The 287273-nt window shown below is 46.1% G+C and overlaps 4 protein-coding genes and 1 non-coding gene across 5 annotated transcripts; 4 read left to right on the top strand and 1 right to left on the bottom strand.

Moving 5' to 3' along the window:
• Positions 1-98792: 98792 nt before the first annotated feature.
• On the top strand, positions 98793-108945 carry Cdkn2aipnl (CDKN2A interacting protein N-terminal like). The gene is made up of 3 exons (XM_045151423.1): positions 98793-99036; positions 101928-102027; positions 107480-108945. The coding sequence occupies exons 1-3, from the start codon at positions 98798-98800 to the stop codon at positions 107489-107491; spliced, it is 351 nt and encodes a 116-aa protein (XP_045007358.1). The 5' UTR covers positions 98793-98797; the 3' UTR covers positions 107492-108945.
• Positions 108946-120393: 11448 nt separating this feature from the next.
• Positions 120394-139395, bottom strand: Ube2b (ubiquitin conjugating enzyme E2 B). The gene is made up of 6 exons (XM_045152633.1): positions 139240-139395; positions 137309-137389; positions 133495-133520; positions 129072-129161; positions 124322-124410; positions 120394-121669 (listed from the first exon to the last, which is right to left on the bottom strand). The coding sequence occupies exons 1-6, from the start codon at positions 139281-139283 to the stop codon at positions 121541-121543; spliced, it is 459 nt and encodes a 152-aa protein (XP_045008568.1). The 5' UTR covers positions 139284-139395; the 3' UTR covers positions 120394-121540.
• LOC123461986 lies at positions 123043-123167 on the top strand. Its single transcript, XR_006638026.1, has one exon. It is a non-coding gene; the product is annotated as a U6atac minor spliceosomal RNA (small nuclear RNA).
• Positions 139396-143554: 4159 nt separating the features above from the next.
• On the top strand, positions 143555-224380 carry Cdkl3 (cyclin dependent kinase like 3). Its single transcript, XM_045153673.1, has 13 exons — positions 143555-143692; positions 144022-144207; positions 150504-150698; positions 156953-157131; positions 164258-164370; positions 165824-165963; positions 167532-167620; positions 172211-172364; positions 172471-172799; positions 179135-179228; positions 182112-182274; positions 183897-183994; positions 224278-224380. The coding sequence occupies exons 2-13, from the start codon at positions 144043-144045 to the stop codon at positions 224353-224355; spliced, it is 1797 nt and encodes a 598-aa protein (XP_045009608.1). The 5' UTR covers positions 143555-143692; positions 144022-144042; the 3' UTR covers positions 224356-224380.
• A 14944-nt stretch (positions 224381-239324) lies between these two features.
• On the top strand, positions 239325-267130 carry Ppp2ca (protein phosphatase 2 catalytic subunit alpha). Its single transcript, XM_045152919.1, has 7 exons — positions 239325-239427; positions 253513-253722; positions 261857-262030; positions 262766-262855; positions 263316-263477; positions 264641-264759; positions 266386-267130. Exons 1-7 carry the CDS (start codon positions 239326-239328, stop codon positions 266456-266458), a joined length of 930 nt encoding a protein of 309 aa, XP_045008854.1. The 5' UTR covers position 239325; the 3' UTR covers positions 266459-267130.
• Positions 267131-287273: the final 20143 nt, after the last annotated feature.

Raw genomic sequence — 287273 nt, 5'->3', positions numbered from 1 at the left:
TCCTCCTCCTCCTCTTCCATCCTCCTCCTCCTCGCCACCTCCTCCTCCTCTTCCACCTCCTCCTCCTCTTCCACCTCCTCCTCTTCTTCCACCTCCTCCTCCTCTTCCACCTCCTCCTCCTCTTCCACCCTCCTCCTCCTCTTCAACCTCCTCCTCCTCTTCCATCCTCCTCCTCCTCTTCCACCCTCCTCCTCCTCTTCCACCTCCTCCTCCTCTTCCATCCTCCTCCTCCTCTTCCATCCTCCTCCTCCTCTTCCACCCTCCTCCTCCTCTTCCACCTCCTCCTCCTCTTCCATCCTCCTCCTCCTCTTCCATCCTCCTCCTCCTCTTCCATCCTCCTCCTCCTCGCCACCTCCTCCTCCTCTTCCACCTCCTCCTCCTCTTCCACCTCCTCCTCTTCTTCCACCTCCTCCTCCTCTTCCACCTCCTCCTCCTCTTCCACCTCCTCCTCCTCTTCCTTCCTCCTCCTCCTCTTCCACCTCCTCCTCCTCTTCCACATCCTCCTCCTCTTCCACCTCCTCCTCCTCTTCCACCTCCTCCTCCTCTTCCACCTCCTCCTCCTCTTCCACCCTCCTCCTCGTCTTCCATCTCCTCCTCCTCCTCTTCCACCTCCTCCTCCTCCTCTTCCATCCTCCTCCTCCTCTTCCACCTCCTCCTCCTCTTCCACCTCCTCCTCCTCTTCCACCTCCTCCTCCTCTTCCACCTCCTCCTCCTCTCCATCCTCCTCCTCCTCTTCCATCCTCCTCCTCCTCTTCCATCCTCCTCCTCCTCTTCCACCCTCCTCCTCCTCTTCCATCCTCCTCCTCCTCTCCATCCTCCTCCTCCTCTTCCATCCTCCTCCTCCTCTTCCGTCCTCCTCCTCCTCTTCCACCTCCTCCTCCTCTTCCACCTCCTCCTCCTCTTCCATCCTCCTCCTCCTCTTCCATCCTCCTCCTCCTCTTCCTTCCTCCTCCTCCTCTTCCACCTCCTCCTCCTCTTCCTTCCTCCTCCTCCTCTTCCACCCTCCTCCTCTTCTTCCACCTCCTCCTCCTCTTCCATCCTCCTCCTCCTCTTCCATCCTCCTCCTCCTCTTCCTTCCTCCTCCTCCTCTTCCACCTCCTCCTCCTCTTCCACCCTCCTCCTCCTCTTCCACCCTCCTCCTCTTCTTCCACCTCCTCCTCCTCTTCCATCCTCCTCCTCCTCGCCACCTCCTCCTCCTCTTCCACCTCCTCCTCCTCTTCCACCTCCTTCTCTTCTTCCACCTCCTCCTCCTCTTCCACCTCCTCCTCCTCTTCCATCCTCCTCCTCCTCTTCCATCCTCCTCCTCCTCTTCCATCCTCCTCCTCCTCTTCCACCTCCTCCTCCTCTTCCACCTCCTCCTCCTCTTCCACCCTCCTCCTCCTCTTCCACCCTCCTCCTCCTCTTCCACCTCCTCCTCCTCTTCCATCCTCTTCCTCCTCTTCCACCCTCCTCCTCCTCTTCCACCTCCTCCTCCTCTTCCATCCTCCTCCTCCTCTTCCATCCTCCTCCTCCTCTTCCACCCTCCTCCTCCTCTTCCATCCTCCTCCTCCTCTCCATCCTCCTCCTCCTCTTCCATCCTCCTCCTCCTCTTCCATCCTCCTCCTCCTCTTCCACCTCCTCCTCCTCTTCCACCTCCTCCTCCTCTTCCACCTCCTCCTCCTCTTCCTTCCTCCTCCTCTTCCACCCTCCTCCTCCTCTTCCACCCTCCTCCTCCTCTTCCACCTCCTCCTCCTCTTCCATCCTCCTCCTCCTCTTCCACCCTCCTCCTCCTCTTCCACCCTCCTCCTCCTCTTCCACCTCCTCCTCCTCTTCCATCCTCTTCCTCCTCTTCCACCCTCCTCCTCCTCTTCCACCTCCTCCTCCTCTTCCATCCTCCTCCTCCTCTTCCATCCTCCTCCTCCTCTTCCACCCTCCTCCTCCTCTTCCATCCTCCTCCTCCTCTCCATCCTCCTCCTCCTCTTCCATCCTCCTCCTCCTCTTCCATCCTCCTCCTCCTCTTCCACCTCCTCCTCCTCTTCCACCTCCTCCTCCTCTTCCATCCTCCTCCTCCTCTTCCATCCTCCTCCTCCTCTTCCACCTCCTCCTCCTCTTCCACCTCCTCCTCCTCTTCCACCTTCTCCTCCTCTTCCATCCTCCTCCTCCTTTTCCATCCTCCTCCTCCTCTTCCTTCCTCCTCCTCCTCTTCCACCTCCTCCTCCTCTTCCTTCCTCCTCCTCCTCTTCCACCCTCCTCCTCTTCTTCCACCCTCCTCCTCCTCTTCTACTCTCCTCCTCCTCCTCTTTCACCTCCTCCTCCTCTTCCACCCTCCTCCTCCTCTTCCACCCTCCTCCTCCTCTTCCATCCTCCTCCTCCTCTTCCACCCTCCTCCTCCTTTCCACCCTCCTCCTCCTCTTACACCCTCCTCCTTTTCTATCCTCTCTTCCTTTTTTGACTTCTCTTCCCTCTTTTTTTTTCCCCCCTGAGGTAGTGTCTCACTGTAACTCAGGCTGACCTGGAATTCACTATGGAGTCTCAGGGTGGTCCTGAACTCATGGCGATCCTCCTACCTCTGCCTCCCGAGTGCTGGGATTAAAGGTGTGCACCACCAGGCTGGGCTTCCCTCTTTTGGTGCCAGGTTCTCACTATGTAATCCAAACTGGCCTGGAATTTTCTATCTAGTCCAGGTTAACTTGAATCCATGATCCACCTGCCTCAGCCTTCTGAGCACTTTTCCAGAGGGTTAAGGAAGTACTCTATTTTGGAAGGCATATTGGAAGACAGCCTCAGTGGAGCCTCAAAAGTGACCCACCTGATCCGAGCCAGCCTTCTGTATGCCCTCTTGGGAACTGTCACCTCTCAGGAATCCCCCTCCCCTAGCTTGACTGAGTTCCCATAGCTCTGCTTGCTGACCTCAGGTCTGAGGACTTTGGAGAGCCCAACAGTCAGCTCCTTGGCTACCCCTGGAATTTCTTTCTTTCTTTTCTTTTTTAAAATAATTTTTATTTTTTTATTTATTTGAGAGAGAGGGAAAGAGAGAGAGGAGAGAGAGAATTGGCATGCTAGGGCTTCCAACCATTGCAAACGAACTCCAGACACATGTGCCCCTTTGTGCATCTGGCTTACATGGGTCCTGTACAATTGAACCAGGATCCTTTGGCTTTGCAGGCAAGTGCTTTAACTGCCATGCCATATCTCCAGCCCTACCCCTGGAATTTCTTAATGGGGCACGTTGGGTCACAGGAGTTATTTTGTTTCAATAAACTTTTTTTTTTAGACAGGGTCTCATGTTGCCCAGGCTAGCTACTAGCTCATTATGTACTTGAAGCTGGCCTTGAACTTTTTTTTAATAATTTTTTTAAATAATTTTTTAAATATTTTATTTATTTATTTATTTATTTGAGAGTGACAGACACAGAGAGAAAGACAGATAGAGGGAGAGAGAGAGTGAATGGGCTTGTCAGGGCTTCCAGCCTCTGCAAAAGAACTCCAGACGCGTGCGCCCCCTTGTGCATCTGGCTAACGTGGGACCTGGGGAATCCAGCCTTGAACCGGAGTTCTTAAGCTTCACAGGCAAGCGCTTAACTGCTAAGCCATCTCTCCAGCCCTGGCCTTGAACTTTTGATCCTCCTGCCTCTACCTCCTGAGTGCTAGGGTTATAGGTGTATACCACCACACCTGGCTTACATAAACCTCTTTCTTTTAGAGAAGGGTTTCAAAGCAGGGTCTCACTCTAGCCCAGGCTGAACTGGAACTCACTTTGTAGCCACAGACTGATGTCAAACTCATGACAATTCTCCTACCTCAGTCTCCCGAAAATAAACTATTTAAAACATATTTATTTATTTATTTTCAAGTAGAAAGAGAGGAGAGAGAGTGTGTGTGTATGTGGGTCTGCCAGGGCCTCTTGCTACTAAAAATGAATTCCATACATATGTCTTTTTGTACATCTGGGTTTATGTGAGTACTGAAGAATTGAACCCTGGGCTGGTAGGCATTGCAAGCAAGTACTCTTAACCATTGAATCATCTCCCCAGTCCTGAATAAACCTTTACAAAATATTAATTAATTAATTAATTTATCTGCAAGACAAAGAGAAAGTGAAAATGCATGGGTGTACCAGGGGATCTTGCCACTGCAGCCAAATTCTAGATGCATGCATCACATTAAGCATCTGGTTTTATGTAGGTACTGAGTAATCAAACCCAGGCCAGTAGGCTTTGCAAGCAAGTGTCTTTAGTCACTGAGTAATCTCCCCAGCCCCCAAACTTTTTCTTTTGTTTTTCTCCTAACAAACGTTTTCTTGAAGCATATTCTGCATACAGGAAACTGTACAAATCTTTAGCTACTGTGATCAAGCTGTGAGACCAGCCTCCTCAGCCCCCAGGTTCCCTGTGCTCATGCCTAGGCACTGACCCAAAGGCAGCCACTATTATGGCCTCTATCACCATCCATTAGTTTTGCCTATTTTTGTACTTTGTCAATGGAATCTTATCGTATGGGCTATTTTTACGGCTGGCTTCTCTTCACTCATGTTACTGTGGATAAAATACTTTGCCCAGTCTCATTGCTGAATCCATTTTATGGCTATACCACAATTTATTTCTTCACTCCATCGTTGATGGGAATCTGGGCTGCTTCCAGTTGCAGCTATTACAAGTTGCATGGTTGCATGTGCCTTTGGGATACGACTGTGTGCTTCTCTGTTGGTGCAGGGACGAAGCGGTACTGTTCGGCCCTAGGGACTGCCTATGTTTAACTTTAGACATGGATGTTGAAGTTTGCAAATGGTTCTGGACAAGTCTTAAACTCCAAGTGGTGTCCAGAATTGCTGACTGGTGGGGATGGGCAAATTCTCAACCTGTGTCTTAGGCTGTAAATGGCTTTTCCTGGAGATACTCCACTCAAAAAGGCGCCAGTGGCAGACCAAAGAAAGAAGTCTACCCAGGTCCAACTGGCTAAGTCAATGAATTTATTTACTTATTTAACACATGTGTGTGTTATATGTGGTATGATGGGTGTGGAAGGTGTGTATACATGTGTATGTAGGAAAATGCATTGCCCCAGACATGTGCAACAGAAGCCAAGATAGAACACCTGCTGTCCTGTACTGTTCGTCTCTGCATTTCCGGCTCCCCACAAGCCTGGGGTTACAGTTCTGTGGGACCATCTGCAGCTGTTGATGTGGATGTTGAACTCAGGGCAAATCAGCATCTCTCAGGACCTCATATTTGTGCAGCAAGTGCCTAGTAATGTAGCCATCTCCCCGGAATGGGTGACAAAAGAGCTACTTCACTGAAGTCACGGGAACCTCACCTCCTATACACAACACATCCCAGATCACGTAAATCTCACCTGGTATACACTCCATACTCCAGATCATGAGAACCTCACCTTCTATACACTCCACACCTTAGATCATGAGAACCTCACCTTCTATACACACCACACTCCAGATCACAGGAACCTCACCTTCTATACACTCCACACCCCAGATCACGAGAACCTCACCTTCTATACATTCCACACCTCAGATCACGGGAACCTCACCTTCTATACACTCCACACCCCAGATCACGGGAACCTCACCTTCTATACACTCCACACCCTTGATCACTTGAACTTCACCTTGTACATATTCTAGCATTTCCAGATCACATGAAGCTTTGTGATAATGTGCAGTGGTAGTAAAAAGTCTTAGGTAAGCATCTTGTTATCCTCCCCAAACTTTCCCATTGACATTATGGTAGACTTAGCTCTATCTATATTGTTTTACTCTTTTGTTTCCATGACCACAGGGCCATCTCTCTGTTCAGGGTATCTATCTGTGGACCATGATGGTGATGGGGCCATGCCTGTGGAAAAGCTTACTACCACAGATTGTCAGTGTGGTTTCAGGTTATCCAAGGCGCCATGTGTCTCCATAGATCTCTTTGCCTTTGCTAAGGCCATTGTACCTGAGGAACCAATGTAGTTCAGGTGTGTGTGTGTGTGTGGGGTCTTGGTAGTGTGTTCCTAAAGCCTGGTGGGAAAGGTCCTCTTCTCATCCCTTCTGAACTGCTTCTGTTACCAGAGTTTTGATAATAAGAATTTAGGCTCACCCGGTGTTGCGCACACCTTTAATGCCAGCACTCGGGAGGCAGATGTAGGAGGAGAGTCTAGGTTCTAGCAGCCCATCAAGCTGGGCTGGCTTCTGGTCCCCAGTTTGACAATTAAATCAACAAGTAATAGTGAAAAAGGAGAGCAATACTTTTTCAATATTATGCTGGGAAGGACATAAAGGGGTCCAGTGACCCCAAGTTCCTAACTGGGGTTCTATCAAGTTGAGACTCAAATAGAGGTTGAGAAGTGTGCCTCACCAAGCACTCATGGTCATGGCTTGGTCCCAGCCATCATCCTCTTGGCTGTGGTCTTCCTGAGACGTGGTCCAATAACTTGCTAACTTGTTATCTGCCAAGGTGCAGCCTTGCGCCTCAGGTAGTTGTCTTCATCTGCGGCAGAGGGGAATGTCCGTCCTGTCACGTTTTGCTCTTTCTGGGGTTCAAGATGATTAGAACAGCAAGGTTGAAGATAACAGCATCTCGGTGCCATTAACCACCGTGCTGACACACAAAGGGAAGCAGGGGTACCAACCAGCCCCTTCGCCTGCTTCTCGTCCCCTTGTAGGCCCAAGGAAGGGGTCTGCGCTTCTGAGCTTAAGCAGCTTCTTTGTCTGTTTCAAGTCTAATTCAGATGAGATCGGGTTCAGGGTGGTATAGCCTTAGAACCCTGATTTCTTCAACATTCCCAACACTGCAGGCAGGGTTCCTTCCTTCCTTCCCTCTTACTTTCCCTCCCTTCCTCCCTCCCTTCCTTCCTTCCTTCCTTCCTTCCTTCCTTCCTTCCTTCCTTCCTTCCTTCCTTCCTTCCTTCCTTCCTCTCTCTCTCTCTCTCTCTCTCTCTCTCTCTCTCTCTTTCTTTCATGTATGTGTATATTGCTGGGATCCCATAACCTTTTGCAAGTTAGGCAATCCCTCTAGCACCAAGTTACACCTTGAGTCTTTTCTTTGTAAAATTTTTATCAACAACTTCCATACATATAGGCAATATACCGTGATCATAATCCCCTCCCACTCTTCATTCCCCCCTTATATTGAATCCCTTTCCATTTAATCCCTTCATCTTCCCAACTAGTTTGTCTTCTATTTTGATGTCATGTCATCTCTGTTTTTTCCTCCTATTATTCGGGTCTTCTGAGATCATGAACGCCACAGCCACTTTGTGCCTGAAAGACAGCACTGTCAGCACTCCTCCCTTCCTTTGGCTCTTACGTTCGTTCCACCTCCTCTTCCACAATGCTCCCTGAGCCTTGGAGGCTGTGATGGAGATGTCTCAGTGCTGAGCACTCCACTGTCACTTCTCAGCACCTTGGTGAGCTTTGAGTCATCCCAGTGGTCACTTCCAGTTGAAAAGAGAAGGTTCTCTAACAAAAAGTGAGAGTAAAATTAATATATATGCATAGGCATAGACATAAATATTTATAGGGTAGTTTGGTGGGCATAATATATCTATCTACTCATTTAGTCAGACAATGGTAGTAGTTTCCCGAATAGGGTTATGATCTCCCCAGCCATAAGCTTTTTTTTTTTTTCTTTTGTTTTCTTGAGGTAAAGTCTCTCTCTAGTTCAGGCTGACCTGGAATTCACTATGTAGTCTCAAGATGGGCTTGATCTTATGGCGATCCATCTACCTTTGCCTCCAGAGTGCTGGGATTAAAGGTGTGCACCAACACATTTGGCTTTCAGTTATAAGCTTTTGATCAGGTTTTTAGTACCTGGCATGAATTCCCTCCCATGGAGCAGACTTCAAATCCAACCATAGAGCAATTGGGTTTCCCCATAACTGACATGCCACCATTGCACCAGTTGGTTCATTTGGCCTGGCTGGCCAGCTATAAAGCTTGCAGGGTCCACTTCTGGTTAAGACTGCCATTGATGGCCTTTCTCTGCCAACAGACCAATAGCTCTTTCCAGCATCATGACAACTAGTCAACAGGACGGAGGCTTCCAACTCAGCTCCAGCTTGATTTCTCAGTGACCTGTAGCCCAACCTTTTTAAAAAAGATATTTATTTATTTATTTATTTGAGAGAGAGAGAGAAACAGGCAGAGAGGGGGGGGGATGGGCGCACCAGGGCCTCCAGTGCCTGGGGAATCAAACCTGGGTCCTTTAGCTTTGCAGGCAAGTGCCTTAACTTCTAAGCCATGCCTCCAGCCCTGATCTTTGTTTTAAGATATATAGCCCAGTACAGGCTCCAGCTCCTGATTTTCCTGCTTTAGTCTCCCAAATGTACCACAATTCCAGGTGCCATGAAGAATTGTCATAGATCTAGGGTTTTTGTTTTGTTTGAGAAGGGAACTCATGTATCGCTGAACTTACTATGTGACTAAGGTTGACCTTGAACTTCTGATCCTCCTACCTCCATCTCCTAACTACTGGGATCATGACTGTGTGCCACCATGCTAATTTATTTAGGTGCCAAGAAATAAACTCAGGAATTTGTACATGCTACACAAGCACTCTACCAACAACTTAGCCACACTTTCCAGCTCCTAGGTTCTTCTTCTTCTTCTTCTTTTTTTTTTTTTTTTTTGGTTTTTCAAGGTCTGGCTCTAGACCTGGAATTCACTATGTACTATCAGGGTGGCCTTGAACTCACGGTGATCCTCCTACCTCTGACTCCCAAGTGCTGGGATTAAAAGTGTGCATCACCATGCCCGGCATTTTTTTTAACTACATGGAAAACACAAATGTGCTTAGCTGGATATTGTTCTTTTTTTTTTTTTTTTTTTTTTTTAGACAGGGTCTCGAACTTGAAGTGATTCTCCTGCCGCTGCCTCTCAACTCTCAAGTGCTGGGATTACAGGCATGCGCCCAGTTTTTCTCCTACTTATTTCTTCAGCCATATGATCAGGTGGCATCCAGACGCTATGTCTCCGCATTGACTGTGGGTTTTGGCCTCTACTTTCTGGCAGCTGACTTGCTAACATGGTCAAAAAGGAGATCCCGCCTCAAAGGAAGCAGAACTGAAGAAGTTCTGATCCCGATGAGGTTTTAGCTTCCTTGGGTTGACTTTTTTAAAAAAAAAATTTCTTTTGTTTATTTTATTTATTTATTTAAGAGCGACAGACAGAAAGAGAAAGAGGCAGATAGAGAGTGAGAGAGAATGGGCGTGCCAGGGCCTCCAGCCACTGCAAACGAACTCCAGATGTGTGCGTTCCCTTGTGCATCTGGCTTACGTGGGTCCTGGGGAACCGAGCCTCAAACCGGGGTCCTTAGGCTTCACAGGCAAGCGCTTAACTGCTAAGCCATCTCTCCAGCCCTAGGGTTGACTTTTGACACTTCACATAGGGAATGCTCCCTGTGTCCCTCTGGCAGAAAGCTGACCTCAAGGGTGTCAACAAGTATTCCTGGCTGTCAGGCAGTCAACCTTTTGTGTTCTCCTCAGTACAGTGGGGTGGCCATGGTGGACTTGCCTTTTCATGGGCTCCGAAGACATTCTGAGCTAGATAGAAGTCTTCTGTGGATTCCTTGTGGGCATTCCCATGAGTTAGAGCTGGGCTGGCTCCTTGGCAGTGGGTGGGAGACAATCAATCGAACTTTTAGCTGAAAGTGATATCGAATTCACTAGCTTAAGAAGAGATAAGTTGGGCATGGTGGTGCATGCCTTTAATCTCAACACTCAGGAGGCAGAGGTAGGAGGATCAATGTGAGTTCCAGGCAAGCCTGGGACTACAGAGCAAGTTCCTGGTCAACCTGGGCTAGAGTGAGAAAAAAGAGATGATGTACTTACTGGTTCACGTGATGGAAAACTTCACAGATTTTGGGTACAGCTTGATCCAGGAGCTCAGAAATGTCATCAGGATCACACCTTCATTTCTGCTTTCATGGAGGTTAGCTCTCTTTTGTAGACTCTGGTGGCAAGCTGGCTGCCAGCAACTCCAGGCTGACACCCTCATATCTACAAGTCCAGGTGAGTGGAGAAAATCCTTTCCTGCCCCTTCAAATATTGGAAACCGGGGTTTGGCAGATGTTCCGTGCTCATCTCTAACCCATTGTGGTCAGCGCTGCACTGTAGCCAATGAGCTCAGCGCTGGGCCTGGCAGGTGGGGTGCTCTCTAGCTCAGCGCTGTCTGGCAGGTGGGGCGCTCGCTCTCTAGCTCTGCGCTGTGTACAGAGACACCTTTTTCTTCGCAGCTCTGCACGTGGACAGGGCGCTCAGAAGCTCTTCACTGCTAGAAGGCACTCTTGTTGCTTTGCATGATGTGTCAGCGGCCCTGTGGCTCTGATGTTTGGCTAAGTGTGGCTCAGATGTGACTCTCGTGCAAGGGAGTTAAAGCTACCTGAGGGACATAAACTGAAAATGACAAGATTAGTTCCCCAGGTGAAAATTGCGGCGCTGAGGTGGGGTGCTATTACTGTAAGAGGTGGAAAGGATATTAAACAGGTCAACTGTCATGGTTATCCACAGGAGCGGTCAGGTATGGGCTCTATTCCTCTGGGTCTGTCTAAAGCATTCACTCACTACTGCACAGCCTCCATACACTGAGCTTGAGATGTTGCCCAACTCCAAAGAAATAAGGGGTTGCCTCAGCAGCCCCCATCACAGCTTACCTCCTGGGACCTGCCTTCTCATTGTTACTCATCATGTAGCCTGGGTACCATGAGTCCCCAAAGGTCACCAGCCCTGTCTGGAATAAACCCCTGAATATACTGTGCTGTCTCTGAGAGCAGGACTACAACTTCCTCTCCCTATAGCTGCAGAAATATTTATAGATTGAGTAGCGATCATCACTGGCAGGTGTGTGGAGCTCGATATACCTTTCCGACCACTTTAATATTGACGTTGTTTTCCCTTCTGGCTGCTCGGAATTAGAGCTTTCTTCCTGTGAGAGGAAGTCTCCCATGCGGAGGCAGCGCCCACTCCCCACCACAGAGTCCGGAGTCTGAGAGCCTTGTGGCCTCCCTGCCTGGCACCGTGCAAGGGCACCCAACCTAGACTCCAGTCAGACCTGTGTTCTCCAGTGTCACCCAAGACCTACTCGTCCAAAAACAGTCAGGAGCAGAGAGAGTTCTCCATGGTGGGCACTGTGGGTGTGGAAGGCAGGCATGCTCAGGGCAGTGGAGACTGTGGCACAGAGGATGTGGGCAGAGTGCCTGCAGGCCGTCCTGAAGAGTCTTGGAGCGCAGTGGGGGCGGGGACAGGGGTAGTAGCCACAAGGCTGTGGCAAGTCCGCTTCTGCAATGTGACCTGGAGTTATGCTCCCAGCGTCATGGCCTCTGCATGATTGGCTTATTATTTTCCTGCTTAACTTAATACATTCAATACACTTAATGAATAGTCATCTTTGATACTGGGGAACTCAATAATACAGTACTTGCTTACCAGTCTGGGGGCCCTGGGTTGGGTTACTTGCACCTGGGGACACTGACCATTATAATCTTCAAGATAGGACATCCTCCTCTCTCTCTCTTTTTTTTTTTTTTTTTTTTGCTGTTATTTTTTTGAGGTAGGGTCTCACTCTTGCCCAGGCTGATCTGGAACTCTCTGTAGCTCCAGGTTGGCCTCGAACTCACAGTGATCCTCCTTCCTTGGCTTCCTGAGTGCTGGGATTAAAGGCGTGCGCCACCACGCCCGGCTGCAATACAATATTTTCTGAGTTGTGGCCAGAGACCTGGGCAAAGTGGAGTAGATGTCCACCTGGGCAGGTGGGAGGCTAGACAGGAAGAGTGCGCTCATGAGCAGGCTGATTTGCCAGGTAGGACGCCCCTTCCCTGGAGGTGTGCAAGCAGATCTGGGAGACTCAATACAGGGTGACTCTAGTTCTCTTCCTCTTACGGATTATATACTGTCCTTTACCTGATCCTGGCTACTCTGGGTGACACCAACAAGCTGGTTAACATGAAAGCACACACTACCAGGCATGGTGGGACACACCACTGCCACTAAGTGTCCCAGGGCCAAGGCATGGCGTGTGTGGGCCTCCATCACTTCAGTGAAAAGCCCCTACTCCCAACGCACACAAGCACAGACATTTGCGACTGATTATGGTATTGCTGATCAGTCAACTTTCACTGCAAATTGCATGTTGAAACTGATAGTGTGCAAGTCACGAATAAACTGGTTGCCTGGAACAGTGACACAGGCACCCAGGACTAGATGAATGATTCAATTTAGCCTCAGCCAGACACGCGCAAGAGGAGGGAAAAATGGATTAACATGTCCCCAAGAATGCTTGTGTGCCCGGCTTGCCCTCGCCTGTGTTCCTGGCTTCCAAGAGAAGCTGGGCCCGCTGTCGGAACCTCCCACTTTGGGAGACCGCAGAGCACTGAGTATTCCAGGCTTTAATTCTTGGTGTGTAAAATTGCTGTTTTGAATGGTACTGGGAGGGGAAGTCAGCCCTAGGTTGCCATCCATGCTGAGAAGCCCACAGAGGAGCTGTCTTGGGGACATACACCTCCTCCTCACGGGGACAATATTATGGGCCTCTCATCCTGGCTCCTGGGCCAGAGGGGATATGAGCCATCTTGAAAGCCAGATGTGGGGCTGGGACACAGCTTGCTTGGTAGAGTGTGTTTATGTAGCAGGCAGAAGGCTTTGAAGCAAATCCCAGCATAAATCGGGCATGGTAGTGCCCACCTGTCATCTTTGCTCTTGAGATGTGGAGGCAGGAGGATGAGAAGTTCAAGGTCATCTTCAGTTACATCAGGAGTTGGAGGTCAGCCTGGGATACATGAGAACCTTGTCTATCACACACACACACACACACACACACACACACACACACACACACACACACACTGAAAGCCCTTAGTCAGACATGGCTCCACCAGGAGACAGGGGCCCTAACAGAGCTCCCTCCCCACCTGGCCCTTCATCGAGCCCCCAGAGGGGTGCCAAGTCCAGAGAAGAGCGTCCCGGTATGGCATGCAAGTCACAAGATGGACAGAATTTAGCCATGACCTCCTAGAATGTGTCACTGTGACCCAGAGCAGTGGGAACACCCAGACGTCAGGGCCAGGCTCCCGTGTACCTGTGAGGTAGAGGACGCAGTCCCAGTGGTTCCCTGGGCCTGGCCTGGAGCACTGCTCACAGACCACCAGCTCACCCAGCCCAGGGAGGAGAGAGCAGCGCAGAGGTCTTCTTTCTCACCCTCTGGACGAGAATGTCTGCAGAAAACTGGGCCAGCTATGGACTGGGAGGATTGGCAAGCCAAGCCTGATTGTTAGGGTGGCTGTGAGTCAGCTTCAGGAGACAATGGGAATGGAATGCAGAGAAAGGTTCAGGCTGGGATTTGGAAGTTGTCAGCAACTGCCTGGCTTTGACTAGGACCTGGAGGAGCTGATCAGGGAGGGAGAGTTAATAGAGGCTCCAAGAAGGACAAGGCCTGTGCCCTGATGAGTGTCAGCAAAGGAGACCAGAAGGGGCAACTCAGAGGTGGAGGGGACTCAGCACGGGTGGCTGCCAGCACTGAGGAGGGAAGATAGACTTTCTTTCTCCTGTTGCTTTTTTTTTTTTTTTTTTATTTTTTTTTTATTGTGTTTTTGAGGTAAGGGTCTCACTCTAGACCAGGCTGGCCTGGAAGTCACTATATACTTTCAGGATGGCCTCAAACTCAAGGTGATCCTCCCACCTCTGCCTCCCAAGGGGTGTGATTAACGATGTGCACCACTACGCCCTACTTTGTTTTATTTATATTTATTTATTTATTTGAGAGAGAGAGAAAGAGGCAGAGAGAAGGAGAGAGAGAATGGGTGCACCAGGGCCTCCAGCCACTGCAAATGAACTCCAGATGCATGTACTCTCTTGTGCATCTGGCTTATGTGGGTCCTGGGGAATTGAACCAGGATTCTTTGGCTTTACAAGCAAATGCCTTAACCACTAAACCATCTCTCTAGCCTGCTTTGTTTTATTTTTTCTAATTTCATTTTTATTTATTTATTTGAGAGTGGGTAAGAGGCAGAGAGAGAGAGAGAAAGAGAGAATGGGCACACCAGGTCTTCCAGCTACTGCAAATGAACTCCAGATGCATGTGCCACCTTGTGCATCTGGTTTATGTGGGTACTGGGGAATTGAACTGAGGTCCTTTGGCTTTGCAGGCAAGCGCTTTAAACACTAAGCCATCTCTACAGCCCCCTGCTTTGTTTTATTTTTGAGACAAGGTCTAACTCTGTACCCAGGCTGGCCTGGAACTGACTATGTAGACCAGGTCGGCCTTGAACCCAGGACCTCCTTCATCAGTCTCTTGTGTGCTGGGATTACAGGTGTGCACTACCATGCCCAGATGAGAGGTGAACTCATTTTATTTAATTTTTATTATTATTTTATATGTTTGTATTTTTGTTTTCAAGGTAGGGTCTCATTGTAGCTAAGGTTGACCTGGAACTCACTTTGTAGTCCCAGGCTGGCCTTGAACTCACAGCAATCCTCTTACCTCTGCTTCCTGAGTGTTGGGATGAAGGGTATGTCCCATCATGCCTGGTTGAATTCTTTTTTTTTTTTTTTTAATTTTTTTGAGCTGAAGAGATGGCTCAAGAGAGGTGCTTTCCTGCAAAGTCTAAGGACCAGAGTTTGATTTCCCACTTCTCACATAAAGCCAGATGTACAAAGTGGCGCATGTGTCTAAAGTTCATTTGCAGTGGTAAAGGCCCTGGCGTGCCCATTCTTTCTTTCTTTATCTACCTCTTTCTCTTACCCTCTGAAGTAAATAAATAAAATATTTTAATTTATTTACTTGCGAGCAGAAGCAGAGTGAGAATGGGCATGCTAGGGTGTTTTGGCACTGACAATGAACTCCAGATGCATGTGCCATGTGTGCTCCTGGCTTTATGTGGGTACTGGAAATTGAACCTAGCCTGGCAAGCTTTGCAAGCAAGTGCCTTTAACTGCTGAGTCATCTCCTAGCCCAAGAGGTGAACTATTTTTTTTTAAGTTAATTTATTTGTTTGAGAGCAACAGACAGAGCGAGAAAGAGGGGGGAGAGAGAGAAAGAGAGAGAGAATGGGCACGCCAGGGCTTCCAGCCACTGAAAATGAACTCCAGATGTGTGCGCCCCCTTGTGCATCTGGCTAACGTGGGTCCTGGGGAATCAGGCCACGAACCGAGGTCCTTAGGCTTCACAGGCAAGCGCTTAACCGCTAAGCCATCTCTCCAGCCCAGGTGAACTCTTTTTTAAAACAATATTTATTTATTTATTTATTTGAGGGTGGGTGGAGAGAATGGGTATACCAGGGTCTCCTGCAAATGAACTTTTTGTGTCAGGCTTTACATAGGTCCTGGAGAATCAAACTCAGGCAGGCAGGCTTTGCAAGCAAGCGCCTTTAACCACTGAGTCACTTCTATAGCTCAAGAGGTGTAGAGACACAAGGAAGCTGAGGTCCAGGCAGATCCCAGGACGTAAGGATGTGAAGAAAGAGTCATTGCCTGCAATTTGGGTTAACCGTGGGAGCTAAGCCTGATGGGGGTGTGGGATTCAGGAAGCAGGGAGAGGGCTGGAAGGTGGCCTTCTCAAAGGGTCAGTCCCTTGCAGGAATTACGCCGCTCAGAAAGACAGCAGGAAGACACTCAGGAGGTTTTTCCTTTCAGAGACAAAAGCCACAGCCTTTTTGGGTCCTGGAGGATGTTATCTTGGAAGCAGAGAAGTTTGGGTGGGGTGGGTGAGAAGGGAGGGAGCACGGCGCTGGAGTCCCGGGTGGGCAGGTGGCAGGTGATGCCAGCGCCGGGCGGGCCTGTCATCCCAGCACTGGGGATGCGGGCGGCCTGGAGCGCAAGGTCCTTTATGGCTGCAGAGCGATGTCCGGGCAGCCTGGGATGCATGAGATGCTGTCTTGTAACACATGCGCGTGTACACGTGCACACACACACACACAGTGGAAAAGAAGGAAAAGGGAAAGAGAAAGGAGGCTGCCCTGCCACGGGAGCAAGGGCGGCGCGGCTCAGTGGGAGGAAGAGCGACGGGCACAGATGCAGGTGGGTGGGGAGCGGCGGAGCCAGCGCAACTTCGGTGCCGAGGGTTCTATTTTCTTAGCAAAATCGGAAGAGGTTGTCAGCTGAGAGTGGGGTGGAGGAGGAGGTGTGAAGCAGTCGTCTAGGAGAGAGGGTGTGAAGAGCCTGCCTGGGGATGTAGTAGGGGCGGCTGGGCACCATGCATCGCTCACTCAGGGAGGACCAGGGACCTTAAAGTGAGACTGGGGGGTGCATGGGTGAGATCCTGGCTTTGACCCCCAGCAAGCCAAAAGAAGTCATAGAATGAATGAAGGAAGGAGCCCAGTCAGTCCTGGGCTGCCCTCTGGTCCTGGCCTGCCTGTGGGTATTGTGGGGGGGGGAGGGGTTGGGGCTTCCCTAAGCAGGTGAGGGGTACTGTCACAAGACCAAGAGGTACCCTTGGGTCACAGACTCCCTGCTGGGTCAGGAATGAAGTGGGGTGTTAGGCAGGTGAGGGTGACAGATTTTTGGTCAGACCAGTGGGTTCCAAAAAGAATTGTTGGGTTGTGCTGGGCATAGTGGTGCACACCTTTAATCCCAGCACTTGGGAGGCAGAGGTGGGAGGATCACTGTGAGTTCGAGGCCACCCCGAGACTCCATAGTAAGTTCCAGGTCAGCCTGGGCTAGAGTGAGACCCTTCTTAAAAAAAAAAAAAAAAGATGGTTGGGGTGGGGTGGGGGTCCAGGGTGTGTAGGTGAGGGGGGTGAGCTGCAGAGAAGGGCAGTGTTTATGGGAGAATAACATTCATGACGCTGACGTGAGAAAGAATCAAATTGATTCCTTGAAAGACTGACTACGGGAAGGGAGGCTGAGCTATTGTGGAAGCCCAGACATTGAGGAACCAGTCAAGGGTAGAGAGGTGAATGTTGGAGTAAAAAACTACAACAGGGCTGGAGAGTTAGCTTAGTGGTTATGGTGCATGCCTGCGAAGCCTAAGGACCCAGGTTCGATTCTCCAGGTCTCATGTAAGCCAGATGCATATGGTGGCGCAGGCATCTGGGGTTCATTTGCAGTGCTTAGAAGTCCTGGAGCGCCCATCCTCACTCTCTCTCCATCCCTCTCTTGGTCTCTAATAAATTAAAACAAAAACAAAAACAGAAACTACAACAGGCCAGGAGTGGTGGCACATGTCATTAATCCCAGCACTTGGGAGGCAGAGGTAGGAGGATCGCCATGAGTTTGAGGCCAGCCTGAAACTACAGAGTGAATTCCAGGTTTGCCTGGACTAGAGTGAGACCCTACCTTGAAAAAACAAACAAACAAACAAAACAACAACAACAAAACCAGCAACTTCACAAACTACAAGAATGCTATTATAGGGCTAAAGAGATGGCTTCGTGAACCTAGGTTCAACTCCCCAGGACCCATGTGAGCCAGATGCACAAGGGGGTGCACACATCTGGAGTTTGTTTGCAGTGGCTGGAGGCCCTGGTGCACCCATTCTCTCTCTCTCCTTGCCTATTTCTGTATCTCTCTCTCAAATAAATAAATAAAAATAAAATATTTTTAAAAGAATGCTACTATAGGCTCAGTGGTTGAAAGCACTTGCTTGCAAAGCTTGATTGCTCTGGTTGGATTCCCCACTACTCACATAAAGACCGTGCAAAAGTGGCGTCTGTGATTGGAGTTGTTTGCAGTGGCAAGAGGCTCTGGTGCAGCCGTGCTCCACTCACTCGTTCTCTTTCTGCTTGCAGATAAATAAACAAAACATTTATCTATTGTAAGTAACATGTGCAAGGGATAAGGGGAGTGAGCCCCAGCCACAATGCCTGTAAAAAGGGAGACAAGGGTGACCTTGTCTGACAAGGTGACATTCAGCCACTGGTCTTTCATTCTTGGCTGGAGAACCCAGGCCCTTGGGCATGCTAGACAACCATTCTACCACTGAGCTAGTCCTCAGGAGGCTGAGACAGGAAGATTTCAGCCCATCTTGGGTTATATAACTTAATCACAAAAACAAAACTAAATACCCCACAGCATAATGTCACCTCCCCATTTCTAGACTCAAGGGCTGCAAGGACCACCACTCCTGACACATGACGCCTCAGAGACTTCAGTCTCTTATTAAAGCATGTGAGGGGATATTCAGAAATTAAGTTTAACACTTTTCTTTTTTAAAAAATACATTTAATTAATTTATTTATTTGAGAGAGAGAAAGAGGCAGAGAGAGGGAGAGAATGGGCGCACCTGGGCCTCTAGACACTACAAACGAACTCCAGACACATGCACCCCCTTCTGCATCTGGCTTACGTAGGTCCTGGAGAATCAAACCGGGATCACACCATTTGCAGGCAAACACCTTAACTGCTAAGCCATCTCTCCAGCCCCAGAAATTAGGTTTAGAATGTGGGGTTTTCATCTGAGGCTATGCCATGAGCTTTTGAAAGGAATTCCAGATGCATGTGCTGTATTGTGCATCTGGCTTTACATGGTACTGGGGAATCGAACATGGGTCGTTAAGCTTTGCAGGTAAGCATGTTAACCACAAAGCCATCTCTCCAGTCCCTTAGATTATTTTTGTTGTTGCTGTTATTTTTATTTTTTATTGACAATTTCCATGATTATAAACTCATGGTAATTCCCTCCCTTCCCCCACTTTCTCCTTTGCAACTCCACTCTCCATCATATCCTCTCCCCCTCTCAATCAGTCTCTTTTATTTTGATGTCATGATCTTTTCCTCTTATTATGATGGTCTTGTGTAGGGAGTGTCAGGCACTGTGAGGTCATGGGTATCCAGGCCATTTTGCGTCTGGAGGAGCACATTGTAAGGAGTCCTACCCTTCCTTTGGCTCTTACATTCTTTCTGCCACCTCTTCTGCAATGGACCCTGAGCCTTGGAAGGTGTGATAGAGATATTACAGTCCTGAGCACTCCTCTGTCACTTCCTCTCAGCACCATGGTGCCTTCTGAGTCATCCCAAGGTCACTGCCATCTGAAAAGAGAAGCTTCTCTAATCAAAAGTGAGAGTAGCATTAATATATGGGTATGAACACTTAAGAGAAGTGCTTACCGGGCAGTTTGGTGAGCATGGTATGTGCATTTAGCCAGAAAGCAGCAGATACAACCCTAGGGCTCATGACTACCCCTGTTGTAGGTTTTCAGTATCAGGGATGGATTCCCTCCCATGGAGCAGGCCTCCAGTCAAATTAGAGGGTTGTTGGTTTCCCCCATAACAGACATGCCACTATTGTACATATTGGCTCATTTGGCCTGGCTGGCCAATTATAAGGCTTGCAGTGTCCACTGTTGAGTATCTTCACTGGCGATTTCTCTCTCTTCCATTGAACTGTATGCAGCATGGCTTTTTCCAACTTTCTGCCAGCTGGTCTACATGGAGGAGGTTGTCAGCTCAGCTCCAGCAGGATTTCTCAGTGGCCCTGCAGCCCAAGTATGTGGAGTCTTCAGCAATAGGGTCTTACCATCTATTCCTGGTGGGAAACCAAGATCCTTGGCAATGGCCTGTATTGTTTGGGGGGGCATCAGGGACCTCCCTGGCCAACAACTCAGTGGAAGGTATCCAATCCCTGGCATGAAAATTTTCTAGTAACAAACTATGGCTCCTGAATGTTCCATTGTCCAAAAAAGTAGGTTTCCATATAACTTATTTATATCCTCTTAGATTTTGATTAGCTCTCTCTCCACCTTTCCTTTACTCAATCTCTTCCCCTGACCTCACTTAGGCCTTTTCACCCCCATTACTCTGTTCTTCTACTTACATATACACAATACCATCCTATTAAGTCCCCCTTCCCTCCCTTTCTATTCCCTTTATCTCCTTTCTAGCTTACTGGCCTCTGCTACTGAGTTTTCTTCCTACTCACACAGAAGGTAGGGTCTTGCTCCAGCCCAAGCTGATCTGGAATTCACTATGTAGTCACAGGCTGGCCTCGAATTCACAGCAATCCTTCTACCTCAGATTCCCAAGTACTGGGATTAAAGGCATGCTCCACCATGCCCAGTTCCAGCCTTAGATTCTTTCTTTAAAAAAATCAAAAATTGGGCTGGAGAGATGGTTAGTGGTTAAGGCATTTGCCTGCAGAGCCAAAGGATCTCGGTTCAATTCCCCAAGATCCACATAAGCCAGATGCACACGTGATGCATGTGTCTGGAGTTCGTTTGCAATGACTAGAGGCCCTGGCAGGCCCATTCTCTCTCTCTGTCTGTCTGCCTTTCTCTCTCTCAAATAAAAAATAAATAAATAAAATATTAAAAATATTTAAAAAAATAAAAAATTGTCGGGCGTGGTGGTGCACGCCTTTAATCCCCACATTTGGCAGGCAGAAGTAGGAGGATGGCTGTGAGTTTGAGTCCAGCCTGGAACTACAGTGTGAGTTGCAGGTTAGCCTGGGTTATAGTAAGACCCTACCTTGAAAATACAAACAACAACAATAACAACAAAACCTTTTAAAAATGTAATTAATTTTGGGCTGGAGAGATGGCTTAGCAGTTAAGCGCTTGCCTGAGAAGCCTAAGGACCCCGGTTCGAGGCTCGGTTCCCCAGGTCCCACGTTAGCCAGATGCACAAGGGGGTGCACGCGTCTGGAGTTCATTTGCAGAGGCTGGAAGCCCTGGCGCGCCCATTCTCTCTCTCTCCCTCTGTCTGTCTTTCTCTCTGTGTCTGTCGCTCTCAAATAAATAAATAAATAATTTTTAAAAATGTAATTAATTTTGTTGTTGTTTTTGTTTTTCAAGGCAGGGTCTTGTTCTAGCCTGGCTGACCTAGAATTCACTATGTAGTCTCAGGGTGGCCTTGAACTCACATCACTCCTCCTACCTCTGCCTGCTGAGTGCTGGGATTAAAGGCGTGAATCACTACACCCAGATTTCTAATTTATTTATGAAAGAGAGAGAGAAAATGGGCATGCCAGGGCCTCTAGCTTCTGCAAACAAACTCCAGATGCATGCACCACCTTGTGCACCTGGCTTACGTGGGTCCTGGGGAATTGAGCCATGAACTGGGGTCCTTAGGCTTCAGAGGCAAGCACTTAATCGCTAGCTTCAGCCTTAGGTTCTTAATTGGTGTTTGAACCTTATTAAGATTTCTAAACCTAGGGCTGGAGAGAGCTCAGGTATGCAGACCCGAGGAAGATTTACAGCCCCATCTAACAAGGTTCCATGTGGTCCACACCCTTGTAACCCCAGTGCTGGGAGGTGGAGCAGAGCGTCCTGGGGCTCACTGCCCAGCCACTCTGGCCTCACCTGGGAGCTTCACAGCACTGGGAGACCCTGTCTCAACGTAAGGTGGATGACGTTCCTGAGGAATGTTACCTGAGACACGCCTCCAGTCTTCACATGCACTTGCACGCACATGTACCCCCCACACGTGTACCCTCACACACATGAACTTGTGCACATGCATACACGGGAAAATTTAAAAAGAGACCTGGGCTGGAGATGCGGCTAAGTGATTAAGTGTGCTTCTTGCACAAGCATGAGGGACTGAGGGGGCCTGAACTACCCAAGTTTGCATCCCCAGATCTCTTGGAAACAGTTGGGCATGGCCATGAACACCTGTAACCCTAGTCCCACAAGGAGGGAGCAGAGACCAGGGAATCACCCTGGCTCATAAAAAGAAAAAAAAAAAAAAAAGATTTACAGGACTAGTCCATTCTTCTGTTTCTTCATGAGTCATTTGATAAAGCTTCACTTCTAAAAATTTTCCATTTCATCAACATTATTGTGCATACATATCCTTCTTGTATCTTTTTAAAAAGATTTTAAAAATTTTTATTTTTATTTTAGAGAGAGAGAAAGACAAAAAGAGAATTAGCACACCAGGGCCTCAGCCACCTAGTGGGCATGTGCAACCTTGTGCCTGCCTGACGTTTGTGCGTCTGGCTAATGTGGAATCTGGAGAATAGAACATGGGTCACTAGGCTTCGCAGGCATGCACCTTAACCACTAAGCCATCTCTCCAGCCCTCCGTGTGTGTGTGTGTGTGTGTATGTGTGTGTGTGTGTGTGTGTGTGTGTGTGTATTTATTTATTTATATATTTTATTTATTTGAGAGAGAGTGAAAGAGGCAGATGAGAGAGAAAGAATGGGCACACCAGGGCCTCCAGCCACTGCAAATTAACTCCAGACACATGTGCCACCTTGTTCATCTGGCTTACTGGAGAATTGAACCTGGGTCTTTAGGCTTTGCAGGCAAGCACCTTAACTGCTAAGCCATCTCTCCAGCCCCTCTCCTCATATCTTTTCTTTTACTTTTTTTGTTGTTGTTTATTTTTATTTATTTATTTGAGAGTGACAGACAGAGAAAGGGGGGGGGAGAGAGAGAGAGAGAGAGGCAGATAGAGAGAGAGAGAGAGAATGGGTGCGCCAGGGCTTCCAGCCTCTGCAAACGAACTCCAGACGCGTGCGCCCCCTTGTGCATCTGGCTAACGTGGGACCTGGGGAACCAAGCCTCGAACCGGGGTCCTTAGGCTTCACAGGCAAGCGCTTAACCGCTAAGCCATCTCTCCAGCCCCTCTCCTCATATGTTTTCATTTTCACTAGTTATATACAGCATCAGAACACATTTTTAGCATGCCCAAGGTCTTGAGTTCAATTCTCAGCATTAGAAAACAACCTTTATGTTTGCAGTGGCTGGAGGCCCTGGTGTGCCCATTCTCTCTCCCTCTCTCTCTCTCTCTCTCTCTCTCTCTGTTAAATAAATAAATAAACACTATGTAAACCCTGCAATTATTAAAAAAAAGAAAAGAAAACAACCTTTATAAAAAATATTTTAGGGCTAGGGAGATGGCTTAGCGGTTAAGCGCTCGCCTGTGAAGCCTAAGGACCCCGGTTCGAGGCTCGGTTCCCGAGGTCCCACGTTAGCCAGATGCACGAGGGGGCGCACGCATCTGGAGTTTGTTTGCAGAGGCTGGAAGCCCTGGCGCGCCCATTCTCTCTCTCTCTCTCTCTCTCTCTCCCTCTATCTGTCTTTCTCTCTGTCTCTGTCGCTCTCAAATAAATAAATAAAATATTTGAAAAAAAATAGTTTATTTTTACTTATTTATTTGACAGAGAAAGAGGTAGAGAGAAAGAGAGAGAGACTGGGCGTGTGCCAGGGCCTCTATTCACTGCTAATGAACTTCAGACACATGAACCCTCTTGTGCATCTGGCTTATGTGGGCCCTGGGGAATTGACCTGGGTCCTTTGGCTTTTCAGGTAAGTGCCTTAACCACTAAGCCATTTCTCCAGTCATGTATTTTTTCACTTTTAATTTTTATTTATTAATTTTTTTACTTCAGAGAGATGGAGAGAATTGGCATGCCAGGGCCTCAGCCATTGAAATTGAACTCCAGACACTTTTGCCACCTAGTGGGCATGTGTAACCTCACTCTTGCCTTACCTTTGTGTGTCTGGCTTATGTGGGATCTGGAGAGTTGAACATGGGTCCTTAGGCAAGCGCCGAAACCACTAAGCCATCTCTCCATCCTCCTGTAATTTACTTATTTTTTAAAATGTATTTATTTGTTTGACGTTATTTATTTATTATTATTTTGGTTTTTTCGAGGTAGGGTCTCTTTCTAGCTCAGGCTGACCTGGAATTCACTATGTATTCTCAGGGTGGTCTCAAACTCATGGCAATCTTCCTACCTCTGCCTCCCGAGTGCTGCTGGGATTAAAGGCATGTGCCACCACGCCCAGCTTCCCAGCCCCTGTGTTTTAAACAGAGACCTATTATAAAGCTCTGGCTGGTCTGGTGCTCTCTATATAGCCCAGAGTGTCCTTAAACTTGTAGCAATCCTGTCTCTGCCTTTCAGAGGCTAAGGGTATTGGTGTGCACCACCATATCCATATCAATGCACTACTGCAGAGATTTTTATCTGTAATAACTTCACTGCTACTTAGCTTCTTGTAAGTCACTAGGGGTCTCTGTATATTTTGGATATCAGCCATATACTAATTACATGTTTTGTAAACATTTCCTCTTACTCTGGATCAATCTTGTTTGTTTGTTTGTTGAGACAGGGTCTCATGTAGTTCAAGTTGGCCTCAAGCTCATTATGTGCCCTGAACTCCTATTTCCACTGGGACTGCAGATGTCCACCACCTCACCCGGATTTATGTCAACCTTCCAATGACATTCTGATGAGCAAAACATTTAAAATTTTTTTCTTTCAGTGCTAGAGATCAAATTCAGGGCCTTGTGCATACCAGGCAAGTGCTGTAACACTGAGCTACATCTGCAGGCTTTAATTTTAGTATAGCTTAATTTGTCTTTTTAAAAATTTTTTCAGCATTAAGGTTCAAAATCAAGGCATCTTATATGCTAGGCAAGCCCTGTTACACTTGTGCATTAATATATATTTATTTTTCTATATGTGTTTAGTTTAATATAATACACACACACAATATTTATTTGTTTATTTGAGAGAGAGAAAGAGGGGGAGCGAGAGAGAAAGAGAGAGAGAGAGAGAGTGGGCATGCCAGGGTTCAGCCACTGAAAACGAGCTCCAGACGCATGCGCCTCCTTGTGCATCTGGCTAACATGGGTCCTGGAGAATTAAACCAGGATCCTTTGGCTTTGCAGGCAAAGGCCTTAACTGCTAAGCCATCTCTCCAGACACATATATATGCTATTTTTTTTAAATTATTTTTTTATTGACAACTTCTATACTTACAGATAGGAAACCATAGTATTTCCAGCCCCTCCCCCACTTCCCCTTCATAACTCTGCTCTCCGTCATATCCCCTCCCTCTCTCCATTAGTCTCTCTTTTAATTTGATGTCATCATCTTTTTCTTCTATTATGAGGGTCTTGTGTGGGTATTACTAGGCACTTCGAGGTCTTGGACATCGAGGCCAATTTCTGTGCGGACAGTTGCATGTAAGGAGTGGTACCCTTCCTTTGGCTCTTACATTCTTTCCGCCACCTCTTCCGCAATGGCCCCTGAGCCTTGGAGGGTGTGATAGAGATGTTTCAGTGCTGAGCACTCTTCTGTCCCTTCTTCTCAGCACTGTGTTGCCTTTTGGGTCATCCCAATGGTCATCACTATCTGAAAAGAGAAGCTTCTCTAACCAGAAGTGAGAGTAGCATAATATATGAGTATGAACATTAGGTGTAGAGCATCCAGGGCAATTTGGTGAGAGTAATTATGCATTTTTCCAGACAAGAGCAGGCTTTATACCCCTAAGGCTCATGACTCCCCTACCATAGGCGTTTGATTAGGTTTTCAGTATTAGGCCCGTGTCCCTCCCATCGAGCGGGCCTTTGGTCCAGTTAGAGAGCAATTGGTAGTATACCTGCTTTTTAATGATGCTAAGAATTCAGCCCTTGCTTGTTGTGCGCTAGGCAAGCGCTCTACCATTGAACACACATATAGCCCTGCTATAATATTTTCTAAAAACTTAATTTTTTTGCCTTTTCCAGCCAAAAAAAAAATTGATATAATAATTCATAGTGTTGCTGAAGCTGTAGGAAAAGTTGGCAGTGAGCTTGAAGAGTTTCACCAACACTGACAGCGCCCCTTTGACCCAATCACTCAATTCTAGGAATCTATCTTAAGGAAATGATTCCTAGGAAACAGTGAGTCACTTCTAAGAAACAATTAAAAAGGTATTCATTAAAATAAAATATATAGCAATAAAAAATTCAGATGAGTTAGCTACACAGTATAAGACATCTCTCCAATGAAATATGTTATACTGTTGAAAAATCATTATGTGATCCTGAAATTTCCACATTATCTATTATTGTATCTCACCACAAGCAAATATGTGCATACTATAATTTAAAAACAAATATTTACAAATCATGCTTTTAAATAGCTTTAAATCACACACCAGTGCTCACAAATGTAATTTGTATTGAAATGAAATTCACATGACATAAAATTAACTTGGCTTCTGGTATTTTGCTGAGGATTTTCCTATCGATTTTGCTACGAGATGTTGATCTGTAGTTTCTGTCCCCATGATTGCCATGCTTGGAAACCAGAGCAACCCTGACCCTCGAGGTAAGCTTTGAAGGGAATAGTTCCTGTTCTCTCGGCGCCTGGAGAAGTTGAGGCAGGATTACCACTACCAGGCCAGCCTGAGCTACATGGTTAGATCTTGTCAAAAACTAAAAACCAGGCTGGGGAGATGGCTTACTGGTTAAACGCTTGCCTGTGAAGCCTAAGGACCCCAGTTTGAGGCTCGATTCCCCAGGACCCACGTTAGTCAGATGCACAAGGGGCTGCATGCATCTGGAGTTCGTTTGCAGTGGCTGGAGGCCCTGGCATGCCCATTCTCTCTCTGCCTCTTTTTCTCTCTGTCTGTCACTTTCAAATAAATAAATAAAAATAAACTAAAAATTAAAAAAAAAACGAAAAACCAAAACACAAACACACCCTGAACCCAAAGAAAAAACAAAAACAAAACCCAGTAACAAAACTGGGCATGGTGGTACATGTCTGTAATTTAGGATCAGAAGTTCAAGGTCATTGTATCAAAATCCAAAAGGTAGTTATGTTTAACATGTTCACAATGTTGCGTACTCATTCACCATGCCATCTAGTTCCAAAATATTATCATTGCTGAGAAAGGAACCATGAGTTTGAGGCCACCCTGAGACTACCTAGTGAATTCCAGGTCAGCCTGGCCTAGAGTGAGACCCTACCTTGAAAAACAAACGAACAAACAAACTAAATGATTTAGAGACTGGGGAGATGGCTCAGTGGTTACAGGCACTTGTTTGCAAAGCCTGATGGCCCAGGTTCAATTCCCCAGTATTCATGCAAAGACAGATGCACAGAGTGGCACATGTGTCTGGAGTTTGTTTACAAGCAACAGGACGCCCTGGCATGCTTATTCTCTCTCTCTCATAAATAAATATTTAAAAAGAGATTTAGGGGGGCTGGAGAGATGGCTCAGTGGTTAAGCACTTGCCTGTGAAGCCTAAGGACCCCAGGTCAAGGCTCGATTGCCCAGCACCCACATGAGCCAGATGCACAAGGATCCTTTACAGTGGCTGGAGGCCCTGATTCGCCCATACTCTCTCTCTGCCTCTTTCTTTGTCTGTCTGTCACTCTCAAATAAGTAAACAAAAATACTGCCCCCCACCAAAAAAAAAGACAGAGAGGGGTTTAGGGGCTAGAGAGATGGCTTAGACGTTAAAGCAATTGCCAGCAAAGCCAAAGGACCCAGGTTCCATTCCCCAGTACCTACGTAAAGTCAGATGCAGAAGGTGGCACATGCATCTGGAGTTTGTTTGCAGTTGCCAAAGGCCATGACACACCCATTCTCTCTATCTGCCTCTTTCTCTTTCTCTCAAATAAATAAATAAATAAACTATTTTATAAAGCCAGGAGAGGTGCTGCATGCCTTTAATCCCAGCACTCAGTAGGTAGAGGTCGAGGATCACTGTGAGTTCCAGGCCACCTTGAGAATCCAGAGTGAATTCCAGGTCAACCTGGGCTAGAGTGAGACCCTACCTGGAAAAACATCAACAAAAGAATTTTTTTAAGAAATAAGGTCAGGCATGGTGGTGCATGCCTTTAATCCCAGCACTTGGGAGGCAGAGGTAGGAGGATTGCTGTGAGTTTAAGATGACCCTGAGACTATATAGTGATTTCCAGGTCAGCCTGGACTAGAGCAAGACCCTACCTCAAAAAGCCAAAAAAAAAAAAAAAAAAAAAAAGAAAGAAAGAAAAAGAGAAAAAAAAAAAAAAGATTTAATGTTGAGCTCACAATGCTTCTTAAATTGATTTACAAGTTCAATATAATCCTCAACCAGTTCCAATTTGACTTATTCACAGAAATTAATAACTGACCTAAAGTTCACATGGAAATGCAAAAGAGCTAGAATTAGCAAAATAATGTGGAAAAACCTCCAAGGACTCATAGCTATTACTTTCAAAACCTACTGCAAAGCGACAGTAATCAAGTCAGTGTGTTACTGGCATAAGAGTTTGACATATAGATCAATAAAATGAAAAATGAGACACCAGAAATAAACTCCCATGGTTTTTTTTTTTGACTAGGGAATCAAGGCAATTTAAGTGGGATGGAGGTGGTCTTTTCAAGAATAGTGGTCACATGCAGAAGAATGAAAATAGCCTCTCTCTAGCATCATATGCAGAAGTTAACTCTATATGAATCAAAGGCTATAATGTAAGAGCTGAAGATCTTAGAAGAATGGACATAAATCTGTTGATTGGATTAAATAATGATTTCATAGCTTTGAAACCAAAAGTACAAGTGACCAAAGAGGAAAAAATAGATAAACTGAACAAAATTAATTTTTTTGTTTATTATTTATTTATTTGAGAGTGACAGGAAGAGAGAGAGAGAATGAGCGCACCAGGGCCTCCAGCCGCTGCAAACAAACTCCAGACACGTGCGCCCCCTTATGCGGGTCCTGGGGAATGGAGCCTTGAACCGGAGTCCTTAGGCTTCACAGGTAAGCACTTAACCGCTAAGCCATCTCTCCAGCCCAAATTTTTTGTGTAGCAGAGGATCACCTAAGTTAATAGACATCAGGTGTGGGCTCATGACCGTCGTCCCTCCCAGCACCTGGAAGGCGCACATGGAAGGATCAGGAGTTCAAGGTCAGCCTTGGCTACATACATGTCTTCTTAGGGACATAGCAAGTTGAAGACCAGCCAGAGGTGTGAGAGACTGTCTCAAAAACCAAAAACAGAGCCAGGTATGGTGGCGCACGCTTTTAATCCCAGCATTTAGGAGGCGAGGCCAGCCTGGGACTATAGAGTAAGATCCAGCTCAGCCTGGGCTACAGTAAGACCCTACCTTGAAGAACAACAACAGGGCTAGAGAGATGGCTCAGCGATTAAGGCACTTGCCTGCAAAGCCAAAGGACTCAGGTTCAAATCCCCAGGACCCACGTAAGCCAGTTGCACAAGATGGCGCATGTGTCTGGAGTTTGTTTGCAGTGGCCCTGGTGTACCCATTCCCACCCCCCCCCCCGTGTGTGTGTGCGTGCCTCTCTCTCTCAAACAAATAAATAAAAATAAAATATTAGAAAAAAGAAAAACAATAACAACAACAAGAAGGAAAGCCCAAGTGTGCATGTGACAAGACTTGGATGTAAACCAGGAATGTGGCTCATAATCCCAGCATTTAGAGGCTGAGGCAAGAGACTAACCTCAAGTTCAAGGCTAGGCAACATGAGCTCCAGTTCAGCCTAGTCTAAAGGGTGACAGTTGTCTCAAAAAAAAAAAAAAAAAAAAAGAGGGAAAGCAAAAGACCTTATCTAAAATATATAAAGAACTCTTATAACTAAATAACAAAAATACAACCCAGTACTTTTCTTTTTTTTTTTTTTTGAGGCAGGGTCTCACTCTAGCCCAGGCTGACCTGAAATTTACTATGTAGTCTCAGGGTAGCCTTGAACTCAATCTATCCTCTTACTTCAGCCTCCTGAGTCCTGGGATTAAAGGCATACACCGAAAATATTTTTATTTAATTACAAGCAGAAAGAGAGAGAATGAATACAGGCATGCCAGGACCTTTGGTCACTGCAAGCAAACTTCAGATGCATGTGCCACTTTGTGCACCTGGCCTTTGTGTGGGTACTTGGAATCAACCCTGAACTGTCAGGTGCTGCAAGCAAGAGCCTTTAGCCACTGAGCCATCTCCCTATAACCCAGTTTAAAAATGAGCAAATGATCTTCATTTCTCTAAAAACGTAAAAATGTGTAATGATGGACTGGTGAGATGACTTAGCGGCTAAGGGGTTTGCCTGCAAAGCCAAAGGATCCTGGTTCGACTCGCCAGAGCCCCTGTAAGCCAGATGCAAATAATGTATCTGGAGTTTGTATGCAGTGGCTGGAGGCCCTGGTGTGCCTATTCTCTCTCTCTGTCTCTCTTTATCTCTGCCTCTTTCTCTCCCTCAAAATATGTTAAAAATATTTATTTTTAAAAATATTTTATTTATATTTATTTATTTATTTGACAGAGAAAAAAAGGGGGAGAGAGAGGGCGCGATAGAGAATCGGCACACCAGGGTTTTCGGCCACTGAAAACAAACTCCAGACATGTGTGCCGCCTTGTGCATCCAGCTAACGTGGGTCCTGGGGAATCGAACCTGGGTCCTTTGGCTTTGTAGGCAAATGCCTTAACCGCTAAGCCATCCCTCCAGCCCTTATTAATTTTTTTAAATGTTAAAAATATTTAAATATCATGTATGCATTGAATTTAAAAAGTGTGCAATGAGGTCTTGAGATGTGACTTAGTGATAGAATGCTCACTGAGCATGGGGGAAGTCCTGAGTTCAATACCCAGCACTGAAAAAAGCCCCTCAAAAGTCACTGTTTTAAAATTTATTTATTTATTTATTGACAACTTCTTTAATTGTAAACAATATCCCATGGTAATACCCTCCCACTTTCCCCTTTGAAACTCCACTCTCCATGATATCCCCTCCCCCTCTCAATCAGTCTTTCTCACATTTTTTTAAAATGGCTAGGAAGCACATGAAATATTATTAGTTATCAGGAAAACACAAATAAGCATAAGGAGATATTACTTCATACTCTGCTACATTATATTCAAAATGATATAACAAGCGGTGGCAAGGATGTGGAGAGATTAGAACCTTCACACTTTGCTGGTTGAAATGCAAAATGGTGCAGCCAGTTCGAAAACAATTAACAGAGGTTAGCCTAACACTGACATACCATGTGACCCAGGAATTCTATCCCCAGGCATATGTTCAACAGAAATGAAAACATGTTCACCCAACAACTTGACCATGAGTGTTGATAGCAGCACTATTGATAATAGCCAAAAGCAGAGATAATCTAAATGTCCATGAACTGGTGAAAGGGAAATAAAATGTGGCGTGTGTACAGCTACATGGGAGAGTATTAAACCTAAGAAGGAATGAATGCCTTTTTTTTACTTTTTTTGTCTTTGCGAGGTGGGGTCTCGCTCTAGCCCAGGCTGACCTGGAATTCACTCTGTATTCTCAGGGTGACCTCTAATGCACAGTGATCCTCCTACCTCTGCCTCCCAAGTGCTGGGAATCAAACCTGGTTCTTTTGGCTTTGCAGGCAAATGCCATAACTGCTAAGCCATCCCTCTAGCTCCTCTTTCTTTCTTTTGAGACAGCATACTATATAGTTCAATTCCCTAGGACCCATGTAAGCCAGATGCACAAGATGAACAATGGAGTTCATTTGTAGTGGCTAGAGACCCTAGCACACCCAATCTCTCTCTCTCTCTCTCTCTCTCTGACTCTCTCAAATAAATTAATAAAAACAATTTATTTTTTTAAAAAGAAATTTGGGCTGGAGGGATTGCTCAGTGGTTAAGGCACTTGCCTGCAAAGCCAAAGGACCGAGGTTCAATTCTCCAGGACCCATGTAAGCCAGATGCACAAGGTGGTACATGTGTCTGGAGTTCATTTACAGTGGCTAGAGGTCCTGGAGCACCCATTCCCTTTCTCTCTCTCTCTCTCTCAATCTCTCTCTGTCAAATAAATAAATAAAAATAAAAATATTTTAGAAAGAAAGAAAAACATAAAAAACAAATTCATTCTGGGGCTGGAGAGAAATCACCAGTGAAGATACTCAACAGTGGACACAGAAAGCCTTATATTTGGCCAGCCAGGCCTAATGAGCCAACGGGTGCAATAGTGGCATGTCCATTATAAGGGAAACCAACCGCTTACTAATTGGACTGGAGGTCTGCTCCTAGGAGGGAATACATACCTGGTACTGAAAACCTATGATGGAGGAGGTCATGAGCACTAGGGGTGTAACACCTGCTGATATCTGGCTAAATACATACATTATGCTCACCAAGCTGTCCAGTAAGCACTTCTCTTAATGTACATACCCATATATTAATGCTACCCTCACTTTTGGTTAGAGAAGCTTCTCTTTTCTGATGGCAGTGACCTTGGGCTGACTCAGAAGGCACCATGGTGCTGAGAGGAAGTGACAGAGGAGTGCTCAGGACTGTAATATCTCTATCACACCTTCCAAGGCTCAGCATCTATTGAGGAAGAGGTGGCCGAAAGAATGTAAGAGCCAAAGGAAGGGTAGGACTCCCTACAATGTGCTCTCCCAGACACAAAATGGCCTGGATATCCATGACCTCGCAGTGCCTGACACTACCTACACAAGACCCTCATAATGGGAGCAAAAGATGATGACATCAAAATTAAAGAGACTGATTGAGAGGGGGAGGGGAAATGATGGAAAGTGGAGTTGTGAAGGGGATGTGGGGGATGGGAGGGAATTATGGTTTATTGTCTATAATTATGAAAGTTGTTAATTAAAAACAAAAAACATTGTTCCAGGCAAGGAGGCAAAACACCCCTGTAATCCCAGCGCTCAGGAGGCAGAGGCAGGAGAATGGTTACAGTTTGAAGGCCAGCCTGGCTCACATAGTGAGTTCCAGGCCAGAGAAACAATAAACCAGGTTTCTTCTAATCTTAGTCAAAGGCATGTGGGGCTGCTGGGAAGGAGCGGGCTGAGGGGCACATTCAAGCGAGCGAGAACGGAAGACGCCTGGAGAAGCCTCTGCTGGCCCGGTGAGGCTTGATGAGGTCACGAGGGGAGGGGGCGGGCGCAGGGGCTCCCGCATGCCCTGGTCAGGTGCAGTGATGAGCCCCAGCTGACTTTGCCAGCCTTTTCTCCTGACACTGGCCAGACCAGCTGGGCCAGTCATCTCCTACCATTAAAATGTAGCCACCTGGAAAACTTACCACGCCCTGCCCCACCTCAGGGCCCATCCGTGGGGATCTGAGCTCCCACTGACCACTCTGTTCTTGTCTGCCTCTCCCTGCAGACAGGTGCTTTAGGGGTTGCACAGGTAACTTGCTGGTATAGGAATGGTGCACACGCACACGCCGTTTTCCCAGCCAGTGAGGACAAAGGTACTCAAGAGAGTTGCAGCCTATAGACCCCAGTTACTTTTCTTTACATTTAAAAAAATTTATTAATAATTTATTTGCAAGCATGCACACACACACACACACACACACACACACGCACGCACACGCACACAGAGAGAGAGAGAAAGAGAAAGAAAGAACCTGGTGTGGTGGTGCACTCCTTTAATCCCAGTACTGGGAGGCAGAAGTAGGAGGATTTCTATGAGTTCAAGGCTACCCTGAGACTACATAGTGAATTCCAGGTCAGCCTGAGCTAGAGTGACACCCTGCCTTAAAAAACAAACAAACAAAAAAGAGAGAAAGAGAGAGAGGGAGGTGTTGAGAAAGAGAGAAAGGGCACACCAGGGCCTTTAGCCACTACAAACAAACTCCAGATGCATGGGCCACTTTGTGCATCTAGCTTTATATGGGCACTGGGCAATTGAACCTGGGTCCTTAAGCTTTGGAGGCAAGCACCTTAGCTGCCAAGCCATCTCTCCAACTCCATTAGTTATTTTTCTTTTATTGCTGTGCCAAGATAACTTGACAAAGCAACTTAAGGAAGGTAGGGTTATTGTGGTTCACGGTTCAAGAGGATATAATCCATACTGGGGTGTGGGGATGGAGCAAGGTGTCTGGTCAAATCGCTTTAGCGGCCAGGAGAGAGAGAGAGAGAGAGAGAGAGAAAGAGAGAAAGAAAGGCTGGTGTGCCCCTTGGTTTTTCCATCTTCCCTGTTTACTCAACCTGTGGGATGGTGCCACCCACATTCAGGGCAGTTGAACCTTGATGGAAACTGCCTCAAATACATATCTAGGGATATATCTCTTGGGGAGTCCAATCCTGTCAGGCTGTCAATGACAATTAACCATCACCCCTGCCCCATTCTTGCTCCCCAACTGCTCAGACAGCGATTCTGTGATCCTTTTAGTGCCCCAGAGATTTCATCTCCACGGGATGTTGCGGATGAGTTCCAGAGCAAGTCAGAAAGTGCCTGTCTTTGTCCTCGTGCCTCTGAGGCTCTTTGGTCACCCCCTGCCTCCCGGTGAAGCTTCAGGTCCTACCGGTGACAGGCAGATTCCTCAGGGTGCTCTCTGAGCAAAGCAGCTTGCACTCGGTTAGATGAGGAACCTTGTGGATCTAGCTTTGGATACGTCCTCATTGCCAGCCTCAAGCTGTGAGTCCTACCAGAAAGCCCTGGTGAGTATGTACTCTGCAAAGGCCATCAAATCCCCAGTTATGACCAGGAAACTGACACGCCCTGATTTGGGGATGAGACTGGCTGAGGTCTAGAACCCAGAACCTTGCCAAGTCTACCACACTCATTCTTTGGGATTATGATTATGATTATTATTTTGATACAGAGTATCATGTAACGCTGGTTGATATGGGATTTGCTAATGGTGTGCCACTACAGCCAGATACCAGGCTCATTCTTTTCGTATGTGTGGGATATGTATGCATGCTTGTGTGTTTAGATTTGTGTAGGTTCACATGTGTATATATGGAAGCCAGAGTTTGATGCTAGGTGTCTTCCTGGGTTGTTCTCCACCTTATTTTATTATTTAGTTTTGATTTATTTTTATTTATTTGAGAGCAAAATACAGAGAAAGAGGGAGAGAGAGAGAAAATGGGCGCATCAGGGCCTCCAGCCACTGCAAACGAACTCCAGATGCATATGCCACCTTGTGCATCTGGCTTATGTGGGTCCTGGGGAATTGAGCCTCAAACTGGGGTCCTTAGGCTTCATAGGCAAGTGCTTAATTGCTAAGCCATTTCTCCAGCCCTTTTTTTGGTTTTCCGAGGTAGGCTCTCACTCTAGCTCAGGCTGACCTGGAATTCACTATGGAGTCTCAGGGTGGCCTTGAACTCACGGTGATCCTCCTACCTCTGCCTCCCGGGGGCTGGGATTAAAGGCTTGCGCCACCATGCCTGGCTCACCTTATTTATTTAGACAGTGTCTTACTTGAACTCTGATCCCACCAATTTGGCTAATTTAACTAACCAGCATCCCTTCAGGATCATCTGCCTGCACCTGCCACCCCGAGATTACAGGTGAGCCACCACACTCACCTGGCCCTGACGTGGGTTCTGGTAACCCAGACTAGTTCTCACGAGCAGCGAGTGTGCTGAGTCATCTGCCCAGCACCTTCAACTACGCTTTAGCATTCCCCCACAGCACAGTGGCCTTCGAAAGAGGTGCCACTGAGTCTGGCTTTCGAGGAAAACCATCTTCCTTGGTGCCCACTCCTTCCGTCGGGGCCACAGCCAGCAAGTAAGAAATAATTCAGAAACCCTTGGCCCTCCAAGTTTTCAGAAGTCAAGTTCCAAGAGGCTGGGGTGGAGGCGGGAGGAGGCTTTCTGTGCTACATCCTTCCTGGAGAACAAAGATGTTAATTGGCATTGATTGAAAGGCTCTAAGAAAGCCCTCAGCCAATGGTATTAGATCAGTTGAACAGTGCTTCCCATGTTACTGGATCTACTGGTATTCAAGAGCATTGCTGGAAAATGCTTTCTGGCCCCACAATCAAGTCCAGCGTCTGACAATTAAGACTTTGGTTATAAGCAGGGCCTGGTGGCACATGCCTTTAATCTCAACATTCAGGTGGCTAGGTAGGAGGATGGGTTCTAGGCCAGCCTTGGGGCTACAGAGGAAGCTCCAGGTGAGCCGGGGCCAGGGTGAAACGCTGTCTCAAAAGTTAATAGTAATTATTATCATTATTAATGATTATGCCCTTGGCTCCTACCTACACTCTTTTTTTGTTTTTTTTTTTGGAGGTAGGGTTCTAGCCCAGGCTGACCTGGAATTCACTATGTAGTCTCAGGGTGGCCTCAAACTCACGGCGATCATCCTTCCTCTGCCTCCCAAGCGCTGGGGTTAAAGGCGTGCGCCACCACGCCCGGCCTCTACCTACATACACTCTTTTCTCCTGTCGGCAAGGGCTTCTCTCCAAATCCCATCAGGTGCATCTCAGAGCGACCTCCACCGTCGGGCTTTCCCTAGGACATTCTTTCTCCCCAAGGCGACCTCTTGCTTGAAACTCCCAGAAAGCCTCCCTTTCCCAGCCCCTGCCCAGTGCTTTCTCGAACTTCGCAGTCGCCCCTGTGAGGCCGTGGGTACCAGAGTCCACACGTGGCAAGAATCGAAGTGGGCAGGACCCCCAACACCCACTGAGGCGCTCTCCGAGCCCGAGACCCTTGGCCTGCCTCCCGCCCTCCCGCGGGCAGAACCGGGCTCCGGCTGGAGGTGGAGAGGTGGGTGGGGCGAGGGGACCCGCGCCAGCCTCCCCCCCACACACCCCGGGACCCCGCCCGCCCGGCACCGGGGGGAGCGAGCGGCCGACCAGGGCTCTTGGGGGGACGCCCCCTCCCACTTCCGCGCCCCACCAGACCCGGTCCTGAACGCTTTCCCAGGAGGGAAGCTGACCATTTCCTAAAACTTAAGACACATCCTGGCTGGAGCTGGCTGCGGGCTGGGCACCCCGCGGGCAGCCGGGCAGGGCGGGGTGTCGTGGAGAGCCGGGGATGGGCCTCACACCCAAGCTAGGCCAGGACACCCCGTCCTTGGCCGAGGCCCAAACTGGCTCTGTTTACAGAATCCGCCGCCTCGGTTCCCCTCCCCCACCCGCCACTTCCCCTAGAGTCCCGGGGACCGGGAGGGGCCGGCGGGGCCGCAGAGCCGGGGGCGCCCGCCCCGGTCCCCCAGGCTCGTGGCGTCTGCTCTGCCGCGTGGGATGGCACCCCGGCCCCGGCAGGTGCACTTCCAGGGGGATCTGCGAAAGCCGCGCTGGCCCCCGGGGGAGCTGTGAAAGATCAGCTCCCGGGATGGAAGCCGGGCCCCCGTCCCGCGGGACCCCCAGCCCACGGGCGACGCGGGGCGCTTCCCAACGGCTGCGGGAGGCCCCCGGCCCGAGCTGGGCGCGGGCTGGCGGCCAGGATGGGGGCTTGGGGACTAGGCACGTCTCGAGATAAGGCCTGCGGGTGGCCCGGCCGCAGTGACTCAGCTCCCACCGGTCCCCGGGGAGCCCGCCGGGGGGAGGGGGGCCGAGAACGCACCCCTGCTCCGGGAAGGCCGGCCCACCTCCTCCAGCTTCCCAGAGGCGCCCCGTTTACCCCGGGCTTCCCCACCTACAACGAGCAGTAAATCACAAAGGCTGGCGCTGCCCGGGCCTCACCGGCTGTTACGGCTACTGGCCACGGGCTTCTGAAGAAGGAAGAGGAGGAAACGGAGCCCGGAGAGGTCAAGTGACTCGTCCAAGGGGACGTAACTGCTGGTGACCAGGGGCTCCAGCTTCCAGGGGCTGCAGCTGCCGAGCAGCCAGACTCCTCCTGAGCCTTCAAAATCCCATGTCTGGGCTGGAGGGATGGCTTAGCGGTTAAGGCGGTTGCCTGCAAAGCCAAAGGACACGGGTTCCATTCCCCAGCACCCGCGTCAGCCAGATGCACAAGGGGGCGCACGCGTCTGGAGGTCGTCTGCAGTGGCTGGAGGCCCTGGCGCGCCCATTCTCTATCTCTCTTCCTCTCTCAAATAAAAATAAAAATAAATAAAAAGGAAAAGAAAAGGGCTTGAACCCCAGAAAAAAAATACTGTGCTAGGTGCCATTGGACGGGTGGCCATTGTCATCCGCCTATGAGGGACCTGGGCATCCGCTGACCTGGGGGCCAGCTCAGCACAAATCCATATACAACTTCCAAGCAAGCATTGCTTAAGCATTTGCCCAATTCCCAGCCTGATGGCAAAATTCCCTACCCCTGACCTGTTCTGATTATATTTTATATGTGTATAAGGCGTGTGCAGATGTGCGCCCTGTGCACCTGCCCGCCGAGGCTGCAGGAGACCTTTAGGCGTCCCCTGCTGTTCTCCACTTCATTCTCTTGAGACAGAGGCTCGCACTGGACCGGGAACTGCGGACTTTTCTCTTTCCGGTGGTGGACAGTGCGCTCGGTGATTCTCCTGTCTCCACCCCCCAGTGGGCACTGGTGTTGCAGACATGCGGTGGCCATGCATGGGTGATGGGGACTCACCCACGGAGCCATCCCTCCAGCCTCTAAGTTCCCTCGCAACCTCACAGGGAAGAAGACTCCTGGGTGCAAGGCTGGCTCTCCTGGGACCATTACTACCCCGGTACTTTTCCCTGTCCTCTGGAGAAACTATCCTCCAGCAAACCTCGGCTTTGCTTGCGGGTTTGTCTCTGAAGCTGGAGCCTTGACCAGTGGGTGCGGGCAGGCTCATGCCACTCGCCGCCTACTGACCATGTTCACGCACTAAATCCCAAAGGAGGGACGACAAGGCGTTGTGAGGGGTCCACTTTGTCTGGCGTGGACGGAACCTGTGGAAGAAGTGACAGGAAGATGGAGATGACCTTTGAACTCCCCGGGGAACCAGGCCATGTCCAAGTGAAGGCTGGTTCTGTCAGCTGCACAGATGGAAACTTTCCCAGACTCTCCCACTTCCTTCCCCCTGACCTCTCTCTGCTGAGCTCTGTGATCTTCCTCCTGGAGACTCAGGGCAGTGGGAAGACCTTGGTCCCTGACTCAGTGTGCCCCTTGGTCTCAGCGCCCGGCGGTCTCAGCGCCCAGGCCCACTGGCCAACGGGGAGGCTCTGACTCATGGGAAAATTGGAGGCAGGGAAGAGGAAATCTTGAGGTTAGACCCTGTTTTGTGGTTAACTGACCCAGTCCCCAGTCTAGGCTCTAGTGACTTCCCAGAAATGTGTGACCTTGAGCAAAGTCACTTCACCTCCCTGGGCCTTTGTAAAATGAGAGCACTCAAATGCCAAAGGCTGTTATTGCAGCCGGAGCCACCACTATAATGAAGCACAGAGAGAGGTGGCACCCAGTGGGTGGTCCAGCTCTCCGGGAAGAGATCATCCTCCGCCTGGAAGAGTGGGGAGAGACGGACCTGCGCGGGGGCGGGGTTTCATGGTCTGGAAGGGCTCAGGGCATCTGTGGCCTAAGCAGAGTGGCACTGTGAACAAGGCACGTCCCGGTGCTGCCCATCCACTGGCATGTCTAGTTCTGTCTGTAAGTCAGACACTGCTCTCCCCCTTGTTTCATAGGTGACAAAACTGAAGTTTAGTGACTTGGATCCTGGAGCATTGCTCTGCCCTGACCCAGGTTCAGAACCTTTGTCCTATATCCCATACCTGCACAGTTGTCTTGAAGGCCAGTGCCCAGTGGTCAGGCCGTTTATACCCCAAGATCCCAGCCTGGCCCATTGCTCTCTTCTCCCTCTTCCAGCTGCTTTGGCCAGCCAGAGTAGCTTTGGCCAACCCAAGGCAGGCTGGCATCATGGCCCTGTTAGAACTTGTGCAGATAAACCAGAGATACCAAGTACTGGGATCAAGGCCCAGAATGATAAAACACCTAATAAAGGCATGTGAGGAAGGGGCCTTGCAGTCCCCTGAGGACTGGCAGTCCCCATCCCCAAGCTCAGAAGGGATCTCAGGAACCTGTGACCTGGTTTGGTTCCACTGGGCTGCAGAAGGTTTAGAGGTTTAGGGAGGCTGGGAAGCTGAGGCGAGGCTGCCCTACACAGTCAGGGATTTTGGAAACTCCAAGATCTTCTCCAAGGCTCCTGCTGCCATTGCAGACATAATGTCCCCCTGCCCCCCGCCATTGTGGAGCCCTTCAGTGCAGTGGTACTGATGTACTGGAGGGAGTTACGAGCCTTGTCACCTGTCACCTCTGCTCTGAGTCCAGTTATCTTTCCTTTTTCTTTTTTTTTTTTTTTGAGATAGGGTCTCATGTAACCCAGACTGGTCTCAAACTCCATATGTAGCTTAGGATGACCTTGAACTTTTCTAAAAATATTTTATTTATTTATTTGTAAGCAGAAAGAGAGAGAGGGAGAAGGCAAAAGTGTTGGGAGGGAAGGAGGGAGAGAGACAGAGAGTTTCACTATAGTCTAGGCTGATCTGGAATTCACTGTGTAGTTTCAGGGTGGTCTTAAAGGCCTTGAACTCATTGCAATAATCCTACCACTGCCTCCTGAGTGCTGAGATTAAAGCCATGCACCACGACACCTAGCTCTCTGTCCATTTTTATTTATTTATTTCTGGTTTTTCAAGGTAGAGTCTCACTCTCTAGTCCAGGCTGACCTGGAATTCACTATGCAGTCTTAGGGTGGTCTTGAACTCACAGCGATCCTCCTGTCTGCCTCCTGAGTGCTGGGATTAAAGGTGTGTGCCACCATGTCTGGTTTTATTTATTTTTTTGGTTTTCTCTGTGCCTGCTTTTTTATTATGATTATTTTTAAATTTTTATTTATTTTAGAAAGACAGAGACCAAGGAGAGACAGAAAGAATTGGCACACCAGGATCTCAGCCACTACAATCAAACTCCAGATGCTTGCACCACCTAGTGGGCATGTGCAACCTTGTGCTTGCCTCACCTTTGTTTGCCAGTCTTATGTGGGATCAACACAGAGAGTTGAACATGGGTCCTTAAGCTTCACAGGCAAGCGCCTTAACTGCTATGTCATCTCTCCAGTCCTCTGTGCCTGTTTTGTTGTGTTTGAGGTAGGGTCTCACTCTAGCTCAGGCTGACCTGGAATTCACTCTCTACTCTCAGGGTGGCCTCAAACTCATGGTGATCCTCCTACCTCTGCCTCCTGAGTGCTGGGATTAAAGGTGTATGCCACCACGCCTGGCTGTACCTGTTTTTTTTTTTTAATTTATTTATTTGAGAGTGACAGAGAGAGAGAGAAAGAGGCAGATATATACAGAGAGAAGGGGCGTGCCAGGGCCTCGGGCCACTGCAAATGAACTCCAGATGCGTGCACCCCCTTATGCATCTGGCTAACGTGGGTCCTGGGGAATCGAGCCTCAAACCGGTGTCCTTAGGCTTCACAGGCAAGTGCTTAACCGCTAAGCCATCTCTCCAGCCTTGTGCCTGTTTTTATATGATGCTGGGAATTGAATTCAGGGCCTTGTGCATGTTAGGCAAGCACTATATCTACTGAGAAATCCCTCCAGCCCCTTCCTGTTTTGGTATGCTTGTGTAGCGTGTGTGGTGCGTATGTGTGTGTGGTGTATGCATGTGTGTGTGCAATGCACATGCTTCATGCACATTCGTGTGGAAGCCAGAGGACCATGCCTATTGCTTGCCCATCTTATTTCCTTGGAGGGCAACTCTCACTGAACCTGGAGGGGACCAGGGAACCCCACATCTTTCTGTCTCCACTCACCTAAGCACTGGGCCTGCGGGGTCACATATAGTTCTTATGTGGGTGCTAAGGATTGAATTCAGGTCCTCATGCTTGCATAGCAACTGCTGATGCCAACTGAGCCATTTCCCCGGCTCCCTCCTGGTGTTTTTTGTTTTTGCTTTCTAAGCCAGGGTCTTCCGTGTAAACCCAGGCCTCCAAGCTCCATGCTTCAGATATGCGCCCCCACACCTGGCAACTTTGCGTCTTTCATTGGAAACAAATCACTCCCGACTTCAACACATCATAATTCCCCTCAAAGAGCAATCTTGAGAATGTCAAGGGGAAATTATTGAATTATGCTGGTTGGCAGAGAAAACTAATTTATAGCAAAGCATTTCTCCTGAAGTTTTAATAGATTTTTTTCCCCTCCAATAGATTTTAATGTGCAATTGTTTGCCAGTCTTGGAAATTTCGTTTGAAGCAGTAACATCACTTTTCAGTTCTTGATTTATTGTCAGCTCCTGGCTTCTGGACCTGATAGACAACCCAATATCCTATGTCCTCTTAAACGTGAGAGGACGTTGTTCTGGTCAGCCTGCCTGACCAGACATGCGCTGGCTCCAAGGCCCAGTGACCTAGCTGACCTCTCCTTGCCTGGGTCCAGGGGACAGTTCTTTCCCTGAGAATTTTGCTGCAGCTAAGCCTCAAGGCCATGTCTTTGGGGATGCTACTGGAGAATTTACAAGCAGACCCATGGCTTCCTCTCCTCCCTGCCCCTCGCCCAGCCTAGCAACAAGTCCAGCTCACAGGAGGAGTAGCAGGTAGCAGGTGTCTCCTGAATTAGAGGACGGCTTGGCCAAGGGTCAGTGCTCCTGCTTGGGCCACTGGCGGCTCAGCCTCCTGTTAGCAAGAGACATTTGTGCTAACATCTTTGGGCTCTGGTCCAGTGTTCAGGAGGCATCTGGGCACAGCACAGGTGACAACAGGGCAAGGGTGCTGCCTGGAGGCCTCCAGGTATGGGGCAAAGGTCCCCCGGGAGAGGCCTGGAGGACCCATGACACCCTTCCTCAAAGATAAGCAGCCCCCTGGGTCCTCAGCCGCCTTCTGAGCATCAGACCAGAGCCACCACGCCTGCAAAGGAGAGGGAGCTTTTGGATGAATGACACATAGAGAACGGAGATAGTTGGGACAGGAAAGATGGCTCAGCTGGTAAGGCACTTGCCATGGAAGCATGAGGACCTGAGTTCAAATCCCCAGCACCCATGCAAATGCCGGGTGCAGTGGTATGTGCCTATAATCCCAGCACTTGAGAGATGGGGATGTGGGGGTCCCCAGGGTAAGCTGGCTAGCTAGACTAGCTGAATTAACAAGCTCTGAATTAAAATGAGAGAACCCGTCTCAGTCAATAAGGTGGACTGTCAAAGAGCTCTGATGTTAACTTCTGGCCTCCACACATAGACATGCAAATGTTTATATGCACAGTCATGCAGATAGCGTACACATATATGCGAAAAAAGCAAAGAAAGAAAGGAGACATTTGAGATACTTATTTATTTATTTGCAAGGATCGAGAGAGAGAGAGAGAGAGAGAGAGAGAGAGAGAGAGAGAGAGAGAAAGAGAAGGAGAATGGACGTGCCAGGGCCTCCAGCTGCTGCGATGGACTCCAGATGCATGTGTCACTTTGTGCATCTGGCTTTACGTGCGTACTGGGGAATGGAACTCTGGTCATTAGGCTTTGCAGACAAGTGCCTTAACTGCTGAGCCATGTCTCCCGCCCACAGCAGACTTCGTTCATGTCTTTGGGATAGTGGTGTGCCTTAGAGGTACTAAGTGAGATTCTGAGAGAAAAAGAACAAAACTCTGGCAAGAGGCTGAGACCAGGCGCCCCCATCCCTGGGGTTCTCACAGCACAGCATGGGGGGGGGGCTCTCCTAGGGCCTGACAAGCCTGCAGGGTCCAGCAAAAACCCAGCTCTCTGGGAAGGAAGAGCTCCAAAGGCTCTCTTCAAAGGAGGCTGCCCTTCATCTAGCAGCCAGAGGCCCATGGGGCTTCTTCCTGAAGGTCTCTTTTCTGGGGACATCTCCTCCTTCCTGGGGATTGAATCCCAGGTTTATGCATGCTGGACAGCACTTTACCATGGAGCTACATTTCCAGCCAGATCTTGTTGGCTTTTGTTTTTGAGGTAAGGTTAGGGTTAGATCTCACTATAGCCCAGGCTGACCTGGAATTCACTATGTAGTCTCAGGCTGGCCTTGAACTCGCAGAGACCCTCTGACTCCTGAGGGCTGAGATTAAAGATATGCATTACCATGCCTGTTTTTTTTGGGGGGGGAGGAGCGGAAGTTGAGGTAGGGTCTTGTTCTAGTCCAGGCTGACCTGGAATTCACTATGTAGTTTCAAGGTGGCCTTGAATTTATGGTGATCCTCCTACCTCTGCCTCCCGAGTGCTGGGATTAAAGGCATGTGCCATCATACCAGGTTCCAGCTTGTTTTTTAATTAATTAATTAATTTGAGAGAGCAAGAGAGAGAGAGAATGGGTATGCCAGGGCCTCCAGCCACTGCAAAGAAATCCAGACATATGTGGCACCTTGTGCATCTGGCTTACATGGTTACTGGGGAATGGAACCTGGATCCTTAGGCTTTGCAGGCAAGCACCATAACCACTAAGCCATCCCTCCAGCCCTGTTTTTTTTTTTCTTTTAATTGAGACAGCATCTCATGTAGCTCAGACTGGCCCCAAACTCATTATGTATCTTAGGATAACCTTGAATTTCCAATTTTTCTAACTTTACCTCTCAAATGCTGGGATCACAGACACATATCACCACATCTGACTTCTCTGGAATTTTCTGGCTTACATGGGTCCTGGGCAGTTGAACCTGGATCTTTTGGCTTTGTAGGCAAGTCCCTTAACCTCTAAGCCATCTCTCCAGCCCCCTCCCTGACCTTTTGATCTCAGTTCTTAGGGAACTTGGGTTTCTTGTCATAGGGCAATACCGGGGACAAAGAAGCGAATGTCAAGGCTGGAATTGGCTCGGTTGACAGAGTTCGTACCTAGCACGCATGAAGCCCTAAGTTTGATCTCTGGTACCACACTAACTTGGCACAGTGGTGCATGTCTGTAGTCCCAGAATTTGGTAGGTAAAAGCATGAGAATCAGAACTTCAAGATCATCCTCAGCTACACAGGGAGTTTGAGACCCTTAAGAAAATGGCCAGACCTCTCGGAAGTCCCGAGTGACATTGGCCAGAGTCCCAGTCTACACATGGAGATGGAGGAACAGCAGGTTCCCAGGACATGACCCACAGACGGGAGGATCACGTGCGGCCCTCTGCAACAGAGTAGGAGCAGACCTGTCCCTTCCCGCTCTGCCCAGAGGGTGGAGGGAGTCAATGTGACCTCGCTGGTTCACCTGTAGCCTCACCTCCAGAGTCTAGTGTCCCTGGCAGTGGCTGAGGTGAAGATGAACGGATTGTATGGTTTGTGAACTGCCTTGGAGCCATCTTGAACGCCAATGACAGAGCCACAGGTGGTTGCTGGGGACAATATTGTAGCCAAATCTTTCGAGATAGTCTCATGTGGTTGTCACCAGTTCTCTCTTCTCTCTTGGCCTTGCTCATTAGCAGGTCTTGTTCCTGTACATTGCCTGAGTAGCTACCATTTCTGCATATGGGTAAGTCCAGCCCCTGTCTGAAGTGGACACTGGGCACTTTATAAAGTCCATTACACCCCATCCAGAAGCCCAGCCAAGAGGAAGAAGTTTGAGAGAGGCCACAGAGCTGCGGGGTGGCGGACCATGTGTGCTCAAAGGGCAGAGCCGGGCCGGGGCTGAGGGGCCTGGAGACCTTGTTCTGGGAAGGCTGTGTCCTCACCACTCAGGGCACAAGCACAGGGCAGGTCCTGCAGGGAGACAGCTCTCTGTCACGTGGTGGCTCCTCAGAGACACTCATGACACATTCTTTTTTTTTTAAATGTTTTATTTATTTATTTATTCGAGAGCGACAGACAGAGAGAAAGACAGATATAGGGAGAGAGAGAGAATGGGCGCGCCAGGGCTTCCAGCCACTGCAAACAAACTCCAGACGCCCCCTTGTGCATCTGGCTAATGTGGGACCTGGGGAACCAAGCCTCGAACCGGGGTCCTTAGGCTTCACAGGCAAGCGCTTAACCGCTAAGCCATCTCTCCAGCCCCATCATGACACATTCTTATCAAGAAGGAATGCTGTCAGCCAGGCATGGTGGCGCACACCTTTAATCCCAGCACTCGGGACGCAGAGGTAGGAGGATCGCCATGAGTTCGAGGCCACCCTGAGACTACATAGTGAAGTCCAGGTCAGCCTGAGCTAGAGTGAAACCCTACCTCAAAAAAACAAAACAAAAAAAAAACAAAACAAAACAAAAAAAGGAACACTGTGACCTCTCTAGAGAATCAGCCCTGCCCTCCAGATCCAGGAGTCACAAAAATGCCACCTTTGCAGGGCACCTTCCCTCCCAGCCTCCCCCCATGCCAGCAGCTGGAACCCGGGCCACCTGCTTCCCTTTGCCACACCCTCCCTTTCCGCCGCCCTGGCAGGCAGCAGCTGAACCACGGGTGGCCGTGAGCCAGGAAAGCTGAGCGTGCTTTTGAAGTAAGTGGAGAAGGGAACCTGAGCAGACCGGTCATCAGATCCTGGGTCCTGCACCCAGGGTAGCTCACGAGAAGTCCAGACAGGGATATCTTCCTCAGGGGCACGGGGGTTCAGACTTCTGGGATGTGGTTCAGCTCGCTGCCCACTGACACTTAACGGAAGGACAAGATAAGGATCAGGGATCAGGAAGCTGCTGATGGGGACCCCCCAAAGTAAATGGCAAGTCAGTTGTGGGTAGGACTGAAGGCTTTGAGAGTCTCAAACTTGTCAGCTAGAGGGACAGCCCCTCTTGTGGGGAGGCTTCACCCATGGGTCGACCTCCAGTCTCCGTCTGTAGTTCGGAAAGATAAACCCTCGGGTACTCTGGATCTGGAAGACCTACAATGCCACCCCCCCCACACACACACACACAGCCACCCTGTCTGCCCATGGGGCTCGGGTCCCTGCTGAGACTTCTGAAACACTGCCTCAGGGGAGGTAATTTCTTCAGGGTTGTGGCTGGCATGGGGATCAGAGGTTTTGCTCTCTACCTCCCACCTCTGAAAGAATCCAGGGAAGGACCTATCCTGGAGGCCCTAGGGGAGGCTTCTGATGTGGGAGCAGGCTCCAGAGGCAGGATGGAGGGCATGTGTGGACCTGAAGTGCTTGGGGCAAAGAGCTCCTGTGCTGGCTGCTGTAGCCCACGCACCCTGGCACAGGCTGCCTGGGTCTGAGTCTTCTGGGCACCAGAGGTTGGCTCATTCATAGCGGTCATGCAAGAAGCATGCTTACCATCCAGGACCCTGGTCCCTGCCCATCCCTCATCCCATGGCCTGTGGGCACTGGGTGGAGGTCAGCAAGGGCAGTGTGCAGGAGCCTGAGCTCCACTCTCAGCTGGGAGGACCCAAAGAGTTCTCTGACCATCTGACCACCGCATGCAGCTAGGGAAGGCAAGAGATGTCATAACCTGGTGACAGGATGTCCCTTCACCCTGCTCTCACTGGGGACCTCGCTGGAGCTGCTATCAGCCTCCATCATCCAGTCAAGCTCCCTGCATAGCCAGGACCTCATTCTGCAGCCATCCCAGCCGAAGCCACTGGCCTCTTCCTCAACAGGCCTTTTGAATCTGTCTGAACCTTTATCTCTACTGCCACCCCAGGCTGAGCCACCTCCCCCTGCCCCCGGCACCTCCCGGATTCTGAAGAAGCCTCTTTGGGCTGGAGAGATGGCTTAGCGGTTAAGCGCTTGCCTGTGAAGCCTAAGGACCCCGGTTCGAGGCTCGGTTCCCCAGGTCCCACGTTAGCCAGATGCACAAGGGGGCGCACGCGTCTGGAGTTCGTTTGCAGGGGCTGGAAGCCCTGGCGCGCCCATTCTCTCTCTCTCCCTCTATCTTTCTTTCTCTCTGTGTCTGTCGCTCTCAAATAAATAAATTAATTAATTAAAAAAATATTTATTTGACAGAGAAAGAGGGAGAGGGAGAGAGAGAGAAAGAGAGAGAGAGAGAGAGGGAATGGGCACGCCAGGTCTTCCAGCCACTGCAAACAAACTCCAGATGTATGCACCACCTTGTGCACCTGGCTTACCTGGGTCCTGGGGAATCGAACTTGGGTTCTTTGGCTTTGCAGGCTAGCACCTTAGCCGCTAAGCCTTATCTCCAGCCCTGAAGCAGCCTCTTTGCCTGCATGCTCTGCCACCCCCACTGTTTCTTCTTCATTTGACAGCCAGGGAGGAGCTTTTCAAAGTGGAAGTGTGACGATGGGCTCTGCCCTGGAGGACGCCTCATGGGCCGCTGTGGTCTTCTCTGGAATAAGGGCCTGTTCCTGCTGCAGCCTGACCACCGCACTCAGCCACAAAGGCTTCACTCTCTGTGCCTGGGGCGTCCTCACTGGGACTCCCCTGTCTCCCTGCCCCTTGGCTGTCACTCATCTCCTCAGATGGGGAAGATGGGAGGTGGCTTAGTGGTTAAGGTGCTTGCCTGAGGAACCTAGGGCGGTTCCGTGGTACAGCGCTCGCTTACCACTGTGATTCTGGGCCCTGAGTCCGTCACCAGCACTATAAGACCAACTAACAAACAGAAATGTAGTGGCTGATGCCCGTCCTCCCTGTCACCACGGCTGTCACTACTGCCACCACCATCCTTGCTCCTTTTATGGGCTTGTCCTCCTCTGGGCATTTTCTGGGATGCAGATCATTTTGCCTTTGTGCTGCTCTGTGAAGTGTGTTTTCTTTAAATTCTCCCATGGGGAGGGTAGGCAGGACTTCAAGTGGACAAAACGCTTTGTGGCGAGAAGAGGTGGAGTTGTGGCTCGGGGGATGAGGGCAGGTGAGACCAGGGAAGTCGTCCAGGCCGATGGCAATGATCAGCTAATCGCTACAGCAGTGGTGGAAACACGCCAGGCACTCGCATTGTGCCCTTCGTGGCGCTGGAGAGCTTTCTGCGCTTCACCTCTCAGATGCCCACAGCGACCATTAGCAGTGACATCAATAGGTCTGTCTTACAAAGAAAAGACGGAGCACCTGCGGTGTGTCTTCCAGGCCTCAAGGAGCTGGTGTAGACTCACCTCTAAAGGGGCTTTGGTCCTTGAGAAAAGAATCCAGGACGGAGGAGGAGGATCCCTGGACAGGAGGGAGCAGACCCTCCGAACATGCTGATGAGGGTCAGGGAGGCTGGAGGGCTCATCCTGGGGGAGATAGGGCGGGCCAGAGCTGGCCTTTGAAGAGTGAGGAAGGGTTAGAAGCAGAGAAATAAGAGGTGGTTGTGGTGGGGTGGGTGGACTTCATATGAGACCTTGTCTCAGCACAAAAAATAAAACAGAGGGCTGGAGAGATGGCTTAGCAGTTAAGGTGCTTGCCTGCCAAACCAAAGGACCTTGGTTCAATTCCCCAGGACCCACGTAAGCCAGATAGATGCACAAGGGGGTGCATGTATCTGGAGTTTGTTTGCAGTGGCTACAATACCTGGTGCCCCCATTCTCTCTCTCTCTCCCTCTCTCACATAAATAAATAAATAAAAATAAAAATAAACAGAACCACTAGACAAAACAACCGGATAAACAAAGGTTCATCCACATTGTGTATGTGCCAGAACTCAATTCCTTTTTAAGAGTGAATAATAGGAGCTGGAAAGATGGCTCAACAGCTAAAGCATGTGTTCACAAAGCCTAGTGGCCTGGGTTTGATTCCCCAGCACCTACATAAAGCCAGGTACACAAAATGGTGCTCGCATTTAGAGTCAATTTGCAGCGGCTAGAGACCCTGGTGAGTTCATACTCACTCTCTCTCTTTCTCACTGTCTTTCTATCTCTCTCAAATAATGATAAATATATTAGAAAATGACTAACGTTCTATTCTACGCTTATCCCACGTGCTGTTTATTCACTCCTTTTATGGACAGTTTGGTTGCTTCCTTTGATGTGCACCCAAGAGTGGAATGACTAAAATAAACGACAATCCCACGATTAATTTTTAAAATTTAAATTATATATTTATTTATTTGCAAGAAGAGAGAGAGAGAGAGAGAGACAGAGAGACAGAGATCGGGGTGGGGGGCGGGGAGAATAGGTGTGCCTGAACCTCTGGCCACTGTAAATAAGCTCCAGATGCATTTGCCCCTTTATGCATCTGTTTTGGTGTGGGTACTGGGAAATCAAACCCAGGCCAACAAGTTTTATAAGCAAGTGCCTCTAACCACTGAGCCATCTCTCCAGCCCCTAACATATTTATTATTATTACTTGTGCATGTGTAGATGAGCCTCGTGTATGGAGGTCAGAGGACAGCAGTGGGGTGTTGGTCCTCTCCTGCCACTTTGTTTGAGATAGTGTCTCTCATGTTGTTTTGCTGCTGGGAAAGAGGAGAGAGAGGGAGAGAGAGAGAGAGAGAGAGAGAGAGAATGAGCCAGGGCCTTTTGCCACAGATTAGCTGGCCTGAAAGCTATGAGATTCTCCTGATTCCTCCTCCCATTGCCACAAATGCTTGGAATTACAGTCATGTGTGTGCCACTTTGTGCCAGGCTTTCCATGGGTGCTGGGAATCAGTCCTCCAGTTGTTAAGCTTGCATACCAAGGGCCTTTAACCACTGAGCTTCCTCCCGGCCCCTGTGCTCAGCTTTCAGGAGATGACCACCCTGCTTTCTACAGCACTTGCACTGTGTTTTTTACTTGCACTGTGTTTTTTACTTGCACTATTTTGATTCCCACTAGCAGTGCACAAACATTTCAATTCCTCCATACCTTTAAAAAATCACTTATTTGCAAACAGAGGGAGAAAGAGAGGGAAGGAAGAGAAAGAAAAAGAGAGTGAGAGACAGAGAATGGGTGCACCAATGTTTCTGGCCACTGCAAACGAACTGGAGACACATGTGCTGCTTTGCACACCTGGCTTTATGAGGGTTCGGGGCAACTGCACCCCGGGCCAACAGGCTTTGCAAGCAAGTGCCTTTAAATGCTGAGTCATCTCCCCAAGCCCTCTCCAAAACTTTTCGAAGATCAGCCTCCTCCTCCACGTTCTCCTTCCTCTTCTTCCCTTCCCTGTATCTATTCTAATATAAAGCAGTATCTCATTGTACTTTTTTGTTTTGAAATAGTGTCTCATGCAGCCTAGGCTGGCCTCAGACTTGCCATGTAGCTGAGTCTGGCTTTGAACTCCTGATCCTTCTGCCTCTGACTCCCAATGCTAGTATGCCAGGCCTGAGCCACCATGCTCAGATTGTTTTGATTTTTCTATTTTTAAAAATATTTTATTTATTTATTAGAGAGAGAATGAATGAGAATGGGTGCACCAGAGCCTTCAGCTGCTGCAAAGGAACTGTAGACGCATGCACCACATTGTGCATCTGGCTTATGAGGTTTCTGGGGAGTCGAACCTAGATCCTTAGGTTTCACAGGCAAGCACCTTAACTGCTAAGCCAACTCTCCAGCTCTCAGATTGTTTTAATTTTCTTTTCTATATATTTTTAATTCTTATTATTTGAGAGACAGAGAAAGAGGGAGAGAGAGAGAGAGAGAGAGAGGAAGGGAGGGAGAGAATGGGCACATCAGGGCCTTCAGCCTTTATCTGTCTATCTATCTGTATCTCTCAAATAAGTAAATATCAATCAACAAATAAAAATATTTTAAAAAATATTTTATCTTATTTATTTGACAGAGAGAAAGAGGGAGAGCCATTGCAAACGAACTCCAGACACATGTGTCACCTTGTATATTTGGCTAACGTGGGTCCTTTGGCTTTGCAGGCAAATGCCTTAACCACTAAGCAATCCCTCCAGCCCAATGAAATATTTAAAAAAAAAATTTTTTTTAATTTTAATTTTTATTTATTTGAGAGCGACAGACACAGAGAGAAAGACGGATAGAGGGAGAGAGAGAGAATGGGCGCGCCAGGGCTTCCAGCCTCTGCAAACGAACTCCAGACGCGTGTGCCCCCTTGTGCATCTGGCTAACGTGGGACCTGGGGAACCGAGCCTCGAACCGGGGTCCTTAGGCTTCACAGGCAAGTGCTTAACTGCTAAGCCATCTCTCCAGCCCCAAAGTGGTTTTTTTTAACGCATAATTTTTTCTTTTCTTTCTCTCTTTCTTTCTTTCTTTTTTTTTTTTTCAAGGTAGGATTTCACTGCAACCCAGGCTGACCTGGAATTCACTATGTAATCTCAGGGTGGCCTTGAACTCTCAGAGATATCCACCTACCTCTGCCTCCCAAGTGTTGGGATTAAAGGTGTACCACCATGCCCAGCTAATGTATAATTTTTTTGTTGACAACTTCTATACCCGCAGACAATAAACAGTGATAATTCCCTTCCCTCCCCCACTTTCCCCTTCACAACTCCATTGTATCCCCTCCCTCTCTCTGTTAGTCTCTCTTTTATTTTGATGTCATCGTTTTTTTTTTCTCCTATAATGAGGGTCTTGTGAAGGTATTGCTAGGCACTGTGAGGTCATGGATATTGAGGCCCAATTTCTCTCTGGACAGTTGCGTTGTAGGGAGTGGTATCCTTTCTTTGACTCTTACATTCTTTCTGCCACCTCTTCCATAATGGACCCTGAGCCATGGAGGGTGTGAAAGAGATGTTTCAGTGCTGGACACTCCTCCGTCCCTTCTTCTCAGCACTATGCTGTCTTTTGGGTCATCCCAGTGGTCACCACAATCTGAAAAGAGAAGCTTCTCTAACCAAAAGTGAGAATAGCATTAATATATGAATATGAATATTAAGTGTAGTGCTTTCAGGGCAGTTTGGTGAGCATAACATATGCATTTAGCCAGACAAGAGCAGGCATTATACCTCTAAGGCTCATGACCTTCCCTGCCATAGGCTTTTGATTAGGTTTTCAGTACCAGGCATGTATTCCCTCGCATAGAGCGGGCCTCCAGTCCAATTAGAGAGGAGTTGGTTTCCCCCAGAACAGACATGCCACTATTGCACCTGTTCAATCATTTGACCTGTTTGGCCAAACTTGAGGCTTCCAGTGTCCACTGTTTTCACCTCTGATTACTTCTGTCTCCCATAGGGCTGCATGCAGTGCAGCTTTTCCTGGCTTTCAATTGGCTGGTCTACAGGGAAAAGGTTTCCTGCTCTGTCCCAGCTTGATTTCTCAGTGACTTTGCAGCCTAGGCTGGTGAAAACTTTAGCAATAGGGTCTTGCCATCTGTTGCTCATGGGAAACCAAGGGCCTTGGCAATAGCCTGTAATGTTTTGGGGGCAACAGGGACCTCCCTGGCCAACAACTCACTGGAAGATATCCCATCCCTGCACTGAAAATTTTATAGTAACAATCTATGGCATCTGGATGTGCCATTATCAAAAAAAAGTAGGCTTTCATATGTCTAATTCAGAATATCTTGAATTTCAACTGACCTCCCCCTTCTTTTCCTCAATCTCTTCCCCTGGCCTCATCTCATTCCCCTCCCTGAAATCTGTTCTTCTACTTACATATATACAGTACCATCCCCTAAAGTCCTCCCCTCCCCTCCCTCCCTTATAACCTTTTTCTAGCTTATGGGCCTCTGCTACTGATTTGGGGTTCCAGCTCACACACGCATCTAAACATTTGTAGCTAGGATCTACATATGAAAGAGAACATGTAACATTTGGCTTCTGGGCCTGGATTACCTCACCTAATATAATCCTTTCTAGATGCATCCATTTCTCTGCAAATTTAATAATGTCATTTTTCTTCACCGCTGAATAGAACTCCATTGTGTAAATGTATCACATATTTATTATCCATTCATCTGTGAATGGACATCTAGACTGGCTCCATTTCTTAGCTATTGTAAATAGAGCACCAATAAACATGGTTGTGCAAGTATCTCTAAGGTAGTGAGAAGAGTCATTAGGATATATGCCTAGGAGTGCTATAGCTGGGTCATGGGAAATATAGTTTTAGCTGTCTCAAGAACCTCCACACTGATTTATGCAATGGCTGTACCAGATTACAGTCCCACCAACAGTGTAGAAGGGGTCCCCTTTTACCACATCCTCGCCAACATTTGTTGTCATTTGTTTTCTTGATGGTAGCCATTCTGACAAGAGTAAGATGGAATCTCAAAGTAGTTTTAACTTGCATTTCCCTGATGGCTAAGGATGTAGAACACTTGTTTAGATGTTTCTATGCCATCTGTATTTCTTCTTTTGAGAACTCTCTATTTAGCTCCATAGCCCATTATTTGTTTTTTCAAGGTAGGGTTTCACTGTAGTCCAGAGTGACCTGGAATCACTATGCAGTTTCAGTGTGGTCTTGAACTCATGGTGATTCTCCTACCTATGCTTCCCAAGTGCTGGGATTAAAGGCGTGCACCACCACGCCAGCCATAGCCCATGTTTTAACTGGGTTGTTTTATTTCTTATTGTTTTGTTTTTTGAGTTCTTTGTATATTCTGGATATTAATCCTCTGTCAGATGTGGAGCTGACAAGGATTTTCTCCCATTCTGTAGGTTGTCTCTTTGCTCTATTCACAGTGTCCTTTGCTGTACAGAAGCTTTACAATTTCATGAGGTCCCAGTAGTTGATAAGTGGTTTTATTTTCTAAGCAATTGGGGTTATATTCAGAAAGTCATTGCCTATACCCATATGCTGAGAGGTTTTCCCTACTTTTTCCTCTATCAGAGTTTCAGGTCTGATATTAAGGTCCCTGATCCATTTGGACTTGATTCTTGTGCATGGAGAAAAATAAGGATCTATTGTCATCCTTGTACATATAGATATACAGTTTTCCCAGCACCACTTGTTGAGACTGTCTTTCCTTCAATGAATGTTTTTCTGATATATTCTTGTATTCTGTTTGCCAATATTTTGTTGAGAATTTTTGCATCTATGTTGATGAGGGAGATTGGTCTGTAATTTTTTTTTGTAATTTTTGTTCTGTCTTTGTCTGGTTTTGGTATCAGGATGATGCTGGCTTCATAGAAGGAGTTTGGTAGAGTTCCTTCCTTTTCTAGTTTATGAAAAAACTTAAGAAGCATTGGCGTTAGTTCTTGCATGAAGGTCTGGTAAAATTCAGCAGTGAATCTATCTGGTCCTGGACTTCTTCTAGTTGGGAGACTTTTTGTAACTGCTTGGATCTCCATTCTTATTACAGGTCTATTTAAATAGTTTATCTCATTTTGATTTAATTTTGGTAGATTGTATAAATCAAGGAAATCATCCATTTCTTTCAAATTTTCAAACTTAGAAGCATATATATTATTAAACTATATCCTTATGATTTTCTTACTTTCTTTGGTATCTGTTGTAATTGTGCCTTTCTTAAAATCTCTAATTATTATATATAATCTACATTATATATAATATATAATAAAATTATATATAATCTTATTGATTTTTGTTTCTTCTCTCTTCTGGTCAGATTTGCTAAGGGTTTATCGATCTTGTTTATCCTTTCTACCTTTCAAAGAACCAACTCTTTTTCTTTTTTTTTGTTGTTCTTTTGAGATAGGGTCTCATTTTTGCCCAGGCTGACCTAGAATTCACTCTGTAGTCTCAGGGTGGCCTTGAACTCATGGCAATCATCCTACCTCTGCCTCCTGAGTGCTGGGATTAAAGGCGTGCGCCACCATGCCTGGCTAGAACCAACACTTTGTTTCATTGATTTTTTGGAGTATTGTTTTTTTTTTTTTTGGCTGCTATTTCATTAATTTCTGCCCTAATCTTTATTATTTCTTCCCATCTACTGATTCTGGGTTTGCCTTGTTCTTCTTTTTCCAAGGTCTTGAGGTGAAGCATTAAATTATTTACTGTGAACTCTCCAATTTCTTAATAGGCACTTAAAACTATAAATTTCCCTCTTAGGGCTGCCTTTATTGTGTTCCAAAGGTTTTGGTATATTGTATCATTATCATCATTTGATTCTATGAAGTTATTGATTTCCTTTTTGATTTCTTCAATGACTCATTTATCATTCAATAGTGAACTGTTTAGTCTCCATAAACTTCTGTATGCTCTGTAGCTTTTCTTGATGCTGATTTGTAGTTCAATCCCATTGTGGTCAGATAGAGTACAGGGCATTATTTCAATTTTCTTGTATTTGTTAAGATTTTCTTTGTGTTCTAACAGATGGTCTATTTTGGAAAATGTTCCATGTGCTGCTGAGAAAATTGTATATTCTGCAGCATTTGGATGGAATGTTCTGTAGATACCTGTTAGGTCCCTTTGTTCCATGACATCATTTAATCCAGATGTCTCTCTGTTTATTTATTTATTTATTTTTGATGGGATGACCTGTCAATTGATGAGTGTGGGGTATTGAAGTCATCCACTGCAATTGTGCTTGGTGTTATCTGTGATCTTAAGTCTAATAGTGTTTGTTTGATGAAATTGGGAGCCCCCATGTTAGGTGCATATATGTTTAGGATTGTAATGTCCTCCTGTTGGAGTATTCCTTTGATTAATATAAAGAGACAATCTTTATTTTTCCTCAATAATGTTGGTTTGAAATCTATCCTGTCACATACTAGGTAACAACCTCTGTTTGTTTCCTAGATCCATTTGCTTGAAAAACCATTTTCCATCCTTTCACCCTAAGACAGTGTCTATCTTTTATTGAGAGATGAGTTTCCTGGAGGCAACAAACAGCAGGATCCTGCCTTTTAATCCCGTCTGCAAGCCTGTGTCTTTTGGTTGGGGCATTAAGGCCATTGATATTAAAAGTTATTATTGAGGAGGCTGGAGAGATGGCTTAATGGTTAAGGCAAATGCCTGTGAAGCCTAAGGACCCAGGTTAGATTCTCCAGGTCCCACGTAAGCCAGATGCACAAGGTGGCACATGCATCTGGAGTTCATTTTCAGTGGCTGGAGACCCTGGTGCACCCATTCTCATGCTCTCTCTCTTTATCTCTATCTCTCCCTTTCTCTGTCTCAAATAATAAAATAAAATAGATAAATAAAATGTTTTTTTAAAAAGAGTTATTATTGAAAGGTATGTGTTTATTTGTGCCTTTTTTTTTCGAGGTAGGGTCTTGCTCTACTCCAGGCTGACCTGGAATACACTATGTAGCCCCAAGGTGGTCTCGAACTCACAGCGATCCTCTTACCTCTCTGCCTCCCTAGGGCTGGGATTAAAGGCGATGCCACCACACAGGCTGTTCCCGCCGTTCTTCCTGTTTTGTAGTGCTTCCTGCTTTCCTTCTACTCTTTTGTTTTAACTGTTATTTGAGCATGGTTTATTTTTTCCTGTTTCCTCATGTGTGTGCTTTTCTTTCTCATCAGCATGAAGGATTCCTTCAAGTATTTTCTGTAGAGCTGGCTTAGTTGTCATAAATTTCTTTAGCCTGCTTTTGTTGTGAAATGTCCTTATTTCTCCGTCTATTTGAATGGATAGCTTTGCAGGATAAAATAGCCTTGGTTAATAGTTGTTATCTTTCAAAACTTGGAATACATCACTCCAAGCCCTTATGGCTTTTAAAGTTTGTGTTGAGTAATTTGCTATGACCCTGATGGGCTTGCCTTTGTAGGTAAATTGATTTTTCTTTCTAACTGCTTTCAATATATTTTCTTCTGTTTGTATGTTTGGTAGTTTAATTATAATATGGCGAGGAGAGGTTCTTTCCAGATTTTGTCTGGTTGGTGTTCTAAAGGATTCCTGTATCTGCATTGGCATCTCTTTCCCAATTTGGGGAAGTTTTCTTCTATGATTTTGTTGAAAATGCCTACTATGCCTTTGAAGTGAAATTCTTCTCCTTCTACTATACCCTGAGTTCTTATGTTTGATCTTTTCATAGTGTCCTGAATATCTTGAAATTCCCATTCATATTTTCCTATTAGCTTATCTTTTTCTTTGTCCAGCTGTATTAGATCTGTCACCTGGTCCTCTACTTTAGATATTCTGTCCTCCCCTTCATCCATTCTACTGGTGAGACTTTCCATGATTTGTTTTATTTGACTTACTGTGGTTTTTCGGTGCTCAAATTTCTGCCTGGTTTTTCTTCAGTATTTCTATTTCCTAACTCATGCCTTATAATGACCTACTTATTTCGTGGAGCTGGTTTCCTGTGTTCTCATAGAATTCCTTCAGGAGTTTGTTCTTCTTTGATTCTTTTGTTTTCTTCTTTAATTCCTTTGTTTTCTTCTTTGATTCCTTTAATTTCTTCTTTCATTTTTTTTTTTTTTTTTTTTAGTATAGATAAAATCATTCTTTGGAAATCTTTTTCAGGCATTCCTTCTAAAACAGTCTCATTGGGGGTCATTTTGATGGATTTATAATTTTTGGTGAAATTGTATTGTCTTGATCCTTTGTGTTTCTTGTATTATAATGTAGCGATTTTTGCATCCTGAGATAATTTGATACTTGGGCTTTCTAATTATCTGTGGTGCTCTTAGACATGGAAATCCACTTTATGTACCTTCAGAGTAGGAGTTTAAGGTGCCAGGTGTGGCTCTTGTCCTCCAATCCAACCACAGAAGTAATTCTAGGGGTCGAGTTTGCCTGCTATTCAAGTATTCTAGTGGGCTGGGTGGAGCAATTTACTGGCAAATTCTAAAATTCAACTGAACAGTATACACATTCAATAAAAACCAGAGTATGCAAGCGTTGGGATTGAAACAAACAGATAACCTTATAAAGCCAAAATCCCTAAGGGTGTGTGTTGCTCTTCACACTGAATCCTGTCAGCTGGGAGGTTGAGATTTCTGTTCTGAAATGGGTTCCAGGTCAGCCTGGATCTGAATGAGACCCACCCCAAATAATGACAGAAGAAAAAAAACAGAGGCCCTATGAATCTGAAAGCATCAAAGGCAACAATAGTCAACCTCCAAATGCAGCTTAATTGAGAATGGAAAAGCCAATCAAGAATACATAATCCATAACCTGCCCTGACAGAGAAAGAGAGATTAGCCCTTCCAGTGCAGGCCTGTGTATCTGCTTTTTGTCGGTTGGCCTCATTACCTTTTGGGGTGGCTTCCAATCTCACTAATGCTGAGTGCCCACCTTGATCCCTCCACGTTGTGCTGTGAATCTGGGGTTCTGGTCAGCTGTGCTGGATGTCCTGCCCACCAGGGGCTGAATGCCTTCTCTGGAGGTTCATGGTCCTTACCTTTGGGGGACAGGAGAGTGCAGGAAGCCTGGAGTTGTGCGGGAACTGCTCAGCTGGTCCCACCCGTACCCCCTTCAGCTGGTCTCTGCTGTCTCCCCTTCAAGTTTCTTGTCTTTGCAAAGAGGCCGATGAGGTTGGAAAATCCCCTTGTTTGGTCTCTGTTCCTGCAGCTTGGTACCAGGCTGGGCCGGCGTGCGGATCCACGTGGATCTGGGCCTCAAGAGCCTTGGTGGGATTCTGGCTGGTTTCCACCTCTCTGGTAGATCTTGGTCTCTCCTGCTTCTCCACTGTGGCCGATAAAAACCTATACACAGCCGGCATGGTGGTGCATGCCTTTAATCCCAGCACTTGGGAGGCAGGGGTAGGAGGATTGCCATGAGTTCAAGGACATCCTGAGACTACATAATGAATTCTAGGTCAGCTTGGGCTAGAGCAAGACCCTATCTTGAAAAACCAAAAAAAGAAGAAAAAAAAAAACAACAACAAAGAACAAACAAACAAAAAACCTACATACCTTCACTTTTTGGAAGGAAAGTGTATTTTGCTGTGACTTTGCTTAAATTCCTCCCTAATCTGGTTTAGTGTGACTCCTGTGCAGCCATCTTACCCAGAAATCTCCCAAAGTTTGTTTTGATTAATGTGTTTTTGCAATAAATTTCAAAACCAGGAGGTAGAAAATATCTACTTTGTTCATTTTTAAGATTGCTGTGGGGCTGGAGAGATGGTTTAGCAGTTAGGGTTCTTGCTTGCAAAGCTTAACAACCCAGGTTTGATTCCTAGTACCCATGTAAACCCAGATGTACAAAATGGCACATGCATCTGAGTTCGTTTGCAGTGGTTGGAAGGCCCTGGCGTGCCCAATTTCTCTCTCTCTGTCTCTCTGCTTGCAAAATAAATAAATAAAGCCAGGCATGGTGGTGAATCCCAGCACTCAAGAGGCAGAGCTAGGAGGATCGCCATGTGTTCGAGGCCATCTTGAGAATTTAGAGTGAATTCCAGATCACCCTAGACTATAGTGAAACCCTATCTCTAAAAACCAAAAATAAATAAATAAATAAAATTTTTGAAAAAAGGTCTCTTTGGCTATTTGGGGTCCCCTATCTAAACTTTAGAATGGGTTTTTGCAGTTTTGAAAAAACTACCTTTGGGAACTCTTTTTTTTGGGGGGGGCTCTTTTTTCTTCCTTCCTTCTTTGTCTTTTTTCTTTAGGGGACAAAGTCTCATGTAGCTGGCCTCTAATGCTTAATGTAGCCACGAATCACCTTGAACTGATCCTGCCCCTACTTCCCAAGTGCTGGGATTAAAGACATGTACCACTGTGCCTGGTTTGCTTTTGGGATTTTGATAATCACTTGATGGTAATGGCATTGAGCCATGCACTTTTAAGGAGGGCCTGAGCCAGCCAAAATCTCCCAGACCAGCACCACCCGAGGTGGACTGAGTGTTCAAACACACGAGCCAGAGGTGGGAGGGCATTAATACCCAAACCACAACAGGAGCATTGGCACTGGCACATTGATGACGAGGTTCACCTTCAGCAGTGAATGCAAAGGTGGCCCCAGGGGGCCTGGTGTACCCCACACTCTTGGGAAATGACTCACCAGGCCCCGAGCCAGACTGTTGGCTCTGCCTCAGAAAACCAGCTTCATAGCCATGCACTTAAACACCCCAGGCTCTTACCAGGCTACCACGGAACCCCCAGGGCTTAGGACTTCCCAAGGTAAACCAGAGAATTCAGGATATCAGAATTGGGTACAAAATGTAGAGATGGTGACCAATTTTGTTGAAGCCCCTTTGGCCCCTCTGGCTGGCACAAGTCTCTCTAGCTTGTGTTAAGGCTAGAGGGGGTCAGCTGTGTGCCAGGGGCACCCACCCAGGGTCACGGCGGTGTCCCAAACATGACACACCCAGATGAGGATTTGAAACAGGTGCTCTCTGATGGCAGCCAGCTGGATGGCCCAATCCAGGCCGTCACATGTCACTGGGCTTGAATCTTTCAGCTGTAAGTGGGTAAGAGCCTCAGCTCCTCACACTGTCTCATCAACAATTTCTGGCCTAAGGCACCTGTGAGTCTGGGATCTACCTCGTTAACATCAAGCCAGGCCCCCTTCCTGTCCTCCAGTCCTTTTGTTGCCGGGTTGAGAGCCTGGGCTCTGGATGACCTTAGAAATCCTCAAGCCAGTGGCTCTGAAAGAACTCCCCAGCCTCCAAGCCTGGGACTTTCCAGTTGTTGTCTATCGTTAGAAAAGGATTGAAAACTGAAGACATGAAGAAGGGTAAATTGGAAGGATTATTTTAAGATAGATAGAATAGAAACAAGAAAGAGAAGAAAGCATAAAAGCTCCCAAGCTAAGAGGGGCTCCCCCTTCCAGCAGGCAGGAGTCCCCAAAGGGAAAACTCAGGGAAATTCATCTGGTAACTTGAATCAGGTCTACTTAAAAAAAAAAAAAAAAACAAAAAACAAAAAACAACTTTTTTTTTGGTTTTGTTTTTTGAGGTAGGGTCTCACTCTAGCCCAGGCTGACCTGGAATTCACTATGTAGTCTCAGGCTGGCCTTGAACTCATGGCGGTCCTCCTACCTCTGCCTCCCAAGTGCTGGGATTAAAGGCATGTGCCATCACACCCAGCTAAAAAAAACTTTTTATTGAAAGCTTCCATGTAGAATATCATGATCATAGCCCCTCCTACCCCCTTTTGAGTTTCCCTCCATGAAAGCCCTTCTTTTTTCCAACAACTCTCTTGTATTTCAATGTCATCATTTACTTTCCTGCTATTATGCAGGTCTAGGTAGCATCAGCCACTGTGAGGCCATAAATACCATGGCCACTTAGTGCCTGGAAGACAGTGTTGTAAACTCTCCTCCCCTTCCTTTGGTTCTTACATTCTTTTTGCCACCATCATGGTCCCTAAGCCTTGGAGGGTGTGATAGAGATGTCTCATTTAGTGCTGAGCACTCCATTGTCACTTCTCAGCACTTTGGTGAGTTTTGAATCCCCCCAGGAGTCACCATCATCTGAAAAGACAAGAGTCTCTAACCGAAAGTGGGAGTCATATTAATATATGAGCATAAATATAAGTATTTAGAAGGTAGTTTGGTGGCATAATATATCCATTTAGCTAGAAAACAGTAGCAGTTTCCCTCCTAGGGTTTATGACCTCCCCATTAATAGGCTTTTCATTAGGTTTTCAGGACCAGGCAGGAATTAGGTCATTTGTAGCACCTTTCAAGTTCAATCTGAGAACACGTGGTTTCCCCATAACAGGCATGCCACCATTGCACCAGTTGGTATATTTGTTTTGTCTGGCCAGCCATAAAGCTTGCAGGGTCCACTGCTGGTTAAGACTGTTGGTAATGTGTCTTCCCCAGCAGGCTGCACAGGTCTTTCCTGCGTCCTGACAGCTAGTCAACACGGAGGAGGGTCTTAGTGATCTGCCGCCTCAGCATGTGGAGTCTTCAGCAGTAGGGCCTGCATCACTCCATGTGGCACTGGTACATGCACTGCTTTGTGCCTCTGCCTTTGCATGGGTGCCGGGGGATCAAACTCAGCAGGTATTGCAGTCCAGTTCGCATTGCTGGTAGAAATCACCCAACCAAGAGCAGCTTCTGGGAAAAAGAGATTTATTTTGGCTTACAGGCTCGAGGGGAAGCTCCACGATGGCAGGGGGAAATGATGGCATGAGCAGAGGGTGGACATCACCCCCTGGCCAACATAAGGTGGACACAGCAACAGGAGGGTGTGCCAAACACTGGCACGAGGAAACTGGCTATAAAGCTCATAAGCCCGCCCCCAACAATATACTCCCTCCAGGAGGCATTAATTCCCAAATCTCCTTCAGCTGGGAACCTAGCATTCGGAACACCTAAGTTTATGGGGGACACCTGAATCAAACCACCACAGCAGGCTTTGCAAACAAGCACCTTTAAATGCTGAGCCATCTCTCCAGCCCCATGCCTGGCATTTTTACCGGGGTCCTGGGGATCACACTTGGCTCTTCACACTTGCAAGACATTGCCCACCTTTTACTTCTTCTTGTTGTTTGTTGTTTTGTTTTTCAAGGTAGGGTCTTACTCTATGCTAGGCTGACATAAAATTCACTATGTAGTCTCAGGGTGGCCTCAAACTCACAGTGATCCTCCTACCTCTGCCTCTCAAGTGCTAGGATTAAAGGTGTGCACCATTGCCCATCTTTTAAAAAAATAATTACAAGGAAACCTGCTACTTTTTATTTTATTTATTTATTAGAGACAAAGAGAGGGAGAGAGAGAAGAGAAAGAGAGAATGAGTGCACCACCAAAGCCTCCAGCCACTACAAACTCCAGATTTATGTGCCACCATATGCATCTGGCTTATGTGGGACCTGAAGAATTGAACCTGGGTCCTTAGGCTTCATAGCCTTAACTGCTAAGCCATCTCTCCAGCCCTAAACATATATGCATATTTACTTATTTGCAAGAGGGGATGGACATACCAGGGTCTCTTGCCACTGCAAACAAACTCAATTGTATGCACCATTTTGTGCATCTGGCTTTGTGTAGTGACTGGGGAATTGAAGCTGGGCCAGCAGGCTTTGGCAGCAAGAGCCTTTAACCACTGAGCCACTTCTCTGGCCTCTTGTGCCCATGTTATTTTTATATTTTCCTTGCCTGTCATACCTTCCTTGTCATCTTCTGCCCTCTGAACCCATGGCCTAAGGGATGGAGCTTTTTATGAGATTTGCATTTTTAATTACAGGAGTGATACATGCTTGTAAAAACCTTCCCACATTACAGAAGCATGCTGGGTAGAGAGAGTGTGTCCTCGTGACCCTGTTCTCCCGAGAACTCACTCCAGTCAGCGGTCAGGCATGTGCATGAGAGCCCAGCATGGGAGGGGCTCCTGGGGACCTTCCGAACTCCTTGATGTGGGTGGGCATGAACAGAATTGGGGGAGGCTCTCAGAGAGGGTTGACCTGGATTGACTTTGAAAGAAAATCCCCAAGGTCAGTCTATGGGACCCCTTGATTCCTTTTACAAGTTAGTTCAAAGAACTGAGCCCCAGGGAGTCATTCCTAGTTCATGTGGGAATATGCATGCTAACCATCCAAGAGCCAGAAACACAAGTTCAAAAGGCAGCAGGTCTCTGGAGAACCCCTTGGCCCAACAGAACCAGCCATGACAAGCCCAGGACTCGCTGAGCCAAGCCTGGCAGCATTTGCATGTGGCCACTCAGGGAGATGGAGAGGACAGCCAGGCCTTCCCCACCCTCCAAATGGACCCTTGCCTATGCCCTGTGTGTTCAACCTGGTCTGCCTGGAGACCTTCTACCGCCAAGCCCCAGAGCCCGGGAACCTCACAGAGCGGTGGCTTTTCTTACAGTGCAGTCCAAGGCAAGGGCAGCCTGGGTATAAATGGATCTGCCTTTCTTAGAATAGGGCATGTCAAAGAATTTAGCTGGGCGTGGTGGCTCACGCCTTTAATCCCAGCACTAGGTGGCAGAGGTAGGAGGATCTCCAGGAGTTCGAGGCCACCCTGAGATTACTTGGTGAATTCCAGGTCAGCCTGGACCAGAGTGAGACCCTACCTCGAAAAACAAACAAACAAACAAAAAAAGAATCAGAGCAGTGCTGGCATTTCCTGAAACTCTGAGCATGGTTCTAGGGAGCTGGAAGGGCCACATCTCTTTTCCACACTCCAGTTTAACAAACTATTTAAATGGTTAAATGGGGAGAAGGAACTGGAGTACACTATGTTGGGACACTATCTCAACTTAATAGTCCATAGACTCTCTCCAAGGTGTATTAACATCTCAACTGACTCCTTTTTTCTTTTTCTTTTTTTGGTTTTTTGAGGTAGGGTCTCACTCTAGCCCAGGCTGATCTGGAATTCACTATGGAGTCACAGGGTGGTCTCAAACTCACGGCGATCCTCCTACCTCTGCCTCCCAAGTGCTGGGATTAAAGGCATGCACCACCATGCCCGGCTCTCTTTTTCTTTTTTAAGAGAGAGAATTGGCATGCCAGAGCCTCAGCTACTGAAGTCAAACTCCAGATGCTTGCACCACCTAGTGGGCATGTGCGACCTTGTGCTTGCCTCACCTTTGCATCTGGCTTACATGGGATCTGGAGAGTCTTTGTCTTTGCAGGGAAGCCCCTTAACCGCTCAGCCATCTCTCCTGCCCTCAACTGACTCTTGAAAGAAGCAGAATGTGGCCAAGTAGAGGGGAGAGCAACGTTCCTTGTACGCCTGTGAAGGGGTTCCAGATTAGATTAATTGAGGAGGGGAAATCCTCCTGACTGTGCTCCATGCCGTGGTCTGCACTCCCAGACTGATACAAGGAGAACGTGAGCTGAGGACCAGCGCTCACCACTCTGCCTCCTGACCACATGTGCAACGAGTGTGACCTGCTGCTTTGTGGCCTGCTTCCATGCCTTCCCCTCCTGACAGGCAGTGCCGCCTTGAACTGCAAGCCAAAAGAGGCCCTTTCCCCACAAGGTCTCAAGGGACTAATCATAGAGATACCAAAGCCCCAAAGACTGCACGAAGTCCCGCAGATGTATTTCCTCTCCCTGACCCTGTTGGGTTGCTCACTGTCAGGAGATCCAGGCAGGACTCAACCTGAGGGAGCCAGAGACTTCAGGACACACTGAACCACAGCTGGAGTTCCCCTTGCGTTAGCCTCTCTGCTTCCTCGGCCCGCTGCTGGCTGAAGCCTCTTCCGCCTTTCTGCAGGCGTCACCTCCTCTGGGATGCCTTCTCTCCCTAGTGCCAGCGTTCCTGAACCTTCTGCTTAACCCTCCGCTGTGTGTTGCAGCCTCTGCTGTCGCTTTGTCTGGGGTGGTGGCACAGGAGTCTTCTTGGGATCTGTGTCTCCGGGTGTTGCTGTTGTCTTGCCCGCTGGGCAGGTGCTCAATAAACATGGGTGCAGCTGAGCCGCGGGCTGCCGAGTGGGTTGCAGGCCCTTTCGTTAGCCGGTCTCCACCACCCTCGGCTCCCCAGGGGCCTTCCCCTCTGCCCAAGGGAGGAAGGAGCCTGGTCTCAGCCAGGCCTGCAGGAGCCCTCCAACCAGGAGTCTGCAGAGTTCTCCAAGGCCTTGCTGGTGGACATGGGACAGTGGCCAAAATGGAGAGGGAAGGCTGGGAGCATGTGTGTGGCCATCAGTGCTCTGGAAACTGGCCCACAGGGCAACAGTGCAGTGAGGAGTGTGGGTATCGCCCAAGCAAGTAGGGACGCATGACCCTGTCTGGAGATGGCCAGCTGGGGGTGCAGGAGCCAGGACCTCATTCAGCCTGGCCCTGACCCCCAAGCACGGCTAGGCAGGATGCCCCTGTCAGCCTACCTGCAGCGGCTATGGCCCCGCTCATCCCCATCTGCACACTGGGCACACAAGGAGGCGGAAACAGTCCTGAAGGGCCTTGGTGGGACCTGCGGGGCCCAGGCTTCCGCTGTCCCCTGAGTGCCCAGGCTCCGGTTTCAGACTTCACATTCCTCTAGGGTGCCAAGCCACAGTCTTGCCCACTCCTGCCAGGCCAGCTTTCCTTCCCCATGGACTTCTCTGGCCTTCGAATGTTCTAGTGACATATGGCCCATCCTCTGCCCTGCCAGGCCTTGGTGACCCCACCCTTCCCCAGTCTGAGTCAGCCCTCAGCTGGCCACTGCAGCCCTGGCTCTGGTCTCGAAGAGGTCTCTGGGCGAAGCAGCCAGTGAGCTCTAAGCACGCCTGCGCTCGGTCTGTCTGGTTCATTGATCAGGAATCATACGATGTGTTGGGCACACAGCTGGTGAGGTTGCCCATCTGTGCTTCTGCATTCGGGTCTGTCACTCACCCTCGGGTTTATTTAAACCTGCCATTCCCTGAACACAACGAGGCGGCCCACACCAGGCCTCCCGGATCTGTTTTTTAGATGTAACTTTATTTCTATTTAATTGTTCTGTGTTGTATGTGTCCATGTATGTAGGTATGGGTGCACATGTGTGCACATGTGTGCCCCACCTTATTTGAGATGGGGTCTCCTGCCACTGCAACCGAGTCTGGCGCCTGGACAGCTTCACGCCAGTGCAGGAGAATTGAACCCCAGCCAGCAGGTTTTGCTAAAGTTAAAGAATTGCTGAAGCACTGCCCCAGCCCCAATAATTTGGACTTTATGCTCTTCAATATTTTTCTCTTTTTGCATACATGCATGCATGGGTGTTCATGGGTGCAACATGGTCTCTTGCTTTTACAAATGAATGCAAGATGCTTGCACCACTTTTGTGTCTAGCTTTGCTTGGGTGCTGGGGGAATCAAACCTGGGTTGGCAGGCTTTGCAAGCAAGAGCCTTGAACTGCTGAGCCATCCCCTGCCCTTGTTTATTCTTTTCTTTTCTTTTTTATCTTTCTTTCTTTCTTTTTTTTTGAGGCAAGCCCAACAGACTGGCTTTTTATTTTTATTTTTAATGAGAGAGAACATGAGTGAGCAAGTGAAAGAATTGGCATGCCAGGGCCTCCAGTCACTGTAATCAAATTCCAGATGCATGCACCACCGTGTGCACATGTGCAACCCTTCACACTTGCATCGCCTTGTGCGTCTGGCTTATGTGGGATCTGGAGAGGCAAACATGGGTCCTTAGGCTTTGCAAGCAAGAGCCTTAACCACTAAGCCATCTCTCCAGCCCCCTTGTTTTGTTTCCAGGGCCACCCTTCACTGGACTTGCAGGGCTCTGTTTTTACAATAGCTCATTCATCTCTTGAGTGCCTCCAAGAACTATTTTCACACTGAGGTTCCCCAGGGAAGCACTAATCTGTACATTGCCCTTTGCCCACACGAGAGAGGTCATAAGTCCTTGGCCACTGCAGAAGCTCAAGGTCATGGTGTTGCCTTGTGCTCCCCCCACCCCAACCCGTTTAAAGCACAAAGAAACATTGCCAAAGTAGGAGACACTGACAGTTGCCCCAGTATACAAAGTAGCCAAATACATAGTCACTCAGAAGAAATGCTGAATTTGCCAGTCTCCTTGGCAGCTATGTGACTCACTTCTGACCAGGAAGATAGAAGTAGAATGTTGAAAGCGTTCGCACAGGGAAAAGTGTCTGTGATGCGACAGCTGGAGGTGCAGCCGCCATCTTGGAACATGAGGATGTAGCTTCACTTTGGGGGTGGCCAATGTGGTTGCCAGCTTCAAAGATGGCGCTTGGCTCCTGACTGTTCCTGATCAATTCTCTCCCATATTCAGTAGGGCGGCCTGTGTAACCAACACAGTGACATAGTGTAGAAACCCAGCGGTGGAAACTGTAACATCATGAAAGGCACCACTTTACACCTTCCCTTCCCTTGAGTCCTCTGCCCTAGGCTAGCAGAGGCCAGCGGTCATGTTTTAGGCTCACTCAGGCAAGTACCTGGATTAAGCACATGCATGGTGAAATGCAGCTTTCATACCCTTACCAGCAATATTGCCACCACAGCCAAGCCTTCAGATGACATAGTTCCACATCCAGCTTGCACCCCCTCCCCCCCCACACACACACCCGTGAGCTAAGTCCCTCGGGAATCCTGAGCCACAGGAAGTGTGAGGTCACCAGTGTTTGACCCTGTTTGAAGCCACTGAGGTGGTTTTGTCATTTTGCTGTGGGGAAGTGCTCTACTATTGAGTCACATCCCCAGTGCAAGTCACTGGGATGTTTGTGTTTGTTTTGTTTTTGAGATAGATTCTTTTGTAGCTGAAGATTGCCTGGAACTCACTGTAGCTCAGACTTGCCGTGACTCTCCTGACTCTCCTGCCCTTATCTCCTGAGTTCTGGGATTATAAGTATGTGCTGCTACTATTTCTTATTATTTTAATTTCATTTATTTGTTTGTATGTGCGGGTGGGTGGGTGGGTGGGTGGGTGGGTGTGCCAGGTTCTCTTGCTGCTAGAATAACTTCTGCCCAGCATTGCATGTGTGGCTGGGAAAAAGAACTCTGGGCCAGCAAGCTTTGCAATGAAGCTCTAACTGCCCAGCTACCTCTCCAGCCCCCACAACTACTCTTTTTTCCACTTTGAGGTAAGGTCTTTAGCCCAGGCTGACCTCCTGAAACTCACTCTGTAGTCCCAGGCTGGCTTTGAACTCACAGCAATCTCTGTCTTCTGAGTGCTGGGATTAGAGGCCGTGCACCACCACACCCAGCTTCCCATCACTGTTATTTTAAATTTGTATTTATTTGTTTACATGTATATGTGGATGTACCAGGGCCTCTTGCCATTGCAGATGAATGCCAGACACTTGTGCCATTTTTTGTACCTGTCTTACATGAATGGCTTGGGAATTGAACCTAGGCCAATAGGCTTTGCAAGTAAATGCCTTTAACCACAGAGCCATATCCATAGCCCTCTGTAAATAGATAATTTTATTTCTTTATTTGCAAGCAGAGAGAGAGTGAAAGAATGGGTGCAACCAGGGTCTCTGGCTGCTGTAAATGAACTCCAGATACATCACCACTTTGTGCATCTGGCTTTATGTGGGTACTATGGAACTAAACCTGGGTCCTTAGGCTTTGCAGGCAAGTGCCTTAAGTGCTAAGCTATCTCTCCAGCACACTTTCACTTATATATTTTATTTACTTATTTATTTGAGAGAGAGATGCAGATAAAGAGAGACAGAATGGGCACTAGGGCCTGTAGCCATTGCAAACGAACTCCAGATGCATGCACTACTTTGTGCATCTGGCTTACATGGGCTCTGGGGAATCAAACCTGGGTCCTTAGGCTTCACAGGCAAGTACCTTAACCACTAAGCCATCTCTCCAGTCCTCCTGTTTATATTTTTTAAAGAGAAGTAGATTTTCACAGCTTTTACTTTGAGTTTCCTATAACTTCTTTTCCTATGCCTGCTTTGGCAATGTTCGGACAGCATCTTCTGAGTCATTTGAGAGGCCAGCTTGGTGGCGCATGCCTTTAATCCTAGCACTCGGGAGGCAGAGGTAGAAGGATCACTGTGAGTTCGAGGCCACCCTGAGACTACACAGTGAATTCCAGGTCAGCCTGGGCTAGGACGAGATCCTACCTTGAAAAACAAAGTGTCATTGGAAGCTCATCACTCATCCTTTTCCAATGGCCGGCCGATGTTCCTAAGATGACGATGATGATGATGGACGATGTATATATTGCCTGTATCTGGCTATGGCGGTACACACCTGTAGTCCCAGTACTTTGGAGGCTGAGGCAGGAGGATGCTTGTTGGAAGCTAGCCTGAGGAACAAACTAGGCTGGGGTGTGGCTTAGTTGATAGAGTGCTTCCCTGCTAAGCAGGAACCCAGCCCGTTGCAACTGGACATGGTGGCACACACCTGTAGTATTGGGAAGGAGGAGGCAGGACTATCAGAAGATCAAGGTCATTCTCAGCTACTTAGCGTTAAAGGCCAGCTGGGAATATGGAAGACCCTGACTCAAAAGCAAAACAAAACAAAACCAAAAACCAAAAAGCAAACTAAGCCAAACAAACAACAAAAACCTAATTTGGTCACCCAGAACACCAGGAAAACAGTAACAAGGGGCCGGGCAGATAGCTCAGCGGACAAGAGTCCTGTTGTAGGAGCACTCGGACCTGGGTGTAATGCCCAGCATCCACGTAAAAATCCAGGTATATGTGTGTGTGTAGATCTGTGAAAGCTGATCCTCGGCCCAGGAAGCTCCGCATCAATTAATCATGACTGGCTATTTGCACAAAGCCTCTTCTTCCAGAGTTCTTTACACGGAAGGCCAGGCTGTCCTGCCCAGCCAGAACTGTGGGGTACCTCATGCTCGGCTCACTGTCCCCACACCGTGCCAGCAAGCCACCTCCAGAAAACTACTTCTCTCTCTATGTATATTTCCCCCTCCCTCTCTCCCTTCCTCCTCTTTCTGTTTCCTTTCCTTCCTCTCTCTCATTCCTCATCTCTCTCATCCCTCAGTTTTCTCTGTGCATCTGGCTTTACTTGGATACTAGGGATCTGAACCTGGGTCTTTTGGTTTTGCTGGCAAGAGCCTTAACCACTGAACCATCTCTCCACCCCCAGTCCTGCTTTCTGGATGATGTAAGGCTGACATGGAGCACAGTTGGTGAGCTAGGCCCCACCACTGGGGAGAGCTGGAGACCATGAGTCTGGCCCTTGGGGCATCATGTCTGTCAGCTGTTCTCTTAGGTGAGCAGTCAGGGTGCTGGAACACCAAGCGGGGAAGCACCTGGGGACTGGACGCTCCTTAGATACTCGCCTTGTTGCTGGGCCACCATGTTCTTGCTTTGCATCTCAAATCTGTTTTTCTTTGCATGAACACATATTTTTCCTTTCTTTCTCTTTCTCTTTTTTTTTCTGGTTTTCCAAAGTAGGGTCTCACTATAGTCCAGGCTGACCTGGAATTCACTATGTAGTCTCAGGCTGGCCTTGAACTCATGGCAATCCTCCTACCTCTGCCTCCTAAGTGCTGGGGTTAAAGGCATGCACCACCATGCCTGGCTTTTTTTTTTTTTTTGAGATAGGGTCTCACTGTAACCCAGGCTGAGCTGGAATTCACTATGTAGTCTCAGGCTGGCCTTGAACTCACAGCAATCCTCCTACCTCTGCCTCCTGAGTGCTGGATTAAAGGTGTGCACCACCACACCAGTCTTTTTTTTTTTTTTTTTTGAGGCTCTCGCTATGTAGCTCTGGTTATCTGGACTGGCTATGTAGACCAGGCTAGCCTCAGACTTGTGGCAATCCTCCTGCCTCTGTCTCCTGAGTCCCGGAATTCCAGGCATGCACCACAATGCCCAGCTTTGTGCCCTGTCATGCTCACCAGCTGGAGTCAGCCTGACTCATGGCTCCAGCAGTGCCCAGGAGACTTGCTGTGGACCTTGGCAGCGCTGTCCTGGCTCCGCCTAGGGGAAGCGTTGCTCTCTGGGGATAGGCTTTCAGGTTGGCCCCTCGCCGGACCTGGAAGGAGAGGCTGGTCAGCCAGCATGAAGAGCTTGGCTGGAACTGGGCTGAGGGAAACCCTAGGAGGCATGCAGAAAGGGAGCCAGTCTCAGGTGAAGGGAAAAAGGTTAGAGATGCTGGAGCGCGTGGCTTCCCAGGGACATCCTCTCCAGTTTATCTTACCCCTTGTCTTTAACTTCATTGTTTCTCAGCTCCCTAAAAATCGAGTGGAGCCGCACTGGAAGGAGCTCAGTGGTAAGTCTCTTACCTGGTACACACGAGGCCCTGGGTTCCACCCCCAGCACCACAAGGAAATAAAGAAGCTGAATTGTAAAGACTGGATAGTAATGTAAATATTTCCTGTTTACAGAAATGTAGTCCGAGGTGGGAAGTGGTGGCACGTGCCTGTGATCCCAGGACTGGGAGGAAGCAAGAGGGATTCAAGTCCAGCCTTGACTCTGTCTCAAAAAGAAAGAAAAAAAGGAAGGAAGCTTCAAAGGCAGAAAGGAAGGAAGGGAGGGAAGAAGAAACGCAACTGGGTCTGGCTGAATGTGACCGACTAGTGAGTGTGGCCACTGGCCAGTGTTGAGCCACTTCTGAACTCCTCGTGCCTCCCCAGGCGGCCTGTGTGCGGCCTTGAGTGCCCCTTCAAATTGGTGTCATAGTTCACTGGCTTCCTCCTGAGTGAATGACTTGAATTAAATCTCTGACACATGTTACTGTTATATCATGGAAGAGTCATGATTACACTCTTTGTTAAAATGGTCAATACAGGGGGTTGGGGATTTAGCTCAGTGGATGAGCGCTTGCCTAGCAAGCGCAAGGCCCTGGGTTCGGTCCTCAGCACCAGAAAAAAAAAAAAGACAAAATCATAAAATGGTCAATACAGGGCTGGAGAGATGGCTTAGCAGTTAAGCGCTTGCCTGTGAAGCCTAAGGACCCCGGTTCGAGGCTCGGTTCCCCAGGTCCCACGTTAGCCAGATGCACAAGGGGGCGCACGCGTCTGGAGTTCGTTAGCAGAGGCTGGAAGCCCTGGCGCGCCCATTCTCTCTCTCTCCCTCTATCTGTCTTTCTCTCTGTGTCTGTCGCTCTCAAATAAATAAATAAAAAATAAATAAATAAAATTAAAAAAAAAAAGGTCAATACATACAGACAAGACTGGTGTGAGCACATTCTCATTCTGAACCATTGCTGATCAGAGGAACCAGTGTAGAAGAGAGATGTCAGTAGGGACCTGGGAAGGACAGAGAGGGAAGAGACCTTTCATATTTTGAACTGTGTTAAAAGAATTTCGGTTTGGGCTGAAGTGATGACTTAGTAGTTAAGGCACTTGCCCACAAAGCCTAAGGACACAGGTTCGCTTCCTCAGAACCCATGTAAGCCAGATATATGCATAGTGGTACATGCATCTGGACTTTGTGGTGGCTAGAGGCCCCAGCAAGCCCGTTCTTTCTCCCTCTCTCTCCCTGCCCCCACCTCTTATAAATAAATAAATAAAAATAAAATATTTTAAATTAATGAAAAAAGAATTTCAGTGATTGGGTGCAGTGGCGCACATCTTTAATCCCAGCACTCAGAAGGTAGAGGTAACAGGATGACTGTGAGTTCAAGGCCAGCCTAGCACTGCAGAGTGAGTTCCAGGTCATCCTGGACTAGAGATAAACCCTATCTAGAGAAAAAAAAGAAAAAGAAAGAATTTTAGTGGAAATTATCCAAGCAAATGTTTGTGGATCAACTTTTTGTATTTTTAAAATATTATTATTTATTTACTTGAAAGTGAGAGAATAGGTACACCAGGGCCTCCAGCTGATGCGAGAAAACTCCAGACACCTGCGCCACCTTGTACCATTTGGCTTACATGGGTCCTGGGGAATCAAACCTGGGTCCTTTGGCTTCACAGGCAAGTACCTTAACACTAAGCCATCTTTCCAGCCCTTATAAATTTTTTTAAAACTGTATGTTTGGGCTTTTCTGATTTTCTATCTAGGTATCTATACACAACATATAAAAACTACCTATCCGTGTTGGAGAGATGGCTTGGTGGTTAAGGTGCTTGCCTGCAATGCAAATGACCCAGGTTCGATTCCCCAGTACCCATATAAGCCAAATGCACAAGGTAGCACATGTGTCTGGAGTTCATTTTCAGTGGCTGGAGGCCCTGGCTCGCTCTCTTGCCCTCCCAAATTATAAAAACTATCTAGACAGATATTGCTTTTGTTGTTGTTGTTTTGTTATACTTTATTTTTATTTGTTTATTTGACAGAGAAAGAGGGAGAGAGAATGGGCATGTCAGGGCCTCTAGCCACTGCAAATGAACTCCAGAGGTGTGCACCCCCTTGGACATCTGGCTAACATGAGTCCTGGGAAATGGAACCTGGATCCTTTGGCCTTGCAGGCAAACTCCTTAACTGCTAAGCCCTCCCTTCAGCCCTGTTTTTTGTTTGTTTGTTTTTTGTTTTTTGATTTTTGATTTTTTTTAGGTAACCCATGCTGACCTAGAATTTACTGTGTAGACTCAGGGTGACCTCGAATTCTGTGTGATCCTCTTACCTCTCCCTTTCAAATGCTGGGACTAAAGGTGTGTGCTACCATGCCTGGCTAGATGCCTTGCTTTTTAAAAAAATTATATATATATATATATACATATAATATATATATATATATATATATATATATATATATATATATATATATATATATAGTTATATTTATTTGAGAGAGAGAAAGAGGGAGATACAGACTATGCATGCCAGGGCCTCTAGCCAGCCCAGGCTGGCCTTGAACTTGTTATGTAGACAAAGCTTACTTGAATTTCTGATCCTCCTAGCTCTACCTCCCAAGTACTAGGATTGCAGGTGTGCACCACCATGCCTGGCTCTAAATCTTATAAATTTTAAAGGCTAAGGTACACAGAGTAGGTAAAAATTACATCTTTCTTGACATATTACTCCAAATGGGCCATGACAGAGGGAGTGACAGTGTGTTACATGTTTATGCCATGTGGCCTGCCCTGGGGGAGAGGCCCTCGCACTAGCCACAAGCCAAGGGTTCCAGATGCTGGCTGCAATCTTGCAGCATGAGCTACTGTCGCTGCTTGCGTGGCAAGACCTTGTGCTCCATATCTGCCCCTGGGAGCCCAGCCCAGGAGGCAGGGAATGGACGCCCCGTGGGGAAGCACGTGAGAGCCGCGCAGTTCACCTGCTCCTCTTCCCCTGGCAGCTTGGAGGTGCCCTGCCCTGGACAGCCTGCAGCGGAATGGGGAGGTCTCTGCCAACCACTTCCTGCACAAGCGAGCACTTTCGAGAGGTGCACCAAGATGGGGTTGACCGAGCCCTGTCTCCTTCCCGTCACACATGGCGTCACATGTGCTCTGGTGCCCACGCTCCTGGGTGGCTGCTGCTGGGCACGGCTCCCAACTCTGCGTCCCTCTGTCTCCACCAGCCAGCCTATAAGGGGGTGCAGCCTCTGTTCTAGGAATTCCTGCATCAGACCAGCCTGGATGTTTGTCTCTGTCGATTCCTTCTCCTCTTCTTCCTCCTCTCTTCTCCCCTCCCCTCCCCTCTGCTTTCTTCCTCTCCCCTCCCCCTCCCCTCCCCTCTTCTCTCTTCTCTTCTCTCTTCTCTTTTCTCTCTCTCTCTCTTTTTATTTTGAGGTATGGTCTCAGTGTAACTCAGGCTGACCTGGAATTCACCATGTATTCTCAGGGTAGCCTCAAACTCATGATGATCCTCCTGCCTTTGCCTCCCGAGTGCTGGGATTAAAGGCATGCTCCATCACATCCGGCTTCTTCTTCTCTTAAGATAGATTGCATTGTAGCTCAGGCTAGCCTCAAACTTATTATGTAGCCAAGAATGACCTTGAACTTTAAAAAAAGTGGTTGGGGGATTGGAGAGATGGCTTAGCCTGCAAAGCCAAAGGATCCTGGTTCGATTTTCCAGAACCCACATAAGCCTGAGCACAAGGGGGTGCACGCATGTGGAGTTTCTTTGCAGTGGCTGGAGGCCCTGGCAAGCCCATTCTCTCTCTCTCTCTCCCTTTCTCCCTCTCCCTCCTCTCTCTCTCAAATAAATACATAAAATATATTTTTTAAAAAATGGTTGGAGCCGAGCGTGGTGGCACATGCCTTTAATCCCAGCACTCGGGAGGCAGAGGTAGGAGGATCACTGTGAGTTCGAGGCCACCCTGAGACTACATAGTGAATTCCAGGTCAGCCTGAACCAGAGTGAGACCCTACCTCAAAAAATAAAAACAACAACAACCATACCATAAAAAAAGGTTGGGCTGGAGAGATGGTCTAGTAGTTAAGGCACTTGCCTGCAAAGTCAAAAGACCCAGGTTCAATTCCCCAGGACCCATGTAAACCAGATGCACAAAGTGGTGCATGTGTCTGGAGTTCATTAGCAGTGGCTGGAGGCCCTGGTGTGTTCATTATCTTTCTTTCCTTTTTTTTTTTTTTTTTTTTTTTTTTGGTTTTTCAAGGTAGGGTCTCACTCTGGTCCAGGCTGACCTGGCATTAACTATGTACTCTCAGGGTGGCCTCGAACTCTCAGCAATCCTCCTACCTCTGCCTCCTGAGTGCTGGGATTAAAGGCGTGCGCCACCGCCCAGCGCGTTATCTATCTTTCTAGATATCTGTCTGTCTATCTACCTGCCTACCTATCCTCTGTCATCTGCCTCATTCTTCCTCTCTCTCAAATAAATAAAAATTTAAAAATTTGTTTGTGTGTATGTATGATGTACATCTATGCTATTTGTATGTGTGGGATGCATGTGTGGCGGCCAGAGGTTGAATTCAGGTGTCTTCCTGCTGATTCGGCTGCGGTAGCCAGCATGCCCTGGGGAACCCTTTTCTCCCTGTCCCAAGGGCTGGGTTGGTTCCAGGCAGCTGCCACACGGGCCCAGCATTCACACAGGTTCTGGGGATGCAAACTCCCATCCTCACACCTGCGCAGCAAACGCCTTTGCTGTTGGAGCCCCCTCCCAAGCCCAGCCTTGAATTGGGGGTACCTCGTGCGCCTCTGTGGTCCCCTCCGCCATGCTAAAGCCCAAAGCAGGACTTGTGCGTGTTAGGCACGCGCTCTCCCCTCGGAGTGACATCCCGGCCTCTCTGCTGTGTGGGGAACGCGTGCTGCACCCAACCAGCGGGGGCCCCGGGGCCCAGGAACCTCCCCTGCCTTTGGCTCAAGCGCAGCCCTCCCAGGGAGCACACAGTGCTTCGTCCATGGACTGCTGGTCAAGGAAGATGGAATGGGGCATGCTCCCCTTTGCCTCACCTGCACTCTGGGCCGGCCCCTGCCACCCTGACCCCCCAACACAGAGCCTCCGTCATCTCCTGAGTCAGGGAAGCACGAACTCGTCCCCCCTTAGAGCTGCCCCTCGGGGATGCTTGACCTCAGACCCACTTTTCTCTTCCCTAAGGCGTCGTGGGCTCCCTGCTGCTTCCACGTTTGTGCTCCAAACTGCTGGCCTCGCCTTCAGCTCTCTTGCTTCTCAATGTGGTCGCAGCTCCGTCTCCCTCCACCACGGTCTAACCACCCTTTCACCCATGCTCGCCGGAGTCCCACTCATGCAGTCTGAAGGCTGCTTTCCAAGTCCTCAGAGCTGCCTGTGTCATTAATGCATGCCATCAGGACTGCATGGGGAAGACGCTGGCGCAGGCGGTGCCGGCTCCTAGCTCAGAGCCGCCCCGCGCTGGGACTGCACCTGGACGCGCCGCTTTCCAGAGCGGCTCTCGCCGCAGGAGCGGCTGCAGATCCCTGCCAGCTCCCAAGAGCTCGCGGCAGGGAGCAGAGGCACTTGTCTCAGGACACATCGCAGCATCTCGCTGCCAAAGTGACAACTGCAATTATGCTCTGGCCGACAGCTGGAGAACAAACATCCCAGGCCTCTTGCGTGCCCATGAATCAGCAGTTCATGCTGCGTGCCCAGCTGGAGGTGGGGTGGGCCACTCCTGCCAGGCGCTCAGGTGGCCTGTGGCGGGCAGCTCACTGCCTAGGCCTTTAAAGGAGCACGGGGATCCTCAGGTGAACAGTGGAGGTCACTCCAGGACTCAGGGGAGCAGATGAGTCAGGCGAGGAGCTAGGCAAGATACAGCACTGAGGGACAGGACTTGGCTCCTTGGCGAAGGCAGGAGCAGGTCAAGGGAAGGGCCCAGGCCTGGGGCCATCATGCACCACAGCCTGACACAGGGCTTGAAGGGCAGAAGGGCTGTACTGAGGCCCCTGGACTTCCATTTCTAAGCCCTTGCCAGACATTTCTGCCTCCCAGACATCGCACTTCTTACTCTTCACCACAGCCCAGAACAGTGGGTTCTTTATTATTCCCATGTTACTGGGAGGAAGCAGTCTCATAGAGCAATTTGTCTGAAGCCGTGCAGCTGGCGAGGGTAGAGGTAGAATTTGATCCCAAATGACCCAGCTACTGCTGCCTCCTCTGCCTTCCCCTCTTCCTCCTCTTCTTCGACAAGGCCTCATATAGCTTGGGATAGTCTTGAACGACTGATACTCTTGTCTCAGCCTCACAAAGTGCTGCGGTTACAGACACCACTCCCAGCCTTTTTTTTTTTTTTTTTTGGTCTTTTGAGCGAAGGCCTCATTCTATAGCCCAGGTTAGAGTCACTACGTTGCTCAGGCTATCTTCAAGCTTGTGGTGACTCTGGCTGTGGCCTGTGAGTTGCTGGGATTGTACGAGTGAGCCGCCACACCTGGTTCTGGATGAGTTCCCTGACTCCTGAATTTGTCCTCGGGTGGCATTTTAAATGCACTCTTGGTTGCAGGCAAAGAAGATTTACCCCCCTCCTCCAGCCCCTGTGCCTCCCACCCAGGGTGAGCAGAGTTAGAGACAGCAGCAAGAGCTTGCCCTGGGAACCAAGATGTTACCAAGGAAAATAAACAACAGCCATTTCAGGTGACAGGTGCTGGGCTGGGGAGCTGGAAAACATAATAGAGAGCGACCAGGATTTCCTCATCGTGTGTTTTTGCATGTTCAGCAGGAACAGGCCGCATCAGGCGCTGCTCCTTGGCCTGTGGGAGTCTGTTTCCCCGGCCCTGCCCCCAGGCTGGTCTCTGAAGCCTAGACTCCGGTTCTCGCCATCCCAGGGCTGTGAAGAGCCCCTTGCAGGGGCTGAACTTGACCCAGGTTGCAGCAGGCTTGCAACAACTTTGCCTAGCATGCCTCCAAATGGGTGTGAAAAGCCTGAGGGGCTGGGACACAGGAGCGTTTGTATTTCGGCTGGCGGCTGCCCATGAATCACCAATTTCATTTTGTGCTTTCAGCTCTGCGGAGGCATCATTTCCACCCAGCCGCACATGGAGCTGGCGGCCAGAGCCTCTTAGTGGGGCTATAAATAGCAGATCATCAACTCACCTCTTCTGAGCTCATCACAGGCTCTCGGCTCACTGTGCGTCTTCCAGCTGCCTGCATGTCACTTGTCACTCAGATTTCCCAGGTGAAGCCTGGCTGAGATTCCCATGGCATGCTGGGGTGGGGAGACAGCTTTTTGGTTCCCAGAGCTGTTCAGGGTGACAGGGAGGGCAATGGCAGACTTTTAAAGAGCCTGACATTTAAGATGTCATAATTATAATCTCAGGTCTGTGTGCTCCTCTCCAATTGAATACAGCAGCAAGGGACTGTCGTTTCTCTACAAGTGCTAGAAATCAAAGGCAAGGAGTCACCAAACACACACTCAGAGAGAGCCGCACAGGACAAGTGAAAGGGCCGGTGCCTTCCTGTGGACTTGTCCGCTAACACTGAATGAAATACTCGTGGTTCTCTGGCTTCTGCCATGACATGGCGTTTCTCAGAATTACCCCAAGCACTTGCATTCAGGAGCTCCCTGCAGGTCAGGCACCATGCCCAGCCTTAAGTGTGGCATCGCATCCAATCATCCCAGCACAGCGTCATGCCAGCAGCTTATAGACTGCTTTCTGGAGGGAGGGGCCGCTGTTCGCAGGTGACTCACTCACAGCCATGCATAGGGTTTCTTGTGTTTCTTTCTTTGCCTTTGAAGCAGTGTCTCACTCTAGCCCGGGCGGACCTGGAACTCACTCTGTAGTCCAGACTGGCCTTGAACTCATGGGACTCTTCTTACCTCAGTCCCTGAGTGCTGTGATTAAAGGCATGAGCCACCACGTCCTGTCTCAAAGACAAGATTTTATCCAGTTGCTGAGCTGCAGAGCCCAATCTCTGAGCTGTCACCCGTTCAACCTCCTGCAGAGGAGACCTGTGTGTGCCCATGTCTGTGCCCTTGGGGCATGAGTCGCCCCACCCCCACCCCCGGCGCAGTATCTGACCCACAGTCTCCTTTCACAGCTCCGTACGCTCCATGACTGATGCTCATAGATTCAGCATTTTTTAGTGTTTATTATTGTTGTTAACAAGCTGTTTCATAGGTACTCTGTATGTACATTGGCACTCTCTTTTCCTTCGTCCCTGCCCCTATTCCATTAGGGATGCTCCTCAGTAGGATTGCAGGTATCGAGTATGGCGAGAACTGGCTGGAATCCAGAAGAAAGCCAGTCCCCAGACAGCCTGTGTAGTGCTGGAAAGCGCTACATGAGCTCCTGGGGGAAAGTGGCCGACAACAGTCTGAGCAACCAGAGGTCTAAGCTACTCAGAAGCAAACACCCTGACAGGAGGTACACGCCAGTGCAATAGTGGCACACAGCCTCGGTGGGTAACCAACAGCTTTCTGATTGGCTAAGAGATCCACTCAGTATTGAATATTATTATGGCAGCTCTAATTTTTTTTTTAATTTTTATTAACATTTTCCATGATTATAAAATATATCCCATGGTAATCCTCTCCCTCCCCACCCCCACACTTTCCCATTTGAAATTCCATTCTCCATCATATTGCCTCCCCATTACAATCATTGTAATTACATATATACAATATCAACCTTTTAAGTATCCTCCTCCCTTCCTTTCTCCACCCTTTATGTCTCCTTTTCAACTTACTGGCCTCTGCTACTAAGTATTTTCATTCTCACACAGAAGCCCAGTCATCTGTAGCTAGGATCCACATATGAGAGAGAACATGTGGCACTTGGCTTTCTGGGCTTGGGTTACCTGACTTAGTATAATACTTTCCAGGTCCATCCATTTTTCTGCACATGTCATAACTTCATTTTTCTTTACCGCTGAGTAGAACTCCATTGTATAAATGTACCACATCTTCATTATCCACTCATCTGTTGAGGGACATCTAGGCTGGTTCCATTTCCCAGCTATTATAAATTGAGCAGCAATAAACATGGTTGAGCATGTACTTCTAAGGAAATGAGATGAGTCCTTTGGATATATGCCTAGGAGTGCTATAGCTGGGAGGCTCTAATTTTTTAAAGTTATTCTACTCAAAGAGAGAGCTGTGGCCTGGAGTTGTAGCTCTCTTAGTTGGTAGAGTACTTACCTGGCATGCAGGAAACCTTGGGTTAGATCCCCATCATGTTATAAATCGGGCACTGTATTTACACACCCATGCAATCCCAGCACTCAAGAGGTGCAGACAGGAGGATTGGAAGTTCAAAATCATCCTTGATACACAGTGAGCTTCAGACTGGTCTGGGCAACATGGAACAAAGAAAGATAAATGTGTGTGAGAGAGAGAGAGAGAGAGAGAGAGAGAGAGCCCATAACCCTGTAATCCCAGCGCTCCTACTGAGGCAGTAGGGTCACTCTGAGTTCAAGGCCAGCCAGGACTACATAGTAAGACTTTGTTTCTAAATAAATAAATAGACAAGTAATTAAAGAAGTAAATGAAACAGAGATTGGAGGTGTATAGCTCGTCATTGGAAGACCCATTAGAACACATAGGGCTCTGGATTCAGTTCCCAGCACTGTTACATGCTTAAGAGTATATGATTAGTGGTTTTTTCTGGTTTTGTTTTTGTTTTTGGAGGTAGGGTTTCACTCTAGTCCAAGCCGATCTGGAATTAACTATGTATTCTCAGGCTGACTTCAAACTCATGGCGATCGTCCTACCTCTGCCTCCTGAGTGCTGGGATTAAAGACGTGCACCACCACACCTGGCTAGTGGGTTTTTTAAAAAAAAATAATTTATTTGAGGCAGCTGGAAAGAATGGGCACACCAGGGCCTCCAGCCACTGAAAACAAACTCCAAACACATGCACCCCTTTATGCATTTGGCTTACGTGGGTACTGGGGAATCAAACCTGGGTCCTTAGGCTTCACGGGCAAGAGCCTTAGCCTCTAAGCCATGTCTCCAGCCTACAATTAGTTTTATAGAGCGTTCATACTTTGGCCCTGTTCTTGCCTTGGAAAGCAGTGACAAAAGGGACCTCTTGCAGGGAACAGCCCTTTCAGCCTCCTCTAGGTGGATGGGATCTTCCGCCCTGCCTGGAGCTGGCCTCCAGTCTCCCTCCCCCATGGCCCCCTTGCGGACATCAGCTCATCACTGCTGCGCTTCAAATAGGCTCTCAGTCTGAAGTCCTCCTGGTGTGGCCAAGGCGTGCCAAGACAGTAAGGGCGCTTCATGCCCTGGGGTCTCCATGCTGACATCCTCTAGGAAAATGGAAGCAGCCACTAGACCGCTGTTCTAAGACCACCAGTTTTAAGGTTTCTAGGAGAGAGAAGAATTTTCTTTCTTTTTTTTTTTTAAATTTTTTATTTATTTATTTTAGAGCGACAGACACAGAGAGAAAGACAGATAGAGGGAGGGAGAGAGAATGGGCGCGTCAGGGCTTCCAGCCTCTGCAAACGAACTCCAGACGCGTGCGCCCCCTTGTGCATCTGGCTAACGTGGGACCTGGGGAACCGAGCCTCGAACCGGGGTCCTTAGGCTTCACAGGCAAGCGCTTAACCGCTAAGCCATCTCTCCAGCCCGAATTTTCTTTTTTTTTTTTAATTTAAACTTATTTTATTTAAATATAGTGCCATTCTTTTATTACTAGTCAAATATGAGCTGCAGAATAAAACTGGCAGATGCATACCACATCTTAGATGAACACAGGGGTGATGACTGTTTGGGTCTCAGAGCCCTTTCTTCTCTCCAAACCAGCCATAACTGAAGCTTTCAAAGTCTCACTTTCCCAAAAGGCTCAACAGGCTGTGTGCGGGGTGGGGGGTGTCAAGCCAGCTTGACTCCTGGGACCACCAGCCCACACCTCTGCATGGCTCTGAAGGCCCTTCCCTCTCGGGCCAGTTTCCCTGCTCCTGAAGGAAGCATATATAAGGCCTCCCTCAGACGTCCTCTTTTCATTCTGTGGCTTCTCTCTGAACTAAGGTGTGTTTTCTGTCCCTCCCTCTGTCTCTGTCTCTGTCTCTCACCCGTCTCCTATGCTTTTTTTGAGAGAAGAATTTTCTAATTCAATTGAAAAACAGTTAAGCCTGCATTTCCAACAGACTAAAACATACATCCATCTTGATGCTGAAAATGCCATCTTATGGAGCTGGGAAGATGGCTCAGTGGTTAAAGGCCCTTGTCTGAAAACACCATCTTTAAAAAGAAATTTATTTATTTATGAGAGAGAGAATGAGAATGAGCATGCCAAGGTCTTTTGCCACTGCAAATGAACTCCAGACACATGAGCCCACCACTCTGTGCAACTGGTTTCAAGTGAGTACTGAGAAATTTAACCCCGGGCCAGCAGATATTGCAAGCAAGCACCTTCAACTACTGAGCCATCTCCTCAGCTCCTGAAAATCCCATCTTATGTGCAGGATAGATAGTAACCCAGTTACAGGCGCACAACACCAACTCTGGGCTCTGGGGTCTAAACTCAGGTCCTCTTGCTGGTGGGGCACTTTACCCGCTGACCTCTCTCTCTCTGTGTCTCCAGCTCCTATAATAATTTTAAAATTTTTATTTATTTATTTGAGAGAACGAGAGAGAGAGAGAGAGAATGGGTACCTCTTGCTGCTGCAAATAAATGCCAGACACAGGCACCACTTTGTGCATCTGGCTTTACGTGGGTAAAGAAGAAAAGATCCTTGGGCTGGGGAGGTGGCTCGGTGATCAAAGGACTTGCTTGCAAAGTCTGCAGGTCCATGTTTGAGTCCTCAACACCTGCGTAAAGCCAGATGCACAAAGTGGTGCGTGCATTAAGAGTTCATTTGCAGTGGCAAGAGACATTGATGAACCCACACCCACATGTACACACATGGGCAAATAAATAAAAAGATATTTTTAAATTTCTATTTTAGGGCTGGAGAGATTACTCAAAGGTTAAGGTGCTTACCTACAAAGCCTAACGACTTGAGTTTGATTCCCTAGTGCCCACATAAGCCCAATGTACAGGGTGGTACATGCATCTGGAGTTCGTTTACAATGGCAGGAGGTCCTAGTGTGCCCATTCTCTGTCTCTGTCTCTCTCTGCTTGAAAACAAATTAAAAAAATTTTTTTGTTGTTGTTTTGTTTTTTTGAGGTAGGGTCTCACTCTAGCTCAGGTTGACCTGTAATTCACTCTGGAGTCTCATGGTAGCCTTGAACTCATGGCGATCCTCCTACCTCTGCCTCCTGAGTGCTGGAATTAAAGGCATGTGCCACCACTCCTGGATCGAATAAAATATTTTTTAAACTTGTATTTTAATTTTTAAATATTTTATTTAGGGCTTGAGAGATGGGTTAGTGGTTAAGCGCTTGCCTGTGAAGCCTAAGGACACCGGTTCGAGGCTGGATTCACCAAGACTCACGTTAGCCAGATGCACAAGGGGGCGCACACATTTGGAGTTCATTTGCAGTGGCTGGAGGCCCTGGCAAGCCCATTCTCTCTCTCTGCCTCTTTCTCTGTCACTCTCAAATAAATAAATAAAAATAAACAAAAAAAAAATTTTCTTTAGTTTATTTATCTGATAGAAAGAAAGAGGCAGAGAGAGAGAGAAAGAGAGAGAGAATGGGTATGCCAGGGTCTCCAGCTGCTGCAAACAAACTCCAGACGCATGTGCCACCATGTGCATTTGGCTTAATTGGGATCCTTAGGCTTCACAGACAAGCACCTTAACTGCTAAGCCATTTCCCCAGCCCTAAAACCTGTATTTTAGAATGACATAGAAGTTTAGTTCTTGTTAGTTTCTACGTTCAACAGTGAAAGAAAACTCACAGCAAAACCAAAAGAAAACTGCAAGTTCCAAAGTGTTGCTAGGAGCTGTGAAAGAACAAGGAACCCAGCGAGGGACTCTAAGTGCAGAGGGACTTACAGCCTCAGAGAGTTCAAAATCTGTGTTACTTATTCCTCCCCTGAAGGAGGAAGACCTCAGATCAAAGGGTAACCAGGACAGTAAGGCTAAAATTGAGCAAAACAAGAGTTCTTGGGACAACCGAGAATCTTGAAAAGCTCTGGAAAGAAAATAAAACTTGTAAAAGTGGATATGATATAGTCTCTTCAAAATAAGGGCTATGGCAAGACCTGGGAAATTGAAATGGACAGAGTTCCCCTCAGCCAAGCAAATCTAAATCCCAAGGAAGAGGGGCCATGCTTGAGGCCTGTTATGGTTTCAATTTAAAGTGTCTCATGTTTGGAAGTTGCAAGGCTCGAAAACTTTCAGTGGGTTGGAGCCTGGTTAACTGGACAAGGTCACTAAGGGCAGGACTTGAAAGATATACCTACCTGCTTCTGGCTCTAGCTTGAGCTCTCTGCTTGGGCAAGATGTGAAAAGCTCACTCCTACACTGCTACCCCACCATAGCTGACTGTCTGTAACCCCTGGAACCAAAATAAGCCTGTCTTCCCTCAAGCTATCTCTAGTATTTAAAAAAAAAAAATTGTTTTTGACATAGGGTCTCACTATAGCCCAAGCTGATCTGGAACTCACTCTATAGTCCCAGGCTGGCCTCAAACTCACAGCAATCCTCCTAACTCTACAGAGCTTCCAAGTGCTGGGATTAAAGACACATGCCGGGCTGGAGAGATGGCTTAGCGGTTAAGCGCTTGCCTGTGAAGCCTAAGGACCCCGGTTAGAGGCTCGGTTCCCCAGGTCCCACGTTAGCCAGATGCACAAGGGGGCGCACACGTCTGGAGTTCGTTTGCAGAGGCTGGAAGCCCTGGCGCGCCCATTCTCTCTTTCTCCCTCTATCTGTCTTTCTCTCTGTGTCTGTCGCTCTCAAATAAATAAATAAACAATGAATAAAAAAAATTAAAAAAAAAAAAGACACATGCCACCAAGCCGGCTTAAAAAATATTGTGTGTCCTTCCAAGGCTCAGGGACTAATGAGGAAGAGGTGGTGGAAAGAATGTAAGAGCCAAAGGAAGGGTAGGACTCCGTACAATGTGCTCCTCCAGACACAAAATGGCCTGGATATCCATGACCTCACAGTGCCTGACACTACCTACACAAGACCATCATAATGGGAGGAAAAGATCATGACATCAAAATAAAAGAGAGACTGATTGAGAGGATGAGGATATATGATGGAAAATGGAATTTCAAAGGGGAAAGTGGGGGGGGGGAGAGGGTATTACCATGGGATACTTTTTATAATCATGGAAAATGTTAAAAATTGAGAAAAAAAAATATAAAAAAATTGTGTGTGTGTGCAACAGAGAGAGAAAGAGAGAGAGAAAGAATAGGCACACCAGGGCCTCTTACAGCTACAAATGAACTCCAAATGCATACGGCAGTTTTGTGGCTTTACACAGTCACTGAGAAATTGAACCCCGGGCTATCAGGCTTTGCAAGCAAGCGCCTTTAACAGCTGTGCCATCTCTCCAGTCCTCTGTCCAGCATTTTGATCACAGCAACAGGAAAACTAAGTGATGCAAGGTCCTTCTCTGAGAAGAGAGGGTGACCTGTGCCACGCTGAGGCAGGCCAGAGACATCCACCTCTCCCGGGCCGGGCAGGAGCCAAGTACCCTTAGAGCATGTGCCACCCTGTCATGCAATGACCGGCCTTTGCTGTCAGCCGCCCCTTCAGCGTTTGCTTTTCCTTTAAAGTCAGATGCTGGTGGCCAGGACAGTTTGACTGTCTAATTGACAGAATCTTCCCTTTTGCCTGGCTGCCTTGAGCCCAGACTTGCCAGCCAAGCAGCCCATAGTTGGCAGCCAGCTGGACAGCCCTCATGCCAGCCTGGCTGCTTTGAACGCGCCACGAATGTCTTGAGAAAGCTAGACTGCGACCACAGCTGCTTGCTGCCAAAGCACAGCGCCAGCTCCAGAAGGCGCTGTTCCAGCTACTTCTGTTTCAAACAGCTTGCGCCAGAGTTTTATTTTATTATATTTTATTTTATTTTTACCATCACCAGCCTCGGGGAACTACAGCAGTCTTCACCCAGGCTAAAGGGGGAACACTTCCCCAGGTGGCTCAGAAGGCCTGCGATGGGCGCAAAAGCCGTCTTTCTTGTGAATGAACGGCCTTGCTGTGATTGGTGCAAACGCGGGCTTTCATTTGCGTGAAGGATGCCGATTGGTGCAAAGAACCTTGCCATCCCCATCAGGTTACTCCGCCCGAGTCGCTCTCCCGCGTCGCCCTCCGTGTGGCCGCGCTAGGCCCGCAGAGGCTTCCGGAGCGAGGGTGGGTAGAGCCGGGCTGGGCCGAGCCCGCGGAGGCCACGGCGGCGCAGGGCAGCAGGGCGGGTGGCAGCCGCGGAAGTGGCACCTAAGGGCGCCTGAAGAGTCCCAGAGCCGCTGGGATGGGCGCAGAGGTGACAGGGTGAAGATGATAAGCCATGGGCCCAGCAGCATCCGGGCCTGAGAGAATAGAAGCGAAGGATCCCAAATTGTGAAGCCTGTTCTTGAGTAACCGCAGTAGCAGGTGCGGCTCACTACTGCTGCTGCTGCCCGCTGCTGCTGCTGTCCACCGCTGCTGCCCACTGCTGCTGCTGATCGCTGCTGCTGTTACTGCCTGTTGCTGTCCACTGCTGCTGCTGTCCGCTGCTGCTGCCCACTGCTGATGGCTGGCATATGTTGGGGCCGCCAGAGCGAGCCAGCACTCCGGAGGCGGACGTAAGAGGATTGCCATGAGTTCAAGGCCACCCTGAGACTACATAGTGAATCCCAGGTCAGCCTGGGCTAGAGTGAAAATACAAGCAAACAAAAAACCCGGAGCAGAGAAGCCTTCAACCTAAGTGTACAGTCTCTGGCCGTGACAGCCTGGAGCGACAGGCACTTTACTTTCAGGGCTTGGCGCTGTAAGCCTCTGGGCATGATATCCCAGTCCCCAGACTTTGGATATTCAAGGGCTCAGGATTTCCAATACTACTTCATCTCACCTACTTAGTTTATTTCCATGCAGGTAGAGCAAGCGGACCTCAGCAGCTGGCAATATCTCTACGATGGACAGTGGACCAACTCCTACAAGATACTCAACAGAAAAAAGTAGTGAAGCCATGTGTGGTGGTGGATGCCTTTAGTCCTAGCACTTCGGTAGGAAAATTACCGCGAGTTTGAGGCCAGCCTGGGTCTACGGAGTGAGTTCGAGGTCAGCCTGGGCTACAGTGAGACCCTACCTCAGCCAGAAAAACAAAGAGAAGGTAGAAAAAAATGTATGAGCCTAGGATTCCATCCAGAAACTTCTCCGCACGTGTGGCAGCTGTACACGCAGATGGGGACGTTTAGAGCTTGGGAAGCCGCAGGGCACTGACCAGCTCTGGGAACCACCGTAAAGGAACTTTCCTGATCCATTCACAGTAGATGCAAGACTACCACGGACACAGAGGTGGCAGTGACAGCCCAGAATGCACATGTTATCCTCTAGAAATTTCCTATTATGGGGCTGGAAAGATGCCCCATTGGTTAAAGTTGCTTGCTTGCAAAGCCTGCTCACCCAGGTTCGATTCCCCAGTACCCACATAAACCAGATGAACAAAGTGACACATGCCTCTGCAGTTCGTTTGCAGTAGCAAGAAGCCCTGGTGTTCTCATCGTCTCTTTCTGTTTATTTCAGTCAGGTTCGCATTACTGTCAAAAAAACACCCAACCAAGAGCAGTTTGTGGGGGAAAAGGGTTTATTTTGGTTTATAGACTCAAGGGGAAGCTCCATGTTGGCAAGGGAAAATGATGGCATGAGCAAAGCGTGGACATCATCTCCTGGCCAACATCAGGTGGACAACAGCAGCAGGAGAGTGTGCCAAACACTGGCAAGAGGAAGCTGTCTATAAAACCCATAAGCCGGCCCCCAACACTACACTGCCTCCAGGAGGCGCCAATTCCCAAATTGACAGCAGCTGAGGACCTAGCGTTCAGAACACCTAAGTTTATGGGGAACATCTGAATCCAATGACCACACTGTTTCTTTTTTTTTTTTTTTTAATTTTTTATTTATTTATTTGAGAGCGACAGACACAGAGAGAAAGACAGATAGAGGAAGAGAGAGAGAATGGGCGTGCCAGGGCTTCCAGCCACTGCAAACGAACTCCAGACGCGTGCGCCCCCTTGTGCATCTGGCTAACGTGGGACCTGGGGAACCGAGCCTCGAACCGGGGTCCTTAGGCTTCACAGGCAAGCGCTTAACTGCTAAGCCATCTCTCTAGCCCACCACACTGTTTCTTACACATAAATAAATAAATAAAAATTAAAAATTTAACCTTTATTTTTATTTATTTATTTGTGAGAAAGAGGAAGGGGGAAGAGAGAGGGAGGGAAGGAGGGAGAAGAGGTAAAGAAAGAGGAATGGGCACACCAGGTCCTCTAGCAACTGCAAATGAACTCCAGATGCATGCACCACCTTGTGTATCTGACTTACTTGGGTCCTGGGGAATTGAACTTAGGTCGTTTGGTTTTGTAGGCAAGTACCTTAATGGCTAAATCATCTCTCCAGCCTGTTAATGATTTTTTAAAAATTCTTGCCTGGCATGGTGGCGCACGCCTTTATTCCCAGCACTCGGGAGGCAGGGGTAGGAGGATCACCATGAGTGGCGAGGCCACCCTGAAACTGCATAGTGAATTCCAGGTCAGGCTGGTCTAAAGAAAGACCCTACCTTGAAAAACAAACAAACAAAACAAAAACCAATTTCTTGTCACTAATTTTAAAAAGCAGAAGATAGCTAGATGTGATGGCACCCACCTTTAATCCCAGCAGTCAGAAGGCAGAAGCAGGAGGACCACTGTGAGTTCAAGGCCACCCTGTGACTACATAGTGAATTCCAGGTCAGCCTGAGCTAAAGTGAGACTTTATGTGGAAAACACCAAAACAAACAAACAAACAAACAAAAAAAAAAAAACAACAAGTAGAAGATAGGAACAGGAATGAGGTCACTGACTACCTCAAGTAGAGTTTCCAAATAAAAACCAAACTTCCAGCATATTAACATAAACCCTGAAATTTATAATGGCATTGACTGGAGAATGAAGGCAGAGGGAGAAGAGGAAGAAAGATTACAGGATCATTTTATTGTTGGTCATCGTAGGGAATTAAGATATGCTGTGCCAACAGTGAATAGGTCAAGGGTATTTTATACAGATAAATTCTAGAAGTACCAACTTTCCCTACCAGGTGTGTGTGTGTGTGTGTGTGTGTGTGTGTGTGTGTGGCTCAGTGGTACAGTGCTTGCCTAGCATGTACAGAGCCCTGGGTTTGCTTCTCAGAATCACCAAAAACACAAAAATAAAAGAAAAAAATACCTTTCTAAATACAAAAAAAAAATTATGTACATATAGTTTATTTTTTAAATTTTTTAAAATCATTTACTTATTTATTTTATTTTGAGAGAGAGAGGAGGCAGATAGAGAGAATGGGTACACCAGGACCTTTAGCCACTGCCAATGAACTCCAGACACACATGCTACCTTGTGCATCTGGCTTATGTGGGTATTGGGCAATTGAACCTCGGTCCTGGACTGGGTGACTCACGTCTAATGATGAGAATAGATCAGCAGTAATGATGTATGACCTACGGACTGAAGATAAGTGCCTTAACCACTAAGCCATCTCTCCAGCCCCTTTTTTTTGGCGGGGGGTAGGGTCTCACTTTAGCCCAGGCTAACCTCGTGGTCTCGAACTCATAGCGATCCTCCTACTTCTGCCTCCCGAGTGCTGAGATTTAAAGGTGTGTGCTACCATGCCCAGCTGAAAACTACATTTTAAAAGAAACAGAAAATATAAAATTATGCTATGAAAACAGTATAGAAAATCATGTAACAGGGTTGGGAAGATGGCTCAGAGGGAGAAGTGCTTACCACAGCAGCACAAAGACCAAAGTTCAGATCCCCAGTACCCATGTAGAATGTTGGGTGTGTGCCTGTAACCCCAGCACTGGGAAGGCAGAGATAAGGAATCTCTCGGAGGTCACTGGCTTAGCTGGTAGGCTCTAGGTTCAGCGAGGACCCTGTCTCAAAGAATAAGGTGGAGACCCGCTGAGAGAGACGCCTGATGCTGACTTCTAGCCTCCACACGCATGTGCACACATGTGCATGTACACCTGCACCACACATGTGAGCTCAGCACAACACGCATACATATGTAATAAAAACTAAGTCAATAAACTGGGCATGGTGGCGCACGCCTTTAATCCCAGAACTCGGGAGGCAGAGGTAGGAGGACTGCTGTGAGTTCAAGGCCACCCTGAGACTACGAAGTGAATTCCAGGTCAGCCTGGGCTAGAGCAAAACCCTATCTGGAAACAAACAAACGAACAAAAATTAAGTCAATAAAATAATGTAACAGAAAAGAAACTGTAGCTTACTAGTGAAACAGTTGCATGGAAAGCCCTAGGCTCAATTCCACAAACCTAAATAAAGAAACAAAATAGGGCTGGAGAGATGGCTTGTTGGTTAAGGCACTTGCCTGCAAAACCAAAGGACCCACGTTCAATTCCTCAGGACCCACATAAGCCAGATGTACATAGTTCTGAATGTGTCTGGAATTTGTTTGCAATGGCTAGAGGCCCTGGGTGCCCATTCTCTCTCTTTCTCTCTCCTGTCTGTCTCTGCTCACAAGTAAATAAATAAAAAAAAGTTAAAAAAAAAAGTCAATAGTGGGCTGGAGAGATGGCTCAGCAGTTAAAGTACTTGCCTGTGAAGCCTAATGATCGGGGTTCAATTCCCCAGTACCTACATTAAGCCAATGCACAAAGTGGCAGATATCTCTGGAGTTCAATTGCAGTGGGTAGAGCTCCTGGCATGCCCATTTCTCTCTCTCTGTTTTTCTCTCTCTTTCTGTATTTGTCTCTCTCTGCCGGCAAATAAATAAATAGACAAACAAATTTTTAAAAAGCCAGCAGCTAGAAATGTGGCTCAGTAACAGAGCTGTTTACCTAGCACCTACATGGCCCTCAGGTCAGTGCTCAGTATGGCAAAATAAATAAATTAAGATGTGTGGGGACATACAGACATGAGAAATAAATAATAGCAAAAAAAAAAAAAATTAAAGTGAAATATTCTAAATTATTTTCTGCCATGTCTTCTAGAATTAGCTCAGGCTTTCCATGTTTCCAATCCAAAGAATTGGTGAGAAGATTCCAGAAGATAATCTTGGGAGGAAAGAGGAGGAGGAGAAAAAAGAAAAAGGAGGAACCAGGAAAGGTGCAGGGCTTTAAATTCACAGTTACAAATCTTTAATACTTTGTTCAAAAGGAAGACCATAGCTCCTCTCCTGTCGTCACGTCCTGCACTGGGTGACTCACGTCTAATGATGAGAATAGATCAGCAGTGATGACGTATGACCTACGGACTGAAGGCATGGCAGACGCCGTGGCTTTGGCCTTGCTCTTGCCAGATTGGTTCACTCTTGCTGAAGCAAAGCCCCGCCATGTGAGGAGGCCCCCGCAGGCACGCAGAGAGGGCGGTGTGTTGAGGAAGCACCTGCGGCCAGGTGAGGGGGCCGTTTTGCACAGACATATAGGCAGAAGGCAGAACAAAGGGAATTTGAACTTGGCACCTGCACACCTGTATTGAAGGACTTCGTCCTGGGTGTGGTGGCACATGCCTGTAAGCCCAGCAGTCAGGAGGCAGGGGATGGCCTGTTTGAGGCCAGAGCTACATGTTGAGACGCTGTCTCTGAAAAAACGTAGGGGGCTGGACAGATGGATTAGTGGTTAAGGTACTTGCCTGCGAAGCCTAAGAACCCATGTTCAACTCTCCAGGTCCCATGTAAGCCAGACAGACAAAGGTGAGGCAAGTGCAAGGTCACACATGTGTACAAGATGGCGCACATGTCTGGAGTTTGACTTGAAGTCCCTGGCACACCAATTCTTTATCTCTCATAAAAAAAAGAAAGAAAAGTAGGGCTGAGGATGTAGCTCAGTTGGGGGAGTGCTTGCCTAGCATGTTCAAAACTCGCCCTCAACTACTTAGGAAGTCTGAGGCGAGCCTGATACTGTAGTTACCTTTGCATTGTTGGAATAAAACACCTGACACCAAAAGCACTTGATGGGAGGAAAGCTTCATTTTGTCATTTTGACTTACAGTTTCTTTTTTTTTTTTTTCTTGGTTTTTCGAGGTTGGGCTTCACACTGGTCCACTAGCCCAGGCTGACCTGGAATTCACTATGTCGTCTCAGAGTGGCCTCGAACTCATGGTGATCCTCCTACCCCTGCCTCCTGAATGCTGGGATTAAAGACATGCGCCACCATGCCAGGCCTTTGACTTACAGTTTCATGGGGAAGCTTCATGATGGCAGGAGACCCCCCTAGCATGAACAGAGGCTGGGCCTCACCTGTGCTGGAACAGGGTGAAAGTGGCAGCAGGGGAGTAAGCCCAGCTTTGACAAGGGGGAGCTGCCTACCAGACCCCAAAGCACCCCCACCCCAACAACACACCTCCTCCACTAAGGCTTCACCTCCCAAACTGCCGGCAGCTGGGAAACATGGGTCGGGCTAGAGAGAGGGTTTAGCGGTTAAGGCACTTGCCTGGGAAGCCTAAGGCCCCAGGTTTGATTCCCCAGGTCACACGTAAATCAGATGTATGAGGTGGTGCATGCCTTAGGAGTTCGTTTGCAGTGGCTAGAGGTCCTGGCACGCCCATTCTCTCTTTCTACCTGCCAAATTTTCTCTCTCAAATAAATAAATAAATAAACAAACACATGAGTTCGTTTGCAAAGACTAAAGGCTCTAGAGTGCCTGTTTTTCTTTTTTTTTTTTTTTTCTCTCTCTCTCCCTCTCTTCCTCCCTCTTTCTCTCTCTTTCAAATAAATAAAAATAAATAAAATTATATATATATGGTTTGGTCTGGTGGTGCATGCCTTTAATCCCAGCACTCAGCAGAAGTAGGAGGATTACTGTGAATTAAGAGGCCAGTCTGGAACTACAGAGTGGGTTTCAGGTCAGCCTCAGATAGAGTGACATCCTACCTCAAAAACAAAGCAAAGCTGGGCATGGTGGCGCACGCCTTTAATCCCAGCACTCAGGAGGCAGAGGTAGGAGGATCTTGAGAGTTGGAGGCCACCCTGAGACTACATAGTGAATTCCAGGTCAGCCTGGGCTACAGCAGAAACCCCCCTCCCCCGGAAAACAAAACAAAGCAAAAAAGAGGGTGTGGGGTTTTACCTCAGTCATATAGAGTGCTTGCTTAACATATTTGAGGCTCTGGGTTCAATTAATATTGAAAAAACAATCAATGGATTAAAATAGCCCAAATTGCCAGGGGTGGTGGCGCACGCCTTTAATCTCAGCACTAGAGAGGCAAAGGTAGGAGGATTGCCATGTTTGAGGCCACCCTGAGACTTCACAGTGAATTCCAGGTCAGCCTGAGTTACAGTGAGACCCTACCTTGAAAAACCAAAATAAATAAACTAAAATAAAATAGCTTGAGTTAGCCAGGCCTCTCAGCATAGGCCTATAACTCTGGCTACTGGGTAGGATGAGGTAAGAGGATTATTAGGTTCAAGACTTGCCTGATATATACTACTGGGGAGACTCAAAACTCACCAAAGTGGAGGACAGGGGAAATGCCTTAGCAGTTATGGTATTGGCCTGCGAAGCCTAAGGACAGGTGTTCGATTCCCCAGGGCCCATGTAAGCCAGATGCACAAGGGACCACATGTGTCTGGAGTTCATATGTAGTGACTGGAGGCCCGGGCATGCCCATTCTCTCTTTATCTGTCTCTTTCTGTCTCATAAATAAATAAATAAAATATTAAAAAAAAAAAACAAAACAAAAAGCCGGGCGTGGTGGCGCGCGCCTTTAATCCCAGCACTCGGGAGGCAGAGGTAGGAGGATCACCATGAGTTCGAGGCCACCCTGAGACTACATAGTGAATTCCAGGTCAGCCTGAGCCAGAGTGAGACCCTGCCTTGAAAAACAAAACAAACAAACAAAAAAAAACTCACCAAAGTGCTGAGGATAAGTGACTGTTGAGTGCTCGGCACTAAACGAGGCATCTCTATTGTTTGCTACAGAAAGAATGCAAGAGCCACAGGATGGGAACTGCGGCGGAGTGCTGTCTTCTGGATGTGCAGTGGCCATCACCCTCATGACCGCACAGGACTGTCTGTCGTTACCTGTACGAGACTTACATAATATTGGGCCCATCAACATTTCTTCATGGATGATGAAGGAGGGCAAAAAAAAAAAAAGACATTAAAATAAAAGAAGAGACTAGCTGGAAAGAAGAGATTCAGAGGAAGGGGTCTGAGAAGAGAGGAACAAAAGAAGATAACGGGAGGAAATTATGATCAAAATACATTGAGTATAGGTATAAAAATTGTCAGTCAGTAAGAAGTTTAAAATATGAGCTGGAGAGATGGCTTAGTGGTTAAGATGCTTGCCTGAGAAGCCGAAGGACCCAGGTTCGATTACCCAGTACACACATGAGCCAGATGCACAAGGTAGCACACAAGTCTGGAGCTCATTTCAAGTGGCTAGAGGCCCCAGAGTGCCCGTTCTCTCTCTCTGTCTCCTCTCTCTCTCTCTCTTTCTTTGTCTCTCTCTCATAAATAAATAAATAAAATATAAACTTTAAAAAAAAGTTTGAAAGAGAGAGAGAAACCAACCTGGACTATCAGGCCAGCCTGGGAAGCTTAATGTTTGCTTAACAATGTGAGGCCTAGGTTTAATCAGCAGCACCCCCTAAAATAACTAAAAGTAATATAAATAAGTAACTATAAATAAAACAGCCAAAATAATTTTATAAAAGAACACAGTAGGGGAAACTCACTCAGTCTGATTCTAAGACTTGCCATTGGGGAGATGCTCAGCACTTAAAGATGATTGCTACCTGCAAAGCTTGCCAGCTCAAGTTCAATCCCCAGCACCCAAGGAAGGCTGGATGCAAAGTGGCATGCGTATGTGCATCTGAGGTCCCAACACGCGTACGACAACGGGCCCCTTGTGCACCTGGCTAACGCGGGTCCTTTGGCTTTGCAGGCAAACGCCTTAACCACTAAGCCATCCCTCCAGCCCCATTTTTATTTCTTTTTAAAAAAAAATTTTTTGTTTATCTTTATTTATTTATTTATTTGAGAGCGACAGAGAAAGAGGCAGAGGGAGAGAGCAAGAGACAGAGAGTGGGCGTTCCAGGGCCTCCAGCCACTGCAAATGAACTCCAGACATGTGCGGCCCCTTGTGCATCTGGCTAACGTGGGTCCTGGGGAATCGAGCCTGGAACCGGGGTCCTCAGGCTTCACGGGCAAGCGTTTAACTGCTAAGCCATCTCTCTAGCCCCCATTTCTATTTTTTAATTTCTCCTTATTTGTGCATTAAAAATTTTCTTGGTTAGTGTATGTGTGTGGGTGGGTGAGTGGATGTGAGCATGTGGTGCTCAGAAGACAACTTCCCGGTCAGCCCTCACCCTTCACCTCACTTGAGGCAGGGTTTTTCTCACTCTAGAGTCTCATTCTGCTATTGGCTGGGCTAGCCTTGGCTTCCAGGAATCCTGTCTCTGCCTCTCATCTTCCCTCAGCATGAGCATGTGGGATTACAGAAGCCCATTATGGCTTCTGGATTTTTTAAAAAAATTATTTATTTGAGAAAGACAGAGAGAGGAAGAGGCAGATAGAGATAAAGGGTACGCCAGGGCCTCTAGCCGCTGCAAATGAACTCCAGAAGCATGTGCCCCCCGTGCATCTGGCTTACGTGGGTCCTGGGGAATTGAACCGGAGTCCCTAGGCTTCACAGGCAAATGCCTTAACTGCTATGCCATTTCCCCAGCCCTTCTGGCTTTTTTTAAATATGGTGTTTGGGGATCAAACTCAGGTATTTCAACCTGAGTGGCAAGCTCTTTTCCACTGAGCCACCTCTCCAGCCCTGCTACTACTTGTACACTTTTAAATGGTTGATAAAAGTTAAAAAAAAAAAAAAAGATGAAGTGAAAAAACTGACTTTGTCTAAATTAGCATTTCTCTTTCCGAAAGTCTGAATCATGGCAGGGCATGGTAAGCGCACACCTGTAATTGCAGCATCCAGAAGGTAAAGAGAGGAAGATCAGGAGTTCAAAACTAGCCTTGGTTACCAGTGAGTGAGTTGGAGGCCAAGTGGACTACATCAAATTCTGTCTCAAAACAGCCACACACACACACACACACACACACAAAAATCTAAATCATTAAAAACAAGATAGAAAGCTGGGTGTGGTGGTGCACGCCTTTAATCCCAGCACTCGGGAGGAGAGGTAGGAGGATCACCATGAGTTCGAGGCCACCCTGAGACTACATAGTGAATTCCAGATCAGCCTGGGCTAGAGTGAGACCCTACCTTGAAAAAAACAAAACAAACAAACAACAGCAACAACAAAAAACAAAGTAGAAACAATAAACTGGTCAGTAACTGGATTTGCCTTAGAGTCCTGTGAAATATGAGCCCCTGAGTTTTTTCTTAACTATTTCACATGTGAATATATAATACTAGTAATTTTACATGGGGCTGGGGAGATGGCTCAGCAGTTAAAGGCCTTTGTTTACAAAGCCTGCTAATCCAGGTTCGATTCCCTGGTACACACATAAATCCAGATGCATGAAGTGGCACATGCAGCCGGTGTTTATTTGCAATGGCAAGAAGCCCTGGTGCACCCATTCTCTCTCTTATTCTCTATCTCTGTCCTTGGAAATAAGTAAATAAAAATATTACCAAAAAAAGTTTATTCTCTTTTGCATTTTTTTGTAGTGGAATGCATGTCTAAACATATCTGTACATCCTTTTACAGCTGAGCACAGCCCATTGCTGTCAGAGGTAATGCTAAGTGGGGTTGTTGTGGGTGGCTTAATGCTTTGTTCCATCCTGCAGGCAGGGTTAGCTGTGTAAGGTGGCTGCTGTTCACAGCACCCACTTCCAATTTCTGGACCAACCTCTGCAGCATACAATCAGGTAGCCAAGAATTTGGCTCAGGAGACCTTCAACAACACTGACTGTTTTTAAGAGTTGAGGATCTCTCAATGAGACCGAGGATGGCCCCAAACTCCTGGGTTCACATGATCCTTCTGCCTTAACACACAGTAGCTGGGACCACATCCAAAGTGTCCACCAGTGTGCATGACACATTGAAAGTTTTCAATGTTTGCCAGCTGAAGGTAGAATCCAAACTACCTAGAACCTTGGCCCTGACTGTCATGTAGCTTGCCTGTGAATCTTCCATTTTAATAAGCTCCTCAAAACATGTCATTTGCACTTTGGGAATCACAGTTCTAACTGTTCTACTGTTATCTGCTCAGATTCCTATTGCTGGGAGAAGCTGCCTGCCTGTTTCCCAGATTCTCTTCACACTATCCCTGTCCAAGTGGAAGTAGCATGTCTTCCTGCTACTAACATAATGGAATATCACCTAGTCTGGTGCTGGTCCTCAGACTGCTTTGTATTTCAGTACTGGATTGGATCTCTGCCTGCCAGGGTCCTAACACTGCAACAGAAGCTGCGGAAAGCAGGCAGAGGCAGGAGGAGCTCCAGTGGGAGGCCAGCCTGGGCTACATAGCCCTCTATACTCCAATGCTCTATCTGGTGGGGAATGATGAAGGAGCCTATCAGGCTAGCTATGATCTCAAGGTTCGAGCGGGCTTTACTCAAGACAGGATGCTTCCGGGGATGGGAAATTCACCACCAGTACGGACGCTCCTGCTTCTCAATGATTTTACTTGATAGAATAACAGATAGCTGAGTCTTGCCAACTAAATAAACACCCTCAGGCTCACCTCCCTTTAGACACTGCTCTTTTGCTCCTCCCAGGGTGTTTTGGAAAAAACGAGTGTCACTGCACTGGTTAACGTTCTTCGGTGTCTCCCCATTCCTCTTCAGATCTCCCTACCATTGCCTCCTGGGCTTGCTGACCTCTCTAGCCTCACACCCTGCATGCTCAGCAATGCCCCCATCCCTGTCCACTGTCTGGCAAGTGTCCTATCATGTGGGGCTATCATGTTGTCACGGCCTACCCTCCTTCACTAACTGAATTCCCGCGCATTCTTCAGCTCTGGGCCATCCCTCCGTTCACCGCAAGCCTGGAGCAGATCCCTTGCTTATTCATGCCCGTAGTAGTCTGGGCTTCATGCTACTCGTCCACGTTGAGCATTTCCATTTACTAGCGCAATTCTCTCACTACCAGCCTCCTCCACAAGAAGGTAAAGTTAGAGTGAGGCACTCCCCCCCCCCCCCAAAGTGCCTGGCAGGTAGTCATTGGCTGGGCGACTCATTGCAGGAAGTCATGGTGCAACCTGGGCGGGGACCCATCAAAGAGAGGCCGACCACAGGCGAGCCCCTAGAGCCGAAGGCATCCCTCTGCTCTGGATAGGGAGGTGCCTGGGGAACACCCAGGGCAAGAAGGGCGCATAGCTCTCGAGGCCGTCCAGCTGCCGACTGGGCGGAGGGATGGGGGGCCCGACTCTCCGCTGGTGAGCCCCGGGCTAGGGCCAGGGCGGCTGCCGGCGGCGCGCGGCTGGCTGCGGAGGTCTGAGCGCTGGCAGGCCGCCGCGCCGCGCGAGGGCGCTCCAGGCCGGTCCTCCAGAGCATGCGCGCGCCGCCGGCGCCTCTCTAGCCGCGCGGCGGGGGCGCGGTGCGTGCCGGGAAGGCGGCGGCGGCGGCGGCGGCGGGAGCCATGGTGGGAGGCGAGGCGGCCGCCGCCGTGGAGGAGCTGGTCTCGGGCGTGCGGCAGGCGGCTGACTTCGCCGAGCAGTTCCGCTCCTACGCGGAGAGCGAGAAGCAGTGGAAAGCCCGCATGGAATTCATCCTGCGCCACCTTCCCGACTACCGCGACCCGCCCGACGGCGGCGGCCGCCTGGACCAGCTGCTGTCCCTCTCCATGGTGTGGGCCAACCACCTCTTCCTGGGCTGCAGGTGCGGAGCCCGCCCCGGGCCGAACCCTGCCCCGCCTCGGCCCACCCCCGGGGAGAGGCCGCGCCGCGGGGCGCCTCCTCCGCTAGCTGGGGGGCCGAGGCGGCCTGCAGCCGCGGGGCGGCCGGGGAAGAGCGCGGCGCCCGGCGGGCTCGGCAGCGGCTGCGTCGCCGCGGCTCGTGTGGTGCCGTGTGGTGCAGAGATCGCCTTTCAGAGTGCCCTTGACGCCCGCGAGCTCTGGCCACCCACGTGGCAAAGTGCCGACCGACCGTCCATCCTCCCCCTCCCGCAGACGTAGACACGAGCCCGGGGAGGCGATACACCTAAAGGGGGCTTTGACATGATCAGTGGGCTCTATCGCGAGGCCAGGATGTGATTTAAATCTCTTGGGTTTTTCTCCCCTACTGACCGCTTCACCCGTCTGCCACCCGCTATGAAAATATCAGATTTTTTTTTTTTTTTTTTTGGTTTTTCCGACGTAGGGTTTCACTCTAGCCCAGGCTGACTTGGAATTCACTATGTAGTCTCCGGATGGCCTCGAACTCACGGCGATCTTCCTACCTCTGCCTCCGAGTGCCGGGATTAAAGGCGTGCGCCACTACACCCGGCTGAAAATAACATGTTTTGTCAAGCTGCCGAGCTCCCCTGCATCCTAGCTACTGCACCAAGAGGGCAAGATCCCACTTTTGAAGTTCCTAATAAGAGCACTTTATCTCATAGCGAAAAAGCAGTATACCTTGAGGTTCCCCTTATGCCCGTTTTCTTTTCCCCTCTTGCCCCCTTCCTTCTCTCGTTTCCCTTCAGTCTAAGCCACTTGATTTGTTTTGTGTTAGGAATGGAGTCAAAGATACCAAGCAAGTGCTCTACCCCTGAGCTACAGTCTCAGCCGCAAAGCTACTTTGTTTTGTTTCTGATGCTGGAATATTAGAACACAGTGTTGGGAAGCCAGTCCATATGTACCCATCCCCCTTTCTGCTTTCCAGGTGCCCCTAAAGAAGCCTAGTTAGCCCTATCCAAGTGTAGGCAAATGGCTGAGAATTTAGGAAATGAACAGATGTTATTTTCAAGCCCGGTGCGGTGGCACACACTGGGGAGACAGGAGGATCGCTGTGAGTTCAAGACCACCCTGAGACTACACAGTGAATTCCAGGTCAGCCTGAGCTAGTGAGACCCTATCTCGAAAAACCAAAAAGAGAAAAGGAAGAAAGAAAGATGGTATTTTCAGCAGAGCAACACTACATGTTTCAAAAGTAAAGGGCTGAGAAGTTAGCTGGGTAGAGTTCTTGCCTAGCATTCATGAAGCCCCAGGCTCAGTCCTCTGCACTCCATAGACTAGGCATGGTGGCACCCGCCTGTAAGCCCAGCACTCATGAGGTGGAGGCAGGAGGATCAGAAGTTCAAGGTCAGCCTTGGCTATGTAGCAAGTTCTAGGCCAGTTTGGGCAACATGAGACCCTTCCTTAAAAGTAAATAACCTAGTGAGGTGCGCACACCTTTAATCCCAGCATTCGGGAGGCAGAGGTAGGAAGATAGCTGTGAGTTCAAGGCCACCCTGAGACTAGAGTGAATTCCAGGTCAGCCTGGGCTAGAGCGAGACCCTACCTCAAAAAAAAAAAAAAAAAAAATCTAAAATATTTTTGCCCCTCATACCACATCCATGAATGTGTACCACCAGATGTATACTGCTGCTGTTTTTGCAATTGTTGGATCAACTGGCACTCCTCAAGCCCAAGTCCACTTGGGTGCCATAAGCAGGAAGAACTGAGCAAGTACAAGCCTCCTCTGTAGTGTCACATCAGTCCTTCGTAGAGACCCTCACAGCGCTGGGCGTCTAGTCCCGACTACTGGGAAGGCTGAGGCAGGCGTGTCGCTTCGTCTAGTTCAGGACCAGCCTGGGTAACAGTGAGACCTTCCTGATTAACAAGTAAATTATAATTCTCTCCTTCAAGAGTGGAGTTTACAGTCTAATGACTTACAATTTCTTTAGAGAAAGAGAACAAATTGGTATGCCCAGGCCTCTTACAGTTGCAAACAAGCTCTAGAAGCATGTGTCCTCCCCGCCCCCCCCTGTGTTTTTGTGTGTGTGGCTTTACATGGGTGCTGGAGAATCAAACCTACACAATTGGGTTGCAAGCAAGTGCCTTAACTGCTGAGCCCTCTTCCCAGCCCACAATTTTTAAAAAGTATTTTATTTTTATTTAGAGAGAGAATGGGTGCACCAGGGCCTCCAGCCACTGCAAACAAACTCCAGATGCATGTGTCACCATGTGCATCTGGCTTACATGGGTTCTGGGAAATCGAACCTGAGTCCTTAGGCTCTCAGGTAAGCCTCAACCGATAAGCCATCTCTCCAGCCCCACAATTTATTTCCTTTCTTTTTCTTCTTTTGAGGTAGAGTCTCACTCTAGTTCAGGCTGACCTGGAATTTATTATGTATTCTCAGGGTGGCCTCAAACTCATGGCGATACTTTGTTTATTTGAGAGAGAGACACTGAGAAAGTATGGGTGTGCCATTGCTTTCTGCCTCTGCAAACAAATTCCAGGGATGTATGTGCCACTTTGTACATCTGACTTTACGTGGGTGCTAGGGAATTGAACCTAGGCTGTTGAGCTTTATAAGCAAGCACCTTCAGCCAGAGTCACCTCGCCAGCCTATAGCTTGCAGTTTTTTGTTGTGTGTTTTTTTCAATGGAGGGTCTCACTCTAGCCCAGGCTGACCTGGAATTCACTATGGAGTCTCAGGGTGGCCTTGAACTCACGGCGATCGTCCTACCTCTGCCTCCCGAGTGCTGGGATTAAAGGCATGTGCCACCTCACCCAGCTGTAAATTCTTATCATCCCATAGTGACTAGAAATTCTTCCCAGGTGCTTACCTTGCTACTTTTTATTGCACAGCTACAATAAAGATCTTCTAGACAAGGTGATGCAAATGGCGGATGGAATTGAAGTGGAAGACCTGCCACACTTTACTACCAGAAGTGAATTAATGAAAAAGGTAAAACAGAATTTCCAAGTGCATTTGATGAAGTGGTGTAAAAATAATGGTCTTTACTTTGATACCATATATATATAGTTGTCTTTTTTTTTTTTCCCCCTTGGTTTTTCAGGGTAGGGTCTTGCTGTAGCTCAGGCTGACCTGGAATTTTCTATGCAATCTCAGGGTGGCTTTGACTTGACAGCCATCTTCCTAACCCCTGCCTCCCAAGTGCTGGGATTAAAGGTGTGCACCAGCATACCTGGCAAGTTGTCTGTTTTTTTGAGGCAAGGTCTCTGGCCCAAGTTGACCTGGAGCTCAAATCTGTAGCCCACACTGGCCTGAAACTCACAGGTGTTCCTTGTACCGAAACCTCCTGAGTTCTGAAATTAAAGGCATGTGCTACCATGCCTGGTTTATATTGGTTTTTGGATGCTGTTACTACTCCACATACCTAAGCCCTTTAATTTTTTTTAATTTGAGAGAGAGAGAATGGGCATGCCAGGGCCTTTCACACAAACTCCAGCCATGTGCACCCCCTTGTGCATGTGTCTGACATTGCGTGCTTGCGTCACTGTGCCTCTGGCTTATGTGGGACCTAAAGATTTGAACATGAGTTCTTAGGCTTCGCAGGCAAGTGTCTTAACTGCTAAGCCATCTCTCCAGCCCTCTCTGGTTTTTTGGTGCATGGTCTCCCTGTAGTCCAGGCCAGCCTGGAACCTACTTTTCAGCCCCAGCTAGCCTCTTACTTACCCTGCTCCTCCTGCCTCAGTCTTCTGAATGCTCCGTCTTTTTTTTTTTTTTTCCTTTCTTTCTCTCTCTCTCTCTCTCTCTCTTTTTGTTTTTTCGAGGTAAGGTCTCACTCTAGCTTAGGCTGACCTGGAATTCACTAGGTCGTGTCAGGGTGGCTTCAAACTCACAGCTATCCTCCTACGTCTGCCTCTCCAGTGCTGGGATTAAAGGCATGCGCCACCGCACCCTGCCCAATCTGTTTTCCTTATATTACTTCTCCATTCCAGCTTATTATGTATGTCTTCTGAAAAGGAGCTATTCTCTTTCCAGCCATGGTGATAATAGACATCAGAAACTTTGCAATGTCTGGCTGCAAATTCTGGGCAGAGACTCAGGAGATTAGCCACAGGACCATTGTGAAGAAGTGTTGCCAGTGATCTGTGTGGACTGTTAAATACCATAAGGGTTTTTGCAACTTAAAATGTAGAGTTCCTTTGTGGGGCCGCCTTTCCTGACACTGCTGCGCACAGTGTGTCCTCCGAGCAGTCTCAGGTGCGAATTCAGCATCCTGACAGTACCGCTGCTGTTTAGCAGCCGCTGACCAGAAGTAGCCTGCATAGAGGTCAGAATCTTGTAGATTTGGGAGGGGGCCGGGGGTGGATTACAACTTTAAGTCAAACTAATGTTTTTGAAGTAAACATGTTGCATTTTAGACCATGGATGATACTGAAGGTGTATTCCTTTTTGGCTGCTCATGAAAAATGAAAGTTGTTTTCCTTCTTTAAATAAGACTTTTCAAGCTGGGTGTGGTGTTGCACGCCTCTGATCCCAGCACTCCAGAGGCAGAGGTAGGAGGATCTCCTTGATTTGAAGCCTCTCTGAGACTACATTGTAAATGCCAAGTCAGCCTGGGCTAGAGTGAGACCCTACCTCAAAAAACAAACAAACCAACAAAAGACTTCGAGGGCAAGGCATGTAGCCCAGTGGCAAAGGGCTTGGCTAGCATGCGTGAGGCCCTGGGTTCAGCCCCACCCCACCAAAAGAGAAAAAAACTTAAGCCAGGTATGGTAACTCACACTTTTAATCCAGCACTTGGGAAGCTGAAGCAGGAGGATTGCCTTAAGTTTGGTGCCAGCCTTGACTACAGAGTGAGAAGACTCTGGATCCCCAAATCCCAAAGCAGAAACAAAACAACAGCAGCAGAGACTCTTCTGGGACTGGGGATGTGGCTCAGCAGTAGAGTGCTTCGGTTTGGTCTCCAACACCAGCAAAACAAAAACTTGTACATGAGGCAATCCCGAGAACAAGTCATCTAAGGGCCATGACCAGTTTGTGTTACTGAAGTCTGTTTCCTCCTTGAAAGCCACCCTGAGATTCTGTGGGAAGAGCCACAGGGTCTTCACAGCAACTTTGTCCCTTGAGTTCCTGAACGCTAGTAGATGAAGCTAGCAAGTAATGTGCTAAACTGCCAGCCAAGGCGTGTGAAAGCCTGAAGATGTCTGTTGCCATGCTGCCTAGATTTGATCTTGTGCTCTGAGTGTGGAGTGTGGTTGGGCTTTAAAGCTACCTAGTAAGTGGACGTGAGTGGCTTGGCCTTGTGGTGCCCTGAGATGATCGTGATAATGACTTAGATGTGAGTTTTTAACAATACCCTCTGGCTGTTTTGCAGCTTCTGGCAAATGCATGTCTATGGTCTGTTCAGCTCTTCTCTGCCAGTCTGAGAAGAGCAATAAGCATTTGCCTTTGACAGGTGGGATTTGTTAAATAGTGACAGTATGTTGCTTTTTCCTCTGGCTGAGCACTCTTTTAATTCCATTTGGATTGGGAAGGAGAGGTAGGAGAATTGCCTAGAGTTTGAGATACGCTGAGACTAATTCCAGGTTAGCCTGGGCTAGAGGGAAAACGTACCTTGAAAAACAAAAAAAAAAAAAAGAGGGAGATTCAAACACAGATGTATTGAGCAAACAATCTTGACTATCTAAATACCAGCCTGAGGTCTGTGCCCTCAGCCTGTATGCTGCTGCATGAGTGATGAATAACGGGGAGCGGTGGCTGCCTCAGGGAGGGGGTCACTACCATCACTGTCCCTGTAACATGTGACTCAGAGAAGGAGCCATCCACAAGCTGCCTCAAAGAAAGTTGTCCACCATGTAATTTGATCCATTTCTCCTACAAACATTTGTATCCCAAGAGAAAAGATGGCAATATTTTCATATTTCAGCCGCAGATGAACTATGAGCCTTAGAGAAACAAGTGTGTCTACATTTCTAAAGGTTCTCTTCTGTGCATTGGGCCCAGTCTGAGGCCACAATTTCATGAAAGTAGCCATAACCAGGCAGAGCTGTGCATACCTATAATCCTAGCACTTGAGGATGGGAGGCAGGGGGATCAAGAACTCAAGTTCATCGTCAGCTACACGTGAGTTGAGGTCAGTCTGGGCTATATAGGACCCTAGACGAACAAACGAGGTTTGATAATGGGAGACAGACTCAGAGAATTCCTGAGTTCTTGGACCAACTCGTCTGCCCTTCCCAGTGGCAAACAGTGAGAGACCCTAAGGAGAGGACCCACATCCAAGGTTGTCCTCTGGACCCCACATGTGCTCATACACACATCACACACATACACACCACAGAGAAGTTCAAGGCGTTTGCTGGCAAAGCCAAAGGACCCAGGTTCAGTTCCTCAGTACCCACACATAGCCAGATGCACAAAGTGACACATGTGTCTGGAGTTTGTTTGCTGTGGCCATTCTGTCTGTTTCTCCTATCTCTATCTGCTTGCAAATAAATAAAAATGTTTTTTTAAAAAAGTAAGTTGGAGGCCAGTCTGGACTACCTGAGTCTCCACTTTAAGAAAGAAAAGTAGAGGCTGGAGAGATGGCTCAGTGGTTAAGGCACTTGCCTGCAAACCCTAACTATCTGAGTTCGATTTCCCAGTACCCTTGTAAAGCCAGATGCATAAAGTGGCACATGTGTATGGAGTTCATTTGTAGTATCCAATGGCCCTGGCATGCCCATTCTTTGTCTCTCTCTGCTTGCGAATTAAATAAAATGAAAAAATTGTAAAGGAAGAAAAGTGTAGTAGTCAGCTTTAGGTTGTTGGGATGAATTTTCAAAGCAGACAGTTTATGGGAGGAACAGGATTTACTGAAGCTTACAGATCCAGGGGGAGTTTTATAATGGCAGAAGAAGCTGGCTCCCTTTCACAGGCCCATGCAGAGAGAAATACCGCCAGCAGCACCTTAAGCAGGCCCATTCCAGGAACCGCAGGCAGACCTCAAGCTCCCTGTATACCTTTAGGCTGGAATTCCAGATCCGCCCCCAAACACACCTTAGGGCTGGACCCTAGGATCTGCCCACATTGACACCACCTCCCGCCAGACGCTGGAGGCTAAGTTACAAGCTTTGATAAATACCTGAATCGGATGAGAGACATCCTTCAAACTACCACAAGTGGAAACAAGGAGAGAGAGAGGACGGAAACCGGGCTGGCTAGGAAAAAGTCTCAGTAGTTAAAGGAACTTGCTTACAAAGCCTGCCAGCCTGGGTTCAACTCCCAAGTTGTCCACAAAAGCCAGATGCAAAAAGTGGTACAAATGGGGCTGGAGAGATGGTTTAGCAGTTAAGCGCTTGCCTGTGAACCCCGGTTGGAGTCAATTCCCCAGGACCACGTCAGCCAGATGCACAAAGGGCCACACGTGTCTGAAGTGGTACAAATGTATTCATTTGCAGCTGCGAGAGACCTTGGCATGCCTATAGATACACACATGTCAATATTTTTTTTTAAAAAAAGGAAGCTATATTTTGAAGTAGCAAATATATGTATTTTAAAATCAGCCTTTCAGACTCTTAAGTCAGAGGAGGGTTGTCTTACAAAGGAGTGCCACCACCGTGCAGGAAAGTCAGTAGGCCTGGGTCTGTCCCATTGAAACTCTGAGAGCTCGCTCAGGATTGCAACTCTTGGGCCTGAAGGGGAATTCTTCAGTGGTACTGCTTTCTCCTCAGAGGAGAAAACCTCTTGGATTTTGCTTTTGCTGAGGGCTTTTGGCTTAGGTAGGAAATAGGTCATACCTTGAAATCTCTCATTACTCAAAAGACTTTTTCAGATCTGTTCACTCATTGCTAAATGTTAAGGAAATCCACTCAAGCACAAGGCGACAGCCTAAGTGGTTTCTTCACACCCTGCTTGAAAGTTGTATAAAGCCAAGTTTAAATTTACCGAAGGTGCTAGAGAGTGCCCAGAGAGACTCTCTCCTCTGTAGTTCACTACTATTTGAAGACCTGCTTTTGCAGTTTCTCATTGTGTGAACTCCAGAAATATATAACCTTCCCTCTCAGGAGTACCCTGACTTGGTGTGAAGTGCCATTGAATTACTGCCCAAATCTGACTGCGTTCACTTTAAGATGCGGTGTCTGTGCTGCTGCTTTTAGAACCACTCACTGCAGAGCCTGGCAGCTGAAGCTGCCTTTGAAGTATTTCCGTTATCAGTTTAAATTGTGAACGTTTATACATAGCAAGTGATAAGACAGGAAAATTGAGGCTCTGACTTCCAAAATGGATGGTGTGGTCAATGTTTCACTGAGTTTCTGTATGTAGTAAAATATTAATAATTTCTGAGCAGACTTAGCATGTGGGTAGCACAGAACTATTCTATCACTGCTAACTTTTGATTTATGAAGATAAAATTGATTCACTGGACTTCATAGCTACATAATTTTTAAATTTTTTTTCCTCCCAGCATCAAAGCTAAGGCAGAAGATTTAGCGCATCTCCATCACTGGCAGCAGGCTTAGACTGGAGGCTGGGGTGAGTGTGACTGCCCGCAGCAGCTCTTCAGACTGGGCCTGGGCAGCAGAGTGGCTGCTGTGGACAGAGACCCATCTAAAGGACTTCTCAGGAGGTGTCCGTCCTCCGGCAGCCGTCACTGCACAGTGTATGTGGATATGCATGTGCTTATGAACCCTGGGCTCTCAGATCGCTTCATCAGCACTGCACAAGCCAAACCTACTTTGAAATGCCTTTTATGTTGATGTGGCAATGACAGATAATGAATTTTATAGTTTGGATTTTTCAACAAAGTACTTTTAAGTGTGATTCTGGTTTTTGCCCTCTCCCCTTCTCCGTTTTCCTGCTGAGGCAAGCCAGTTTCTCTGTTTCCTTATTTCTACCTGGAGTTTATGTCAGACCTATGTCCTGCTGCCACCCATGCTTGCTATAGGAAGACAGAATCACTTCATAGGCTTGAGGTATTCAGGAGCTAGCTCACGGGAAGAGGCAGTCTTATTTTAAAATTCACTGAGGCCTGGCGATGCCGGTGAATGGTAGAGCACTTGCCAGGCATGCTTGGGGCCTCGGGTTTGAGCCTCAGTGCTTCAGGAAAGCAGTCAGACAAGTAGCTAGCTAGGTGACATTCGTCTGTTCACTCACTGATGAGCACTTGCACGTTTGTCATGCCAGCCAGCTGGGCTTTGGGTTCTGCAGGTCTCCCCCGCTGCTGAGGAACACCCATACTCTCTCTATCTGGAGCGCATCCACGCTAGGATCTTGTGGACTTGAACCGCAGTCCTGCTTTGTCCTGAGATGTTGGTGTTCATGATGTGCTCTGAACCCTCTTCCTTTTGTTCTTTTCACTCTTACCACTAGGTAAACACCTCCAGGTGTAAATAACGGAGGGCTTCAGCGTGGGATGAAGGATTTGGCAGTGGCAGGCTCTGAGGTTGGTGCTGGCCGCTACGGCCGGTAGACCCTGCCTTAGCTTTATCTGCTGAATGCACAGAACTGAGTTACCAAAAGTAGACGTGACTGGGGAACATGGTGTCTGGGAACAGAGCTGTGGGAAGGTACTCTGGCTCAGGGCTTGAGGTGAAGGCGGCATCTTTGTGCAGTGTCTAGTTCCAGTCCTCAGTGACCAGGATAGACCATAACCATAGACAAGCCTTACCTTGAAAATGTTGACAGAAATGCAGACCTCAGAGCTATAGCAAGGACCAAGGTCATGACGGCAGAGGACAAGTGACACATGCACCGAGCCTTAGCTGAACTTTCTTCCATCCTGATCATTTGTGTAAATTTCGAAGACTTTTAAAAACTGAAGTTAAAGATTGTGTTTATCCACTTTAAAATGCACTTTCCATTTCTCACAGGTTTTATTTTATGTATATAGTCCCCAATAAAATGGCCTTTCCAGTGTATAAAAAGTTTAAATGGTGATATTAGTTTTATCCAAGCTCCTTCAATTTATTTTAATATAGGAAATTAAACAACTAGAAATGAAAAAGAGCTAGCTAGTGTAGGATAGGATGTAGTGTCTGAGGGCTGAACAGTGAATAGCTCTCTTCCTCTTTCCTTCCCTCCCTCCCTTCTTCCTCTATTTAAAAAAATATTTATTATTAGAGACAGAGACAGAGAGAGGAGAATGGGCGTACTAGGACCTCTAGCCACTGCAAATTAACTCCAGATGCACTACCTTGTGCAGCTGGCTTACATGGGACCTGGAGATTCAAACCTGGGTCCTTAGACTTTGCAGGCACACACATTAACTCCTAAGCCATTTCTCCAGCACTACCACCCCCCTTTAATTTTTTTTTTTTTTAAGGCAAAGAAACCTTTTTATTTTATTTTTGAGATAGACAGGGAGGAGATAGAGGATGGGTGCACCAGGCCCTTTCAGCCACTGTGAAGGAATGGCAGACGCGTGCGCCCCTTTGTGCGCATGTGCGACATTGCATGTTTGCATTGCTTTTGCATCTGGCTATATGTGGGATACATGGGACCTGGAGATTCGAACAAGGGTTCTTAGGCTTCGCATGTAAGCACCTTAACCACTAAGCCATCTCTCCTGCACTCTTTTTTTCCCTCAAGGTAGATAGAATCTTGCTCCAGTCGAGGCTGACCTGGAATTCACTATGTAGTCTCAGGGTGGCCTGGAACTCACAGTGATCTTCCTACCTCTGGCTCCCAAGTGCTAGGATTAAAGGTGTGCGCCACCATTCCCGCCTCTTCCTGTCTTTTTTTGCTTATTTTGTTTTTGGTGCTGGCATCAAGCCCAGGCTCTCATACATGCCAGGCAAGTATTCTACCATTGAGCTAAACACCCAGCACCCTGAGTTCACTTTTCTAGTTTCTTCATCTTAAACTGCACTTTCTTCTCATCTTACTTTTGCAGCTTGGTGCAAAAAATTAACTTGTACTTTAGAATTCCATTTTTTTCCCCCTTCACCTCTTTTACAGGTCTGGATTATCAGAGGGTGGTGGGACAAGAATTCCATTTTTTAACAATGTATTTCTGCCAAGACCTGGGGTGAGAACAAGTGAGGCCCTTCATAAAGTGACCAAATGTGAAGCAGGGCCTTCCTTCAAGGCTTGCCTAGTAGAGGGCCGCCTTCTATTAAAGGCATGTCGTGAGCCTTTAAGAGTGAAGACTTGGGCTAAGGACAGTTAGGTTAGTGAGCTGCACTCAGAAAGTTGCTTTCCAAAATACTCCTTAAAAGTCTATGGCCTAAGACTACATAGTGAATTCCAGGTCAGCCTGGACCAGAGTGAGACCCTACCTCGAAAAACCAAAAAAAAAGTCTATGGCCTGGCCAGGTGTGGTGGCTCATGCCTTTAATCCCAGCTGTTGGGAGGCAGAGGTAGTAGGAGTGCCGAGAGTTCAAGGCCACCCCGAGAATACAGAGTGAATTCCAAGTCAGCCAGAGCTAAAGTGAGACCCAACCTCGAAAAACAGTGGGCGGGGGTAGTCTATGGCCTGGAGCTTGGCATGGTGGCACATGCCTTTAATCCCAGAGCACTAGGGAGGCAGAGGTAGGAGGATCACTTTGAGTTTGAGGCCACCCTGAGACTACATAGTAAATTCCAGGTCAGTTTGGGCTAGAGTGAGACCCTACCTTGGGAGGAAAAAAAAAAACAAACCATGGCCTGAGTTGGGGAGATGGTTCAGTGGTTAGCAACACTTTCCAAAACAAGCTGAAAACTGGAGTTATGATCCTCCGAACCCGTCTTAAGCCAGATGTCATGGTGACATGGTCTGTGTACCCACAGCAAGATGGGAGGTAGAGTCCCGAAGCTCAGGGACCAGCTAGTGTTCACAGTGTTCTGAGTTGAAACACTCCCCCCAGAAGGGAGGAGGGGCCCTTGGGAGACCCAGATGGACAAGTCTGGGACAGCGGAAACTTGAAAGGTCACATGACCACTCCCCAAGGCTGTAGGAGTGGTAAATGGCCATTGAGGGGCAGAAGTTCAGGAGACTCTGGAAGTCAGCAAGTCTGGGAAGCAGCTTGCAAGACCGCTTCCTGAAGTTGCATGAAGGAAAAACAGCTGGCTGGGCAGAGCTGTCTGCAAGGCTGCCGGTTGTCAGCAGTGTGCTGGAGACTGACCAGTCAAGCTGCCCGCTAGTTGAGTAGTAATCTCCCAGCTTGCTAGTTGAGCCGTGAGTTACTGAGCCGCAGCTTTGGCGAGTCTGCAGGACTATGGGGGGCTTTCGGTGAAGCAGCTGCCGTTGAGTCACCCGTTACTGCTTTAAGCAGCCCTAACCCTGCTCTGTAACTAACTCAATAAACTCACTGGTTCGCTAAATTGTATTGGTGCAGTCATATGTTCTGTTGTCCGAGTCCTTTCTGGGATGACTAGATAGTGTTTGCATGTCTCCAGCACTCAAGAGTGTCCCCCACAGTGATGAAAAAGAGGCCCTGTTTCAAACAAACAAGGTGGAGGGTGAGGACTGACACTGAGTTTGTTCTCTGACCTCCACCTGTGCGCATACACGTGCACACACACACACCACCATACCTAAGTGTGTAGCTGGAGATGAAGCTCAGTTGGTAGAGTGCTTGCCCAGATGCAGGAAGGGGTCCAACTCTGCACTACATAAAACCAGCTGTGGTAGCACACATCTGTGATCCCGGCACTCTGGAGGTAGAGTGGCATAGTGAGTTCAAAGCCAGCCTAAGATGCATCTGACCCTGTCTCAAGAAAACAAAGGGCTGGAGGGATGGCTTAGCAGTTAAGGTGCTGCCTGCAAAACCAAAGGACCCAGGTTTAGTTCCCCAGGACCCACATTAGCCACATGCACAAGAGAGTGCACGCATCTGGAGTTCGTCTGCAGTGGCTGGAGGCACTAATGCACCCATTCTTCTCCCTCCCCATCTGTCAAATAAATAAATAAAAATAAATTTAAGGCCGGGCGTGGTAGTGCACACCTTTAATCCCAGCACTCAGGAGGCAGAGGTAGGAGCATTACCATGAGTTTGAAGCCACCCTGAGACTCCATAGTGAATTCATGGTCAGCCTGAGCTAGAGTGAGACCTTACCTCGAAAAACCAAAAAAATAAATAAATAAAAGAAATTGGGGGAAAAAAAAAGTTGCTGGGCATGGTGGTGCATGCCTTTAATCCAAGCACTCTGAGGGCAGATGTAGGAGTATCACAGTGAATTCAAGGCCACCCTGAGACTACATAGTGAATCCAGGTTACCCTGGGCCACAGTAAAACCCTACCTTGAAAAACCAAGTCTGTGGACCACCTGGTCAATCCTTTTCATCAGATGTAAGGATTCCCTCTGGACTTTTCCAGAATTCATTTGGACTGGTGGCTTCACTATGTGTGGGCACTGGAAAAAAATCCCTGACTACCTCTGGTGCTTTGCAGTCTGGCAAAATGCACATTGTTCCATCAGAAATGAGATTCTAGTAGCTGGAGGGATGGCTTAGCGGTTAAGGTGTTTGCCTGCAAAGCCGACAGGTTTGATTCCCCAAGACCCACGTTAGCCAGATGCACAAGGGGGGCACATGCATCTAGAGTTTGTTTGCAGTGGCTGGAGGCCCTGGCATGCCCATTCTCTCTCCCTCTTTCTCTATCAAATAAATAAATAAATAAAAATAAAATATAAAAAAAACAAAAAAGAAATGAGATTCTAACACCCTTCATGTCAGGTAACTTGTATGCCCACTTCAGCTCTAAAGAGTTTGCTGGATACTCATATCTGAAAGGCAACTCAAGTTCCTTTGTCTGGGGCCTATGACCCAGGACATCTAGTCATGACTCTTTAATTTTTTGAAATATTTTTACTTATTTGTAAGCAAAGAAACACACATGCACAGAAAGAAAGAGACAGAGAATTGGTATGCCAGGGCTTCTAGCTACTGCAAATGAACTCCAGAGGCATGCGCTTTGTGCATTTGGCTTTACATGGGTATTGGGGGAGTCAGGTCTTTGTGTTTTGCAGATGAGCATCTTAACCACTTTTAACCATCTTTCCAGCCCTATGCCTCTTATTCTTGACTAATTCAGTGACATCTGTCTGTCCAGGACAAGAGTACGCACGGATCTTCAGAAACAAGTTTTAGAACTTACTTCAGACTTTAGTCATAAAATAAAATGCTTCATGCAATAAATAGTATAAACTGAAAGATGTCTCTGTCCTCGTGTGTGAGAGAGAGAGAGAGAGAGAGAGAGAGAGAGAGAGAGAGAGGGAGGGAGGGAGGGAGGGAGGGAGGGAGGGAGAGAACATGAGCCCAGTGCCCTTGTTTCCCAGAGCTCACTGCCTTCCTAGGGCAAGGTGGATGTGTGCTGGCCGCCCTTGTGCCTGTGTGGGCAGGTTGCCAAGGCAGCCTTGGGTTGTGTGTGCCAGCGGTAAATCTGGACAACCTCTCCTACATCCACACACTGAGCTGCAGGTGAGGAGAGGGGAGCACAGAAGCATCACTTGCACATAGACTTCTTTGGAAGTCAAATAGAAAACCAGGCTGGACTTAAGCCTGAGTCAGCGTCTTTCATGCCGACAGTCAGAGATGCCTCTTTGGCATACAACCCTGCTGCCCCCATCTTGCTTCCCCAGCCTCATTGGCTGAAAATATCCCTTTAACCTTGTTTGCTAGGGTTGGGGAAATGTGTCACAGTTAGGTGTCTTACGAGGAGCAGGCTTGGTTCTTCCCTGGTTTAATAAAGTGGCAATTAGCAGTAAGGAGGTCAACCTTAAGCTGTGTGGGACTTGTGACTAATGTGTCCATACACGTATTGTGAAAATTAGCACTAAAATATCCCCCCGTTGGGGCTGCACCCCTGTGCCTCCCTCATCGCAGGGTCTCTGAGCTTCCTCCTCTTTCCTTTATTAATCTAATAAAGTCACTTTGTACCTTAAAAAAAATCCTTCTGTGAAAGCTGACCTCTCCTTTCTTGCTGAACATTTTTGTTTATTTGAGATAGACTTTTGCCATGTAGCCCTGGCTGGTCTGGTACTATGTAACCCAGGTTAGCCTCCTAGTTGAGGCAATCCACCTGCCTCAGCCTTCTGAGTACAGGGATTACTGGTGTGATTTACCACACCAGGCTTTCTTGGATTATTTTCTCATAGTAAAGAAATGTCCAAAAAGCTGGGTGTGGTGGTGCATGCCTTTAATCCCAGCACTTGGGAGGCAGAGGTAGGAGGATCACTGTGAGTTCGAGGCCAGCCTGAGACTACAGAGTGAATTCCAGGTCAGCCTGGGCTAGAGTGAGATCCTGCCTCAAAAAACCAAAAAGAAAAGAAAAAAGAAATGTCCACAGTAGACACTCCTTTCCTACTGAAAGTTACCTCAGTGTGGGCATCTGCCAAGTGGGGGATCTCCAGCCTCTGAGGAGTCTGTGGGACCTGTGTGTGTCTGTGTGTGGTCTTGCCTGGGGGGCTGGGGTATGACTGCTTTGCTCTTGCCCTGGTTTCCATTGCGGCCAAGCTGGAACTTGGAACCAAAGCTTTTCAACTAACTTTGACTAAAACAAAAGAAAAAAAGAGGGCTGGAGAGATGGCTTGGCAGTTAAGGCACTTGCCTTCGAAGCCTAAGGACCCAGGTTTGATTCCCCAGTACCTATGTAAGACAGATGCACAAGGTGGCATATATGTCTGGAGGTCGTTTGCAGTGGCTAGAAGCTCTGGTGCACCCATTCTATGTCTATTTACCTCTTTCACTTTCTCTCTCAAATAAACAAAATATTAAAAACAACAACAGAAAAATGAGTTCCCACAACCACCACACTTAGTCACGCCCCCAGAGCTGCACGTGGACATTTCTAGTTGTGAAACAGGTATAACGAGCAATGCGATACCAATTAGATATTTGGTCCCAGTGCTGAGGAGATGACTCAGTGGTTAAAGGCACTTGCTTACAAAGCTGGACTCCAATTCCCTAGCACCAAGGTAAAGTCAGATGCAGTAGTGGCAACACACAAACACACACAAAATAATTCAAAAACAGTTATTTTAGGCCGGGCATGGTGGCAAACACCTTTAATCCCAACACTTAGGACACAGAGGTAGGAGGATCACTGTGAGTTCAAAGCCACCCTGACACAATTACATAGTGAATTCCAGGTCAGCCTGAGCTAGAGCAAGACCCTACCATGAAAAACAAAAACAAAAACAAAAAAAGTGAGAATGAGTGAGAATGGGTGTACCAGGGCTTCTTGCCATTGCAAATGAGCATCAGATGCATGGGCCTCTTTGTAAGTGTGGCTTTACATGGGTACTAGAGAATCGAACCCAGGCTGTCAGACTTTGCAAACAAGCACCTTTAATTGCTGAGCCATCTCTCCAGCTCCCAGATTATCTTTTATAACTATTTTATACTTTTTTTCATTTTCATTTATTTGAGAGTGACAGAGAAAGAGGCAGAGAGAGAGAGAGAGAGAATGGGCGTGCCAGGGCTTCCAGCCACTGCAAATGAACTCCAGACGCGTGCGCCCGCTTGTGCATCTGGCTAACGAGGGTTCTGGGGAGTCAAGCCTGGAACTGGGGTCTTTAGGCTTCACAGGCAAGCGCCTAACTGCTAAGCCATCTCTCCAGCCCCTATTTTATACTTTAACAACAACAACAAAACCCAGTACTATTTAAAGTGTTCAATGTGGACTCTGAGCTGGGCTCCCGAAGGCTCTCTGCTGTCCTCTGGGCTGGCCCAGGCTGTGCTGGCAGACAGGCGGGATGGAAAGCAGTGTGTTGCTGCTCTTGTCACGAGGCCCTTGTGATAGCAGATAGTTCCCATTAAAAAGCAAAACAGCAACAACAAAACCTGATGTGGCCAGGCATACAGTGCATGCCTATAATCCCAGAGCTCAGGAGGCTGAGGCAGGAGGACCATGAGTTTGAGGACATCCTGGACTATGGTAGCAAGTTTCAGGCCTACCTTGGGCTATAGGAGACTGTCTCAGATACACAGAACCCCAGACTGAATGTTCATGCTGCCAGACATGGCCATCAAACTTCACCACTAAGCCTCAGGGCTGCCCTTGCCCATGCTGCTGGTCTTAAGACCATCTGTACCCACCTCTGGGACTATTCACCTTATTTAAAAAAAAATATTTTATTAATTTTTTGGTTTATTTTTTATTTGAGAGTGATAGACTGAGAAAGAGACAGAGAGAGAATGGGTGCATCAGGGCCTCCAGCCACTGCAAACAAACTCCAGACGTATGTGCCACCTTCTGTATCTGGCTTACATGGGTCCTGGGGAATTGAGCCTTGAACCAGGGTCTTTAGGCTTCCCAGGCAAGCGATTAACTGCTAAGCCATCTCTCCAGCCCAAAATATTTTATTTTTAATCATTTATTTAATTTGACAGAGAGAGAATGGGTATGACAGAGCCTCCAGACACTGTAAAGAACTCCAGACGCGTGTGCCCCTTTGTGCATCTGGCCAACATGGGTCCTGGGGAATCGAACCAGAGTCCTTTGCTGAAACAACAGCTTTCTGAGTCCGCCCGCCGGCCCGTCCGCGAGGAGTCCCAGAGGCACAGCTCAATGCAGCACTGCAGGTTTACCACATCAGCACTTCTCTGCAGGCGACAGAAACCTGTAGCTGAAGCGGGTGACACGGGACGGACACTGTCTCTGGAGTCCAACCCAGTCTAGGGCAAGCAAAAGCATCTTTTTCTGTGGAAAGTCTGTCAGATTTGAACGAGGTAGTAGGTGAGTGATTCCTGTTCCTTTTTTTTTTTTCATTTATTTATTTTTCGTTTTTTTGAGGTAGGGTCTCACACTAGTCCAGGCTGACCTGGAATTCACTCTGTCGTCTCAGGGTGGCCTTGAACTCATGGCGATCCTCCTACCTCTGCCTCCTGAGTGCTAGGATTAAAGGCGTGCGCCACCATGCCGGCCCTGTTCCTTTTTGTTTGTACTGACTAGTACCGACCCTGAGTCATGAACGCTCCAATTCCGGTTTCTACGCTGGCTTATCCAGTGGCCGGCCAGAGCTGCCTGTTTGATAATCTCTTTTTCAGGAGTGCTGCTGGTCCAGTTCAGCTGTTGGACTGTGGTCATCTTGGCAAATTTGCATTTGTAAAGGGAGAAGGGTAAGAGGGCGACTCTACCCTTTGGGCTCCAGGAATTAAGCGGCCCTAACCAAGCCTAGGTCAGCCGGTGCCCCCGAATGCTAGAAAGCATCTTACCCTGCAAGTGTTGCTGGGGGTGGTGCTCAGGTCCCCACACGTGGCAAGTCAGGTAAGCCACCACAGTACCCACAGCCAGCCCTAGGTGTAGAACGCTTGTATCTGTCACTGTGTAGATCCTTTTCCTAAGCAGCCAGCCCATTTGCCTTCTCTCAGCAAAGCCTACTGTAATTACGGTCTTCCAAGTACAACGACACGTAAGCCATGGACAGAGAAAAGCTGCACATGGCCAAGCTTTGGTAAGTGGTGGTTACTCAAGTCATTCCACGGGCTCTTTTTTCTTTTGCATGTGTGTAGTATGTGGTGTATGAACAGCTTACGCAGATGTGCACATCCCATGCACATACATACAGAGGGCAGAAGACGTCACGTATGTTCACAAAACCTGGAGCTTCTGTATTTTCTGTCAGTCTGGCTGGATTTTCCCACCTCTACCCCGCATAGGACCAGGTCATAGACATGAGTGGTCACATCCAACATCGGGCCATCATTGAAATATCTCCCCAGCCCCACACCAGTCTGGGCCTTCCATGTGCATGACAGGAGGATGGGAGTCCGAGTCCTTCCAGGGTTTTAGATCCTGACCACTAGGGAGTTAATGTTCTGCTGGTGAATGGGAAGGCGGTGGCAGTGATACCCAACTGCAAGTTCCTAGCCTGTATGAAAAGAGGGATCATTAAAAACCTCTAGGTGGGGCTGGAGAGGACTCAGCAGTCAAGGTGCTTGCCTGCACAACCAAACGACCAGAGTTCAATTCCTCAGTATCCACGTAAAGCCAGAGGAACGGAATGGCACATGCATCTGGAGTTGACTGCAGTGGCTAGAAGCCCTGGCATGCCCATTCTCTCTCCTTGAAAAAAGCAAAAGAAAAGAAAAAAGAAAGGAAAGAAGAAAGGAAATCCCTCAAGGTGGAGCTGGTCATGGTGGTGCATGCCTTTAATACCAATACTTGGCAGGTAGAAGTAGGAGGATCACTGTGAGTTCAAGGCCATGAGACTACAGAGTGAGTTCCAGATCAGCCTGGGCTACAGCAAGACCCTTCTTTGAAAAACAAAGCAAATATACCTCAAGGCAGGCTACAGAGAGATGATTCAGCTGTTAAGGTACTTGCCTGCAAAGCCTAAGGACCCTGGTTCAATTCTCCAGTACCCATGTAAAGCGAGATGCACAGGGTGGCAAATGCACCTGGAGTTCGTTTGTTGCAGTGGCTAAAGGCCCTGGTGCCTCTTTCTCAAAAAATAAAAAAAATTCAAGGCATTACTTTTGAAAATCTACCAGTGGGGAGAGGGGTGCAGCTCAGTCGGAGTAGTGCTTACTCAGCAAACATGAAGCCTTGAGTTTGATCCCCAGCACTGCATAAACTGACACACCTGTCATCTCAGCACTGGGGAAGCGTATACGAAGCACTTTATCCAGTGAGCCATCTCCCTAGCCCTAGTATGTTGAGGAAGGGCCTTGAACTTGTGACCCTCCTGCCTCTACTCCTAAAATGCTGGGCTTACAAGTGTTGACACGGTGCTGGGTCAAGCCCAGGGCGTGGTGCACGCGAAACAAGCACTGTCACCGAGCTCGCCGGCCTCAAGTGGCGTCTTTACTCAGAGGCTGGTGGAAACACCAGTCCTTTATGAAGATCAAGGTTGACTCATCTCCTGCTGTCATATACTGTGCTCGTTTTGCCCTCTAGCTAGATGGGAGCCGTGCAGAGCAATGACCCTGGCACCACAGGCCTGCTTAGTTGGTCATTTCTTACACCTTCCATGGCTGGCACTGACTTACACACTCAATCCAAGTAAGATTCTGTGGGTACCTGACTTGAACACAATAAAGAGCAACTGTTATAAACATCATTTAGCTCCAAACTTGGGAAACTGAACTCTCACAGTTCACGGGGTGGGGAGGGAGTGCCCACCTAGAGTGCGTGTGTGGGGGGGACCTTGGATCCCCACAGACTAACATACTACTAGCAAATAGGGCATCTGGAGTAGCCCTCCCCCACAAGGTAGGGTCTTGCTCTTGCCCAGGCTGACTTGGAATTCACCATGTAGTTTCTTAGGGTAGCCCTCAGCTCACGGGGATCCTCCTGTCTCTGCCTCCTGAGTGCTGGGGTTGATTAAAGGCTTGTACCACTGCACCCGGCTGGAACAGCTTTCTTGACTGCTGCCTTCCACACTCATAAGCTTAGCTCTGGAGGTTATTCATGTTAACAGAACTTGGTAGGGGAGGGTGAGGTATGAGGGGAAGCAGACTGAAGGCCTTTTCAGGATGGTAAGATTATTTTATTGGGAAGTCACAGTCCTTTAAGTCAGGGGTCAGGAAAGTGTGTCTACATTCAGACTTGACTTGCTGACACTGGGGAAAAGGTGTTCAAGAAAACCTTTTTAAGCTGGATGTGGTGTCCTTTATTTCCAACACTTGGGAGGCTGAGGGAGGAGGATCATGTTAAGTTCAAGACCAGCCTGTGAGTTCCAGGTCATCCTGGGCTAGAGATACCACCTCAAAAAACCAAACCAGAGCCTGGCATAGTGGCACACATCTTTAATCCCAGCACTTGGAAGGCAGAGGTAGGAGGATCCCCGTGAGCTGAGGTAGGAGGATCACTGAGTCCGAGGCCACTCTGAGACTACATAGTGAATTCCAGGTCAGCCTGAGTTAGAGCAAGACCCTACCTTGAAAAACAAAAAACAAAAACCAAACCAGTTAGGTGTGGTGGTGCATGCCTTTAATCCCAGTGTTTGGGAGGCAGAAATAGGAGAATCACTGAGATCAGGACTAGCCTGGAACTACAGAGTGAGTTCCAGGTCAGGTGGGCTACAGTGAGACCCTACCTTGAAAACAAACCAAACCTTTTCAGGGTGAGATGTACCTCTGTAGAGTGCTTGCCTAGTATGGATAAAGCCCTAGGTTTAATCCCCAGGACCACAAAATAAATTTAAGAGAAAAAAACTCCCTTTTTGATGGACAGTCTTTGATTATTTCCACAAACCAGGAGGAATTCAACAGAATATCCAAGTGCTGGCACTGCAGGTGTGCCTGGTGTTAAGTGATAACGTTTAAGAACAAACAGCAGAACTTATGCACTCCAGTGTTTAAAATGCTGTTTATGAACAGCGGCTGTGGACACTGCCATTCTGCAACGCAGTCTTCCAACAGGGCGCTAACCGCTGTCTCTAGGACGCTGGTGTGGAGTTGACAAGAGTGAGGGTTACTGGAATAGCTGTTTCAACTACTAGAGACACTACACAAGTGGTTCAACAGAATTTACTTGTATATTTTCCATTTTCTAGACTATTTGAAGGCATAGGATAGTTTCGTATCAGCTTTCTACAATACTGTTTTAAATGTATCCAGTAAACTAAGATGCAGCACAACTTTTATACAACTCAGGAGATTAACAGAAAATCTCCACAAGAGAAAGCAACTCAGCAGGCCCTGGCGGTAAAACATTTTCCCAGAACAGACATAGGCAGCTGCATTGAAAGGTAGTTTTCAAATATTTAAGTTACACCGAGATTACTTCCAAATACCTGACTTGCTCAGACCAGTGCAACCAAGTCATTACCAGTCCTGCAGCGCAAACTTCTGGTGCAAGTTCATGGTTGTACTTCCTTCACTGATCAAAAGCCTCTTAAAGTGCTATGGAGCAGCAGAGTAAGTCACATCAGCCCTGCCCCCAGGGGAGGGAACTGGAGATTGCAAAAGGTACAGCTTAGCAACATGTAATGCATGTGAACAGTGGCCCGAGCACAGAGGTGGACAGAATCACACCAGTCATGTCTAAAATCACTCCACTGAAACTAACAGAGGAACATTCAAAATAAAGCTGGAGACCAGAACTGTATTCAGAATCAAATTTGGAGACTTTCTTGATAAAAGAGAAGTTATGTTCTTTTGAAGTGGAAGTGAAGCTATCAATTGATGGAGAGCTAGAGACTTACTAACCCTCCTGCACAGATAAGGAAATAAGTGACAAAGTCTCTTGCACTGAAGTTATGTATTTTAACAGCGTTACATGTAATATTCATATATAAAAAACTTTAAGTGCTTTTCTCCAATTTAAAAATCTAAAGAATTCAAAAATAAGGCATTCAATATTTGAAAAAAGTACAGATTTACAAAATGTGTATATTCTGTCATGAAAACTCCACACCAACATTATACACTTGGAAAAAAATACAAACAGGATATATTACAAATTTATGCAGCAATAACTTAGTTCACACCATGCAATAAAAAGTACATTAATCAAGATACACAAGCTTTTGTAGGTTCTAAACTGAAGGACTTTTTTTCTCTGCAGAATCCTTAAAACCTGTGGCACTTAAAATTTGTTAGCCTTTCTACTGGGAGGTAAATTATACACGATGGGAAGATGGACAGACCACTTGTCTATTAGGAGTCATTCCAGCTTTGTTCCACAATGGCCGAAACTCTTTTCTCATACTCTCGCTTGTTCTCCTGATAAAGCTGTGCTGCCTGGCTGTTGGCGGGACTGTTTGGATTCGGTTCATCCAACAGAGACTGCAGAAAAAAAATGCATTTTTCAGAGTTAGGTTTTATAGTAATGGGGCTCAGACAGGAGAACAAAGTTACCCAAAATAATACATTTATTTCAGAGGCTAATATGTATTTTTTTGGTGTGTGTGTGGTTTTTCAAGGTACGGTCTCACTCTACCTCAGGCTGACCTGGAATTAACTGTACTCTCAAGGTGGCCTTGAACTCACAGGGATCCTACCACCTCTGCCTTCTGAGTGCTGGGATTAAAGGCGATTAAAGGCATGCGCTACCACGCCTGGCTTTCATATGTATTTTACTTTTAGGTTTAAATACTTAAATATTTTTAGAAATGGCTTGGGGGCTGGAGCGATTGCCCAGTGGTCAAGGTGCTTGCCTGCAAAGCCTAATGACCTACTGACTGGGTTTGAATCCCCAGGACCCATATAAAGGCACATGTGCAAGGTGGCCCACGTGTCTGGAGTTCGTTTGTACTGACTATAGGCCCTGGTGTGCCCATCTTCTAACTTCGCTCTCTCCAAGTAAATAAATATTTTAAAAAGAGACTTGAAAACTGTCTCAGCAGTTAACAATATTTGCTTGTAAGCCAGCAGGCCCGGGGCTCAAGTTCCCACTCACCCAAAGCAAAGCTGCACAGGCACTTGTTTGTAGCAGCCAAAGACCCGAGTACATTACATCCACACACATATTAATGAATACATAATTTAATTGTTTTAAGTTTCCCAAGCCAGGCATGGTGGTGCATGACTGTGATCCCAGCACTCAGGAGGCAGAGGTATAAGGATTGCCATGAGTTTGAGGCCAGTCTGGGACTACAGAGTGAGTTCTAAGTCAGCCTGGGCCAGAGACCCTACATCAGAAAATCCAAAAGACAGTTCCTTGCTGCTCAAGAACATGAGTTTCCAGAATGCTTCTGAATCTTGAGACCTCTAATTTCCCATTAGCTAAGAAAGATTGTTTATTAAACAAAGATCCATCAACCAGTAAATAAGCAGCTTAATTCGGTTAAGATACAAAATCTATAATTACCTTTTTAACCATTGTTTTCCAAAATTATATTCTGCTACTAATCAAAAAAGTTTTAATTAGATTTGCACACATGTGTATGGGCACACCCGGTCTCTTGCTGCTGAAAACAAATGCTAGAAAATTTAACTGGGATGACAGGCTTTGCAAGCAAGCACCTTTAACCACTGAGCCATTTTCTCAGCCCCTAATATTATTTTTGTGCTACTTGGTTGGGCCTCATTCATGGCAGGTAATTGCTTCTACCACTAAACCACATATCTGGGCCTAACCTATATTACTGTGGTGACTTTTGTAAATGTCTGGTCAGGGTGTGGAGGGGTGGATCTTGTTTCTTAATAACAACACACCCCTGTTGTCTGAAAGGAGAAGGTTAGCACTCGCCCTTGACAAGGATGGAGGAGACCCTTGGTCCTTACGACATGCATACTATTAAGGCACTGTCACCTACTTTGTGGCATCTAACCACCTGTTTTTGGGCTGGGAGTGTTGGTGCACACCTTTAATCCCAGCACTCGGGAGGCAGAGGTAGGAGGATCACTGAGAGTTCAAGGCCATCTTGATACAACATAGTGAATTCCAGGTCAGCCTGAACTAGAGTGAGACCCTTCCTTGCAAATCCAAAAACATACATGCACTTTGCAGAGAGGAAATTAAAATGAAAACTTTTAAGATGACCAGAATTGGACAGGAGAGAGTAAGAGAAGAGGTAGGGGTGGGAAGAAAAAGTATCACGCATTCTCTTGTAGTGGATCTGAACTTTTACACATGCATACATATACATATACATGAATGACACAAAAGCAGGAAAGGTGCACATCTGGAGTGAGAAGGAAGGAGACAGAGGAGATTCGAGGGAAAGAGAAAATAGTACATGTGAGCAAGGTCCAATGAGATTTTACACACACACACACACACACACACACACACACACACACACACGGAAGTCATAAGCTCCCTTCTCCAACAATGACCAGAATTACAGATGAATAGGAAAAAATTAAAAAGATGTATCCAAATGAAAGTTACTTTCTGTTCCTTAAACTGACATTATTAAAAATATGCCTCTGCATCCTTTTTTTTTGGGGGGGGGGTGGTTATTTCCCTTCGTCCATTTTTTTCCCCCTGAGGTAGGGTCTCACACTAGCCCAGGCTGACCTGAAATTTACTCTGTAGTCTCAGGCTGCTCTCAAACTCTAAGTGATCCTCATACCTCTGTCTCCTAAGTGCTGGGATTAAAGGTGTGCACCACAATGCCTGGCTTATTTTTTGGTTGCCAGCCTTCATTTTAATAGAATTTCTTGGGTGGGACAACATACTAAATGGTTCTTTTCACTTGGCAGTTTTTAGAGCTTTCTATGGTTTTCCAAGGAATCTTTTTTTCTCCCCAAGTTCTCTACAACCTCTGGCCATGCCACATGAGCATGAATAAGTTTGACCTAAGAAACACGGGATATACACAATCTGGAAATGGACTGTGGACTGGAACTCCTGTGGTCAGCCAGCCCAAACTATGGATTCTTGTGTGAGTTTTGTACTAGGTCCCTGCATGCTGGAAAGGTTAGTTTGCTCTGAGAGGGTCTGGTTGTGGACAAGTACCAAGAACTATGAAAGAGCTGAAAAACACTCACCTGAATTGAAGTTAAGATAGAAGATACGTCATATGTTGGACTCCATCGATTCTGAAGGATATCTAAACATATGCTGCCATCAGCATACACTGCAAAGATAGCACTAAAGTTGATTGCAAGGTAACTTTGTCAACTCTTTACAGTTAAAGAGAAACCTTTACCATACACAGAATGATGTTTACCCAGTCAAGTTTTGAGCATCAGGCCATAACTAAACTCTCCTTACAGGGAAATCTCTCTATAGCTAAGGTTTCTCATTATGTATCTTTTAGGTTTTGTTCAATGCACTACATACAGAATCAAGTTTTGGGGTGTAGCTGAGTGTCTCTCTCTCTCTCTCTCTCTGTGCTTGGGCCTGTGAAGGCAGGCCAGCTTCTTCTGCCATCATGGAACTTCCCCTGGATCTGTAAGCTTCAATAAATATCCCTTCCTCCATAACTGTGCCTGGTCTGGAAGTTCATCTCAGTGAACCTGAAGCTGTCTGATACAACATCCTTATATAAAGCGTTTGGAAAGTTGCTTATTAACATAGTTCTTTTGTTCTTAAGAGATTATTATTATGAATGCATCAAAGACTTAGTAGGATATTAATGATTATACTATTTATATGAGTAACACTACAACCGTATGGTCAATACATCAAGAGGAGGATCTGATATTGTATATATGTAAGTACAATGATTGTAATGGGGAGGTAATATGATGGAGAATGGAATTTCAAAGGGGAAAGTGTGGGGGTGGGGAAGGTGGGAATTACCATGGGATTTTTTTTATAATCATGGAAAATGTTAATAAAAATTAAAAAAAAAAGAGGAGGATCTGATCTGCAGAGTGGCCTGGGGTCCTGCTCATGGGCTCTATCTTTCGTATTCACTGTGTGTGTGCACACGTGTTTGCGTGTGACGATGCTATTCCAGAACATAGCAGAACAAAGCTCTGAAGTCCCCCTCCCCCGGGTCTGGCTTAGTGGAACAGGATTTACCTGGCATAAACAAAGCCCTGGCTTAGAAACCCAACACAAATAGTATAAAACCAAGTAGTAAATTCAAGTACCATTGCCTTCAGTACAGTCATCAAACATGATACATAGATGTACTTTCTACTACAGTGTGCAATGAGTAAGCTGGGTGTGACAGCACACCTGTAATCTAGAACTGGGGAGGTGGACTCAGGCCCACCACAAGTTCAAGGGCAGCGGTCATCTTCAGCTACACAGTAAATCTGAGCCAGCCTGGGCTATGTAAGACTGTCTCAAAAAAAAGTAAAGTGTATTATTGGGAAGTTTAAAAACCTATATCCAATAATTGTTTATTCTGGTTTAAAAAGTATGTAAGATTACTTTACATGCAGTAATGAAACATTTGACAGTTGTGGTGGCTCACTCTTTTAATCCTAGTCCTTGGGAGGCAGAAGTAGGAGGATTACTGTGAGTTCAAGGCCAGCCTGGGCTAGAATGAGACCGTACTTCAAAAAAAAAAAAAAAGAAACCAAACCGGAAGTACAAACATACATGAGACAATGGGATTCACCACTGATCTTATTCTTACCCTTCCTTTCTCCAGTGAATGCTTTTCTTTTCTATTTTCGCCCAGCTTCAATCTTTTCATGTCTATATTTATTGTTACGCTTGTATTATGCTCTACAACCTACGTGTTTACAGAGTCCTGTTCATGAGTGTGACATGCACATTGTAAGTGCACACAAGTAAAGTAAGGTCATTGCACACTGGGTACACTACACTAGTCATACCAATTACCTCTATTATAAAGAGAATTATGAACATGTTAAAAATGTAGCTCTACTTTTCCCCTAGCAACAAAGGCTCAGTACTCAGCACTCAGCATGTTACGCATTCACAGGATGTAACTCGATGAACAGAAGTTCACTGCATATATTAAGACGCATCTTTGTGTGTATCTCATGTGGTCCAAGCTTTCTCCCTTTACTGCTCATTCTAGGACGAGGCAGATTTGTAGTCATCTTCTTTCATTAGGAGGGAAACAGGCAAGGATCAGCGTGGAAAGCCAACCACCCAGGAGGCCTCGCCCTCTCAGCACTATGAAGCCTGCGCCCACCCATGAAACTGCGCATCGCAGGCCTGATTGGACTGCTGCCCAGGCCAACGCAGGGTAAGGCACCAATGTTTCTTTCAGGCATGTAGCCTGGCTGGCCTTGATCTCGAGATGTAGCCGAGGGCGACGGGGAAGCTCTGATCTTGCTGCCTCTAACTCCTGGGGTTGGGGTTACAGCATTACTTCACTATGCCTGGTGCCACTGCCAGACAGCGGAAAGTTTCCCAGAGCAATGCAAAGCAGAAATGAGGGTACTTCAGGAGAAGTTAAACTGCTCTTCAAGGCTCCATTTTAGGCTCTCCTCTTCTCTTCTCACTATCCACCTTTGGGCAATCTCTACTGCTCCAGCCTCAGTTACCACCTATGTGCTCAATACTCCTAATTGTTAACCTTAGCTCCGATTCTCTCAGTTCAAAAGCAGTAGCCAACCATTTACTTTCTATCACACAGAATGAAACTCAGCACTCTCAAGGCGTAATATAACTTTTGAACTAGTAACTATTTTTGAGATGTCAAATGTAAATATAAAGCCAATGCCCATGCCAGGCGTGGTGGCACATGCCTTTAATCCCAGCACTCAGAGGCAGAGGCAGGGGGATCGCCAGGAGTTCAAGGCCACCCTGAGACTACAGAGTGAATTCCAGGTTAGCCTGAGCTAGAGTGAGACCCTACCTCGAAAAACAAAACACAAACAAAGTCAATGCCCATCAAGTGATAGATAACCTAAGGGCTGGAATGTAGCCCAGGGGCAGAGCATTTGTCTGCCTGTGCAAGGCCCTGGGTCTAATACTTAGCGTGGCAATCCATACAAAATACCAGTAACCCAGAAAGGCCAGAGGGGCAGCCCAGTGGCAGACTTCACCCTTAGCATAAACAAATCCAAGGCTATACTGGCGGAGTATCATTCATCTGAATGAGAATATTTACATGCACGTGAGATGCTGTGGGGAGAGAATCCAATTTCTTTTAATTGTATTTGTGTGAGTGTCAGTCTCTTGCTGCTACAAAGGAACACAAGACACTTGAGTCATTTTTTGCATCTGGGTTTATGTGGGTAGCTTGAGAATTGAGCTGTGGCCCAAAGACTTGCAAGCAAGTGCCATTAACTGCTGAGCCACCACCCCAGCACCAACCACAACACTCTTTTTTGTGTTTCTTCCCCTCCCCCCCCCAAGGTAGGGTCTCCCTCTAGCTCAGGCTGACCTGGATTCACTATGTAGTCTCAGGGTGGCCTTGAACTCACGGTGATTCTGCCACCTTTGCCTCCTGAGTGCTGTGATTAAAGGCGTGCGCCACCATGCCTGGCCCCAACCAACACTCTTGACACAATTTCTAAATGAGAAATTCATTGCTGTTTACATATACTTTATGTACACATGGGCCGAAGGTAATTTTACACAGTATTTTTTTTTGTATCTGTTCCCATGTGTATGGACACGCGTGTGTGCTCAAAAGCTAGAGGCCAACATCAGTGCCCTCCTTGACTGCTGTCTCACCTTTCTGAGGCGCGCTCACTCGAACTCAGGGCGTTGAACTGAGCTAGTCTAGCTGGTGGGCTTGCTCTGGGGAACCCTCCCCTTGGCCCCAGACGCTGGGATTACAGAGGGGTGCCACGGCCACCTGGCATTTACACAGGTGCTGGGAAAGCACACTGGTCCTCAGGCTTCTGGGGCACGTGCTTTACCCATGGAGCCACCTCCCAAGCGCTCACATGTCTTCTCATATTTTGGGGCTGCAGAGATGGCTTAGCGGTTAAGGTGCTTGCCACAAAGCCAAAGGACCCAGATTTGACTCCCCAAGACCCACACAAGCCAGATGCACAAGGGGGCGCATGCATCTGAAGTTCGTTGCCAGTGGCCAGAGGCCCTGGCATGCCCATTCTCTCTCAAATAAATAAAAATATTTTTTAAAATTTTCTATTTTGAATTGGTAATGCTCAACCTATATAAACTGGGAAGTGACCTTGGTTCCAGACATCCCAGTACATCTACCCCTGGGGAGAGAGCTACTGTGTATCTGTGGGACTGGAAGTGTAATGAAGAGGACTTCTGAAGGTGTTCCTCCTGAAAGCTAGTGAGCTCATAGGGAAGACACTGTTTATGATTATTTTCAGCGACAGAATTTGAGACAGGTTCTTACTATTTAGTGCAGGTGGCCCTGAATGTGAGATCCTTCTGCCTCAGCCTCCTCAGGGCTAAAGTGCTGGTACCAGAGGTACTTACCAGCCCCCTTTTATTCTCAAAGGAAGACTGTGAGCTACTGATTCTCCTTCCAACTCCCAGGTGCTGGGATTAGAGATGTATGTCACCACGCATGGCTTAAATTCAAGGATGACTTTGAATTTCTGATCCTCCTTGTCTCCACCTCTAATATAGGGATTACAGGCATGTGCCACCATGACTGGCTTTTAAACCTTTAAAAGCTAAATTTTAGATGAGCAATTTTTTTTCTACAAATACATGCATATTACTTTAATTCAGATGTTACTGAAACAAAACAACTCCATCTCAAATTTAGAATCCTGCTATGATTCCAGCCACAAAACTGTTGCTAACATGGACATGGAAGGAACATTTGAGAACAGGCCCTAACTGTGAGAAGGAAGAAGTCCTAAAAAACAAAGGTGGTAACTACCCTCCCACCCCACCATTTGAAAAATCTAATAAATTGCTACTTACCATTTGGATGAAACATTTTGGATAAAAACCTAACAGTTGGTGGTTTATTTGGATATTCTTCAGAAAATTCTATTACTAGTTTAAAAGTACCTAAATAGAAAACAAACCAAAATAATTATAGTAAAAACACTATCTTTACATTTCATCAATTAATTCTCAATCCCACAGTTGTTTCTTTGCTTGTTTGTTTTTACACCCACACAAAAACAGGCATTTAAACTCTGGTTTAGCATGTAAGGCATCTACTGTATTTCTGTGTGTGTTACACCGACAGCATGAAGCACTGCCAAGCACTTGGGAACATCTACTTGGACTGGACCAAATGGCCAAGACTGAAACACATTAAGAACATCAACTAGTAGCCAGGTGTGGGGGCGCACGCCTTTAATCCCAGCACCCGGGAGGCAGAGGTAGGAGGATCGCCTCGAGTCCGAGGCCACCCTGAGACTCCATAGTGAATTCCAGGTCAGCCTGGGCTAGAGTGAGACCTTACCTCGGAAAACAAAAACAAAAAAATGAACTTCAAGTAGTTCATTAGGCTCAGATGGGACGAAGCACTCTCTATCACTTGGCCAAAAAGAGATTAGACATAGGAGCTAATGCAGAAGGTCAGCTCTGCCCTCATACCTGCCCCTTCCCTGAATGTATCAAGAATCATTAGGCTTTAATGTAACACCAGCTGTTGCTAACAGGCTGACCTGTTACATTGTGGTCAATCTAAGTCAGTGTTTAATGGTAAAGAGAGGCACAGGCCATTTCAAAGTGTAAGCATTTGGGAGGTTAGGGGGTGGCTCAGCAGTTAGTGGCACTTGCTTACAAGCCTGCTGACCAAGTTCAATCCTGTCCAGCACCCATGTAAAGCTGGACACAAAATGGTGCCTACAGCAATGAGAGGCGGAAACAGAAGAATCTGGAAGCTTGTGGCCCTGCTAGTCTGACACACACAGTGGCAAAAAACCAAGAAGCTGGACACCTTGAGGCTGTCCGAACCTTCACAGGTGCACCATGACCTCCGTCAACAACCACTAGTAATAGTTTTGTGCTTATGTAACTATCCAGGGTCTTTGATTCAGAGGAAACTCTTCTGACCAGAGGGCCAGTCCTCCAACTACAACTCCTACAAAGTGCACTGAGACTTACTGACCTTTAAACTATCTAGATGTTCTGCGAGATGCTTTCCTATCAATGCAGTGAAACCACAACACCCTCTTGCGTCAACACTGAGCTCCTGGCTTCCGCCATCAAGACCAGAGGCTCCTATTCATCGACACAGTCCACATCTCCACTGGTCACCCATCTGGATACAAGCTCCATTCCTTACACTTTTGTTATTTGGAAATTTGGGATGAGAGGCCAGAGACACAAACAAACCAGAGCTAATTCCTATTTTATATCTGCATATGTATCAATAGAGGCAATTCTGAAACAGAGAGAATGAACTTAACTTTATATCAATGTTAACTAACCACTATGCCGAGGATCAAACCAAGAGCCTTATATATTATAAAAGACAATAGCTGTATCATGTTTCAAGTATCAAACAAATGCCTAACCATCAGTCCTGCCATGGCCAAGAAGTGGATGCAAGGAACATGAAACTGGGAGACATGTATGTAACTGTATCAATATAATATCTTACCATAGAAACAGACAGAAGTAACTTCGAGAACACAATAGTATAATATGGCAAATAACTAGAAAATGATGCAACTTGAGTATTACCTCTTTCTGACTCCAAGAAAAACATCATTCCATTAAAAAAAATGGCTTTTTATTTGCATTTGGTTGTGTGTGTAGTTGGTTGGGCATGTCAGGGTCTCTTGCCACTGCAAATGAACATCTGGAAGGCTTTATGCTGGTGGATGGGGAATTGCTGAGCCATTTCCTTAGATCCCCCACCCCGGCCCAAATGGCTTTTTAATAAAAGAGAAAGAGGGAGAGGGAGGGAGGGAAAGGGAGAGAATTAGAATAAGAAATTGTATCTCAGCCAGACATGGTGGTTAACACTTTTAATCCCAACCACAGGAAGCTAAAGCAAGAGGCTCAAGCTCAAGTCCATGCTGAGCAAGACTTTGGCCTCAAAATATAGTTGAAAAGGAATGAGGCACTCAGTGGTAGAGTGTAGCGCATGAGACCCTGATACTAATCCCTAAATCTTAAAGTTGCCAAACGCACAAAGTGGCACATATGTCTGGAGTTCGTTTGCAGTGGCAAGAGACCCTAGCATGCCCCCCCCCCCACAAATAAATAAAAATATTTAAGAGTCTCATGCTCTACTGACTGAACTAGCTGGGCAACTCAATAAAATATTTAAAAAAAGAAATAATTATAAGCCCACTATACATCAAGCTAAGTGACATTTAGGGAAATGTTAATGAAAAGTATAGCATGATTTTACAATTGTTTTGTTTTCAAGGTAGGGTTCTCACTCTAGCCCAGGCTGACCTGACACTCACTCTGTAGTCTCAGGCTGGCCGTGAACTCACAGTGATTCTCCTCTCTCTGCCTCCCGACTGCTGGAATCAAAGGTGTGCACCACCATAACCAGCCTATTTTGGTTTTATAATTCTAAGCATGGTTTAACAGAAGACAGCCAGATTCTCTCATCTCCTTTGTGCATGCAATCTGTTACAATATGGTGTTTTAAGTATGATATGTGAAGAAAATTTGGCTTCATACAAATATGTAATTGATAAAGCAAGTATTTTGATAGGCCTTTAAGAGAACTATTTTAAAGATTTGTTTTAATTTAGAATCTGAAATCTTTATCAACAACCTTTTTGTACTTAGTTACACTAAAATTTTTGGATTAATCTTAGTTTTTTGTTCTTTTGCATGGCTGGGGAATAAACCCAAATCCATGCCAAGCAGAGGCTCTACCACAGAGCTGTATTTCCAGCCCTGTCAAGCATTCTTCCCAAGTTAAAAAATATCCCATGAAAAAAATCAGCAGCTCCAGCTGCATGTCAGGTATTAAGAAGAGTTATGAAAGGTCAGAATTTAATACTAGTCATTTCAATTTTTTGCCAAGGCATTTAAGATACAAAAGCCACAATGACTATTAGTACATTATAATCTTGCTTTGTTCTAAGATGCTAACCTGTTCAGATGCAGCCTTAGCCCAATTCTGCTTTTGTGCCATCAGTGTAAATGTTAACACAGTCTAGGTATAAAGACAGTTTGGATCACATGGGCACACTGAAGACTCAGAGACCTCAAAGGATTATGGACTAAATTTAAAAAATCCTGATAGGGAAAAAAAAAACCACAACTTTTGTGTATCTCCTTCAATTCCTTACCACATCTACAAATAACTACTAGTAACAGTGTGGCACACAACCCTTTACACATACGTATGTACTTAACAACAGTCAGTTGCTGTCACTAGTCCAGACCACCTTATTCTTTAACACTACTCTTCAGTGTTATGACATAGTATCTTAAGAGTCCAAACATATCATTATTTGCTTAAGACCATGTCCCCTTATCAGGCTTCCAGGTTATTTCCTCACAAACAGTTCTGCAGTCAGAGCGCTTGTCAAATCCCATTATGGATTGACTCTGAAGTCATTTTGATTCATTACAGCAAAGCCATTTAACTTCAAAAAAAATCCATGTTATAATTAGGGAAAATCTTTAAGAACTTGCTTAAAATTAAGTTTGGTAAGTCATAAATAACATTAACTAGTCCCTCAATTTCCTAGCTCCTGGAAAATATATTCAACTTGAGATCCCTAAGACCACCCAGGACACTTATGGTGCTAAATGCTAAGAGCTGGGGGCAGTGCTGCGGTCAGGACCAGGGCTGCAATTCCGCAGTGAGGGCTTGCACAGAACACACCAGCATGGGGTACGAGGTAAAGACGCTCTCCGTATAGTGACAAAGTAGAAAAGTATGCTCACCCTCCCGGTGTTCACCTAAGGGACATCTCTACCATGCCATAAAGCTACTCAAAATCAATTATTTACAAGATCCGCTATCTAGGCTTATAGTTTTACAGGCAAACTTGAAAGTGAAGAGGGAACTGGCAATGGAGGTGACCAAACTGATACATGAAATCCCCCGTAAACTGCCAATTCTCCTTAGTGTCGATAAGCCCAGTTTTTTAACTGGGGGCTTATTAATTGTGGGACTTAATTTCAAGGAGATAACACCTTAGTGTTATCGTTTTAGAAGATGGTAAAAATCGGGCTCAAGACATGGCTCAACCAACAGTTAAAGGTGCTTCTTTGCAAAGCATGATGGCCCAGGGTTTAATTTCCCAGTACCTACATAAAATCAGATGCACAAAGGGGCACATGTGTCTGGAGTTCATTTACAGTGGCAGGAGGCCCTGGTGCGCCCATTCTCACTCATCCCCCCTCTCATTCTCTCAAATAAATGCTTTTTTTTAAAAAAAAAAATCTCTTAAGAATGACTTACCATCTTCAAAGGGCGTCCCTTCTGGTCTGAAAACAAGAAGATTTCTAATTAAAATAAGTTATTTATTATTCTTTCTTTCTTCTTTTTTGATTTTTGAGGTAGGGTTTTGCTCTAGCCCAGTCTCAGGCTGGCCATGAATTTACAGTGATCCTCCTTACCTCTGCCTCCTGAGTGCTAGAATTAAAAATGTGAAAAAGGTATGGTGGTGCATATTTTTAATCCCAGCACTCAGGAGGCAGAGACAGGGAGATGCCTGTGAGTTCAAGGCCAGCCTAAGACTACAGAGTGCACTCCAGGTCAGCCAACGGTTAGAGACCCTACCTCAAAAACAAGGGGGGCTACAGAGAGGGTCAGCCTTCGGTTACCTCCATATCACAGTGCGTAATCACTCACTAGTCTCAGGAACCACTGCACAAAATAATGCCATGAAGAAGTCCAGTTGTTTCATATATATATACATACATACATACACACACACACACACACACACACACACACACACAATCTTAATAGTATAAAAATATATATCTTGGCTTGCTTAAAACAGAACTTTTTGTATCTTGGCTTAAAATATTTCTTCCTAACAACAACAACAACAAAAAAAAAAAAAACAAAAAAAAAAACCAAGGGGGCTGGAAAGATGGCTTAGTGGTTAAGGCACTTGCATGCAAAGCCAAAGGACCCAGGTTCAATTCCCCAGAACCCACATGAGCCAGAGGCACAAGGGGGGCGGCATGCATCTGGAGTTTGTTTGCAGTGACTGGAGGCCCTGGGGTGCCCATTCTCTCTTGCTCTCACTCTGCCTCCTTCCCTCTCTCTCTCTCAAAAAACAAAAAACAACAACAACAAAAAAAGTAACTGTAAAGACATTGCAGTTTAATGCCATCTTGGCCTTAGTTTCTTTTTTCCCAACTGATGAAAGCATAAATAACATTCATTTCCAAAATTTTAAGGGTGGTTTTACAAAACAAATTTATTCTGATTTCAGCCCAAAAAGAATATAGTACACAGCTAGGCATGGTGGCACACACCTGTAACCTCAGGTATTGGAAGGCTGAAGCAGGAGGATGGCAAGTTTGAAGCTTGTCTGGGCTACAACGAGTATGAGCCCAACCTGGGGAACTTAGTGAAATCCTGGCACAAACTAGGGGAAAAAAAAAAAAAACACAACTAGACTATACCAACCAAACGGTCATCACTCTCCACCTCGTTTGGGACAGTGTCTTGTTTGCTATGGCATACATCAGGAAGGCTGGCCTGAAAGCTTCTGGGATTCTCCCTGACTCAGCCTCTCATCTTGCCCATAGACAGGCAGGAATTATAGCCACATGCAAGCGACAGCAGTCAGGCTTTATGTGGAATCTGGAGATCCCAATTCTGTTTTTCAAGACTCATGCAGCAAGAGCTTTGAACCAGTGAGCCAAGCCAACTCACCAGCAGTGTCCTGTTTTTTTTTTTTTTTTTTTAAATATATTTTTATTTGCCAGCAGAGAAAGAATGAGCATGCCAGATCGCTTGCCCCTCCCTCCAGGGGCTTTACATGGGTATTGGGGAATGAAACTCAGGCCAACAGGCTTTGCTAGCAAGAACCTTTTTTAGCTGCTGAGCCCCATTTGTTTTCTGATACAGGATCTCCCTACATAGCTCTAGTTTGCCTGGAACTTGCTATGTAGACCAGGCTGGTCTTGAACTTGCAGTAGTCCTCTCGTCTCTGCCTCCTAAATGCTAGATTTCAGACGTGCACCATCACCACACCAGCTCTTATGCTCAGGGGTTTCCCTTGCTTCCACATCCCAGTGTGACTGTTCTTATGTGGCAGCATAGGGGTGGAGAGATGGCTTAGCAGTTAAGGCCAAAGGACCTCAGTTCAATTCCCCAGGACCCATGTGAGCCAGATGCACAAGGTGATGCATGCGTCTTGAGTTTGTTTGCAGTGGCTGGAGGCCCTGGTGTGCCCATTCTCTCTCTCTTAATAAATAAAATAAAATAAAATAAAAAAACTAAGTGGCAGTATGAAGGTTTTTACCTGCAAGGGTATTCAAGATCTCAAAGAAACATGGTAAAACCTAAACATACCAGAATTACTTTACTATAAAAGGATGAGCTTCACTCACTATCCTTTGAGGGTTTCACGTAGCTATACTCAAACTTGATTACAGTCAAATGTGACATTGAATCTTGACCTGCTGATCCTCCTGCCTCTGTCTCCCAAGTGCTGGTCATAGGCAACAAGACCCAGACCTTTATGCATGCTAGGCCAGCACTTTGACAAGCCCTCCCCGCATGTAGACCCGTGAGTGACTCCATGGCAACTCAAAACTCTGTTCATGATAGTATCCATTCTCTATTTTAGTGCAAAAAATCTAGCTTTAAAGACTGAAAGAGAAGCAGATCAAGTAGGGGGAGAGGAGGTGTCATAAAAGCCTTTAAATCAAAAAGCATATCTACACTAGGTTGCAGTGGCCCATGCCTGAGGCAGGAGAATCACAAAAGTTTGATCACAGTCTCGGCAACATACAGACATCCTGACTTTTATTTTTGTGAGACAGGGCTTAGGTAATCCAGGTCTCAGCCTTCAAGTACTGGGATCACAGAGTTCGGGAATGCCTACACCTTCAAGACCCTATCTCAAAATAAACCTTAAAGAGAGCTGGGGACGCAGAACAGGGATGGAGCACTTGCTTACAAAGTGCCGCATGTGGGTTTGATCTCCTACGTCTCACACACACAAAGTAAAATTGTCAGAAACAGTTCCGTTCAGCTATTTCACACTAGACTGTGAAACATTTTCAGTTAAAACTCTTGCCACAGTGAAATTGTCACAGTATTTTTGGTTCCAGGACTTTTGCAGCTCTAATAGAATAAGCAAAACATTTTCATGGCACATTTTACATAAAACAATTACCTCTTCTCCTTATTATTCCATTTAATATCTATCTGTAGCATTGGAGCTCAAACCTGAGTCTTCTGCATGCTAGGCAAGTGTTTTACCACTTAACTATTTTTTTTTTAAGAAGTTGTCAATAAAAAAAAAAAAAAAAAACAACTTTTGGGGGGGGTTGAGACAGCGTCTTACACTAGCTCAGGCTGACCTGGAATTCACTATGCAGTCTCAGGATGACCTCAAACTCATGACAATCTTCCTACCTCTACCTCCTGAATGCTGGGATTAAAGGTGTGTGCCATCATGTCCAGCTTTTAAAAAATAATTTTATTTTTATTTATGAGACAGAGAGAGAGAGAGAGAGACAGAGAGAGAGAGAGAATGAGAATGGTGTGCCAGGACCTCCAGCCACTGCAAACAGCTCCAGATGCACCTGCCACCTTGTGTAGCTGGCTTACGTGGGTCCTGGAGAATTGAACCAGGATCCTCTGACTTTGCAAGCAAGTGCTTTAACCACTGAGCCGTATCTCTAGTCCATTCCCACTGAACTATTTTCATCCACACCAGTGGTGATCAAAACCCACACACAGCCAGATACAATGGTATACCCCTGTAAGCCCAAGAGATCAAGGCCACCCCAGGCAACACAGTAGCACCCTATCTTAGGTAAAACAAATTCATGAGACTATATGTAACAGAAAAGAAAAAGTAAATTGTATATAACTGCCCGGACTCTAATTGAAATGTGTTCTAGGGGCTAGAGAAATAGCTTAGTGATGAAAACTAGTGATCATGCATGTCGTCTTGGGTTCAATCTCAGCCTTAAAAAAAATGTGGCATTTTTTCCCAAGTGTTAAGACCCCTGATTTTATTCAGTCTCTCTCCCCCTAAAGAATTATGCACCTAATATTTGGTAAATTTTCAACTCACCCAAATATAACTGCATTCCACTGCATAATGTTGTTTTCAGATGGTGCACCACTGACCCCCACAGGTGGGTCCTCTTGCAATCTAGAAAAGCCGAATTCTCAAAGTTGAACACTAGTCAGTCAGTAAGGAGGTCAAACAGAAGCCATCTACTCTCAAACACTCGCTGAATCAATTTTTTTTGATACTGTGCTGAGCTAGAATGAGCCAGGACTTGACTTAAATGTACTAACCAGCCAAACACACTTACTAAATCTCTAAGCGATCTGTAAGACTCTCTTCAAATAGCAAGGTCTTATAAGAAGTTTCTCTAATAATAAATGTATAAACTGCCCCCTTGCACCATAAAAAGTTTAAAATCCCAACAGTAAAAAATATTTCCTCCTCTAAATATGCAAGGCCCTTGATTTCTAATCTTAGCTACTTGTACAGCCCCGTTTTTTTTTTGTTGTTTTTTAGGCAGTAGGTATCAGTGAATAAATGAAATGACTAAAAACTCAGTCAATTTAATGAGGAAACCAGTTTTACTTTCTTTAGCTCCAATACCTCAGCACCATTAGGCTGGTTTTCCAGCAGTCTCTATTTTAAAGAGTGCTCCAGGTCAAATTTACCTCTTAGGCAAGGAGGCTCAATACAAAAAGCTTCCAACAACTGTCATCATCAAATTTTTGTAACCTGTACCAAAGGCACCATGGTGTTCAATTCAGAATTAAGAGAACTGCTAAAAAGAACAAGGGGAACAATAGACTAAACCGGAAGTTTTATTTGAATTTCAGTCACAGGAGCTAATCAAATATACTGATTCCAAAACTCAAGTGAGTTTTGCACCAAACAAGGCATTTCTTTATCCGTCAGTTCACTTAAATTCTACATCACAGTCCTCTTCGCGTGGTAGAATATTTTGCAATTAGTCGGTATAAAAACCGTTCTGTTTGGTCAACCTCAAGCAAATGAGGCCACAAAACAGAAGGCTTGAGAGGAACTACTTTGTGCTTGACGCCCACCTTCTGAGTGGCTAAAAGCAGTTCCGAATGAATTAAGGGAGGAAACTGGCCAGGGCCCAAGACAATGGCTTGCAAATGGCTCACATAAGGCTCTATAATGGCGAAGTTGAGAGGTTACTTCCTGAGCGGCAAATCTAAGTTTTTATACTAGAGACATCTCGATCAGGACAGATTTACCGAGAAACAAAACCCCTCACTACCGCAAGGTTCGATTTCCCCTCCGTTTCTGGGCTTTCAGTACCCGAGAAAGGTGACCGCCGCGGGGGGAGGTGCAGGTCACCTCCTCCTCGAAGCGCCTGGCCACCTAGGCAAGCCGGTACAAAGGGCCGGCGAGCGTCGCCGGGTCCCCGGCCCGGGCAAGGCTCCCGGCGGGCCCTCCTCCAGCGGCCAGAGCCCAGCTGAGCCGGCCCTGGCACCGGGCGTGCGGCTCGAGGCCCCGCTCTCTGCGCCAGCTCTCAAGGTCCTTCCAGCGGGCGGGGACGCGCCGGGCCGGGCCGGGCCGGGCCGGGGTCGGGTTTCGGGGACGGGCTAACCACCTCCGGCTCGCGCGGCCGGCCGCGCCCTCGCTGCAGACGGGAGGGGGGCAGGGTCGGCCCAGGCCTGCGCCGAAGCGGCGATCGCGGCCCCGGCTGACCCATGCACCGGGACCCCAGCTAGGACCCACTTTCCCGGGACCCCGGCGAGGGCGCCCCGGGCTGCAGGGACGGGACGCCCGCCGGGCCCCTGGCCTGGGTGGGCGCCGTCTCCTGACACGCCGGGGAGGGCGGAGGCTGGCCGGGCCGTCCCCCCGTACGCCCGGGGAGCGGCCCGAGGCCGAGCCGGGCTTCCGCCGAGGTCCGGGGGGCGCCGCCGCCCGCGACCCCCGCCCCGCCGCCCGCCCCCGCCCCGGCTGCGGCCGCGGGCCCGGCGAGGCTGCGGGAAGGCGCTCACCGCTTGAAGTCGCGCATGAGCCTCCTCCGGGCCGGGGTCGACATGCTCCGCAGCTGCCCGCGGTCAGGCTGAGAGGAAAAGAGTCCCGCGCGCCCCCCGCCCCCGGCGCCGCGGCCGAATCACGGAGGGTCACGGCCGCCCGGCTGCGCAAACAACCGCAGTGACGTCTCCGTCCGCCGCCCGCCCGCCGCGGATCCCTCCGCCCGCCGCCCGCCCTCCGCCGGTACCACCGCGGCGCGGGGAGGGGAGCCCGCGGGCCGAGCGCGCGCGCCGGGGCGACGGCGGCGGAGGGGCCGGCTCCGGGGACGCGCCGCCGCGCGCGCTCGCCGCGCTCGGGCCCGGGCCGGGCCGGTCGGGGCTGCGGAGGACGGACACCGAGGCCGACGCGCCGCCACCGCTTCGCGCCACCCCCGGCACCAGTGCGAGGTTCGGCCGCGCGGGGAGAGACGGGCGCCCCGAGGCCGAGGTCTGCGGAGGGCGGCGGCTGACGTCAGGTCACGTGACGCCGGGCGGCGTTGTCAACAATCCGCCCCCGGGGGGAGGGGGCGAAGCGTCTAGAACCACGTGTCCCTGTGACGCCGGCGGCGCGGGGCGGCCCGGGCGTCCGAGTGCGCGTGCGGCTCGCCGGACGCCGCTGCCGGGCCCCGCCGTGGTGCGTGCGACGACTGCCCGCGGGACGGCAGCGCCGGGCTCCTAGTCGGTGCGGCCTTCCGTGCTGAGGCCCACGCGTGTAAGAAGCCCCGGGGCGTCTGTGCCTGCTGGTGGGGTGCCCACACCAGGAAGGAGGGCCGCCGGTAGACATGTCCACATCTTGCCCAGGCCCCCCGGGCGCGGCGAGGGCATGTTGTTATCTTCTGAGGTCTAAAGCCGTGTGGACGAGTCTCGGGGCCTGTGAATTAGCCTGCCGTAGGGAGCCATCGTATACGTCAAGAAACGTGGGACGGTGACTTCAGGGCCCATCAATGGGCTGCTGGTTGTCAAAGACTCCCACGAAAATGATTCACACATGTTGGAGATGCATACCTTGTCTGATATATGGCTCATTTCAGGCTGTCTACGCGACCGTGCCAGGAAGGTGCAAATGGACCGTAAGCACCCAAGTGTGCGTGTGGGAGAGCAGTGTGCTCAGTGCTGACCTTGCACATTTCCTCTAGCGTGCCTCCTCACTCGGTAGCTGCCAACTACTGCTTTCAGGACTGTTGCTCCAGGGGACTAAGCAGTTTAGTTACATTCACAGAATTCTTAGCTCTAGAAAGAAAGGGAGGGTACAATGAGGATCCGAGGCCCCATTGCCCACAGTTCAGTGAAACCAGAAAAGGTTAACATTCCGTACTGTTCAAAGTCAGGAATAAATTGGTGCAAATTTCGCTTTTTAAATTTTATTTATTTATTGGAGAGACTGAGAATATGAATGGGCACGCCAGGGCCTCTAGCCACTGCAAACGAACTCCAGACACATGTGCCACCTTGTCCAGCTGGCTTTACAGTGGTTCTGGGTAATTAAGCCTGGTCCTTAGGCTTTGTAGGCAAGCGCCTTAAAGGCTAAGCCATCCCTTCAGCTCAACATTTCCTACTTTCTTGATACCTCCCTTCTTCCCCTGAATTCTCTCCTACTTTAAAAGTAATCTTGAGCGTCGGACATGGGGTGCACACCTGTAATTCCACAATTTGAGAGGTGGAGACAAGGATCAGGTCAGGGCTACTCTTGGCTACAAAGTGAGTTGGAAACGACCCTGGACTGCATAAGACAGTCTTGGGGGAAAAAGCACCTTGAAGGTTGTCTAGGACCGATTCTTCATAACCACTACTGTGCATTTACAATGTGACTCTCGCCGGGCGTGGTGGCGCACGCCTTTAATCCCAGCACTCGGGAGGCAGAAGTAGGAGGATCGCCATGAGTTCTGAGTCTCCATAGGTCAGCCTGGGCTAGGGTGAGACCCTACCTCAAAAAACAACAACAACAACAACAAAAAAAAAAACCCTGAAACAATATGACTCTCTAAGTCATCAGTGTCAGGGACCTTGATTTTATTTTAAGCTGGGTGTCTGTGGCCCCAGTTTTGGGAGGTGAAGACAGGATCTTACACTCCAGGACAACTTGAGCTATGATGAAACAGACTCTCCTTCCGCTGCTCCCGCTGGCCTTCAACTCAAGATCCTCTCGAGGAGCTGAAAGTCACAGCAGAGTGCCTATGCTGTTTTGACCCTTTCGTCTTCCTGTCACAGCAATCCTAATCCTCCCCATAGCCAAGGAGGAAGACATAAGCACAGCATTACATGCACTGAAACACTAAACACAGTATTTCTTTTTAAATTGTTCTATTCTGTTACTTATCTAACAATTTATAACTTCTGGAAATGAATGAAATGGTATGATTTTCCAAAATGAAATGTTTTGAAAAAATTTAGTGAATATGCTTAATAAAGTCTGAGAGCAGTGTGTCAGTAAAAACTAACACACATGCAACCTGTACACAGAATCTTTTTTTATATCTGCACGTGTCTATGGGCACACCAGGGTCTTTTGCCACCGCAAACACCAGACACGTGTGCTTTTTGTGGATGGTTGGCTTTATGTAGGGCATGCTAGGGCCTCATGCTACTGTAGAGGAATTCCATGCCCCATGTATGCATCTGGCTTTGTGTGAGTAATGGGAAGCCCCTGCTGCAAGCACCTTTCGCTGTTGAGGCATCTTCCTAGCCCTCAAACACCTGTCTTTAACACTGAGCCGCCTCCCCAGTGATCTAAGCATAGTATTTATTTTCATGCAGAAAGAGGGGGAGAGAGAATGGGTACACTAAGGCCTCCAGCTGCTGCAAACGAACTCCTGATGCATGCACCACCTGTGCATCTGGCTTTTTGTGGGTACTGGGGAATCAAACCCGGGTCGTTAGGCTTAGCAGGCATGCACCTTAACTGATGAGCCATCTCTCCAGCATGCTCTTCAAGTTGCAACTGTAAGCTTGTGGTTTCTATGAATGAGTTCAGTGAGGGCAGGGACTCAAGTCTGTGTTAAGCTTTGCTCCTAGCAAATACTTTAACCCGTAACAAATATTAAGTATGTTTACAGCAGGTATTCTTACAGGTAGAAAAAGTCATGACCAGGTACCTCTCTTTCCCCTCATGTCCTCTTAATAACTAGCAGCATAGTAAACATGTGAGAATCTTCTGAAATATTAATCTAATTGCTACCCCAATCCAGCCATGGTCTCTAGTGGAGCCTGGTAAAAAGGTCTTCAGGTGACTTTACCATTCACTCCGCGGTGCCCTCACACAGCACTCCATACACGGCAAGCCGGGCCTTCAGAACTTGCTTTTCTAAAGTTTTAGTTTGTCATGCACTGAAGGGCTTTTTTTTTTTTTTTAAAGGATCACTAGAAGTTGGAAATGTTGGGAAAGCAGGATAAAGGATGTCCAAGGAAGGGATTTTAAGCCAGGGGTTCGGCGCATGCTAACATGTTGTTGCCACAGTGCTACAGCCTCTGCCCAAGAAAGGGTTTTTCTCTTTTTTTTTTTTTTTTTTTGAGAAAAGGTCTTGCTCTGGCCCAGGCTGACCTGGAATTCACTATGTAGTCTCAGGGTGGCCTCGAACTCACAGTGATCCTTCTACCTCTGTCTTCCGAGTGCTGGGATTAAAGGCGTGTGCCAGCAGGCCCGGCTATGAAATAATTTTTTAAAATATTTATTTACTTGAGAGAGAAAGAGGGAGAGAGAATGGACACACCATGGCCTCTAGCCATTGCAAACGAACTCCAGATGCATGTGTCACCTTGTGCATCTGGCTTACGTGGGCCCGACAGTTGAACGGGGATCCTTTGGCTTTGCAGGCAAGTGCCTTAACCGCTGAGCCATCTCTCCAGCCCCCCAAGAAAGGCTCTTGATTAAAGAGCCGTCGAGTCTGTTTTGGGGAGCGCAAAGGGTGAACTATGGGGTCCTAAGGACTAGCTGGGTAATCTGGAAAACTAACCAACCCGTATTTCCTGGCATCAGCTGCCTAACGACAGCCACCTTTAGGGCCCAGCACACCCGGTGGTCTCCGGCTCGCGTCTGCTCCCAAAGGGGGCCCGCGGTGACCCCGGCTTCAAAACCAACCGTAGGGCGCTAGACCGCCACAGGAGCCTCTTGCCCCCGCTCCGCACACGCCACCGCCGCGGCCGCCGCCTTCCCTTCCGGCCGGGACCGCGCCGGCTTCCGGTCTTGCGCACTGGGCCGGAACCGCCCCTCCCGGTTGCCATGGGAGCCGGGGTCGGCCGCCGCGCTGGACTGTTGCCCCACGGCGGGCCGGCGCTGCGTGGAGCCGGGCCAGCGGGACCTCGGCATGGGCTGAGGCGGTGGCGGCTGTCGGGACGAGGTTGACGCGGGGCGACGAGCGAGCCGGGTCGGGGACTCGAGACGTGGGTGTGAGGAGAGGCCGGGCCGGGCCGGAGGCGTGGCTGGACCGCGGGCCCCGGTGTGGGTGGGACGGCCGGAGCGCGGGCGCCTGCTGCGGGCCTCGGCGGGGCGGGCCGGGCCGGGCCGGGCCGGGCCGCGGCGGGGGACCCTTCTGCAGCGTGGACCCCGGTGTGCAGGAGGGCACGCCGCGAGCGTGGGGTGCTGATGGGAGACCCGACGTCCTGGGGAGGGTTGGAGCATCTCAATGGAATGCCCACAAATGGGCTCGGTGGGGAAGACCCCTGTTTTTATACGAAAGTGGGGGTTTATTGGATCTATACATTACCCAGCTTGAAAGAATAAAAGCGCAGACGTTTAACGTTTTCCATTTCCCCCCCATTTCTATGAAGAAGTAGAAGCCAGGCTTGACGATGGAGATGTATGAAACCCTTGGAAAAGTGGGAGAGGGAAGTTATGGAACAGTCATGAAATGCAAACATAAGGACACTGGGCAGATAGTGGCCATTAAGATATTCTTTGAAAAACCAGAAAGATCTGTCAACAAAATTGCAGCAAGAGAAATAAAGTTTCTGAAGGTTTGTTTCTTTTGCCTTTCTTTTTATAGTTTTACTTTTTTGAGACAGGGTCTTGCTGTGTAGCCCAGGCTAATCTGGAGTTTGATTTTGCCTAGTGATTTCTATATAGGCCTGTGGCACTGTGAATGATAAAGTTCAGTGGGGAAGATTACAGAAAAGACATGAAGATGGGGAAGCATGGAGGATGGCAGGAGTCAAAGGTCAAAAGTCCAGTGCCTGCAGCAGTCGATAGAAAATTGAAAGACTCAAAGAGGCATCGTTTAGGAATTAATTCATCTTGGAAAACGGTGAATTTTAGGTGACAGGCATATTTAGCCATAGATCACTGGGTTTTTACAGATAGGGACTAGCACCGGGAGAAATCAGGGCAGTTTAGGTGTGACAGGTCAGCTTGAAGGAAGAACTGGGAATTGTGCAAAAGAAGTGTTAACATTCCTTGGGGTTTGGCTATGAAACTAGTGACTGAAGAATCCTTCAAAACACATGCATTTTACTCAGAGATCCAGAGGCTTTAATCTGATTTATGGTTTTTTGGACACAAAGTCCTGTGTGTCCCAGGCTATCTTCAAACTTGCTGTGTAGTTGAGAGTGACCTTGAACTTCTCATCCCCCTGTTTCCACTTCCCCAGTATTGGAATTACAGATGTGTACCACCATGCTTCACTCACGTGGGGTGGGGAATCGTACACAGTGCCTCGTGTACACGAGCTCTGCCAACTGAGCTACATCTCTCCCCCCTGGCTTATGATCTTGACACTGTGGTCTGGATGTTTTATATGTGACGAAGTGAGCAAATAGGTGCTTTTTGGCTTATCTTTGAAGCAAAACATATTACATATATGTATGTATGTGTATACACACACACACACACACACACATAAATGTAGGATGTGTATATATCAGGCAGATAGAGGCAGACAGAGAATGAGCACACCAGGGCCTCTGGCCACTACAAATGAACCCCAGACACATGTGCCACCATGTGCATCTGGCTTTACATGGGTACAGGGAGATTGAACTTGAGTCCTTAGGCTTCACAGGCAAACACCTTAACTGCTAAGCCATGTCTCCAACCCAAAAGATATGTTTTTATTTGAAATAGATAAGATGAATCAATATACTTTTAAATATACTTTATAAATAGAAGAGCTGTATTGGGCACCCGTGGACATTTGGAACTGTTCTATTTCTAGATAATGTAAAGTTAAGCCAGTGATGATTTTACCATTCTGAGAGACATGCTAGTACCCTGTCCCGATGACCTAAAACAATACTATAAGGCAATTGTGCACCATAGATGAAAAAACTCTTAATTAGAAGACAAGGCAATATACTTGCTCTTTCTTTAACTCTGTTGCATTTTACATGATTATGTTTTTTTTTTTTCCTGCTTAATCATTTTGTAACACTAACCAGTAGTGTCAAGAATACAGAAATGAACTTGAAAATGTGTTTTATTCTTACAACTGTTAAGCAGATTATGATAGAATGCCTTAGCTATTCTCACTGACTACTTGTGGACTTTTTCTCCTCCTCCTTTCTGTCCCAGTCTTTCTTATTTTCTTTTTTCTTTCTCTCTTGATTTGTTTCTCCCTCACCTTTTTTTTAAGGTAGGGTCTTATTTTAGCCCAGGCTGACCTGCAATTCACTCTGTATCTCTGGATGGCCTCAAACTCACAGTGATCATCCTACCTGTCTCCTAAATGCTGGGATTAAAGGCAGGTGTCATCTCACTGGCCTCTTCCTTTTCTTTTACACAGCATTTCACTATGTGGCCCAGACTGGGTTCAGCCTTCATTCTCCTGCTTCAGCTTCTGGACTGCTGGGACATGCTACCACACTCTGACATTATGGTTGTGGACTTTGTAATTTGAAATAATCTAATTCCGTTAAGAGATTTCTTGGAGCTGGGCATGGTGGCCCATGCCTTTAATCCCAGCGCTTGGGAGACAGAGGTAGGAGGATTGCCATGAGTTCGAGGCCACAGTGAGAGAGATTTCTTGGATCACCTAATATTCTTTTTTTAAAAAATATTATTTATTAGGGAGAGAGAGAGAATGGGTGCACTAGGGCCTCTAGCCACTGCAAATAATCTCCAGACGCATGTGCCACCTTGTGCATCTGGCTTATGTGGGTCCTGTGGAATTGAACCAAGGTCCTTTGGCTTTGCAGGCAAATGCCTTAACTGCTAAGCCATCTTTCCAGCCCTCACCTAATATTCTTAATTTAAAATGATTCAATTTGAATTAAATTCTTATCTGTTCGTATTTCATTAAATTAAAGATAACACAGAATATCTGTAGAAAGGTTGTCTAGAAATGGAGGAAAATAAAATAGGCAAATTAAAAGTGATATTTCAGGCTGAAGAGATGGCTTAGCAGTTAAGGCATTTGCCTGGAAAGCCTAAGGAACCAGGTTCAATTCCCTAGTACCCACGTAAACCAGATGCACAAGGTGGTGCATGTGTCTGAAGTTCATTTGCAGTGGCTAGTGGCCATGGTGTACCCATTCTCTCTCCCTCTCTCTCTCCTGCATTCTCTTTCTCTCAAATAAAATCTTTTTATAAGATGATGTTTCTAGGGTTTTCATGTTTATGTGAGAAAATATCTGATTCATTACCTTGATAAATCTTCCCTAATGCTTATTGGGTCAAATTATCCCTTCAACACCTTTGTCTTTAAAATAAAGACTAGACGACTAGACAGGAAGCCAGTAATTTTCCTTAGGTGAGTGACTAATACTGTAATGTTCAAGAGCAGTCATTTCTTTTCATGGCTGCCAGTATTTTATTGCTGCAGCTCTTGGGCACCTTGCCAAACAAGGCAATTGGAGGAAAAATAAAAGTATCTGGCGTATTTCGATATATTCTTCTATTAGTCATGTTCTAAGGATTTTAGTCTCTATTAGTTAAAGAAAAGTAAAAAGCAACAACAAAAAAAAAACACTGATATTGTGCCATGGGAATGAAGGCAGTTAAATAAAAGTATAGTTTTAAATGAATCTGATAGTGAAAATATATCCATTAAGTTTTGGTCCAAATGGTTAAATATTTTTGGTAATTTGGAAGAAAAGCTGAATATCACAAAATTTACTGTAGTAGGTCAATGTGTTTTAAAAAAATAAAATAAAATACATAAAAAGTATACTAAACCTTAGCCTGGAGAGATGGCTTAGTGGTTAACGTGTTTGTCTGTGAAGCCAAAAGACCCAGGTTCTATTCCCCAGGACCCACGTAAGCTAGATGCACAAGGTGGCACATGTGTCTGGAGTTCGTTTACAGTGGTGGAAGGTCTTGATGTGCCTGTATTTTGTTGTTTTTTTTTTTGTTGTTGTTGTTTGTTTATCGAGGTAGGGTCTTGCTGTAGCTCAGGCTGACCCGGAATTCACTAGGTAGTCTCAAGGTGGCCTTGAACTCACAGCGATCCTCCTACCTCTGCCTCCCAAGTGCTGGCATTAAAGGCATGCGCCACCATGCCCTGCTGATATGTCCATTTTCTATCTCTACCTGCCACTTCTTTCTATCTCTCTCTCTCAAATAAAATAATTAAAAAAAACAAACAAACAAACTTCACCTATCTCCTAAGCTTGATACATAGCCATTATTAGGTTTTTTTTTTTTTTTTTTTTTTTGAGTTAGGTCTCACTGTAGCCCAGGCTCAACTGGAATTCACTATGTAGTCTCAGGGTAGCCTCGAACTCATGGTGACCCTCCTACCCCTTCCTGAGCGCTGGGATTAAAGGTGTGCACCACACCACGCCTGGTTTATTCTTTTTTTTTTTTTTTTTTGAGTTAGATCTCACTCTGGCCCAGGCTGACCTGGAACGCACTATGTAGTCTCAGGGTGGCCTTGAACTCAGGGCACTCCTCCTACCTCTGCCTCCCAAGTGCTGAGATTAAAGGTGTGCGCCACCACACCTGACTTTCATTTATTTTTGAGATAGGGATCTCATGGTGTTGCTCAGGCTGGCTTCATACTCATAATTCTCCTACCTTAATCTCTCAAGTATCTGGGACAAAAGGTATTTCATTGCTAGTAGAATAGTAAAATGAGTAAAAATCACCACAAAATATTACACATTTATGTGAAGTTTCTGTGGTTGTAAATTGGTATTTCAAGCCAAGTGTGGTGGTACATACCCTTAGTCCCAGCACTTGGGAGGTTGAGGCCTACCTGGGGCTACAGAGAGAATTCCAGGTCAGCCTGAGCTAAGTGAGACTCTGCCTTGAAAAAAAAAGAAAAATTCAAATTGGTGTTTTACATGTCTGAAGAATTTTTTTTACATAATTTATATTCTTTTGATTATGAGGTAGGTTTATAATGACCCCTAAAACTTAGGATTTACTTTCTAGAGACCAAAATTAAGAAATAATTTGTATAAACTCTGATCACATGTGTAATGGTGTTGTAATCCATGTTGTGATCTCTCTCTGTTTGCAATTAACTAATTAAAAACAAAGCAACCAGGGGCTGGAGAGATGGCTTAACGGTGAAGGCGCTTGCCTGCAAAGCCAAAGTATACAGAGCTTACTGTGTGTATAGCCCAGTGAAGCACGTGGGGGGCTGGAGAGATGGCTTAGAGGTTAAAGCATTTGCCTGTGAAGCCAAAGGACATAAGGTTCGAGTCCCCAGGACCCATGTAAGCCAGATGCACAAGGGGCACATGCATCTGGAGTTCGTTTGCAGTGGCTAGAGGCCCTGGCGTGCCCATTCTATCTCTGTCTGCCACTCTTCCCTCTTTCTCTCTCTACTTGCAAATAAGTAAAATTAAAAAATAAATAAAGCAGCAGGCTGGAGAGATGGTTCAGCGATAAGGCACTTGCCTGCAGAGTCTAACCACCCCAGTTCAATTTCTCAGTACCCATGTAAAGCCAGATGCACAGAGTGGTGCATGGATCTGGAGTTCATTTGCAGTGGCTAGAGGTCCTAGAGTGCCCATTCTCTCTCTCTCTGTCTCTGTTTGCAATTAATTAGTTAAAAATAAAGCAACCAGGGGCTGGAGAGATGGCTTAGCAGTTAAGGCACTTGCATGCAAAGCCAAAGGACCCAGGTTCTACTCCCCACGATCCACATAAGGCAGATGCACAAGAGGTGCACGCATCTGGATTTTGTTTGCAGTGGTTAGAGGCCCTGGTGTGCCCATTCTCTCTCTCTCTCTATTTATGTATCTCTCAAATAAATAAATAAAAATAAATTTTAAAAAAATGTATAAAATTTTAAAAAATAAAGCAACCAAAAACTGAGTGTGGTGGTGCACACCTGTCATCCCTGCACCCTATAAGCTTGTCAGGTCCAAGCCAGTCTGGGCTACATGCTGTGACCTTGTCTCTAAAAACCAAAACAACAACAACCCAGAAACATAAGGATTTCTGAAATTTCAGGTGTTAACCTTAAGGTCAACCAAGTTAAGAAATGTTAAGGTGTTTTTTGTTTGTTTCTTTTTTTTCAGCAGCGTACTAAATTGCATTATAATCTATCACTTCTAAAGTCTTTAAAAATATTTTTATGGCTGGGCATGGTGATGCACACCTTTAATCCCACCACTCAAGAGGCTGAGATAGGAGAATTGCTGTGTATTTAAGGTCAACCTGAGACTACATAGTGAATTCCAAGTAACCCTGGGCTAGATCAAGGCCACGCCTCAAAAAACAAAAACAACAAAAAGATTTATTTGAGAGACAGAGAGAGAGGGAGAGGCAATGAGAGCACCAGGGATTTCTGCCCATGCAAACGAACTGCAGATACCTCAATCACTTTGTGCATCTGAGTTATGTGAGTACTGGGAAATTGAACCTGGGTAGTTAGAGACTTTGCAAGTAAGCACCTTAACCGCTGAGCTGTCTCTCCAGCCCTAAAGTTATTTATTCATTTATTTATTTGTATGCAGACACAGGAGAGAGAGAGAGAGAGAATGGGTTTGCCAAGGCCTCTTACCACTGTCAACAAACTCCAGATGCATGGGCCACTTTGTGTGCTTTTTGTGGGTATTGGGGAATCAAACCTAGGTCATTAGGCTTTTCAGGCAGTGCCTTAGCTGCTGAGCCATCTCTCCAGCTCCCCTAAAGGTATTTTAATAATCAAATGCCAACTTGAGGTAAAGCAATGTATCTCACTTTTTCAATAACTACTGCTCTTGAAATAGCTTATATATTTTTTTAAAGTAAGAATGTAAACCGGGAGAAATATCTGTTGAAATTAAGGAAGTGAGAATATTTCTTTTCTTTTGAATTACATAGATGTTATTTGTATAAATAATTATATTTGAAATAATCTTATATCTGTTCCTTTTGTCAATAGCAATTTCACCATGAAAACCTGGTCAATCTGATTGAAGTTTTTAGACAGAAAAAGAAAATTCATTTGGTATTTGAATTTATTGATCACACTGTGTTAGATGAATTACAACATTACTGTCATGGACTAGAGAGTAAACGACTTAGAAAATACCTCTTCCAGATCCTTCGAGCAATTGAATATCTTCACAATAACAATGTAAGTGCTTTGGAGAAAGACAAACTAGGATGGATATGGCTTGTAAGTGTCACTAAAGCATACTTTTCTCTTTATGAAGTTTGGTTAAATTCATTTTATGTACAATATGAATAGACATCCTGAAAATTGGTTTTGGGGATTTATTTTCAACATTTTGCTCAATAGAAGATGATGCAGTTGACTTTTGATTCCTTTGGACCAAATTTTTGATACCACTTTTAGTAGTGAAACCTAAATAGTAAATATGGGTAAGAAATGTTCCCACAAAAAGGCTCATTGAAGGGTCTCCAGCTGATGATGCTGTTCAGAGAGGTAACTCGTCTAATAACATGCATCAGCACTTTGTTAAATGCTGGATAAACTTTAGATAGAAGAGGGCTGAAAACAAAGGTGAAGTAGATGAAAACTACACAGAGAGCAGGAGAATTATATCATTGGCAATATTTTTTTCTGACAGGGTCTCACTGTATAGCCCAGTGGGAGGGGAGGGGAGCAAATGAGGTTACTGGAGGGTGAATCAGGTTAGAGTTCATTGAATACACGTATAAAGATGTCATAAGAAGACCCATGATTTTACATAATAGACACTAATATAAAAGGCAATAAGGGGGCTGGAGAGATGGCTTAGTGGTTAAGGTGCTTGCCTGCAAAGCCTAAGGACCCAGATCTGACTCCCCAGAACCCACCTAAGCCAGATGCACAAGGTAATGCATGCACACGAGGTCACACATGCGCATGAGGTGGTGCATGCATCGGGAGTTCAGTTGTAATAGCTAGAGGCCCTGGCTCATCAATTCTCTCTCTCTCTCTCTCTTTTAGTCTCTCCCATAAAAATAAAATTAAAAAGGCAGTAGAGCTAGAGATAGTGGTTAAGGTTCTTGCCTTCAAAACCCAATAACCCAAGTTCGATTCTCCAGTACCCACATAAAGCCAGATGCACAAAGTGGCACATGCATCTGGAAATTGCTGGTGTGCCTTTTCTATTCTGTCTCTCTCCTCTCTATTTCTGTCTTCTTGCAAATAAATTTAAAAAATTTAAACACAATAAATAGAACTGTGTAGATGGTTTAATGGTTAAAGATTCTTGCTTGCAAAGCCTGCTGGGCAAGGTTCAGTTCCCCAATACTCATGTAAAGCTGGATGCACAAATGTTATATGTGTCTGGAGTTGTTTATAGTGGCAAGAGGCTCTGTTTCAACTCCCCCCACACACATACATTCTCTTGCTTTTTCATATAAACAAAAGTTTTTACAAAGTGAAATAAATAAATAAGAAAGCTGTTTAACAAGTACTGTGTTGAGTTTCTTTGGAGAAAGTATCTGTTAATAATCTTTCCTAATTATGGGCCATTTTTGTGTGTACCATAAGGTTTTTGTTGTTGTTGAAAATGACATTTAAAATAATATGTAGAAACTCTGATGTCCTTCTATCTCTCTTAGATTTTGTTGTTGCTCTTTATTGTTGTGGTTAATATGTTTTTGCCCTCCTCCACCATCCATGCCAAAGTGTAGATGAGCTCAGTACTGTACAGATCTTGTGAAGGTAGCATAGTGTTATTGGAGTTTATCTTGTAACATACATAAATACTTTGTTAAGTGCTGAAGAACATTTAATGGTATGGCTAAACTACATGTTGGCTATTGTATTCACCAGCTGATGATGATATTTTTTTGTCAGTTTTTGGCATTTATGAATAATATTTCAATAAACATTCAGGTAGTAATTAAATTTGTATTTATTTGTGTGCATGTAACAGGTATGTAAGTTTGTATGTATGAGAGTGGGCATGTACAAACCATGGAATGCATATGGTTAGAAAAAAGCATTTATGTCTTCTTTGCTGGCCCACGTCATTTGAGGCAAGGTTTATCTATGACTAAAGTACACCTTCAGAGAAGGTACTCTACCTCCGAAGCACACCTGCAGTGAAGGTGTTCTACCACTAAAGTACACTGAAATAAATGTAGTCTACCTCAGAAGTACATCTCCAGTGAAGGTGATCTACCTCAGAAGTATATCTCCGGTGAAGTTGATCTACCTCTGAAGTACATCTCCAATGAAGGTGATCAACCTCAGAAGTACATCTCCAGTGAAGGTGATCTACCTCTGATGTTCATCTCTGGTGGAGGTGATCTACCTCTGAAGTACATCTCCGGTGAAGGTGATCTACCTCAGAAGTACATCTCCAGTAAAGGTGATCTACCCTTGAAGTACATCTCCAGTGAAGGAGATCTACCCCTGAAGTACATCTCCAATGAAGGCAATCTACCTCAGAAGTACATCTCCAGTGTAGGTGATCTACCCTGAAGTACATCTCCCATGAAGGTGATCTACCCCTGAAGTACATCTCCAGTGAAGTTGATCTACCTCAGAAGTCCATCTCCAGTAAAGGTGATCTACCCTTGAAGTACATCTCTGGTGAAGGAGATCTACCTCTGAAGTACATCTCCAGTGAAGGCAATCTACCTCAGAAGTACATCTCCAGTGTAGGTGATCTACCCTGAAGTACGTCTCCAGTGAAGGTGATCTACCTCAGAAGTACATCTCCGGTGAAGGTGATCTACCTCTGAAGTATGCCTGCACTGAAGGTGATCTAGCAATGAAGCACACCTCTAGCCCTGTGATTATCAGTTTTGTTATAGCTATTCTAGTATTTTTGACACGGTATCTTTTGGAGGCAAATAAGTTATTCACAGATGACATGGCCATCAATGTTGAAAATCCTATGGAATGAACAACCAAGTTTGCAGAACTGTTAATTAAGTTTATTAAGGTTGTAGGATACAAGATCAATATACCAAAGTTACCATATTTCTATATGCTAGCAAGAAAGAATCTGAGCCGGGCGTGGTGGCGCACGCCTTTAATCCCAGCACTTGGGAGGCAGAGGTAGGAGGATCGCCATGAGTTCGAGGCCACCCTGAGACTCCATAGTGAATTCCAGGTCATCCTGGGCTAGAGTGAAACCTTACCTCGAAAAACCAAAAAAAAAAAAAAAAAAAAATCTGAAATTGATACTTTAAAATAGTTTATAATAGAAAATTGATAATTTTTTTTTTACTTTTGCTGTTTATTTTTATTTTTTTTTAAATTTAATTTATTAGTTTTCTTTTCAGTAAATACAGGCAGTTTGGTACCATTATTTAGGCTCATCTGTGATCTACCCCCTCCCATTAGACCCTCCTTGTTATTGAAAATGGGTCGTGCATTGTGGAGTTAGCCCCCAGTTATTAGTATGATAAATGTCTCTGAAAATCATGACCAGTTTATAATAAAATTTAAAATATGCAGTAACTTAAAGAAAATATGACAAGAGATGTACAAGATCTGTACACCAAAGAGTAGACATTGATTAGAAGCACTAAAGGCAGCGTGTAAACGTGATGATGCAGCACCAAGGAGGGTGCTGCCAAAGCTGAATGCTCCAAGCTGAGCTGGAGAGAGCACCTGGCTTTCCAGGATAGCGGTGTTCTGACAGTCATCATGTCAGCCACTGAACAGACTGAGACTGCAGGGCATCAAGCAGGTGACTTCCTCCCACCGGATGCATAGTAAGCACATTGTGTGAAGTACCGTAATATGCTTATTGTGTTGGATTTTGGGCACATTCTCTCTCTAGGTCTTGGCATGGTGATTGGCCTGTAGTAGACAAACTGAGTAAAAGTTGGAGAAGTAAAAAAGGATTAGTATAGTCTGACAGTCTTAACAGGATCAACTGGAAAGGCTTACCTTACATACTCATTTACTGTGGAGATTTATGGGGCCATATGAGTCAAAACAATAGCCTAGCCCAAGTTTATGGCAATATTTTCATTAAACAAGGAAAGAGCCCAGATTTCTATTACTGATACATTTCTAACCATGCTAGATGCTTGACAGATATTCCCCATCATTCACTTGGTAATTTTTTTTCACAGTGGGGGTGGGGAGACTATGGGCCATATGCATATTATACAAAGGCTCTATCACAGATATGTCCCTAGCCCTTTTTTCATTAAAATTTTTTTTGAAGCAGGGTCTAAGTTTCTCAGGCTGGGATTACTGAACTAAGCCACTAGGCCTGGCTTCATTTGGTAAAAATGTATCTAAATTATCCTTCATACATCTATCTATCCTTATTGGGGATTGAATCCAGGGCCCTGGTGTGCCCCTTTTTTCTATCTGCCTTTCTCTCAAATAGATAAATAAAAATAAAATATTTTTAAAAGAACTTAAATTCAATAGTAAGGAAACAAGCCTTTAAAAAATGATCAAAGGAGGGCTGGAGAAATGGGTCAGTGGTTAAGGTGCTTGCCTGCAAAGCCTGATTGGCCTGGGTTTGATTCTCCAGTACTCACATGAAGCCAGAAAATGGCGCATGTGTCTGGAGTTCATTTGCAGTGGCAGGAAATCCTGGCATGCCCATTCTCTCTCTCCAAAATAAATAAATAAAATGAGCAAGGGATGTAAACATTTTTAAAGTAGACCTATAGATGACCAACAGATATGTAAATAAATGCTCAAAGTCACCAATCATTCAAGAATATAAATTGAGGGCTGGAGAGCTGGCTCAGTGGCTAAGGTACTTGCTAGCAAAGCCTAAGGACTGAGGATCGATTCTCCAGATCCCACGTAAGCCAGATGCACATGGTGGCACATGTGTCTGGGGTTCATCTGCAGTAGCTAGAGGGCCTGGCATGCCCATATTCATTCTCTCTCACTCTCTTTCCCTCCCTTCCTCTAATAAATAAATAAAAATAAAATATTTTTAAAAAAAGAATATAAATTGAAAGCATGATGAGATATCACCTCACACGTGTTAGAATGGCTATTTAAAAAAAAAAAAAAAAAAAGGAAGGTAGGAATTGGAAAGGATGTGGAGAAAAAGGAACCTTTGCTGACCGTGGTTGGGAACGTAAATTAATCTATCATAGAAAGCAGTATGGAACTTCCTTGAGAAGTTAACAAAGGCCAGGCCTGGTGGCACCTTTAATCCCAGTACTTAAGAGGCAGAGGTAGGAGGATTGCTATGAGTTTGAGGTCACTTTGAGACTAAATAGTGAATTCCAGGTCAGCCTGGGCTAGAGTGGGACCTTACCTCAAAAAAAAAAACAAAAAAAAACAAAAAAAAAACTTGCACGTGATCCAGCAGTCTCCTCACTGGGCATGTATCCAAAGAAAGTGGACTCAATGTCTGAGATGTCTGCACACTTTGGCTCACTTCAGTGTCATCCACTATAGCCAAAATGTGTCCAACAATGGATAAATACATATAGAAAGTGTGATAAAAAGCCAGGCGTGGTGGCACACACCTTTAGTCCCAGCACTCAGGAAGCAGAGGTAGGAGGATAGCCCTGAGTTCAAGGCTTTATTTTTTTTGGAGTTTATTTTTAAATATTTTATTATTTGCAAACAGGGGAGGGAAGAGAGAGAGGGAGAGAGAATGAGCATGCCAGGGCCACCTGCCATTGTAAACAAATTTCAGACACATATGCCACTCTGTGCACCTGGCTTTACATGGTTTCTGTGCAGTTGAACCCAGGTTGTCAAGCTTTGCAAGCAAGAATGCTTAACTGCTGAATCATCTCTCCAGCCCAGCTTATTTCAGTTTAAAGTTTAAAAAATATGTATTTATTTATTTATTTGCAAGCAGAGATAGAGAGAGAAGAGAGACAGACAGACAGAGAATGAGCATGTCAGAGCCTCTAGTCACTGCAAATGAACTCCAGACACATGTGCCCCTTGTGCATCTGGCTTACATGGATCCTGGGGAATCAAACCTGGGTCTTTTGGCTTTGCAGACAAACGCCTTAACTGTTAAGCCATCCTTCCAGCCCAGTTTAAAATTTTTTATATTAAATGAATGTTAAAAAGAGAAGGGGTGATGAAATTGAGTTGGAGTAACCAGTAGCTTAGCTCCCCTGCTAGAACCTCCTTAAAATATGCCAGCAGAAGACATTACATTGCCTCCCTCCATGTCTTCAAGAAGTTTTCTGTGAGTAAAGGGACAGGGCAGTAACTGGAGTGGGACATTGGGGTAAAGGAAAGTTGAATTTTTCACCAAGTCCTTTTGATCTTCAGAGGAATATAATTTCCCTTTTCAGTCATTTTGAAGTCATGGGTGAGATAAGGCTTGAGAACACATGTCTTACCTATATGTGTGGTTAGGAAATAGCTTCTGTGTCTTAGCTAGATTGTCTCTCTGCAATTTTTGAGACATGCTATAGATAAGATCTCATTTCAATGCATCTTTCTGTTTGTTTGCTTTTTTCCAGATTATCCATCGAGACATAAAGCCTGAGAATATTTTAGTGTCCCAATCAGGAATCACTAAGCTCTGTGATTTTGGTTTTGCAAGAACACTAGCTGCTCCTGGGGACATTTATACAGACTATGTGGCGACACGCTGGTACAGAGCTCCCGAACTAGTGTTAAAAGATACTTCTTATGGAAAGTATGTATAGTTTGGGAACCTGCCTGCTCTTTCCCAGACATCTCTTTATTTTCTGCCACTGACACTTGCTTCCCTTGCTGTGGCTCTGGGCTAAGAAGAGGGCACCCATGCCACTGGTGGCTGATGCTTGGGCACAGTGACCGCAGCCTCGGAGACCCATGCACTCACCCTCAGGTGGTCTCCATGCTTGGATTAAACTGTGTCACACCTGGGCTAGAGCTGCCTAGAGCTGCCTCTCCGTTACGTTTAGCTCTGCATTCTGCAGATCTTTAAGGTGCGCCTGAACTCTGCCAGTGTTGACATAGGGTCTGCCAAGTCTTCTGGGGAAATAGCACCCTCTTCACAAAGACTGACAAGTTAAAATGTTTAAATAGTGCCCTTTAGAAGGCTCTAAAAGGAGCAGTCTCAGTCTAATAAAAACACATCAGACAGTTGCGGTGGTGCACGCCTTTAATCCTAGCACTTGGGAGGCAGGGAAGATGGTTGTGAGTCCAAGGCCAGCCTGAGACTACACAGTGAATTCCAGGTCAGCCTGAGCTAGAGCGAGACCCTGCCTCGAAAAACCAAAAAAAACAAAGAGTCTGGAAAAATAGAAGCACAAAGGTGTACAGTTTGATAGAAGTAAGGGAATAATTCTCATACTTTTTTCTGGGAACTGTTTCTGTTGTCTAACTAGTAAATTCAGAGACTATTCTATATGCTTTTTCATGACATAATTTAATATTTAATCTTCATAACAGTACTATAATGAAAGTGGTGCTGGCATTTCTGTTTGTTTTTGCAGTGCTAGGGATCACACCCAAGGCTTTGCACAAATGCTCCATTCTCCCCTGCCAGCACTTCATTTCCTTCACAGCCAATGACACCCATGTCTGGATAGAGCACATTATTCTGACTCCTCTACCCACTGAGGAACCTTGACGCTTGTCAGCTATTGTGAACAAGGTTGCTGTAAATATGTATACTGTAGCTTTGGTATGGACATATGTTTTCATTTATTTTAGGTACACCCAGGAATAAAACTGCTGGCTCATATGATAACTGGATTATTTATTTATATGTGTGTTTATATATATGGGTATGCCAGAGCTCTTTTTTAAAAAATATTTTATTCATTTATTTATTTATTTTGGTTTTTCGAGGTAGGGTCTCACTCTAGTTCAGGCTAATCTGGAATTCACTATGTAGTATCAGGGTGGTCTCAAACTCATGGTGATCCTCCAACCTCTGCCTCCCAAGTGCTGGGATTAAAGGTGTGTGCCACCACGACCAGCCTGAGAGATGGACTCTTAATGTAGTTCTTATTTGCATTTCCTGATGGCTAAACATGTTGAACATGTATTTATTTATGAGAGTGAAAGAGAGAGAGAGAATGGGCATGCTAGGGTCTCCAGCCACTGCAAGCAAACTTGAGATGCATTTGTCACCTTGTGTACCTGGCTTCACGTGGGTGCTGGAGAATTGAACCCAGACCTTTAAACTTTTCAGGCAAGTGCCTTAACCAGTGAGCTATCTCTCTGGCCCTATTTTGAACATTTTTATGTATTTATTGACCATTTATACTTCTTCATTAAAAAAAATGTAGCTGGGTGTGGTGATGCACACCTTTAATCCCAGCACTCAGGAGGCAGAGGTAGGAGGATTGCCGTGTGTTCAAGGCCACCCTGAGACTCCATAATGAATTCCAGGTCAGCCTGGGCTAGAGTGAGACCCTACCTCGAAAAGCCAAAAAAAAAAAAAAAATGTTCAGGAGCTGGAGAGATGGCTTAGCGGTTGAGGCATGTACCTGCGAAGCCTAAGGACCCAAGTTTGATTCCCTAGTACCCACGTAAGCCAGATGCACATGATGGCACATGCATCTGAAATTCATTTGCAGTGATTGGAACTCCTGGCATGCCCATTCTCTCTCTCTGATTCCCCCTGTCTCTCTTTCAAATAAATAAAAATAAAGTATTAAGACATTAAAAAGTGAGCTGGGCATGGTGGCACATGCCTTTAATCCCAGCACTGGGGAGGCAGAGGTAGGAGGATTGCTGTGAGTTCAAGGCCACCCTGAGACTCCGTAATGAATTCCAGGTCAGCCTGGGCTAGAGTGAGACCCTACCTCAAAAAACAAACAAAAAAAAAAATTAAAAAGTAGGCTGGAGCCAGGCGTGCTAGTGCATGCCTTTAATCCAGCACTCAGGTAGAAGTAGGATGATTGCTGTGAGCTCGAAACCACCCTGAGACTACATAGTGAGTTCCAGGTCAGCCAGGATCAGTGTGAAACCTTACCTCGAAAAACTAAAATAAAAAATAAAAATAAAAAAAGTCGTCTGGAGAGATGGCTTAGTGGATAAGGCGTTTGCCTGCAAAGCAGTTCGTTTGCAGTGGCTGGAGGCCCTAGAGCACCCATTCTGTCCCTCTCTGTCTTCCTCAAATAAATAAATAATATTTTTTTAATTAAAAAGTTTGGTTCATTTGCTTTCCTTTTGACATTATTTTATCTTTGGCAGTTAATATTTTGAAATTTCATTTATTCTTACTATTCCAGTGTTGGTGCTAGAGATGGAATATAGGGCCTCATGTATTTTAAAGAAGTGCTCTATTGCTCTTCTACTGAGCTCTACTCCAAGGGCTGAGTTTCCCAGCACCATTTATTTTTATTTTTCCTGGTTTTTCGGGGTTAGGATAGCCCTCTAGTTCAGGCTGACCTGAAATTCACTTTGTAGCTTCAGGGTGGCCTTAAGCTCACGGTGATCCTCCTATGTCTGTGCTGGCATTAAAGATGTGCACCACCATGCCCAGCTCCAGCACCATTTATTGAAGAGCCTGTCTTTTCTCCACCAGGTGGCTGTAGCTGCGTGCACTACTTTGTTTTGTTTGACAGGGTCTCATGCAGCCCATGCTGACTTGAAACTCACTATTTAGCCAAAGGTGACCCCGAGCTCCTGATCTTCCTACCTCAGGTGTGTCCCACCATGCTGATTTTGTGAACTTACTTCTGGGTCTTCTCCTGTATTCCACTGGTCTAGTGTTTGCTGTCATACCACTACCAAGCTTTTTATTTTTTTTACTGTGTCTTTATAGTATAGTTTGAAATTAAGTATTATGATACTGCCAGTATTGCTCTTCATGGTCTTCAGGACTGACTTATTTATGTGGGATTTAAAAACTACTTTTCTTTCTTTGTTTATGGGAGAGGAAGGGAAAGCATGGGTGTGGTAGGGCCTCCCTCCACTGCAAGCAACCTCCAGGTGCATGCTCCCCTTCGCATCGGGCTCCACATGGGTAGTGAGGCTTTACAAGGGAATTTTTTTATGTTTCCATATGAATTTTAGGATTTTTATCCTATTTCTATGAAGAACAGGAGAGTTAAGAGGAAACATTGTGGAAGAGGGGCAGAAAGAATGTAAGAGCCAGAGGATGGGAGAAGTGCTTTAGAACACTATCTTCCAGACATGAAGTGGCCGTTGCATTTGTGTCTTCATAGTGACTGTTGTTGCCTATACAAGACCTGCACAATATTGGTCCCATCAGCCTTCCATCACAGATAATGGAGAAAGGTACCCAAAAAGCCATCAAAGTAGAAGAGGAACTAGTTGGAAAAAGTGGTTTAGGGGAAGGGAGATGGGGGTGGGGAGACAAGGCAACAACAGGCAATTATGATCAAAGTACATTGTATTCATTTATAAGATTGTCAATAAGAATGGAAGAACAGGCTGGAGAGATGGCTTAGCAATTAAGGCATTTGCTTGTGAAGACTGAGGACCCAGGTTTGATTCTCCAGTACCCATGTAAGCCAGATTCACTAAGTGGTACATGTGGCTAGATGTCCTGGCACCCATCCTCTCTCTCTCTCTCTCTCTCTCTCTCTCTTTTATTTATTTATTCGACAGCGACAGACATAGGGAGAAAGACAGATAGAGGGAGAGAGAGAATGGGCGTGCCAGGGCTTCCAGCCACTGCAAACAAACTCCAAACACGTGCGCCCCCTTGTGCATCTGGCTAACGTGGGACCTGGGGAACCGAGCCTCGAACCGGGGTCCTTAGGCTTCACAGGCAAGCGCTTAACCGCTAAGCCATCTCTCCAGCCCTCTTTTTCTTTTTTTTTTTTTTTTTTTTTGAGGTAGGGTCTCATTCTGATCCATGCTGACCTGTAATTAACTATGTAGTCTCAGGGTGGCCTCGAACTCATGGCGATCCTCGTACCTCTGCCTCCTGAGTGCTGGGATTAGAAGCGTGCACCACCACACACACTTTAACTTCTTTCATCTTAACCACTAGACTTCTCCTTTTGTATTATTGTTGGTTGTATAATAATTTACTTAGCTATTCCCTTTCTAATAATCATTCTATTTCTAACCTGTGTTTATCATAAATAGTGCTTCATTGAAATTCTTTTGTAATTTGTCTTTCTGTATATAAGTTTATGACAAATTTCTCAGAATAAATTAGTACAGTCAAAAATACTTGCAATTTGGTTGGAGAGATGGCTTAACAGTTAAGGCATTTGCCTGCTAAGCCAAAGGACCCAAGTTCGATTCCTCAGGAACCATGTAAGCCAGATGTACAAGGTAGCACAAGCATATGGAGTTCGTTTGTAGTGGCTGGAGGTCCTGGTGTTCCCATTCTTTCTCTGTCTCTCTGTCTGCCTCTTTCTTTCTCAAATAAAAAAATAGAATGAAAATGAACTTTAAAAAAGCAAAAACTGTTTTGAGACAGGGTCTTACTACGTAGCCCTGGCTGTTCTAATACTAAGTAGACTGGGCTGGCCTCAAGCTTGTGGCAATTCTCCTGTCTTAGCCTCCCAAGTGCACTATTAAACTCTGCTTAAATTTTGCTATGTCATCAATTTCCTTTCCCAGGAAATAGTATATCAGGCTGGAGAGATGGTACAGCAGTTGAGGCACTTGCCTGCAAAGCCTAAAGATTCCCCATTATCCACTTAGAGCCAGATGCACAAAGTGATGTATGCATCTGGAGTTTGTTTGCAGTGGCTAAAGGCCTTGATGCACCCATTCTCTCTCCTTGCAAATAAATAAATAAAAGGTTTTTTTTTTTAATTTATTTGACAGAGAAAGAGGGAGAGAGAGAGAGAAAGAGAGGGAATGGATGAACCAGGGCCTCCAGCCACTGCAAAACTATTGCAGATGTGTGTGCCTCTTTGTGCATCTGGCTAATGTGGGTCCTGGTGAATTGAACCTGGGTCCTTTGGCTTTGCAGGCAAACGCTTTAACCGCTAAGCCATCCCACCATCCCAAAATATGTTTTTTAAAAAAGAAATACTGGGGATGGAGAGATGGCTTAGCAGTTGGGGGACTTGCTGGCTCATTTGGCCTGGCTACACTGGTGATTTCTCTGTCTCCCATTGAACTGCATACAGCATAGCTTTTTCCAGCTTTCTGTCAGCTGGTCTACATGGAGGAGGTTATCAGCTCAGCTCCAGCAGGATTTCTCAGTGACCTTGCAGCCCAAGTATGTGGAGTCTTCAGCAATAGGGTCTTACCATCTAGTCCTGGTGGGAAACCAAGGGCCGGGGCAGTGGTCTGTAATGTTTGGGGGTCATCAGGGACCTCCCTGGCCAACAACTCACTGGAAGATATCCTATCCCTGGCACTGAAAATTTTCTAGTAATAACCTATGGTTTCTGAGTGTTCCATTGTCTAAAACAGTAGGTTTCCATATGATATATTTATATCCTCTTAGATTTTGATTAGCCCTCTCTCCATCTTTCCTTTACTCAATCTCTTCCCCTGACCTCCCTTAGGCCTTTTCACCCCCATTAATCTGTACTTCTACTTACATATATACAATACCATCCTATTAAGCTCCCCTGTCCCTCCCTTTCTATTCACTTTATATCCCCTTTCTAGCTTACTGGCCTCGACTACTGAGTTTTATTCCTACTCACATAGAAGTCCAATCATTTGTTTCTAAGATCCACATATGAGAGAGAACATGTGACGTTTATCTTTCTGGGCCTGAATTACTTTACTAAGTATTATTTAAAAAAATATTTAAGATAAGCAGTTAAGGTGCATGCCTGCAAAGCCTAAGGATCCAGGTTTGATACTCCAGGTCCCACATAAGTCAGATGCACATGGTAGCGCATGCATCTGGAGTTTGCTTGCAGTGGCTAGAGGCCCTGGTGTGCCCATTCTGTCTCTCTCTCTCTCCCTCCCTCACTGTCATAAATTAATAAATAAATCTTTAAAAATATTTAAATATCCGCAGGCAAGTGCCTTAACTGCTAAGCCATCTCTCCAGCTCTAAGATTTTAATTATTATTTTGGGGTTTTATTTTCTTTTTCTGTATTTATTTGCAAGCAGGGAGAGAGAGAGAGAGAGAGAGAGAGAGAGAGAATGAGAATGAGAGTGTCAGGGCCTCCAGCCACTGCAAATGAACTGCAGATGCATGAGCCACTTGTGCATCTGGCTTTACGTGGGTACGGGGAATCAAATCAGGGTGGTTTTGTTTTTCAGGCAAGTGCCTTAACTATTCAGCCCTCTCTCCAGCCCAATTATTACTTTTTATTTTTGTTTTATTCTTTCTTTTTCTTTTTCTCAATTATTACTTTTTAAATGTGACTTTGGTATTCCTTTCTAACGAACAAGTCACTTGTGATAATACCCTTCTGTTAGTATCTGAAACACTTTAAAACTAATTACTTTTTGTTTGGATCACTGCGTGGCTTCTCATGTAACTTTAGTACAAATTACTTAATTTTTTATTTTTGTTTTTATTTATTTATTTATTGGTGTTTTGCTGTAGGGTCTCACTCTAGTCCAGGTTGACCTGGAACTCACTCTGTAGTCTCAGGCTGGCCTCAAACTCACGGCGATCCTCCTACCTCTGCCTCCTGAGTGCTAGGATTAAAGGCGTGCGCCACTACGCCTGGCCTGATTTCTTTTTCTTTCTTTTTTTTTAATTTATTAGCTGGGCGTGATGGCACATGCCTTTAATCTCAGCACTTGGGAGACGGAGGTAGGAGGATCGCTGATAGTTCAAGGCCACCCTGAGACTACCTGGGCTAGAGTAAGACCCTATCTCAAAAAACAAACAAACAAACAAACAAAATTTTTTTGGGGAATAAGTGGCATGCATACTTGTGCGTAAGAAGTGATTTGTTCTGGTTGATTTCAGGCCTGTGGATATCTGGGCTTTGGGCTGCATGATCATTGAGATGGCTACTGGAAATCCCTTTCTTCCCAGCAGTTCTGATTTGGATTTGCTCCATAAAATTGTTCTTAAAGTAGGTGGGTACTGCAGATACATCCTAGAACATGTCTAAAGAAACACTGCTCGGTCTGTTCTGCGTGGTTTTCCCCATCCAGCTTTTGTGCACAGAGGAAAGACACATGCTGCTTCGGTCGGTGGTGGCAGAGGGACACCTTGTGCCAACAAAAAAGCCTCAGCAAGTTATATTGTATTTGCCAGGGTGCAAATAGTGAAGCCATGTGTTATGTTATGGATGATAAGAAACAGCACAAGAGCATACCTCAGTTGTTCTCTTCAGCTCTTTGCTGTGGACTGGACCCAGGGCATTGTACTTTCTAGGCAAACAATCCATCCGAGTTAAATCCCCAATCCAGAAGCTCAGTTTTTCTAAAACTTGTTTTAAATTTTAGCCATTACAAATATTTCCAGTTGTTATAGTTGAGTCGGATGCTTTTTAAAAAGTATTTGGAAAAAGATCTGGGCATGGTGTTGGACGCCTTTAATCCCAGCATTCGGGAGGCAGAGGTAGGAGGGTCCCCCAGAGTTTGAGGCCACCCTGAGACTACATAGTGAATTCCAGGTCAGTTCGAGCTAGAGTGAGACCCTACCTCGACAAACCAAAAAAAAAAAAAAAAAAAAAGTACTTGGAAATAGAAAGTGGATGGCTTACTCCTGAGTCACCTTTTTTAACAACAGTACAACCACCACCACCACAAACCCACAGTAGAAAGCTGTGAGCTAAATAACTTGTTCAAATACATATGTGATGAAATGAAAAGTGTACTTGAGGAGAGTTTAATTATTCGATGATTTAACTGCCTACACATTTTGGTGGTTAACCTTGCAACATAGCATTTCAATCATTTGTTTTTTAATATTTCTGAATGAGGAATTTAGAGAGCCTTTTGTGTGCTGGAGAGACTATTCATAAGCATGTCATTACAGGAGTATGAGGAAGAAGGCATTATGAACACTTATAAAAGCAGTAAAAATGGATATACACTGACCTAAGATGCAGCTCATTAACTTTATGTGTCTCTTTAACATTCGGGCTGAGATAATGTGAGAAGAGGTCTTAGAGACAATGAGATTAACTGTGTCATTGTACAGATGAGGAGACCAAGCAGAGATTTGCCAAAGTCACAGAATTACTTATAGTAAAACTTCTAGAACTTTAATAACTTCATCATTTTAGTTGTAGACTAATTTCTGTATTCTTTTTAAATTTTATTTATTAGAGAGAGAGAGAAAGAGGTAGGGAGAGGGGAGAGAGAGAAAGAAAGAGAGGGAGGGAGGGAGATGGGTACGCTAGGGCCTTCAGCCACTGTAAAGGAACTCCAGACACATGTGGCCCCTTGTGCATCTGGCTTACTTACATGGGTCCTGGGGAATTGAATCTGGGTCCTGTAGCTTCTCAGGCAAATACCTTAACCACTAAGCAATCTCTCCAGCCATCTCTTTTCTTATTAACATATGTTGTTCTCTTTTCAGGCAACTTGACACCTCACTTGCAGAATATCTTTTCCAGGAGTCCCATTTTTGCTGGAGTGGTTCTTCCTGAAGTTCAACATCCAAAAAATGCAAGGAAAAAATATCCAAAGCTTAATGGATTGTTGGCAGATATAGTTCATGTATGTTAAGAGATTAAAATTTTCTGTTGGATATATTTGCATGAACAATACAACCTCCTTTCCTTCCTGAATTCCTAGCTTCCTTTCTTCCTTTTTTTTTTTTTTTAAATTATGGTACTGAGGAGGGAACATAGGCCTTGCACATTCTAGGCAAGCACTCTGCCACTGAATCAGTTATAATACAGTTTTTTAAAGATTTTATTTTTACTTATTTATTAGAAACAGAGAGAAGGAGAGAGAGAGAATGGGTGCACCAGGGCCTCCAGCCACTGTAAATGAACTCCAGATGCATGTGTCCCCTTGTACATCTGGCTAATGTGGAACCTGCAGAATCGAACCAGGGTCCTTAGGCTTTGCAGGCATGTGCTTTAACCACTAAGCCATCTTTCCAGCCCATAGTGCAGTTTTAAAATGTCACTATAACGAGTTCCAGAAAAATTCCTAAAGCACTATGTTAAAAGTTATAGAAGATTTAAAATTTATGGATTTAAAATAGAATGCTCCCAACACTAACCATGTCCATTATTTCTGGTTTGCCCACTTTCCATAATAATGAAGGATAAACATGTTTACCACCACCTTTGAGCATTGAGCCTAGCCTGGTTAGAGCTACTCTTTGTACTGTGGTTCCCTGAGTATCTATAAAGGAATCTGTTGACAGTTACCTTTTTCCTTTTTTGTGTTTTTCAAGGTAGAGCCTTGCTCTAGCCCAGGCTAACCTGAAATAGCCAGGCATGGTGGCTTACGTCTTTAATCCCAGCACTTGGGAGGCAAAGGTAGGAGGATCACTGTGAATTCAAGGCCAGCCTGAGACTACAAAATGAGGGCTACTGAGTTGGCTTAGTGGTTAAGACATTTGCCTGTTAAGCCCAAGGACCCAGGTTTGATTCCCCAGTACCCACATAAGCCGGATGTGCAGGGTGGCACATGCATCTGGAGTTTGTTTGCAATGGCTATAGAGGCCCTGGTGCACCCATATTTATTTCCTCTCTCTTTCTCTGCCTCTTTTTCTTTGTCACAAATAAAAAAATAAGATATTTTTTAAAAATCAAAATGAGCTAAATAATTTCTGTTAATCCTATGTAACTCTTATTTATTTATTTATTTTTGCAATTTTAGGGTTAAACCTAGGGTCTTGCATATGGTACACAAGCACTTTTCTTCTGAACTATATCCTCTATTCTGTAACTTCTGTTAATTACAGCAAAGACAGACTGTTTGGGCTAGAATAATAGGGCATTTAACCTGTAATAAAGCCTTGCCAGGGGCCAGAAGATACTATTGGAAATCCATAGATCTAATTCTCTTTCTTCACAAGCCCATTTATTTATTTTTGAGGCAAATCTCACTTTAGCCCAGGCTGACTTAGAACTCACTGTGTAGCTTCAGGCTGGCCTTGAATTCACAGAGATCCTCCTACCTCTGTCTCACAAATGCTGAGATTAAAGGTGTGCACCACCATGCCCAGCTCGAGCCCTTTCAACTCTGGGTAATTACTTTTTCATCTATCAAATGAACTTTTTACCCTGTTCAGGACTCGCTTTTTACTCACATCTTTTCTTCCCTAGGCTTGTTTACGGATCGACCCTGCGGAAAGGGCATCATCTACTGATCTTTTGCGTCATGAGTATTTTACTAGAGATGGGTTTATTGAGAAGTAAGTGTGTGTGGTCTTTCTTGTGTTTTATATTAGAAAACTTTACCAGCAGGGGACTTGCTGGAAAGAATCATGTTACAAAACAGAAATATACAATTTAACAGAAATTTAACTGAGTCTTTTGTCAGGTAGAGAGTAGGTATGTGGCTGGCTGACAGAGGTCATGGGTGACACGTGAAATACAGATTGCTGCAGCTCGCTCTCAAGACACAGCTGCACTGCTGTGTGCGCAGGGTGCTCTAGTCTCTGGTGTCCTTGTCCCTCTGTGATGGTGAAGTTACCATCACTTTGAAGCAGCACTCAATAGGCAAGCGGTACTTTTCCCACCTGTGCGGACCACTGCGCCCGAACACTCCGCATTTCCTCCTTCGGTAACAGGTCCCATATGACTTTTTCTTTGCTTATTCTGTGTTGTAGTTCCTCTTGTCTTCTTCTCCCTCTCTGGGTCCCACATTGTCAGTAGCATGCATGGTGAACAGTATATGTTGACAATTTAGACTAATCAGCCATATTTCTAAAAAAAATAATACAGTTTTGTTTTTGGGTTTGAGAGAAATAGGAAAAGTTTGTTATTAACTACAAAATCATTCCATTGTCAAGTGTGGAGTCTGAATTTATCATTGGAGAGTGAATAAACAGAAGACAGGCAGAGCCAAGTGAGGGAGACAGAATTCTTGGAAGTAGGTAGAAATTGCATCAGAAATTTTTTTAAATATTTTTTTCTTTAAAAAAACACATTTATTTATTTACTTGAGAGAGCAAGAGAAAGAGGCAGACAGAGAGAGAGAATGGGCACACTAGGGCCTCCAGCCAGCCACTGCAAACGAACTCCAGAAGCATGCGCCACCTTGTGCACCTGGCTTATGTGGGTCCTGGGGAGTCGAGCAGAGGTCCTTTGGCTTTGCAGGCAAACACCTTAACTGCTAAGCCATCTCTCCAGCCCCATTTCAGAAATTTTGCTGTAAAGTGAAAAATGAGGAGGAGCAATATTGATGAAAGTATCATTAATAAAAATATCAGTAATTAGGGTGGAGAGATGGCTCAGTGGTGAAGGCACTTGCCTGTGAAGTGTTAGGACCCAGGTTCGATTCCTCAGTACTTACATAAGCCAGATACACAAGGTGGTTCATGTGTCTGGAGTTCATTTGCAGTGGCTAGAGGCCCTGGTGCCCCCATTTTCTCTGTATCTGCTTCTTTCTCTCTCAAATAATAAATTAAAAATTTTAAATGTAAAAAAACTATCAATAACTAGAAAGTTGCATCATACCAGTTCTACATCAATTATTATTTCTCTTGGGTATTTTACATTAGGATTTGTTATTATGGGATAAAGGTGCTTGAATTCAAGTTACAGAGCCACCAGGAAAGGTTTGGATAGGGTATTTTCATCAATGTCTCTTTCTTTTTATAAACCTTTTGCAATCAAGGGGGGGGGCATTTATTGAATTTTTTTTTTTTTTTTTTTTTTTTTTTTTTGAGGTAGGGCCTGCCTCTAGCCCAAGGCTGACCTGGAATTCACTATGTAGTTTCAGAGTAACCTTGAATTCATGGCGATCTTCCTACCTCTACCTCCAAGTGCTAGGATTAAAGGTGTGTGCCACCATACCTGGTCCCTGCAAAGGAATTTTAACATAAATATGAACTTTTCTTATTTGACTAAACTGGTTCTTTATTTCTCAAACTATCTGTTACTAGGCATTGTGGGAATGAATTGTGAGAATATTTCTTATGGACCCTTACAAATAACTTTTCTGAGTTCCTGTCTTGTAACTGGCTCTGAAGTTAATCAGACTGCTTAAAATGATGTATTCAGATTTCCTCTGCCTTAGATTGCCTTTGCCCTGTACATCACAGACCAGCATTGACAAGGAATGCTGGATGTGTTGACATGACATCAGCTATGTTCTTTGCCCTTCCCTTCAGTGACCTGGCTGTATCTTTGGCCCAGAACACTGTGTGCATGTGTGAGAGATACTGTCCACTGTTGATGATATGGACATTAAAAGTAATGAATTACTCACAGAAATGTTGAAAGCACCAGGTAGGCTTAGAGTGATAGTGAACTAATGTTCACCATGACTGGACACACGCTCCATGCCTCAGAGCTCCACCATGACTGGACACACACTCCATGCCTCAGAGCTCCACCATGACTGGACACACACTCCATGCCTCAGAGCTCCACCATGACTGGACACACACTCCATACCTCAGATCTCCACAACCACTGGACACACGCTCCATACCTCAGATCTCCACAACCACTGGACACACACTCCATACCTCAGAGCTCCACCATGACTGGACACATGCTCCATGTCTCAGATCTCCACCATGACTGGACACATGCTGCATGCCTCAGATCTCCACCACCACTGGACACACGCTCCATACCTCAGAGCTCCACCATAACTGGAAACACGCTCCATACCTCAGATATCCACCACCACTGGACACACGCTCCATGCCTCAGAGCTCCAGCATGACTGGACACACACTCCATAACTCAGATCTCCACCACAACTAGACACACGCTCCATGCCTCAGAGCTCCACCATGACTGGACACACACTCCATACCTCAGAGCTCCACCATGCTTGGACACACGCTCTGTACAGCCCTGGCAAGAGTGGCCAGCACTGCAGAAAATCATGATTGGACTCGCATTTTAAACCTTCCCTAGGGCTAGAGGAATGCCTTATCAGCAAAGGCTTTGCCTGCAAAGCCCAAGGACTCAGGTTTGTTTCCCCAGGATCCACTTAAGCCAGATACACAAAGTGGCGCATGTGTCTGGATTTTATTTGCAGTGGCTGGAGGCCCTGGTGAGCCCATTCTGTCTCTGTCTCTCTCAAATAAATAAATAAATACTTAAAAAAAAAAACCAAAGAAGCTGGGTATGGTGACACATGCCTTTAATCCCAGTACTCGGGAGGCAGCGGTAGGAAGATCACCATGAGTTTGAGGTCAGCCTGAGACTACATAGTGAATTCCAGGAGAGCCTGAGCTACAGTGAGACCCTACCTCAAAAAACAAACAAACAAACAAAAACCAAAAAAAAACCCCAAAAGACAGAAAGTCTTCCCCAGCCAATAGCAGTAGATGCTCTAATGGGCAAATGTGCAATTCAGGGAAGAGGAAAGGAAACTAGGGAGATTGGTATTTGTTTTTTGTTTTATTTTGTTTTAGTAGAGACTAGAATTTATCTCTCTCTCTTTTTTAGACTAGAATTTTGAACAACCTAAACACATTTTCTATTTAAAATAACTTTGGAGGAATTGTCCTGCCTTCCACATGGTGGGAACTCTGTGTACTTTCTCTATTTTCCTCTCTAATCTAATAAAGCCTTTCTAAACCTTAAAAAATAGCTTTAGGGCTGGAGAGACTACTTAGTGGTTAAGGCACTTGCTTGCAAAGCCTAAGGACCCAGGTTTGATTCCTCAGTATCCATGTAGGCCATATGCACAAGGTGGTGCAGGCACCTGGAGTTTCTTTGTAGTGGCTAGAGGTCCTGGTGAGCCCATTCTCTGTATATATATCTGCTTCTTTCTCTCCCTCTTCCTCAAATAAATTAATTAATTAAGTATTTAAAAGGTAAATTTAAGTTGGGCGTGGTGATGCATGCCTTTAATCCCAGCACCGGGGAGTCAGAGGTAAGTGGGTCACCATGAGTTTGAGGCCACCTTGAGACTACATAGTGAATTCCAAGTCAGCCTGGGATAGAGCAAGACACTACCTCAAAAAAAAAAAACCAAACAAAAAAATATATTGGATTTGTGTGTGTGTGTGTACATGCACCTGTGGGTGCAGATACACTAGGGTCTCCTGCCACTGCAAGCAAACACCAACAGATGCGCCACTTTGCGTTCTGCTTTACACGGGTGCTGGGGAATTGAACCCAGCCTAGCAGTCTTTGCAAGCAAGCACCTTTAATCACTGACCTTTTCCCAGTCCACAGATAACTTATGTAAAGTGAGACTAGTCTATGCTGGTTTTTTGTTTTGTTTTCTGGGTTCACCAGGGTGGTCTCAAACTCATCCTCCTACTTCTGCCTCCTGAGTACTGGGATTAAAGGTGTGCACCACCATGCCCAGCTTAGTCTATTCTTTTTAAGATATTTTTATTTATTTATTTGCAAGGCAAAAGAGACAAAGAGAGAAAGAGAAGGAGAGAGAGAATGGGCATGTCAGTCTGGCTCTTCAGAAGGGGACTTAAAGGCCAACTAACCGCTTTCTGAAATGCTGCTCTACAGGACATTTTCCATTGAAAACAGCAAAATCAATCCACCACAATTCCAGAAGGTTACTTCAGCTTTACTTTGGCTTTCTTTCTTTTTAACTTAGTTACGGGGCTGGAAAGATGGCTTAGCAGTTAAGGCACTTGCTGGCAAAGCTAAAGGACCCAGATTTGATTCTCTAGTACCCACATAAGCCAGATGCACAAGGTGGCGCATATGTCTGGAGTTTGTTTGCAGCAGCTAGAGGCCATTCTCTCTCTCTTCCCAATTTCTCTGTCAAATAAATAAATAAAAATATTAAAGATAAAATATATATAAAGGAAAAAGATTATTGTTGATATTACTTGATTCATCAGATTCTTACCAGAACTGAGAACTAAATTATTACAAGAAGCAAAAGTTAATTCATTGGCAAAGTCAAAAGAGAACTCTAAAGAAAATGAACTTGTGAGAGATGAAAGAAAACCAAATTTTACCAATACGCTGCTAAGTACTTCAGTCTATGGAAAGGTAAGTACTTTGCTTTTTGTGTGATCTACATGACTATATTGTAGTTAGGGTCCTGATGACAAAAATGATGTCCTTACAACTCAGATGTCCAATGTATCTATTCCAGGAAGTGGAAAGGGGAAAAAAGCCTAAGGAGATCAAAGTCAGAGTTGTTAAATTTAAAGGAGGAAAAGGAGACACCTCAGGCCTGAGAAAGACCGAGTGTGAAGGTGGACACTGTCAGCAGGATGCAGCTGAGAACACTCACGGGACATCTCAAGACCGAAAACCAGTAGCCACGGAGCCACTAAGCCCTGCTAACACCAGCCTGAGCTCTGGCCCTGGGAAGGAAGACCCCCATGCTGGAGGTTGTATGATCATGCCACCCATCAATCTGACAAGCAGTAGTTGGATGGCTGCAAACCTCAATTCAAATCTCTCCCACCCCTCTTCACGGTGAGGAGGCCTATGACGGTACTGCAGAGACTTACTCTGTCCATGTGCAACTGAGCTTCAGCAAGAGCTATTGGATCATAATACTTAATAAGCCATTGACCGGGTAGTTCTTATGAATGCTATGGGAGAAATGTTTGCTTGGCTATATTGATGTTTAATTTCTGCTTCTTAAAAAAATTTTTTTTTTTAATTTGGCTGGGCGTGGTGGTGCAGCCTTTAATTCCAGAACGTGGGAGGCAGAGGTAGGAGGATCGCTGTGAGTTTGAGCCCACCCTGAGAGTATATAGTGAATTCCAGGTCAGCCTGGACTATAGTAAAACCCTACCTTCAAAAACCAAAATAAAATCTTTTTAATTTAATTAATTTATTTGAGAGAGGGAAAGAGGAAGATGATAAATAGATCAGATAGAGAGAGAGAGGAGAATGAGTGTGCCAGGGCCTTCAGCTGCTGTAAACAAACTCCAGACACATGCTCCACTTTGTGCATCTGGCTTACTTGGGTCCTGGGGAATGAAATCTGGGTCCTGTTGGCTTTGTAGGCAAACACTTTAACTGCTAAGCCATTTCTCCAGCCCATTTTTGTTCTTTTGTTTTGTCTTTTTCTAGGTACGGTTTCACTCTAGCCCAGGTTTACATGGAACTTACTCTGTAGTCCTAGGCTGGCCTTGAACTCCGAGTAATCCTACAACCTCTGCCTCCTGAGTGCTGGGACTTAAAGGCATACAGCACCATGCCCAGCTCCTTTTAAGTTCAGTGTTATTTAACTTTAAACTCCAGATCCTCTTATCCCAGCACCCCTGCTACCCTTCCCCTGAGGGAGTCCTCCGCGGGGCTGTTGGTGTTCACTGTGGGGTCATGAAGGTCTCCTATGTGGACTCCTGTGCCTCAAGATAGTCCTACCCACTCTATGGCTCTTACAGTCTTTCTTTCTTTTTTTTTTAAGGTAGGGTTTCACTCTAGTCCAGGCTAACCTGGAATTCACTATGTAGTCTCAGGTTGGCCTCGAACTCATGGTGATCCTCCTATCTCTGCCTCCCGAATGCTGGCATTAAAGGCATGCACAACCATGCTCAGCATAGAGAGAGAATAGGTGTGCCAAGGCCTCCAGCCACTGCAAACTCCAGGCTCATGTGCCACCTGCCACCTGGTGCATTTGGCTTATGTGAGTACTGGGGGATCGAATCTGTGTCCTTAAGCTTTTCAGGCAAGTGCCTTAACCACTAAGCCATCTGTCCATCCTCTTTTTCAGTCTTTCTGCCCTGAAATGGGAGTTTTGGGCCAGTATGCTAACATGCCAACACACCAATAAATTTAGGGTACCTTGGATTCTTGTCTTATGAATTTAAAGAATTAAAACCCATAGACCAGAGGGTAAGATTTAGAGAGACTATTTTTTATTAGATTAAGAGAAAGAAAGAAGATACGCCGGGCATGGTGGTGCACACCTTTAATCCCAGCACTCGGGAGGCAGAGGTAGGAGGATTGCTGTGAGTTCAAGGCCACCCTGAGACTACAGAGTGAATTCCAGGTCAGCTTGGGCTAGAGTGAGACCCTACCTCGAAAAAAAAAAGAGAGAGAAGGAATGAAGAAATGAGATGGAGGAGAGCTCCTGCCATGTGGAGGACAGGAGGGTGGAGAGCCCATGTGGAAGCAGGGATGAGGGTCCCCTCATCTAAACGCAGCGGGGCTGCGATGAGAAAGGCTCACCAGAGCCTGGAAGTTCAGGAGCCAAGAGAGAGCTGCCCCTAGCAAGGTCTGTTTATAACCTTATTGCGATGGGCTTCGCCTTCAGGCTCAGGTGAGCCAGAGTGAGGCTGATGATTGTTCTGGACAGGGGCTGGCTCAAGAAGAGGCCAGCCATGACACCAAGTTTTAGGGCTGAGCCTAACCAACCACAATGTCGGGATCAGATTTAAATCTCAGGTTGTTGTAGGGAGCTTCTGTAGGCAAGAGATAAGGAGAAACCAGATTCTTCTCTGGCAAAGTGCAGGATGCAAGGATAGGCCCAAAGACATTCCTGTTTTTACTTTTGGGGGCCCAGTCACCCTTAGTGCCTCAATTCCCTCTGAAGGAGTAACCCTAAACTGCCATTAGGGAATCAGGATGGAGACCAATCTGGCTTCTTCAAGCTGACTGGGGTCATTTGGTGTGACAGTTGGGAAACTTCTCCAGTGGGACTATCTAAGGGACTCCAAAAGGACAGGAAGACAGTTCTGGTAGAAAATTCTGGGGAGAAATAATAAAAGCAAGGAGTTAGGGGAAGTGGGCACACAGCAAACAGGATACTGGTAGGGCTTCCATTCTTGTAGACCTGGAGGCCGTGGTGGGCCTGTTAGTCTGATTTAGTGTTGAGTTTGCTTTGACGGGTTGCGATTGGCCACTGTCTGTCATCCTCTCCCTGGTGCTTCAGTGAGAGCTGATTTTGTGTTTCTGCTCCCACTACAGTGTCTCCTGGGCCCCAGGTGGGGTGGTAGATCTGGGGCACGTCATGGTGGGCAGCTGGCTGCCTTGTCTTCTTGTGTTGGTGGGTCTTGGATGTCAATATTCTCCATCATTTTTAATTTTTTGAGAAGAAGGGTGTGTTTCCAGGGTTCTTTCCTCTGGCTTTGCTGGCTGTTACAGTGGCATGGCTCTCATTCCGCCATCTTGACCAGGAGCTCTGGATCTTATTTATTTAATTAATATTTTATTTATTTATTTGAAAGAGAAAGGGGAGGGCAAGAGAGAAAGAGGCAGTTAGAGAGAGAGAGAGAGAGAGAGAGAGAGAGAATGGGCATGCCCGGGCCTCTAGCCACTGCAAATGAACTCCAGACACGTGTTCCACCTTGTGTACCTGGCTTATGTAGGTACTGAGGAATCAAACATCTTCACCACTAAGCCATCTCTCTAGCCTCAGATTTTATTTTATTATTATTATTATTATTTTGGTTTCTTGAGGTAGGGTTTTACTCTAGCTCAGGCTGACCTGGAATTCATTATATAGTCTCCAGGTGGCCTCAAACTCATGGTTCATCCTACCTCTGCCTCCCAAGTGATGGGATTAAGGGTGGGCACCACCCGGCCTTGGATTTTATTTTTTTAAGAGACTTTATTAGAGTAAGAGAAGGAAAGAGAAGAGAGTATGAAGGGCTCCTGCCCATGAGAAGGCAGGAGCTGGTAAAGTCCCTTTTGTTGTAGTTAAAAAACATATTTGGGTTTTGGAGAGATGGCTTAGCAGTTAAGGCACTTCCCTGCAAAGCCTAAGTACCTACGTTTGGTTCCCCAGGTCCCACATAAACCAGATGCACATGGTGGTACATGCATCTGGAGTTCGTTTATAGTGGCTAGAGTCCCTGGTACACTGATTCTCACACTCTCTCTCTCCTGGCACACCCATTCTCTCTCTCTCTCTTTCACTCTCTCTGTCTCTAATAAATAAATAAAAATAAAATCTTAAAAAAACACATATTTGGGCTGGAGAGATTGCTTAGTAGTTAAGGCACTTGCCTGCAAAGCCTAAGGACCCATGTTCGACTCTACAGATCTCACATTAGCCAGATGAGTAAAGATTAGGCAAGTGCAAGGTCTCACATGCCCACTAGGGGGCTCAAGTGTCTGGAATTCAGTTGAGGTGGCGGAGGCCTTGGTATGCCAATTCTTCTTACTCTCTCTCTAATAGAAAAAAAATTATTTGCATCTGTATGTATGTGTGCATGCATGTGTGTACATGTGTGTGCGTGTCAGTGTCACTTGCTGCTGCAAACGAGTACCCATCCAGCTTTACATGGATGGCTGGGGAATTGAACCTCAGGCCAGCAAACCTTTCAAGCAAGCCCCTTTAATTGCTGAACTATTTCCCCAGCCTCAAGTATTGTATCTTTTGAAATAGAGTCTCATAGCCCATACTGGCCTGGAACTTACTTTGTAATCCAGGCTGGCCTCCAGCAGATGATCTTCTGGCCTCAGCCTCCTGAGTATTGGGATTATAGATATGTGCCATGACCAGTTTAGATGTCTGACTTTTCACTAACATATTTTGGGGAAACTTCACTTTTTTTTTAAAAAATTATTTATTTATTTATTTGAGAGTGACAGACACAGAGAGAAAGACAGATAGAGGGAGAGAGAGAGAATGGGCACGCCAGGGCTTCCAGCCTCTGCAAACAAACTCCAGACGCATGCGCCCCCTTGTGCATCTGGCTAATGTGGGACCTGGGGAAACAAGCCTCGAACCGGGGTCCTTAGGCTTCACAGGCAAGCGCTTAACCGCTAAGCCATCTCTCCAGCCTGAAACTTCACTTTTTTTCCCTCAATTTTATTAAACATTCTCCATGATTATAAAAAAATATCCCATGGTAATACCCTCCCTCCTCCCCTTTTCCCCTTTGAAATTCCATTCTCCAGAAACTTCACTTTTTAAAAATACCCTTTGCCAGGCATGGGGGTGCACTTGGGATGCAGAGGTAGGATTACTGTGAGTTGGAGGCCACCCTGAGAGTACATAGTGAACTCCAGGTCAGCCTGAGCTACAGCAAGACCCTACCTCGGAAAACAAAAAACAAACAAACCGGGTACGGTGGCCCACATCTTTAATCCCAGCGCTTGGGAGGCTGAGGTAGGAGGATCACCCTCAGTTCAAGGTCAGCCTGGGACTACAGAGTGAGTTCCAGGTCAGCCTGGTGTAGAATGAGAGCCTATCTTAAAAAAAAAAAAAAAAGAACAGCTGAGTATGTTGGCACATGCCTTTACTCGGGAAGCAGAGGTAGGAGGATGGCTGTGAACTTGAGATTACTGAGATGTGAGAGTCTATCTAGCAAGAGTTAAGATCATGTGTAATTTTAGAGGGGCTACTAAGATGCGAGGGTGTGTCTAACAAGAGTTAGGACCACATGTAACTTTAGGGGGTTGCCGAGACGCGAGGGTCGTCTAACAAGGGTTAGGACCACATGTAACTTTAGGGGGTTGCCGAGACGCGAGGGTCGTCTAACAAGGGTTAGGACCACATGTAACTTTAGGGGGTTGCCGAGACGCGAGGGTCGTCTAACAAGGGTTAGGACCACATGTAACTTTAGGGGGTTGCCGAGACGCGAGGGTCGTCTAACAAGGTTAGGACCACATGTAACTTTAGGGGGTTGCCGAGACGCGAGGGTCGTCTAACAAGGGTTAGGACCACATGTAACTTTAGGGGGTTGCCGAGACGCGAGGGTCGTCTAACAAGGGTTAGGACCACATGTAACTTTAGGGGGTTGCCGAGACGCGAGGGTCGTCTAACAAGGGTTAGGACCACATGTAACTTTAGGGGGTTGCCGAGACGCGAGGGTCGTCTAACAAGGGTTAGGACCACATGTAACTTTAGGGGGTTGCCGAGACGCGAGGGTCGTCTAACAAGGGTTAGGACCACATGTAACTTTAGGGGGTTGCCGAGACGCGAGGGTCGTCTAACAAGGGTTAGGACCACATGTAACTTTAGGGGGTTGCCGAGACGCGAGGGTCGTCTAACAAGGGTTAGGACCACATGTAACTTTAGGGGGTTGCCGAGACGCGAGGGTCGTCTAACAAGGGTTAGGACCACATGTAACTTTAGGGGGTTGCCGAGACGCGAGGGTCGTCTAACAAGGGTTAGGACCACATGTAACTTTAGGGGGTTGCTGAGATGTGGGGATCTGTCTAGCAAGGCCTTAGGACCACGTGTAACTTTAGGGGGGGTTCTGTGATTCTAGGTAATAAAGAGACATTGTTCATTAGCCCATCTGGATTCTAGCAATCTGGTTTGGGCTACAGATGGTGAAGATTCATGGTCTGCAGAGGTAGGCAGGTGGATATGTCTGTATCAGTCCAAAGGTACAGTAGGCCACAGGCTGAAATAAGCCAGCGTTCTAGAGGTGACCCCAAACAAACCATGCTGTCAGCCACCATGGTTATCAGCCAGTTTTGGACAGCATGTGCTTAAGTTGAAAGATCCAGTGGCTAAGTGAATGAGGTTCAGAACAGATGTAAGATAGCAATTAGGCCAGCAAGAGTAGCTTCATGACATATCACGGCTGGCTAGATGGTAGCATTTGTTCTTTTGTCCTCTGCAGGCTTCTTTCCTTAGAGTGCTTGGAACCTGTTGGCACTCATTCCAGGCAATAGACATCTATAGTCTGTTTCTCTCTCTCTCTTTTTCTTCCCCTTCCCTGCTCACTCTGACACAGTCTTGTTCTGTAGCCTAAATTAGCCTCAAACTCAAAATCCTCCTGACTCAGGGTTATAGGTATGCACCAGCAGGCTCAGCTGTTATAACTTGTTTGTTTTTAAAACCAAAACAAAGGCACTTCTGGGCAGTTCTAATAGCCTCATTTATTTTTAATTAATAGATTAACTGAAAGAGCAAAAAAGAGACGAACTTCTTCTCAATCTACTGGACAAGTTGTGTCTAATAACAGGCAAGAGGATGCAGGTCCCATTCAAGTAAGAAGCTAGGTGTTAAAATATAACCTCTTAACATCATCCCCCCTTTCCTTTTTTCTCTTAGGCTCCCACATTAAATATATATTAAAAAAAAATTTTTTTTTAAAGTAGGGTCTTGCTCTAGCTCAGGCTGACCTGGAATTCACTATGTAGTCTCAGGGTGGCCTCAAACTCATGGCAATCCTCCTACCTCTGCTTCTTCTCCCTTCCTTTCTCTTCCCTTCTCCTTTCCCTTCTCCCTTCCCTGTTCTCTTCTCCTTTCCCTTCTCTTCCTGTTCCTTCCCTTCCCTTCTCCTTTCCCTTCTCCCTTTCCTTTCTCCCTTTCCTTCTTTCCCTTCCCTTCCCTTTCTTTCTCTTCTTCCTTCCCTTCTCTCTTCCCTTCCCTTCTCCCTTCCCTTCCCTTCTCCCTTTTGTTCCTTTGTCTCTCTTCTCCTCCTTTCCCTCACCCCTCCTTCCCTCTAGTCTGGGAACCAAACCCAAGACTTCCACTGGCCTGCAATCCCAGACCCTTTCTCTTCCTAAAATGGTTTCCTTGGTGCTTTCACGGCTATAGTTCCTGTTCTCTATCTTCATGTGTGCGCTCAATGTATGGTCCAGATAAAATGAATCAAGATGTGCGCCTTTAAAAGTCACAAATACTTTGGTTATTTGCTTCCAAAATGTTTTTAATATCTTACTGTATGGATTAACAAGTGGCAATAGATAAACCATCCTTGCACTAAATTTTTACATAGAAAAGTAGATTACTAAATTTGAAGCACAGAGTTGTTTGTAATGATCCAGAACTGAAAACAACATAAACATGTCTAATCACAGTCCAACCCTGTACTGTAATATTCCCTTTGATACCGTGGAAGAGTGCTCCTCACCCTGGGAATGCTTTTAAGATAATTAAAATGGTGTTGCACTCAGGTTTACATTGCTGAGAAGCTCCATGATGGCAGGGAAAATGATGGCATGAACAGAGAGTGGACATCACCTGGCCAGCATAAGGTGGACAACAGCAACAGGAGAGTGTGACAAACACTAACAAGGGGCACTGGTTATAATACCCATAAGCCCACCCCCCAAAATACACTGCCTTCAATAGGTGCTAATTCCCAAATCTCCATCAGCTGGGAACCTAGCATTCAAACACCTGAGTTTATGGGGGACACCTGAATCAAACCACCATGGTTACACAAAAATCTCTCCAGATGTCAAATGTAGAAGCAGTGTTTTTCCTTTGGGGTTCCCCAAAACCTATAAAGCATATAATTTTTGTTTTTGTTTTTGTTTTGAAGTAGGGTCTTGCCCTACCCCAGGCTGACCTAAAATTCATTATGTAGTTTCAGGGTGGCCTCAAAGTCATGGAGATCCTCCTACCTCTGTCTCCTAAGTGCTGGTATTAAAGGTATGTGCCATCATGCCTGGCCTAGTATATAATTTTATAAGTAGAAAAATAAGTTACTGACAAAATTAACTAAAGTAGGGCTGGAGAGATTGCTCAGTGGTTAAGGCACTGGCTTATAAACCCTACTGACCCAGCTTTGATTCCCCAGTACCCATGTAATGCCAAATACACAAAGTGGCACATGTGTCTGGACTTCATTTTCAGTGGCTGGAGGCCTTGGTATGCCCATTCTTTCTCTTTCTATCTCTCTCATTCTGCGTTTGCAAATAAATAAAATATTTTTAAAAAATTAACTGGGGCTGGAGAGATGGCTTTCATAAAGCCAGATACACAAATGTGGCACATGCGTCTGGAGTTTGTTTGCAATGGCTAGAGGCCCTGGCATGCCCACTTTCTCTCTCTCTCTCTCTCTCTTTCTCTTCATCTCCTTGAAAATAAATTTTAAAAAATTTAAAAATGAACTGAGGGTTGGAGAGAGAGCTTAGCGGTAAAGGCTCTTACCTGCAAAGCCAAAAGACTCAGGCTCAGTTCCCCAGGACCCACGTAAACTAGAGTCACAAGATGGCACAGGGATCTGGAAGTTGTTTGCAGCCATTAGAGGCCTTGGCATGCCATGCTCATTCTCTCTCTCTATCTCTCTCTGGTTCTTTCTCACTCTCAAAAAAACACAAAAAAACAAAACAAAACAAAAAAACCTGAGGCAATTTGTCTAATGTAAGAGTGTAATAAATGATATTAAAAGTGAAAATACAGCCAGGTGTGGCGGCACATACCTTTAATCCGAGCACTCAAGAGGCAGAGGTAGGAGGATTGCTATGAGTTTGAGGCCACCCTGAAACTCCATAGTGAATTCCAGGTCAGCCTGGGCTAGAATGAGACCCTACCTTGAAAGAAAAAAAAAAAAAAAAGAATATTAAATGTACTAAAATTATTTCATGAAACTTTTATTGGTGTTTGACTTGTTTATATGTTTAATGGTATTTTATTATTATTATTTTTAAAAATTTTGTTTATTTGTATTTACTTATTTGAGAATGAGTGGGGAGGGGGGAGAGAATGGGTACACCAGGGCCTTTAGCCACTGCAAACAAATTCCAGATGCATGAGCCACCTTGTACATCTGGCTTACATGGGGGATTGAGCCTTGAACCTGGGTCCTTAGGCTTCATAGGCAAGCACTTAACTGCTGAGCCATCTCTCCAGCCCAAGTATTTTATTATTTTTGTTTGTGTTTTTGGTTTCTGTTTCTTTGAGGTAGGGTCTCACTATGTAGCCCATGCTGGTCTCAAACTTGTAATCCTCTTGCCTCAGCCTCCCACGTGCTGGGATTACAGGCATACACCACTATGCTTGACTCCTTTGTACCTCTTAATTATTAAGATAATTGTTACATCAATTTTCTACCATCCATATGCCTCGTGGTTCTAGGCTAGTCATTCTACAAGTAATCTCATTTCTTCCTCCTAACCCTGTAACTCATGTTTGTTTAGAGCCAAATGGAGAAGGGTGCATTTAATGAACGAGCAGGTCCAAATGACCGAATGGCAAGTGGCAGCAAAAGGAAGCTGAATTTCCCCAGGCCTGAAAGGAAAGATTTCCATTTCCCTGAACTACCTTTCTCAGTGCAGACAAAGGAGTGGAAAGGAATGGAAGGTACACATCTGCCGCATAGCCTAATGAGTCTTTTTATGAATGACAGAATTTCAGGACTGTTTTGTAGCAAAGAATACTTTAGAGTATGATTTAGGTAGAAAGTAGTAAATTGATTTTTAAAAGTAATTAGGGCTGGGGAAATGGCTTATTAGCAGTTATTGCTGACGAAGTTGGCCAGTCCAGGTTCAGTTCCCTGGCAGCCACAGAAAGCCAGATGCACAAAGTGGTGCGTGGGTCTGGCATTCCTTTGCAGTGGCAAGAGGCCCTGGTTTTCCCATTCTCTCTCTCTCTCAAGTAAATAAAAGATTTAGTAAAATGTAAATTCCACTGATGAGAGTTTCTCTATTTGCAGTTAACTCAGGGTTAGACTTAATGAAGATAATTTTAAAGAAATGTCAAGGCAACCCTAAAGGGTAAAGTTTCATTTCATCTTGAAACGTTGGAACAGACTTGAAGCACAGTGGATTTGATTCAGTATATAAGCTAGAGTAGACCACCTTCCTGTGTAATCTGCTCAGGAGTGTTACGTATGTTTTGGGTATCTAAGGATTTGATAGATTAAGATTTGTAAATTAAAAATTTATCTGAGGGCTGGAGAGATGGCTCAGTGGTTAAAGGCACTTGCTTGTAAAGCCTAACAGGCTAGGTTCAGTTCTCCAGCACCTACATAAATGAGATGCACAAAGTGGCACATGCACTTGGACTTTATTTGTGATGGCAAGAGGCCCTGGCATGACCATTCCTGCCCCCCTCCTTGCAAATAAATCTTTTTTAATTTAAAAAATAATTTGTCTGTGCCACACCTTTATCCCAGCACTCAGGAGGCAGAGGTAAGAGGCTCTCTATGAGTTTGAGGCTAGCCTGGGACTACAGAGTGAGCTCTAGGTTAGCCTGGGATAAAGTGAGACCCTACCTTGTAACAAACAAAAGGAAAAAGTCATCTTAATCTTGGTCTGGGGAAATGGCTCAGTCAATAAAGTGCTTGTTCCAAGCATGAGGATATGTTTGATCCTCAATGTCTATGTGAAATGTCAGGTTTACAGGCTTAAACCTGGTCAGCCAGTCTAGTTTAATTAGTGAATTCCAGGCCAGTGAGGGGACCTTTCTCAAAAAATACTGCATAGTGTCCCTGAGAAATGATATCCAAGGTTGTTCTCTGGCCTCCACACCCATGAGAAACATACACACACGTGTGGCCATGTATGTATGTGTCACACACATACATACAGAGGGAAAAAATGATCTTAATCTTAAATTTAAGGTATATCTTCAAATTCATTGTTTGTGAGTAAATGTTATCTTTCTTTGAAGAATAGTGACACCTATTGAAAATGTGGTATAATAGCATGAATATAGTATTTGTACAACTCAAGAGGTTTTGTGTGATCTATTTAAGTTATACTCACAATAAAAATAAATAAGTGTCTTCTTTGAATAGTTTATAGACTGTAAAATAATGTAACAAAAATGGAACATATTTTACAATTCATGATTTATTCAGTTCCTTTGTAAAGCTAAGAAAATGAATTTAGTGAATGTCAGAATTTCCATTTAAAAGTACTGAAAAGGAAAGTAAAACTTCAAGTGGACTAACAAATTTTCATTGTATATTTTTGCAAAAGTTAAACAGATAAAAATGCTAAAGAGGGAATCAAAGAAAACCGAGTCATCTAAAATACCAACTTTACTTAATGTAGACCAAAATCAAGAAAAGCAAGAGGTAAGACTTCCTTGCTTATATATTTTACTAAATAATGCTTAGTCTGACTTGGTCTATAAATTTAGTTGTCACTGGTGGAATTTTCTGTTTTCATGGTACAGTTTCGCTCTAGCTAAGCTGGCCTGGAATTCACTATGGAGTCTCAGGGTGGCCTTGAACTTATGGTGCTCCTCCTACCTCTGCCTCCCGGGTGCTAGCTTTCAAGGCATGTGCTACCATGCCTGGCTTGGAAAACTAAACATTCAAAATTTTATAATCTTTGAACTCTAGAAATATTTCTTCACTTTTATAATATAACCAACTACTAAATGTTTCTAAATGTTGGTTTGGGGGTAGTAAATATAGGCCTTCATTTAAATTTTGGCTGGTTAGTATCCCCATGAGAAATGGTGGCTGAGTTTTCTTTACTACAAAACACAGGACAGGTGCCCTCTGCCAGTGGAGATGTGTGTTGGGAAGGCAGATTCATTTGTGTTTGGTATCCTCCCTTTCATTTCCTTCCTTCTTTCCTCTCTTGTCTGCCTATGCTCTCCATCTGTTTCAAAATATTTGCAGGAGTGTCCCCAATTCCTACCCACTAGAGATTTTCATTTGGAAATTTCAATGTCTTCAGCATCCAGGTGAATTCCTGTACAGGTGTTCTCAAGAAGACAAGGCTTAGTCCGCACTGAACTAAGTGATGGAGGTGATGGTCTAGTCTGTCTTTGTGAGGTCATGCCTGGGTGTGATTAATCCATTTTGTTAACTCCATTAAAGTGAAACTGACTTTGTTTTTATTCATACTTTATTAAAGACATTTGAATTAATTAAAAATAGGGCCTGGTGTGATGGCACAGGTCTTTAATCTCAGCACCTGGGAGGCTGAGTGAGGTTGAAGTAGGACCATTGCTGTGAATTCCAGGCCAGACTGAGAGCCCATAGTGAATTCTAGGTCACCTAGGTTAGAGTGAGACCTTACCTAGAAATACCAATAATAATAAGACAAAGAAGAAGAAGAGGAGAGGAAGGAGGAGGACAGAGTTGGGGATATAACTCATTTGGTGCAACATGTTTGCCTAGATATTACAAAGCCCTGGGTTCAATCCCCAGTACATCAAGCCAGGCATGATGATACAAGTTTATGATTTCAGCACTGGGGAGGTAGGGGCAGATGGACCAGAAGTTCAAGGCCGTCTATCTGAAAGCTACATAGTGAGTTTGAGGCCAGCTGGGCTACATGAGACCTTGGCTCAGAAAAAGGAAGGGAGGGAGGAAGAGAGAAATGGAAGGATGGGTAGAAGGAAGGGAGCATCTGAAGCAATATAAGACATTTTACCTGTGGCATTTAGAGCTAGTTAGTTTTGTACTAGACTGAGACCTTCTTAAGAACACCACAATCTACATGGCAGAGGAGTGTTACAGAACAGGAAAGCCCTGTAGAAATGTCAGGTTTCAGTTCGTCATAAATAAAAGTAAGAAGGCTGTGACTTTCTTACATCCAAACGTGATACAGGACACCATTTGCACATATTTTAAATAGTTAGGTATGTCAGGGCTTCTGAGTTTGCAAGGGTGCCTACTCTGCTATTCATGATGCCCTGGGCACTAAAACCACACAAAAATGCAGGAAAAAGGGAATCACTAAGGCAGTTTTCCAATTTTTAGGATAAGTAACTAAATAGAACATTCATATGATATAGAACTCCCAAAAAGATAGCCTGAAAAATGAATGACTTTGGAGGAAGTTGGACTGATTGGAGACAGTGGGACATGATCAGCGTTGGTCATGGTATATTTGCACTGCCCATGCAAAAGCATCTCTGGCAGTTGATCAAAGCCACAGATGAGACTAGTCCCAATACTTTTAATAGTCAATTTCAGGATACAGATGTTTTCCTAAGTTGTGAGTTTACTTTGGTTTACTTTGGAGATGAGAACGTGCCATGCTTCTTAGGTCATTTACTCTGGGCCACGTGCATAGCCCAGGATGCTTGTCTCTAGCAGTGTGAAACCCTGGGTTTGGTCCTAGCACCCCAGAAACAAACAGAAAATATAAGATAGGGAATCACAACTTCTTTGTTCTGTTCTTGGCTCTACCGTCAACTTGTTTTTTGAATTACTTCATCAGACCCAAGCATTCCCTAGATGACGTTAAACTCTTTCAGTAATCTTAAACATGTGTTAAAATAATGCAGGTACACACCAAAGGAAGTGGTATGTGACCAAGTAGAAAACCTGCAGTACTGTGAGTGAGTCACTTAGGCCAGAGAGAAAAGATCCACACCAAGGCCATCTTTACTTGTGTTTGACAATGGTTGTGAGGGTACTGTGCTGAGCAGCACCCCAGGACCTTTTGAAACACTTGCAGTTCCCAGATCCAGGTGTTTTCTCTCTGCCTGTAGGTCCTTAGTCTCAGTTAAACTGTGGCTGGTATTTGATTTTTAGCATACAGGAATGCACAAACAGGAAGGAAGGAGAACCTGCTAGGTGTAGAGTAGAAAATGCAGCTACTGAAAATTCAGAGGCCCAGAATCACTGTATGGTTACAGAAATCCTTTTCACTGATGTTACATACACAAAAGTGCTGACTGGAGAATTTTGCAGATGTATCAAAAACACATAAAACTATGCATATATTCTCCTGTTTTAAATTTATCATATCCATATGTTCTTAATTTGAGCCTTAGTTTATACAACGTGTTTTACTATTATGTTCTGAACTGCAACTTACATGAAGTTGTACAATTTATTTGATCACTTACTCCAGGCATGTCTGCTCATTCTTGGGTTTTGTTCAGAGCTTTATAATTACAGAAATAAAAGTTATAAGTATTTTTTTTTTTTTTACATAAGAGATCCCAATGTCTAGGGGTAATGAACATTTCAGAGCAAATGGCCACATTGATAAGTGTGGAATATGTCCCACATTGAGCTCTGGTGCTGCACTGAAATGTGCCGTGTCAGTGTTTAAGAGTAGAAACTGAGCCGACCATGGTGGTGCACGCCTTTAACGCCACCACTCGGGGGCAGAGGTAGGAGGATTGCTGAGAGTTTGAGGCCACCCTGAGACTCCATAGTGAATTCCAGGTCAGCCTGGGCTAGAGCAAGACCCTACCTAAAAAAAAAAAGAGAGAGGGAGAGAGAAATGGAGCAAGTCTCTTGGCGTGACTGGCATGTTTACCACCCACCAGGTCACAGTGTAAGGTTAGTACAGCAGACACTGACATTTTATCTCTGGTTCTTACTTACCAGCTTGGTTTTTACTTTTAGGGTGGAGATGGCGATTGTGAGGGGAAGAATTTGAAGAGGAACAGATTTTTTTTTCCTCATAGTGTCTTTTAGGTAATCTTTAAAATACAAGCTGACAAGTCTTCCCTTCAAAAAATTTTTTTGCATTATTATTTATTTATTTGAAAGGGAGGCAAAGAGAGTAAAAGAGGGAGGGAAAAGGAGAGAATGGGCATGCCAGGGCCTCTAGCCACTGCAAACGAACTCCAGATGCATGTGCTACCTTGTGCATCTGGCTAATGTGGGTCCTTGAGAATCGAACCTGAGTCCTTTGGCTTTGCAGGCAACCACCTTAACCACTAAGCCATTCGTCCAGCCCTTCCCTTTTGATATACAATAACAGGCTGTGGTTTAGGTAGCCTTCCATTCAGTCTGCGTTAGCATCACCAACACTTTTGGTGTTATAGCAAAGTATTGACTCTTCTCTTTTTCCTAAGAACTGTGTTGTAACACTGTGATTTGGAATTATAAAGTCATCTGCTCTGTCTGCTTTACTTACCATGATCACTGAGTGGGTGACACAGTGTCACATAACACACACTGCTTGTACTAGTCTCAGCCCCTGAGAATCAGAGTCACAAACCAATTATCTTTTAGAAAACTTGGTCTTCCTCAAGTGACCTCTTACTGAAACCTGCCATCCATTGCCTTAAAGTTCTTTACCTTGCATGGTGGGAAATATGTCCTGTTGCTCACCAGTCAAGGCGTCAGTGGTATTGTGTTCACTTTATCCTTTTAAACGATCGCCTGTATCCTTCTAGTCTCCTACTTCTGCTGGGTAGTGCCTTTGTTGTGTGTTTTTCCTATTTACCAAAAAATTATGTACAACCTAGAAAAGATACACTATCTGTCTTAGTCTGCTTTCTGTTGATAACTGAGCAGTGCAGACTGGAACGTTTATTAAAAACAACAACAGAGGCTTGCTTGGCTCACTGTTGTGGAAGCTGGAAGGGCGAGAGCTCCAGCTCGGCACCCGCTGAGGGCCTCCTAGCTGTGCCAGGCTGGAGGTGCCACACGCATCTTGACCTTTGCCTATAAAGCCACTACTGCCATCATGGAGGCGCCACCCATATGACCTCATACAATCCTAATTTCCTCCCAAAGCCTCCAACTCTTAGTACTGCTAACATATTAATGTGGAATTAAGCTTTTAATCTTAAGCTTTTAAGATGGGGCCATGTTATATACTGCTGGTTGTCTTGATACTCATTTTGTAGCCAAGGTTGACCTTTAACTTGTGGCAATCCTCCTGCCTCAGCCTCCCAAGTGCTTAGACTACTAATATCTCCAGCTCCATATATGAACTAATGCAAAGTATTTTTATTTATTTGAGACAGAGAGAAAGAGGCAGAGAGAGTGAGAGAAAATATGGGCATGACAGGGCCTCTTGCCACTGCAAATGAGCTCCATGAACCACTTTGTGTGTCTGGCTTAACATGGGCACTGGGGAATTGAACCCAGGCCATCAAGCTTTGCAAGTAAGTGCCTTTAACCACTGAGCAATCACCCCAGCCACATATATAAACTTTTTTTTTTTTGAGGTAGGGTCTCACTCTGGCCCAGGCTGACCTGGAATTCACTATGTAGTCTCAGGGTGGCCTTGAACTCATGGCTATCCTCCTACTGGCAATCACTCTATAGTCCTAGGCTAGCCTCAAATTCATAGCAATCCTTCTACCTCTGCCCTCTGAGTGCTGGAATTAGAGGTGTGTGCCATCATGTCTGGCAAAATTCTGAATTTTCCACTCCCCCAAAATTAATAAACTTACTTTACATGATGTCTTACCAGTGTATACCTAGATAACTGTGACAAAGAGAAGCTGGACATGTAGTTTAGTGGAAAAGCACTCACCCAGCAAGCACATGGCCCTGGGCTTGGTGCTCAGCACTGAAAAAAAAACGCATAAACCTGAAAAAGAAAGAAAAACACAAGTTTTTTTTTCTACACAATAGTGCTCTCTTTTATCTCAGAAAAGTTTTGATTAGAATTAATATCTGAAAGTATTATATGTAATATACCTTTTAAGTGGATCCCCTGGTGACCTAGCAGCAGATTATTAACGAATTTCCAGGGAAATAGAGCTGTTCCCTGTGGTAGGCGTAGCAAGGGTACATGTATCTATTGCTTGTTGTAGTTACATATTTGTTCCTCAAAGTCGAAGATTGTAATTTTTGTCAATTTCTACAAAAATGTCTTCTCGGATTTGTAATTTTAGGTGATGTGGGAACTGTGTTTCAAGATGATTGAAGATAATGGGAAAGCATTCTTTTTATTTGTTTATTATTTATAAGAGAGAGAGCGCACAGGGCCTTCACGTGCTGCAAGTGAAGTCCTGCCGCGTGCTCCTGTGTGTGCTTGTGCCACATCACACTCCCGCGTCGCTGTGCATGTGCGTCCTGGAGACTCAAACATGAGTTCTTAGGCTTTGCAGGCAAGCATGGTAACAGCTAAACCATCTGTCCAACGCAAAAATATTCTTTTTTAAACAAAAATATTTAGGGCTGCAGAGGTGGCCTAACAGTTAAGGAAGGTGCTTGCCTACAAAGCCAAAGGACCCTGGTTCCATTCCCCAGGACCCACATAAGCCAGACCACAAGGTGGCACATGTATCTGGAGTTTGTTTGCAATGTCTGGAGGCCCTGGCATGCCCATTCTCTCTTTCTTGCTTTCTCTCTCTCTCTCTGCCTTGTTCTAGCTCTCAAATAAATAAATAAAGTAAAATATTTTTAAAATTATTTATTTATTTGCAAGGAGAGAGAGAATGAATGCGCCAGGGCCTCTTGTCACTGCGAATGAACTCCAGATGCCTGTGCCAGTTTGTGCATCTGGCTTTATGTGAGTAGTGAGGCTGTCAGATCTCACAAACAAGTTCCTTGACCACTGAGATATCTTCCCAGCCTCAAGAAAGCATTCTTAAGATATAAAGATAAAATGAGTTTTAAAAAACTGATTTGATAGCCAGGCCTACACATGATCTCAACATTCAGGAGGCAGAGGTTGCCTGCTGTTTGTCCACCTAATGTTGGCCAGGAGGTGATGTCTACCCTATGCTCATGCCATGTTTCTCCTGCATTGTGGAGCATCCCCTTGAATCTGTAAGCCAAAATGAACACTTTCCTCCCATAAGCTGCTTTGGGTCAGGTACTTTGTGCTAGCAAAGTGATGGCTACTGTCACACCTGGAAACCTAGAAAGGCCCCTCAAGGACTGTCATTGTCATCTGGAGGAACAGTAGATAATCATCATGATGAGTTTGTTATTTTGTCTGGCTAGCTTCTCAATAATTTATTGACTTGTAAACAATGGGAAAGCAAGAGATACAATGTCTGTAATTCAAGTAATCTGCAAGCATTTGGGTCCAGGTCGAGGTGTCTTCTTCGGCTGTCTACATTTACTTGGGGATCTGATCCACACATATGGCCTTGAATGCCATTAATATGTTCATGATCTCAAATCTTGATTTGAGCCCTAAAGTCCAGACTCATATTTCTCAATGCCCATCTAACAGCTTCATTAAAAATAAGAGTCATCTCAAACTTAACACTCCATCATCAAGGTCTGTGGTCACTTCCCTTCCTACTTGCTCCCCTCAGAACTTCCCACATCTTTATTGGCAGTATCTCCCTCCTTCCATTTGCCCAGGAGAAAAATCATGGATTCATCCTTCACTCCTCTCCATCCCTACCTTTATCCTTTCCACTCTGTCTTTGAAGTATTTCCAGAATCTAATCTTCTATCAGCCCTCTATTTTTTTATAACATATCTTGCCTGGATTTTGTAGAAATATCCTAATAGCAGGTCTCTTTGCTTTTATTCTTATTTATTTTATTTTGTGTGTGAGAAAGAATGGATGTACCAGGGCTTCTTGTACCTGCAAACAAACTCCAAACATATGCACTACTTTGTGTATCAGGCTTTATGTGGGTACTGGAGAATCAAACCCAGACCAGCAGACTTTATAAGCAAGCACTTGTAATCGCTGAGCCATCTCCCCAGAAATTGTGTGTGTGCCAGGCATGGTGATGCATGCCTTAAATCCCAACACTTGGCAGGTGTATGTAGGAGAATCACTGTGAGTTTGAGGTCAACCTGAGACTACATAGTAAGTTGTAGAGTGAGACCCTACCTTGAAAAAAAAAATGATCTTAACTGGATATGGTCGTGCACACCTTTCATCCCAGCACTGGGGCGACAAAGGGAGATGATGACTGGAGTTTGAGGCCAGCCTGGGCCTGAGCAAGACCCTGCCTCAAAACAACAACAACGGACTGGAGAGACGTCTTAATGGTTAAGGTGTTTGCCTGCAAAACTAAAGGACCCAGGTTTGATTCCCCAGGACCCACGTTAACCAGATGCAGAAGGTGGCACATGCATCTGGAGTTCATTTGCACTGGCTAGAGGCCCAGGCATACCCATTCTCTCTCTCTCTCAAATTAATCAACAAATAATATTTTAAAAAATAAAAACAGCCGGGCGTGGTGGCGCACGCCTTTAATCCCAGCACTCGGGAGGCAGAGGTAGGAGGATCGCCAAGAGTTTGAGGCCACCCTGAGACTCCATAGTGAATTCCAGGTAAGCCTGGGCTAGAGTGAGACCCTACCTCGAAAAACCAAATAAATAAATAAATAAAAACAACAAAAACAGCTGGGCATGGTGGTGCATGCCTTTAATCCCAGCACTCAGTAGGCAGAGGTAGGAGGATTGCTGCAAGTTCAAGGCCACCCTGAGAATACATAATGAACTCCAGGTCAGCCTGGGCTACAGTGAGGCCCTATCTTAAAAAAAAAAAACAAAAAAACCCAACAAAATCCAAACAAACTATGTGTTTGTTGCATGTGCATGGCCCACAGCATGTACTTGGGTATCAGAGGAAAGCCAAGTTTTCATCTGAGGCAGGGTCACTTGTGCACCGCTGTGTATGAGGCTAGCTGGCTCTCACACCTTCACAGGGGCTCCTGTCTCTGCCTTCCATCATGTGTAGGCACATTGGGGATCCGGTGCTCACGCTGCTATGTCAGGCTTACATGGGTTCTGCAAGGCTGAACTCAGGTTGACATGCTTACACGGCAAGTGTTTTTGCAACTGAGCCATCTGCCAAGACCTCCTTGTTCCCAATGCATGCCTGGGTGTTTGTAATAAAGCTTAACTCGGAGTTTTGCTCTGCTCAAACTCCTAATGACGCCTCACTTCACTTAGAGTAAAAGCCACAGATCCCAGATGCCTGTAGCCTGTGGGCCGCTGGTAAGCCTTCGCTCCTTCTGTCCCCACGTACTGCTTCTCTCATTCTGCTCTGGCCCACTGTCTTCTGACAATTCTTAGACATAGAAGGCAGTGAGCTGCCTTGGCCTTTGTTCTTGACATCGCCCCTGCAGAGAAGCCTCTCTTCCCCTTTCACCTCTTCCCAGTTGCCCAAGAAAGCCTCTTTACCAGCCTTTTAAAAAGTATTTATTTGGCTGGACTTGGTGGTACCCGCCTTTAATCCCAGCAGAGGGGGCAGAGGTAGGAGGATCACCATGAGATTGAGGCCACCCTAAGACTCCATAGTGAATTCCAGGTCAGCCTGGGCTAGAGTAAGACCCTACCTCAAAAAACCAAAAATAAATAAATAAATAAAGTGTTTATTTGAAGTAACTCAAAAATCACCATAGTGCTGAGAAGAAGTGACAGTGGAGTCTGAGATGTCTCTGTCACACACACCTTCCATGGCTCAGAGTCCATTGCAGAAGAGGTGACAGAAAGAATGGAAGAGCCAAAGGAAGGGTAGGACTCCTTACAGTGCACTCTTCCAGACACAGAATAGCCTTGATATTCATGACCTCACAGTGCCTGACATGACCTACACAGACCTTCATAAAGGAGGAAAACATGATGACACCAAAAATTAAAGAGAGACTAACTGTAAAGAGGGATTCAGTGGAAGGTGGATTTTAGAGGGGGAGAGTAGAGGCAATTATTCTGGTTTATTGTCTATACTTATGGAAGCTGTCAATAAAAATTTAACAAATCTACTTATTTGACAGAGAGTGGGATGGGGAGTGTATGGGCATGCCAGGGCCTCCAGATGCCTGCCCTTGTGCATCTATACACACACATACCTCTCTGTGTGGGCACTGGGAACTGAACCATCAGGCTTTGCAAGCTGAGCCATCTCTGCAGCCACTTATTGTTGTTGTTGTTGTTTGTTTTTCAAGATAGGGTCTCACTCTAGACCAGGCTGACCTGGAATTCACTATGTAGTCTCAGGGTGGCCTCGAACTCACGGCGATCCTCCTACTTCTGCCTCCCCAGTGCTGGGATTCTGTATATAGGTTGTAGGTTCTCAGTAGCTGTTGCATGGTCTGTATGCCCCTCTTGCCCAAGACAGTGAAGTTTCTAAAGTTCTCTTTGAGGTCGTATAGTCTCAGTCTCCGCCAGAGGGAGCTCAAGGTCCAGTACTTTCATAAACCTGGTTCCACCCTCTACCCTGGTCTAAGACAGGACAGGTCCTGTTACCTCTGCTGGACTACAGTGGGTTATGACGATGGGACAATGAAGGATCAGTGTGTTTGGCTCTAAATCCCCTAAGTGAGAAATGTAAGAAAAAGGCAAGCTGCAACCACCACCACCTCCCACCCCCCCAAAAAAGAAAGAAAAAAAACAAGCCGGGCGTGGTGGTGCATGCCTTTAATCCCAGCTCTCAAGAGGCAGAGGTAGAAGGATCACTGTGAGGTTGAGGCCACCCTGAAACTACAGAGTGAATTCTAGCTCAGCCTGGGCTAGAGTGAGACCCTACCTTGAAAAACCAAAACGAAAGAAGTAAAAAGGCAAGCTGGGAAACGGGTCTCCTCAAATGCATCACTCCTAATCAGGACAGGTTAGCTTAGGTCCTGGGCTCACTGAGGCACATTTCAGGCTCAGGCTTCATGTGCTCTTGGGCGTCTCTGTCGAGTAATTCCTTTGTGGTTACTGGTTATTACATTGAACAGTACTGTTATGATAAAACATAGCTGATGCCTCGTGAAAAACAAGAGTTAAGCCAGACATGGTGTTGCACGGCCCTGTACTTCCAGACGTTGGGGCTGAGGCAGGAGGATTGTGAGTTGGAGGTCAGCCTGGGCTGTATAAAACAAGCAAAAACCAAACCCAAATAAACAAATACCCTCTAACTGCCACATGTATTCTTTGTTTTGTTGTTTTGGTTTTTTTTTGAGGTAAGGTCTCACTCTATTCCTGGCTGACCTGGAATTCACTACCATATTTATTCATCTATTTAATTTAATATAATTAAAGGTCTCTTTATCATGCATAGTAAATAATGGTTATAGTTATCATGTGTGCCAACTTCATTCAAACATACTTCACTTGCTATATGAAGAGAACTATGTAATTTGAGTTGAGAAGAAAATCTCTGGAAGGCCAGTAGCATTTTTAGAGCTTGCCCCACCTCACAGAGAAGGACCAGGCTCCAGCTCTTCATCCAGAGAACAATCATATCAAGCCCGGCCATTCTCCATGCTCGTTTCGTGGGGTTGTGCTGGGTTGTTTTGCAGAATCTTTGTGTATTTGTAGCGTGTGAGGTGATAGTACCAATACAGATTTGGCTTGCAGGGTGTTACTGGTTAATTTAGGCAGACGTAGGCTCTGTGGAGGTTGGAACTTTAAATGAGGGCCCTTTTTGAGAATTTTGGATTTCAAGTGCAAAAGTCCTAGAGCTGCTTCCGTGGCCCTGGAAGAGCACGTGAGGGGAGGGGCGCCGCAGTGACTGCATGGCTGCACCCCGACCACCAGCTTGTGCACAGAAGTAGGGCAGTGCGGTGAAGCTGGGTTGAGGGACACGCCGTCTAGTTCTGCATTGGATAGGCAGGCGGCCGTGTGACGAGGTGGAAGCTCTGGCCACAGTCCTCTGATGGCCTGGAGTTAAAAACGGAAAGGGCACCGTTGGTGGCTCAGGGGTTGTTGCTGTATGGCACACGTTTCTTTCAAATAAGACTTAGAGGATACGCTAGAGGACACAGAGCACCCTACCGCATTCAACACATTAACGAATAAGATGAAAATCTGACCCGTTCAGTAGCTGATTCTGGCTTCTGTTCTCACCAGAATAACAGAAACTTTTATCTCCTAAATTGTCAAGTTCTGTGGTTTTCTTTAAGTCCTTTTTTTCTGGAGTGTGTGTGTGTGTGTGTGTGTGTGTGTGTGTGTGTGTGTGTCACATTAAATACCATGAATCGTCTTCTCTTTCTGGTCTTTTCTGTCATGTGTCATTATTTTCTTCTCACCTCCCAATGCTTTTCTGCTCCTGATTATGTCTCCCCGCCTGTGTCCCTGCTGTCCACCTCGGAAGTTCAGGTCGAAGTCTTTGCTCTTCTCTCTTTCTTTAGAAGTATAGCCTGATCACTGCCTCCCAGAGTCTGTAGTTGTGACACTGTTTGCTAAATATATTCATTTTATTATTTTGCATTCTCCTAAAACTTATGCAATCTAAACAGGAGTACTTTTGGCCCATACCATTTTTAAAATTTTTTATTTTGTTTATTTTTATTTATTTGAGAGAGAGAGAGAGAATGGGCACTCCAGGGTTCCCAGATACTGCAAATGAACTCCAGATGCGTGCGCCCCTTTGTGCATCTGGCTAACATGGGTCCTGGGGAATTGAGCTTTGAACTGGGGTCCTTAGGCTTCACAGGCAAGCGCTTAACCGGCTAAGCCATCTCTCCAGCCCCATTTTTTTTTAATTTTAAAAAGTAATTCCATTTGAGTGTGGTGGCACATGCCTTTAATCCTAGCACTTGGGAGGCAGAGAGAGGAGGATTGCTGTGAGTTCAAGGCTACCCTGAGACTACATAGTGAATTCCAGGTCAGACTGGGCTAGAGTGAGACCCTACCTCAAAAAAATAAAACAACAACAACAAAAAAGTGATTCCATGGTTTTCCCTGGCCTGAAACTTGACATCAACTTGATTTTTTTTTTTTTTCAGCCTACATTTATCTAAGAGCCATTTAGGTAGCAGGCCTACTTGATTTATTCGTTCTGTTACACTGTGTCCTCCCAAGGAGTATTAATATTTTCCATGTTTAAGCTTATGTAACCCTCCTTACATGGCCTGGGCTCCTGCCACGCAAGACGATCTCCTTTTCCTCTAGATCTTGTTCTTACTGTTCTTTGTGCTATTTCCCGTCCTACTTTGTGTCATGAGTTACGTGTCTTTTTCGGTGTGTGTGTATGATGTGTGCGTAGGCGTATATGATATGTATGTAAGTGCATGTTATGTGTATAGGTATATATGATGTATATAGGTGTGTGTGATGTGTAAGTGTAGTGCATATGAGGTGTACACATGCTACAGTGCGTGTGCAGAGGTCAGAGGACAAACTGGAGTCGTCGGTCCTCCCCTTCCACTTGTTTGAGGCAGGTTCTCTTGTCTGTAGTGAACGCCAGACTAGCTGACTACACCCATGGTGGCTGGCTAGAGAGCTAGGAAAGCTGGTAGCTGCCCAGTCTAAGACACTGGAAGCCTCAGGACAAGACAATGCAGCCTCAGTCTTGGGCAAGAGACCCGAAAGCCCCTGCAGAGAGCCACCAATGCCAACCTGCTCTAAAAGACTGAAGAATCTGATACCCACAGGGTTTGACAGTCACTGCAGAAAACACCCACGCAAGCCTGGTGTGGTGCATACATGTCTTTAGTCCCAGCACGAGGGAGGCAAGAGGTAGGAGGATTGCCATGTTTTTGAGGCCAGCCTGGGGCTACAGTGTGATTTCCAGGCCAGTCTGGGGTAGAGTGAGACTCTGCTTGTAAGAAACAAAACTTAAAAAGAAAATCCACTCAGGTAAGGGCAAGCCTGCAATTGACACCTTCTCACTTCTTCCATTTTTGCTTCCTCTGCCGCAGCATACTGGATATTACTTGCACCAGGGTGGGTCTCCACTCACTGACCCCCACACCAGTCTTCTCTGGAAAGAAACACCCTGCCCACACACAATATGCTTTTTAAAAAAAAAAAAAAAATATATATATATATATATATACACACACATATATATATATATATATAATTTTTATTTATGTATTTGACAGAAAGAGGGAGAGGAAGAAAATGGGCATGCCAGGACCTCCAGCCACTGCAAATGAACTCCAGACGCGTGTACCCCCTTGTGCACTGGCTAATGTGGGTCCTGGGGAATTGAACCTGGGTCCTTTGGCTTTGCAGGAAAATGCCTTAACTGCTAAGCAATCCCTCCAGCCCACAAATATGCTTTATTTGTTCTATTTGGTATCATTATATATAGTCAAATTGATAACCAAAATTAGTTATTAAAGTGTTCTCAAAAGAAGGGGACAAAATTATCAAGAAACCAAAAAAAATGGGAGGCAGAAGTAGGAGGATCGCCATGAGTTCAAGGCCATCCTGAGACTACAGAGTTAATTCCAGGTCAGCCTGGACCAGAGTGAGACCCTACCTCAAAAAACAAAAAAAAAAAAAAAGAAAAAAAATGAAAGTAAAATAAGAATAAACCCCCACACCCCCACACAAAATAGCATGGCAGAAAAAAATTTAATATGTCAGTAATTTAAAAAATAATCTAGGGCTGGAGGGATGGCTTAGCAGTTAAAGCATTTGTCTGCAAAGCCAAAGGACCCAGGTTCAATTCCCCAGGACCCACGTTAGCCAGATGCACAAGGGGGTACATGCTTCTGGAGTTCGTTTGCAGTGGCTAGAGGCCCTGTGGCACCAATTCTTTCTCCCTCTCCCTCTTTCTCTGTTAAATAAATAAATAAATGAATTTTAAAAAATTATCTAGGGCTGGAGGGATGGCTTAGTGGTTAAGGCACTTGCTTGCAAAGCCAAGGACCCTGGTTCACTTCCCCAGGACCCACGTTAGCCAGATGCACAAGGGGGTGCACACATTTGGAGTTTGTTTGCAGTGGCTGGAGGCCCTGGTGCGCCCATTCTCTCTCTGTCGCTCTCTGTCACTCCATCTTTCTCTGTTAAATAAACAAATAAAACTTAAAAATTTAAGAAAAATGATCTAAATGCTAGTTAAAATATAAAATGGATAGCTACTACTGCCAACATTTATAAAATGTTAGAACACAAAAAGAGTGAAAGTCTATGTTGGAAAAGCTATACCAGACAAATGTTGAAGAAAATAGTTTTTCTAACTGTTATATAAAAAATTGTGCCGGGCGTGGTGGCGCACGCCTTTAATCCCAGCACTCGGGAGGCAGAGGTAGGAGGATCACCATGAGTTCGAGGCCACCCTGAGATGACAGAGTTAATTCCAGGTCAGCCTGGACCAGAGTGAGACCCTACCTCGTAAAACCAAAAAAAAAAAAAAAAAAAAAACAAAAGAAATTGTGCAGGGCATGGTGGTGCATGCCTTTAATCCCAGCACTTGGGAGGCAGAGGTAGGAGGATCACAGTGAGTTTGAGGCCACCCTGAGGCTTCATAGTAAATTCCAGGTCAGCCTGGGCTAGGGACCATACCAAAAAGGGGGGGGGGAGCTGGAGAGATGGCTTAGCAGTTAAGCACTTGTCTGTGAAGCCTAAGAACCTCAGTTCAAGGCTCGATTCCCCAGGACCCACATTAGCCAGATGCACAAGGGGGCACATGCATCTGGAGTTTGTTTGCAGTGGCTGGAGGCCCTGGCGTGCCCATTCTCTCCCTCTCCCCCCCCCCCGTCACTCTCAAATAAATAAACAAAAAAAAAATCAAAAAAGTATTTATGATGCTTGGGCTGGGAGATGGCTTGTGATTAAAAACACTTCCTTTCACAAGCCTGATGAAAAAAAAATGTAAAGTGGAGCTAGAGAGATGGCTCAGTAGTTAAGGCATTTGCCTGTGAAGTCTAAGGACCCAGGTTTGATTCCCCAGTACCCAAGTAAGCCAGATGCACAGGTGGTGCATGCATATGGAGTTTGAAGTGGCTGGAGGCTCTGGCATCTCTCTCTCTCAAATAAGCAAGATAAATTGTAAACTAAGTATACACAAGAGAAACCTTATATAGTGACTTATTTACTTCACCAGGCAGATTTGAAAGGTAGGACAGATGTGCACCAGCAGGCTGGGGTGCAGCTCAGCACACACCCAGAAAGCACACACTGATACTGTGCAAGGCCCTGGCTCCACACCCAGCGCACAAAAGAGTTGTCCTATCTAGTCACGTATTTTCAAAATGTGTAAAAGTTAGTGAGCCTAAGGAGAAAAAGAGTCCATTACCATACTGTGAGATTCTTAAATCCCCACTTTCAGTAACTGTCAAGACAAACACCAACATAAGGGAGAGGGGGAATAGGTATAGATTTGAGTAACAGTGTCTAAGTCTGGTGTAATTGGCATGTAGGAAAATATTTTATCCAAAAATGAAAATAGCACACACATATGAAATTTAAAAATATTTTCTGATTGGGCTAGAGAGATGGCTTAGCAGTCATGGTGCTTGCCAGGTTCTATTCTCCAATACTCATGTGAGCCAGATACGCAAGGTGGCGCGTGTGTCTGGAGTTCATTTGCAGTGGCTGGAGGCCCTGGTGTGCCCATTCTCTCTCTCTCAAATAGAAAAGAAAAAAAAAGAAAAAAGAAAAAAAATTATGAATATGTCAGGGGACAAATAACAACAAGCAATAAACACATAAAAAAGAACGTGAATGAAAACAGAATGTCTAAACTTAGTGGAGCAGGAGGGTTGTGGTTGGTTCTGGACAGGTTACTACAGTTTACAGCAAAATCAAACATACACTCAGAACAAGACACAAAATACAAGAAGCTGTGTTTGAAAGAGGAGGCCAGGGAGATAATGTCCAAAATTATTCCCAAGCTGATGGAAGACAAGCACTCGTATATCAGAGAAATTCTATGAATCCCACGCAGGAAAAACACCCAGAAAAATCCAGCCAGGAATGTCATACAGCTGCTGCAAACAGGGCTGGGCAATGGCTCAGCAGTTAAGGTGCTTGCCTGCAAAGTCGACTAGCCTGGGATCAGTTCCCTGGCACTCACATAAAACCAGCTGCAAAAAGTGCCACAGGGCAGGAGAGATGGATCAGTGGTTAAGGTGCTTGCCTGCGAAGCCTAAGGACCCAAGTTCCATTTCCCAGTGCCCATGTAAAGCCAGATGCACAGTGGCGCATGAGTATTTGCAGTGGTTAGAGTCCCTGGCACGCCCATTCTCTCCTTCTCTCTCACTCTCACTCTTTCTCTCTCCTCTCTATCTCACTCTGCTTGCAAATAAATAATTTTTTTAAATATGACACAAACATCTGTATTCATTTGCAGTGGCAAGAGTCCCTGGAACACCCATGCATACATGTGCGTACACATGCAAGCAAATAAAGATATTTAAAAGTGAAAAAGCAATGGGGAAAAACAGACACATTTTGTACAAAGTTGCTTATGTTAACAAAAATGAAGTCCAAAAGAAAGTGGTCTGGCATCTTTAAGGTACTGGAAGAAAATAGCTGCCAATTTAAAGTTCTATACCCAATAAAATTTTGCCTCAACATTGAGGGAAACATAAAGGATTTTACCTGAACAGACAAAAGCAGAGATCCAGCCGCCAGCACACTTAACCCTGACACAGAAGTCTGTAGGCAAAGGAAGCATATTCCAAATGGAAATAGGAACCTGGGGAGAGAATGAAGAGCAAGGGGGGATGCGGGGTGAGTGTAAGCAAAGACCAGTCGTGTTTATCAGGGTTACCGTACATGGAGGGACTTGGAATGCAGCCTGGTGGCACAGTACCACCACCACGCACAGCTCTGGATTCACTCTCCAACACCACCAGAAATAGAACAATAAGATACTGATAAAAATGTACTTGTGGGCTGGAGAGATGGCTTAGTGGTTGAGGCGCTTGCCTGCAAAGCCTAAGGACTCGAGTTCAATTCTCCAGGTCCCACATAAACCAGATGCACAAGATGGCACATGCATCTGGAGTTCGTTTGCAGTGGCTAGAGTCCCTGATGTGCCCATTCTCTCTCTCTATCCCTCTCTCCGTCTCTAAAAATAAATAAAAATAAAATCTTTTTAAAAATGTACTTATGAGCCAGACATGGTGGTACACGCATTTAATCCCAGCACTCAGGAGGCAGAAGTAGGAAGATCACCATAAGTTCAAGGCCAGCCTGAGACTACTAAGTGAATTCCAAGTCAGCCTGCACTAGAGGGTGCCCTACCTTGAAAACCCCTCCCCCCCCCAAAAAAAAAACAAGTGCTTATGATCTTATGATGTTTGGGCTGGGAGATGGCTTGTGATTAAAAGCACTTCCTTTCACAAGCCTGATGACAAGAGTTTGATTTCCCCAAATCCCAGTAAAGCTGGACTCTTTTTGCAAGCAGCGCAGGTGGCTGTAATCCCAACATGCCAGTGGCATTTGGGAGGCAGAGACAAGCCCAAAGCTCATAGGCCAGCTAGTATGGCATTTACAGTGGCAAAACAGTAAGAGAGACTGTCTGAAACAAGGGGCGAGTTGAAGACCAACAGTCCTAGGTTGTCCTGTGACCTCCACAAATGCACTATGGCACATCCATATGGTTACACATGCACATGCAGCACACACACACACGAATTACGATGCTTGCTAGGCATGGTGGCACATGCCTTTAACTCCCAGCCCTCTGGAGGCAGAGGTAAGAGTATCACTGAGTTTGAGACCAATCTTAGACTAGAGAGTGAGTTCCAGGTCAGCTTGGGCTACAGCAAGAACCTACCTCAAAACAAAACAAACAACAACAACAAAAGCAATGAATTACAATGCTTAAGCACAGAACAAGTAGAAGGAGGAGATGAGAGGGATCCCATGAAAATTTAAAATCAGCCAGGCATGGTGGCGCATGCCTTTAATCTCAGCACTCGGGGGGCAGAGGTAGGAGGATCACTATGAGTTTGAGGCCACCCTGAGACTGTATTGTGAATTCCAGGTAAACCTGGGCTAGAGTGACACCCTCCTTCAAAAAACCAAAAAGAAAAAAATAAACTATAAAAGGAGGAGAAGTGAATACAACAAAAGTGTTTTAAGGTTTTAGCATTTTCAGGGAATCGATGTATTCTCAGACAAGTCAAAGGTGACAGGTGTAATTACATTTGCAGCTATATTAAAACAAACTGACTAGGGGCTGGAGAGATGGCTCAATGGCTAAGGCACTTGCCTGCAAAGCTTAAAGACTGGAGTTTGATTCCCCAGAACCCACATAAAACTAGATGTATAAGGTGGCACATGTGTTAACAAGGCAAGCCTTAATTGTGTCTGGAAAATAGACCAATATTCAAAGGTAATAAATAAGTAAACCTTTTTAAAATTTATTTGTAAGCAGAGAGATAAATAGAGAAGAAAAACGGAGAAGATAGGCATGCCAGGGCTTCTAGCCACTGCAAACGAACTCCAGGTGCATGCACTACTTTATGTGTCTGGCTTTATGTAGGAATTGAACCTAGGTTGTTAGGCTTTGCTGGCCAGTGCTTTAACCATTGAGCTATCTCTCCAGCCCTAAATAAACTTTTTTTGTTTGTGTTTTTGAGGCATGGTCTCACTGTGGCCTATGTTGGCCTCAGATTCATGGCAGTCCTCCTCCAGCCTCACAAAGTGCCCGGCTCTCATCCCTGTGTCTTCTCTGATCAGTATCCAAGCTCAAGGAGCAAGCTGTACTTGGGACCAGCCTGGGCTACATAAGACCCTATGTAAAAAAAGGATTCTCGGGCTGCAGGGATAGCTTAGCGGTTAGGGCATTTGCCTGCAAAACCAAAGGATCTAGGTTTGATTCCCCAGGAATGTTAGCCAGATGAACAAGGGGGCACACACATTTGGAGTTTGTTTGCAGTGGCTGGAGGCCCTGGAGCTCTCATTCTCTCACTCACCTTCTCTCTGTCAAATAAATAAATATAAAATATTTTTTAAAAAGAATTCTCTGGAAATTTTATGTAACTTTGGATTAATTCCTCAGTTCCATGACAAACCCCACCAACGAAACCTGGTGTTTTCTTTGTTGGAGTCCCCTTCCTTCCCCTCCTCGGTCACCCTCCTCCTTTCTCCTCTTCTGTATTTTCTCCATCTCCAACTCTCCATTTTCTTCTTTCCATTAGTTTTTCTGGGTTGTTCTTATGATGAACAAGTTGTCTTCTGAACTGTACTGTGTCTGCTGTTTTTCCCACCTTTTGGTTATTAAATACATCTATAGTGTAATTTTTCTTTGTTTTTGTTTTCCGAGGTAGGGTCTCACTATAGCTCAGGCTGACCTGGAATTCACTCTGTAGTCTCAGGCTGGCCTCGAGCTCACGGCGATCCTCCTACCTCTGCCTCATGAGTGCTGGGATTAAAGGCGTGCGCCACCTCGCCCAGCTCTATAGTGTCATTTTAAGTCCGCTGTACAGTTTTTCAAAGGCTCATGCTAAATGCTACACAACCTTCTGTCAAATGAAACAACAAAATCCATAACGTATGACACTTGGGTAGCAATAGCTCCGTAGTGAGCACAGCCCTGCTTGTTTACACATGACTCTTGGAGCATCTAGGGGAAGAAAAGGGTCCCCCGGCTGAAAGATCCGCCGAGGTTTGGGAGGCAGGCGCAAAGGTGTGATAGTGCAAATCTCAGCTGAAGGATGGCCATGGGCTCAGGACGCAGCTCTGTGGCACAGACTAGCACCCTAGGCTTTGTGGGCCCAGGTCCCTGTGACACCTCCTTTCCCTGAATGCCACAGATCAGCTTGGGCTAGAGCAAGACCCTACCTTGGAAAACCAAAAATAAATAAAATAAAAAAGTTCATGGGACTGGAGAGATGGCTTAGTGGTTAAGACACTTGCCTGTGACGGCTAAGAATCCAGGTTCAGTTCCCCAGAACTCACATAAGACAGCACATGGTGGTGCCTGTGTCTGGAGTTCGGTTGCAGTAGGTAGAGACCCTGGTGCGCCCATTCTCTCTCTCAAATAAATAAATAAAAATAAAATATTTTAAAAAATAAAAATAGGGCTGGAGAGATGGTGTGGTGGTTTGATTCAGGTGTCTCCCATAACCTTAGGTGTTCTGGATGCTAGGTTCTCCAGCTAATGGCAATTGGAAATTAAAGCCTCCTGGAGGTGGTGGGCTTATGGGTGTCACAGCTAGTTTCCCTATGCTAGTGCTTGGCACACTTTCCTGTTCCTATTGTCCATCTGATGTTGGCCGGGGATGATGGCTGCCCTCTGCTCATGCCATCATTTCCCCCTGCTATCGTGGAGCTTCCCCTCGAGTCTGTAAGCCAAAATAAATCCTTTTTTCCCAAAAACTGCTCTTGGTCAGGTGATTTCTACCAACAATGCGAACCTGACTGCAACAGATGGCTTAGTGGTTAAGGTGTTTGCTTGCAAAGTCAAAGGACCCCAGTTCTATTCTCCAGGACTCATGTAAGCCAGATGCACAAAGGAACGCATGCATCTGGAGTTCATTTGCAGTGGATGGAAGCTCTGGCACACCCATTCTCTCCCTCTTTTCCTCTCTCTCTCAAGTAAATAAAAATAAACTAATTTTAAAAACAGGGTCTAGAGAGATGTCTTAGTGGTTAAGGTGCTTGCCTGTGAAGCTTAAGGACCCAGGTTCAATTTGCCAGGTCCCACATAAGCCAGATGCACAAGACAGCACATGCATCTGGAGTTCATTTGCAGTGGCTAGAGGCCCTGGTGTGCCCATTCTCTCCCTCCCTCCCTCTCTCATCTCTAATAAATAAATAAAAATTAAAAATATTTTTCTTTAAAAAAACATTTATTTGAGAGAGAAAGAGAGAATGGGTGTGCAAGGGCCTTTAGCCATTGCAAATGAACCCCAGACACATGCATCACCTTGTGCATCTGGTTTATGTGGGTCCTGGGGGATTGAACCTGGGTCATTTTGCTTTGCAAGCAAGCACCCTAACCGCTAAGCCATCTCTCTATTCTCCAGCCCTTTTTAAAAAGGGTTTTTTTAATTTATTTGAGAGAGAGGGTTTTTTTTTTTTTAAAGGTATAAAAGGATACCTGATTTAAGATGTAAAATTACAAAAAAAAAATAGAATAAAGCCCTTCGTGTAACCTCTCTGAGTTCATCCCCTTCCTGCGTGCCTTATACCTGTAGTCCTGGGGTTTGTCTATGTCACGCCTGTACATGGCTTTCTAATTTTACCTGTATCTCATCCCTATACAGGTGCATAGTGCTGCCTTCTTCCATCTGTTTGATATTTTAATATATGATGTCACTTGATACATTTGCAATTCTTTTTCCCAACATTTGTGTGTGTTTGTCACTGAGTGTGGCAGAGTTCTTTGTATTATTTTAATTTATGCTCCAAATCCTCAAAAAAAAAAAAAATTCTTGCAGGTAGGGTCTCACTCTAGCCCAGGCTGACCTGAAACTCACTCTTGTAGCTCCAAGCTGGCCTCTAACTTGTGGTGACCCTCCTACCTCAGCCTCCTGGGTACTGGGACTAAAGGTGTATGCTACCTTGCCTGGTAATCTCCCAAAAATTTAAACACTTTTTGTTATGGGAAATCTTAAACATATTTAAGAAAACAAAATCTCATAATAGCTCCCCCATGTACTCACTGGGAAGCCTGAACATGGCCATTATCGCCTCTATTCCCTTTCCTCCGATGTTGTTTTGAAGTCAATCCTAGACAACATGTAACCCTTCTCTAAATATTTCAGTACATATCTCTAAAAACTAAGTGCTCTTTTCAAGTATACTTATAAGCTTTTTTAAGTTTAATTTATTTTATTTGAGAGAGAGATAGAAAGAGGCAGACAGAGAGAGAGAGAGCGCACCAGGGCTTCAGCCACTGTGAATGAACTCCAGATGCTTGCGCCACCTTGTGCATCCGGCTTGCGTGGGACCTGGAGAATCAAACCTGGGTCCTTAGGCTTTGCAGGCAAGTGTCTTAACCACTAAGCCATCTCTCCAGCCCTCCGGCCCTCAGAAATTGTCTTTTTTGATTTGTTTTTGAGGTAGGGTCTTGCTCTAGCTCAGGCTGACCTGGAATTCACTATGTTGTCTCAGGGTGGCCTCAGACTCATGGGCATCCTCTGCCTCCCAAGTACTGGGTTTAAAGGTGTGTGCCAACACACTCAGCCCTCAGAAATTTTCTTAATGCTATAAAATATGTAGTCAGCTTTTAATTTTTTAAAATAATTTATTTATTTGAAAGAGAAGAAAGAGAGGGAATGGGCCTAACAGGGCTTCCTGCTGCTGCAAACAAACTCCAGAGGCATGTGCCACTTTATGTATCTGGCTTTATGTGGGTACTGGGGAATCACACCCAGGTTTTCAGGATTTGTAAGCAAGTGCCTTTAACTGTGAAGCCATAACTCCAGCCCAGCATTTAGATTTCTAAATTTCCCAGTTTTTAAATTCTGTTTGAATCAGGTCTCTGCTTTATTGTTTTTCATTAAATATTTATTTATTTATTTTAGAAAGAGGAAGAGAAGGAGAGAGAGAGAGAAAGAAAATGGGCCTGCCAGGACATCCTACCCTTGCAGAGAAACTCCAGATGCAGGTGCCACTTTGTGTGTCTGGCCTTATGTGGGTCCTGGAGGATTGAACTCAGGCCGTCATGCTTTGCGAGCAAACGCCTTTAACCACTGGGCCATCTCTCCAGGCCCATGTTTTATTGAGTGAGCTTCTATTGAACATATCTGGGGCTAAAGGTGTAACAGGTGTAGGGTAGCCTGCTCTGCATTATTAGGTTAAGTTCTAGACTTCAGATGGCTTGCAAAGCCAACTGTTGTTTCCTCGGGTGTCCTGTTTGCATATCGCTGAAATGTCCTAACTCTGGGATGCTGTGGGGTTTGGTGTTTGTTTCTTTATTTTATTTTATGGTTTTCCGAGGTAGGGTCTCAGTCTATCTCAGAGCTGACCTGGAATTCACAGGGTGGCCTTGAACTCGTGGCAGTCCTCCTATGTCTGCCTCCCTAGTGCTGGGATTAAAGGTGTGTGCCAACACACCTGGCTTGTTTCCTTATTTTTTGCTTGCTATCGTTCTTGTTGAAAGAGTTCCTTTAACATCTTTCTTCACATCTCATTGAATGGTCATGTATTTACCCATTACTGACCATATCGAGTAAGAGAATAATACTTATTTACTAATAATTTGTGTTGAGCAAACATTGATTTCAATTATCTTACCAGCTTTTGTTCTTTCTTGAAACTGAAAGAGGGTGTGGGACAGATGAGAAGATGCAGGCTGAAGGTGCTACACAGAGGTGCAGCCGGATCCCTCGTCCAGTTACAAATGGCCCTGACTATAGAGGAAACCTCTCCTTGTCTCCTTCTTCATATTTGGCTTTTCCCCATGATCTAGTCTGTCGTGGGGCCTCTGCCAGGCCCATGCTATGGAGTGCTAAATTGATCTCATAGGGTAGGCACAGTGCTGTTTTATGGCAATTTGAATATTTTCCCTCTTCTTTTGATAAAAAATAAAAATGAGTAGAAGGGAAAATGAGGCCATTGAAGATAGTAGTGATTAGAAACATTGCTGTCATAAATGTTGTACCATTCACACCGCCATGAGCTCCTCAGCGGTACAAAAGAAGGGATCTTTTAAAAATGTTTTTAGAGGGTTGGAGAGATGGCTTAGTGGCTGAAAGTGCTTGCTTGCATAAGCCTGGTGGTCTGGGTTCAATTCTGTTGTACCCATACCAAGCCAGAAGTACAGAATGGTCATGCATCTGGAGTGTGTTTGCAGAAGTAGGAAGCACTGGTGTGTCCATTACCTGTCTCTCTCATTCATTGTCTCTCTCTCTCCTTGCTAATTAATAACTTTAAAAAAAGAATAAAAAATAAAGTGATGGGGCTATGGTTCTATGGGTAAAGTGCTTGAAACACAAGCGTGAGGACCTGAATTCAGACCCCAGCATGGTCCTACAGTCCTGTGACCCGGTGCTGGGGAGCTGGAGACAGCGTCTTACCTAGTGTGAGGACCTGAGTTCAGACCCCAGGATAGTCCTACAGTCCTGTGACCCCGGTGCTGGGGAGCTGGAGACAGCGTCTTACCTAGTGTGAGGACCTGAGTTCAGACCCCAGCATGGTCCTACAGTCCTGTGACCCCGGTGCTGGGGAGCTGGAGACAGAGTCTTACCTAGTGTGAGGACCTGAGTTCAGACCCCAGCATGGTCCTACAGTCCTGTGACCCCGGTGCTGGGGAGCTGGAGACAGAGTCTTACCTAGTGTGAGGACCTGCGTTCAGACCCCAGCATGGTCCTACAGTCCTGTGACCCAGTGCTGGGGAGCTGGAGACAGCGTCTTACCTAGTGTGAGGACCTGAGATCAGACCCCAGGATAGTCCTACAGTCCTGTGACCCCGGTGCTGGGGAGTTGGAGACAGAGTCTTACCTAGTATAGTAAAATTAGTGAGCTCTGAGTTCAGTGAGAAAACCGGCCTCCAAAAATAATGTGGCCAGTGACTGACATCTGGCTTCCACATAGGGGCACACACACATGGATCTCCATACACATGTGCCCACACACATATGAACACCCATACATATGCACACCACACACACATGCAAAACAAGAATTTTAAAAATGAAACTGTGAGATGTAGTTTGGGATTTTCTTTTCTTTTTTTGGTCTTTCAAAGTAGGGTCTCACGCTAGCCCAGGCTGACCTGGACCTCACTCTATAGTCCTGAGCTGGCCTTGAATTCACAGTGAACCTCCTTTGTCTGCCTCCCTAGTGCAGGGATTAAAGGCGTGCACCACCAAGGCCAGTGGATTTTCTGATGTTTTTAGCCTTCTGAGAATGAACTATCTTAAGTTATTATTTGACTTTCATTTGGCCTTCAAATGTTTCAGAAACATATTGTGTTCAGAAACATAGCTCTGGCCATAACTGGATAAAGCGCCCTCTCCCACAGCCACCAACAGAGCCTGAACTCTGGAGACCCAGCAAAGAAGTCTCCCACAAGGTCTCAGTGTTCAGCCAGCCTGGAATGGAGGCAGCAGGGGGAAGGGGGCAGGCAGCTCTGCCCAAGAGGCAGCGGGACAGTCACTGCATGAGAAGCCACTTTGATGACGTGTGTCCAGTTCACATGGTCAAAATATGCAGCCCGGCCGCATTGTTTCCTCTTGTGGGAGGCACTGTGGGTGTGGGTGAGGCGGGAGCCTGGCTGCCCTTGCTGGAAGGCACGAGAGCCTGGCAGCGACTGACTCAGGCCTCATCTAGTACAAGTACGGTCCTCCTGCAGAGGGAGGGCTGTCAGCTCTCGAGCTGAAGTCCAAGGGAGCCCTTTGCCCACAGCCTTGACTGTGGACATGGCGAGGGGGGCACGGCTGTGCCGCCTTCGCCGTCTGTCCTGCCATGAGTCACAGCTCCACCAAGTAGACACCCTGCAGCCGCGTCATCAGGTCAGGAGGCAGAGGTGACTTCAGCTCTCTGCCGTGGTTTAGGGCCAACACTGGTACTGGCTGTAGTTTGAGGTGACGTTTGAATCTGACACCACTGATGCCCCTTTACCTTGAGAGCCCACTCTGCTCAGCGGTGGTCAACTATATTTCACTAATTTCTTTTTTTTTTTTTTTTAATAAAGCAGGGAATGGTGGTTCATGCCTTTATTTATTTATTTGACAGAGGAAGAGGGAGAGAGAGTGAAAGAACGGGTGCACCAGGGCCTCCAGCCACCGCAAACAAACTCCAGATGTGTGCGCCCCCTTGTGCATCTGGCTAACATGGGTCCTGGGGAACGGAACTGAGGTCCTTTGGTTTTGCAGGCAAATGCCTTAACCGCTAAGCCATCACTCCAGCCCCTTTTCACTAATTTCTAATAGGAAGGGAAATGGCCCCTGGGTTGAAATCAAGCACAAACTTTGAGATTTTGCCTTAACAGAGAACTTTGGGAAACAAAAGACTACAGTGGAGACCATGAACCACAGCTTTACCCAACAAACCAGAGAAGTATGTGTGCATTGCTGACATTCATTTGCTAACTGGATTTTGTACGGCAGAAAATCAAGTTTTCCTCATTTTTAATTCCCCATAACACATAACATAGGGAGGATTTAGTAAAACAAGGCTGAAGTAATAAATTGGGAAGGTGTGTGGAAGAGCCATGAGATCCTAGTGCAGAGCCCGGCAGCCGGGGAGTGGGAGAGGCCTTGTGGGAAGGGCCTGATGAGTTGGGTCTCAATGGGTAGATGGACTCCAAGATTGAAATGCAGGCGGTGAGCTATCAGAATTTCATGGTATTTGTGTGTCAGGCATTGGGCTGAGCATTTGTCTGCCTAATCTAGTTATACCCTCCCAGCAACCCGGTGAGAAATGTGCTATCATCATTTCATTTTAGACCCGGAGATACTTGTGTTAGATAAAATGATTTTCTCAAAGTCACACCACTGACACAAAGACTAGCTTTTTTTTAAGCTGGGTTTTGTGGCACACAACTTTAATCCCAGCACTTGGGAGGCAGAGGTAGGTGGATTGCCGTGAGTTCAAGGCCACCCTGAGAGTACATAATGAATTTCAGGTCAGCCTGAGCTAGAGTGAGACACTACCTTGAAAAACCAAAAAAGAAAAAGTAGCTTTTTTTTTTTTTTTTTGCAGGGAGGGCCTTTTTGAGACAGGATCTCATGTAGCCTAGGCTCACCTCCAATTCTATGTCGCTGAGGATGACCTTAAACTCTCAATCCTCCTGCCTCCACCTCCCAGATTCTGGTTACAGGTGTGTGCTACCATGGCTGGCATTGGAAGGGTAGCTCTTAAAGCCAGGGCTATCCTGACCCTTATTCTAGAAGTAAATTCAGTGTTTCAGTGTTTGGAAAAACATGGGCTGTGTTGTGTAAACATCGTTTGTCGGGAGAACAGAGTGTGTGGCTGGCAGAGAGAGCAGAGCGACCCGGCTCTTCCGGTGAGGAAGACACGAGAGAGGACCCTGGTGCTTTGGAAGACAGTGCAGGCTTACGTGCTTATTAGTGCACTGGCTCAGCCAGGCATGTGCTTTAGGAAAACAAGTCAGTGTGAGGGGCAAGAAAACTCGTGAGAACCAGTTAGGTGACTGCTGGAGTCATTGGTAAGGAAGCCAGATGGCATACATGACTCCAAGAACATTGACTTCCTCCTGTCAACTAGATGGAATGGTTTCACTTTAAGAAAAAAGGAAACTAAAAAAAGCATATAAATTTGAGAATAATTCTTAAGTTTACAAATTGTACTCTATCATAAGCTTTATAAATGGCATTTGGGCCTGAGGTGATGGCTCCTCCTTGTAATCCCAGCATTCAGGAGGTTGAAGAGGATTGTTAAGAGTTTGAGGCCAGCCTGTACTACATATTGAGTCCCAGGGCAGCCTGGACTATAGTGTGAGACCCTTCTCAGAACACACACAGAGTGTTGTTTAAAGAACCTCCTCCACGGGAGTCTTTAGGAGTTTCGTGAACTGCTCTGAGCTCAGGTTTAAGGGAGCGCACATCAGTGTCATTACCCCCAAACATCCCCACACCTAAAACCCTTTATGTACGGATCTCCACTATTTCTTCTAACCCCTATGAATGGCACTAAGTGGTATTGTATATCAAATAATTTCCTAAAAGAGTTCCATAGAGACAGAAACCAACAGAATTTGACCCTGGCAAACTCCCACAGACTTGCTTCTTGACTGCTCCAGACCACTGTGCCAGCTCACATTCACTCTGAGGCACATGTGACGTGATGACACGGGGGCGCCACTTGCTCATGAAGAAGCAGATCTAATTTTCCATTCATGAAAAGAGTGTCCCTCTGAGTTCCCATGTTGAAGTACAGAATAAATACTCAAAACTGAATTTCCTGTGAGGTCTCCTCAGCACCCCTGGGGTCCTGGCAGCAGCCCTAGAAGCAGAGCCTGAGGGAACTGCAGCATAGACTCGCAGCTGGGACGCAAAAGCCCACAACTCCAAGCAAAACTGGAGCAGGTGGGGTCTGGAGAGATGGCTTAGCAGTTAAAGCACTTGCCTGCAAAGTCTAAGGACCCAGGTTCAAATCCCCAAGACCCACGTAAGCCAGATGGACAAGGTGGCACACACATCTGGAGTTCATTTGCAGTGGCTGGAGGCCCTGGCGCACCCATTCTCTTGCTCTCTCTTTCTCTCTCTCTCTCTTTCTGTTTCTAATGAATAAATTTAAAAATAAATAAATAAATAAATTGGAGCATTTTGGATTTCAGATTAAGGATGATCAACCTATAAAACTGATGCAAATTTTTTAAAATTTGAAATAGTTTTGGTCCCAACTATTGTGGATAAGGGACATTTGACCTGTAGTTTTTACATCTTTGCACTAGGCAGCATCTTATTTGTTGCCCAAAACATGTAATTATTTAAGTATAGGAGTGATGATGTTAAAATAAAGTTTTATATTTTAGTGATATATATTAGATGTTTGCAATTGAAAGTCTAATAGCTGGGATTTACTTCAAAATAGCCCAGAATGGAGGAAGTCAGGGAGGATGCAGGTAAAATGATAATGGCCTTGAGTTGATTGCAGAACTGGATAATGGGAGTCATTATACCATTCACTATGTTCTGTAAATTAGTGAATAATTATTACCTTCACAAAGGTCTACTTTTATAGATGCTTGAAATTACACATGTTAGACATGTGTAATTATAGATGTACATATATATTATGTATGTTTGAAAATGTACATAATTTTTAAGTGGCTACTCTTTTTTTTGTTTGCTTTTTGAGATAGGGTCTTTCTTTAGCCCAGGCTGACCTGAAATTCACTAGGTAGTCTCAGGCTGACCTTGAACCCACAGCAATCCTTCTACCTCTGCCTCCCAAATTTGCAGTGGGTAGAGACCTTGGTATGCCTATTTTCTCACTCTCTCTTGATCTGCCCCTCTTCAAATAAATAAATAAATATTTTTTAAAAGAATTATAAAATGAGGGCTGAAGATATGGCTCATCAGTTAAAGGTGCTTGTTTGCAAAGCCTTACAGTCTTGGTTTGAGTCCCCAGTATCCACGCAAAGCCACATGTACAAAGTGGCACATATATCTAAAGCTTGTTTGCAATAGCAGTGTGCCTGGCATGCCCATTCTCTCTCTCTCCTTCTCCTTGTTTCTCAAATAAATAAATGTTTTTAAAAGAATTATAAAATGAGATGTTAAGGACAAGATATGAGATGAAAGAATATGAGCTAACTTTTCTCAAAAGAGTGGCAAGGGCTGGTGATTATCTGGGGTGAGATTTGGTATGAGAAACAGCTAAACTCAGGCACCCACAGCAGTTCCCTCTGCAGGCTGGAAAACTGTGTCATGTTTTTTTTCTTCCTATAAAAGAGAAATTATCTAAAGCCAGATGTGATGGCACATACCTGTAATTCAAGCACTTGGAGATAGGGACAGGGAGACTGGGAATTCAAGCTTGACTACATAGAGAGCTGGAGGCCAGCAGGGCTACATGATGCCCACCCTCTAAACAGCACATCCTCAACAACAAAAAATAGTCACAGTTTAGTCTCAGGGTAGAAAAAGGAGCGAGGAGAGAAGTGGGTGGGGAACAGATGAAGACGGCCCCCACCTTCACAGGTGACCCAGTTGATCCTCAGTGGTCTGTCCCCAGCTGGCTGTGCCCATCCAAGTGGCTTCAGCAAAGCTCTCCTGCTGAGTAGGTTAACTTGCTACCAGACATTGTCTACAACAGTTGCAACTCCTCTTTTAGCATAAAGTAGAAAATTGCATTGCTGAGAAAGGTCACAGCAGTGTCTTAAATGTGATACAAAGGCCTTGAATGTGCAGGGACTGAGTTGAGGTCACAGAGGCCATTAGCAAGGCTCACAGAGCCCACATCTCAACAGTTCAGTGCAGCCAGCCAACTCCCAAGTCCTAGAGACAGACTCTGTGGGCTTTCTCAGAGGACTTTTAGCCTGATGGGAATCAGTTAATTGAATAATCCATTTGAGAACTGTAATCTCTAGCTTTGGCTTCAAAAGGAAGCTTAGAGAGGGTGGTTTGTCTCTCCAGCTAGTGACTGAGTGAATCACTGTGGGGCCTGCCTGATACTATCAGTCCCTCCCAGCTCTGCACTGAGCCTGACCTGTGCTCACAGTAAGGAAATGAAGTGGGCCGTGAAGCACAGTCATCATTACTTAAGTACCTTGTGTGCGGAGCTGGGATTCCCTAGCTGTGAAGGAAACTTTCTCATCGGAGGTTTTGGCCCCACTGAGCAGGGACGGGGAGCTCCCGGGTGCTAGGATGTCCACCTCTGAGGAGGTCCCAGACCGCAGGGACTTCAGGGTCCTCTGCCTGGATGTTTTCTTTAGTAGAAACCTTTTGTACAAGCAGTAATTGACAAATGCAGCTTGGATGCCACAGGTAAGATTTATTGGATTATTGGAAATTTTTTTCCACTAAATGAACATCAGACACTTGTTTCTGCTTCCCGCAGGCCCCCAGGAGTGGAGAAAATGAGAGTGAATGGGGCATGTCGAGTTATTTAGGCTCTTAGAATCCTAGGCGGGCTCTGAAGCCTCCTTACTTCCTTAGTGGTAATTTTTCAGTAAAGATCGGAGAATCATGGCTGGCGGGTGCAATTAGCCACCCTGTGGTGTGATCCCCAGTCCAACAGGAGTCCTTGTTTTCTCTTCTTGTAGCAGAGGACTCCGTCCAGGGCTCCTTACTCTGTGTGCTCCATGCAAGACTCTGGGAACGAGATGAGGTTCCCGTCCTTGCGGCCAGCTGCACTTCCTCTGCCAGATCCTCAGCCCCGTCCAAACCCTGCTCACCTTCACGTGGGCCGCGGCTGCCCTTCGCAATTGGTCATCAGGCATCAGAATGACTGCTTGGCTCTTAAGTAATAATAAGCAGCTCCTTTACATTTTTATGAGCTTTGAGCTTCCCAGAAGATTTTTAAATCCAATAAGTGATAAATACATTGAACAAAGAAATGTGACATACCTTAAATCTGGAATGAAGTAGAGAATTCAGACCCACTCTGAGAGCCAGGCCTGGTGACGTAGGCTCTAATCCTAATACTTGGGAGGCTGACACAGGAAGATCGGCCTTTCAAGGCCTGCCTGGAGCTACCGAGAACTCAAGGCCAGCCTGGGTCACTCTTAGTGACCCTTTGTCTTTAAATTAAAAAAAAAAACATTAGGGTTGGAGAGATGATTCAGCAGTTAAGGTACTTGCTTATAAGCCTATTTCCCAGTACCCACATAAAGCCAGATGCACAAAGTGGTACATGCATCTGGAGTCTGCTTGCAGTGGCTGGAGGCCCTGGTGTGCCCATTCTTTCTTTCTGCCTCTTTTCTAAATCTCTTTCTCTGCTTGGAAGTAAATAAACAAAAATAAAACATTTTAAAAAGGGCTCAGAATGTAGCTCAGTGGTGGAGTGCCTGCCTAGTGTGTGAGAGGCCTCTCCGTGGCCCAGAGTCCAACCTGGAAAAGAGAAACCCACCCGAAACCTCGCAGCAAGCCTCAGGGCCAGGGCCGTCGCTCACTCTCTTCATGACACAGAGCTGAGACCTGGCACCCACTGCGGGAGCGATGCCCACTGGGGGTTCACATGCAGAAGGCACTGCTGACCTTCAAAAGAGAACTTCAGCAGGGCAGTGATGTGGGCCAGGCACCCAGGATGTGGACGTGGATGTAACCAAGAAGTGCTGCATAAACAGGCAGTGTCTAGGACCCTGAGGGGCGCCGTGTCTGTGCAGCCGGTGTGGGAGGCACGGTGGAGCCACTCACTCAGGAGGGACAAGGCCCTCTGTAACCCCAGTGCTTGCAGGAAGCTGGAGGCTGAGGCAGGGAGAGCTTGAGTTCGAGGCCAGCCTGCAATACTTAGGAAACTCCTGTCTCAGAAAGCGAAAAATAAAATAACATTACAAAATAAATAAATAAATAGCAGCAGCTTCCATTATGATTTAGGTGTTTCTTTTCCTCCACACAGTCACCTTAAGAGGACTGAAATGTACCTGTATAGTCACTAAGAATTTCTGATAAATTTCAAACCCCACTTTAAATAGTCTGAAAATAAATAAATAAATAAATAGCTAGTCTGGATGGCTGAGCCCATGTTCTCCCAGAGCCCTTGAGTAGAAACTCTCCTTATTTGCTCTTCTGTCATAAAACACTCACTCAGGGGCGAAGGGAGGACGGCTCAGAGCACAATGTGAAAAGTACTTGGAGCCGTTGCCCTGTGCATGAGGCCAGCCACTGCCTTTGTCCACACGTGCAACAAGATGAGAAAGAGCTGTACCTAGAGCCCTGCCCTCGTCCTCAGGTGGTTCCACTGATGCCACCGCTGCGTCCTAGCCACACCACCTAGCCCAGTTCCTGTGGGGTCTCATAGACATCTAGCCTGGCGTGGTGCCGTGGCAGTGTGATGCTACTGGACAAATCGAGTGCATACACTTACCTGTACACATGCAGAACACACACACACATGTCCTGTGACAAGTTCTCTAGGGTCAGGTGCCATCCTCCCTCTCCTACGCTCACCAGGGCAGAAGTCTCCAACAGCAGAAACTGGTGTGAAAGGGAGGCTTGTGGGCAGCTGTGCCGGCTGCTCTCAGAACCAGGCTGCGCCAGGGCAGGGAAAGGCGGCCAGATCTCAGCCCAGGCCCTCCCAGCCTCGCTCCGTGTGGGGCTGTGTCCTCCTGGAGGAAGAGGGCCTTTCCTGAGGTACTTAAAGGCAAGTTTCACTGTAGCCCACACTGGCCTCAAACTCACTCACAGCGCTCCTCCTGCCTCAGCCTCCCGAGTGCTGGGATTAAAGGTAGGTGGATGCCATGGCGCCCGGAGACTTGTAACATAGTGCTAGTGATGTAAGTATACGCGACCAATGGCTCACATGAACACGTGGCATCTGGAAGTATAATCACAGACGATATAAAAATGGCTGCCTATGAGGGAATGGCAGGAGGGAAGAGCGGGACTCAGGTAAGACGTCCACATACGAAACATAAGAAGGCCCAGTTTGGACTGATTGTAGTGTGATATGCCATAAGAAGTGACATTATCTTTAACATTTTATATCTCAGGACTAATGAGTTAGAAGAAATTAAAAATTAAGTGCCCAGAGGTGGGCTCGGTGGCACATACCTTTAATCCCAGCTCTTGGAAAGGCAAGGTAGGAGGATTGCCATGAGTTCAAGGCCATCCTAAGACTACATAGTGAGCTCTAGGACACCCTGGGCTACAGTGAGAACCTACCTCAAAGAAACAAAAACCTTATGTGCCCTATAACACATCATCTGAGGCTTTCTTCTACTCACCATTGACTGCCAGGATGGCTTAACTAGTATGATCACTGCACTTTAATAATCTCAATGACAAAACTTGAAATCTGAAGCTAGATGTGGTGGCATACAACCTTAGTCCTTTAATCCCAGCATTTAGGAGGCTGATGTGGGAGGATAGCTGTGAGTTTGAGGCTAGCCTGGGCTACATAGTGAATTCCAGGTCAGCCTGGGCTACAGTGAGATCCCACCACAAAAACAAAAAAGAAGCCAGGCATGCACTAGCCCTCAGGAGGCAGAGGCAGGAGGATTGCTGTGAGTTTGAGCCCACCCTGAGACTACAAAGTGAGTTCTAAGTCAGTCTGAGCTAGAATGAAACCCTACCTTGAAAAACCAAAAAAAAAAAACAAACAAAAAAAAGGAAGTAAGGAAGGGAAAAAAAGGAGAGAAAGAGAAAGAAAGCAGGAAGGAAAGTAAGGGAAGGAAGAGGACTGGAGAGATGGCTCAGTAGTTAAAGGCACTTTCTTGCAAAGCCTGCTGGCCCAGGTTCAAGTCCCCAGTACCCATGTAAAGCCAGATGTACAAAGTGTCACATGCATCCAGAGTTCCTTTGCAGCAGCAAGAGGCCTTGACATGTCCATTGTTCACTCTACCTCTCTCTCTCTCTCTTTCTCTAACAAATAAAAATATTTTAAAATAAAATGAAAATAATCTTTGTATAATCTCACACCATGTTTTTTTTTTCTTTAGTTTTTCGAAGTAGGTTTTCGCACTAGCCTAGGCTGACCTGGAATTCACTATGTAGTCTCAAGGTAGCCTCAAACGCACAGCGATCCTCCTACCTCTGCCTCCCAAGTGCTGGGATTAAAGGCGTGCGCCACCATGCCTGGCTTTCTTCCCACCATATTTTTCAGATGTCCTGAGATAGGTCTTGGTCAGGTTTTGGGTGCAGCTTAAACGAAAACAGGGCCTAATATTCTTCAAAACAGAATTTGTTCAGTAGTTGCCTGGTAAGTATGAGCTAGGTGAATGTCCTGCTGCAGTCCTTTGGCACCTGTTGCTCAGGTGGTGTGCCAGGCGCTATTAGGCCAGGGTCCATTCCTCCTGGGATGCAGCCCCATACAGGTGGTACTTAGTTTCAGCTCAGTCAACACCTCAGTTGTTCAGGGTGTAGTGTGAACGACCATGGGAGGTGTCCTTGCAAACAAACTTCCTCCTTTCTCTCTTCCGCTAGGTTTCCACTGTTTGCAAAATCTTTCCTGGTTGGTGCAAGAAAGGCAGGCTCAATTGGCCATCCTAGTCTCTTAAGTGGGTCGTCCCCATGCTCTCCTGGAACCTTGCCACTCTAAAGGTAGAGTCTGATTCACTCCTCCTGAGTCTGGGTTGGCTTGGGACTTGTACCCAACAGAGAAAAACAGACACTGTGATTTCTGAGATTAAGCCACAAAAATGAAAATACATAAAGCTGGGCATGGTGGCACACGCCTTTAATCCCAGCACATGGGAGGCAGAGGATTGCCATGAGTTTGAGGCCACCCTGAGACGACATAGTGAATTCCAGGTCAGCCTGGGCTAGAGTGAGACCGTACCTCAAAAAACCAAGAATATAAAAAGGACAAAAGCCAAAAGAAAGGAAAATAGAAACCCTTGTATTTGTAGGGCTAAGCTACATCAAAGAAGCCTGATTAAGTGTGTGGCTTAGTCAGGCACTTGCCTAGCTGTGTATGGCCTTGGTTTTGATGACCGGCACATCCTGAGAAAAAAGCTGGATTTCTGACACTGCAGTGCTGTCAGACACCCAGCTACGGTGAGTTGCCGTGTAGGTGCCGTGGGCAGCACTCCTGCTTTGGGGTAAACAAACCCGCCTTCATCAGGTGCTCCTAGCTCACAGGGGTGACGTCATTACGGACGCTGAATCTTCCCGCAGAGATGGAGTGTGGAGCAGCAGGAAGCCCCACTGTGCCAGCTCTGGATTCCCGACCCTTCATAGCATCAGTGTGCACAGAAAACTGGCTGTTTTTGTGTTTTCTGGACGTTCTTTTATGCCAATACTTTGCAGTGTTCTGTTGAAGAGCCCTAGCAACTAAAAGACCCATTATTCTCACCAGTGCCAAAAGGTAGGACAGGACAGGCATGGTGGCACATACCTATGATCCCAGCCCAGAGGGACTGAGGCACAAAGAGTGCCCATGAGTTTGAGGCCAGGCTGGGCTACAGAGTGTGACTCGGTCCCCCACCTGAAAGGAGGGATGCTAGAAACTCAAAATGAAAAATCAGGGGCTGAGGAGATAGCTTGGTAGATAAGCATCAGCCATGCAAGTGTGAGGGATAGGGTTTGCTTCTCCAGTGCCCATGCAAATGCCAGGTGAGCCACTGTGCCCACTTGTAACCCCAGAGTGCAGATAGGGGTCCCTGGGGCAAACTAGAGGAGCTGAATCAGTGAGCTCTGGGCTCCGGTGAGAGATCCTGCCTCAGTAAATGTGTCCTTGCAAACAAACTTCCTCCTTTGTCCAGGAAGTCACCTGATGTCAGCCTTTGGTCTCCACATGCGTACACATGCGTGTGTGCCCACACCTACACACAACTAACTACACATGAGAAGCCTAGATGGGTGTGGTGGAGGATCAGGAGTTGCAGGCCATCCTTGGCCCCCTGAGACCCTGCCAACAAGGAGGAGGAAGAATCACGGTTCATGGTTAATCCACTAGCTGACCGTGGAAGTTGGAGCGTGTTTAGCTTTCAGTCTGAAATATGTCTGTCTGTCAGCAGAGAAATGGGCAAACAGGCTGCAGGTGCCCTGCCGACGATGCACCCCGGAAGGGGTTTGCCGCGCGTCCTCCTGCCTTGAGGAACTGTTCACTTCTGCTGCAGTTGCTGCTCCTGCTCGCTCTGGGCTCCGCCAGCCCAAAATAGAAAGTTCTTCCAGCGCAACGCAGGGAGGGAGGTTTAAATGTATCAGTTCAGATAACAAAGGGAAGCCTTATCCTAGCTGTTCTCGGGCAGCAAGGAGGGGGAGAGAATGGCCGTTTCACAAGGACGAGTGATGGCACTGCCAGTGGCTGGGACCAGGAGACAAGCCTCCACTGTGGTCAGCTGGGCTCCTTTCCCGTCCTGGCTCCCTCACTGCCTCTTCCCAACTGCGTCACCTCTCTCAGGACATGGGAAAGCAGCTGAGCCACTGGCAAAGCAGTTCCAGAAATGTCACTGAAGTCATCAGACTGGGGAAAATACTCAGAGCCCAAACCCTTTTCTCAGCTTTCAGAGGGATTGGTCTCTTGTCCCCAAGCAAGCAGCCTGCAGTCCCTTTTCTCCCAGCAAGTGGTGAAGCAGCTTCAAAAGACCATCCTTGAGATTGTGGGAAAGCGGGCATGCTCACCCATCACCAGGGAGGAGGGAGCCATCCTTCTGTCTGCAGAGCAGCCCGACAGCACGGGTCTCAAAGCCTAGTCACAGGAATGCCAGAGGTGTGATCCCTGGTCGGAGCAACAAGTGATTCCTTAGAGAAATACGCAGGTAGCAGGAGACATTCCCATTAGTGCCCAGAAGCAGTGTGCAGAACCTCTCAAACCGCCCCGCTGATCACTGCAGAGTGGAGATCAGATGTGTATTCCTGCTTTGGGAGGCGTACGAGTCAGGGGTCTCTAGAGGACCAGAGCTGTTAGAATGAAGCGTATGAAAAGGGAATTTTTTGCATTAGCTTACGGCAGTCCAACAATAGCAAGTTGAAGGCCTGGAGGCGTCCTGGAGAGACGCTGCTCTTCAGTGCACAGCGAGCAGCACAGGCAGCCAGGTGAGGGGGGGATACGTTCCCTCCCTGGGGGAGGGGCTCACCCTGGGGAAAGGTTAGTTAATTCTTCCTAGAAGCAACCTCAGAGACCCACTTATGAGGAATGTCTGCAGATTCCTAAACAGATCAAGTTGACACAAACTTAACCATCACAGAGTGTTTTGTATCCATCATCATAATGAACCACAGCAAAAGTAATAATGTGGGGCCAGGCCCACATTAATGGTGGCGCACGCCTTTAATCCCAGCATTTGGGAAGCAGAGGTAGGAGGATCACTGTGAGTTCAGGGCCAGCCTGAGACTATATAGTTAACTCTAGTTCAGCCTGAGCTAGAGTGAGACCCTACCTGGAAAAACTTAAAAAAAAAAAAGCAATGTTGTGGACAGCTTTTTTTTTTTTTTTTTTTTTTTTCTGAGGTAGGGTCTCACTCTAGCCCAGGCTGACCTGGAATTCACTCTGTACTTTCAAATTGGCCTTGGACTAATGGCAGTCCTCCTACCTGTGCCTCCCAAGTGCTGAGATTAAAAGTGTGCACCACCATGCCCAGCCTATGAGGATGAATTTTAGCAAATTAGTAAGTGTAGAAATAAGTCCTAATGACTACATACAATATGATATCCTTTATATAGATTGAAGTATAATTTTTAAAAATCATTCAGGGCTGGAGAGATGGCTCAGTAGCACTTGCCTGCAAAACCTAACAATCCAGGTTTGATTTCCCAGAAATCAGATGCCCAAAGAGGCACATGCATGTGGAGTTTGTTTGCAGCAGCTAGAGGCCCTGGCAGACCCATCCTCTGTCTCTCTCTGCTTAAAATAAATAAATAAAATATTTTTTAAAAAATCACTCATTGGCCCAGTATGGTGGTGCACGCCTTTAATCCCAGTACTCTGGAAGCAGAGGTAGGAGGATCACCGTGAGTTCAATGCCACCCTGAGATTACATAGTGAATTCCAGGTCAGACTGAACTAGAATGAGACCCTACCTCAAAAAACAAACAAACAAACAAACAAATCACTTATTGGGCTGGAGAGATGGCTTAGCAGTTAAGGCGCTTGCCTACAAAGCCAAAGGATCTCAGTTTGATTTCCCAGTACCCATGTAAGCCAGATGCACAAGGTGGCACATGCATCTGGAGTTCTTTCTCTCTCACAAATAAATAAAAATTAATTTTAAAAAATCACTCATTAAGCCAGGCATGGTAGCTCACGTCTCTAGCACTCAGGAGGCAGAGGTAGGAGGATCGCTGTGAGTTTGAGGTCACCCTGAGACTGTTCCAGGTCATCCTGAGCAAGAGTGAGACTGTACCTCGAAAAACCAAAACAAGAACAACAAAATCACTCACTAGGGGTGTATATAGGTACAACTAAACTATGTAAAAAGGGAAGCAAGGCCATGACTTGGGAGTCAGGATGGCCTTCTTGAGTGGGGAGGACAGACAGATGGGAGGAAATCTGCTTAGATATTATTACTGTCATGTAGCCACAGATACTGATATAATTAATTAATGAACTTGCCACTAATTAACAAAGTGAGGCCATCGCCAGTTACAAATTATGAGACTGTGTCATGAACCAAGGATTAAAGTATAATTCTGTGTACTTGATATCACCAAAACAGTAGCAGGGTAGAGCCTCTGGTGGATGTTATTCCACTCATAAGCATTTCTTTCGAAATTCCTTTTGTAAAAATACCAAAAAAAAAAACACATTTCTTTTATAAAAATACACACAAATTTTGAGCAATGACATCTGACATGGTACTATATGTACAAATATAGCTATAGGAAAGTACCAAGCTAATAAATTATAAGTTAGATAAATTGGATTATATCAATATGCCAGAAAAGTGAATATTTGAAGATTATTTTCAAATAGTACCTAAGCTCCTGAGAACGTGCTCACATCATTACATGTGAAAAGTTACATGACGTGAGCCTTGTTTTCAATTCCCCCTAAGTAAATACATGCACATACACACAAAAATCTGGGATGTACTTGTCGTCATAGCACTTGGGAGGCTGAAACAGGAGGATTGTAAGTTTAATGCCAGCCTGGCCTACATAGAGGTACTTGCCTCAAAAGGTGGAGGGAGGTCAAGACAAAAGGCAAGAGTGGGGACACACATAGATATCAAAATGATAGCATGTCTCTCTGGATGTTATAGTCGTCTCTTCCTTGCACTTCCATTGGCTTGTAAGTTTTCTTCAGTGAGCATTCAGTCTCTTCTAATCACAGATGATTTTTATCATCAAAAGAATTACCAATAGCTCATGTAGATGGAGTACTTGTTATAAGCTAAAAGCTTAAAATAACCCTATGGGAATGGTGCTATTATGAACGTCCCCCTCCCGTGTTACAGATAAGAATACTGACGTTTAGGAGCACAGAGATTTAACAAACACGGTGCCTTATATCGAGGATTCCACAGGCTGTTCAAAGTAAGGGCCTGGTAGTAGAGAGGGCCATGCCAGAAAGCGCGATCTCCCTGAGGACAGGGCTAGGGACGGGACGGCCTGCAGGGAGCCTGAACTCCACACAGAAATAAATCCCTGAGGTATTGATGCCAGAGAACACACCAGGCAGCGAAGAGAGAGCAGACATGAGCCGCCAGGACACCAGTGACCCTGGGGTTTCTGATGAAAAAGAGAGCTCAGTGATTGGAAAGTCGGGTGGTTTTACTCATGGCTTGGCCAGCTCTGACTCCCACCAGCCCTTGAAGCCCTTGCTTTCCAGAGTCTTCCATGGAGAGGAGGGTGCAGTAGGGACAGAGCCAGGGACTTAGCTGCGGTCTCTTCTCATCTCTCATGCTTTAAATATAAGCTCTGATGTGACCAAGGCGCCAGAGATAACATGCCTTTCTCAGGCTAAGCAGGCAGGATCTGGTATCCAGTTTGGACAAGATAGTGGAAAACAGACTCAAGGGGAAAAAATCTTTTGGCCTCAGCATTTACACATGGGAATTGAAGAATCTGACACCTTAACATTGTCAGCAAATGTAGGCATGGTTTCCTATGTCTGCTCCAAACATTGAGAATAGACTAGATATGATTTAAGATGGAATGATTTTTAACAGTTAGTTCTTCTCTTCTCAGCCGAAGAATTCTGGGTTACCCTTCAAGACGCAGCTGAAGTGCCAGCTTCCGCGGGAGCCCTTCCCAGACCCCCCGTAGCAACGCCGTCTATCTTCAGCACGTGGTTAATAAATGGTTTGATTACCTGTTGGACTGCCTGTCTTCTTGCTAGAACATAAGCTCATGGACTGTGAATTAGTTACTTTTCTTGTCACTGTGACAAAATACCTGACAGAAACGACCCAAGGTGGGTGGCATTTTGGCTCATGGCTTCAGAGGATCGCAGTCCATTACAGTCAGGAAGGCTGGACCACTGTCCAGGACATCGGCTTCAAAGCCCGCACTAGTCAGCTATTTCCACCAGCCAGGCTCACCTCCTAAGGGTTCCACAGTGCCCCAAAATAGCACCATGAGCCAGGGAGCAAGCACTCAAGACATAAGCTTAGCCACGCATGATGGAACATGCTTTAATCCCAGCACTTGGGAGACTGAGGCAGGAGGAATCCTGCAAGTTCATGGCTAGTCTAGGCTACAGGAAAGAAGCAGATAGAGAATGGGCGCACCAGGGCCTCCAGCCACCGCAAACAAACTCCCAGCACATGTGCCATCCTGTACATCGGGGTTACATGGGTACTGGGGAATCAAACCTGGGCCCTCAGGCTTTGGCAAGCAAGCACCTTAACTGGTAAGCCTTCTCTTTTTGGTTGTTTTCAGGTAGGGTCTCTAGCCCAGGCTCTGATGTGGAACTCACTCTGTAGTCCCAGATTGGTCTCAAACTCATGACAATCCTCTTACTTACCCCTGCCTCCCAAGTGCTGGAAGTTTTTTTTTTTTTCGAGGTAGGGTCTCACTCTAGCTCAGGCTGACCTGGAATTCACTATGGAGTCTCAGGGTGGCCTTGAACTCATGGCGATCCTCCTATCTCTGCCTCCCAAGTGCTGGGATTAAAGGTGTGTGCCACCTCGCCCAGCTAGGAATAAAGTTTTATTTTGGCTCAAGGTTTCAGGGGGACTCAGCCATGGTGAGGGGACGTGGCGTGGCAGAGTTCATGGAGGGTGAAACTGTGGCAGTCGTTCTTCACCTTATGGTGAACCAGGAAGCAGAGAAGTGCTAGAACCAGGGTCCAGACTACCAAGACCTGTCCCTGGAGAGCTGCTTCTATCAACCAGACCCCCTAAAAGTCTCCAGCCTCACCTCGACAAGAGTAAGAGCTCAGGACGTGAGCCTATGGGGCACTTCAGCTTAAAACCGTGTGTGGTGCATCTTCGGGTTTCTTCCTTCTCCTCTCTTCTACCTCTTATCCACATGCATCCCTACGCTTGCCATGTGGTAAATGCTAATTAAATGATGATTGTCCATCTGGGCATGGTGGTACCTTTAGACCCAGAACTTGGAAAGCTGAGGTAGTAGGCTCATTAGTTCAAGGCCAGCCTCAGCTACAGAGCAAGTTTGAAGCAAGTCTTGGAAACATATGAGACCTTGTCTTTAAAAAAAAATGTTGATTATTGGAACAGAGCTGCAGAAGTTCTAAATTTGGTTACGTCAAATCACTAGAAATAGGAATCAAATCCTGTTTTGGAATTCAGATATGTGATAAAAGGTAAGAACACTTTTTCAGAGAAAAAGGGTAAATGGAAAAGAAAATTCCAATTTGTATGGCACTACATACAAACTAGCATGTACATCAATATGTGTCTGTAAGACTGAGGAAATTGTATTGAGGTAGGTAGATGGGGGCTGGAGAGATGGCTTGGTGGTTAAGGCATTTACCTGTGAAGCCTAAGGATCCCAGTTCGATTCTCTGGGTCCCACATAAGCCAGATGCACATGGTGGCACATATGTTTGGAGTTTGCAGTGGCTAGAGGCTCTGGTGTGCCCATTCTCAATCTTTCTCTCCTTCTCTAATAAATAAAAATAAAATCTTAAAAAAAAAATAAGATCGGTTGATTGGCTGGGTGTGGTGGTACACACCTTTAATCCTAGCACTTGGGAGGCAGAGGTAGGAGGATCGCTCTGAGTTCAAGGCCACCCTGAGACTACATAATGAATTCTAGGTCAGCCTGGATCAGAGTGAGATCCTACCTTGGGGGGGGGGGGAAGCTAGGTAGACTGACTCAGTATCAGTATTTGAATGGTGGTATTCTTCTGTAATGTTGCAAGATGTTGTCACTGGGAAACTGGGATCTCTCTCTACTTGCGGCGAACCCCCTGACCATCAGGAAAAGAATGACCAGCAAACGAAGATCCTTCTTGATCACACTTTATTGGAGAGCCTCTTGGTTAACAGGAAAGCTGATGGTGAGGGGCGAGGGGCGCAGGAGTGTAGCTGCTTTTATAGGGCAGAATACTATGGGGCGCCTGTTGGTTGGCTGCCACAGGCTCACCCACCCACCGGAGCCACGGGATAGGCTTGGGACAAGGTGCGTCAAGCGCATGTGCAACCTCAAGTGAGGTTGGCGCCAAGGCGCTGCCTAAATAAGGAATTGATTACCTCAAGACTGGCAGGAAGCCAGTGCCATCTTGTAATGGCATTTGCATTGGCTCCCTACAGTTCCCCCTTTTTTATTAACTTATGGCATAGCTCAGGAAAATAGCCACCTTCCCAATCAGGTCTGCACCTCATGATGTGTTGACCGATCAAGGGAAGAAGTTCAACCTCCCCTTCCTCAGTGCAATGGGACAGATCCCCTGAGAGTGCAAAGGTGGCGGTCAAACGAAAGCTACCAGATCCCTGCCCATCCTCGTGCAATGGGTACTTTGAGACCCTGAGGGTGCAAGGGCCAGGAGAGCTATTTGCCTTTTAAAGCTGACAGCCAAATTTGGGGGGAGGAACCACTTTCCAAGGCAGCGAGCGCTTGAGAAATGACCATCTTGTCTCTCTTGGTCTGGGTTCGCAGGCGGCAAATCAACCAGAGGCAAAGTACGCATCCTCCCAGGCAGCACACCAGGAACATTCCCACCCCTACCCATTCCTTAAAATAAGAGAACACTCTTTAGATGGGAATTTAGGGCTGTCTGAGTCTCCAGGGCCACGGTAGTGGAGGAGGCCAAACTATTCAAAGTTTCAGCAGTCTGTACCGAAGTGGCCATGGCCACACCGGCTGCTGTGGCAGCAGCTGCTATTGCGGCCACAGCCGCTATCACCGCTGCCGTGATACCAAAATCTCTTTTTTGTCTGAATAGCGATAGCGTGCTGGGGGCCTCTACAGGCACAGGGACCCACCAGGGCACCCTAAGGACCATAGCATTCTTGAATACCTTGGCGTTCCAGCATTGAGACAAGTAACAGGAAGCATTGGTACAATTACTGAAAGAGAAGTTACTAAGAACGAACAGAAACGGTGGATGAACACACACCGGCGCAGGGGCAAAGGAAGTATTCCTCCCACAGCCATGTCCAATGTCATCAACACCCCCAGATGTATTGAGGCGCTTCCAAGATGCCCCTTCATCTTGTGTCTCTTTCTCTTTCACTTGATTTTCCGTATGGAGGGTCCTGGACACATTATTGCAAGCTACAAGTCCTCCTTGTAACAGTACAAAGTGTGTAAAGTCCGTGCAGCTGCCATTTGTTCCACATAAAATCCACTTTGAAAATGGAGTTGTAAATAAGCAAGGGAAGACCGTGGCAGAATGGAGCACCGGCATAGGTTTGGGAAAGGTTGACAGAATACCCCAACGTGGCTCTCCTTTAATGGATTCCAGGCACAGGAGGAAGATTATCCACAAGACCTTTATCATCTCCGCCCTGATGGACCTTACTGTCTTCTGGACCCTCCTCCGGAGATCGCTTGACTGTCCTCACCAGCCGGGCTGGAACCCAATGAGGGGAATCCTGTTCCTGTGGAAAAACACAAACAGCTCCCCTGGATCTTATTACAACAAGATCCGGTCCTTTCCATTTATTATCTAAGACATCCTTCCACATCACCATCTGACTGGATGATTGAATCACATGTTGACTGTGCCTGTCAGCTGCAGATTTATTATTATTATCCAAGATTAAAAAATTAAGGGTAAAAAGGGCTAAAGACACTCTTTCCTTGGGAGTTGCATTTTCCACTATACCCCCTTTTTGTTTAAATAAAAGAGCTTTTAGACTTTTATTGGCTCTTTTTTACTATACCTTGACCTTGTGGGTTGTAAGGAAGGCCAGTGGTATGAGCAACCTGCATTTGGGCACAGAAGGCTCGAAAGTCACCAAATGAGTACGCTGGGCCATTATCAGTTTTTAGGTGGTGTGGCTTTCCCCAAGCAGCCCAGGCCTCTAGGCAGTGAGTTTTGACATGAGAGACCTTTTCACCTGCCAATGGAGAGGCGAAAATAACGCCTGAACAAGTGTCCACTGAGATATGTAGGTATTTTAATCTTCCAAACTCTGGAAGATGTGTCACATCCATTTGCCAAAGGTCTCCAGGACGTAGGCCCCGGGGGTTAACGCCCACATGTGGGGAGGGTAGAAAGGTGACACAAGACTGACAAGATTTTACAATGTCTCGTGTTTCATTTCTAGAAATAGAAAATTTCTTTCTCAAGGTGTTTGCAGGAGCATGATATAGTCTATGGAATTCAGTAGCTGAAGCTTTTGTATCTTCCAGAGAAATCATGGCGAGCCTAGTGGCCCGGTCCACGAGGTCATTAGCCTGTGATAAGGGGCCAGGCAGCAACGAATGCGCCCGAATATGAGTTACATAGAAAGGGCAAGTTCGCTGCAAAATTAAAGACTGGAGTTGTAAAAGAATATTAGACACTAGACTAGCAGAGCGAACCGAAGCGGCAATCTCTAGGCCAGCAACCGCATTAGCTGCATATAGGGAATCCGTGAACAAGTTAAAAGAAGTAGAGAATGTCTGAAAGACCTCCAAAACAATTAGGCATTCAACAATTTGAGGGGAATCGGGTCTAAACATTCTTACTATAGGCTCCGAGCCCTGTACCAAGTAGGCCCCACGACCAGACTTTGAACCATCAGTAAAGATGGCAGGGGCTGATGTAATAGGCTCTTGAGCAGTGATTTTAGGAAAATACACCAAATTATTTTCAACAAAAGACAAAATAGGGCTCTTTGGATAATGATTATCTATGACATTTGGGAAAGCACACATGAGAAATGCTCCAATCATCCACAGTGCCAGACAAAACTTCTACCTGTTCCTTAGTATAGGGGATGATGAGTTTGTCAGGCAGCTTTGCAAAGTGTAATAAACAATACTTAAGCCCCAAAAAAGCCTGTCGAGCTACCAGTTGTGGAAAGTACTGAAGAGTGCGGGCTCCCAAAGAGTTTTTTTTTTTTTTTTTTTTTTTTCCTGAAGCCATAATAGAGGCCCCTCCTAGCGGAGGCCAGCCCGACCAGGTTTTTGTTTTAATGAAGCGGCATGTGTCCCCAGGGGAGTTATAGGGTGGGAGTGCGGAAGGCTCTATCGACTGTAAAGGACCACACCCTTGGCCTTGAGGCCCCTTTGTCCGCTCCCTTTTATAACAGGCAGTGGCCTCCTTTAGTCCTTCCTCTTCCCCTTTAATAATTCTTCTTCTTCCTCCTCTGCAGAATCGGAGCTAGCCTCCTCATCTGTGTCAAGTACATTTAAATGTGCAAGCTCCTCAATGGGAGGATAGAGCCTGTCAAAGGCTCCTTTTTCCCCCTGGGGGGGGGCAATTATAGATTTCACCTGTTTCTCTGAGTTCATCTTGTAAACCTTTTTCTTTGTTTAATCCCTTCTTTTTTATTTTTTTTCTTTTTCTAACCTAGTTTTTGACTCCCCATTTGACTCTGACTCAGAAAGGCTGTCCTGATGCCTTGCCAAAGCCTCCCGTGCCTTTCTAATAAACCACACAGGAATGAAAATAACAAGGATCAGGTAGGGATCTAAGTGAAAAAACATTATGACTGGGGATGACTTACCGACGTCTTCCTCTCCATGTGTTAAGTTCTGGATCCTCTTCGGCCCCTCGCCTGGTGACCACAAAGCACCCGGCGTCCCGGGTTTCGGCACCACTTTGCGGCGAACCCCCTGACCAGCAGGAGAAGAACGACCAGCAAATGAAGATCCTTCTTGATCACACTTTATTGGAGAGCCTCTTGGTTAACAGGAAAGCTGATGGCAAGGGGCGAGGGGCGCAGGAGTGTAGCTGCTTTTATAGGGCAGAATACTATGGGGCGCCTGTTGGTTGGCTGCCACAGGCTCACCCACCCACCGGAGCCACGGGATAGGCTCGGGACAAGGTGCGTCAAGCGCATGCGCAACCTCAAGTGAGGTTGGCGCCAAGGCGCTGCCTAAATAAGGAATTGATTACCTCAAGACTGGCAGGAAGCCAGTGCCATCTTGTAATGGCATTTGCATTGGCTCCCTACATCTACTATTTCTTTTTTTTTTTTTCTCTCTACTATTTCTTATAGCTAAAGATGAATCTAAAATTTCTTAAATTTCAATTAATGTGGCTGGGGTGATAGCAATGCAAGCAAGCATAAGGACCTGAGTTCAATCCCTAGAACCCATGAGGAGAAAAAAAAAGCTGGGGCTGGAGAGATGGCTCAGCAGTTAAGGTACTTGCTTGCAAAACCTGACTGCCTGGGTTCAGTTCCCCAGTACCCATGAAAAGCCTGATGCACAAAATGGCACATGCATTTGGAGTTCATTTGCAGTGGTAAGAGGCCCTGGTACACCCAGGTATGTGTCTCTCTCTTTTTTTCCCCTCCCTCTCTCATTCTCTCTTTACAAATAAATAAAAATACTTAAAAAAATAGTTTATTGGGCTGGAGAGATGGCTTAGCGGTTAAGCGCTTGCCTGTGAAGCCTAAGGACCCCGGTTCGAGGCTCAGTTCCCCAGGTCCCACGTTAGCCAGATGCACAAGGGGGCGCACGTGTCTGGAGTTCATTTGCAGAGGCTGGAAGCCCTGGCGCGCCCATTCTCTCTCTCCCTCTATCTGTCTTTCTCTCTGTGTCTGTCGCTCTCAAATAAATAAATAAATAAAAATTAAAAAAAAAAAACAAAAACAAAAAAATAGTTTATTTGCAAAAAGAGAGAGACAGAGGGAATGGGTGCACTAGGGCCTCTAGCCACTGCAAACGAACTCCAAATGCATGTACCACTTTGTATATCTGGCTTTTTATGGGCACTAGAAAATCTAACCCAGGTCATTAATTTTGCAGGTAAGCTCCTTAACCACCGACCCACCCATCCAGCCAAAATATTTATTTATTTTTTATTTATTTATTAATTATTGGGGTTTTTTGAGGTAAGGTCTCACTTTAGCCCAGGGTGACCTGGAACTCACTCTGCAGTCCCAGGCTAGCCTTGAATTCACAGAGATCCTCCTACCTCTGCCTCCTGAGTGCTGGGATTAAAGGCGTGTGCCACCACACCTGACCAAAATATCTAAAATAAAAAAGTAAAAACGAGCATAGTGGTAGATGTTTGAAGTCCCAGTGTTGGGAAGTTAAAATCAGGCAGATCCCTGGGCTCGCTGGCCAGTCAGTCTAGCCTACTTGGCAGGCTCAGATCATTAAGAAAGCCTGTCGCAACAAAAGAGGATGGTATGACTGAGGAGTGAAATTCAGTGTTGTCCTTCAGCCTCCACACACATGCACATATGTGCATGCACACACATTCAAATTTCAAGGAAAAAAGAAAATTCCAGCTGGGTATGTTTGTGTATGCCTGTAATCTTAGCCCTTGGGAAGTAGAGGCAAGATGATTAGGAATTCAAGGTCATCTTTTGCTACATAGTAAGTTCAAGACCAACCTGGGCTACCTGAGACCCTGCCTCAAAAAAATAAAACTGGGGGGTGGTGCTGCATGCCTTTAATCCTAGTACCCAGGAGGCTGGGGCAGAGGTCGGAGGATCACCGTGAGTTCAAGATCAGCCTGAGACTATATAGTGAATTCTAGGTTACCCTGGGCTAGAGTGACACCCCGCCTTGAATACCAAAACAAAAAGATAAAGAAGAAGAAAAATAAGGAGGAGGAGGAAGAGAACGAAAATATATCAAGCATTATCCACTGGGAATTGGATCCACCTGTGAGTAGAGAACTAAATTGAAAATTTAAATATATACCAGTCTCCACATTGTTAGATAGGTTGATGGTGACAGGGGTGAGGTGATCCTGGGAGGAGAAGAGCGTGCCCACACTGTCTTGTTTATTTGGCTTAAAGGCAATGCAGACCAATAGATCACAGTAATTGTTATTCCCCTGTGTGGGGAGAGAGCCGTGTCCAAAGGAAGTAATTCATTCTCAGAATTGTTAATTGTTTTCTCCTTATTGCTTCCCAGGCTGCCTGGACTCAGCCTGTGGACGGGGATGGTCTCATTCATAAGCAAAGAGCCATGCAAGATTCAACTCAGAGGTCAGCAGCAGTGCTCAGTGAGTGTGACCCATGCTAGTGTTAGTACTAACGGAGGCTCATGTCCTCTTGCCTATTCCCCCAAGGCTGAGATAAGTAATAGAATGCCTCCTCCAAGAACCAACCACCGACTTGTAGTCACCTGTTGCTCTTGTATTCTGCATACCCTGTCTGTTCTGTCTTTTGTTTGGGGACCCAACCAACTCCACTGCTTAAAGATGAGCTCAGAGCTGGGGAGATGACATAGCAGTGAAGGTGCTTCCTTGCAGAGCCTGCTGTTCTGGGTTAGATTCCTCAGTAACCACGTAAAGCCAAAGCCAGCTGTGTAAAGCGGTTCATGCATATGAGTCCGTTTGCAATGGCAAGAGGTGCTAGTGCACCCAGTTTCTCTATTTCACTCTTTCTCCCCTAGCAAACAAATACTTCATACATACATACATACATACATATATACATACATACATATATGCATACATACATACATACATATATGCGTGTGTGTGTGTGTGTGTATATATATATATATATATATATATTTGTTTTTTCAAGGTAGTGTCTCACTCTGGCTCAGGCTGACCTGGAATTCACTATGTAGTCTCAGGGTGGCCTGGAACTCACAGCGATCCTCCTACCTCTGCCTCCAGAGTGCTGGGATTAAAGGTATGCACCACCACGCCCGGCATGAATACATAATTTTTAAAGTAAAGACGAGCCCATAAGCACCTTGTAATCAAGAGGCCTTCCTGCCTGGAGCTGCCTTTGTCAAGACGCTTAGAGAACTGACTTCTGGGAGGGGACCGTCTCCCTTTCAGAGAGGGCAGCAATGTGGGTATAACTTCCTATCTTTGCAAATGATCACCACAGGAACCCTCTGAGGCTTCTGTCCTTGAAAATTTACCTGCTTTGAGGAATCTAAGATCTAAATCCTGCAGTTAAACTAGGACACTGGTGAAGGGCATGTTTAGGAAAGAAAGGACAAACTGTGAGGTGGTTTCTCCCCATGGCTCTCTGCAAAGTGTCCCCCTCCTCCATAGGGTTCTGGGAGTCTTCAGTGAACATCTCATTGGAGCTCACCAATAAGTCCTTTTCCCATTCACGAATCTCTCTGCTCTAAGAGGTATCATTTCTCTGTGCTAGCCCACGGCCTATGATACGTCCTGTCTAGTAGAGACCGCATCTCTAGAGAAGACCAAAGTGATCCTGGCAGGCAGAGCTTGGGTGGACGTGAGGGGCACCCTCAAGCAAAGGGAGCATAGGAGTGGCACGGGTAAGGACAGCAGGGGGCCTGGAATAAGGGGCCCTGGGCTGAGGACAGGAGTTGGTTGTGAGGAGAGGCTCCTTGGGATGCCATATGAGGAGGGTGTGAGAAACCACAAGAGAACCGAGGCTTCTTAATATTCCTAGGCACATGGAATATTTACCTGAACTCGTACTTCATAGCTACAAACTCACTGGGCCTCTGATCCTCCTAAAAGATGCCTTTTTGTATTTACTCAGATATTCCGGACATTTTTTTTTTCACAGTTACAAAAGCAACATGTATTCATTAGGGAAGCATCAAGCACGCAGAAAAAAAGGAAATTAAAAATCTCACTCTACCACATGGGGTAGCTTTCTAAAGTCCCTTATAAGCCTATATTTATAAAAAGTTGAATTAAAGAGTGGCAATATCATATATATTTCTGTTTTTAATTTTTAAATTTTTTGGGGGGGTTTTCGAGGTAGGGTTTCACTCTAGCCCAGGCTGACCTGGAATTCACTATGGAGTCTCAGGGTGGCCTTGAACTCACAGCGATCCTCCTACCTCTGCCTCCCGAGTGCTGGGATTAAGCGTGCGCCACCACACCTGGCAAATTAGTTGTTTTTTTATTTGGGGGCACCATATGAGTGTGGAGGTCAGAGGACAACTTACAGGTCATTGGTGTCCACCTCATTTGAGGCAAGGTCTCTCACTATTCACTGCTCTGTTGGCCACGCTGGTCCTGGGTCCAGTTCCCTTCGCCCCGCAGTGCGCTCTGGGTTACAGTAGTCCACGGCAGCCTCCCGTTGTTCTGTGGTCTGGAGGTCAAACTCAGGTTCCCATGCTCGGGCAGCAAGCGCTTGGTCCACCGGGCCGTCTCTGGCCCCACACGCGCCATTCCGTAGGGCTCGGCACAGCGAGTAGCGACCTTGGCTAACAAGATGGAAGGACTTTCAGGAGCCGCAAGGCTGGCAGCGGGACTCACACAGTTCACCCGGCTTCTGAAACATGTTGGACTTTGCCAGCCATTTCAGTTGTTTTTCTTTTCCCCCATAACATTTCCTTCTATGACAGAGAATGCTACCCGGACAGCATGGACATCACCCAGGTGGACAGCATGGGCATCACCCAGGGAGCTGATTTATCCTCACTCTCATATTCTCTCTCCTTCTCTTCTCTCTCCTTTCTCCAGACTACAGGAGCTAGAAGGAAGGTCATTAGTATAACTATGGCAGTTCCTGGCCACCCAAACTTTGGTTACATCTATACAAATTCTTATGCTAGGTGAAAGGCAATATTAGCTGCTCAGAACTTTAATCGGGGTTTCTGGGACACAGGAGAAGCCAGAATGTGTCCTTACTCTACAGAGCACAAAATAATCCATGGATCTGAAAGTCAGGTTTGATAAATCCGGTCTTAACTCATTTGACTGACTCAATTCTCCAACTGAGGAATAATTCAAACAAAAAACTTTAAAGCAGGCCGGGTGTGATGGAGCATGCCTTTCATCCCAGCACTTGGGAGGCAGAAGTAGGAGGATCGCTGTGAATTCGAGGCCACCCTGAGACTACATAGTAAATTCCAGGTCAGCCTGGACTAGAGCAAGACCCTACCTAAAACAAACAAATAAACAAACCTTAAAGCAGGTGCAAAGAAAAACTATCCTTTTGGGAGCTAGCAAGAGCATGAGACCAGTGAAGTGGGACAGTCCTTGCTACCCTCCTGTGACAAGGGAAGAGAGAGTGTATCCTTTTGTCCAATCTCTCTACCTCTCTATCCTTGGATCTTCTCTCTCATTCCCACTTCCTGATGTGCCTTTTTTTTTTTTTTTTTAAATTTTTTTTTTGTCTATTTTTTATTTATTTATTTGAGAGCGACAGACACAGAGAGAAGACAGATAGAGAGAGAGAGAATGGGCGCGCCAGGGCTTCCAGCCTCTGCAAACGAACTCCAGACGCGTGCGCCCCCTTGTGCATCTGGCTAACGTGGGACCTGGGGAACCGAGCCTCGAACCGGGGTCCTTAGGCTTCACAGGCAAGCGCTTAACCGCTAAGCCATCTCTCCAGCCCCTGATGTGCCTTTTAAAAATATTTTATTTTTATTTATTTATGAGACAGAAAGAAAGAATGGGCACAGTGGGGCCTCCAAACCACGGCAAACAAACTCCAGATGCATGCGCCACCATGTACATCTGGCTAAGCCATTGCTCCAGACCCTGCTGTGCCTTCGATTGTTCGTGATGTGTTTAATATCCCGATGTTCCATCCAGACATCACTATGCATTTCATGGCTAGTGTTGAGGGATGCCAACGGGCAGTAGTCTGATTTTTAAAGTCAGACTTACAGTGTTGGAGAGAGGACTCGGTGGTTAAAGGTGCTTGCTTAGGCCTGACAAGCCTGGGTTCAATCCTCCCGTACCCACATAAAACCAGATGCACAGAGTGACTCATGCTTCTGAAACTTACTTGCAGTGGCAAGAGCGCTGGGGCTCCCACCTCTCTGCCTCCAAATAAATAATAAATGAAAACATTTAAAGTCAGACTTATAACAGCTGACATTTGTTTTAAATTTATTTTACTTACCTTTCACTTATAATTATTCCTACCTTATAGATAACAAAACCAAGACTTAGAAATGTACGTAATTTGCTAAAGTTCACCTGGTTAGGCATTTAAAGAACAGGAATTCAAACCCACATCCACCTAACCCCAGAGCCATCTCTTAAACTTAGACATGAAGAAAAGGAAAGGACCAAACACAAAATAAAGTCCAGCAAGGCCAAGAGAAATGCTGACAGGATCCATCCCATTCCTTGTCCATGCGTAGTGTCAACTGTTATATCTTGGCTAACAGGGCCCATTACAAAGCTATTTGCTCAAGGTTACCTCCTCCCACCCCGCCCTGCCATCAGATGGATTGTATTTATAGCTGTTTCAAACACCACGGGCAGTACTCTCTGACTCTGTGCACTGAATTTGCTATCTGAGCAAAGATTTTCTCAAAACAAATTTCCTTTATTTAGCCCTTGTTCCTTGCCAAAAAAATTAAAAGGACAATTATTTTTGCTTTAAATGTACTTGGGGGGTGCTGTTTGAAACACGGTGTCACACCGCAGCCCAGGTTCACCTTTGACTCACTGTGTAGCCCAGGCTGGGCTGGAACTGGAGGCCATCCTTCTGCCTCAGCCTCCCAAATGCTGGGATTGCAGGCAGGTGTCATTCCAGTTGCTTTAAAATTTTGTTCCAATTAGTCCTCGGTTTTAGAATTGAGTCTGTCAAATGAGTCAAGGCCAGATTAATCAAACCTGACGTTCAGACCCACGGGTGATTTTGCCATCTGTAGAGTAAGCACACCTTCGGGCTTTCTTCTAAAGACACTGAGGAGGGTAGCTCTGTGCTGTTTGCAATCATGCATGCTTCGCTTCACTGCTGCACGCTAAGGAGAGCTCCAGAAAATATATGCCTCAGGAAGCCATGGCATGGACTTATTTGGCAGCATGTTGTAAGTACATATAATTATATCTTCCCTCCGTTCTGTGATGGTGGTGATCTAAGTAATGTGCATCAACAGAAAATAACAGCTACGTTAATGCTACCAGCAAGGAGCTCCAGACGCTTGGGGAGAACTCTCTCATTTTCATCTTAGCACCGTGGGTGTTCAATACTTTTCGATCAGCCAAACTAACATCACCACCAGCTTTGCAGAACCAAGAATCCAGGCAGAGGAACCAATACTGACCTGGCTCCACATTTCATCCCTTGTAAAGTCAGCTGTGACTGTGACTGAGACCGTGGGTGTGTGTGACGTTTTCAACCCTGACCAGTGCCTTGGGCAAGTCCCTTCTGTTTTCTGAGTGCTTTTTGCTCTGGGGGAAAGGACCAGTTCTACCTTACTACAGACAGCGCAGTGGACAGGGCTTGATCATGGGCGCGGAATAATGGGTTTCCTCATTTATTCTACCGGGTCTTAACTCTTGCTTTGTTTTTTTGGGCTTGTGAGCTGCAAAGCCGGGTTAGGATTAGACCTAAAAGGACTTCTCCCCTGTCTGGTATAAAAGCATGTGATTAGGTCTTAAGAATAGATCTCAGGCAGTTCTGGGCACAGTAGTGGGAGGTACAAAGGGATAGTAGAATTGCAGTTCCCAGGCTGGGGAGGCCAAGCCAGTCCACCTGGTCAAGCAGGTTATCTTGGAGGAAGGAAGGTTTGCAGTGCGGCCATGTGCGGATGAGGCTGCTCGGGCCTCCTTTAGGCTGTGGGCCAGGTTGCTGCTGGGGTGCCGGGGAGATGGCTCACTGTAAAGGCGCTTTCTTGCAAAGCCTGCCCCCACCCTCGGTCCTATTCTCAGGACCCACGTTAAAGCCAGGATGCACAAAGTGGTGCACGTGTGTGGATTTTGTAAGCTGTGGCAGGAGGTTCTGGCGCGCCCACTGTCATTCCCTTTCAAATAAATAACTTATAAACAAAACAAAACAACAAACTTCTCCTCTGGACGCTTGGGTGTGCCGGGTTTGACTGCATCCGTAGGAGACAGGCAACCGAGTCGAACTCCTGCCTTGTCCTTCACCGTCCCACGTCCTTTGGCAGGCGTCTGCACTTCGCTAACGCCGGGGAGAAGGGCGAACCAAGTCCTCCCATCCCGTCCCTTTCCAGCACGTACCCTGGACACGCAAGCTCCCCAGGGCAAGCGGCCCTTGCCTGCTTGGATGACCCCTCTACTCCAGCAGGCATGGGGCCTGGCAAAGCTGCCCGCTTTATGGAGCCAAACAAACATCAGTGTGGTAAAGTGGAAGGACCCGGTCAGCCCCGAAGACGCTCGGGACAACGGGGCGCGCCCTCGGGCTCGGGGGAGGGCCCACAGCACGGCCGACACGGGGGCGGGGGCAGGGGCGCGCCCCTCCGCCTACGGGCGCCCGGGGGTAGGGGAGGCCGCCCGGGCCATCCCGCCGCCGCCGCCGCCGCCGCCGCCGCCGGGAGGGCTGCGCCTGCGCCTGCGCCAACATCGCGCGTCCAGCCCCGACTCGGGTCTTCGCGCGCCCCGCTCCCTCCGGGACGACCACGCCCCACCAGCCGAGGCGAGGGCCGGGGTCGCCAGCGCGCCACGCCGCGCCTGCGCCTGGGCCCGCGCGCGCACCTCCGCCGAGGCCGCGGGCGGCTCCGCAGCTGCGCAGTTGCGCGTCCGGGTCTCGTTTCCCTCCTCCCCCCTCCCTCCCCTGACGCCGGCGTGACGTCACCACGCCGGGCGGCCGCCATTACACAGAGCCGAGCTCCGGGGCCAGGGCGGACGGCGGAGGCGGCGGCGGTGGTGACCGCGGCGGGCGGGCGGGCGAGCAGTGCGGAGAGCGGGTCGGCGCCCAGCAGCCACCGGGGACCGCGGAAGGATCCCGGGAGCCGGCGGCGGCGTGTGCGTGTGGCCCGGTGCGGGCGGCGGCGGCGGCGGCGCGGGAGCAGCGCGGAGCGGCGGCCGGTGCGGGCGGGCGGGCGGGCGTCATGGACGAGAAGTTGTTCACCAAGGAGCTGGACCAGTGGATCGAGCAGCTGAACGAATGCAAGCAGCTGTCCGAGTCCCAGGTCAAGAGCCTGTGCGAGAAGGTGAGCGGTGAGCGGCGCTCGGGCCGGGGCGGGCGGGCGGGCCCCGGCGGCGGCGGCGGCGGCGGCGGGCGGGGGTGCAACATGGCGGAGCGCCGGCCGCGACGCCCTCCGCCCTCCGCCGGGCCTGGCCCTCCGGCGCGCGGCGGCGGCGGCTCCCGAGCGAGCGGCCCGGCGCCCCCGGCCTCCAGCGCCCTCGTCGGTCGTCGTCGCCGCCGCCTAAAATGGCGCCGCTCGGCCGGCTCCGGGGCTCCGGGGCGGGGACGGGATGGAGATTCGGGGCCGCGGCGCGGCGGGCCGCTCGGCTATTGTGCCAGCCTCGGCCGTGCGCGCTCGGCTCCCGCAGCCGTCTTCTGCCGGGGTCCTCCTGCGAAAGGGGGTGACGGCGGAGGACGTGGCCAGCCCGGTGTCTGCGAAGGTCGCGGGGAGCCCGCTCTGGAGGGGGTGGGTGGGGAGTTCAACTTTTCGTACTTGGAAGAAACGGGGGGACCGGCCGGCGAGTCGTGGCTCCCTAATAAGGAGCTTGTGCATGGGAGATCGAGGGTCGGTTCGCCGTGATTTATATGCCGACTCGGGCTGAGGAGTGCGAACCCCTTCCCTGACAAACTCGGCGTTTTGCCCTTTATTTTTAGAATGAGTAAGGTAAACTGGGGCAAGGTTAAATTTTGTATCCTCGCGCTTTGTTGAAGAAAGTCACTTGACTGTGTTTCCGTGGCGGCAAGTAGCCGGGGTGGTGGTCACTCTGGCGCCGGTTTCCTTGTCTCGGGGGCTACTGAGAAGGGCTTGTTGCAGCCCGTGTAGGAACCCTGAACTTTGTGTTTTGTGCCACCATCTAATTCCGTGGGCTTTTCTTTAGAGGCTGGAAAAAGACGTTGGCTGTCAGCTGTGTTGTATTTTTAACGTTTTGTCGATTCAGCTTTCTAAAGTATATAAAACTTTATTTTAATGCAGAGTCGTGGAATGCTAGTAGTTCGTCTTAGTGAAGAGAATTTTTGGAGCGCTCCTTTGTGCTTTGTGAAAATCAGGTCCATGAGTTTGATTTATATTCTTTTTTTTATTTTCACAATTTTTATTAACATTTTCCATAATTATAAAAAGTATCCCATGGTAATACCTCCCCCCCCCCCGCACTTTCCCCTTTGAAATTCCATTCTTCATCGTATTACCTCCCCATCTCAATCATTGTACTTACTTATATACAATACCAACCTATTAAGTACCCTCCTCCCTTTCTTAATTTATATTCTTAAGATAACTTTTCAAAAACTCCTAAGGAAAGTTGAGGTAATAAGCCAAATTTAAATTTATTCATCCCAAGCCTAGACAAAACTTCACGGCCAGTTGAATTGGCACATCTGCTGGAGTTAATTGTTTAATTTTGGTTTTTCAAGTTAAGGTCTTGATCTAGCCCAGGTTGACCTAGAATTCACTATATAGTCTCAGGGTGGCCTTGAAACCTCAATCCTCCTCCCAAGTGTTGGGATTAAAGGTATGCTCCATCACACTCTGCTTGAATTTTTTTTAATACTATGTACTTATTTACTTTAGAGAGAGAGAGAGAAAATGGACACTCCATGGCCTCCAGCCACTGAAAAGGAACTCCAGGTGCATGTGCCATTTTATGCATCTGGCTTATGTGGGTCCTAGGGAATCGAACGTGGATCCTTTGGCTTTGCAGGCAAGCACCTTAACTGCTAAGCCATCTTTTTTTGTTGTTGTTGTTTTGAGGTAGGGTCTCGCTCTAAGTCAAAGCTGACCTGGAATTCACTATGTAGTCTCAGGGTGGCCTTGAACTCACGGCGATCCACCTACCTCTGCCTCCCGAGTGCTGGGATTAAAGGCGTGTGCCACCATGCCCGGCCTAAGCCATCTTTTATTTTTTATTTTTATTTTTTGGTTTTTCAAGGTAGGGTTGGTCTCTACTCCAGGTTGACATGGAATTCACTATGCAGTCTCTGGGTGGTCTTGAACTCATGGTGATCCTCCTACCTCTCTGCCGCCTGAGTGCTGGGATTAAAGGTGTACGCTAGCATGCCCAGCTTGAATTTTTTTATGAGTTTTAGAAAAATAGTTATTCACTTATTTGAGAGAGGTGCAGAGACAGGCAGGGGTCGGGGGCCGCACCAGGGCCTCCAGCCACTGCAAACGAACTCCAGACTTATGTGCCACCCTGTGTGAGTCCTGGGGACTCGAACCTTGGTCCTTAGACTTCATGGGCAAGCACCTTAACTGCTAAGCCATCTCTCTCCAGGCCCGGCTTGAATTTTTAATAGTAGCAATCATTGTGTGGTGGTAGTGTTTTGGTTTGTTTTAGTCTGAGTCTTCCTGATTATCCCTGGCTGTCCTGGTACTGGCTGTGTAGACCCAGATCCCAGCCTCCTTGCAAAGTGCTAGGTAACAGGTGTGCACTGTCATGCTCCCCTTGAATCTCCTGTTTTGACCTTTAATTCCCTCACATCAAATGAGATCGGTATTTTAAATGTTTGGAAATAAGCCTTTAAAATTACTTAATAGCTGGGGCTGTCTGGGATGGCCTCCTGGTTGGAGTTGGATCCCCAGCACTGCTCAGTCAATACTTAATGTGTATTTTGAGTCAATAAGACAACTTAGTCATTTGTGAGGAAAGCTTTGGAAAGAGCATGGTGTAGCTGTGAGACCACTCTACTACTAGTTAGACCTGGTCACTCACTGGTCCTCTTCCTGTGCATGAGTCACTGTGACTACTGTGGGACAACTGATTTACTCGATCCTTATTTCCTGACTAAAGAATTAAAACATGTTGTGAGGTCACTTCAAATGTGAATTAGCACTTCTAAATTAGTGCTTTGTGTTATTGAATATCCAGGATTACATCTGTTGTAAGGAGGCCAAAAAGCAGTAAAGAACAAATTGCACACATTCTCCAGGAGCTTGGAATCTGCTTGGAGATGTTGGTGTGGTGTGAACTGAGTAGGGAGAGATTGAAGTGGGAGGTGTGTTTTGGAGACTAGACGGGAATGTTTGTATTGGGTGCTAAGGTGGGGGGTGGCTGAAGCCTGAAGGGTCTGTACAAGTTCGTTGTTTCCACTCTGAGCTCAGACTAGCCAGGCTGATTTGTTTAGATGGGTTTCTCTGTGTCCAGATTTAGTTCTGTGAACCAAAAAAGTGAATAATGCTTGAAGCTAGGTGTCACACAAAAGTTCCATGAAACAGATTGGATTTTGGTGAAATACTGTCACCACTCTAAATGTCTTTAATTTGTATTTAAACTTTTGAGACTATATAAACCTAAAATAAACGAATTTGACAAGTTTTGAGATCTTGATAGCTCTTTTTTTTGTACAAGTCCTGCTAGTAAAACAAGTTACATTTCACCAATATATTTGCTGCTCATTGCATTTATTTTTTTAAATATTTTGTTTATTTTTACTTATTTATTTGAGAGTGACACAGAGAGAAAGATGCAGTTAGAGAGAGAGAGAGAATGGGCGCACCAGGGCTTCCAGCCACTGCAAATAAACTCCAGACGCGTGTGCCCCCTTGTGCATCTGGCTAACGTCCATCCTGGGGAACTGAGCCTTGAACCGGGGTCCTTAGGCTTCACAGGCAAGCGCTTAACTGCTAAGCCATCTCTCCAGCCCTACATTTATTTTTTAATTAACTTTTACACATACACATGTGTGCTGGATTCCCCAGGGTCTCTTATAACTGCAAATGAGTGCTTGTCAGGCTTTACATGGGTGGCTGGAGAATTGAACACAGGTAGGTAGACTTTGCAAGGAAATGCCTTAACTGCTGAGCTCTAAAGCCCAAATTTTTTTTGGGGGGGGGGTGCTTGTTTTTTTCAAGTTAAGGTGTCATTCTAACCCTGACCTGGAACTTACAGCCATCCTACTACCCCTGTCTCCCAAATATTGGGATTAAAGGCATGTGCCACTAACTGGGCAAATTCAGGTTTTTTTTATTTTTGTTGTTTTGTATTTTCAAGGTAGGGTCTCACTCTAGCCCATGCTGACCTGGGATTTACTATGGAGTCTCAGGGTGGCCTCAAACTCACGCGATCCTCCTACCTCTGCCTCCCGAGTGCTGGGATTAAAGGCGTGCGCCACCATGCCGGGCTTAAGTTCAGGTTGTAAAATATATTTTTATTTGGGGCTGGAGAGATGGCTTAGTGGTTAAGCACTTGCCTGTGAAGCCTAAGGACCCCGTTCGAGGCTAGGTTCCCCAGGTCCTACGTTAGCCAGATGCACAAGGGGGCGCACACATTTGGAGTTCATTTGTAGAGGCTGGAAGCCCTGGCGCGCCCATTCTCTCTCTGTCCCTCTATCTGTCTTTCTCTCCCTCCGTGTCTGTCGCTCTCAAATAAATAAATAAATAAATTTAAAAAATATATATTTTTATTTGCATGTATGTGTGTGTGGCATGCAAGAGTCTTACTGGGGCAAAAGAGCCCCATTTTTTAATGTCCAGCTTTCCATGGTGGCCAGGGAATTGTACCTGGGCCGGCAGGCCTTGAGCCTGTGAGCCAATTTTCTGACCCCTTAGTTAAATGTCCTTTTTGGGTTTTCGAAGTAGGGTCTCACTCTAGTCCAGGCTGACCTAGAATTCACTATGTAGTCAGTCTCAGGGTGGCCTTGAACTCACAGTGATCCTCCTACCTCTGCCTCAATGCTGGGAGTAAAGGCATGTATACCACTAAGTCCCATTTACCTTTTTTTTCCTCTGGGTTCTTTTGAGGTCAGGTCTCACTTTGTATCCCCACTCTGACCATAAACTCATCCATCCTCCTACCTCAGCCTTCCAGATTCTAAGATTAGGGCTTGCCCTACTCAGGAGAGCTGGAGAGATGTTCCATATTGGTTCAAGGCCTTTTGCCTGCAATGCCTAAGGATCTGGGTTAGATTCTCCAGTACCCACATAAAGTCAGATGCACAAAGTGGTGCATGTATCACATGTATCTTGAGTTGTTTGCAGCAGCCAGAGGCCCTGGTGTGGTTTGAATGTTGAGAACAAACCAGTGGGGATGTGTGTTCCAGATTATTTTTCTTTTGATTTCAATAAGTATTCTTAGAGATATAATGCACGTACTCCAATAGATTAAGTGATTTGGCCACAAAAGCTAAAACTAAGGTTGCCTGGGGAGGTAGGAATTCTAATCCCAGTGTTCTAGGCTTGCCTTAGAGATCTTTTTTCTGGGGTGCAGGTGAATTGGGGCCAAATGAAATTGTAGAATCAATAATTCTGTAAAGTGAAGCATTATCTGTCCTGTTTGAAAGCTTCCATTCATGTCCTATACTGTTGTCCTACTTAATTATTCCCTCAAGTAAGATTGGTGAAATGAAAACCTTAGGTCATTTTCCTGCCTTAGATAAGTATAAATCATGATAATGGAGTTTTCAACTATTACATAAAGTGTAACTTTTGCATAGCTAATGTCACTTACTAAATAACTTTCTTTTCGCCTATGTAGCTTCCTTCTATAAACATGTGTGAGATGTTTTATGATCTCCCAGCCTGGAAGTGGTACTGTAGATTTGGGTTAACTTAATGAGAAAACTATTCTAATCACATAAAAGGTTCCCCCAGTCCTCCCTATTTTCTTTGTTGGGGGCTAAGAGTTCTTTGTCTTCAAAACCTGGCATTAAAGGTGAATCGCATGCAGTAGCAAGAATGACGGACCCCGGAAACCACCTTGTTGCAGACCTGTAACCCCAGCTACTTGAGCTGAGGCAGGAGGATTGGGAGTTCAAGGTCCAAAAGATGAGTCCTGGGGAATAAATGGGGTAACATTTATCTATGTGTACAGTCTAGTGTTCCTCTATTTTATGAAGCGAATTTTTTTACATTGTAAGTGGGATGCCAAGTATCCTTTGTTTAGTTGGAAGAAGGTAAGGTAGGGAATCCAGAAGATACTTGGAGTTTGGTTTGAGGTGATGGTGGATTCTTTTTTGAGGATGCTGAAGAGAGACAGACCAGCACTGCTTTTGACTGTTTGTCTTTGTTATTTCAAGGTAGGGTTTCACTCTAGTCCAGGCTAACCTGGAATTCACTGTAGTCTCTAAGTGGCCTCCCAAGTGCTGGGATTTAAAGGCATGCACCACCATGCCTGGCTGGACTGTTGATCTTTTTTTAAATTTTTCAAAATTTATTTATTTATTTATTTATTTGAGAGCGGCAGACACAGAGAGAAAGATAGATAGAGGGAGAGAGAGGGAATGGGCGCGCCAGAGCTTCCAGCCTCTGCAAACGAACTCCAGATGCGTGCGCCCCCTTATGCATCTGGCTAGCGTGGGACCTGGGGAACCGAGCCTCGAACCGGGGTCCTTAGGCTTCACAGGCAAACGCTTAACCGCTAAGCCATCTCTCCAGCCCTTTTTTTAAATTTTTGTTTATTATTTATTTCAGAGCAACAGAGAGAGAGAGAGAGAATGGGCATGCCAGGGCCTCTTAGCCACTGCAAATGAACTCCAGATGCATGTGCCACCTTGTGTATCTGGCTTACATGGGTCCTGGAGAACTGAGCCTTGAACTGGGGTCCTTAGGCTTCACAGGCAAGCGCTTAACTGCTAACCCATCTCCAGCCCATTGACTGTTTATCTGTTTTAAAAAAATATTTTTTTTTGAGAGAAAGAGGCAGATAGACCAAGAGAGAATGGGCACACCAGGGCTTCCAACCACTACAAACGGAACTCCAGATACATGTGCCATGCTGGCTTATGTGGTTAATGAGGAATTGAGCCTGGGTCCTTAGGCTTCACAAGCATGCACCTTAACTGCTAAGCCATCTCTCTAGCCCTAAAAATATTTTTATTTGCAAGCAAAGGGAAAGAGAGAATGGGAATGCCAGGGCTTGCCACTACAAACTCCAGAATTCCAGATGCATGTGCGACTTTGTGCATCTGGCTTTATATGACTCAAACCCTAAGACATCAGGTTTTTCATTCAAGTACCTTTTACCTTTTAACTGCTGAGCCATTGCTTCATTTTTGTTTTTTTCGGGTAGGGTCTCGCTCTGGCCCAGGCTGACCTGGAATTCACTATGTAGACTCAGGCTGGCCTCGAACTGACGGCGATCTTCCTTACCTCTGCCTCCCGAGTGCTGGGCTTAAAGGCGTGCGCCACCACGCCTGGCCACAGATGTACTTTTTAAAGAAGCTATTTAAGCAATGACCACCTTCCCATCCTAATCCTAGTACAGGTCAGAATCTTTCTTGGGCAGGACAGCTTTTCAGACAACAATGAAAATTTTAAAAAGTGAAGGAAAACTGAAATAAGATAAACAGTTAAAGCTGAGCATGGTGGCACGCCGTCAGTTCGAGGCCAGCCTGAGTCTACATAGTGAATTCCAGGTCAGCCTGGGCCAGAGCGAGACCCTACCTCGAAAAACCAACCAAACAAACAAACAAAAAAAGTGTATCTGTAAGAGTGAATGGGTACACCAGGGCCTCCTGCCACTGCAGTAGAACTCCAGACACATGTACCACTTTGCATCTTGCTTTGCATGGGTACCAGGGAATCAAGCCTGGTTTGTTGGGCTTTGCAGGCAAGTCCTCTTAGCCTCTTAGCCATCTGCAGCCCTGTAGCTTTTGTTTTTGCTATGGAGTAGAGTATGCTAAAGAAAGGAGGTGGTGTCCATTTTGGGATCAGCTGCTTAATTTCATCACAGTTCAGCGCTGCCACCTCCTTGTATATTGGGATTACATATTAGAATGGAGGAGCAGAACAGTGAGAGATGTCTGTTTCCCAATGGGGGGCAGCATACCCTCCTTCTAGGGTCTTAACTTGCAGTTTTGGGCTGCACACTGTAACCTTGACCGGCCCGAACTCCCTATCCTTCTGTTTTAGCCTGCAGAGTGCTTAGGTTGTACCACCAAACTTGGCTTTGAAATGTAGTTGTTTCTTTTTTGTGTCTTTTGTCGTTGTTTGTTTTTTTGAAGTAGGGTCTTGCTGTAGCTCAGGCTTGTCTCAGACTCACAGTAATCACAGCAAATTGGGGGGGTGTGTCACATGTCTGGAGTTAATTTGCAGTGGCTAGAGGCCCTGGTGTGCCCATTCATACTCTATCCATATATGTGTATATCTTTGTGACCTATTATCTATATAACAAGCAGTAATGACCATTACCCATTTCTCTTGAGTAACTTTTGACTTAGTAAAAAACACTTAGTTGCTGTTTCAGGACGGAACAGAATTTCAGTGATGGAAGAAACCCAAAAGACCATCCAGGCTGTCATCTTGTACAGATCAGGCTAGAAACAGACCCAAAGTGGGTGAATTTTGTATGTGAATTGCATACTAACTTATTCTTATATGGAAGTAATTGAAATGGCTTAATTTATTCGCTTATGTAGGTTTTTAGTAGAGAGAGAGAGATCAGTTCTCTTGTGCAAGATGCATTGCTTTCATTGTTGAGCCATCTCCATAGCCCCTATTTTTATTCATTTATTTGTTTGCGTGCATGAGGAGGTTGTTCATCTGGGCCCTTTGTTGCCATAAATACCAGACTCTCTTGTCACTCTTTTTAGGTTTTAAAAAAATATTTATTTATTTATTTGACACAGACACAGAGAGAAAGAGACTGTGATAGAATGAGAATGGGTGCATCAGGGCCTCCAGCCACTGCAAACAAACTCCAGATACATGTGCCCTCTTGTGCATCTGGCTTATGTGGGTCCTGGGGAGTTGAGCCTCGAACGAGGTCCTTAGGCTTCACAGGCAGGTGTTTAACTGCTAAGCCATCTCTCCAGCCGTCTTGTCACTTTCTGCATCTAGCTTAACTGGGTACCTTGGAAGTTGAGCCTGAGTCAGCAGGCTTTGCAAGCATATGTCAATATAATGGCTTTACTAGTTATTCCTTTGGGTAATTTTTATGTTTTCTTCTAAAATATCCTTAAAGTTATACCAAAGTAGTAATGTTAAATAGAACACTTTAATTTCTTTATAAAAAGGGTTGTAATACCCTGATTAAAAGTAGTATGCTTGGGGCTGGAAAGATTACTCAGTGGTTAAAAGTACTTGTGGCTTAAAGCTGGTCATGGTGACGCACATCTTTAATCCCAGCATACAGGATACAGAAGTAGGAGGATCACTGTGAGTTGGAGGCCATCCTGAGACTACATAGTGAATTCTGGTCAGCCTGGGCTAGAGCAAAACCCTACCTCATAAAGAAAAGAGGGCTGGAGAGATGGCTTAGTGGTTAAGGTGTTTGCCTGCAAAGCCAAAGGATCTGGGTTCGACTGTCCAGGACCCTTGTAAGCACAAGGGAGTCCTAAGCATCTGGAGTTCGTTTTCAGTGGCTGGAGGCTCTGGCCTGCCCATTCATTCTCATTCTCATTCTCTCTCTCTCTCAAATAAATAAATATATATTTTATGAAAGGAAAGATACACAAAACAAAAAAAACCTGGGCATGTCCTGCACTTGGATATAATCCCCCCCCCCCAGGGGCGCAGGTAAGGCCAGTGAATCTCTGGTACCCTCTGATGGGTGTGCACATCTGCACACACATATACACTACCCCCCCCCCCCCACACACACACAATTTTGTACTTCAGGGGCTGGAGATGTGTTGTGCTCGGTGGTGGAGTGCTTGCCTGGCATACGTGAACACTTGGGAGGTAGACAGGAGGATCAGAAGGTCAAGATTATCCTCATCTACATAGTGAGTTCAAGGCCAGCCTGGGAAACACAAGACCTTGTGTGGGGTTGGAGTTAAGTTGCTCTACTTTAACAAAGATTGAAGCCTGGTGTGGTGGTACATAACAAAATCTCAGTACTTAGGAGACTGAGGCAGGAGGATTGCCATGAATTTGAAGCCAGCTTGGGTTACCTAGAAACAGACCTGCCAGAGCTAGCAAACTGTCTCATGATCAGTAATGATTGTCAAAATTGCTTTTTTTTCACAAAATGTTTTAAATTTTTTTTGAGGGGTGAGGGGAGAAGGAGGCAGATAGAATGGGTGTGCCAGGGCCTCCAACCACTACAAAGGAACTCCAGGTGCAGGTAGGATTTCAGTGAGTTTGAGTCTACCCTGAGACTACAAAGTGAATTTCCAGGTTAGCCTGGGCTAGAGCAAGACCCTACCTTGAAAAAGAAAGGTCTGTGTAAGCCAGATGAGGCCCGAGTTCAGGCCAACCTGGACTGTGTAGGGTAAACCTGTTTCAAAAATGAAATGGTTGGGAATGCAGATCAGTGGCCCAGCCCTTTTAAACATAAAAGAAAGTTTCTGGTTTCTTCCTGATCTCTCAAGTAGCTAGCATCGAAATCCAAAGATTGAACCAATATTTGAATTTGAAATGAAGTACATGTTTTTTTTTTTATTTAATTTTTTGGTTTTTCATGGTAGGGTTTCACTCTATAGCTCAGACTAACCTGGAATTTACTATGTAGTCTCAGGGTGTCTCATGGTGATCTTCTTACCTCTGCCTCCCGAGTGCTGGGATTAAAGGCGTGCGCCAACACACCTTGGCCATCCCCACCTTTTTATTTGTGTGGGTGGGGATTGACTCACTATGTAGCTAAGCTGGTCTAAAACACACTATGTTGTCCAAAGTAGCCTCAAATTCAGGATCCTCCTGCTTTAAGCTACTCAAGTGTGGAAATCACAGGCATGAATTACCATGCAGGTCTACTAGTATTGACCTTAACATCCACAGTGAGCACCGTGTGATCCTTGCTGACTTAGCTTGATGAGAGTGCTCCAGAACCATTGCTGCTTGGGCTGCAGGGGCGGGTAACCCCGCCTCTAGTGGCTGTGGATGCCTCTGTCCCTGTGACTTTCAGAGACCCTGCTTTTGGGGAGGCAGGAGCTTCCTTCTGCACCGCTTGCCTGTTCTCAGGTGCTGCCATGTCACACGCGGAGCTCGGGACAGTCTCAGGTGTCAGCCTCACCGTCCACCTTGTTGGCAGTGTTTCTTGCTCACCACTGTATTTAAGGGCTTGCCGGCCTTCGATTCTGGCGATTTTCCTGTCTCCACCTCCCATCTTTCCACAGGAGGGCTGGCATTAAGGACTGACTTTACATGGCTTCTGGACACCTGACATCAGTACTCATGCTGTGTGGCAAATGTTTTATCCACTGAACTACCTCCCCAGGCCCATTTTGCTTTTTTAAAAATTTAATTTAATTTTTAATTTATATTTTTTATTGACAGCTTCTATAGTTAGACAATAAACCATGATATTTCCCTTCCCTTCCCCACTTTCCCCTTCACAACTCTGCTCTCCATCATATCTCCTCCCTCTCCATTAGTCTCTCTTTTAATTTGGTGTCATCATCTTTTTCTCCTATTAATGAGGATCTTGTATAGGTATTGCTAGGCACTGCAAGGTCTTGAATATTGAGGCCAATTCCTTTCTGGACAGTTGACCCATCTTACTTTTTAAGTGTGTTATCCATAAAATAGAAATATATAGATGTGTTGTGCAGTCCTTTTCTACAGTATAAATAACAAGAAATGATAGTTACTGTATGCCCTTAAGGAAATTATGTCTAACTTGGTGAATCTGTTGTTAGTACATTAATTTTTCTTTTAATTGCCTTCCTTCAAACGTCCTAATAAGGGGCTGGAGAGATGGTTTAGTGGTTAAGTGCTTGCCCGTGAAGCCTAAAGACCCTGGTTCGAGGCTCAACTCCCCAAGACCCATGTAAGCCAGATGCACAAGGTGGTATATGCATCTGGAGTTCATTTGCAGGGGCTGGAGGCCTTGGTGTGCCCATTCTCTGTCTGCCGTTCTCAAGTAAATTAAAGTCCTGATGTGAAGCCGGGTGTGGTGGCACACACCTTTAATCCCAGCACTCGGGAGGCAGAGTGAGTTCGAGGCCACCCTGAGACTCCATAGTGAATTCCAGGTCAGCCTGGGCTAGAGTGAGACACTACCTCGAAAAACCAAAAAAAAAAAAAAAAAAAAAAAGTCCTGATATGGATGAGTTAGAGTGGTTTACACAAATCTACTTTGATTTCATGTTACTTTGATGGTGAAGATGCCCCACATAAGAATTCCAGCATACAGGACATTTCCTTTATAGTTGATTCGCTTATAGCAGTTGAAAATGAAGTTATAAGATACCAGAAGGCAAACCCAGAATACCAAAAGGATGTTGATAATAAGCTAATGTCCCCAAAGATTTATGTCAAGAGTATCTGCAGAATATTTGGGTTTTTAAGATAACAGTTTTACTTAAACAGTTCCTTATTTCTAATTTTAGCCTTATTCTAGAAAGTTCCTATCAAATCTTTTTTTTTTTTTTTTTGCTTGATCTATTTAATTCCAGATGATACCACCTGAATTGCAGGATTCTGATAAGTTAGAGTTCGGCATTAATTACATAGTTTTACAAATTGAATTTTAATTCTTTTCTCCGATGATTATAGTCACTGAGAAATTTGGTGGCCTGGAAAAATGTTTTAGTGGAAGCAGAAATGGTTGGCGTGGCTTTGGCTTCAATGCAAACATAAAATGAACAGCACTTTCATTCGGAGTCAAAGTGCTGGAATGAAACAGTGATTATTTAAAACCACCCTAAAACTAACATTGGTGAAGTTGCTTTGAAAAGCTGGTTCTGTCATGTACTTTATTATGCTAGAGCTGTAATTGTATAACCACCTTTGAAATAGGATGGTGGATGGAGGGAGGCCTGCAGGCTTTAGAGGTGACCATTAGAGGGGCCCATCAGGAGTGCATAGACTTCTCACGCCAGCCCTCTGTAGCATAGCGCCTCTCAGCCCTCTCTTATTTTCCTAATTGCGCAATAATCTTCAATAGAGACATCTAGCAGATAGTAAATCATCAATAAGTTTTTATTGACTGGATGGTAGCTTCTTTTTAAAAATTACTTATTTATTTTGGGGGCAGAATGGGCACATCAGGGCCTCTAGGCACCGGAAACAGACTCCAGAAGCATGTGCCACCTTGTGCATCTGGCTTTATGTGGGTACTAGAGAATTGAACCTGGGTCTTCAGGCTTTGCAGACAAGCGCCTTAACTGCTGAGCCGTTTCTCCAGCCCCTGAATGGTAGCTGCTGCTTGTACACTTAAAAGTGACATTTGAAGGCTGGAGAGATGGCGTAGCAGTTAAGGATCACTGTGAGTTTGAGGCCAGCGAGGAAGTACATAGTGAATTCCAGGTCAGCCTGGGCCACAGTGAGACCCTACCTCAAAAACAAAACAAAACAAAAATTGTATTTCAAAGTAGGGTCTCACTCCAGCCCACACTGACGGGGCCTGAACTCAACATAGTCTCAGGCTGGCCTCCAGCTTACAAAGATCCTCTACCTCTCTGCCTCCCAAGTGCTTGGATGAAAGGCTTGTACTGTCCTTCCCAACTTTAAGTACTTTTTTCTAAAAAAGTATGTGTGTTTGTCCATTTAGAAAAGAAATGAAGGCTGGCTCTAATAGCACACACTTTTCTATTTTTAGCACACACTTTTAATTGCAGTACTCTGGAGGCTGAGTTCAGACCAGCCTGGGACTACATGGAGTTAGTTCTATGTCAACCTGGGCTAGAGTGAGACCCTGCCTCCAAATAAAAAAACAAAAAGACAAAAGAAATAGAACAAAGTTGCAAGGGGAGGGTATTACCATGGGATAATTTCTATAATCATGGAAAATGTTAATAAAAATGGTGAAAAGAAAAAAAAAAGCAGCCTTCCAGCAAAAAAAAAAAAAGAAAAGCAAGAAAAGAAAAAGAAATACAACAAAGTAAGCGGAGAAGTTTTGATGTCTAAAGAACCTTTTGTGACCTAGGAACCTGGAGTACCTTCTTAATGCTAGAACTCCAAAGCCAAGAAAGTGGCTCTTTCATAGTTTCATAGTGTGGATGCCAATGATCCAACTTAGATGGAAAATCGGAAGGTACTTTGTTAAGCGTAGAAACTCCTGATGCTGGTGAGTGAATGAGCAACTGGGTATACATCCTCTGTGTATAAGGGGTGGGGTAGTCGGTGGACAGAATCTAACTATATCTTATTTAATGAGATCAAAAATGCCTGTGGTTTTATCTTACACGAAATCTACCCTTTACGGGACATTAAGTGTGAGGAAACTTACCTTTTTTGTTGTTGTTGCTGCTGCTTAATGCTAACTGTATCATTTTTTTCTTCCATCTGTAGGCTAAAGAAATCCTGACAAAAGAATCCAACGTACAAGAGGTTCGATGTCCAGTCACTGTCTGTGGAGATGTGCACGGGCAATTTCATGACCTCATGGAACTGTTTAGAATCGGTGGCAAATCACCAGATACAAATTACCTGTTTATGGGTGATTACGTTGACAGAGGATACTACTCAGTGGAAACAGTTACACTGCTCGTAGCTCTTAAGGTAATTTCAGTTTTCTTGCTTGAGCCGTTGGAACTGGGTAAGGCAGCCCTCTTTGTGCTCTTTTCCAATTCTTTTTTTTTTTTTGGTGGTAAAAAGGGGTTTATTTTGGCTTACATGCTTGAGGGGAAGCTTCATGATGGCAGGGGAAAACAATGGCATGAATAGAGGGTGGACATCACCCCCTGTCCCACATAGGTGAACAACAGTAACAGGAGAGTGTGCCCAACACTGGCATAGGGAAACTGGCTATAACATTCATAAGCCTGTCCACAATAATACTCGTCTCCAGGAGGCTTTAATTACCAATTTCTGTCAGCTGGGGACACTAGCATTCAGAATACCTAAATTTATGGGGGACATCTTAATCAAATCACCATATTCTGCCCCTGCCCCATAAATTGATATCCATACATGATATAAAATACAATGTATTCAGTCTAACTTTAAAAGTCCCCATAATTTTTAAATTTTTATTAACATTTTCCATGATTATAAAAAAAATCCCATGGTAATTCCCTCCCTCCCCACCCCCACACTTTCCCCTTTGAAATTCCATTCTCCATCATAGTACCTCCCATTACAATCATTGTACTTACATATATACAATATCAACCTATTAAGTACCCTCCTCCCTTCCTTTCTCTTCCCTTTATGTTTCCTTTTCAACTTACTGGCCTCTGCTACTAAGTATTTTCATTCTCACGCAGAAGCCCAGTCATCTGTAGCTAGGATCCACATATGAGAGAGAACATGTGGCGCTTGGCTTTCTGGGCCTGGGTTACCTCACTTAGTATAGTCCTTTCCAGATCCATCCATTTTTCTGCAAATTTCATAACTTCATTTTTCTTTACCACTGAGTGGAACTCCATTGTATAAATGTTTCACATCTTCATTATCCACTCATCAGTTAAGGGACATCTAGGCTGGTTCCATTTCCTGGCTATTATAGATTGAGCAGCAATAAACATGGTTGAGCATGTACTTCTAAGGAAATGAGATGAGTCCTTTGGATATATGCCTAGGAATGCTATAGCTGGGTCATATGGTAGATCAATCTTTAGCTGTTTTAGGAACCTCCACACTGTTTTCCACAATGGCTGGACCAGATTGCATTCCCACCAGCAATGTAGAAGGGTTCCTTTTTTTCCACATCCCCGCCAACATTTATGATCATTTGTTTTCATGATGGGGGCCAATCTGACAGGAATGAGTGAGATGGAATCTCAATGTAGTTTTAATCTGCATTTCCCTGATGACTAGTGACATAGAACATTTTTTTAGATGCTTATATGCCATTCATATTTTTTCCTTTGAGAATGCTCTATTTAGCTCCATAGCCCATTTTTTGATTGGTTTGTTTGATTCCTTATTATTTAACTTTTTGAGTTCTTTGTATATCCTAGATATTAATCCTCTATCAGATATATAGCTGGCAAAGATTTTTTCCCATTCTGTAGGTTGCCTCTTTGCTTTTTTCACTGTGTCCTTTGCAGTGCAAAATCTTTGTAATTTCATGAGGTCCCAGTGATTAATCTGTAGTTTTATTGCCTGAGCAATTGGGGTTGTATTCAAAAAGTCTTTGCCCAGACCAATATGTTGAAGGGTTTCCTCTTTTCCAATTCTTCATCTTCATCCCAATGTTAAATTTTAGAACAAAGTTCCACATGCAGGAATGCAAGCAATGTGTGTTAGACTTCACCCTAGGCTCCTGCCTGCTGAGTAAGGGGACAGTTCAAAATGCAAACATGAGAAAATGTACAGGATTTGAAAGATATTAGAGGGCTGGTCAATTAGTGATTTTAGTTTAGTAAATTAGTTACAAAGAGGTAAAATAATTAAATTGATGTGTTACAGAAGTTCAAATATCAAATTTTGGAATATTTATACTCCGACAATCCAATGAGAATTCTACTGAGGAAGAATTTAAAGAGGAAAAGAACATTACATAAAAATAATTGTAGCATTATCCTTAATATTAGAAAAATTGAATTAAATACACAACAGTGTGTGGATATCTAGATTATACTTTATCCCAGCACTTCAGAGGCAGAGGTAGGAGGATGTCTGTAAGTTCAAGGCCATCCTGAGCTACAGAGTAAATGCCAGGTCAGCCTGGGCTAGAAAAGACATCCCCCGCCCCAAAAATGTGCTATTTGTGGCTTGTAATTCTTCTTGGGTTGAGAGTTGGCCATCCTAGGCTACATAGAAAGCTCTAGAACAGCTGACTAATACACTGAGATCCTGCTTAAAAGAAATACTAATAGTTCAAAGAAGTGGATGCAGCATGTGAAATGCATAGATGACAACGAAGCTCAATGAAGGTGGTTTCCAGGCGGGCTGCTGCTTTCTGCCTTTCACCTGTAAAAAGTGTTTGACTTGTATGTTTAAAGTAGAAGCTTCTCTCCCCTTTACCTAGGCAACAGACTCATTTTTATTACAAAATATTCAGAATTATAAGCCTTCTATCATCAACTTTTCTAATGTTAGAGAAGCAGTGGGATCTGGTTTTATTTAGCAGGAGATGAATTTTAGGTGACTGATAGGTGAATTCTGTAAGGAACTGCTACTCTGAGGAGTCCACTCATCCAGCAGTCTAGTCTAGATTGGGCGGTGAGAGGTTCCTGTGGTGGCTAATGCTATGGAAGGAGCTGGTAGCCCGGTCACATGCAAGGAATGTGCTGTCTTTAAGAATTTATGCCCAGGGCTGATGGCGTGTTGCTGTGTTGTGCTCTGCAAACATAAACACCTGAGTTCAGAACCCTGGCACCCTTTGGGAAAGCCGGGCCTGGCAACGCACTTCTTTGACCTCAGTACTGAGCAGACAGGAGATAGGAGGATTACTGTGGCTCATAGTGTTCCAGTCCTAAAAATAACAACTCTGGGTTCAGTGAGCTACCTGTACTTGGGTAAGTAAGGCAGAGCAGAGCAGTAGAGTAAAACACCAGGTGACTCCTGGCCTCCTCATGCATGTGCATGGGCACACACATCTGCATACACACCATTAAAAAAACAAGGTGTGGGGGTTGGAGAGGTGGCTTAGCAGTTAAGCGCTTGCCTGTGAAGCCTAAGGACCCCGGTTTGAGGCTCAATTCCCCAGGACCCACGTTAGCCAGGTGCACAAGGAGGCGTACGCATCTGCAGTTTGTTTGCAATGGCTGGAAGCCCTGGCACACCCACTCTCTCTCTCTGTCTCTCTCTCTCCCTCTTTCTATGTCCAATAAATAAATAAGAACAAATATTAAAAGATCAAAAAAAAAAAGATGGCTGGGTGTGGAGGTACATACCTTTAATCTCAACACTCAGAAGGCAATGGTAGGATTTCTGTGAGTTCAAAGCCAGTTGCCAGCCTGAGAGTACATAGTGATACCCTACCTTGAAAAAAAAAGAGGGGGAGTTTAGGGAGGTCACAGATTTAGGGAAGAAAATGGAGAACTGTTTTAAGTCAAGGGGAGAAGCCTTAAGAAGACAGACAGCTGCTGACACCTTGATCTTGGATTCCTTTGGTGCTGGATCGTGTAGTAAGTGAATAGTGGAGGAAAGGATGGCCCTTTCAGCAACTAGTGTTGGAACAAATGGATCATAAACCTAAATATAGGAGCAAAAGCTTTAAATGTTGGGCTGCAGAGATGGTTCAGCAGTTAAGGCACTTGCCTGCAAAGTCAGAGGACCCATTGCTTGACTCTCCCAATCCCATGTAAGCCAGACACACAAAGTGATGCAAGCACTGAAAGTTGCACATGGGCACAAGGTGTAGTGTGAGCGTCTGGCGTTCAATTGCAGTGGCTGGAGGCCCTGGCATGCCAATTCTCTCTGGCTCTCACTCCCGCTCATTAAAATAAATGAAATAAAAGGCTAATCTACCAGGCGTGGTGGTGCATGCCTTTAATTCCAGCACTTGGAAGGCAAAGGTAGGAGGATCGCCATGAGTTTGAGGCCACCCTGAGACTACATAGTGAATTCCAGGTCAGCCTGAGCTAGAGTGAGACCCTACCTTGACAAAGCAAAAACAAAAACAAACAAAATGGCCAATCTGTTGGGCTAGCCTCAAAAAAAACAAAAGATATAAATGTCTACAATCAAATGTAGGAAAAGGGCTGGAGAGATGTCGTAGTGGTTAAGGTACTTGCCTGCAAAGCCCAAGGACCCATGTTTGACTCCAGATCCTACTTGAGTCAGATGCACAAAGGTGAGGCAAGCACAAGGTCTCACATGCCCCCTAGGTGTTACAAGTGTCTGGAGTTTGATTGCAGTGGCTGAGGCCTCCATGCCAATTCTTTCTCCCTCCCGCCCTCCGAAATGTAGGATAACAATGTTTATGATTTTAAAGCTCTGTTAATATTTATAAGGACAGTGATCGTGGCCTAAGGACACCAGTCAGTAGAGGTTCGATTCCCAGGACCAGAAAAGCATGGTGGTGTGTGCCTGTGATCCTAGTGTGTAGAAGTGTGGTGCTTTGATTCAGGTGTCCCCCATCAACTTAGGTGTTCTGAATGCTGGGTTCCCAGCTGATGGAATTTTGGGAACTTGGAGGCAGTGTACTTAGTGTTGGGAGTGGGCTTATGGGTGTTATAGCCGGTTCCCCCTTGCCAGTGTTTGGCACACTCTCCTGTTCCTGTTGTCCATCTTATGTGGACTAGGGGATGATGTCCAGCCTCTGCTCATGGCATCGTTTTCCCCTGCCATCATGGAGCTTCCCCTTAAGTGTGCAAGCCAAAATAAACCTCTTTTTCCCATAAGTTCCTCTTTGTTGGGTGATTTCTACCAGCCAGGTGAACCTGACTGCAACAGGAGGTAAAGAGAGGAGGATCAGAAATTGAAGTTTTGGGCCAGAGGGATGGCTTAGCAGTTAAGGCGTTTGTCTGCAAAGCCAAAGGTTCGATTTCCTCAGAACCCACATAAGCCAGATACACAAGGGAGGGGGTGCATGTGTCTGGAGTTTGTTTGCAGTGGCTGGAGCCCTGGCACACCCATTCTCTCTCTCTCTCTCTCTCTCTCTCTCTCTCTCTCTCTCTCTGTCAAATAAATGAGAATAAAATATAAAAATAATTTTAGAAAGAAATTGAAGGTTAGCCTTTGCTATATAGTGACCTTGCGGCCAGCTTGGACTACATGAGATCCTGTCTCAGAAGCCCACAAAGTTCTTCCAAAGACATAACAAAGAGTATGTGTTTGTGTTAAGGTTTTAGTATCTTCTTGGTACTGGGAATTGAACTGAAGGCTTCTCCCAATTCTAAGTACATGCTCTATCACTGAGCTATATTCCCACCCTCAAATTTTTTTATTTATTTAGTTTTTTGTTTTTTCAAGGTTGGATCTCGCAGTCTCATGGTTTTTTTTTTTTGGTGTGATCTTTCGAGATAAGGTCTCACTCTAGCTCAGGCTGACCTGGAATTCACTGTTGTCTCAGGGTAGCCTCGAACTCAATGATGATCATCCTGCCACTACATCTCAAGTGCTGGGAGCTGGGATAAAGGTGTGTGGTGGCGCTTGCCCTTCATCCCACTGTTTGAGGGTGTGGAGGTGTGGGAGGCTTGCTGTGAGTTCAAGCTGGCCTGGACTATAGAGTGACTTTCAGCTCTGTCTGGGCAAGGCTAAGACCCTGCCTCAAATGCACGTGGGGAGGGGGTCTTAACAAGACTTTTTGTTCATTTATTTTTTGAGGTAGGGTCTCATTTTAGCCCAGGCTGGCCTCCACTCACAGCCATCTTGCTACCTCTGCCTCCCCAAAGTTGAGCAAGATTAAGGTCATGCACCACCATAGCCTGCTTAACAAGACTTTTAAGACAGTCTTACTGTGTAACCCAAGCTGGCCTCAAACTCAGTATTTCTTCCATGGCTTCCTGAGTGACAGGGTTGTAGGCACGTGCCACTAGGCCTAGCTTAAGAGATTGTTTAATTTAGTTTTTAATTATTTGCCTGTGTGTGTACACCTTCCAGGGCCTCTTGTCACTGGCAAATGAATATCAGACATCTGGGCCACCTTTTGTATCTGGATTTCATAGGTAGCTTGGGGCTTTAACCTGGGCTGGAAGGCATTTGCAAGTAAGCACCTTTAACTGTTGAGCCATCTTGTCAGCCCCGAAGACATAATTTTTTTCAATTATTTATTGACAATTTCCATAAATACAGATAGTATACCATGATCATAATCCTCAAAAAACCATCCTTTCCTTTCCCCTCCCAATCCCTTCTCCACTGAATCCCTTCTTTCCAACCAATCTCTCTTCCACCTTTATGACATCAGTTTTTTCCTCCTGTTAGCAGATATGTAGGTACCATCAGTCACTGTGGAGTCATGAATATGAAGGCCACTTTGTGCCTGGATGACTGCATTGTAAGCAGTCTTCCTTTGCTCTTAGCATTCTTTCTGCCACCTCTTCCCCAATGCAAGACTCCCCCCCCCCCCCAGGTAGGGTCTCACTGTAGCCCAGGTTGACCTGGAACTCACTGTGTAGTCTCAGGGTGGCCTTGAACTCATGGCAATCCTCCTGTGAGCCCGGAGCAAGACAAATTTTAAATATTCTTATTTTGAGAGAGAAAGAGTTGGAGGAGGGACATCAGGGTTTCTGGACACTGCAAATGAGCTCCCTACGCATGCACCACCTTGTGCATTTGGCTTCCAATGGCACTGCAGATCCTGGGTCCTTTGGGTTTGCAGCCAAGGACCTACACTCCTAAGCCATCTCTCCAGCCCATGATGTAATTTTTAAATGGGCAAAGTACTTAAGTAGATTCATTACCTAAGGAGATGCAGGTTTAGGAAATGTAAATTAAAGCCATAATGAAGTACCCTCCTTTTCACATTTGTTAGTACAGCAATAGTCAATAATGGTGATAGGGCTGGAGAGATGGCTTACTGGCTAAGGCACTTGCCTCGAAGCCTTAAAGACCCAAGTTCAATTCCCTAGTACCCATGTAAGCCAGATACACAAAGTGGTGCGTGCATCTGGAATTTGTTTGCAGTGTCTGGAGTCCCTGGTGTGCCCATTCCCCCACCCCTCTAATAAATAAAATACAATATCTTTAAAAATGATGGCAATAATAATGCCACGTACAGGTGAACATGCAGAGAATTAGGATCGTCATGCATTGTTGAGAATGTGAAATGGCCCACCCTTGTTTGAAAAATTGGGGAATATACCTACCATATGACTTCATAAAGGATCGTTGTAACAGTTATTTGTGATAGCCAGGGGAGGGCAGAGGAGGGAGCCCACAAAAGTAGAAACCATCACAGCTCATATTGCAGAAACAAAATGGAGGTGAGCATGGTGGCTTGTGTCTATAATCCCGGCTGCAGGGAAGCGGGGAAAGTTGGTCCCCATGAGTTTAAGACCAACCTGGGCTATAAAGTAAATCTTGTCTGAAAAGAAAAGGGAAAAGAAAGCTAGGAACTGGAATGTAATGCAGTGAGGCGCTGTGACTGTAAAGGGGAATTCCACACTGATCAGTGGTACAGTGTGGATGAACTTCAGAAATATTCCAAGTAATAGCACAAAGGCTATGTTTTGTTTTTCTACTTATATTGCACTTCTAGAAAAGGCATTCTCAGGAGACATATTGGTTGCCAGGAGCTAGGAGAGTGGGTGGGATTGGGGAGTGACTGCAGATAGGCATAAGGGATCTTTGAGAGGGGTGAAAGGGCTCTAAAACAGGCTTGTGATGGTGGTGGTTGCATAACCAATTCACTAAAAGCTGTTGGTGTGGAGAAAATTCATACCAGGTCTTAAACTCCTTAGTTCATACTTCACATAAAGTTGGTGGCAGAAGTTGGTTTTAATTGAGATGGTATTGGCAAGCATCTTAAAATGTTTGTAATTTCAGTTCTTTATGATGTGGGGATATATTTTGTTTTTGCAACAAAATTGGAATTCTGGGTTTCTCTATAGAAAGTTTCCTGAAATATCATTTTAGTTTTTTTGTTGTTGTTGGGTTTTTCAAGGTAGGGTCTCACTCTAGCTCACCCTGACCAGGAATTCACTATGTAGTCTCTGGGTGGCCTTGAACTCATGGTGATCCTCCTACCTCTGCCCTTCGCAAGTGATGAGATTAAAGGTGTACACCACCACACCTGCTGTCATTTTGATTTTTGAAAGAGCCCAGCTGTTTGATATTTTCCTTTTTGTTGTTTTAGGTTCGTTACCGTGAACGTATCACCATTCTTCGAGGGAATCATGAAAGCAGACAGATCACACAAGTTTATGGTTTCTACGATGAGTGCTTAAGAAAATACGGAAACGCAAATGTTTGGAAATACTTTACAGATCTTTTTGACTATCTTCCTCTCACTGCCTTGGTGGATGGGCAGGTTTGTTCATCTTCACGCTCACTGCTGATGGGCACTGCCTTCTTTCTTAGTGTTCAGATGCCACTGGCTTTTTGCTCAGCCCCTTTGGGCTTTGGTTTATTTAATATACATATATATATATATATGTATATGTATATATTTATTTATTTTTGAGGTAGGGTTTCACTCTAGCCCAGGTTGACCTGGAACTCTCTCTGTAGTTTCAACTCAAAGCAGTTCTCCTCCCTATGCCTCCAGAGTGCTGGGAATAAAAGCGTGTGTCACCATGCCCAGCTTTGGTAAATATTGATGGCTTCTTTTTTTTTTTTTTTAATTTTCTCTTTGTATCAGATACCAACCTGTTTTGGGTAGAAAATGTAGCCCATTCAGGTTTGGAGGTAATTTTTCTGAATGAGTGTAAGATGTAAAGATGCCAGGATGTAGATGCCAGGATGTAGTTGCCAGTCCTAGTAGAGGCGTACTCAGGAGGCTTACAGGAAAGCCCTGTGCTTGTGAAGATACTAACTGGGCCTTTGGCAAAGTTAAGATTAGAGACACATTTTGTGGGAGGAGCTAATTGAGTCTGCTTACCATGGGGATAATTTGTCAGGAAGAAAGGAAAGGTGGCCACCTGGTAGGCCCATGTGTGGTGAAACGATGACTGGGCAAACGATGGATGCTCTTGCCTAAAGCTTAGTCCAGATTATGTTATAGTTTCTCTTTGGTGAAATTAACATTTTCAATAAACCTTTTCAGATCTTCTGTCTCCATGGTGGTCTTTCACCATCCATAGATACACTGGACCACATCCGAGCACTTGATCGCCTACAAGAAGTTCCTCATGAGGTTTGGCTTTTGTTTGCTAAATTCTTGTCAGAAAACCTTTTCATAAGAGGAAAAGTTTAATTGTAAATTGAATTTATATTCTTTAATCCTCAAAAGCAACCCTAGAAGATGTAAGTGCTCTTATTAAACCCCACTGTTCAGAACAAGCTTAGAAGTGTTTCACTGTCACAGTATTTGTGAGACATTACATTATCTTCACCTGTCTTACCAGTAACTCTCACTGCCTGATATTGAAACTTGCCCACAGGCAGATAGATGAGGGATATGTTGCTATTGGGGTGTCATCTGTCCCTCAACAAAGACTTTGAGAAATGGCTTTTATTACTGCAAAAATTTATTACTGTTTTCAGTGAATACCATTCAAAAATTCCTTTGGTGAATGCTATTTATGCTCAGTTACCCAAATCATGAACTTGGCCTTTTTGTAAAAGATAGCTTCTAACCTGGATCTGGTTTTTAGGGCCCCATGTGTGATTTGCTGTGGTCAGATCCAGATGATCGTGGTGGTTGGGGTATATCTCCTCGAGGAGCTGGTTACACCTTTGGCCAAGATATTTCTGAGACATTTAACCATGCCAATGGCCTCACGTTGGTGTCTAGAGCTCACCAGCTGGTGATGGAGGTATGTATGTTCTGCTTTTTGAAACATGATTTGCTTCTTAGCCACTTGAGAGGAGTTCTGCACTGTTAACTCATGAAATATTAAAAACATTCTTTCTAGAGTTCTGACAGAGTGGAAACCTTTTTCATTGAGTTCCCACAAGTACTCGAATCAAGCCTGTGGTGGCTAGCACAGGTCACATGTATTTTCAGGGAATTTCTAAAGGCTTGGATTGTGTATGCATGTTGGAGAGAGATGAATCACCCTGAAATGTTGAGGCGGTCCTTGGGTGATTGTGACTTGAAAGAAAAAGCTAAAGGAAACATGCCAGGGTTCTTTATAAAAACACTGATCAGCTTTTTTGTTTGTTTTGTTATACTTTTTGTTTTTCAAGGTAGGTTCTCACTCTAGCCCAGGCTGACCTAAAATTCACTGTGTAGTCTCAGAGTAGCCTTGAACTCCCAGCGATCCTCCTACCTCTGCCTCCCAAGTGCTGGGATTAAAGGTGTGTACCACCATGCCCAGCTTTGATTAGCATATTTTTAGAATTAAACACTATTAAAATTTTGTGATTATTGTCAGTCAAATCTGACTTAAAGTTAGGGAGAGGAACTTGTGAGTGTGGGAAGATAGCTCAGTGGGTAAGAGAGTCTTTGCTATGCAGACCTGAGGGCCTGGGTCTGATTCCCAGGGTCCATGTAAAATGCCTGTAACCCCAGCACTGAGGTGGTTAGAGACAGGAGGATGCTTGGGGCTTCCTGTCAGCAAATCTAACCCAAAAACATACAGACTGTCTCAGGGAAATGAGACACTCCATGTCCTCCTGTGGCCTTCATGTATATATGTGTGCTCAGGGACACATGCACCTGCATACACTGTACATACCCTACACATAGACACAGTTGTGGGCAATGTAAAACACAAAATGTCACAGAAATAGCTCATGTTCAGGTGGCTCCTTTGGGTTTTGCACAGCAGACACTAGGGTGGGTATTTCGCTTACAGCTGAGCAGTGACTGACTAACACAGGAGCCTTCTGCTGTGACTGATGAGAAAATTAATATTGCTCTGCTCTCCTGAAGGAGATGCATTAATCAGTTTTCAGCCACTGCAGCCAAACATGTGATCAGGTGCTTGTTTGGGCTCGTGATTCAGGACTCACTTTCTTTCCCCTTTTCTTACAGGGTTATAACTGGTGCCATGACCGGAATGTAGTAACAATTTTCAGTGCTCCAAACTATTGTTATCGCTGTGGCAACCAAGCTGCAATCATGGAACTTGATGATACTCTCAAATACTCCTTGTAAGTATTGCTTCTCCATCCCAGCACTTGTTTCCCTTGTTCAGTAGTTAGTTTTCATCATATAGGCAAGTGTGCACAGACTCGTTAAATGAAGTACGATTACAATTCAGGTTTTAGTTGGAATAGATTTTCAGATCTGCAGAAATTAAGTTACCTTATATAAACTACTTACAACTTTTTTCTTTTTTTTTTAATTTTTATTTATTTATTTATTTGAGAGAAAGACACAGGGAGAAGGAAAGAGAGAGAGAATGGCCTTTCCAGGGCTTCCAGCCACTGCAGATGAACTCCATACACATGTGCCACCTTGTGCATCTGTCTTATATGGGTTCTGGGGAATCAAACCAAGGTCCTCTGGCTTTGCAGGCAAGCACCTTAACCGCTAAGCCATCTTTCCAGCCCCAACTTTTTTCTTCTTCTTGCATTTGTGGTGTGTGGAAGTGCTAATGGAGGCCAGGGGTTGATGTTAAATGTCTTCCTCATTCACTCCACTTGTGAGACATGATCTCTCACTAAATCTGGGCTTTCAATATTTGGCTAGTCCTCCTGACTGTGCCTCCCCAGCACTGGGAATACAGGTACAGACCACTGCACCTGGCTTTTACAGCGGTGCTAGGGATCCGAACTGTGGTCCTCATGTTTGCACAGCAAGCACTTCATCACCCCCAAGCCAAAGCTCCAGGTTTTAATTGTATGTACGGGCCCTCCAGGTACTCCAGCCACTGTAGACAAACTCCAGATGCCTGTACCCCCTTGTGCATCTGGCTGACGTTGGTCCTGGGGAATCAAACCTGGGTCCTTTGACTTCTTTGACTTTGCAGACAAACGCCTTAACCGCTAAGCCAACCATCTAGCCCCTAAACCTGTTTTTATTATGATGTAACTAAAGTATATTTGGAGGCTGAGAAATGAGGTTCAGCATGTTAAATTTTTTTTTTCTAATATTTCATTTATTTATTTGGGAGATACAGAAATAGGTAGAGAGAGAGAGAGAGAGAGACAGACAGACAGACAGAATGGACGCACCAGGACCTCCAGCCCCTGCAAACAAACTCGAGATGCATGCGCCCCCTTGTGCATTTGGCTTACATGGTTCCTGGGGAATCGAACCTGGGTCCTTTGGTTTGCAGGCAAGTGCCTTAGCCACTAAGCTATCTCTCCAGTCCTAAAAGAATTTTAACATACTTAGTAGAATCCTTATTTCAGAGCATCTGAGGAGCCCCCATTGGCTGGGTGGGTAACACCTGTAATGCTAGCAGGAGTGTCGGAGGTTACAGTCACTCTCAGCTGCTAAGTGAGTTCAAGGCAGTCCTTGGCTGGTTGAGACCATGTCTTTAAGAAACAAAACAAAACTTAAATGTATGATTATCCCACAGTAGGGCTCTGTGAGATGAGGTCTTGCTTTGCAGTTGGCCTGGAAGTGATCTTGTTCCAGCCTGTCAAATGCTGAGCTCCTAGGCGCGTACTGCTGTGCCCAGCTCTGCGATAGAGGGCTTTTCCAGTGTGGCCTGCTGGGGTGGGAAGGAAGGACATGCACACAGCTGAAAAGATGGCAGGCCTTAGCTTTGGTTATTACCACATGGGTGTATTGTGATAGAAACAGTAAATCTTGTCTTGTTTTCTCAGCTTGCAGTTTGACCCAGCACCTCGTAGAGGCGAGCCACATGTTACTCGTCGGACCCCAGACTACTTCCTGTAATGAAATTTTAAACTTGTACAGTATTGCCATGAACCATATATTGACCTGATGGAATGGGAAGAGCAACAGTAACTCCAAAGTGTCAGAAAATAGTTAACATTCAAAAAACTTGTTTTCACATGGACCAAAAGATGTGCCATATAAAAATACAAAGCCTCTTGTCATCAACAGCCGTGACCACTTTAGAATGAGCCAGTTCATTGCATGCTGAAGCGACATTGTTGGTCAAGAATCCCGTTTCTGGCATAGCGCTATTTGTAGTTACTTTTGCTTTCTCTGAGAGACTGCAGATACTAAGATGTAAACATTAACACCTCGTGAATACAATTTAACTTCCATTTAGCTATAGCTTTACTCAGCATGACTGTAGATAAGGATAGCAGCAAACAATCATTGGAGCTTAATGAACATTTTTGAAAATAAGTACCAGGGCCTCCCCTCTACTTGTGAATTTTGAAATCGTTTTGTTTATTTTCAGGGATACCATTTAATTTAATTGTATGATTTGTCTGCACTCAGTTTATTCCCTTCTCAAATCTCAGCCCCGTGTTCTTTGTTATTGTCAGAAAACCTGGTGAGTTATTTTGAACAGAACTGTTTCCCCTCCTGTAAGACGATGTTACTGCACAAGAGCACTGCAGTGTTTTTCATAATAAACTTGTGAACTAAGAACTAAGAAAGTCAAATTTTAATTGTATCAGTGGGCAAGACTGGTGCTGTTTATATTTAAACAAAAAAGATGAATTAATTAATAAGTTTTGGAATTTGTAGAATTCCAGGCAAAGAAAAATAAATCAAGGCCACTATATAACCTCTCTGGCAACTTCTTGGCATTCTTCAGAACGTCAGGACCTGTGTGTGTTACATGTACTACAGTTTGTTATGTTGCTGGTCTGCTCTTGTAAGGAAACGGCTGCTTCAGTATGACAGCACTGTTAAAACCATGTAACTTGACAGTTAAGTTTTTAGGGGTTTATTTAAAATGGCATGTTTCAGGTAGAGCCTGACAAACTAAATGATGTGTCTACTTAGTGTAGTCTCTGATTATAAATACGTTGCTATGTATATTACCTAAACTTAAGTGATTGACAGGTTGGTAAGTTCTTAACAAACACTTGTACATTACTTGTCAAGTCATGTGATCATAGAGTTAAATTTGTTTCCAATAAGAACGCTGTTAGAGCATTAGCTTGTGTTAAGTTCTTTTAAGTGGTATCAGTGAAACCAAATAGAAAACTATAGTTGGATAATGATTTAGTGTTTTGTCCCAAAGACAGACGTGGTACTGAAGTGCCAGTGCTCAGCACTGATTGCATTTCCCTCCTTTTATCCTGTGAATAGGATTAAACTGAAGACAGCTTTTCTGTGGGAACTGGTATTTGGTATTTTAAGCTACTTGGGTATACTTCAGGATGCTTGATCATTGATGTGTGAGTGTAGTAAATAAATGTCTCCTTACTTTGTACTGTGTTGAATTTGGAACCAACAGAAGTTATGGCATTTCCCATGTAAAAGAAGCTTGCTCAAGATACACATATACACAGCTTGAAAGTGTGTGTGCATGGTTGGAGTAAATTTCTTAATGGTCCACTGTTTCTGTCGTCCCTGACCTCATTAAGAGAAGATCTGGTGGTTTATGAAAATTGTGCACATCAAAAATGTGTCGTTTTCTTCATGTCTCCATTTGATTCTTTGTGCTTTACAATTAGCACATCCCCCACCTTTTCTCCCTCTGCAACTTTATCTTTCCTCCTAGCTGAACAGGTAACATTGATGTACAGCGAGTTTAATCCAGTGATCTGGACACCAAGCTTCTGGTTTGCAGATCCTCTGATAGCGATTGACTCTAAATCTGTATTTTCAAACAGCCATATATGGTGGTGTCCTCTTCATACAAATTCTTATGGTTAACAGAACTGGGCTGGTGGCAAAATTTGCTTGGTCTTGAGCAATTCTGTAGTTGGAAAAATTAACTAGGCTTTCTACCTAAACTAGAAAGTGTTTGTATTTTAACCTGCTTGTGAAATGGATGAAGCAATATTACCATAATTTCATAATAAAAATCTGTATTTTATGGTTGGTTGGAAATCACAGATTAGGTGAAAGTGTTTTCTATACAGGAGCAGATAATGAGATTTAAAACTTCGTTTTCTTGGGACTGGGGAAATGGCTTAGCAGTTAAGGTGTTTGCCTGTGAAGCCTAAGGACCCTGGTTTAATTCCCCAGCACCCACATAAGCCAGATGCACAAGGTGGCACATGTGTCTGGAGTTTGTTTGCAGTGGCTGGAGGCCCTGGCACCACCCATTCTTTCTCTTCCTCCCTCTCCCCCAACCCTCAAATAAAATATTTAAATTTTTTTTCTGGGAGCAAAGGTTTATTAAGAATACGTGTTCTGGGTGGAGGAGATGAGTCAGTAGAGAAAGCACTTGGTGTGCAAACGTGCAGACTGGAGTTGAGATCCCAACACCCATGTCAATGCTGGGAGGGGCATTGTGCCAGAGTTCTTGGGAGGTGGAGAGGAGTTCCAAGCTAGCCAGTGAGACCAGTCAAATCAGTGAGCTTGACTCAAGTAAGAGGGCCTACCTCAGTAAGTGGGAAGCTGCGTGGCAAGATACTTGGTGTTGGCCTTTTTCTGCATGTGCATGTGCTTCCACATACATGCTAAACACATGCAGAAAGAGAACGAGGGGGTTGGGCTATAGTTTAGTGGTAAAGAACCCACCTAGCATGCCAGAAGCCCTGGCTTCCATCTCTAGCACTGCGAGCAGGAATGGGTGCTCTGCCTACTCTATACTGAGGGCCTCAGAAGTTTGCTTTGGGACTGAACATACTACGTGATAGGCTTACTGTTGGAGGAGCTTTATTTTAGGAAATTTTAATGTTTATGTTTAAGTATGTGTGTATTTGTGTAGGATAACCTGAGCCAATCTGGCTTCACATAGGTGAGTGGGGAATTGAATCTAGGCCACCAGGCTTTGCAAGTAAGTACCTTTAACCACTGAGCCGTCCCCTCAGCCTTCGTGGTTAAAGCACTTGTCTGTGAATCCTAAGGACCCGAGTTCAATTCACCAGAGCCCATGTAAGCCAGATGCAACAGGTGGCACATGCGTCCTTTTTTTTTTTTTTCCTTAGGGGGTAGGGGGATCAAGGTACCTGAAAAAAAAAAAAAAAAGAGTTGGTGGTTAAAATGCTTGCTTACAAAGCCAAAGTACCCAGGTTCAATTCCCCAATACCCAAGTAAATATAGCCAGATGCACAAGGAGGCTTGCCTGGAGTTTGGCTGAAGGCTCAGATGTGCCCATTACTGCCCCCACCCATCTCAAATATTTTTTTAAAAAGTTTGTGTGCTGGATAATCTCAACAGTTAGGAGATGAAGGTAAAAGTTTGAGGCCAGCCACTGATGCATAGCAAATTCAAGGCTAGGTAGGGCAACATTAGCCCTCTGTTCCATATATTGGAGAAAACGTGCTAACCTTGTCTTTAATATGAACTCCAGCTCCATTTTCCAGAGAACACTTAAGATTTTCTTGTGACTGTTTTATGTGTACCATATTTACTCTCCACTTGGTCATCGAGGGATGCCTAAGCTGATTGTGTATCTTGGTCATTGAGAATAGCTGGTAGTGAGTGCGGGGCGAAGGCATTTCTCCCATAAGCTGATGGAGGAGTGCGTTGCTGAGTCATGGAAGTTGTAGTTTTATCACTTCTGTGCGGCTTCCATACTGATGCATTGTGGCTACACCAAACCTCCATGCTCTGCAGCAGTGTATAGGGTTCCTTTTCCCCAATGTCCTTTCTGCATTTGTTATTTGCCAATTTGTTGGTTAGGAATATATGTTTTTTGTTTTTTAAGTTTTTTGAGGTTGGGACTTTAGCCCAGGCTGACCTGGAATTCACTATGTAGTCTCAGGGTGGCCTTGAACTCACAGCGATCCTCCTACCTCTGCCTCCTGAGTGCACTTGAGGTGTATGTGACACCTTGTGTGTATCTTATCTTTATGTGGGTCCTGGGGAGTTGAACTTGGTGCTTAGCCTTTGCAGGCAAGTGCCTTAATTGCTGAACCATCTCTCCAGCCCGTTTCCCCCCCCCCCCAATATTTTATTTATTTGAGAGAGGCAGATAGAGAATGGGTGCACCAGGGCCTCTAACCACTGCAGATCAGACACGTGCCACCTTGTACATCTGGCTTATGTGGGTACTGGGTCCTCGAGCTTCACAGGCAAGTGACCTAACCTCTTAGCCATCTCTCTAGCCCTGGTTTTGGGTTTTTTTTTTTCCCTCTTCTCAACAGTTACTTAGAAGGAAAGAAGGGGCATGCTGGGATATCTTGCCACTAAACATCAGATATATTTACTTTCCCAGCAATTCTGACTGGATGACATAGAATGTCAATTTACATTTTCCTGGTGGCTCAGATTGCTAAACATTTTTTCATGGGTTGATTTTCTTCCATCCTGTTCACTTGTAATTGTTTCCTTTGCTGTAAGGATTGTCTGATTGGATTATGGATGTGTTGTCCATCTCAAAGTAGGAGTCTAGTTTAAATCAGTCTTCTGCACATGGATAACCTGTTTTCCTAATGCTGTTAAAAGGTTATCGTTCTTATCCAGTGTGTTTCTAGTTCCCTTGTCAACAACCCGATGGGTCGAAGCTGGCTGTCATGGCAATTGCCTTTAATCCCAGCACTCAGGAGGCAGAGGTAGAAAGGTCACATGAGCTTGAGGCCAGCCTGAGACTACAGAGTGAATTCCAGGCCAGCCTGGACTAGAATGAGACTCTACCTTGAAAAAAATAAAAACCTGGGTGGGTGTAGCTGTGTGGACTCTTGTGGATCCTGTCTTCTGCTCTGTTGGCCAGGTGTCAGTGTTCATCCGCAGTGCGCGTCGTTCCTGGCTTTGTGGGAACCGGCTATGGAACGAGCCGCAGCATTGCTCGTGGAGCTCAGCCCAGCTTTGGCTCTGGGTATGTTGTGCTTTCATGGGAATCTCAGGGCTGTTTCCTCTATTTCTGTGGTGAATGCCCTTGGTTGTGTCATGGGGATCACACTGCATGTGGATTGCCTTCGGGAATATGGCCGTCTTAGCAATACTGTGCTGATTGGGGTGGGACTTGGTGTCTTCATTTCTTCTGTGTTGTACAGTTTTCATTTTTTCACCTCCTTGTTAGGTTTATCCTGGGAGATTTTGTTGTTGCTGCTTTGTTTTGGTTTTGGTTTTTTGAAATATGGTCTCACTCTAGCCCAGACTGATGTGAAATTCACTATGTAGACTCATTGTGGCTTCAAACTCATGGCAATACTCCTACCTGTGCCTCCCAAGTGCTGGGATTAAACACATGTGCCACCATGCCTGTTTTTTTTTTATGAGAGAATTGGCACACCTGGGCCTCAACCAATGAAACCGAATTCCAGACGCTTGCGCCACCTAGTGGGCATATGTGACTTTGCACCTAACTCGCGTTTGTGTGTCTGGCTAACATGGGATCTGGAGAGTCAAGCATGGGTCGTTAGGCTTCATAGGCAAATGCTTTAACCTCAAACCCATCTCTCCATTCCCCCCCTTAAAAGATTTAAATATATATATATATTTCTCTTTTTATACTTATTTGAGAGGAGAGGGAAAGAATGGACACATGAGGGCCTCCAGCCCCTGCAAACAAACTACAGATGCATGCACCCCCTTGTGCATCTGGCTTATATGGGTCCTATTTATTTACTTGAGATAGACGGAGAGAGAATGGGTACACCAGGGCATCTAGTCACTGCAAACTGTAGGCACATGCACCATCTTGGCTTATGTTGGTCCCAGAGAACCAAACCTAGAGTCCTTTGACTTTGAAGGCAAGTGCTATCTCTAAGCTATCTCTCCAGTCCCCCTCCTTTTTTTTTTTTTTTTTTTTTTTTTTTGAGACAGGGTTTTACCCTAGCCTAGGCTGGCCTGAAACTCACTCTGTAGCTCCAGGCTTGTCTTGAACTCATGGTGATCTTCCTATCTCAGCCTCCCTAGTACTAGGACTAAAGGTGTGTGCCATCATGGGTTTACTTAAAAGAAAGAAGATAATTTATCTTTATTTTCAAGAGAGAGGAACATGGGTGTGCTAGGGCCTTTAGCCTCTGCAGATGAACTACAGATACATGTACCACTTTGTGCATTTTACATGGGTACTAGAAAATCGAACTCAGGTCAGCAAACTTTGCCAGCAAGTATCTTTAAAGAATGAACCGTTTTCCCAGGCATGGTAGCATATGCCTTTAATTGCAGCACTCACAAGGCAGAAGAGGATCATGTGAGTTCCACAGTCAGACTACATAATTAATTCTAGATCAACCTGAGCCAGAATGAGATCCCACCTTGAAACCTCTCCCCTGCCTACTCCCACAAAAAAGAATGAGCCATCTACTGCCTTTTCTACTTTTTCTTTTTGCCTTTTCTACTTTAAAAAAAAATAATTTATTTGAGAGAGAAAGGGGGGCTGGAGAGATGGCTTAGCGGTTAAATGCTTGCCTGTGAAACCTGAGGACCGTGGTTCGAGGCTCGATTCTCCAGGACCCATGTTAGCCAGATGCACAAGGGGGCGCACGCGTCTGGAGTTCAGTTTGCAGTGGCTGGAGGCCCTGGTGCGCGCATTCTCTCTCTATCTGCTTCTTTCTCTCTCTCTCTCTCTGTTGCTCTCAAATAAGTAAAAATAAAATTTAAAAAAAAAGAGAGAGAGAAAGGGGAGGGGGTGAGAATGGGTGCACCAGGACCTCCAGCCACTGCAAATGAACTCCTGATACATGCATGTGCCCCCTTGTGCATCTGGCTAACATGGGTCCTGGAGAGTTGAACCGGGATCCTTTGGTTTTGCAGGCAAGTGCCTTAACCGCTAAGCCGTCTCTCCCGAGCCTTTTCTACTTTTTCCAGCATGGATGCAGAGTATATGTGGTGGTGTACGTGTGTGGTGTATACGTGTTTCCTCTTACCAAGTGCTCTTGTTGAGCCCTGGCACTTCCTGCTTAATTATATACTTGTAAATCAAGCCTTAGAGATGTGTCAAACATTACCTCTAGTGTTAGACTATTGGTGTGGTCACTGTTACACACACTACAGCATGTCATGTGACGCCTGCCTCTCCATGCCCATCATGTGTGGAGAGGGCACATGTGGGGCACCTCAGGTTAGCTTTGTGAGTCAGCATCTGGGCACTCTGTGTATATGTCCTCACCCCTTCTACAACAAAGTGGTAGCAGATGCAGGTGTCTTTTTTATTTATTTTATTTTAATTTCGAGGTAGGGTCACAGGCTGACCTGGAATTTACTATGTAGTCTCAGCGTGACCTTGAACTCACAGCGATCCTACTACTACTGCCTCCCATGTGCTGGGATTAAAGGCGTGCACAACTATGCCTTGTTTTTTTTTATGTTAATATGTTTTATTACTTATTTATTTGAGAGAGAGGGATGGGCGTGCCAGAGCCTCTAGCCATTGCAAATAAACCCCAGATATATGTGCCACCTCTCACCACCTTGTTTTTGTTGTTGCTGTTATTTAGCTGATGTTGGGTACTGTGCCAACCAGTCTGAGTCTGTCATTGTCTGACGATAAAGAACAGTGAGTTGAAAGTGTGCTGGGTTCCTGAAGTAACTCCTGTTGCTTGTTCCTGTGTGTCCATGGCTGGGCACACAGCTCCAGTGTGGAGTGACAGTGCAGAGCGTTGACTTCTGACACCACAGGGGTCTCTACCCACACCTTCTGTGCACAGGGACACTCGCCCTTCGACAGAGTCCACGCTCTGCTGTGGCTCTCAGCCGGGACCCCGCGGGAACGTGTTAACCGGACGTTTACTCAGAACTTCATCCAAAGACTGTGGTTGTCTGGTGGGTCCCATCATCAGGAACCCATCTTGCGTTTGGCGTAGACTCTGAAACCAGATTCTCAGCATGCCAGGCTTCGGTCCCTGTGCTCTGGCTTATGAGAATTTCAGGCTTTTCACATCCTGGTGCAGAGGGCAGAGGTAGCAGGCTAAGGGGAAGATAGACGCAGGCAGACATTGACAATAGGAAAGCTGGGGAGATGGCTCAGCCTGCCAGCCAGGTTCTGTTCCCCAGTACCCATGTTAAGCCAGATGCACAAAGGGGTGCATGCTTCTGGAGTTCATCTTTAGTAGTTTGGGGCCCTAGTGCTCGCTTGCAAACTAATTTTTTTGGGAGGGTCTCAGTCTAGCTCAGACTGACCTGGAATTCTTCTGTAGTGTCAGGGTGGCCTTTAACTCATGGTAATTTTCCTACCTCTGTCTCCCAAGTGCTGGGATTAAAGGCATGTGCCACCACATCCATCTTCAAATAAAAAAACAGGAAAAGGAAAAGCAAGGCTATGTTGTTGGAATCAGGTGGGGTGCAGGGTCTAGCTAGAGGGCTTGGTAGTCATTCAGGGTACAGGAAGGAGCTGCTGCTATCCGGGGAACCCAGCAGGAGTGGAGCAAGAAGAGGTTGAGTCCCCACCAGCAACCAGGTTGCTCAGGTGGGGCACCACAAGAAGCCTGAATCAGATAGGTGACAGTATAGTCTGGGAAGGTTTGGGAGCCTTTTTGACTTTGTCTCATCACAGGCCTGTGGTTAGACCTCTTCTAGCTGTGTGTGTGTGAGTGTGCGCGCGCGCGCAAATACATTTTGAAAAGCAAATAGGAGGAAGTGGACTCAAGCTCACATTCCATAATAACACAATACAAAGCGACTATAATGTGCCCACTGCTGTTCAGCACCAAGAATAAACATGTGGGGCTGGAGAGATGGCTTAGCGGTTAAGCGCTTGCCTGTGAAGCCTAAGGACCCCGGTTCGAGGCTCGGTTCCCCAGGTCCCACGTTAGCCAGATGCACAAGGGGGCGCACGCATCTGGAGTTGGTTTGCAGAGGCTGGAAGCCCTGGTGCGCCCATTCTCTCTCTCTCCCTCTGTCTTTCTCTCTGTGTCTGTCACTCTCAAATAAATAAATAAATTAATTAATTAAATTAAGAATAAACATGTGGCACATAGAATGGTGTCCTTGTAAAGCTTGTACTTAGTAGATACAACGGCAACTGTGAAGGGCTTTGCAGGCACTTGTCTGCAAAGCCTGCTGGCCTGGGTTCAATTCCCAAGCCACCTAGGTAAGTTGGATGCAAATTTGGGGGGGGGGGAGCTGGGAAAATAGCTCAGTGGTTAAAGACCCTTGCTTGCAAAACTTGCCAGCCTTGGTTCAGTTCCTCTGATAACTTACCTAAGAAGCAAAAAGTGGCACAAGTTTAATTTTCTGGTATTCATTTGTAGTGGCAATAGGCCCTCTCCCTAATATGCATGATCACACACACATGCAAATAACTTTTTTGAGGTAGGGTCTCACTCTAGCTCAGGCTGACCTGGAATTTACTATGTAGTCTTAGGGTGATGATCCTCCTACCTTTGCCTCCTGAGTGTTGGGACCAAAGTTGTGTGCCACCACGCCCAGCTGCAAATAAATAATTTTAAAATTCAGCCAGGCATGGTGGTATATGCCTTTAATCTCAGTACTCAGGAGGCAGAGGTAGGACTGCTGTGAGCTTGAGGCACCTTGAGACTACATAGTACATTCCAAGTCAGCCAGGGCCAGAGTAACACCCTACCTAGGGGAAAAAAATAATTCAGATGTGAGACAGGAATAATGTGCTATGCTTAGTGGCTAAGGTGCTTGCTTGCAAAGCCTAAGGACCCATGTTTGATTCCTCAATACCCACGTAAGCCAGATATAGAAGGTATTGCATGCATCTGGAGTTTGCTTGCAGTGGTTGGAGGCCCTGATGTGCCCATTCTCTATCTGCCTCTTTTTCTCACTCTGCCCCCCCCCCCCGATTAAAAAAAAGAAAAAGAAAATAATGCAAGATAGTAGGCAAGATGGTAAAAAGAGAAACAGTGTTTTGTGACAGTGTTGACCATGACTGATGACATCTGTAGAGGACTTTGCCTTTAGCTGCTGGGAAAGTTTTCCTATGTGGCACAATCACTGCTGCATGGGAGCCGCTGTTAGTCCACGGTGAGACTTTCCCACCAGAGCCTGTTGCGTTCAACCAAGCAGCAGGGCACCGCCAGAGAAGCTAAGGAAATTCTCCCAATGGGAGCTCCTGGAAGCCAAGGGAATGTATTGCCAAACAACCCTATTCTTTCACAGATGTTCAAGCGTCGAAAGGGCTGATTCACAGTCTGTTTAAATTGCTCCCCAGCCCCTAGACACCGGGGACCCTGCCCATTCACACTTGAAAGCACAGCCAGACAAAGGCCGCGCCACCCCGCCACTGGAGCCATCGCAGCCACAGACTGCCCTGGCTCCTCAATGCATTATTCCACTAGCAGACAAACACGGCTTTATCTCAGTAGAAACAGACTCCAACCTTGCCATCCCCTAAGCATCTATGCTGCCTCAGGCTCCTGTTAACCAAACTTCAAAGTTTTGTCTGTTCTTACAGACTGGGGGCTTAGCTCAGTGGTAAAGAGCTTTCCCAGCATGCTTGGGGTGCTGGGTTCCATGCTCAGCTCCCCAGAGAGGAGCGTCTGTCCTCAATCTTGTACCACCTTCTCTTGCTTTTTCTTTACCTTTTTTTTTTTTTTTTTTTTTAAAGTAGGGACTCACTTTAGCTCAGGCTGACATGGAACTCACTCTGTAGTACCAGGTGGCCTTGAATTCACAGCAGTCCTACATCTGCCTCCCCATTGTTGGTATTAGGGGTGTGCACCACCACACCTGGCACTTTCTCTTTTTGAGACAGTCTCATGTAACCCATCTTGGCCTTCAACTTCTGGTCATCCTGTCTCTGCCTTTTAAATGTGGGATTACAAGAATGCACCACCACACCCAGCCTTTTTAAAAATACTTTTGGGGGGCTGGAGAGATGGCTTAGTGGTTAAGGCACTTGCCTGCAAAGCCAAAGGATGTAGGTTCAATTCCCCAGGACCCACATAAGCCAGATGAACAAGGAGGCCCACACATCTGGAGTTTGTTGGCAGTTGCTGGAGGCCTGGCATTCTCATTCTCCTCCCTCCCTCCCTCTCTCTCTCTCTCTACCTGCCTATTTCCCTCTCTTAAATAAATAAAGAAAAATAAATATTTAAAAGAATAAGCCAGGCATGGTGGTACATGCCTTACATCCAGCACTTGAGAAACAGGAAGGAGGATTGCTATGAGTTCAAGACCATGCTGAGATTACATGGTAAATTCCAGGTCAGCCTGGGTTAGAGCGAGACCCTACCTTGATAAAAAGTAAAAAAGTTAGGGGGCTGTAGAGATGACTTAGTGATTAAGGCATTTGCTTGCAAAGCTAAAGGATCCAGGTTCGAATCTCCGGGGCCCACCTAAACCAGATGCACAAGGGGGCGCACGTGTCTGGAGTTTGTTTGCAGTGGTTGGAGGTCCTGGCGTGCCTCTGCTTCTTTCTCTCAAATAAAATGTGTTAAAAAGTATTTTTATAGCCATATGTTGTGGTGCCGTCTTTTAATCCCAGCACAGAGGCAGAGGTAGGAAGATCACTGTGAGTTCAAGGCCATCCTGAGACTACATAGTGAATTCCAGGTCATCCTGGGCTAGAGTGAGACCCCACCTTTATGAACATCGTGTGTGTTTTTCATGGCCAAGCAGGTGGCATGCACATTTAATCCTAGCGCTTTGGGAGGTACAGAGGTAGGAGGAGTGTTGTGAGTTCAAGGCCAGCCTGGGCTATAGCAAGACCCTACCTCAAAAAACAAACCAAACTATATATGTGTATATTCATGCATTCGTGAGAGAGAGAGAATGAATGGGTATGTCAGGCCCTTCTGCTCCTGCAAAGGAATTCCAGACTTATGCACCAGTTTGTGCTTCTGGCTTTATGGGGTACTGGGGAATTGAATCTACGCAGTCAGGCTTTGAAAGCAAGTGCCCTTAACTGCTGAGCCATTTCTCCCCCCCCCCCTTTTTTTTTGGTTTCCAAGGTAGGGTTTCACTCTAACCCAGGCTGACCTGAAACTCACCATGTAGTCTCATGGTGGCCTTAAACTCATGATGAACCTCCTACCTCTGCCTCCCAAGTGCTGGGATTAAAGGCGTGAGCCACCACACCTGTCCATGTCCATGCCCTGTGCATGCACGTGCAGAGGCCAGAGGGTGATGTCTGGTGTCCTCTGTTGCCCATCTGCGTTGTTTCTGAGGCTGTCTGTCATGGAGCCTGGAACTTGCTGTTTTCTCGGTATCATTTGGCTGAAATCAAGGCAATTTGCACATTTTCAGGTTTAATATTTCTTCCAGCTTTTAAGTAACAGTTTTTAAGCTAGCCATCGAGACCTAACCATCCTTGGCTACATATTGAGTTCAAGACCAGCCTGGGCTACATGAGACCCTGTCTCAAAATTTTGTTATTTATGACAGAAAAGGGGAAGAAGGGAGAGAGAGGGAGAGAAAGGGCACACTAGAGCCCTTTTGCCACGGCAAATGAACTCCAAATGCATGTGCCACTTTGTGCACCTGGCTTTATTTGAGTGTTAGGGACTTCAACCCAGGTTATTGGACTTTGCAAACAAGCACCTTAACAGTTAAGCCATCTATCTCTCCGGCCCCCATCTCAGGATTTCGGCTCCTGTATTGGAAACGATTGATCAGTCCCTACTTGGTGTGTTGGCTTAGATCAAGTACGACTGTCACAAGTTTCCTGGGTCTCATTCTCCCCTTGTCTGCCGTGGCACTGTTTGCTCATTCACCTTCTACCTCTTTCACTGTAGTTCTTCAGACTCCTCTGCCAGCCCCTTCTCTTCATGATCTCACCAAGAGGTCATTGAAGAGCCCCCTATTATACCCTTTGGCCAGCCTCTCAACTGAGCTCCAAAGCTACACGTCCAGGTGCCCCCTTGATGTGACCCAAATGACCAGCAATTTCTACTATTCCTACTAAGTAGTATTGCTATTCACAGTTACCCTTGACATCAGTTTCTCTCCCCCTCCACATGAAGTCCTGTAGCGAGGCCTGCAATTACCTTTCTCTTCATCTACATCTGTGCCCTAACGCACACCTCCTAGAGAACTTTTACTACCCCTCTCCCCTTGCACTGTAGTTCACTCTGCACACGGTCAGTGATCTTTCCAAACTGCACCTGATGCCAGTTGCTGCTGCTTTCCAATAGCCCACGGCTGCCTACAACAGGTACAGTGCCATCCAGCCTTCTCATGACACCCTACAACACCCTTCATAACGTTAAAAATGATTTTATGAGCAGGGCATGGTGGCGCACGCCTTTAATCCCAGCACTTGGGAGGCAGAGGTAGGAGGATCGCTGTGAGTTTGTGGCCACCCTGAGACTACATAGTGAATTCCAGGTCAGCCTGGGCTAGAGTGAGACCCTAACCCAGAAAACTAAAAGCAAAAAAAAAAAAAATTATATAATTTTTTAAAGATGGGGTGGCGAGAGGGAGAATGGGTGCATCAGGGCCTCTGCCACTGCACACAAACTTCAGACATATGTGCCACTTTGTGCATCTGGGTACATGGATATTGGGGATTTGAACCTGGACAGGCAAGCCTTGCCAGCGAGCACATTTAACTCCCGAGCCATTCTGCCAGCGCTCCTGTTCAGCTTGCTTTCCTGCTTCTCTGCTTTCATCGCTTTTCAGGGACCGCTCCCCGCTCATGGGGCTGTGGCCGCGGGGCCTTGCTGCTCTGGAGCACACCAGCGCACTCCTAGCCTCTGTTGAGTGCACCACACCTTTCTGCCCAGGCCTGGCGCCATGGGTGGGTTTCTGCTTTACTGCATTTGCCTCCCCTCACTTTTATTTTTAAAAAAATGTGTGTGTTGGGCTGGAGATAAGGCTTAGTGGTTAAGGCATTTGCCTGCAACACCAAAGGACTTTGGTTCAGTTCCCCAGGACCCTTGTACACCAGATGCACAAGATGGCCCATGTGTCTGGAGTTCGTTTACAGTGGCTGGAGGCCTTGGCATGCCCATTCTGTTCCTCTCTCTGCCTCTTTCTCACTCTCAAACTAAAAAAAAAAAAAAAAAAATGCTGTGTGTGTGCACACTTATACCTATACATATGATTCCAGGTAGGTACCACAATGCCTGGCATTTATTTTACTTGGGTTCCTGGAATCAAACTCTGGTCCTCTTCCTTGCCAGGGAAACACTTTCCTGACTGAGCTATTTCCCCAGCCCCCTCCCTTCACTTTCTTTAAAAAAATAAAAACATTTTTAAAAACTTTTAAAAATTTTTGTTAAAGAGAGAAAAAGAGAGGGAGGGAGGCAGATAGAGAATGGGTGCACCAGGGCCTTCAGCTGCTGGAAATGGACTCCAGACACATGCAACCACATTTTGCATCTGGCTTACATGGGTCATTGGGAATCAAACCTGGGTCCTTTGGCTTCTCAGGCAAGCACTTTAACAGCTAAGCCATCTCTCCAGCCCAAATCATTTTTTTGTTTTATGAGGTAGGGTCTCATTCTAGCCCAGGCTAACTTGGAATTCACTATGTAGTCCCAGGGTGGCCTCAAACTCATGGTGATCCTCCCATCTTTGCCTCCTGAATGCTGGGATTAAAGGTGTGCGCCACCACGCCTGATGGCCCAAAACATTTTATTATTTATTTTGAATTTTTTTTTTCAAGATAAGGTCTCACTCTAGTCCAGGCTGACCTGGAATTCACTATGTAGTCTCAGGGTGGCCTGGAACTCACAGTGATCCTCCTACCTCTGCCTCCTGAGTGCTGTGATTAAAGGCATGGGCCACCATGCTCAGTTCCCAAACCATTTTATTTTACTTACTTTTGACAACTTCCGTACCATAAACCATGATATTTCCCTCTCCTTCCCACACTTTATTTTATTTGATGAGAGAGATGTTCAGTTAGAATAGGCATGCCAGGGCTTGCCACTGCAGACAAACTCCAGACGCATATACCACCTTGTGCCCCTGGCTTGACATGGGTACTGGGGAACTGAACGTGAGTCATTTGACTCTGCAGGCAAGCACTTAACCACTAAGCCATCTCTCCATCTTCTTTCACTTTCTAAACCATTTTGCTTCATAGTGCTTATGCACCTAACATTCTCTTGTTAGTGCTTGTCACATTTCACCCACTATAAGGTGGGCTTCCTACAAGCAGACAGCTTTTTTTCTCGCTTGTCTACAACGTGATGAGAAGAGGCTAGATCATCTGTTCACTGGCTGGCTAGCTTCAGCTGTGTTGCTAACAGTGGGGCTGGACGTGTGCTCTCCAGAAGAAATCCCTGCCACTCTGGACTCCCGGGACTAGGCCCTCAGCGGTCACAGCTGGCACTTGGCTTGTGTGGCATACTCACATAGCAAGTGGCTTCCCCTCACTGAAATGGCCCCAGCCTGCCTCCTGGGATACACTTGGGGCCCGCCTGGAGCTCTGTGGGTGAATAGTCGGTTGGTTGTCCTCTGATGTCTGTGTCCAGTCTGTTGGCTCCAGATAACATGTTAGAGCTTGGCCCTCACAGGAGCCAAAGAGTAGGGGTACACAGTGGTGATGTCACCGCTGCTGACGTGTGATGCCTGACTCAGCTCACCGGCTCCAGGACTCCCCCAGGTTCTGAAGAGGAGTCGTTAACATCTGGAGATGTTGACATGGCCTGAGAGAGGGCAGCTGGAGGAAAGTGTGCTTCTGCAACAACCACGTGACCCTCTGTCACCACCTGCTGGCCACGTCAGTCAGTGCTGGTGGTTCTGGGCCATTGGCTGGAAGTGGCTAGAATAGAGTTGTACCCCGTCCCTGCCTTCTCGAGTCACAGTGGCCACTGTGAACACACAAGGAAACCTTTATCACTCCATAGGCCCTCAATTTAGGGGAGAGGTGGAGCAGCAAAGATCGTTCTCCTCTGAGATGCTCTGACCGCCTGGGAGAGTTAGCCAGGCCCAAGTTCAAAGCCCATCTCCGTTTTCCTGGTGCACAGCCTGGGGCAAGTTGCATCTCCAAGGCGGCCTCCCAGAGTGGTTGAGAAAGTGACAACATCCTAGCTGGGCCCTGACAGAGGCCAGCTCCCCTCACAGAGACAAGACTGGGCCTCTGATGGTGTGGGACAAGTGTGTGCCAAGCAGTTTCCTCCCCACTAAGTGTGAACCCCACTACTGCCTTGAGCACCCATAGCAGCTTCCTGAGGGGAGGTGTCTCCACCAGAGGATGCATGACACTGGCTGGCCCAGGTCGAGGTGAGGAAATGAGCAAAAACAGTCCTTTCTGTAGCTGTATCCAAGACCAAGGCTGAAGGTTGAACTCCAGGGCTGTGACCAAATGAGTTCTCCAGGATCCAGGGACTCCATGATGCCGACATCAGTGTGCCAGGGAGCTGTGGCCTCTGCCAGGGTCCAGCTAGATTGTTACTTTCCCAACCACTCTAGGAGGCCGACTGCAAACCTGCTGTGGAGAATGCAACTCGGCACAGGCTGCACGTTAAACCTCTTCCTACCTCCTCTCCCAACACCTCCTGCTGCTCTTCCGGCCTTGGCTGTGAATGGCAGGGCACGTGAGGCTACAGAGGCTAAATAAAGGTCCCTCGGGATGGACACTGGTACAGTGTGAGGCTCTTACCTGTAGGATCGATCACACAGCCATTCCCTCTCCAGCCATTCCCTCTCCCCCCCACCTTTTTTTCTTTCCTTGAGGTAGGGTCTCACTCTAGCCCAAGCTGACCTGGAATTCACTCGGTATTCTCAGGATGGCCTCGAACTCACAGTGGTCCTCCTAACCCTGCTTCCGAGTGCTGGGATTAAAGGTGTGCACCACTAACACCAGATGCTTGCATCACCTTTGTTTCTACTTTATGTGGGTGGCTTGAAATTGAACCCAGGTCAGCAGGTTTTGCAAGCCAAGACCTTTAGCTGCTGAGCCAACTTCCCAGTCCTTATTTCCTTCAATTTCTTTTTCTCTTTCCTTTTTTTTTTTTTTTTTTTTGAAGTAAGTCTCTATCTAGCCCAGGCTGACCTTAAACTCACTATGTAGTGTCAGTCTGGCCTCTAACTCACAGTGATCCTCCCACCTGTGCTTCCTGAATTCTGGGATTAAAGGTGTGCACTACCACGCCCGGCTCCTTCAAATTTCTTGAAGTAGAAATAATGAAATATGTGGCTGGAGAGATGATTCAGTGGGGAAATGTACTTCATGTGCAGCTCTGAGTGCCTGAGCTTGGATTCTCAGGCTCCATGTGAAAGACAGAAACTGGCAGGTTTATGTAATCTACTGGGTCTACAGAGAGGGGCAGACACTGGAGAATTTCCCAGAAGCTCGGGAGTGGAGCAGTGAACCACAGACCCTACTTCAAATGACGTGGAAGGGGGTGTGGCGGCACATGCTTTTAATCCCAGCACTCGGGAGGCAGAGGCAGCAGGATCGCCGTGAGTTTGAGGCCACCCTGAAACTATATAGTGAAGTCCAGGTCAGCTTGGGCCAGAGTGAGACCCTTCCTCAAAAAACAAAAACAACAAATGAAGTGGAAGGCCAGGACTTAAAGTTCTCCTCTGACCTCCACACATGCACCATGGAACTTGCATGCTCACACACACATGAATATACACACACCAAATAAAAAATAAGGCTGGGCATGGTGGCACATGCCAGCACTTGGAAGGCAGAGGTAGGAGGATTGCCGTGAGTTTGAGGCCACCCTGAGACTACATAGTAAATTTCAGGTCAGCCTGAGCTAGAGTGAAACCCTGCATCTAAAAACCAAAATAATAATAATAAATTAATAATAATATTTAATCCCAGCACTCCGGAGGCAGAGGTAGGATGATCGCCGTGAGTTTGCGGCCACCCTGAGAATACAGAGTAAATTCCAGGTCAGCCTACCTGGAAAAACCACAACAATAAAACATAATAATGATGGGTTGGAGAGATGGCTTAGCAGTTAAGCGCTTGCCTGTGAAGCCTAAGGATCCAGGTTCGAGGCTCAGCTCCCCAGGACCCATGTTAGCCAGATGCACAAGGGGCAGCACGTGTCTGGAGTTCATTTGCAGTGGCTGGAGGCCTGGCCCATTCTCTATCTATCTCTACCTGCCTCTCTGTCACTTTCAAATAAATAAATAATTAAAATAATAATAATAAATTTGAATATGCAGTAGATTCCTATGAATTCATATCCAAAAGGCAGAAAGATATAGATAAAAAAAACTGGGCTGGAGAGATGGCTCAGCCGTTGAAGTGCTTACTTGCAAAACCTAAGGGATTAGGTTCAATTTCCCAATACCCACATAAAGCCAGTTGCACAAGGTGGCACATGCATATGGAGTTTTTTTGCAATGGCTGAGGCTTTGGTGCACCCATTCTCTCTCTTGGCATCTTTCTCTCTCTCAAAATAAAAATTACCAACCTGGGCTGGAGAGATGGCTTAGAGGTTAAGAGCTTGCCTGTGAAGCCTAAGGACCCCTGTTCGAGGCTCAGTTCCCCAGGTCCCACATTAGCCAGATGCACAAGGGGGCGCATGCGTCTGGAGTTCGTTTGCAGTGGCTGGAAGCCCTGGCGCGCCCGTTCTCTCTCTCTCCCTCTATCTGTCTTTCTCTCTGTGTCTGTCGCTCTCAAATAAATAAATTAATTTAAAAAAAATTACCAACATGTCCCCAGCCACCTAGTTTCCTTCTCCTGAGGCAATTGAGTCTTGTGTGTCCTTTCTGAGGCAATCTATACCTTAAATATCATGTTTAAGTAAATGAAATGGGGGTCAGACCCAAGGCCATGTGCCTTATTTCACTTTGTGCGTCTGGCTTTATGTGTATCCTGGGGAATCAAACCTGCACCTATAGCCTTTGCAAGCAAGCGCCTTTACTGCTGAGCCTTCTCCACAGGCCCTCTGAGCCTCATTTCAGCACCCAAATCCCTTTTTTTTTTTTTTTTTTTTGCGAGGTAGGATTTCACTCTAGCCCAGGCTGACCTGGAATTCATTATGTAGTCTCAGGGTGGCCCGAAATCACGGTGATCCTCCTACCTCTGCCTCCCGAGTGCTCCCAGCCTGAATGTTGAACATGTTCTTGAGGCCTGGCACCATGGCGGGCCTTTCCTAGCAGGCCTGTGCTGCAGGTGAACAGCAAGGGAGCTGTGCGCTTTCATCTTCTGTCATCAGCGGTGGCACCTGGCAGACACTGGATCCCACAGTGTGCAGACAAAGACTGGTAACTCAAGAGCTGTGTGGCCTCTCTGCCTGGTCCAGCCCTGGAGAAACTGCAGGTCTCTGGTTTCTTTAAGGGGACCTAGGTGGAAGTGCCTTTTGTTTGCGCAGTCAGGAATACCATCACGTGCCTGTTGGCCAGGTGAGCCGGGCGCCTAAGTGGGGACAGCAGTGCCCAGTCCCTGACTGCAGTGAGAGGAGGTGCATGCCTTCAGATATCCTTTTTCTTTAAAGCCCCTTCAGACCTTATCACAGCCTTCTGGGGGCAGCTGATACAGTAGAGGGTGTCCAGATGGCCTGGCGGCTCTGATTAACTGCTGAATCCCTAACATGGTGCCTCACACATAGGGCTGGGTACCTGTTTACCCGAGGAATAGACTCTAATGGCTACCTACAGGCCGCTCTAGGCTTGAAGCTTCACTGCCACAATGGCTCTTTGAGCCTGGAAGCCTCTAGAAGTCAAGGGTAGGAAATAATGGTTAAGAATATCCATCAGGGATAAGGATGTGGCTTGGTTGGAAGAGTGTTTACTCAACATGCAGGATGGTGAACACCTGTGGAGGTGGAGGCAGTAGGATCAGAAGTTCAAGGTCATCCTTGGCTATATAGCCAGATGAAGGCCAGTCTAGGCTGTACGAGACCATGTTTCAAAACAAAAGGAAAAAGAGGGGCTGGGGAGATGGCTCAATGGTTAAAAGCACTTGCATGCAAAGCCTGTTAGTCAGGGGTTCAATTCCCTAGTGCTCATGTAAAGCCAGACTGAAAACTTGAGGCAGCAAAAGACCCTGGCAAGCCTATACAAACACGTGAATTAACAGTAACTTTTTGGTCTCGAGATGGTTTAACCTTTAAGGCGCTTGCCTGCAAAGCCTAAAGACTCATGTTCGATTCTCCAGGTCCCATGTAAGCCAGGCGCACAGTGACGCAAGTGGACAAGGATGCACGAGTCTGGAGTTCCATTGCTGTGGCTGGAGGCCTTGGAGCGCCAATTCTCTCTCTCTCTTGCATTTTTTTTTTTTTTTTAAAGCAGCCTGGCCTGGTGTTGTGGCGCACACCTTTAATCCCAGCACTTTGGGTAGAGGCAGAAGAGCCTTGAGTTAGAGGCCACCCTGAGACTACATAGGGCATTTCAGGTCAGCCTGGGCTAGAGTGAGACCCTACCTCGAAAAACAAAACAAACAAAGGTAGTCTGGTGGGCTTGCCTCAAACAATTTTTAAAAAATTTTTAAAGGAAAAACAGAAAGATAAAATCATCAAGGAATCGGGGCATGGTGGCGCACGCCTTTAATTCCGGCAGTCGGGAGGCAGAGGTAGGAGGATCGCCGTGAGTTCGAGGCCACCCTGAGACTACATAGTGAATTCCAGGTCAGCCTGGGCCAGAGTGAGACCCTACCTCGGGAAAGAAAAAAAAGAAAATCAAGGAAGCGAGGTGTGGGGATGCGCGCGGATTACCCCAACACTTGGGACGCTGAAGCAAGAGCAGCACCGAGGGCTCTAGGCCAGCCTCGCCTCAGTAACACCCTCAAAATGCCACCACAAGGGGGGAGAATGGGGCAAAACCCCAAGAACTGTGAAGTTACGGCTTCGGGTTCAAATGCTGGCTCTGTACTTGACGGCTGGGCGAGTGGGGTGCCGCCGCGCACAGGCCAGCGCCCCGCCGGCTTCCGCGGTCGGCCCTCGGGCTGCGCCGC

The sequence above is a fragment of the Jaculus jaculus genome, chromosome 6 (assembly GCF_020740685.1).
Source record: "Jaculus jaculus isolate mJacJac1 chromosome 6, mJacJac1.mat.Y.cur, whole genome shotgun sequence".
NCBI classification, from domain to species: domain Eukaryota; kingdom Metazoa; phylum Chordata; class Mammalia; order Rodentia; family Dipodidae; genus Jaculus; species Jaculus jaculus.
This window is presented reverse-complemented; position numbering and strand designations above follow the sequence as displayed.

Coding starts and splice junctions, on each gene's coding strand:
- Ppp2ca (XM_045152919.1), top strand. CDS start 239,326: ATGGACGAGAAGTTGTTCACCAAGGAGCTGGACCAGTGGATCGAGCAG. Junction 253,723..261,856: donor CACTGCTCGTAGCTCTTAAG/GTAATTTCAGTT, acceptor TTGTTGTTTTAG/GTTCGTTACCGTGAACGTAT. Junction 263,478..264,640: donor CTCACCAGCTGGTGATGGAG/GTATGTATGTTC, acceptor CTTTTCTTACAG/GGTTATAACTGGTGCCATGA.
- Cdkn2aipnl (XM_045151423.1), top strand. CDS start 98,798: ATGGTGGGAGGCGAGGCGGCCGCCGCCGTGGAGGAGCTGGTCTCGGGC. Junction 99,037..101,927: donor CACCTCTTCCTGGGCTGCAG/GTGCGGAGCCCG, acceptor TTTATTGCACAG/CTACAATAAAGATCTTCTAG.
- Ube2b (XM_045152633.1), bottom strand. CDS start 139,283: ATGTCGACCCCGGCCCGGAGGAGGCTCATGCGCGACTTCAAGCG. Junction 124,411..129,071: donor CAAAATGTTTCATCCAAATG/GTAAGTAGCAAT, acceptor CTATCTTTGCAG/TGTATGCTGATGGCAGCATA. Junction 121,670..124,321: donor CTATCTTAACTTCAATTCAG/GTGAGTGTTTTT, acceptor TTTTTTCTGCAG/TCTCTGTTGGATGAACCGAA.
- Cdkl3 (XM_045153673.1), top strand. CDS start 144,043: ATGGAGATGTATGAAACCCTTGGAAAAGTGGGAGAGGGAAGTTATGGA. Junction 172,800..179,134: donor CTCTCCCACCCCTCTTCACG/GTGAGGAGGCCT, acceptor TTTAATTAATAG/ATTAACTGAAAGAGCAAAAA. Junction 183,995..224,277: donor AAAATCAAGAAAAGCAAGAG/GTAAGACTTCCT, acceptor TTCTCTTCTCAG/CCGAAGAATTCTGGGTTACC.